This window comes from Rhinichthys klamathensis, unplaced genomic scaffold (genome assembly GCF_029890125.1).
Source record: "Rhinichthys klamathensis goyatoka isolate OS25496 unplaced genomic scaffold, OSU_Roscu_1.1 h1tg000056l_1, whole genome shotgun sequence".
Taxonomy (NCBI): Eukaryota; Metazoa; Chordata; class Actinopteri; order Cypriniformes; family Leuciscidae; genus Rhinichthys; species Rhinichthys klamathensis.
In genome coordinates, this window is record NW_026606601.1 from 782,985 (window position 1) to 1,071,342 (window position 288,358).

General features: G+C 38.5%; 2 protein-coding genes across 4 annotated transcripts; one reads left to right on the top strand and one right to left on the bottom strand.

The window, feature by feature from the left end:
• The first annotated feature begins 5,093 nt into the window (after positions 1-5,093).
• sema3fb (sema domain, immunoglobulin domain (Ig), short basic domain, secreted, (semaphorin) 3Fb) lies at positions 5,094-154,131 on the top strand. Of its 3 annotated transcripts, none has more exons than XM_056248593.1 (19): positions 5,094-5,205; positions 94,710-94,863; positions 129,221-129,381; positions 130,619-130,681; positions 132,593-132,712; positions 135,177-135,266; positions 136,842-136,935; positions 139,288-139,407; positions 139,664-139,803; positions 143,161-143,275; positions 146,040-146,109; positions 146,297-146,441; positions 146,706-146,928; positions 148,574-148,662; positions 149,076-149,117; positions 149,969-150,126; positions 150,739-150,806; positions 151,262-151,395; positions 152,854-154,131. In XM_056248593.1, the coding sequence occupies exons 2-19, from the start codon at positions 94,752-94,754 to the stop codon at positions 153,271-153,273; spliced, it is 2,364 nt and encodes a 787-aa protein (XP_056104568.1). In that variant the 5' UTR covers positions 5,094-5,205; positions 94,710-94,751; the 3' UTR covers positions 153,274-154,131. The 3 variants fall into 3 exon arrangements, with proteins under 3 accessions (XP_056104568.1, XP_056104567.1, XP_056104569.1); XM_056248592.1 differs by lacking the exon at positions 5,094-5,205 and adding an exon at positions 92,095-92,432; XM_056248594.1 differs by lacking the exons at positions 5,094-5,205; positions 135,177-135,266 and adding an exon at positions 92,095-92,432.
• A 6,468-nt stretch (positions 154,132-160,599) lies between these two features.
• camkvb (CaM kinase-like vesicle-associated b) lies at positions 160,600-210,634 on the bottom strand. The gene is made up of 11 exons (XM_056248607.1): positions 210,416-210,634; positions 168,771-168,878; positions 168,115-168,246; positions 166,452-166,526; positions 164,887-165,025; positions 164,330-164,450; positions 164,027-164,102; positions 163,517-163,653; positions 163,295-163,373; positions 162,524-162,611; positions 160,600-162,416 (listed from the first exon to the last, which is right to left on the bottom strand). The coding sequence occupies exons 2-11, from the start codon at positions 168,863-168,865 to the stop codon at positions 162,078-162,080; spliced, it is 1,281 nt and encodes a 426-aa protein (XP_056104582.1). The 5' UTR covers positions 168,866-168,878; positions 210,416-210,634; the 3' UTR covers positions 160,600-162,077.
• Between the last annotated feature and the right edge of the window lie 77,724 nt (positions 210,635-288,358).

Sequence of the window (288,358 nt, forward strand, 5' to 3'; positions counted from 1 at the left end):
TATTTTTTTAATGAAATATTGCAGTGTTTGTTATAAATGATTTATCCATGCACAATAACTTAATCAAAATAACTTCCCCTTCCTCTTGCAGCGACATCTTTTCTCTGACAACATGTTTAACGACGCGAGGGCGGGACAACCTGTCACTCACATGAGATCCACCAATAGAAAACCACAACCATCCAATCAATTCCCAATGGACAAGATATACGTCACAATAGGGAAGAAAAGACTATCGCAACTCCCGACTTTAAAAATGAAGTGTCGCAGTGGAAATCATGTGTTCGGTATCAGTGTGAACAATAGAGTCCTTCTTCTTTAATTTGATTGACCTTCTCTATCATTTTGACATTGACGAGCGCTGTTATACTGCTGAGGAAGTTACGACAGTCTTTTCTTCCTTATTGTTGACGTAGCCTACTGTATATCCATGTGAAACAGCTTCTCAAACGAGAAAAAAATTTCGGGCGGGACTTGATTTTGTCTATCGGGAATTGATTGACTCGTTGGATCTTTGTAATTTGATATGGTTGTGATCTCAGGTGAGAGACAGGTTGTCCCGTCCCTTATTCAGTTGCTGAATTCGAAACTCTTACTACTTTTACAATATCTTTCTATGACAATAATAGTAAGAGTAGAATGCGGTTCCGAATTCACCAAGTGTACCGGGCATAAGAATAAGACTGAATGTGTTCATGTGTCTGTTACGTCTCCCCATTACTAGGTCTAGAACTAATAGGGAAAGTAACATAGAAGTATTAAATTTAGTTAAATAAATAACAAAAAAAAGAAAATAGGTTCAGCTACTGATAACAACTTGTGTTGAGATGAATCAGACAGAGACAGATTTCGTTGAGTGCTTTTTAGTAGGTCGCAATAGTAACCCAATAGTTTTACAGTTTGAAAGTGAAGAAATAAATATTTACAGAATATACACAAATGAAGAGACAAAACATAAAACACAGGAGAAAGGGACAATGAGCGGTGCTAAAGCAAAGAAATAAACATAACAAAACCCTCTAATCTTAACCCCTTTGATATTCCTAAACTATCAAAGAAATACACGAAAATAAACAATTTTCCGGCAACGAATCACCGACTAAACTACACTAAATAACAAACATAAATACATGAGGTAGCATCCGCTCCTTACCTGATGTATATAAACAAACTCAAACTCTAACGTGTTGCATTATGTAGATCACGTGACAGACTAACTATCCCTTCTCATTGTGTCTGGGAAGATCGATGTCGTACGACAAAGTCACGCACCAAAATAAATCAAATAATACAAACTTAGAGAAATAAAAGAAAAAACAATCGAGGAGGCTAACAGCGAACAACAACACAGTGACACGAGAAAAAAACACGCCTCCTTCCCTCTGCTCGTCACTTCCAGGTCTTTATATGGAGAGGGTGAGTTCGGATTGGTTCTTTAGGGGGATGACGTCACGTTGGTTAATCATGATAAATACGAACCCACCAATCTTGCGACCTAAGAATAAGGACAGCAGAGAACAAAAGAAAAGGGGAGGGGGGGAAAGAAAACACAACCAAAATACGACACAGACGTAACAGTGTCACATTGACGTCTGTAGCTCAAATCCAAACTACAGCTGGTCTTATTTAAAACGGCTCTCTGTATCATGCCAGACTTTAGTGTAGCAATATAAAACAACAGGCTTTCACATGAGCCCTGCCAAATCAATTTCTGCTTTTCATTCAACACAATAAAATATTTAAAGGAACATTTGAATTTCGTGCATCAAGACTAATAAATCAAGAAGGTGTTTTGAGAGGTTGTTTTGGGTCCGGAGGCATTAGCGTGTTTCTTAAGTACCTGGCCTCAGTCCTGCGGTTTCCAGACACCAAACAAGATATTTTATCCATTCATTATGTCAAAACTTATGAAGGTCAAATACAGACACCTTCTCTGGACCGTGTTCTACATCACACACCCCTGAGGTTCTTTAAAACAAGGTAGATTTGTAAAATAGTTCATGTTTTGGGGGAGAAACATCTCAGGAGACTTAAAAACTCGTAGGTTCCAAAAAATAGGGGTTTACAGCGATGCCATAGAAGAACTATTTTTGGTTCCCCAAAGAACATATCAGTGAAAAGTTCTTCAAAGAACCAATTTTTGTGAAGAATATTTTAGTCATCTAAAGAACCTTTTGTGGAATGGAAAAATGTGGATGTTAGAGGTTCTTCATACCATCAGTGTCAATAAAGAAAGAACCTTTATTTTTAAGAGTGAAGGTTGTATGTAATATGTTTTAAGAGCAAATCATGGCTTCCTTTATGTTGATACTTGATATGATAAAAGTTTTACGATTTTTACTTCTGGGCTGAACAGTAGAAGATAGACAGGTGTAACTGACTTTACTCTACAGACAAGACTGTTTTTGTACACAGCTGGAGTTTTACCAACCCCTGGAGAGCAACAAGGAACATTAAAATAAAACCTGCACTAATTAATCCCATTTAGTTGAGTATAATGTACAGCTGGCAGGATTTCTGTTGTGGTAATGAAGTAAAGCTGTGGATGGACCAAGGTGTTTGTTGATGAGGTGCGTGTGTGTGTGTGTGTGTGTAGTAGTTTAAGTGGGTAACATGGGTTCAGTCCTGTATGAGTTTATACAGGGTCATGTGTTTGGCCTTTATTCAGAAAAAGATGCACAGGGGTTGTTAAGAAAAACATTATTCTTTTATTTATAGAAAATAAATAGAAATTTTCTATACATATAGAAAACGTTTTTCTAATTTCTGAGTTCAATGATTTGAATTCCAACACTTTCCTGCAATGGAATTCACACAGCTTGATTTTGCATTTAATTTGTTTTCCTTTTTTTTTCTATTCTAGTATTCTATTATTTTTCTATTTTATTCTATAGGCTATTCTAATATCATTTCTATTTGTATTCTAGTTTTAATACCCTTGTTTATTTTAATCTAGTATTTTTGTTTTAATATTTATTTATTCTGGAATATTAGGTTTAATATATTATTTGATTCTAGTATTCTAGTTATATCATTTTTTTATTCTAGTATTCTAGTTTTAATTTCTTTTTATTCTAGTATTTTAGTTTAATATATATTTTTATTGTAGTATTTCAGTTTTAATCTCTGTTTGATCAGACTTCCAAAAGTAAGTTGATTCAAAATTGGATTATAAATATAATAGAAACTATAATAAAAACTGCTAAAATATGAGAAACCATTTTTTTGTAGAAAATTCTTTACTCATGTACAAGCAACACACTCTTTAATCACACACACGCACGCACGCACGCACACACACACACACACACACACACAGTTTATCAGCACTGGAGCAGAACTGGAGGAAGACTGACAGCTCTCTGACAGGAAGCTGATGGTGATAGGAATAAATGGGAGAGGTGCTCTCACGCCCCGGGCTTGTCACCGTGCCTGCGGCCTGTGATAATAAGACAGCGCTGCCCCACTAAGGGTAACAGATTATGCATTTCTCCTGGAAGGGGACCATGGAGAGAGTACATGGCCTGTGCAATTAGGAGCATCAGTGCTGCAGGTCTTTTTAAAGTCTTTGGCAAAGTTTAAGTGCACAGAATTACACAGAAAGCTACGATCACGGCCACGAAATCATGGAACGAATTCTTAATTTGTGGCCATGATAATTAAAGGGATAGTTCACCCAAAAATGAAAATTCTGTCATTAGATTACTCACCGTTCCAATCCGAACCGTCGACTTTCATTCGTCTTCAGTAGCCTACACAATATCTTTTTGGGTGAACTACCCCATTCAAGTCTTCCATTCATTTATTAGTTTCAAATGGGTGTCGTTTTGGGTTTTCGCTCTTTGAATCAAATGGGCCGCAGTTTATAATGGCGCCACGTCAAAACTTTGTACACTTATTGAGTGTTATTTTATCTTTGCAAGTTGTACATGTTCCTCCTTCTCCCCGACTCTCAGAGAAAAACGATTTCACTTTAACCTCCAGACAACGTAATGAGCGAATGAATCGCACCTTTTTATTTCTCACTCTTCGCCGGAGCTGAAAGCTCTCACCTCTGCTGGCAGAACTTGAAGTGCTCAGAGTCCCTGCAAATTGTCTCTCATCCTCTCGTTTATCTGCTCGGGGAGAAAAGCCCCCATGTCTCTCGTCGCCTGTTAACACGGACACGATGTTCCTCTTCAGAGCACTCCAAACGGAGCTGTGATATGTTCTTATTCATCCGACAGGAGCTGAGAGAGAGAGAGAGAGAGAGAGTCCTGTGCTATTCTTTGACGCTTTGGAACTGCAGCATGTTTTAACCGATTAGGCCTATGCAGCTATATTTCATAATATAGCTTTTTATTTATTTATTTATTTATTTTTGCTTACTCAGAAAATAGATTTTGGCTAGACTTATTCAGTTTAGTTAATAGTTCAGCTAATAATGCAACACAATTCCTGAACATTGCAACTTAATTGTATTGCATGCACAATTAACTGCACTGTTGTGGGTGTACACTCTTTCAAATATTTGCTTTGTTTTTTGGCCATAGAACAAACATTTTTGGCTCCCCAAAAAAACTTTCAGTGAACAGTTCTTAAAAGAATCATTTTCTTCTAGTGTGAAGAACATAATTTAAAGAACATTTTTCCACTATAAAGCACCTATTGTGCAATGGAAAGGTTCCATGGATGTTAAAGGTTATTCGTGGAACCACTGATGGCAATAAAGGACCTTTATTTTTTAAGAGTGTAGACGATTAAGAGTTGATTAAGGGTAATTTAAATCATTCTAACTCCCTCATTTGAAAATAAAAGTCCTGCACTTACAGCAATCAGCCACAAGAGGCAGCAGGTCTCAGTTTGATACATGTTTGATACAGTATTAATAAAAAATAAAACAGGTTTTACAGGTTTATCAAGCAATTTTATTTGAGCACATCTATCACTATTTTTTCCTCTAAAATACAGTGCATTATTGCATATCACAAATATATATTTTTTTAGCATGATTTGAGCTTTTTGTGATGTAATTGTTGACATTTTATTGTTTAATGATGTTACTGAAATGGAATCTTGACAGACAGTTTGACATTTCGGAATTTTCCCATTCAAGCAGATAAGCAGTATTGCATGCCTAGAGAGTGACTATGGATCCAAGATGGCTGCCAAGTGAACTGTTATTGTTTGACAGTGACAGTTTGACTCCTGTTAGACCAGGTTGTGGTGAGTCACCTATCCTTAACACGCCAAGAGCAGAGATTGATGATTGAAAACTGTAAGCATCTATCCTGAAACCTTTTGTTACCATGTTAGCCTGGTTAGTCTGGTTAGATTGTTGTCAACCATGAAAAACTGTATCATTGGTGTATTTGCACAGTGAAGTAAAATAATCCCTTAGTTTGATCAGTTGATACTATTAATTGATAACTAATTAGTGTCTTAAATATATTAATTGTATAAGAATGAAGGATGTTCCTGAAGTGTTTTAATATCTCGACTGTTTGACAGTGTGTGATCAATAGTGGCAATAGCTGTATTGCAGCACTGAGAGCTGAGCAGATTACAGGTTGATGTGAAAATGGCAATGCTATTTGTGTGTCCCTGGTTTGGTTTGTTTGTGAATCTTTGTCCTCAGACCATGAGTACAGAGTAAACTGTTTAACCTAGTGATATAAAGTAATTGGAATGGCATGAAACCATTAGGATGGGCTTTTGCACTGTTGTTTTGCAATAAACTCTAAACTTCTTGTCTTAAGAACATTAAGGCAGTGACACTGTGTACTTTTTCCACGTAAATTACTAATTAAAGAGGCTAATTTTATGGGGAAATTACATAAGGAAGAAGTTAGGGGTTCACAGGGAAATCACATCAGTGGTTTGTACAAGGGCACTCTGTTTAAAGTCGGCATCAAATCAAAATGAACCTATTTATTGTTTTAATGGATTATAAAATGGTTTTATATGGCCTCATAATATTTTAAAGTTGCCATGAAACCAAATTTGGCCCTATTTTTTTTTTATGCACACAATTTTGTTATAAAATTAGTTTATTCATTTTGTTTGGACCTCATAATCTTTTAAAGTTGATATGAAATCAGAACTGATCCTATTTATTTTTTTATTGTTTTTGTTATTAGTCTTAATTAATTAATGAGGAAATTTATTTTTTAACCTTAGTAATCACAATACAGAATGATAGTACGTCATAATACAATAGTAATGCCGGTCACAACTTCTGTTTCATGCTTTAAGAGCAAGTTGATTGTACACTTGCCCTGAGATTTCTAACCGGTATTTTTTGGCCCTCGGACCAAATTTCTTAGAGTTTTGCATCCCATCTGAGATCAGGGAACACCTCATTAAATGCCCTAATTATATACTGATTTGTGTACAAATTATCAAACTATTTATTGCTTCTTCACAGAAGGAACATAAGTTGTTGCATTGTAACAATATAGCCTAGTTTTTGGATTGAAGGCTTGACAGGCATCAGTAAATAACTTGTTAGGTCTGGAGCAGGAGTTGATTTGGGACTCGATAGCGTGTCAGTGTTCATCTTGCCGCTGAGAATGTCATTAAGAAACATCTGGCCTGGAGCAAAGGCAATGGGAAAACTCGCTTTCCAGCTGAGTCCAGACTTACAGCATGGTGTGAATGTGAGAACTAACAATGTAGATGAATATATGCATTATTTTTATCCAGACTTGTTTGCAAGTCATGTGCATTTCTTGAAGGACTTTTTTAAAATCTCCTAACTTTTCCAAGTAAGCTAAACATTTATCACATTTTGTTGCTTACATCTATGTGATCTAGATATTTGCTTAACCAGACGCGTCTTCCCTTTGAAAACTGACAGTGTTAACCAAACAGTTCGTTTTTTTTTGTTCCAAGTTTTGTAGGAAAGCTGCTGAGCCTTTCACTTTCAACAAACCCATTTGGGCTTAGAATTGATCATTTTTTTATTTTCAAGGTCGTCTAGCGACCTGAAGCTGTTCGTTCTGTAGCGTGTGCGTTCAAGCCTTTCTATCGCTCCTGCTTCACTCTTTATATCTGCCCAACACTTTTCATTAAAAGTCATAGGTTTAGCTCTGGGGGCACTGATCAAATGGGAAAAGGAAATACATTTTCATTCCTTCCAGATATTTCAAAAGTACCTTATATTTACATATAGATTGAGTATTTATCAGGAATGCAGCGGTGAGAGCATATTCTCTTGTAGTTCATTTTCTAAGACCTTGTTGGATTCATGTATTTTTTATGGGCTGAAGATGTAGAGCAGTTGTGATTATTTGAACAAGATGTCTACATTATTTGAAATCGTAACAAAGCATAAGGTTATGGGAGTTTGAACTTCTACGTATGTCAACTCTTCAGTAAGTGAGTCATAAAGCAGAGGATGAACATCATGTAAGCATGTATGCATTTGCTTTTTGTCTGTTTAGTTCATGACAAAATTAGTTATTCATTTAGCAGCAAAGCCATTAGCAGGACTGATTATGGTTCAACTTCCCCATTCCCCCACTGTATATTTCCCCCATCCCCCCCTCGTTCATTTCTACCTTCAGTCCTGCATAGCCCTCTTCTTTGTACCATCAGCTGACTGCATTGATCCATAAAGTCTCTCCTGCACCACGTACCGAAGCTCTGTTCTCTCTAAACCGATACTGGGTCATAGGGAGCTGTTTTTAGAGACTATATTTGAGAATAAATGACCCCCATGTTTGCTGAGTTTTAAAAAATAAGGACAATAGAATGTGTCTTTAGTCTTTGTTTTGGTGATTTATCAGGTGTTGGAAGCGTCCAAAGAATTTGAAAAAAAGTGTTTTCTTTCTTTCTTTCTTTCAGAGTTTTTAGAACAAAATTATAATACAATGATTAAAAGTATAGTAGGAAATAATAGGATATATAGATATAAAATGTTTGTATTACTTTTTATTTTTACCACAGTAAGAGAATGGGATTTTATTTTATTTTATTTTATAAAAAGGGGTTGGACAGTGAAACTGAAACACCTTGTTTTAGAGCTCAATCTTTTATTAGTATGGTGTAGGGCCTCCTTTTGCAGCCAAAACAGCATCAGTTCGTCTTGGGGATGACAGATACATGTCCTTCAGTGGCCAGAGGGATTTTGAGCCATTCCTCCTCCAGAACAGTGATGTGATGCTGGTGGAGGAGGAAAACGCTTCCTGACTTGCTCCTCCAAAATACCAAAGTGGCTCAAGAATATTTAGATCTGGTGACTGTGCAGGCCATGGGAGATGTTCAACTTCACTTTTATGTTCAGCAAACCAAGTCTTGCTGTGTGTATTGGTGCATTATCATGCTGATGCACAACACCCCTTTCAGGGTACAATGTTTGAACCATTAGGTGCACATGGTCCTCCAGAATGGTTCGGTAGTCCTTGACCATGACCTGCCCTTTAAGCACAGTAGGGAATGCCATTTTATAGCAGCCCAAACCATCACTGATCCACCCCGTGCTTCACTCTGGGCACACAACAGTCCGGGTGTTAAGCCTCTTTGGGGCTTCTCCACATCGTAACTGGGAAAGACAGTGAAGGTGGACTCATCAGAGAATAATACATGTTTCACATTGTCCACAGCCCAAGATTTGCACTGTTGGGACCTTTGAAACCAATTTTTGGCATTGGCACGAGTGACCAAAGATTTGGCTATATAGCAGCTTGACCATGAATATTGACTCTGTTGAGCGCCTGACGAACAGTTTAGGTAGAAATAGGAGAGTCAAGGTGCGCATTTAATTCTGCTGTGAGTTGGGCAGCTGTGGTTTTATGTTTTTTTTTTATATAATACTGGTTAGTACCTGGACGTCCCTTTCAAACAGCTTCCTCTTGAGTCGACAGTTACTCCTGTTGGATGTTAATCGTCCTATGCGGTGGTATGCCAACATTACCCAGAATACCATATCTCTCCATACACCACAAAGACTTTCTGAGCCAGCGAGACGCGCACCAAGAGTTTATCCTCTTTTGAACTCTGTCTCCCATTCTGTTGTGTACATATAAATAAACATATACCCAGCCAAAAAAAGTCGCTGTTTGTATTTAAATAGGGAAATGTTTAAGAGTGTATGACTGGATCATTATTGTGGTGATTATGATGTTTGTAGCATGTTATATGTTTGGCAACAGTTCACCAAGATACATCAGAGATAGAACCATACTTTCCATAGTATATTTGTGTATGAGAACTCTAATTGAACTCATTTTCAAAATGATCAACAAAATCCTAGTTTTCTAATTAATAAATACTAGAAAACTCACTATGCATAGTAAGGTATTTTCTGTATGACGTTCTCTAGACATTCTGAAATAATTATCAACACCGAAACACAAGTTGTTTGTTTAGCGCCTGTTAAACAATTAAATTTTGATCGAGCGCTCGTTCGTCTGTTGTTACAGTTGGCAAGCTTTCCCTCAAAAGTGCTGCGCTCTGTTGATCAAACATTACCCAGGACAGCTTTCTGCTTTTTCAGTAAATACCTCGCCTCTGCTTCGGTTCTGTTGCTTTTCTGCAGCCGTGTGGCATAAAAGCGCTTTTTGCGAACTGAAATAATGGTTAATTATATGGATTGGTAACAGATGCAGCAGTCACCGCAACGTCCCTGGTACTCGGGACCACAGTGAAGAAAGAAAATATACATTAGCCCTGCGTTGCAGCCACCTGACTGCTGTTCAACATTCACTGTTCAACATGACACACTGTTTTGACAGAGGAGAATGAGAGGGAGGGAAACGTATATGGGTTGAATGAATGAATATAGCCATATTCATCGTTATCAGAGTTAATAATGCATGATGCACTTCTTTTCCCCTGTGTTAATACTACTGGTTTCCATGTCAAATTCTGCGAGTGTTTAATGGACTGTTCATTAGTTTCAGCAGATTAATAACGCAGGTTTCCACCCAGCCAATTCTCTTTGAAAGGAGTTGAGCCTTTTCCAAATTAAACTTTTATGCCGTCATTTCTGTCAAAAAGCGCTGGATGAATGATAACCTTGGCTATATACTGTAATTATTAGCAAAGAATTTGACCATAAATGGAAAATCAAACTCATTTTAAGCAGCACTAAGTAGGAATTCCTTTTTTGTCAAACAGCGACCCCTAGAGTCGCTGTGGAGTACTTGTACTGTCGTGAATAGCACTCACGCAGAGATGGCTCGCACTCACGGCCGGATCCCCTCCCCCTGTACACCGGTACCTGTTCAGTAGGATGTACGCTGTGACGAGTGGAAATAAGGTATGGCCCCTTTAAGAGCTACGCGCGCCCTGTTTAACTGTCGGCAGTCTGTATTGTATGTGCGCCTCGAACACCACAGGTGCCGGGTTATTTCTGTTTGATGCTCATTTTATCAGATCTGTTTTTTGCCGTAAAGCAATTCGTTACCTCGCGATACCTGATATCACACAATACTTCCTAAAGTTGCAAGGGTGGTTTTGCGGCTCACAGGCACCAGGGGGGTGCGAGACGACCACCAGTCAACACTAAATTAGTAATATAAACATTACAATGACTCCAAAGCTGTTCGGTTAAGGTAAAAAAGTTACTTAGTTCACCTGTAAGAACTATTAAAAGGAAAGTGTAGCAATTACAGCTGCAGAAAGTGTTTGTGTCTTGTTAAAAGTAGTCCTTTAAATATTTCCCTGAAGCTTTCCATAAGATACAGCATACTGTAGATATTAATAATTTGAGATTGTGATGATTGATTGATCCAAGGAAGTGCGGTTGTACTGTGGGCGACGGCATCCCAATATAATGGTGGGCGTGCAAAGGCAATAAAAGCGGGATATGCGTTTGTGATTTGCGTGTCTGTTCACTTTGCACAGTCTCACAACAATTCGATTAATATTCTATTCTATGCTATTTTGAATTGCTGCAAATTTGTAAAATAAAATCTCCCCTGTAAATATAAGCAGAATGGTTTTAATTCATTTGCAGGAAAAATCGTGGACCCAAATTGGACTGAAATTCAACAAACTTTCCGTGACTGAATAGAAATGACTCGTCACTTTTGTAGAAAGAAATTCAAGGAATGCTCAAAAAGGCATTGACAGAGATGCAAATGAAAATTCCTGCGTCAGGTTGTGCAAACTGCAAAAATTTGCCGTGTTAGGCCAGACCAGACCTCCGCTAACCCTTGTGGGTGTCACTGTGGAATGTAACTATGATAGCCACGTCCTCGGTGGTCTGATTATCCCTCCTCTCCTTCATTGTCTCTCCTCATCCTTGTCCTTAACTCTTAAGACCTCCCCTTTCCCCTCATTGTTCGTGTCCTGTCCCCACTCTTCACCCTCTCATGCCCCATGTTGACCCCTCACTCCGGTCCCTCTGTCTCCACACTAACTGGCTCTTCACCAGCTGCATTCTTGGAGTGGCTGTCCATTCAGACCAGTCTCTCAGCCCTGATGGATTGCCTGTCGTAGTAACCTGGACAGGATAGAGTCTATTCTGGTTTTTCACACAGCGTCCCCTCCTCTGGTTTTATCACAGTCAGAGTCATTGAGCTGTCATTTGTCTAAGTCTCGAGTTCCCAACACATAGACCTTGGCCTTTTCTGGTTGGGTAGTTCTTCGTATGACAATGTGCATATCTAAGTGAGTAAAGCTTGTCCTTAGATGTCCTTTCTTTTTTTTAGCTTAATGGCTATGTATTTTGACATTACTATTAACTTGAGAGCTATAAGACTAATTGAATATGACACATGGTTGATAAGTTGAAAACAATGTACATCTAGTTTACATCCAGAATGACATCTGTCTGAAAGTATGTAATTTGTGGATACAGAGCAAATAAATTCTGCAGTCAATCCGATCAAATGGCGCAAATCTGATCAAACAGTACAGTTCAGTGTTGATTTCATGTGACAATATTTGTATAACACCATGGAAACCTCACTTATACAGAGGATGTTGTGTGTTTGTATCATGTATCTTTTGTTTTGGTTGTTTGACATTTTGTATAATGGCAAGGATTAATGAACACTCTTCTATCCGATGCTTTTGAACGGTGCTGGGAAGTTGCCCGAGGGAAAACTCTTGTTCTTGTTGGTTATAGACATTCCTTTCTATTTATTTTCTTCTGAAACATTGCTAATATTTTTTCCTGATGTAATTATTCTCAACCACACCTCGAGTGGCAGCAAGGTGAGGGGAAAATAGTGTTTCTATTTTCCAAAGCATACTTTGTGGAGGGTTGCATCCGGATCAAACTAGAAATAATTGCATCTGTTATTTGCAGTTGTCATAGAATGTGCTTTGTCCTTAAATGAATAAATCCTGAAAGAGGAATGCAGTTTCCTTTATAGTCTTTGCCAAACATTTGGGAACGCCCTGCGTTCTGACCCAGTCGCTCCAGTGTTGAATCCGTTGTTATTCTCAGCTATTCAGATCAGCATTTGTAGTGGCTTTAATAGCCATTAAAATTGGTTGCATAAAAGGTGGTTATTTTCCTTCATTACAATTTTAAGTTGTTGCCTTCATATCCACTTATGTAATCATAATATCAGTATTTTAGAACCTTTAGTAGGTAACACAATATTTTTGAAAGCAAAAGAAAAAACTGTATAACATGCAAAAAATCAATAAATGTGTGTGTATATATATATATTGGTTGGTTGGTTGGATCAGGATTTTGATTGGATTTTGAATGCTCATGTTAACTTTCATGCAGATCACATTTAGAGCATTGAATACTGACAATAATGAAAACGATCAATAAAAACGAACTAACTTTATTTATAGAACGCTTCAAACCCATAATGGCAGAACTGCTCTTGTTCTGGCATGAAGATCATCAGGATCAGCTCCAGCAGTAAATGTTTATGGCCAGCGCTGTTGCCTTCTGTATTCTCTTTGGGATGGTGTGGCGGCCAGCTCTCTGTATTGGCTCTGGTCAATGGAAACCTCTGCCAAAACATACTCTATTACAACAGAGGAATTTTTAATAGACTTACCCAGCATTCATGAGAGTCTTTTTCAACAGCTCTCTATATTAGTATAAAACTAATATTGTGTGACAATGAAAAACTTGGTTGTTCGTGTTTCTTCTGTAGACCCATAGTGGTTTATTCCCAAAGTCCCGAATTAATTTGTGGCGACTGAGGCTGGTTTCATTCAGGGTTTAGTTTGAGTTATGCACACAGGACGTCCCTTGGGGTTTCTGTACTCTGTCTTATTCTTTGGTCCACTTAAACCCCTATCCTCTCCACCTACTGTTGTTCGAAATCTGATTCATCTTCTTTACATTTTGTTCTTGTTTCATTTGTGTAATGTTGGTCTTTTTTAGCTTGGTTCATTTTGGTCCCAAGGGACACTACATGCAACATGAGAACAATACAACATTTATGTATTTATTTAGAGAAAAATCACAATATAGTAGACAATGTGAAATAGATTAAAGCCTGTAATATTGTTTTGTTGCCCTTTAGGGTAGAATAGTAATATTACATATAGCTCTAGCTTTTATGTTCAGGGATTTTAAGGTATCAAGCACCCTGGGCAAAATGTATGAACTATATTTATATGTATACAGTATTTACAAAAATAATTCAATAATGTTATATTCATTAAAAAAAAAATACATTTTTATTATATTATACTATATTAATCATAATATACAGGTACATTCTCAATTATTGTACATAGTTATTTTTTCTTTTAAATTTTTTTGACTTTTTTTTAATTATATTATATAGGCTAGTTATTTTCTTGTTAGGATTTTTTAGGAGTATTTTTCTATTTTTGGACTTTTTTTTCAGCATCCTTCATCCAATTTCTCTCTTTCTCTTCCTCTTCACCACTCACCTCATCAGTAACAGACACTATACGTCCCATAACCCTTTCCCCTGCTGTGTCTGTGAGTGTTGCCATAAACCTGAGCCGGCCATCATCCCTCTAATCCACTCAGAGGTCACATGACACTACAGCAGCATGCACAAAAGGGCCAATATACCTCCCGTGTCCTCGTTGATTAAGACAATACGAAGACAGGGAAGCTGATCCAAAATCAGCACTCGTCCCGTGAGTCATTTTAACATATGGGGCCTGGGCTGGGCTCAGATATGCCTCCACAGGTGAAAACAGAGAACAGATGTGGATTGCTTGGCACAGTGTCAGCGCCTGTTTGGACACACTCAATAGGGGTATTGTGCTGATGTGAATACGATATCATTACCATGCGGATTAAGTGGAACGGAACACTGCACTAAATGAAACCTGGCAACCGTACACGTGTGTGAGCCTTAATAATAGCTAATACACGTTGTTGATATATAATGTCTATCATCAGGTTTTCTGCGAGAGCGTAGTGTAGGTACAGTGTGGATTGTGATTGTTTTTAAAGAATCAAGGTTTCACTCAGTATGAAGTAATTATGGGATAAAAGTAGATTGATGTGATTAAATATCTTAACTCACGACTTAGAGTCTTTGATGTGTTGATCGCTAGAGTCCTTCAGTTTGTAATTAGTTTATCATTATGACCTGACTGGGTTATACAGTGGCTTTGTAAAGTATTTGGACACTTAAAACATCATGTACATACTACAGAGCATACTTGCCTTTAAGTTTTAAACTGTTTTCAAATTGTGTGTTGCAAAAGAGTAGTAGAATTTGGATTGTTCTACCAGTCAGCCCAGTCTCACACCCAAGGCGTCATCTAACTGACGCTTTTGACCATGTTTGGCCATGCGTCAATATGCCGACGCACAGGGTACCCCTTGAGCGTCAATATGAGACGTGCCTCCTAGTGGTCTAATCCTAACCCTACCCCAGACCTAAACCTACCCATAACGGAAGCGTCATCTAACTGACGCTAAAGGGTGCGCGGCATTTGATGACGCCCGAGGATGAGCGTCTCATGTTGACGTTTGGGGGGTGGTGTGTGCGTCGGCATGTTGACGCATGGTCAGAAGCGTCAGTTAGATGACGCCTTGGGATGAGACTGTGTTGTACCAGTTGATATTAAAGAAGCACAGTTTTGTCAACAACAAAAAAAGTACTGGTGATATTTCAACAGTTTGCTTCAGTATAATGTCAGTGTAAAAGCCAATTATTTAATTCAGTTGTCTGTATACTATCACACTTTTTTTCATATTTGGAGGCCTTGGCATCAAAAAGTTGAACTGAATTCTGTGTGAACTCGAATGTTTGCAGATGGCAGTTGGGTTGCTATTTTGCTATCTAATGCTATGACATTCAGACACTTAAAAGTATGACTTAAAGGGATAGTTCACCCAAAAATGAAACATTTGTCATCACTTATTCACCCTCATGTTGTTCCAAACCTGTTATTTCCTCTGTTGAACACAAAATATGATATTTCAAAGAATGCTGGTATCCAGACAGTTGAAGGTAGCCATTGGTATTTTTTTTCTGTGAAAGTAGATTGCTATCGTCAACTGTTTGATTACCTACATTCTTGAACATATCTCCTTTTGTATTCAACAGAAGATAGAAACTCAAACGGGAGGGTAAGTGATGACAAAATGTTCATTTTTGAGTGAACTATCCCTTTAAGTATCTAAATACAAAGGGCACTTGACAGTTTACACCAGTTGATCATTGTGACCTCATTCTCTTTGACTATTTTAAAAGCTTTTCTCTACTTTTTAAATCATCTCAGGTAGGCCAAATGCTGCACTCTCACCCGTCTGATGTACATGCTCTCGCTATGTGCAGATGAGAGCACATCCCTCTTTTTCCTCCATTAACTTTCGCTAGTAGGAAGATAATAGCAGCTTCCTGTTCTGAAAGTAAAGAAATGTCAACACCTTTCCTCACAAAACTGCCAAAACATGAGGGATCATCACCTTTTTATCTGTCATCAGTGCATGCTAAGTGCTAAGTCTCTGTTTTTCGACTCACTGAGTGCGGTCCACAGTTGCGGGGGATCACAAAAGTAAATGGAAAAAATTTTACGCTCAAGTGTTTTTTCCTAATGTAAAAAACAACGGTTTTTGGGGGGAAGTTGATTAATCGATCACAAAAATGATTCACTGCACCTAGTAAACTTTGAACACCTCAAATCCACCATAAAAATGATTCATCAGGGTGTAGACAAGTTGAGAATCCAGATAAAATTACAATGGCGGTCTTTAAAGACTGGTGTCATGGCGTTATTGTGGGCATGTCATTTACACAGCCCGTTCTCATCCCAAGGCGTCATACATGTGACGCTTTTGACATTTCGTCGAAATCTTACGCACATGGCATCCTTTAGCGTCAATATGAGACGCAGAACCCAAGGCGTCATACAGGTGACGCTTTTGACATTTCGTCTAAATCCGACGCACATGGCATCCTTTAGCGTCAATCTGAGAAGCAGATCCCAAGGCGTTATAACCGTAACCCTACCCCAGACCTAAACCTACCCATAACAGTGCGTGTTATATTGACGCTAAAGGATGCCATGTGCGTAAGATTTCGACGAAATGTCATATGGCGTCACCTATATGACGCCAAAGCATGAGAATGTGTTGCATTTACACTATAGAGAAAAGGAAATCTGATCAGCACTGTTGTTCTGTACGGCAAGTAAAAGACTAACTCTCAAACAACCTGTATAGAGCGTAACAGTAGGGTTTCTCCATAGAGAAATTGTATATATTATTTTTTTAGTAAACCTCTCAAAACAGATCTACAATAAGCTTAGAGGTAGTTAAGTGATGTTATATGTTTATGCTTCATAGGATTTTAACTTAATTGTTATCAGTGATTGCAGGACTCTGAACATGATTGATGTTTGTGAGTAATTTGTAGAAACTTTATGTGCTTAACTTTGCATAAACCCAATGCAAAATGTATTTACCCGCTGTTATGAACTTCAATATCAGTTTAAATCTCATCTGGAGACATATTCTTGATGCCATGGGTGTAGTATTTTGCATTTGTGAGCTATGTGTCCAGTAAATGCAGTGTGTTTCCAAAACGGCAGACACCTGACTCTGTTCCCCCGCTGGCTTTGAGACAGACCTCATTAAGTCCTCTTGTGTCTGTCTGCGGGTCTGCTGTGCGCCGGTTGGCAGAATGCCCTGTCTCTACCAAGGTTAACTGTCACCACAGGCTTTGACATGTCTCCCTCTAGCAGGGCTAATGTCGCCCAGGGGAGTGGTAAATGTGTTTGCACCTTGCCCGCTGGGCAGACTGGCACAGCCGCGTTGCCCCTGCAGAATACTGGCATGAGCACCTGTTACTGTTGTGGGATAAGCATTATCCCTGCGTTTGATTCTTACAGCTATGGACACAGTGCTATATTATAGCAAATGAGTCTTCATATATATCCCACCCAAGGATCATGATCGCGAATAGACCGATCGCTTCTGCTGCCTCGCACTGGGCCCCGCTCTATGCTTGGGATGGCCCTGAGTGAACTCATTGTCATGTTCAAGAAACTTGTTTGGAATGATTTTAGCTTTGAGACATGGTGTGTTATTCAGCTGGAAGCAACTATCAGAAGATGGGTAACACTGTGGTCACAAAGAGGGAGATAGTCAACGATATGCTTATAACGGAGAAGCTTTTCCTTTGAGTTTTCCGCGTATACAGACAAAACGATCCCCATTCACACAGGTCCGCGAAAACGACTAAAAACCCTGTATTCTGCTGCCAGGCCTTAAGATGGCGTTGAAATACTATTGACTGAACACGTAATACGCATGTGCATGACATTATTGTCTTCAGAGATTCGCGTTTTTGTTGTTTGGAGCAGAAATCGAGGCTCATCACAGACTCATTCTGTAGACCTCGGTGGTTACGAGTGGTTATTTGAGTTACAGTTGCCTTTCTATCAGTTTGAACCAGTCTGGCCATTCTCCTCGGGCATTAACAAGGCATTTTCTCCAACAGAACTGCCGCTAACTGGATATTTTCTCTTTTTCGGACCATTCTTTGTAAACCCTCGAGATGATTGTACGTGAAAATCCCAGTAGATCAGCAGTTTCTGAAATACTCCAACAGCCAACAACCATGCCACATTCAAAGTCACTTAAATCACTTTTCTTCCCCATTCTGATTTTCAGTTTGAACTTGCTTTGTGGTTGTTAGAGTAATCTGGGTTGTTGCTAGGTGGTTTCTTGCTGGCTCAAATCAAAAAGGGTCTGTATAAAAGTCTGTAAATTTGGCTCAAGTCCCTCTTTCAGTGTAAGTCTGTGGGATTTTTATTATGTGTAGGCCTACCTGGAAATCTGATTGCCTAAAAAAGTAAAGGTAAGTTTGCTGCATTATTTGACATATCATTCATGTTCGTAGCACAAAGTCTAATACTTTTTAATAGGGATTTAAACAAATTAGTGCTTTTCCTGTGGCTTTGTACAAGAGCAATTTATAGTTATTTGCTGTCTTAATGACTAATTGATCTGATGGAAAAAGCTGATATTTAATCAGCAAAGAATTTTTCTTTGTTGAGAAAAGTCTGGCATTCACACACACCATTTGTATACTGACCGCTGGTCAGACATCTGATCAATAGTGTGGACAGTCTTATACCGTCTGGCGCTAAAACCAAATGATGTGGAACTGCAATTACAACACTGAAGTTCCCAGCTCAGGATTTGCTCAATATAAACACAACGCCTTACACATTCGTGAGTTGGTGCTCTTCACCTTTTTGAACGCTGGTGTTGGAAGGCTGCTGGCTCTATTTTGGGAACCGTCCTGCTGTTACAAGATCAAGGTCCAGGAAAGATGTCATATCAGAGGCAGCTGTCGAGTACTTGTATCTCTATGTTAGTGTCTGTCGCTTATAGCTCCTTACCTCACAGATGCCGGGTTATGAAAATATCAGGTCTGTTTATGCCTGCCCATATGGCTGGAAGCGGAGGCTAAATCAAGCATTCGTGCCTTTTTGAGCATGTTGGAAACCTTGTCTGGTTTATTCGTTATAAGTAACATTTAAAATCGCACTAAGTATCTAAATTGACCCTTTCAAGATTTGATTCACAATCATTGTTCAAGAAAGTGCGTTAACAACCACATAGAAAAGTCCTGTGAAATGTTTATTTGTTTTTCAGGCAATAAAATCTTTCCTTAAAACCGTAGCAGTTTAAGGGTTTGATGACACTTAAAATGTTTGGTTCCATTAAAACGAACCCTGGTGCGATTGCTCTGTTCATTTGAATAAGTGTAAACGCTGCCATCAGAACCCTGGCCCGCACCAAACAAGCGGACCGAGACTGCTGAAAAGATGGTTCTTGGTCCGCTTTTAAATGAACTCTGGTTCACTAACCAAGCAAACTGAACTACAATTGCAGATAGCACTAGATTTTAAAATCCTTAATAAATCGGCTTTAATCAGTTAGAGAAGGTATAAATATACAGTAACAAATTATTTGGTCACATGTCTATGTGTGTACACGGTACTTTTTAATGCAACTATGCTTTCTAATCCACTTTGCATGTCTTCCATAAGCACAGAGTGACAAAAATACAGTCAATTGAAGCATCATCAGTAAATCCACTGCAGCAGAAGTCCTCTATACAGCATTGCATTGACCTCCCTGAGTTTGTCCTTCATCTGTAGTTTCTCTGTCTCATTTGCCTTTCATCGCTCTCAGGCAGATGCCAAGACTCCCCAGCACTTAAAGCACAATGAGGAGAGGGAGGTGTTTCTGTGGAGGAGCAGCCTTCTGTCTGTCTGCACTGTGATAATGGTGTTAGAACAGCAGTTATTCTCAACTGTCCCACGGTCTCTTTGAAGAGATGAGTTAGAGGTTTTCCTATATTAGCTCTGTAGTGTCTCATAAAGCTAAAGGTAAGGACATTGTGTAAACTCATAATTGCTCTACATTGCAATTGATTTTCATAGAGTTTGACATTAGAATGTTGCTAAGCTAACAGTTCAATAATACATGCATAATACATAGCAAATGAAAATTGGATCTCTCAGAGGTTGCTCTTGCATAGCTCAGAGAGCCCGTTCTCATCCCAAGGCGTCATAAACTGACGCTTTTGACATTTCGTCTAAATCCAACGCACATGGCACCCTTTAGCGTCAATATGAGATGCAGATATATATGGGCCAGAAGGCGCCTCCTAGTGGTCTAACCCTAACCCTACCCCAGACCTAAACCTACCCATAACTATATTGACGCTAAAGGGTGCCATGTGCGTTGGATTTAGACGAAATGTCAAAAGCGTCAGTTTATGACGCCTTGGGATGAGAATGCGTTGGCTCAGAAGAATCAAAGCATCAACTCTGACTGGGATGTTTGGCTGCGGTCACGCCCATGTCGTAATTACCGTAATTTTAAGACGATGACACGTGATTTTCTACAGCGGTCAGATGGTACAGCAATCACATGGTACAGGTACAAGTAGGAGCTCTCAGAAAATTCCCAGTTTACAAGTTGTAATTACGAGTTCTACAAGGACGTCAATGATTTTTACAAGTTGGAATCTCGTAATTACAGTAATTACGACAATGCGTCTATTCTCCCTAAAATACCTGAGCTGAAAATAGTGAGGAATGATTTGTTCATATACAGTGAGATAGTGACAATATTCATCCTTTATTCATTGCTCAGACTTTCTTTGATTTTATCTTTTGACTGTAAAATTATCCTCAAAAGATACATTTACTTAGTAAATTTACTGCAGATTTTAAGATATTTATACTTTGTACATTGAATATCACTGTATTTTGTATTACTGCGAGGTGTTTTTTATTATTTAAAAACTTGTTTTTACCTTGTCAATACCTAAAATGTTTTAAAATAAATCTTCCAATTCAGAAAGACAAATAATACTTAAATGTATAAAAATGTGTTGATATCAAAATTCCAGATATTTTAACTGGAAAATTAGGCAAAAATACTCCTGAAAAATAGGATTTTTTTTTCTTTTCTTTTTTTTAGTGTGACATCCATTTTAGAAGTGTTTAAATTTTGAGGTGTACTGAGGTACAACTAGTCATTCTCAAGTCCCTGTTTTCTCAACTACTGACGTTTACGTACATTTCTCCTGTTATTTTAAAAACCCCAATGATTCACCAGGTGTTTCATGAAGACATTTGCAGTTACCCAGCGCTGTTTGTATACCACTGAGGCCTACAACCGCACAATTACATTTTATTAGCAATCCTAACAAAACAGAGCGTCGTCACCTGCTGACTTTTCTTGTATCAGTTACAGAGACGGTGATATTTTATGAACTGTTTTGGCAGTATGGTGTCCAGCATGCTTTATATTCCCAGCAAACCCTTCTGGCCTTTTCTGCGGTTAGCGCCAAACAGCCACACGCTCTCCAGTCACTGCTAGCAGTAAATTACGCAGAGGTCAACACCAGGCTCCTAGAGCTGCCTACACCCACATCGCCAGCCTCGCTTTCAGTTAAGGCCGTTACGGATGAGCACGTCTGGATGAGGAAGACCATTGAGGCCTGTTTGAGAACCAGGCATCAGGGAAGCTCAAGCAACAATAGCCCCAGAGCTGTGGAGCTCTCAGCGGGGTTGTGTGAAACCAGAGCCGGGCAGAAGTGAGAGTAAGTGCCCCCTTGGGGGCCAAAGGGTGTATTTATAATGTTAAGTAGTGCAGTTGCTCGCCCTTTGCCGTTTGTATGGGACGTAGAATGTGTGGTGTGTCATTAGAAGGATCTCATGAACATGGGACTGGAGTTTATGTGTAGATTAATCAAAGTCTTTAGCACATGCTAAGATTTTTGCACAGGCCTTTTGTGATTTGTCGAACACGATTTGTCGCTGTGACATTACACATCTCTTGGCATGCCTCTTGGACTTTATTTAGCTCTTGTAAAACAGCTCACAATGAGCAGGTTAGTAAATCTAGTTAAGTACTTTCAGACTAAAGAGATTTTGCCGGGACTGTTCACGCTCACTGTTCTCAATCCTTTTGGAAAGGAGCCAGTGGACGGATACAGACACACATTGATGGAAAGATTTATGCAGCTCTCTGTCGCAGTAAAGGCTTTCAAATGCTTTGATCTGCCTGTAAAGCATATGAAACATAGAGTATGATCATAACAAGAGTGAGTACACAGTAAAAAACTACTTGTTGAGTTTATTCCCATTGAAACATTAGCTTATTCTTGATTTGTGCTGATGCATTTATATATATATTGTATGCATAACACATTCTCACCTCATGTCATTAAACCATATGTCATTATTTTTATTTATGTATTTTTTTTTACTTTTATTAATAAAGTTAGAATAAAAAAAATACATAAAATAGAAATACAATAAAATTATATATAATTTTATTGTATTTTTTGTTTTATATATATATTTTTTTTAAAATTATTACTACTTTTTTTCTTCTTCTTTTTTTACACTTTTTTTTGTATGTGTCTGTCATTTTTTGCCTGAAAAACAAACAAACATATGTGAGGTTTCCTTCCACCCACAACATTGTGTCTACATAAAATGATGTGGTTGGGGTGCATGTAGAAAAAAGTGTCCCAATCAACCCGAATTCACCCTACAATTATATAGTAAATGTCTGTTTACATATATAGATAAGGAGATGTGTAATAAAGTACGGTAAATAATGAAGTTCTTTGAAGTCCAGACACCAAACATTAGCATATTCATTTCAATCTATAATACGTGTGTATGAGACAGATCAGATTCCTTTAAAACCAAAGACGTGTCTATTTCCAACCTCAGACATCCCTGTTTTGAGTCACATGCTGGCCTGCATTGATTTACAGTGTAAAGACACTGATAGCGTATCAGGTACTTAGTTTGCAGTGTGCAGTGATACAGTTTAGCGTTCGTTTGTGAGTTACTCTTTGTTTGCCGTCTCATACTTTACTGCAGCTGCTTGTTCATAAATCAAACTCAGTAACATGATCGGCTTTAACTTATTGATGTTCATATCCTGACCCGGTCAATGACTGACTCTAACTCTCTTTCTTTCTCTCTCTCTTTGTACGTTAGCCTCAAACTCATGTTCTCACCACGTCATATTCACGTTCACACATCTGAAAATCTCCAGGGGTTTGAAAGACCACCCACATTTTGTGTGTGCTAGTTCTCTATAGAATGCTATACCAAATGGTATTGTATATTTAGTATACTACCACTAATGCTTATACTTGGTGTTGAGTATTTGAACAACCCCCCAGCCCTGAAAATTAAACTTCAGATTGTAACTTGTCCCATGAACTTACGTTGAAGGAAATCAGAAAGAGAAACTCATAGAGCTTTAAAGGTGGGATTTTTATTTTTTATTTTTTATTTTACTTATTCAACTGATTTATTTATTTCTGGGCTATTTTCTGTTATTCTACTATTTTATCAGACTATGCATGAGTGTGTTTGAATGTAAGAGTGTAAATAATACACCTTGTGTCTTCCCTCTGTTTACACAGTGTGTATTACAGGGGGGTCAAGTGTAGTAGAACTTTGGCCAATCGTGACTAACCCCAAGAGTTCAAGTTTCATAACTTGTGTACAACCGGCCTCCCTTTTCACAAGGATTCCACTTCCTGTCTTACACTAACCCCACAAACCTACATCTGTGTAGTATTTGATATGACTTGACAATCTTTGAATGGGTGTTTTTAAAGTAAAGACTTTATAAGGACCATTTCCTTCAAGAGTGCTGCAATTTTCCTTTATTAAGACTTGGGAAAAGAAAAAGTATCAGGTATCTCATTTTCTGAACAATTTGTGCCAGGCATGAGTCAACTGAGCTTGTAAAGAGATCTCATGACTGTGCTGACACATACACAGAAAAATATGAGAGAGGTGGTAAATTTGAGCACTACTGTAAATATACTGTACTTTGTGACAGTACAGCTCACACATAATATCATAGAGGTCTGGAAATGTCGTATATAAACAAAATGCTCTATATTTTGGAGATTTGTCATAGATTTTATCCATAAATGTGACAGGTTCCTTCTAGCGTTACTGTGTGTGTGCTCACAGATTTTGGCCGTGGGTTAGAGGTAAGTTGTTCCATGTGTCCCTCTGACAGTAATCTATAGTAAAAAAGTCTTCTGTCATACTACAGACCTCCTGCAAAATGCTCCAGATTTCTGAGCATTTGTCTCCGCCTACTAAGAGGTCCTTTTTTGCTTAAAGTTTGGAGCAAAACTTATTGTTCTCGGATAAATATCCCATAAATATATACTTTATACAATAAAATACACAAAGTTTGTAGTAAGACTTTTTCAAACCGTCAAAACAGCAATATTGTGAAATATTATTACAATTTAAAATAACTTTTTTTATTTTAATATAATTAAAAATGTAATTTATTGTGATCAAAGCTGAATTTTCAGCATCATTACTCCAGTCTTCAGTGTCACATGATCCTTCAGAAATAATTTCTTCTTATTATAATCAATGTTGATAACAGTTGTGCTGCTTCATATTTTTGTGGAATCTGTGATACATTTTTTGATGAATAGAAATTTCTAAATCTTTTGAAAAATGTATAATCTCTTTACTTTCACTTTTGAGAAATTTAATGCATCGTTGCTTAATCAAAGTATTCATTTCTTTAACAAAAAATACAAATTTTACTCACCCTAAATGTTTGATGCTCTATAATAAAGATCTGTTCAACATATCAACCTTTTCTCCAAGAAACCGCTGAGATAATAAAATTATATGGAGAGCAATTGCAATTGGAGACATTTGTTTCGTCTCCTGCTTATTTTTGTCCTGAGAAATAATGGACCCATAATCTCACATTCATCTTCTCTTGAGTTTCAATAGAGTTCTCATCATGGACTCAAATTGTACTCCGATTTGTCAAAACAGTCTGCAATGAGATATCAGAGATCTCAATATATGAACTACACTCACCGGCCACTTTATTAGGTACCCCATGCTAGTAACGGGTTGGACCCCCTTTTGCCTTCAGAACTGCCTCAATTCTTCGTGGCATAGATTCAACAAGGTGCTGGAAGCATTCCTCAGGGAGTTTGGTCCATATTGACATGATGGCATCACACAGTTGCCGCAGATTTGTCGGCTGCACATCCATGATGCGAATCTCCCGTTCCACCACACCCCAAAGATGCTCTATTGGGTTGAGATCTGGTGACTGTGGAGGCCATTTTAGTACAGTGAACTCATTGTCATGTTCAAGAAACCAATTTGAAATGATTAGAGCTTTGTGACATGGTGGAAGTAGCCATCAGAGGATGGGTACATGGTGGCCATAAAGGGATGGACATGGTCAGAAACAATGCTCAGGTAGGCCGTGGCATTTAAACGATGCCCAATTGGCACTAAGGGGCCTAAAGTGTGCCAGGAAAACATCCCCCACACCATTACACCACCACCACCAGCCTGCACAGTGGTAACAAGGCATGATGGTTCCATGTTCTCATTCTGTTTACGCCAAATTCTGACTCTAACATCTGAATGTCTCAACAGAAATCGAGACTCATCAGACCAGGCAACATTTTTCCAGTCTTCAACTGTTCAATTTTGGTGAGCTCTTGCAAATTGTAGCCTCTTTTTCCTATTTGTAGTGGAGATGAGTGGTACCCGGTGGAGTCTTCTGCTGTTGTAGCCCATCCGCCTCAAGGTTGTGCGTTTTGTGGCTTCACAAATACTTTGCTGCATACCTCGGTTGTAACGAGTGGTTATTTCAGTCACTGTTGCCCTTCTATCAGCTCGAACCAGTCTGGCCATTCTCCTCTGACCTCTGGCATCAACAAGGCATTTCCGCCCACAGAACTGCCGCTCACTGGATGTTTTTTCTTTTTCGGACCATTCTCTGTAAACCCTAGAGATGGTTGTGCGTGAAAATCCCAGTAGATTAGCAGTTTCTGAAATACTCAGACCAGCCCTTCTGGCACCAACAATCATGCCACGTTCAAAGTCACTCAAATCAACTTTCTTCCCCATACTGATGCTCGGTTTGAACTGCAGGAGATTGTCTTGACCATGTCTACATGCCTAAATGCACTGAGTTGCCGCCATGTGATTGGCTGCTTAGAAATTAAGTGTTAACGAGCAGTTGGACAGGTGTACCTAATAAAGTGGCCGGTGAGTGTATATGAAACATTTCTCATCAAACTTCTACAAGACCAGATTTCTTATCAATATTGATTTTGCAGCTCTATTTTGCAGCCAACAGTCACCTAATTTATGTCCATTTATGTTTTTTAGAAATATCTGAGACAAAATTGATATTTAATAGTGAGAGCTATTAACGTGCAACTTGTGAGAAGTTTTTATATTACAAATTTGCTTACAACATAACATTTTATCTTGTATCAACTCATGTGAAATCATGCATAAGGAAGGGGTCTTTTTCATGTGGTCTGTGCTGGTATTGCAGGTCCGCTATGTATTCACAGTTTTTGGAAATCAAAATCAATTTGTCACCTCAGGTACAGAAGGTAAATTGATTGGGCAAATATGGAAAGTTAATAGTCCAAAAGTGATTGATCGTTCACATTTACCTTCACTGTCGGCAGTTCTGCACTTTTGATTAAAGCATATGATGAGACTAAGTAAAAATGTATTGTGATTGTCAAATGCAATGCTTACCATTTTGCTTGTAAATAAATAATAAAAATTCATATTTAATTACTCCTCTCAACTGTTAGCCGAGGTGGTTCATTGACACGTTCATGGCTGATTTGGAAAGCCGAAATGTTCCAGGAACACTGTTCCCTGAGAATCGTCTGACGCTGTGGGACATCCTTAGACAGGGGAGAGAATGAGAGAGAAAGAAGAGAGAATTTTAATTCCAGGGTTGGCAGGAGCAGCTGCATCCCAAAGGTGCCGTGAAATTATCTGGTTACCTCACCGTGGCTTGCTCACAAAGGGACTTATGTCATAGTAAAATAGTGTAGCGAGGCGTTTAAGTCTTTACAGCTTGTTGGAGAGGTAAGGCCATTATCAGTTTTTTTGGGTGGTGTTGCCACACACAATTCTCACAGGTCATCCATCACTGTCAGCTACCTCTCCGGGGTCATGTGCTGGAAAAGGTGTATATGAAAGATGTTTGGGGTGAGGAATCGGATCACTCATGAAATCATCACAAAGAGATCTAGAGGGTTGACTATCAGACATCTGTGACCTGTTGAATTCCAGGCATAGTATTGTTGTTTACTACTAAAACTTTGCGATTTAGTCATTATTTAGGTTTTGGAGGTAATGCCAACCCGATCTCACGGCAATTCGTACATATTTTACGAGGTGGCTAATTCATTCGAATTCATACGACCTCACTCGTACGAATTTGAAAGATTTTTGCTAAATCGTACATATTTTACGAGTTGCCCAATTCGTATGAATTCGTACGAATGACCTACCCCTGGCCCCGCCCCTAAACCTACCCATCACTGGGGTTTAGACAAATCGTACTCGTACGAATTGGCCGTGAGATAGCATTGGTATTGCAGCCTTTCTAAAATCTTGGTAACAGTTATTGCATTAATTTATTGCTGATTAAGTTTAATGCAGTTCAAGTTACAGCAATAGTAGTAAATTATGATGGGTCTGTTACCATCGAGATACTTTCAAAACTGATTTTCTACATCCCCATCTCACTCTAAAAGTCTCCTTAGAAAAGCTGGTGATGTTTTAGGAGCTGAATAACCTGCACATTTGACTGCATACATCATTCTGATATGAAACAGACACTTTTTACAATCCAATCAATTCTCAATGGGTGAATTCAAGTTTCAAATTTTTTATTTCTTGTTGAATATCCTTTTTCACTCACAATATGTCACGTATTGGAAGTATGATGGAAGTATAATGTCTAAGTAATAAATCAAATGCAGTCCTTTTAGAAATGATATCAGATGAAATAGTGTTTATTGTGCAGGTCTATCATTCTAAATTTTTAAAAAGTGATTTTTAGAATAATACATTTAATCCTAAAAATGACTCCTCCCAGATATTCATAGCTCCACAAGTCAAGTCAAGTCAAGTCACATTTATTTATATAGCGCTTTTCACAATACAGATTGCATCAAAGCAGCTTCACAGTGATAACATGAAAGTAGTACAACACAGTTCAATAATATTGTTGAATATTAAATATCCCCAACTAAGCAAGCCAAAAGCAAGGCGACAGTGGCAAGGAACCAAAACCCCATCAGATTGGATGGAGAAAAAAACCTTGGGAGAACCCAGGCTAGTCAGGGGCCAGTTCTCCTCTGGCTAACAATCATAGGGTTTTAAAGAAGCTTTACAGTAAGTGCATATCAGAGAGTACCTGGAAAAAATACATTTAGTTAATCATGTAATATTTAGGGGATAACATATCGCCGGCGTTGAGTCGTCTCTTCGCAGGCGTTGAGTCGTCTCTTCACAGGCGTTGGCATGTGTTATGTGTCAAGCGCCACAGACATGCCTAACCTAAACTTTCCCAGAGTGGTCTGAACTGGGTTACTGGTTATGTCTGACACGCCCAACTTTACATGTGGGTTCCAGATGCGCCGGTGCAGGGCTGGTGTGGCCCGGCACGTGTGTGTACGCCTCAAAAAACCTATATAAAAACACCATTCCTTGTGTCTCATTTCTCCTCAGTGTATAGCTGGGAAATACAGAGAGAAGATCCTCAACAACAATGACCCCTTATTAAAGGCTCTGAGCATTCCTTTGCGCTGACCGAGGTCAGCAGATGGAGTTTTGATGAATACACTTTGTGTACAATCTTAGACTGCAGGACACTTTCCTTCCAAGTATTTGAGAATCTTCATCTGCCAGTAATCTTAAGCAATAATTTCTTAACTTTCTCTCTCTCTCTCTGATTCTTTCTCTACTTCTGCCAAATGAAGCAACATCATCTTCTGAATTAAGACTTGCGGTTGGTGCCAGATACCTCACGTCACTGTTTTCCATGTCCGCTTGTCTTGCTTGGTTTCGAGTAGTGCCTTGTACGAGCAGACTGGCTGTGGTTGTGTTTGTGGTCATGTTGTAAGTACCTCTGAGTGGCAGCTGTGGGGCAGTTCCCTCAGTTTGACTTAAGCCTGTGCACCAGAGATGGAAATATATGTACTTGCAGCATTGTTGGACATCATAGGCACGTTTCCAACACAAATGCTATTCCGAAACGTTGGTAGCAAAGTTATGCGGTCTGAAAGCAGCATCGTTTGTATCATTTAAGGACAATGCAATCCCAAAATGCATTGCAACAGGCTCAGAATGGGAAATGTTGGATATAATATTGTGTTGTTTATACATTTTAAAGCATTAGTTCACCCAAAAAATTGAATTTCTGTCATGCAGCATGCTAATATCAGTCTCTATTTTTGTACAGTATTACATGTTTGTGAACCAAAGTTGCTGCCAATGTACATGATTTAAATTTAGTCAGGAGGTTCCATTTCAGATAGTAGCCTCTGTAGACTGAGGCATTGCACTAGGGTTTAGAACACAGCCACAGTTTCAATGACATAAGCGTGGATCATTGGGTTGGTACAGGGTTAGCATGATGAAGATGCGTCTTCAGGATAAAGACAAGATATTGTCTTATAAATTTTAGAAACGTTGTCAGTCACTTTACTTTGGGCAACCAGACAACTAACCTCTCAAACTCTCCACATCCCACTGGGCCAAGTGTTTTGATCTCATTACTCAAGATGCTCATTCTGCGGAAAAGTCGGATGTCTCTTACAACATGAATGCACTTCAGGTTTTTCGACTCTCAAGAACACACCTCTGATCTCTTACGCAGCCCTCAGAGAATCTTTCCTTTTCAGCTCTGTCCTGCTATCAAAAAGAGAAATAAAATAAAGAAAAAACCCAGCCAAACTACAGAGAGGAGATCTAAGATGCTAAAGCCTTTCATCACGGGCCCATGCAAGCATGTGAAGAAATCCGAGGTTGTTGTTTTCTGTCTTGCTGGGAGTTGGTTTCAGGGTTTGGCTGCTGGCGGCTCTGGAAGCAGTGGGAACCTGACTAGACTGTGATGCCGGTGAGAGTCTCGCACTGGAGCCCCTGTTGGTGTAGACGGTTCACCGCTGATCTAGAAATAATCAATGGGTTTGGATGAGACGAGCATCTGAAGGGTTTGCTGCAGGTGATGAGATATGGATATCAGTGGATATGATGCAAGCTTTCTGTATACAAAGACAGACCTGAGCTTGGGGACAGAAACAATTATGTTAATCTATAGATTGTAAAGGTTAAAGATCTAATTGAGTTCTAAAGATTCTAAATGGTAAAGATTCAAAAGGTTCTTTCACTAAAGATTCTTAATGGTAAAGATTCTAAAGTGTATGAATGCTATAGATTCTACATGCTAAAGATTCAAAATATTTGAATGCTGAAGATTTCAAATCTTAAGATTATAATGCTAGATTATAGATTCTGTATACGCTACCGTTCAAAAGTACGGGGTCACTAAGATTTAAACTGATTTTGAAAGAAGTCTCTTCTGCTCACAAAGGGTGCATTTATTTGATCCAAAATACAGTAAAAACAGTAATATTGTGAAATATTTTTACAGTTTAAAATACATTTTAAAATGTCATTTATTCTTGTGATGCAAAGCTGAATTTTCAGCATCATTTCTCCAGTCTTCAGCGTCACATGATCAGAAATCATTCTAACATGCCGAATTGCTGCTCAAACAACATTTATTATTATTATCGATGTTGAAAACAATTGTGCTTCTTAATGTTCTTGTGGAAACTGTGATGCACTTTATTCAGGATTCTTTGAAATATTTAAAATATATATTTTTTTTACAATTATACATTTATTTACTGTCACTTTTTTGACCAATTCGATGCATCCTTGATGAATAAAAGTACAAATTTCTTTCAAATAAAAAACAACAACTTGCTGATCCTAAACTTTTGAACGGCAGTGTAAATGTTAACGTTAAAAAAAAAATTCTTATGGTATTTCCTAAGATTATGAATGCTATAGATTCTAAATGTTATGATTCTAATGCTTAAGCTTAAAAAAATTAAGATTAAAAAGATTATAATGCAAAATATTTAAAATGTTAAGGTTAAATGTTTAAATGTTAAGATGTGGAGCTGGTAAAGTATGGGATTTCTCTGAGGCAGCATCTGCCTTTGTCAGATGGTGAGCTTGTTTTCTGCTTGACTGAGTGACTAGTGAAATGAAGCTGGACTGATTATCACAGTTTCTGTCTCCCATTTTTGTGCACATTGTTATTTTCATTATCTCTCTTTTTAATTCTGGGGTTAATTTGTTTACCAATCAGTTTGATTGTATGTTATACTGTCATCATTTTTTAATCAATCAACTCCATTCAAAGCCACCATTTACTATCGGTTTATCAAACTGTGACTACTGTGGAAGGAAATGAAATTGGGGAATATTAGATTAACAATTTCAACAGGTTGACTGGTTTTCCATGGGTCAATTGATTCACTCCACCAGACCCACCTGTCTCATCACACGGTCAACCCATCCCCTTGACCCCCAAACAAATACCTGCTTTCAGATTCTGCATCGTATCTTTTCTCTCAGCGTCCAACAAGAGAACAGGAGACAGAGAACGAGAGCTACAAAAGAGGAAGAAATAGGAGGAGAGAGAGTGAAGGGGGATGTGAGGGTGGAAAAGAGGGTGTCTTTGTACAAACGTTGACAGAATATCCATCGTCTTCCATGATAAAAATCAACCAAATCAAGCTCTCGTTACAGGAACCCAACTGAAGAGTAGAGTTACTGAACAAGAAACTCTGATATGATAATGAAGGCAATACTTGAGGTTCTTGTGTTTGATAACTCACCGATATTAACTTTTTATAAAAAAAATTGGGCAACACTTTAGTTTAGGATCCAATTCTCACTATTAACTAGTTGCTTATTATAGCATGCAAATTACTATAGGATATTGGTTGTTTATTATAAAGCGCCTATTAATGCTTTATTCTGCATGACCATATTTTACATGCCTAATCCTACCCAATATCTAAACTTAACAACTACCTTACTAACCAATAATAAGCAGTAATTAGAAATGTATTGAGTCAAAAGTCGTAGTTAGTTAATAGTGAGAACTGGACCCTAATCTAAAGTGTGACCAAATTTTGAATTAGCTTTTTTATTTTATTTTTATTTTGGTTTAGGTTATTTTGTTGTGTGCTTTTGTAATTTTTACTAGATTTAAAAATGAATATTTCTATATTTAACTTTTATTTCAGGTTTAGTTATTAGTACCAGTATCTTACTAACTAAAATAACTTTAAGTTGAATAACTTAAACTTTGACTTTAAAAAATATGATTTTTTAATTTATTTAAGTCAAAGTTTGAGTTATTCAACTTAAAGTTATTTTAGTTAGTAAGATACTGGTACTAATAACTAAACCTGAAATACAAGTTAAAGTGATACAGAAATATTTATTTTAAATCTATAGTAAAAATGACAAGACCACATAACAAACGGACTAAAAATTTCTAATTTCAAAATTCATAATTTTAGTTAAATTTTTTGTAATTTTATTATGTGCTTTTGTAATTTTTACTAGATTAAAAAATATTTTGATATGACTTTAATTTATTTATCTAGTAAAAATTACAAAAGCACATAACAAAATTACAAAAAATTTAACTAAAATTATGAATTTTGAAATTAGAAAGTTTTAGTCCGTTTGTTATGTGGTCGTGTAATTTTTACTAGATTTAAAATAAATATTTCTGTATCACTTTAACTTGTATTTCAGTTTTAGTTATTAGTACTTCAACTTAAAAATTAGAGATGTTACAACTAACTAAAATAAGTTTAAATGAATAACTACGACTGAAATAATTAAAGCCATATAAAAAGTTTTAATCTAGTAAAAATGACAAAAGCACATAACAAAATTACTAAAACTTAAACTAAAGTTAGAAAAACTAATTCATCATGCCAGAAAAGGAACTTTTATTCTTTGTGTTTTGTGTCTGTAATTTTCTTGAACGTCTGATGCATTTTTTTTTATTCAAGGTGATGAGAGCTAATGCTGACTGCAGTGGCATTAGAGGTCTCATGACCTTGACAGTGCATCTGTATAAAGCTGTGGTTCTGATGGATAAAACGCGTCTCCTTTCATCTGTAGGTCCTCAAGTCACCATGATGAGAGTGGAAGCTAGCTATACATCTGAAGAAAGAGAAGCAGAAAGAAACAGGAAGATATGGATGGGAAAGTGAGGATAGAGAAAGAGTGAAAGGTTGGTGATGGATCTATGCCGTTCTATGTCAACGGTCTAGGTCTCGACCAAAACCTGTTCCCTGTCAACCTGCATAAGGAGTTAGCGTAAGATGCATGAAAGGCCAAGAGAGATCTGGAGACAGGAAATAATCGAGGGAAAGGGGGCACAACCCTTTCGAAGCAGGTTCGGTTAACCTGCCAGAAAAAGGCCCGACTATGAATGCTGACAAAGCAAACCTCCTTTGCAATGATGTGGTTTAGCTTAGAGAGCTGGCGTCTGTCATTGAGAAGTTGTCCTGATGCTTGACAATTCCCAGTGCACTGCACTATTGACTGATTTCCCAAATTCACGGAGTCAACATTGACGGAATCAAGATTGCTGTGGGATATACAGGCCGCAGGAATGAGAAATATACATACATAATCAAGCAAATGAACCTTTAGGCGCAAGTAAACAACCCCTGGTAGTAGTCACTGTACAGGAGAGTTTAGTTGAGGAAGGTTAAACAAACATCGCTTTTCGTCTGCAACATCTGCTCAATGATTCAGATTTGACTAGTTTTACAACAGCCAAATTTTCACTGATATTGCTCACAAAGCAAAACATCCCAGCACAAATTCGTTTAACTCATAAAGGGGAATTTGCTGAAACAGTAGGTTGAGTAATTAGAAGTCTATTGAATTGCATTTGTGGTTGAACCCATTTGTCCCGAGTCAGCTTTATCTGAAGTCATTTGTTGTTGAAGTATCACTAATGGTCTTTAATTACAGTAAAAAAAAAAAAAGTGTAGTTAGGTTTTTGTGTGTGTGTGTGGGGGGAACTGGGCAGTTTTAAACATATGTAATGGGTTAAAGCGTAGAAAGACGACTTTCAATTGGAGGCATGTAACCTGAATCAGTCTTCTGAGAACTTTCGCCATGCTTGTGTGGTTTTTGTAGAAGCAGAGGACAATATAAGTCCCGGCTAGCTATAAAGCGAAAGTTTGTGTTGGCCGACAGTTGAGTATATGCATTTCCTCAGTTCCCTCGCAAAGTGCACGTACGATACACACCAGTGCGTGCTAACAATGACTTTTATACATCGCACGGCTAATAAACAATTATTTGTTGTTAGAGTCTTGTCAGTTCAAATTGATAGTGTGATACGTTATATCCGTGTGACTGTGCAACAGTAAATGAACTTGGATGTTGTCAAAGATATTCATTTTATATTTAAACTAATTATTTTATTTTTAATTTCATTTCATTTTTAATTAATTGTGTTATTAAAAGAAAATGAATTGCCATCCATTATATTATTCCATTCCAAATGTATTTGATTTGACTTTTTTGTAATGAATTACAGATGTTGCAGCAAAAGTTTTGATTGTACTTGAATGATCACATTTGCAAACTCTTGTGCACGCCATCCCCATTGAAATCAATTTGCGGTGTTCTCTGATGCAGCGTAAACTCTAGGCTCCCTAATAATCCAAGGCTGGACACAGCTATATTTCACCATTAATAAGTTTTATAAACCTGCAACTTAAGGCTCTCCTGTCACCTAATTAAGACAAAATGTCCCCACCCTTACCTGAGCCATTGAATATGAAGTGATATCCTATTATGTCTGGAACGAGAGCATGGCGTCACGACCACAGACTGCAGGGCGGCTACAAGAGGGCACACTTCTTATAGTTTGCAACTGTATGTGTGTGTGTGTGTTGGGGAGCCCATAATTTATGATGTACGCTACAGCATGGCGCCCCATCTTTCTCCAAAGCTGGCCTCCTCTCAAGTTTGGCTGTTTTATATGCTGTGGAGGGGGGCATGGGGCCAGGCGCTCTTCACCGTGGGAAAGAGGAGTCGTCGTCAGGCCGCCGTGGGGTTTTTAACGGGGCATTGTTGAGGAGAGCATGAGGTGGCGAGCACTGGGGCCTGGGAGGCCCCTTCTCAGTTGATTTGGTCATTAAAGTGGGCCCAGTTCAAGCCTGGCTTGGTTATAGTATCTCTCGACCTTGTTCTCAAATATTACACGGGTAAGTATACTTGTAGTGTGGTGACCTGGTGTGACCTTGGTGGTAGGGGCAGACTTGAAGACATCAGATGAGTCAGGGAAGCCGCAGGCTTATGCGGTCTAAATAGATAAAGATTGGAACAAGTTCAGTTCCTCTACGTTAATATCTGTGTTTTTAAGGATTAAGCGACGCACCATAAATTTCTTTCCACTGACTTTCATTTATATGCATGCGAATGTGGAAGAAAGGAAATGCAGGCTCATGTGAATTTCACTGCGTTCAAGTCTGCAAGTCTGGTAGACCAGCGAAGACCAGCACACATGGGCGTCGGAAGCAAAAAAATGTGGGTGGGTGATCCTCCAGATTTTTTACTGGAGTAGATTAGGGGTGTTCCCGAAGCCAAATACCTTATCTAAAATATCTATGCAATAATGAGTGAAGTGAATGAGTGAGAATAAAAATGAAACGAGCGCAAATCCGTCAATGCGTGCATCTCTTTTAGAAACCACAGCTTGGCAAGAGTAATATCAACTCAAATAGGATATTGTATATTATTGTATGTATATTTAAATGATTTAAGCTTTGTTCAATATACAGGCTACTCGAATGAATTGAATAAGGACAGCACGATCACAAATCAAACAGTGCGTTAATTCCCGTCTCTGCGCGTCTCCGTCTCAGCAACCAGTTCTAATAGCCTATAATCAACTAAGATACATTAATTACTACATGATGTGTCTAAACGTCATGATGTCCCATAGGAACAAAGCTTTTAAACAGAACAATTCAAAACGAAAGAAAACAGACTGCTCTGTGCTTATGTAATGTCACAATCAAAAGGCGGAAGCAAAGATGCAAGTAACACTTTATTAATATGAGGATAGACGAAAGTTCAGAGATACGGGTGGGCTGGTGGCGCAGGGACTAGATGGTCAGGATGCGTGAAGTGGTGCGGTGAAGAGACGATGGTGAGACAAACGTAGAACTCGAATCCAGACGAAGAAACAGGAACACAAGGCAGGAACTGGACGCAGGAACTGGACACCGGAACACCAACACGAACCACATGAAACAACGATCTGACAAGGATGAGAGAATGACGGTGAGTATAAATAGTGTGGTGATGATCAACTGCAGCTGGTGATGTGATGATGAGCAGCTGGAGCGGATCAAGTGATGTCATACAGACACACCCCTCACACACGTGCATTCATACAACAACATAAACACGAGACTAGAAGGAACCAGAGAAAACGTCTACCGTGACATGTAATGCGTATGAAATGTGCATTTCTCTCTACTCTTTGCAGCCGACACACACAAAAACACTTGTTTAAACAATTAAAATGTCTCCTTGCTATATTTGACATATTCATAATCATTACTTTTGCCGGTTCTTTGTGACAGCTTTTAGGTCCTTTATTGTCAGCGCCACCCTTACATGTTACATGAACGTGTCACGCCACGTCACCACACCCCCAAAAGCATCGAGGTTTGTATCGAATTGTGCGCCAAAAATCGTGATACGAACCGAATCGTGGGTTTGGTGTATCCTTACACAGCCCTATCAAATATAGTAGGCTAACGCATTTTTGGGCGGTAACGGTAACGCCGTTATTAAGATGGGAATAGTAATCAATTAGATCACTGCAAGTGACTGAAAAGTGAGCAGACATATGCGCTGAATTAGAGACAGTAAAGGTCAGTGGGTCCAATATCATTGGTCTTAAAAAGTGGGTGGGTCTTGTCCCACCCATATACAATGGTTCCGATGCCCATGCCAGCACACCACCTTAGGCTGGTTTAAGCCAAGTGGAAACCTTGTGGTCTCTCTCTAGAATCCAACACGGAAGGGACTTTAACTGCAGTTCATCGACTGGCCGCTAGAGACAGGCAGCAAAAGAGAGTCAATCCCATAGACCCCCCATGGTAATATGCCCAACTTTACAGCAGAGAAAAACTTGTTTACAGCCTGGTACAAAAGTGGTTTTGGTCTAGCTAATTTTGCCCTTCATGACAACTGTGAGGGGGGTGAATTTTTTATTACTCATCAAGCTTGTTTTTTTTGCAAGTGCAGTATTAGCTTTGATGGAAAAAGCCTGAAAGGGAAACAATTGTACTGTAGCTGGCCTGGTCAGTCTCTAGGAGAACAGAACTAAAGACATGCATTATTTCATTCTTTTAATGTCAACTGGGTTTAAGCTCACACAAAAACGAACAATTAGCATGATAGCTTGAACATGATAAATGTGACCCCACAAGTTCATTGCTATGGAAACCATCAATAATTACAGCTGTCCAGGGAGAAATGAAGCCTTAATTAAGCGGATGATTGAAAACGAGAGGCCATCTCTCCATTCCATTACAAAGCTCTTCTCCTCGAGTTAACCAAATATTATGTTAGCAATCATGTGAGTTCTGTGATTTTTCAGTGGGGGGGGGGGGGGGGAGAAGGATTATGTATCCTATGACAAACATTTGGGTGAATGCTACTGAAAAACTCTGTATTTCCTCCAGTCAGAAGAGGATCATTTGAAACCGCAGTTTTCCTATATAATGGTTTGGTTTGGCCAGTATAGACAGCTTGAAGCAGCGCATGATGGGAACAATTAATTGTTCCCATATTTCACCGGTTCTTTCTCAGATACTTTAGCTGTCATCCTGCGCTTGTATGAAATGCTTCTTTTTAACATTATCCTTTAGCATGAGGGTTTCACTCTGTGAGATTAGCAGAGTCACTGTTACACTAAATAAGTTCTCAAAGCGTTTGGGAGTGGATCTGTTAAGACTTCCATTAAATTCCCTCAACAATGATGGATGCATATTCTCCAGACTCTGTGCTCGCCTTTCCATTGTTGCATGTTTTTTCCCTTAGTTGTCACTGTAACTTTTTTAAAGCCATGTTGACTAAGAGTTTGCATGTGCTAATTTTTCTAGTGTGTGGCTAAAAAGGTGTCTGTAGAAAAAGGATAATCTAGTGTCAGCATACTTGCATTAACATGTTAGCATCTGGCTAAAATTATTACTTTAAAATTAAGTTCCATCCAATCCGTCCATCTGTCGTTCTGTCTGTCTGTCTGTCTGTCTGTCTGTCTTATCTATCTTATCTATCTTATCTATCTATCGTTTCTGTCTATCAATAATTTGTTTGTTCATTCTGTTGATCTGTCGTTCATTCTGTCGTTCTATCTATCATTCGTTCTGTCGTTCTATCTATCATTCGTTCTGTCTTTCTATTTATCGTTAGTTCGATCTATCGTTCCTTAGTTTTTTTCTGTTGTTCTGTCAATCTATTGTTTGTTCTGTCTTACTATCATTTGTTTTATCATTCTATCTGTCGTTTTATCTGTTGTTTATTCATTCTGTTGTTCTACCTGTCTATCTGCCTGTCTGTCTGTCTGTCTGTCTCCTTGTTACATGTCAGCTCAGAGTGAAAGACACAATTGTGTCATGATTAAAGTGGATAACATGCAGACAGCAGTAAGTTATGACTGAACACATTCTGGATTTACATGTCTCCTGGTGTCTGTAAAGTGATATATGCATGTTAGCTGTTTCCCTGTGGAGAATTGCTCAAGCACAGGAATACACATACACACACGTACCAGAGGTGCGGACAGATGCAGGAACAGTTGCAGTCTCAGGATCATCAGCTAAGCGTACAGCTGTGTTTGATGTGTGGCTAGAAAGACACACACACACACACACACCTGCTTAGCCTACATGCCAATGACAGTGTCTTATGAGAGACCATCTCCTTCCTGTGCTGCTCTATGTATAATGTGTGTGTTTATGGAGTGATTTAGAAAGAGGCCAAATTTCACACTATGGTGGCAGGTGTTCTTTGGTTGTTCAGGCCAGAGTACACATTTCTCATCCTTCCACAAGGCATAATTACAACCATAACATCTAACACCATTTCCAGTTATATTGGAACAGACTGCAGCATAGCTTGTGTATATTGAGTTTAGTCTGTAGATTTTTCCCCCCATGTTTTTGAAAGAAGTTTCTCATGCTCACCAAGGCTGCGTTTATTTAACCAAAATACAAGCAATAATATTGTGAAATTACCATTTAAAATGTTTTCTATTTTAATGTATTTTGTGTATGATTTAATAATGTCCCATTAATTTATTCCTGTGATGCAAAGCTGAATTTTCAGCATCATTACTCCAGTCTTCAGTGTCACATGATCATTCAGATATCATTCTAATATGAATTGCTGCTCAATCATTTTTTTTCTTATTATTAATGTTGAAAACACTTGTTCTGCTTTTTTGTGTGAAAAAATATTACATGTGTTACAGTATACAAATAATTGTTTATAGTAACATGCACAATGAATCACAAAGTAGTGCTCATTTTGATTTTAAAGATTTGTATTACTTCTAACATAATTTATAAATACAACTGTTATTATTATTATTTTTTACAGATTTGCTACCAAAATTAGGTTATTTTATGTATTTTTCTTATTACGATTAAATATTTGAAAAGATAGTCTTAAATAACCACTTTAATTTAGGATTTATGTTCTCTTACGAGAGTATCTCTCGTACTGCGTAATAGCTTTACGCTAGGGGAAAAACTCTTTTCCACAAGATATTGAAGCCAAAAATTATCCTTAATTTTTTATTAATGTAAAACGCTTTGCAGCAGCAAGCAGACATAGGCGAAACAGCTCGCGCGCCTATTGGTTGCTCTTGCGGCAAATGCAGCAGCCTATCGAGAGAGACTCTGCGTGACGTAATGACCAATGGGGGCAACTCGCGCCCATATCGTCACGTCCCGCCAGAAAGGGCGTGGTCTCACCCTATAAATATGCTCGTTAGGCTGGTACAAGCTGATTTTTATCTCTTCAGCGACGCACACGCATCGCTGGATCCGGAGTGAGAAGCCGCGCCGTCGAAGCAAGCCTTTCAGCGGGACGAGCTCTGGAGTCGCTGGCCTCGCCGCCTTCAACTGCCGTACCTGCTGCGCTTTCCGGCGTTCTATATCCTTTTTATACTCTGTGTATCTTTACTCTGCTGAGAGTGTTTGCTCGCTTACTTGACGCGACTCACACTTCTCTTCACAAAAGAGCTGCGTCTTTTTAAAGATGCCATCCTGTGGCTCGTGCCGCGCCCCGCTCAGCGACGGAGACCGGCACGTCATCTGTGTTTCCTGCCTGGGTGAGGATCACGCGGCTCTCGCGCTCGCTGACGGCGGATGCCCTCATTGCGAGCTTTTGCCTATGGTGACTCTGAGGACTCGCCTGGCATCATTCTCCGAGCCTTCACCACAGCCCGCCGTGGTGCCGCGCCGCAAGAAGCGCCGCGCCCAGCGCGCTCCCGAGCTTTCTCCAGCCCGCCAAAGCTCGCCGGTTCGCCCGCCGGCTTCGCTCGAGTCGCTCACTGACAGACAACGGCCGCCGCCTGGCGCCGCGTCCGTCCACGAGTTCGACGAACCCACCGAGGCGTGTTCTCTTCTGGCATCCGATAGCGAGGATTGGGCGAGCTCCGTGGACCTCCCCTCCGCTAGCGTTTCCCGCCAGACCACTGGTAAAAGAGAACCGGCATTGAGACTGAGCTGATGCGCCTGCTCTCTCAGGCCGTGGGAAGCATCGGCCTCGATTGGGAGGCGCCCGCGCAACCGCCGCGCAACAGGCGAGCTCTGTGGACCTCCGCCTTCTGTCCGCGAGTCGTCAAGGAAACGGGCCAGCATCAAGACCGCAAGCCCTAAAAACCGCGGCTAGCTTTCTTTACGTTATAAGAAATCTACCCCGCCCCCCATGGGCGTGCGTCACCGGCAAATGAGAAAAGAGTGTGTTTTAGTCCCCGCCGAGGCCGGACTAATCTCCATTTCTCAAACATTTCTCAGCTCCTAGTTTGAGCGGCTGAAAATGTCATTATTGCAGCAATGAGCCTGTTGTATAACACGCACACCTGCATACAAACGCCGACACACACAAAACTGTGATGACGCTCTCTTATCTGCTTGCGCTAGTGTAGTTCTCCCTGTGGCCCAGTGGCGGAACCCGAAGCTTTCACGCGAGAGACCCGTGTTCGATCAAGGCTCTCGCAGCAGATAAAAATTTAGTCTCGCCGCGGCCAGACTTCCACCGAAACTTTTCGCTCGTTCAGTTCCAGAAAATGCGACTGTTCCAGTGTATTTTGCAGTAAACAAGCTGGTACCACGGCCCGCTTGCCTGCACATAAAGGCCGTTTCCATGGCGACCCAGAAAAATCATGTAATCATTGTATTTCTGGTTTTCCGGCCACAGCCGATGGTGTTATAAGTGTAATAAAATGCTCACAGCCCAGTGTTCATTTCTACACACAAACACAGCCCGCCACGGTACAGGGCTCGCACAAATGAAATCGACGCATGTCAATTGTGCATTAAATGTAGTGAATGTGCCCACAACCCAGTGCCCACAAACACTACCACGGTTTCTGTAAAACGAAACCAACACAAGTCTTCCTAGCCTCCTAGGAAATCGACGGTGTTTCAGTCTCGCCGTGGCCAGACTTCCACTGAAATTTTCGCTCGTTCAGTTCCAGAAAATGTGACTGTTCCAGTGTATTTTGCAGTAAGCAAGCCAGTACCATGCCCGCTTGCCTGCACACAAATGCTGTTCCCACGGCGACCCAGATAAATCACATAAATGGTGTATTTTCTGGTATTCCGGCCACAGCCGATGGTGTTATGAGTGTATTGAAAATGCCTACAACCCAGGGCTCATTTCTACACACAAACACAGCCCGCAAAAATGCAGGGCTCGCACAAACAAAATCGCCTCATGTCGATTGTGAACTAAATGTAGTGAATGTGCCTACGTCTCAGTGTCCACAAACACTACACACCACATGTCCCACGGGTTCTGTGAAAACGAAACCAACACGCATTCAGTCAGCTCAGGCCGACGGTGTTTTTCAGTGCAGTAAATGTGCCCGCTGTCCTGCGCCCACATTCACTCACAGACATGTTAAGCCCCACGGGGCTCGCCCCGCTCTCTCTCCCTCAGCAAACTGCTATAAGGGTTTTGAGCGCGGCCAGGCTGCCCGCCGCGATCGGCGCGCCCCCCGCCTCACACACTGTAAACACAGTGTCTGCGTTACAGCACGCCGGAGCTCTCTTGCCATCACTATGTCTCGGCCAGAGCCCAGATCTCATTCTACCCCTAGCTATTCACGCGAAAGTGTGGGCACAGCTTCCTGGGGTATCAGAATGGGTGCTGAACACTATAAAAAGAGGCTATTCGCTACAGTTCGCTCGACGTCCCCGCCGTTATACGGCGCGCGTCGAGACGACGGTGGAAAACGAAGTATCTCATCTACTTCGAGCCGAGATAGCGAAACTACTGAGCAAAGGTGCTATAGAACCTTTATCTCAAGCTCAGAGCAAAGGGGGCCTACACAGCAGATATTTTCTGGTACCGAAAAAAGATGGAGGTCTCAGACCCATTTTAGATCTGCGACAGCTGAACAGAGCGCTTGTGAAGCGCCAGTTCAGAATGCTTACGACCAGGAAAATCCTCGCGCAAGTGCGCCACGGGGACTGGTTTATGTCAATAGATCTGAAAGACGCCTATTTCCAAATACAAATAGCGTCCCATCACAGGCGATTCTTGAGATTCGCTTTCGAGGGCCAGGCATATCAATACACAGTCCTGCCGTTCGGCCTGTCCCTAGCACCCCGTACATTCACGAAGTGCATGGATGCAGCGCTCGCACCCCTGAGACTTCAGGGCATGCGAGTCCTGAACTACTGGGACGATTGGCTGATTCTAGCTCGATCACGATCGGAGCTCATAGAACACAGGGCCGCATTACTCGAGCACCTCGAGGAGCTGGGCCTCACAGTCAATTGGGCGAAGAGCTCACTGTCTCCCAGTCAGAAAATTTCCTTTCTGGGAACAGTGTTAGACTCGCTATCCATGACGGCACGCCTGTCACCAGAGCGCGGACTAAATATTCAGCGCGTCGCGAAATCCTTCCGCCACGGCTCGATAGTTCCGCTCAAAAGGTTTCAGAAAATGCTGGGGCCGATGGCCTCAGCGGCCTCTGTACTCCAGTGGGGCTTGCTTCGCATGCGCCCACTGCAGATGTGGCTGAAAGCGCGGGTTCCACCCAGGGCATGGACAGCGGGTCTGTTTCGCCTCAGGGTCAACCTACAGTGTGTTTCAGCTCTGGAACCTTGGAAAATAACCGACTGGTATCAGTCAGGTGTGAGTCTGGGGACCGCTTCGAGTGTGAAGGTGGTGTCTACGGACGCCTCCACCTCGGGGTGGGGAGCGCTGCTCGAGGGCAGACCGCTAGCTGGCCTGTGGTCAGAACGGGAAAAGCTCCTTCACATAAACTGCTTGGAGATGATAGCAGTCGACAAAGCGCTACGGCGTTTTTGTCCCCAGGTAACAGGCCACCACGTCTTGGTCCGGTCGGACAACATGTCAGTGGTGGCATACATAAATCGCCAGGGCGGCGTCAGGTCACGAAACCTTCACAGGCTGACGGAACGCCTCCTGGTCTGGGCTCAGCACAGCCTGCTCTCACTGAGAGCAGCGCACGTGCCTGGTCACCTGAATGTGGGACCAGACAGACTGCCCAGGAACAATGTTCCAGCAGGGGAATGGTCGCTGCACCCGCAGACGGTCCAGCTGCTGTGGAAAACGTTTGGCAGAGCACAGGTGGACCTATTCGCGTCCCACGAAAACGCTCATTGCCCGGAGTTTTTCTCGAAAAGCAAGGACGCGCTGGCTCATGTTTGGCCCCGCTGCCCTCTATATGCTTTTCCTCCTGTCTCGCTCCTGCCTCAGGTGTTGGAACGAATCAGGGAGAACGGATGCCCAGTGCTGCTCGTAGCTCCGCTCTGGACAAACCAGACGTGGTTCCCTGCCCTGATGCAGCTGACCAGCACTGCCCCATGGCCTGTACCATTGAGGAGAGACCTCCTCTCTCAGGCGGAGGGCTCGATTTGGCACCCTCGCCCGGAGTTGTGGTCCCTGCACGCATGGGCCATCAACGGGTACCCGCTAGCCTCCCAGAAGGAGTGTTAAACACGATCGCGCAGGCTAGAGCTCCGTCTACCAGGCGGCTCTACTCCTCGAAATGGTCTGTTTTCTCTGCATGGTGTCAAGCCCAGAGCTTTTCACCTGTGGAATGCGGGGTTTCGGAAGTGCTTTCCTTCCTTCAAGAGCTACTGGATAAGGGCAGGACCCCATCCAAGCTCAAAGTATATGTGGCGGCCATAGCAACGTTTGCAAAACCGGTGTCTGGCCAGTCGCTGGGGAAAAACGACTTAGTCGTGCGTTTCCTTAGGGGAGCTCGGAGGCTGAACCCTCCCAGGCCCCCTTCAGTCCCGACGTGGGACCTTTCCACGGTCCTGGAGGCCATGAAAGGCGCCCCGTTCGAGCCAATCCAGCTGGTGGACATGAAACACCTGTCGTTCAAAACAGTGTTTCTCATGGCTCTCGCTTCAGTGAAGCGCATAGGGGACTTGCAGGCGCTTTCAGTAAGCGCGTCGTGTATGGAGTTTGGGCCTAATGACTCGAAGGTCATTCTCAAACCTAAGCACGGGTATGTCCCGAAATCCCTCAATACACCGTTTAGGGCCCAGGTAATTTCCCTGTCCGCCCTTCCGGTTCTCAGTGAGGAGGAGGACGCGAGTCTCCTTTGCCCCGTCAGGGCATTGAGAGCTTATGTGTCACGCTCGTCTGTTTTCAGACAGACGGAGCAGCTTTTCGTTTTGTTTGGCGGGCGTTCCAAGGGACTCGCCGCCTCAAAACAGAGCCTATCCAGATGGATAGTGGATGCCATTGCGCTCGCTTACTCTGCGAAGGGCCTACAGTGCCCCTTGGGTGTCAGAGCGCACTCCACGAGAGGCGTGGCCTCTTCGTGGGCTTGGTCGAGCGGGGTTTCCCTGCAAGATATCTGTACGGCCGCGGGCTGGGCCTCGCCGTCTACATTTATAAAATACTATAACCTGGAGGTACCCGCCTTACAAGCTAAGCTTTTGGCGGTCTAAAATTCAGTGCTATCTGCCCCGCTGTGCGGCCCAGATGCTGAGTTTACTGCAGCCCCATGAGTGTTGACACACGTATGGCCACCCAGATCAGGCTGAAAGCTTTCACCCTGGCTGCGCATTTTATTGTCATATGATAGCCCCGCTGGGTGCTTTTTTATAGGGAATGACGCTTCCAGCCTCTCTTCATCCACTCTATGTGAGTTTATGGTGATTATGCACTACATGAGCCCTGGGCTTCGGCCCTTGGGACTTTGGTGTTGGATCCCTGTACGCACGGCGTGTTGCATTGTGTTCCCCTAGCGTAAAGCTATCACGCAGTACGAGAGATCCTCTCGTAAGAGAACGTACTCGGTTACTAACGTAACCTCGGTTCTCTCTAGAGAGGGAACGAGTACTGCGTATCTTGCCGTGCTTGGAATACGCTCTGGTTCGCTTCAGCGATAAAAACCAGCTTGTACCAGCCTAACGAGCATATTTATAGGGTGAGACCACGCCCTTTCTGGCGGGACGTGACGATATGGGCGCGAATTGCCCCCATTGGTCATTACGTCACGCAGAGTCTCTCTCGATAGGCTGCTGCATTTGCCGCAAGAGCAACCAATAGGCGCGCGAGCTGTTTCGCCTATGTCTGCTTGCTGCTGCAAAGCGTTTTACATTAATAAAAAATTAAGGATAATTTTTGGCTTCAATATCTCGTGGAAAAGAGTTTTTCCCCTAGCGTAAAGCTATTACGCAGTACTCGTTCCCTCTCTAGAGAGAACCGAGGTTACGTTAGTAACCGAGTACGTTTCCACCACATATTCATCATGTATATTTAATTGGCCACAGTCAATCCAGTCATAGTGTTTGATCCATCTTTGATATTCACTCATATATCATCACTAGCGTTGAGATCTTGTGTAGTAAATGGTAATGAATGTGTCCATCATTATCACATCAGTGTTTCACATCAGTGCTGCATGTTATTCAGAGAGCTTATCGGAATTTCTTGCTAATTAATTCCAGCGGAGGGTTTGACCCTTCTCTGAAAGCGCTTGTATCCTCCATTAGTTCGACCTGATAGGCAGCGTGAGTCATTGATCATAGTTGTGTTTGTATAATATATTCACTTTGTTCTAGTCAATAACAGAGCCTGCGGAACAGTTTGGGGGATTCGGTACAGAGGCGATATTGATCACAGACAACACAAGAGCTAATGAACTTGGCCTATAATGACTTGAGGGAGATCTGGCAAAGCTGGAGCAGAAAACACATGGGTGAATGTGCATCTCTGTGACCTTGTGTTACTGGGCTAATGGGCCGAAGGTGGGTCAATATATCCATTTGGAATAACAGAGCTGCCCGAGTGGGGCAAGAGAGGATTAGAAATGGATTTGAGCAGTGTGATGTATCTGGCACAATAAACTTACTACGGTAATGTACACGTCATGGCCAAAAATATGCGGTGATCTCTTATAATTATCTGTAAAATAAAGCATGCATTAAATTTATGAAAAGTGACAGTAAAAAACGTTTACATTGTCAAGAAAAGAGCTGTTTCAAATAAAAATGAGGTTCTTTTGAACATTCTATTCATCAAAAATCCAGAAAAAGAATTTATCCACAAAGTATTCCAAAAATATTGCGCAAATATTAAACTGTTTTCAACATTGATAATAATTCAAAATGTGTCTTGAGCACCAAATCATCATATGAAAATGATTTCTGAAGGATCATGTGAATGGAGTAACAATGCTGTAAATTCAGCTTTGCGTCACAGGAATAGGCTAAATTACATTTTTAAATATTCAAATAGAAAACTTAAAATAATAAGCAGTGGTATGTACAAATGTTTACATGCATTATTTTATTTTACATTCATTCATTCACCTGACTAAGGCATCGCAAATTATTGCTAAAATTGTTCAATCTACTGTATTGTGTCATTAGCTTAGCAACATGCTAACATCAGGATCAGGTCTTGTGCACTTGAGGGGCATATTTAATGCTCATCTTTATTTGTCTGTTTACATTTTTTACTTCTTTCCTTACCAGGTTTAATTTCCGTTAAGGTTGATGATCATGATATCACGACAGCTCACATGGATCTGGAGCGGAGCCATAGAGAAGTGAGAGTGAGTTTAAAGACCTGTATTATCTCACTGATGTCCTTGTTAGCAAACCTTTGCCCTGTCACATAATGGTGTTGATGGGACAGCGGTGGAATATAAAGGTTGCATGCGATCCATGGGTTGTCATTAATGTAGAGACTTGTGCATCAGCAGGCGCTGTGGACATGAGGTGAGTGACCCTTTTCAGCCAAAGCGTCATGTTTCTGGCCACACATGCCAGCATTTATTTAGCATCACGCAACAAGTTGTAGTGCAACTCTATCCCGTTACAGACAGAACGCCGCTTGTCACAGACAGAACGACACACACACACACACACACACACACACAGACAGACACTCACACTCTCCAGCCGTGATACGAGCCCAGTTATATCCCGCTGACCTCTCACTCTATTTCTGTGGTTCTCGTCTTCTTTTGAATTCTGTCTGTCTTTCTGGGTATCCTCTGATTCCTCTATTACAGAGTCAAAACGCTGTGGCTCGTGATTCTGGGGGGCGATGACGGGTTGGGGGCAGATGCGTGAACCAGAAAGGAGATCCTATACCACGTTCCCAGCGCGGCATTCAGGGAATGCCTAGAATATAAGCAAGCCGACGAGGATCCACCCTTATCCATGTCCTCATGGGCATCCCACCACTGCAGGAACCTTATCCCAGAGACCCATTCAGAATCACTATTCGTCCTACACACACACACACGCCCACACACACACACACACACACACACACACACACACACACACACACACACACACACACACACACGTTTACCTGCTGTAGCTGTTTAATCGAGTATGTACCAACCTGTCCTCAAAGGGAAAACTATTTATAGGTGGCGATTTCATATGAATTTGTACAATGTGAATCATACCAAAACGTACGATTTTTAGAAAAAGGTAAGCATGAAGATTCACCCCTAACCCCACGCCTTAACATAACCACTATGTAAGCAGATACGAATTCATTTGAATTAGCCACCATTTTCCCTAAACGTACAATAGTTTTGAATTGCCATGATTTTGTATGAATTGCCATGATTTTGTGTTGGCACATAGATTTCTGTTGGTTTTGTATAAAGAGAATTATAAAACTTCTAAGTATTGTTACTTTCAAACTAATATGTTACAATATTGCTTTACCCATCTAAATGGCATTATATATTGTTTGTTTTTATGGAAAACACTTTAGCATTTATTGTTCTCACCATCAGCTTAGGAATCACTTTATTTGGATTGCAAGAAATGTTACTCTTGGAAGTGCTATATAATATATTCCCTCAACATATAGTTTGTTGTATGCCGTGACACAGGCCATTTCATGAACAGGTGTGTTTCCTGACTTTATAAGATTTTAATGTGGCAAGTGTATTATTTACATGCGAATCATGGTTTAGAAAATCTTGGGACAATATGTCCCATACACAAATGTTACATTTCTGACTAAAATGTATTTTTTAGCATGGTAATTGATATGACAATGTATTTGGTCTTGGCGGAATAGATCTGCTACGCTGCTGCTGCAGAGCAAGTGCATGAACACAAAAAGCATATATCAGTTACCTCTAGCAGATTTATACAGGTGGAGCTGGGGATGGTGGAGGGTTTAGACCAACTCTGAAAGCGTGCTGTAAACTGCTATAGTGAATGGTAACCAGCCATTTAAATGTTGAGCCGCAAGCTCATTGGCTGCAGATGCGACATGAACCAATCAGCATGTGCCAAGTAGTTAACGCTGTTAATATCGTCAGCTTGCGTTAAGGACCCATTCGTCTGCGCCATCTTGTTTCATGACAGAACTAGGCATTTATTTATTTGCATAAACAACAGAAAACAGGAGTTTTCTAAGAGTTTTAGGGCAGAATTCTCATTAGATAATGATAAACAATATCCAAATAAATGTTACTTTAGCAAACTCTGATTCAGTCCTTCTCCATTCTGGTATGTACAGCAACATCTACTTTTCATGATCCAATCAGTTCCCCCAATGCATAAAATCAGGTCTCGTCTAGCTGTTTTACTTGTTGAATATCCAGTTTCCTCTTGCCACATTATTAAAGTATGTTTGAAAAAATGTAACCATTAATATGTTCTGTGTGGAAGCTTGTTTCCGCCACAGAATGAAAAATAAAAAAGGTAATTCTGACTTTTTTTCTCACAATTGCGAGTTTACATCTTGCGAGTTTACATCATATAAAGTCAGAATTGCGTGATATAAGTCGCAATTGCGTGTTATAAAGTCAGAATTGTGAGATATAAAGTCAGAATTGCATGTTATAAAGTCAGAATTGCGTGATATAAAGTCAGAATTGCATGTTTTAAAGTCAGAATTGCGTGATATAAAGTCAGAATTGCGTGTTATAAAGTCAGAATTGCGTGATATAAAGTCAGAATTGCATGTTTTAAAGTCAGAATTGCGAGATATAAAGTCAGAATTCATTGATATAAAGTTGCAATTGCGTGTTATTAAGTCAGAATTGCGAGATATAAAGTCGAAATTGCGTGTTGTAAAGTCAGAATCGTGAGATATAAACTATTCTGAGAGGAAAAAAGGTATTTTATTTTTCCTTAGAATTGGCCTGAAAACTCGCAATTGCGAGTTTATATCTCACAATTCTGAGAAAAGATGTCAGAATTTCGAGATATAACCTCGCAATTATGCGTTATAAAGTCAGAATACATCTCGCAATTGTGAGAAAAAAGTCATAATTGTGAGATAAAAAGTCAAAATTCTGTCTTTTTTTCCTCGCAATTGCGACTTTATTTCTCAGAATTGCGACTTTATATCTCGCAATTGCGACTTTATTTCTCAGAATTCTGACTTTTTATTTATTCTGACAATTTATTATTTTATTTTTTTAAATTCAGTGGCGGAAACAGTGGTGTAACGAGTCAACACCGGGCCCTTATGCAGGATTATCAAGGCGGGCCCCCCTACAGCACGTGATGACGCAATGTCCACGAGTAGGCTACCATGAATAGGACAATAGCCGCTTTCCGACCGGAGGGACTTTTGCAGTTCCTAGAACCTAACGTTCCTATAACCTTTTTTTCCGCGTGTTCCGACCAGACTAAGTTGGGGATTTTTTAGTTCCTCAGACCGTAGTTCCTATTAATCTTTCAGTACCTAGTCTAGAGCGAGGACTTTTTTAGTTCCCTTTCCCTAGGTCTACGTTGATTGGTTCAACTTATAAGTCACGCCCAGTGTCAACACATTTTATTCACTGTCTGTTGCAATTCGCCTATGTATGCTATGCTAACTCATAACATAACGCATTCAACCAGCTAATTGCTATGCTTGCTAAACTTACCCGTCGTTTTGTTTGTCTCCTGCGCTCTGCTCTTCTATCTTCTTCCATTATATTACTTAAGATCATATTACGCTGGAGCCTTCGTCTTCTTTGTTTCTCTGTACAGAACTCAAGCATAGTCTTTAAACGCCGCCGTTCGTACTCGTTATTAAGCTCCCGGCAAGGCAGAACAGGAACATTCCGATAGCCTCCTCCATGCTGGTTTGTTGTTGTTGTATGTGGCGCCGCCGCCGCCGCCGCCGCCGTGCTTGCGTCACTCCCTTACCCCTCCTACCAGTTCCTATGGCCACTTGGCCAGTGCGAACGCAAACAGCAAAACCGAGTTTGGGGGAGAGTAGTTCTTAGAACTGTTTAGAAGTGGACAGTTCCTATAACTAAGTTCCTGTAACTACTTGGTCGGAAAGCGCCTAATATGATCATAGAGACACAGCATATAAGAGATGAGATGACTGACAAAATCAGGAGTAGCCTGTCGATATTGTCTGTCTCAAGTTCATCGTTTTTACTGTTTTGCACGCAATACGCATGTTCACTTACCAACCCGGGGATTCCCCAGTCCCAATTCGAAACAAATTACACCAAAATCCATCATTGGTCTTTTCATACTTGTATCTAATGATCAGTACACTATGTTGTTGCCATTATTTATTCAAATAAATTTGTGATAAAGTAAAATCCGATCAGACTAAAAGTAGTAAAATGCGTTTGGGGGCCCGGCTGTCAATCGATATCTTCCAGTCACGCGCGGGCCCCTGATTGGTCCGGGCCCGTAAGCAACCGCGTACCCTGCTTACCGATAGTTACGCCTGTGGGCGGAAACAGGCTTCCGTAGTTCTGCGCACAGTATTACTAAAGGACTTTTTTTTTTTTTGCATTTTTAACATTTATAAAATCTTACAACTTCTTTTATGAATCATTTTTACATTTTGAAGACATCTCCAAAGGCATATTTAGCTAACATCTGAGGAGAGTTTTGTCAACAAAATACATCTACATATACAAACAAACCCACATGCACATTGCACCAAAACAGACTGATTTCATTATGAAGATGAGACAAATATTATGCTGTTTCTTCTTGACTGGATGGTCATTGAAAGGTTGCAGGGTTGACCTCTTATCTTTCTGAATCTCTGTTACATCCTCGTCCAGCCAGATGGCATTGCATCACTGGACAATTAAAATCAAAATCTGATCTGAGCATTCCAATTTTTTGCGTGCTGCGTTGTTTCATCGTAATGTAATTTAAACTGAAAAAGAAATTCTTGGTCTTTGCCGGCTTCATTCATCATGACGCTCTGCTTCGGCGGCTCAGACATTGAGAACGCGGCTACATTTACCAGCATGACAGTTCGCATTGGTATGAAAGGGATTTTACTATTGCAAGAGCATTACCTCATAAAACTGCCAAGATATCTCCATTGATATTTCCATCCTGTGGAGCAGTTCGAGTTAAAAGTTGTGTCTCAGTGAAAGATTGGTTGGGTGCTGATAAAAGATCATCCCAATGCCGTTTAAAAAGTAAATTAACCAGACAAATGCATAATGGGGCTGTTTTCTGGACATCTTCAATAATACTGGGAAACTGGACACATATTCCTTCCCTCCCTCCAACAGCTAAGGCTTCCCTCTGGATTCAATCACAGCTAGATTTATCAGGTCATGGTTATCTTTTCTGACCGCCATTCGACAAAAGAGCAATGGTGGGACCCCGAGTGCTTTCCCCTAAATAGACCTAGCGTCCTATAAGCGTTGTTGCTTCAAGCAGAGGGCCAAGTGATTAGATAGGGTGAGGTTTGACAGTGCTCTATGGTGTGATATGATTTCTTTGTGTTGCTTCAGTGGGATAGGCTCATGCATGCAGCGAATCTAAACACAGATGACCTCATTTGTGCAATAATGATGGGCCGTGAGCGGAGGGCAATCCTGTTTATGTTCAAAAATGGGCCATTTAAGCCTTTGTATTAGTCAGGCATGTGTGGCATCTCTCGAACTTGTCTTGGTGTGTGCGGCGCCTCACATATAATGTGCTTTGTGAAGTCTTTGTATGCATTTAATGAATGCATATATTAGGGTTCTGTCACTTCGGTCAGGTTTTTTTCTTTGGTTGGTGACAGCTGTGACACTTCTATCGTTTCGTCTTTGTGTGAGCGGACAGCTTCAGGCGAATGCTCATCTTGTGCACTCACAACGGAAGACAAACACATGGAGCATGAATGTCCAAACCCCAACCCTGAACCTAAACTGAACTAGACCAAAGTGGCTGGATCTGAACACCACGCATCACACAACGTCAAGACGATAAGAGTGTCAGAGCTCTGTCACCAACCCAAGAATATAACCTGACTGAAGTGACAGAACACTGACACATATACACATCCTTTTTACTTGGTGCTTAATTTAGTCATTATTTTGAGCAGTCAATCATATAATTTAGTTTTAAGAAATGTTTTGCTTAAAATGAGCTTGCGGTATCTCGCTTATCTCTCTGCGATGACATTTAGAGATGTTTAATTGTGGCTTGAAAGGAGAGTTCACTAGATTCTGACAGCATTTACTCACCCTCATGTTTTTTTTTTTTTTCAAGCCCGTATGCATTTCTTTATTCCTATATTACTGTTTTTGTTCACACAGTGAAAATCAATGCTGTCTGAAACAACATTGGATCCTGTGGACTTTTATTCTGTGAACAAACACGGAGAGATTTTTGTAAATACACTATAACGGTAAGAACTTATTTTTTTAAGATTTTTGAAAATGTTTTTCAAATAAGTCTTTAATGCTCACCTAGACTGCATTTATTTGATTATAAATACAGTAAAATCAGTAATATTGAGAAATACTGACCTAATATTTAAAATAATTTGCATATTAGAATGATTTCTGAAGGATCATGTGACACTGAAGACTGGAGTAATGATCCTGAAAATTCAGCTTTTCGTCAGGAAAGTTTTAAAATGTATTAACATGGAAAACAGTTATTTTAAACTGTAGTCATGTTTCACAATATTACTGGTTTTACTGTATTTTTCGTCAAATGCAGTCTTGGAATTGAAAGAAATTTAATGACATTACACACAAAATTATATGATCAATAAGTTATGACAACATATATTTTTACATTGCTTTAACTCATTGAAGCACTCATTAAACATTGCTTTTATACAAGATTCAACTCATTTTTTAAAGTCAGTTTAATGTAATTTAATGTGCAATAACTTAAACATCCAAGTTTATTATACATAAAAATTTGAGGCAGCAGCTCTTTTTTTTTTTACAGTAGGATGAGTAAACGGTGACAACATTATAATTTTGAGTGAAGTATCCCTGGCCACTGTATCCACTGTATCTGTTCCAAAAATGGCAGTTTGTCTAAAATAAGTGTATTTTTGTATGTCTGCTTTCATTCAGATAAAGGTCTAGACCATAATACACAAAACTCAATGAAATCTGTAGGAGGATCCTGTCTGTCTCTCTCCACTTTCCCACACTGCTGATAAGGTGAAGGTCTTTAGTTAGATGGCAATTAATCTACGAGTCGTGTACCTGAATCAGGTGGGCTGTGATCCACTTATCAGGGTCTGACACACTCCAGACCCTCTGAACCTAATCCACATGGACTAATGACCGTAACTTACATCGATTAGCTCTGAAATGTCAAACACAAAGCATGTAGACACTGACAGTCACAGATATAAAAACATATTTATCTGGCATAGAAATTAATCACCTTTGAAATACACTCTTAAAAATAAAGGTTTCGCAGCGATGCTATACAAGAACCATTTTTGGCTCCCAAATAACCAGTGAACAGTTCTTAAAAGAACCAACATCATTTTCTTAGTGTGAAGAACATTTGAATAATCTGAAGAACCTTTTGTGCAAAGGAAAGCTTCAGTGGATGTTAAAGATTCTTCATTGGACCGTCGATGCCAAGAACCTTTATTTTATGTTTTTGATTTACTAGGAAGAACCGGCTCAGAAGAATCAGTCTGATTTGAGATAATAGTGGTGATCATTTCTGAACTTAAGGGTGGAGCAGAGTTGCATGACACCCGTAGACACATCCTTCGAGAAATCGTCCCATCTTACTCAAATACCCCTATTCAACCCTCAACCACAAAGGCTCTTCCCAGAAGGCTTTTGCTTTCTCGTGCGAGAAACAAGAGACACTGGAGTGCCGTGCCTGGGAGGAAGCGAAGGAAACACAAATGGTAACCTGCACTACTTTGCCAACACATTGTTTCTTTTGAGAATTTCTTTTGGTTTTGAAGACGGTAAGATAAGTTGCACAAAGGAAAAAGCGGGTAGCGCCCAAAGGGAGAAATTAGGGGTGAGATTAAGATAAATTAGGGGAGAGGGATATCGCTGACTAATGCGATTTATCTCGAGGGAGACAATCAGAGTGTACCTCAGACATGCTGGTAATTACAAGAACGACCAATCTGTAAACACTCGTGACCTTGGAGAGAGCCGCTCGCACACACGCACATCAACACACACGCGAGGCAGGGATCTAAACATAAACATAAGGTTAAGTACTCTCACGGGCCCCTATAGACCTGCTGAGGAACACACACACACACACACACACACACACTGTATAGTCCACAGCTTTGCTAATTGTTTGTGTGCGGTTTGTTCCAAACATAAAGTCTAATTGCCCACAGTAGATGCGTCTCAGAAGAGTCTGAAGGCCTGAATCCATTCCAAAACTGATCGTTTTTTTAATCCATTAGCCAAAGTTTAGGGGTCTGAATCACTCCAGCTCAGACCAAAAGCAGCTTGTTGTCATATGCATTATCTGCAAACACTTATGCGTAAAAAACATAACTAATAGAACCCATATAGGTCAATTTTTCACTGGCAAGAACATCCATAAGAAGTTCCAGATGCCCTGTGGATTTTTTTGGGGCTGATTATAGTAATAGTTTTAAAGGAGCTAAAAATACGACACACATTAATACGTATAACCCATAAAACATGAAAACACAATGTGTGTGTGTGTGTGTGTGTGTGTGTGTGTGTGTGTGTGTGTGTGTGTGTGTGTGTGTGTGTGTGTGTGTGTGTGTGTGTGTGTGTGTGTGTGTGTGTGTGTGTGTGTGAAGAAAGGAAAAAGTCACCAATCCACAGAGACTTTTGACGTACAGCTGTTCCCATTGTTACAAGTCTAATCTTAAAGTGAAAACGACCTCTTGCCAGATGTCTTGGCTTGATGGTTGGATGTCTTGGCTTTGGTTTCGGCCACACAAGATGATGCAAGAGGCCGCTCAATCTTAAATTCTAGCCCAATAGAAATTAATTTGTATCGAGGAGTGACTGACATGCAATGGCACTGCATCAGAGACACTTCTCATGACTGTAACCTAAGATGTACTTTAACAACAGTCATTTTAATCGCTGAATGAGTAATCCCGTCTTTATCTACGATACAACTAAAATAAGATAAGTCTATAGTACGGCCACGTAATCGGAGGGGTCACTTACTGGCCATTAATTAAGGCTTATCGTATTTGTCATTTTGGAGGGAGTCATGCTGTTGAAATAAAGCCGTTTCCTTAAATGGATCGTATATATTTTCTCGCTATTGTATTAAGGTTCTAAAACCCACCTCAGGGCCGTTCTACAGCAATAACCCCATACATGCATATGAAAACACATAAATGCACACACACCAACAGCAGTTGCACAACCACAAGCCATCTGGGACTCTGCACATCGTATGCAGAGCATTCCAAAATATTCGTGAGTAGGTCCACCGCAGAGGGCTGTTGTTTTGGTTGGTGATCAGGAGCGTGGAGGGAAGCACACAGGGAATGAACATCCCCCTCTGATCACAGGACCTTGGGAGATCCGTGAGGAGTAAATGACGGCTAACTATCAATAGTGGCTATTAAACCAAGTGGTACCACATTGGATATAACCGGTTCTCATAATAAGCCTGGAGACTAAAACATGAGTGGCTGCGAGTGAGGTTTGACCAGTTATGGCCAACTTAAGAAGTATAGTTTAGTTCATTCTTGCTGTTTAGCCAGACAACGGTCAGACTTTCTCTCTGCAAAGCATCCAACCTCCTTATCATAGACTTTCATCTTTAGCAGCTGCACCACATGTGCACATGTCTCGTCCTGATTGATAGCTATCTCTATATTTTTGTCCTGCACTTTATGAAACCGGGACCTGAGTTTTCAAAAGCTTTGCCAATCTCTCCAAGAGTTGTCATGACAGAAATGGTAGAGGAAGTGCATATATAGTATGTATGTGTGTGTTAGGGCTGTAGTCAAGACCACCTTTGTCGAGTCCAAGACCAGGACTTGTCGAGTCCAAGTCAAGACCAAGTCCAAAGAGGTTAGAGTCCAAGACAAGACCGAGTCCAAAAAGGTTCGAGTCCGAGTCAAGACCGAGTCCAGGACAGGAAAAAAGTCTTGACATTATGACATTAAATGACAATCATTTTGGGTTATTGTTTGTTGATCTAAAAGCAAAAACAGTGTCACAACACCCAGGATTTTTAAGTATAGACATTCCCCTTGATATCATATAATCTTCTAATCTAAAGAAAAAAGAATGATGACATATGGTGATACCTCATAATAGCAGTGTAAGAACTGATACAAACACCAACCCACTACTATTACCACTGCTAGGTACTAGTAGCCTACTGAGCATTTGAGCAACTAAATGACAATATAGCTTCACTCCAGTAAAATATATATGTGGTAATTTCTTCACGTTAAACCGAACTTTTATTTTGAAGGGTTTCTGAGTGTATCTGACGATGAAATGCTGAAGATAAACGTGTACTTGAGTATGTGTTGTACATGAACCTGCGGCACTCACTTGCAGAGACTCGCTGAAAAATCAGATTTGATAGCAGTCTTTAATATTCACAGTGACTAGTCCATATAGCAATTTCATATTATGATCGGCAGTGAATAGACAGATCTGTTATTTCAGCGATGCGCCGGTATTGCAGTAGCAATAGTAGAAAAGAAATCACACACGAGCAGGTCGTACTTGTCAATGACGGGCACTACAATCTGCGGTAATCTGCGGAGGTTTCTGTGGAAGTCTGCGGGTGCATACTACAATAATACGTTACTGGGAACATAAAAAAGACACCTGGACTCGGTCGAGACCAAAAGCCATATTTGTCAAGACCATTGGCCGAGACCGAGACAAGTCCGAGTCCGAATACCAGCGAGTCCGAGACAAGTCCGAGACCATAGAAAACCGGTCTTGAGTCCGGACTCGAGTACTACAGCCTTGGTGTGTGTGTGTATGCTCATCTCTACAGAGCACAATATTTTTTTTATTTTTTTTTACATTTAGCTGACGCTTTTATCCAAAGCGACTTACAATTGCTATATATGTCAGAGGTTGCACGCCTCTGGAGCAACTAGGGGTTAAGTGTCTTGCTCAGGGACACATTGGTGTCTCACAGTGGATTCGAACCCGGGTCTCTCACACCAAAGGCATGTGTCTTATCCACTGCGCCATCATCACCACCATAATATCCTCGCCACATTGATTACAGGATCATTCTGTCTTTGTGGTTTAGCCTCATAATGAAACCCAGCACTCCTGTTCCCTGTGTTCACATCCAAACCTTTCATGCCACCATTGTTTCATTTTTCTACTCCACATAACCCTCATCCTGACCTGGCTCCTGTTCAAAACGACTCTTAGAGGAGTTTAGCTGAGTCTTTGTTGGCCGCTGTTTTTCGGACAGGAGCTCCACTAAGTCAAACATCGTCCCTTCCTCCTCTCTCCTCGGATGAAGCGTTAGACTTTCCACAAGGGCTGAGTCTTCATTTATATGCCTCAGGCTTAATTCTGTCATTCGTCCTTGTATCCTAATCAGATTCAAGCTTTGTTGTTGGACTGTGAGTCTGTTTCCTTTCAGCTGGTTTTCATTCGCTTGGGCCGTAGAAGCACTAATGTTACTCTATTGGACAGATTTAAAGGGTAAGGTTAATTGCAATGCACTGTTTTACCAGCCATATCAAATGACTCCAGTAAAACAATTAGTTAAACTTGAAATGAGGAGGCGTACCAGCGTTGGTCCACTTTAGGTACAAATACTGATCTATTCTCTACAACACACCGTTTCTTCTTCTCACTAATTCCTCCTGTGCCATTATTTCATTTTGCCAGCCCCTCTTTCACTCCTTATCTCTCTTTGTAATTTGTTGTTCCACCTCTTCTGCCAATGCACCATTGAGCGTTTGCACATTAATTCTGATATGGGAGTGTTTGTGTTTAGAGATGTTTGGTGTAATACATAATAAATATCATATCTTTAAATGATACTTTCTTTTAGTGGAAGCCAGGCACAGGTGGAGGGAAGACGCATTCAAACCCCCCCTTTTAAATGTTTCCGAGTCTTTTGGAAGCCTCTCTGTTTTTAAATAGTGAGGGGAGGGAGATATTTTTGGCAGACTGAAAATATATTCATAGCAGCAGCATCAATGAACCGAGACGCTGGGATGGCGTTCTTGTCTTCTGAATAACACACACGCCCAGAGACGGTGAAACTTTCAACAAACTGAAACTAACTCTTTCACAATGTGTTTAGGAACGTTTGGGTAATATGTCACACTCCACATGGAATTAAAGAGAATGACAATCCTGTCATCGTTTACTCACCTTCATGACTTTATTTCTTCTGTAGGTCACAAAAGGAGATGTTTTGAATTATGTCCTTTCTCATACAATGAATGCATATGGTCACCAGGGGCTATCGAGGTCCAAAAAGGATAAAAGCACCATAAATATATCATAAAGTTTGTCCATATGACACATGCATAGTATTTCAAGTGCTTTATTTGAGTAATAGACTGTTATTTAAGGCATTATTGACTGGAAATATTCTGTTTGGCTCTCAAGCCTGTAGCTCTCAAATCACATTATACTTGAGAATATTCAAACTTTTTGCGCCAGGTTTGACATCAATAGCACTAATTAACCCCATTAGTTAGTTTAAAGTGCCCCTATGCTTTTTCAGATATTACCTTTTATGTAGTGTAATATAGCTTGTGAATGTAAAAGGTCTGCAAAGTTTTAAAGATCAAAGTGCACAATATTGTCTCCCAAAAGAAAGAACTGATTCTGAACTACTGTACCTGAAATGAGTCATCAGTCATTTCTAGTCTTATTTCCTGCACAAACCTACACAGGTTTTTGACTAATGTACATAATGCCGGCCTATGCTCTCATTGGCTGCCTGCGCACAACGTCTACTTTGACGCGCCCTCAAACACTGTAGCTGAGGCCTGGAAGAGTTTGGTTCGGGTAATCAGCATGTCAAGAAGAGGCAGTTTGTGGAAGCAAATCTGATACGGTAAAACCGACGCAATCTTTACTGTTCGTATCACTGTGTAAATAAGTGTGGAGGAAGCCTCTGCTGCTGAAATTCAGATATGGTATTGACCGTTTGGTTCCTGACACATGCTGTAAGCGGTTGACCAATCACAACAGACTGGCCCGTCTGACCAATCAAAGCAGTGTAGACTTTTGGAGAGGAGGGGTTTAGAGAGACAGAATCCTTGACCGAACAGCTTCAGACACTGAGAAAAAGAGGTGATCCTGCAATGTACAGTAAATGAGAAAATTAACGTTTTTTCTTTTTTTGTTATGCATGTTAACCATATTGTTGGAAACCTCCAAAACAAAATTATAGGAACCTTTAAAAAAGCATTATGGGGCATTTAAAGCAATAGTTTTTATTTTTTGGGTGAATGAATCCTTTAAAAGTAACACAACATTTTTTCTGCCTTATACAGTCTGATATAGGAAACATTTTAGCTTTCTAAGTGCTGTTTCCACAAGGAACGTTTCCCTAAATATGCCTTTCCCTTGTTGTCTCTCTCTTCAATTTATTGCTGCGATAAACCGTTTTCTGGGGCAAACTCTAATATTTTTCAATTCTCAGAATGGTGATATAAAGCAATATACTGTTGCAATACTCTAAAGAAAACAATGTCTCTGAGCAGGATTTAGGTTCTTTAAAACCTCTGAGGAATTTCTTGGATTCTAGTACGGTCAAAACTCATTCTCTCTCTTTGATTCATCTTCTCTAATATCCACTAAGAGCTTTGGCAATAACAGTTCTCCCTTCACACTTATTTTGCCCTTGTTTTATGAACTGAACTACACATCTTAAGAAGCTCAAGAGGGATCGTAACGTGAGGATTTTTGTGGGTTTTTGCTGCTTTTATTGCTCATACTGTGTGTGCTAACTGCTAAGGCAAGCATGATCTGATTTACATGAAGTTTTTCTTGTACTCTGATATTCGATCGGTTTCCTTACCCAAATCCACTCTTTAACCATTATAAGACAAAAGGTCAGAGGTTAATGTAGAAAGGGCAAGTTATGTGATCACTGTCAAAGCTGTCTTCTCTCATTCCTCTTTTTTTGAAGACACAAACCAGTCAACTCCATCTTAAACCACCATGCTCTCTGAAGAGCCGTTCACAGGACATAGTGTTCGACTGCACACATTTCTAATGGTTGGTCAATGTAATGCTACACTCCTTAAAGTAAAGATTCTTTATTATTATCTATGGTTCCACGAAAAACCATTAACATCCATGGAATCTCTTTCTGTTGCACAAAAGATTCTTTATAGCGTGGAAAGGTTCTTCAGATTATTAAAATGTTCTTCACACTATTAAAATGTTCTTCACAATTTGAATAATAGAGAGAAGATTTGTGATGATCTTTTTTTCTTCATTTTTTATAGTTGAGCTTTTCACACGAAGGAAAGAGCATCAGAGTCACTTTTAGAACAATCAGATTAATTTGAGGATGGGATAAACATATTTACATTTGGAACAGTACATTGAGCAATTGTGTATGACGATTATTGCACCTAAATTGTCTTCTGTTCAATTCTAGCATTGATTTTCAGAATATAAAGCACTGTTATGATCATTTTTTTATGGAATAAATGTACATTTTACCTTTGGCAGTCATTTTAGGGTGTGACCTCTCAGGTATCCTAATTTCTTTCCACCTTGTTATTGCAAGTCAGGTTTTATAGCTGCCAATATGGTGTGCTGCACAATGTGTGTGTCGGTTTGTGATTGCATGCTGCACATTTCCAAATAACGGAAGTACAAGCCAGTTTGACTGTTTAGGGTAATGTCAGTGTAACTTTAATAAATGAAAATTTATTAGGACTGGGAGTTTGCTGGAGACCCCGGGGTCCTGACACACCACGCACACAGTCAAATAAACACACGGTACTGGAGGAAACCGAGCCAGAACACATCTGTTACCTGTTAAAACCCTCACCAGAGCATGTACTCCAATGCATCAGAGATCTCAGCTTGCACGGACTATAAGGATATGCAATATTTCACAAACCGTTCTCCACAGAACATATATAGCAATGCTGTTTAATTCCATTTATTCAATTCAAAGGATCTTTGTGATTACAGAAACTAAAGGAAAAGAGAACATCATCTGATTGGATTTTGGTGTCAATCACATGAATAACGGCCAACAACAGTGACTGTCCATTGTTTCAGTGGCCTTGGCCTTCATTTTCTCCAAAGGGATTTTTAAAAAAAGTATTGAATAAAGAGTTCAAATACATAACACAAACCATCAGCTCCAAGATGAATAACACAATTATGACATTTACTACCATTCAAAAGTTTGATGTCAGAACATTGATAATAATAATAAATGCTTCTTGAGCAGCAAATCAGCATTTTACAATGATTTCTGAAGGATCATGTGACACTAAAAGCTTTGCATCACAAATAAATTACATCTTTAAATATATTCAAATAGAAAATGTTTTTTAATTGTAACAATATTTCACAATATTACTGCTTTTGAATGTATTTTTGGTCAAATAAATGCAACCTTGATGAGCATAAGAGACTTCTTTCAAAAGCATTAATATCTTACTGACCCCAAACCTTTTGAATGGTAGTGTATATGTAGACTTCTTATGTAAGTATAAAATGTTTGAGCTTGCCATTTGACTCAATGAAATCATGCAAAGTTTCGTGGTAGTTCTCCGCTGGCTTCTTTTGTCCTGATTTGTTTGTTGTGAATCCCGGTTTCGTGGACCTTTCAAATCAGGTATTCATGGGTTGTGTAGTTTTACACGTGGAATTTGGTCATTTAAATAGAATTTGAAGTTAAAATGATGCTTATTGATGGCTCAACAGAAGATTAATAACATTGGAGCTGGTCTGGTTTCTTGAACAAGAACAAATAGGGCGCTTCATGGTTTTGTCCATCAGGCATTGATTGGATGGTTGTGGTTTGCTATTGGTGGATCTCATGTGAGTGACAGGTTGCCCCGCCCTCGTGACAGTAAACACGTCATCAGAGAAGAGAAGAGAAGAGATGCTCTTCTCAAAAATAAGATGTGCACTGATACATCTTTTATGATAAATACTGCAATATTCCATTAAAACCAATAATTGTCCATTTTGATTTCATGGTGACTCAAAAGTTAAAAGCTCTAATCAAACTCTGTGACATCTTAAACTCTCACAAATTAGCCACTTAGAGGAATTCAACCCTTTTTTTGCAGGATTTACATGTTTGTGTCACTAGCTGAACCGCCCTTTGACTGGAAGCCGCGTGTGGATGTGTGAAGGGTCCGGTACTTTGAAGTGTGAGGGGCCGAACTATCATCCAGTGGAAGTTGTGTAATTACAGGGAGCTGGTCTGAAAGAGGCCAGAGGGAAGTGTGTATGTGTCTCAGAAATATTTGCCCTCTCTGTTATAAATCGGTTTCAGTGTGACCCCGTACAGGGCATTACGTTGAAAATGAATGCTTTTACACACTTGCAGGCTGTCAACACCCTCTTCTCTTTTTGGGGTCAGTGCAGTGTAAATTACTTAACTAAATACATTTAGACATGAGAATAGTGTATTAGAGGCTATATATTACTAAAAAGCTTACATTGTGGTAATAGATCTATGCATTGGACACTGGTCCTTAATATTTTACTACCAGGTGGGAGGGTGATGGATTGGACTTGTGAGAGTAAAATACAGCCTGGGTGTGTAGACCGCTCAAGGCCATTGTTAAGTGCTATTCATTAATTAAAAGCACAAGCTGGGGTCAGAGGTCATATCCTCTCTGGTGGTTTGACGCCACCGCCATAGCCAGTCTGACGCTCGGCTAATAAGGTCTGCTTGACTTGTTTGGTCTGAGGGGGTTTGGAGATCAGGGTTTGACAGAGCTTCAAAGACTAAACACATAAACACCATCCCAGCGGTACCCTTTTCACCAAAACAAGTTGAGCTTGAGTAATAGAATGGACCCCAGTTTAGGGCTTTAGATTAAGGTAGCTCAGAAAGATTATGTAAGATGTTAGTGAGGAGGGGATCATTGAAACAAAGCATGGCACAGTGGGATCAGCAAACTCAGCTGGAAAATTTGATAAAACAAATTAAATGCCAAATATTTTGTTTAAGGCTGTCCATTAGTGTGTAGATTTAGTGCAAATATTTTGAAAAATGCATTTGAAAACGAAGTCACCGTGAAATCAAATTTGACAATTCTTTTTTCCTATAGAATATTGCAGTATTTATAATAAATTGTTTATCTGTGCACATATTTTTTTAATCCATGCGCCCTCGTAAACTTTAATCAAAATAACTTCCCCTTCCTCTTGCAGCTCATCTCTTCTCTTCTCTGATGACGTGTTTACTAGCACAAGGGCGGGGCAACCTGTCACTCATATGAGATCGACCAATAGCAAACCACAACCATCCAATCAATTCCCCATGGACAAAATCAAGTCCCACCCTACATTTTTTAATGAAAATTTCATTTCATTTTAAAAAAAGAAAGGAAATGAGAAAAGTTGCTTTGGCAGCTAACTGAAATAAAATATTGCTTTCTTTCTTTTGTGCAACATTAAACATAATAAAATTACTTAAATTAAAACTGAAATAAAAATAAAGCTAAATATTAATATTTAATAAAAACAGAAATGATTTTTTTTTTTACTAAAACTTAAACTAAAATATAAAAATAAAGTAATATGTAAATATTTGTATATAATTTTAAAATATACAAAATATGAATACATACTATAATAGTATAGTATATAAATGATACTAAAATAACACTGCTTTAATAAGCATTTAATGTTATTAATATTAAAATATTACTTTACTTCAAAAATCATGATTCTGTTGACATTAACTCCTGTCATTCTGACATCTAAAAGCGGTTGCCATCATTGATGTCAATATGGCATGATGCATTTTGATCCATTTTGATGATATGCAAATACAAATGAACTATTCAACACAACTATTTCAGTAGCATCTCCAGTCAGTACTCTTCATTGACTGATTAACAGGTGAATGATTGTTAAACAGGTGAAAGTGTAAATCTGTTTTCACAGCCCTGATGGTTTTTTTCCAGTTGTTAGCTGTGAAGCTAATGCTTTCAATGTAGCTTCATGTGTGACGGACCGGGCTGCTGTTCACAGCTGTCCTCAGTATGAAATAAGCCATAGTGCCATGTGTCTGTCATGTTTAGCGTGGGAAAGCTCAAGGGTGTGTGTCCTGAAAACGCCTCATGCTATAGCGTGTTGTTAGCCGCTAGTCTAGAGGTCAACACGTGTTCAAAGCCAAATGTGACAACTGAGAAAATCAAAGATTTAAGAAAAGGCACTACCAAAATTTTTTTATTGTGTTATGTGTGTACTGTATAAATTGCTAACATGCTAGAACAAATTAAGCAAGATATCAGAGTAATGCTAGTTTGTTTAAAAAAAAAAAAAAATCCTGTTCTGTTTTCGGCAGAGCTGCTTTATAGCTGATTCAACAGCTTCATGATTGACACATTTTTGCAACATCAACACTGTTATTAAACTGATTTGAATCAACATTGACATGAATTGAGCTGAATAACGACACTCTTGCCTTCTGTAGAGCTGATTATAGCTAAATTGAACTTGATTAATATTAATGAACTTTACACAGTTATTGAAATTAACTGAATCAACACTGAACTGACTTGAGCTGAATAATTGCCTTCCAAAGACCTGCTTTATAGCATAATTTGTCTCATTTTTAATGAAATTGCATCATTGACCATTTTTTTCCGTTTTTTTTTTTTTTTTTTTTTTACTGTAAAGTAGCTTTGAAACAATCTTTATTGAATGTATATGTATATTAGTGCTATATAAATAAAGGTGGCTTGACTTGACTAATATTTGCTACACACACACACACACACACAAAATTGTTATAAAACCGTTTTCACTCAGAAATTGCTAGTAAATTTCACAAAGAAATTGCCCATTGAATTATAGGCTATGAAATGTCAAAGTATATTAATCCTCTATTCAATCCTAAACTGAATGTTGAACATATAAATAGTTTCTTGTCAGAACTATGAGCATAAATGCAGTGACTTTTTAAAAGTCTTTATGTTTGTGTTGTTGGAGTCCACGTCAGCGGTTGATACACACACACACACACACACACACACACACCAGTAGTGTCAACAGAGCACGTGAGAAGCGTGAGATGGCAAGGCTGTGAATAATGATGGTTTACGACAGAAAATGGCACGCTCTTTAGCTGAAGAGGCCGTAAATTAAGAGCCATTAAGAGGCTTTGAAGTGTGGAAAGTCAACGCTGTGCTCGTTCACCAACACTGAGGTGTCAAGGGCTTTTTTTCTTTCTTTTTTTTACCTAAAGTTGTTTGGATGCCTTAGATGAACTTGTTCTCTCTTGTTTAGAGTGCTTGTCCCATTACACGAGATGTTGAAAAGAGAGATGAAGAACCACTGTCTGTATTTATGTAATGTGCAGTCCTTCTAGTCACCTTATGTTAGTACAACATCAATACATCAGTCTATTGTTCTGCCATTGCAATTATGCAATATGTATAATGTATGCAAATTGATACACCATTCAAAAGTTTGAGATCAGTAAGATTAAAAAAGATAGATATATTTGTATTTAGCAAGGATGCATTAAATTGATTATAAAAGTGACACGTTATGTTACAAAATGTTTCTTTTTAAAATAAATGCTGTTCTTTTGAACTTTCTATTCATCAAAGAACCCTGAAAAAAAGTATCAAGGTTTCCACAAAAATAATGTTTTCAAATTTTCAAATAAATCCAGCCTTGAAAGCATAAAGCATCCTACCAACCCTTAGTCTCAGCCTCAGACGTCACGCCCACGGAACGTTGGCTAAACGTCTGATGCATATGTTACACTTAACTGGAAACACTTCAGGAACGTTGAAGTCGTCATCTGATTGGTTGAATTTTATCAGATTTCCGGGGGGCGCGAGTGTCGCGTTTATTTTTCGGTCCTCCGGAAAAAAAAAAGCGCAGACGTGTGATTGCGGAAGAAAAACTGTTGTCTTTACATGAGTGACAATGAGCATTTATCAAGATCAGCTAAACGTAGGATTCTCAAAAGTATGCGAGGTTCACGGCATAGACTCTTGAAGTTTTCTTCTCCTTCTTTGATTTTCTATGCTGACTGACTTGTTGCACGCTGGTCTGTTGTTGTGGGGACATTTCCACGCCCCGAAACGTGACGCTGAACGAAACGATCTGTAATTGGTTGTTTTACATGTCGGTCAAACGGCCTTATGGGCGGGCCTTGGCCAAAGAAAGCTGCTATGAATTCCAGACCTTCAGCCGTCAGTCTAAAGGTCTGGCTACGCGAGACTAACCAATCCTAAACTTTAGTGTATATGTATATGCATGATATACCTGCTCAACTTATTATATTTGTCCATATTTGTGTAATATACATCTTGAGTACACTGTGTGGAAAACTGTATCCCACAATGCATTGCACTCAACGTGACCAACTTGTATGTGCAAGGCATGACATTAACTTGTTTGCTCACCAGCCACTGTGGCTAGTGGTTTTCCCACTAGCCAATATACTGTATATATATATACACTCACCGGCCACTTTATTAGGTACCCCATGCTAGTAACGGGTTGGACCCCCTTTTGCCTTCAGAACTGCCTCAATTCTTCGTGGCATAGATTCAACAAGGTGCTGGAAGCATTCCTCAGGGAGTTTGGTCCATATTGACATGATGGCATCACACAGTTGCCGCAGATTTGTCGGCTGCACATCCATGATGCGAATCTCCCGTTCCACCACATCCCAAAGATGCTCTATTGGGTTGAGATCTGGTGACTGTGGAGGCCATTTTAGTACAGTGAACTCATTGTCATGTTCAAGAAACCAATTTGAAATGATTAAAGCTTTGTGACATGGTGGAAGTAGCCATCAGAGGATGGGTACATGGTGGCCATAAAGGGATGGACATGGTCAGAAACAATGCTCAGGTAGGCCGTGGCATTTAAACGATGCCCAATTGGCACTAAGGGGCCTAAAGTGTGCCAGGAAAACATCCCCCACACCATTACACCACCACCACCAGCCTGCACAGTGGTAACAAGGCATGATGGTTCCATGTTCTCATTCTGTTTACGCCAAATTCTGACTCTAACATCTGAATGTCTCAACAGAAATCGAGACTCATCAGACCAGGCAACATTTTTCCAGTCTTCAACTGTTCAATTTTGGTGAGCTCTTGCAAATTGTAGCCTCTTTTTCCTATTTGTAGTGGAGATGAGTGGTACCCGGTGGAGTCTTCTGCTGTTGTAGCCCATCCGCCTCAAGGTTGTGCGTGTTGTGGCTTCACAAATGCTTTGCTGCATACCTCGGTTGTAACGAGTGGTTATTTCAGTCACTGTTGCCCTTCTATCAGCTCGAACCAGTCTGGCCATTCTCCTCTGACCTCTGGCATCAACAAGGCATTTCCGCCCACAGAACTGCCACTCACTGGATGTTTTTTCTTTTTCGGACCATTCTCTGTAAACCCTAGAGATGGTTGTGCGTGAAAATCCCAGTAGATTAGCAGTTTCTGAAATACTCAGACCAGCCCTTCTGGCACCAACAATCATGCCACGTTCAAAGTCACTCAAATCAACTTTCTTCCCCATACTGATGCTCGGTTTGAACTGCAGGAGATTGTCTTGACCATGTCTACATGCCTAAATGCACTGAGTTGCCGCCATGTGATTGGCTGCTTAGAAATTAAGTGTTAACGAGCAGTTGGACAGGTGTACCTAATAAAGTGGCCGGTGAGTGTATATATATATATATATATATACACTCACCTAAAGGATTATTAGGAACACATGTTCAATTTCTCATTAATGCAATTATCTAATCAACCAATCACATGGCAGTTGCTTCAATGCATTTAGGGGTGTGGTCCTGGTCAAGACAATCTCCTGAACTCCAAACTGAATGTCAGAATGGGAAAGAAAGATGATTTAAGCAATTTTGAGCGTGGCATGATTGTTGGTGCCAGACGGGCCGGTCTGAGTATTTCACAATCTGCTCAGTTACTGGGATTTTCACGCACAACCATTTCTAGGGTTTACAAAGAATGGTGTGAAAAGGGAAAAACATCCAGTATGCGGCAGTCCTGTGGGCGAAAATGCCTTGTTGATGCTAGAGGTCAGAGGAGAATGGGCCGACTGATTCAAGCTGATAGAAGAGCAACTTTGACTGAAATAACCACTCGTTACAACCAAGGTATGCAGCAAAGCATTTGTGAAGCCACAACACGCACAACCTTGAGGCGGATGGGCTACAACAGCAGAAGACCCCACCGGGTACCACTCATCTCCACTACAAATAGGAAAAAGAGGCTACAATTTGCAAGAGCTCACCAAAATTGGACAGTTGAAGACTGGAAAAAATGTTGCCTGGTCTGATGAGTCCCATTGATGAGTGGCCATCGTTTAAATGCCACGGCCTACCTGAGCATTGTTTCTGACCATGTCCATCCCTTTATGGCCACCATGTACCCATCCTCTGATGGCTACTTCCAGCAGGATAATGCACCATGTCACAAAGCTCGAATCATTTCAAATTGGTTTCTTGAACATGACAATGAGTTCGCTGTACTAAAATGGCCCCCCACAGTCACCAGATCTCAACCCAATAGAGCATCTTTGGGATGTGGTGGAACGGGAGCTTCGTGCCCTGGATGTGCATCCCACAAATCTCCATCAACTGCAAGATGCTATCCTATCAATATGGGCCAACATTTCTAAAGAATGCTTTCAGCACCTTGTTGAATCAATGCCACGTAGAATTAAGGCAGTTCTGAAGGTGAAAGGGGGTCAAACACAGTATTAGTATGGTGTTCCTAATAATCCTTTAGGTGAGTGTATATATATATATATATATACGTATATATATATATATATAATATATAGCCAATTACTTATACATAAAATGCTTTTAGCTTGATTTGTTATGATCTTGGTTTACTGTGGACTCAAGTTATCAATAACCTCATAATACTGTGTGTGTGTGTGTGTGAGAGAGAGAGAGAGAGAGAGAGAGAGAGAGAGAGAGAGAGAGAGAGAGAGAGAGAGAGAGAGAGAGAGAGAGAGAGAGAGAGAGAGAGAGAGAGAGAGAGAGAGAGAGAGAGAGAGAGAGAGAGAGAGAATGTATATGTGACTGTATTATCTATATTGGGTTGTCTGCATTGCTGGAATCTGCTGCTCGTACCCTTCAGTTAAGAATGGTGCCTATGCTAATGTGCATTTAGCAGGTCATTAGCTATCACCTGATGCTCCTCTGGGTTCTGGATGAAGAGAGAAGTATTTAAAGTTGTGATCTACAATACAGTTTGGGCTTCGAGTTACAAGCCTGGCCTGAATGCAGACAACCCAAGGTCTTTCGGGACGCAACGCGACCCATTTTGATACGTGATGAACCATGCCTTTGCATGAGTATGCCGTCACATTGCCACTTGAATGCTCAGGCCCTCTTTTAGCTAGTCATTGGCACTGACAATACTGAGTGTCAGCAGATATCTGTGAACTCCAGTGATTTCGTTCATGGCCATTTCATCTTCATCTGGCAGATGAGTGCTACGTACAGCTGTCTATGAGTGACTGCTACACATAAGCAAGGGGTGTATGTAAATACTCCTGCTTGAAACCCTATCAGGCCACTAATACAGCTCTCAAAGGGGACAAATGTGTCTTCCTTGGCCCAAGTCCATTTACACAGACAGACAGTGCTTCTGGTGTCTGACTGGGGTTTGATTCTTGTGTCCAAAGCAGTTTGGGGGTCTTCACTGAAATGATCTTATATTCCTACAGGCGTTGAATATTGAATGTAGAAGGAGATATCTGGCAACATATTCCATAATAAATTTGGCTGTCTGAGAAGCACCTGAGAGAAATTCACATACCTGCACACACACACACACACACACACACACACACACACACACACATACACACACACACACACACACACACACACACTCAAAGGAAACCAACAAGACTTCTCCATTACTAATTCACTACTCGGCAGGATTTTTCAGACAGCCAGCAGTCCCCTTCTCTCATTTTTCTGTTTTTATCAGCTATTCCTTTTGCTGGAATCCTCTAGAGGGAAAGACAGAGAGACGGCAGAGATAGAAAAGCAGAAGGAGAGTCTTGCTTTTTTCAATTTATGCATTATGTCTTGGCTCTCCACACAGGTCTGGAAAAAAAGAAAACTCCAAAGAGTTTTCCAAATTCTCCAAATGTATTCTTTCTGATTTTTAACCTTCTGATTGTGAAGGCCAGTTCACACCAATGACAATAACTATAACGATAATGATAAAGATGTAGTTCTAAATATAAAAGGATAGCACACCACTCCACAACTATATCTGTTCATAATATAAAGTGATCTAGTCTCTTCAGAAAATTTGGACTAAACTGCTCGTTTCATATGGATTCATTTTACGATCTCTTTTAGTTTTTAGAGTTCAAACACTCTTTTTCTTTAAATTTTTGTCTTTAAAAAGATCAATTTTTATATGCATTTCAGTAAAAAAAAATACTTTTGACAAAAGGGTAAACAAACGATTACTTATTATGCAAATATTAATTATTAACAATTATGCCAAACTGAACATACTGTATTTAATAGATGTTGCAATATTCAAATTTGAATGACTACCAAAAAAAACAAAAAAAACAATAAGCTTTATTTTTATTAAATGAAAGGTAAAGTTTAATTTGAAAGAATATGGAACACATAGAAAACTACCATTGTTGTTCCCTGTGTGATCAGGGCAGTGGGTCAGACTTTAGTTTGGAGGCTGCCTCGGGCAATAACACATTACGCATTCAAAGCAACAAAGCTCCTGTAAGTGTGTCACGGGGAGAGAAACATTAACAGGTCTTCATGTGAGCGGGACAAATGCCAGTTAAAGGCTTTGATTAGTGAGGACTGACCACAGGACATCTGCCTCAAATGATTCTCTGTGAATGCATCGGGCTCCTGTGGATGCTTCTCATGTAAATAACAACAGCATGTAGCAGCAGGGAACACACACACACACACACACACACACACACCTTTAAACTCATTCAGTGTATGTCGGTGTAAGTTCTTTCTTTCTTTCTTTCTTTCTTTCTTTCTTTCTTTCTTTCTTTCTTTCTTTCTTTCTTTCTTTCTTTCTTTCTTTCTTTCTTTCTTTCGCTCTTTCTTTCGCTCTTTCTTTCGCTCTTGCGCTCTTTCTTTCTCTCTTTATTTCTCATTGTAAGCAGTAAAACCGACCATATGAAACAAATTAATGAAACGGCAAAAATAGAAATGTAACAGTGACACTTAAGGTTCTATTTGTTAACATTAGTTAATACATTAGTTTACATAAACAATAAAGCATTTGCTAATCTTAGTTGATGCCAATTTCAACATTTACTAATGCATTATTAAAATCAAAAGTTGCATCTGTTAATATTGGACATGAGCTAACATGAACTAACAATAAACAGTTGTATTTGTATTAACTAATCTTAATAAAGATTAATAACTAATGTAATGTATTGCTCATTGTCAATGCATTAACTAACATTAACTAATGGGACCTTATTGTAAAGTGTTAGGTCATAAGTGAGAGGCAAGAAAACTATCAGATTTCATAAAAAATAACTGAATTTGTGTTCTGAAGATGAACGAAAGTCTTACGGGTTTAAAAGGACATGAGGGTGAGTAACTAATGACAGGGTTTTCATTTTTGGGTGAACTATCCCTTTAAGACATATTTTAAGCTTATGTCTTCAAGCTAATTCAAAAGTAATATGCTCCACATGCAATTACGTGTTCAATCATCACAATTAGGAAATTATTTCCTTGTAATATGAACTTTTTTTTTTTTTTTCTTGAGCGGGGAACATGCTGTACTAACTGCTTGTTCATATAATTACAGCATTCAACAGCAATGGCTCACTCACAGATACTAATTAAATGGTAAAGAACTAAAACAATAGATTTCAGTAAACAGAATAGTGATTTAAAAGTTTATTGATTTATTTGTTTAAGGGTGAGTGAGAGTTTAAGTACCAGAAACTGTCCCAGGGTAATTTTAGAAAGTTAAGCTCTGTCTATCTATGATTCTATCTGGATCCTGGATCTCTCTGTGTTTACATGTTCAGATTATGTGTCATCTTATGGTGGGAAACTTAAACATCATTGATAGGCAGAGAGCGCCAGCGGGTTGAGGACCTCCTAATGAACCCAAACAAACACATTTTCAAGAAAGCTTCCCTCTTCCCTTTAGGGCACTGTGCCATCTCAACCCACATGCCATGTCAACTGCTGGCAGCTTGGCACTGATCTCTGACTCCTGCCACATGGACAGACATGCCATGTGGCATTAGACATGCCACCCTGACCTTGACATGGGTAGTTCTTTGCATTGCACAAACACAAGCGTAATGATGTTGACAGGACTTTTCTGCAGGCAGGAACAAGCTGCGCCTTCCAAACCTCAAGCTATGCATTTTCAGAGTTCACATCACTTCTTTGATGTCTTCCTACATTAATAAGGCAATCAAAATGTGTTAGAGCGATTTGAATCCCTCCTTGCAAATATCTCACAGTGATGTAGGATCATCACAGGGTGTTGTGATTTTTCTGACGGAATAATTACGTTTTCAACATGTGGAAACAATAAAACATATTATATTCAGAATAATGTGTATCAACATGCTTTGCAGAAACATAAAAACTTACCATCTGGGAATATAATCTGAGTGTTTAAATGAAAACAGAGCAGTCAAAAAGTCCTGGTTTTTGGAATATGGCTAAAGCTTATATTCAGGGAAATCTTGTGCATTATAAATGCATACAAGTCTATTAAAACGTAACAGAAAAGGTCAACACATTCTCATCCCAAGGCGTCATCTAACTGACACTTTTGACCATGCGTCAACATGCCGACGCTGCGCACATGATACCCCTTAAGCGTCAATATGAGACGCTCATCCTCGGGCGTCATCTAACTGACGCTTTTGACCATGCGTCTAAATCCGACGCACATGGCACCCTTTAGCGTCAGTTAGATGACGCTTCCGTTATGGGTAGGTTTAAAGCCCCGTTCACACTACACGCGACTTTGTCGCTGCAAGTCGCCAGGCGCTGGCAATGAGGTCGCTAGTGGGCGTTCCCACTACTGGTTGACTAGTATGACATCCAAAAGACAGCGAATCAGCTTTCTTGCCATCCATCACTGCAGGCCCAGGGGCTGAGGAGAAAGATCCACTCCTATTGGTTATCGCTCGCAAAAACCGCTCTTCATTTGCATAAAGTTCAAAATTTCTCAACTTTGTCGCGTCGCTAGACACGCCCCATTTAGTCGCCAACGGTCGCTGTCGCGCGTGTCGCCGGAAGTCGCCCGCTCACCATTGAAATGAATGGTATCGCGTCACTTGGTCGCGTGTATAGTGTGAACGGGGCTTAAGTCTGGGGTAGGGTTAGGGTTAGACCACTAGGAGGCGCGTCTCATATTGACGCTTAAGGGGTACCATGTGCGTCGGCATGTTGACGCATGGTCAAAAGCGTCAGTTAGATGACGCCTTGGGATGAGAACGGGCTGAAAAGGTAGTAATTTTCTACAGATTTCTTATATAGTGTGGAAAACAAAAACAAAAGCCTGATCTTTTAGAAAAGATCTAGAAAAGTACACCTCTGCTCCATAAGCCACACAATTTGAGGAATTGTTGATGTCTGTAGTATAAACTTTGGAGAGAGAGTGACTTTTGAAATTCAGTACTTCAAAATGACTTAAATCTAGAATTTCTAACCTCAGAGAAACCTTTCGCGTTGTAGATGGTCCTCAGTTGCAGGTGTATTAAGCACATGCGTTTATTGAGTTGTTATTGAAGGTGAAGCTACAGGAAATCACTTCCCACGTGTATGTGTCAGGAAACAAGCTGAGGTGGGGAAGCCTTCCTTCCGACAATTCCAGATGAAAGACGGCCTTTGTTGTTTCCCTTCAGGGCAATGTAAATACTGGAAACACCAATAGTGTAAATCTGTCCTGTAATACAGCCCTGGGTCGTACTCTCCTCTCTACAGCAAGCCGTTAATGACAAACACAATGGGGGGATAAAACAGTGTTCTTCTAACAATGCAATGAGATAAGCACAAGTAAAAAGGAAGTCGCCAATTATTATTATAAAGTGAGATTGTAAGCCGAGGGTGGAGACCAGGTGAATTGGGTTTCCCAAAATCTCCTTGCAGTCAAACGGTGGATCTGATAAGCTGCCGGATCTTTGCACTGAGGTATTGGCGTGAGAGGATCAAGGTTTAGGACATGTTAAGGAGGAGATACCGTAGGACAACTGCACGCAGTCACACACAGGGCTAGGTGGGACAGGCTGAAGTTTGGCATGTGAATTATATTATGATCTTTTGAGGACAGAAGCGAGGAATGCTTGACATGAGCATTAGTGACGGAAAAGACCCTCAGCGCTCACACGAACACACACACTCTCACGCGAATACTCCCAAATACCACCCAGACCACGACAGGGAATCGCCCTCATCCTCCATGCATGTCATCTTGTCTGCTGAGATATTATCTGCTGGCTCTTTGTTTAACACCAGCAAAACAGATCTGTTTGTCTTCACTCATAGTTAGAAGGGCCGCTTACCACTCCACAACACTTTGATGGCACAGCAGGGAATTTTATCCATCATTTGTTTGATTAAAGCAAGTTTCGTTGCCTTAAGAAGGACAACAAATGAGACATGTAATTATCAAGTAATAACAGAAAGGAACATTTAAAATCTATTAAAAATATGAAAGAAACGGATTTAAAATCTAATGTAGCGCATTTAAAAATACAGACTTTTTGTTCCGGAAAATAAATAAATCTTGCATATTTTGCATATTCCATTGTTAGCTCATGGTACTGGCAGCAGTCAGCCTGTCCAAGCCAGTGAGAAGCAAATTTGAAGCCACATAAAAAATTCTGAGGGTTCTTGAATTCTGAGATAGCCTGGGAAAACCCAGACAACTTCCGGCAAATTTAGATTTGCTCTGAAAGTTAGTCTGGCAAAGAGCTCATTCAAGCCCATTTCCAATCCGCCGAAATCGAGGCACCAATCAGAAACGTTGGGGCGGGCTTTACACGATGACGACAGCGCTGGGATTTTGAAGCAGATTTTGTAGCCTACATTACAAAGATGGATGCCGCCGTCGAACATCACTCGTTCGAATCAGCTATCGCGTCTGTTTTAAGCGATTTGAACGTTTCCTTTTAGTTAAAAACTGAGCAAAGAACAACACTCGGAGATGTTTCTCCGCCGCTCTGCATACGTCATCTCCTTCATCGCTCTGATTGGTTTTAGGTCTATCCGCGACGTCCGTTGGTCCTCTGGAAATGATTTGTCTATGACGCTTTGCCAGACCATAACTCAGTTACAACTGAGAATGGTCTGGTTTTAACCAGGCTAATTCTGAGAGAGAGTATTGCTTCCCTGAGTTTCTCTGCTCCATGATCATGCAATCATTATTTACACACACACACACACACACACACACACACACACACACACACACACACACACACACACACACACACACACACACACACACACACACACACACACACACACACACACACACACACACACACACACACACACACACACCTGCATATAGAAGATTATTTTTTGTAAATTTTTCTGCAACAAAAAAATTGTACTGTGAAAATCTTGTCCAATAAATGATATCAACTGACACTGACTAGCGGTTTCTCAGGGTGACTTTTCTTGTATTAAAGCTCATAAATTACTTTTCACATCCATAAATTGGTTGCAGAGGAAGTGGCTGGAATGCTTTGATGTTTTGTGAAGAAACAATCAAAACATATTTTTATTGAAGTTTTAACCTCAAACATGCTTGTGTGAGTCAGAAAATAAAGGGAGTCTTTTTTCCCCAACATTTTCCATGATGTGCTATTTTCATGGGACAATCCAGTAATTCCACAATAATGTTGTCTTTGACCATGTGAACTAATTGTTTTCAGATTTAGTTTACTGTTTTATATTAAAAGTGTGCTACTCCTAGAATGCATACGTGAGTAAAATATATAAAATATAAACTATACCATTCAAAAGTTTGGGGTAAATAAGATTTTTATTTATTTTTTGGAAAGAAATTAATACTTCTGTTCAGCAAGGAGGCATTCGATTGATGTCAAGTGACAGTAAAGGCTTTTACATTGCTACAAAAACAGTCCAAAGTTGTTTTTAAATTGTAAAAATATATTTCACAATGTTACTGGTGACACTGTTTTTTTGATACAGTTGATGAGCATAAGAGACTTATTTCAAAAAAATGTTTTTTACTAAATCCAAATTTATGAACGGTCGTGTATATGTGGAAAAAAGTGATGAAACATCTGCTTATCATCTGACAGACAACATTTTGCGAGTTTTTGTGTCTTGGTAGCCTAAATGCTTTATTGATCACATGCAAAATAACAGATAGTGCAGAGAATCATGGAGCAGAGAAACTCGGGGAAGCAAATCTCTCTCTCAGAATTTCTTATGTGGCTTCAAATTTGCTTCTCACTGGCTTTGACAGGCTGACTGCTGCCAGTACCATGAGCTAACACCTAAATTGTGCCCCCCAAAAAAGAGAAGAAAAATGAGATGTCTGATTTGTATACCCACGTGAGCCCAAGTCTTGACCTGGTTCGTAACATCCAGAATGCTGTACACTGGGGTTTGAGTGTCTTGGGGTTTGGGGGGAATCATGCCGGCTAATTTCCTGGCAGCAGCACCTTGTCCATGGATAGTAGTCTGTGAGAGAAAAGTGAAAATGAAAAACATCCCCAGTGCTTTCTAATTCATGTCTCTGCTGCTTTCACTGTCTACCTCTCTCTCTTTGTAGATATATCCTCTTTTAGTCAAACGCCACTCCCATGACATCATTAATACTGTATTTAAGCCACTTTTTGATTGAAACAGATTTAACAATGCACATATTTATACTGTATTCTCGGATACTAAAACACTGAAAGGCCCAGGCTTGCATGTTTCCACTCCCTCCAGCACTATGGCAGACCTTGTAATCGTTCTCTTAACATATTCTGACTAAATCTCTGTTGCTTTGACAACTTTGCTGTGTTTTCAGATATCCTTCTTGCCCCAGGCTGGTTTTGGGGTAATTACATTTTGGCATTTTTCACCCACCTTGATGTTGTAAAACCTGTGCTAAAAAGAAAAACACTTTTTTTGAAGACTTTTGAAGAGGCTGAGGAGTTTCTGATGTCCCCCTGGGAGATTTGGAGACCTGGAGCCTCATTTATAAAGATGAACGTGTAATAATCCAATAATCCAAAAGTAAATGCACAATAAAGTCCTGAATATTCCTACAAGCAAGTTTTAAAAAGATGCTTAATTTATGTATTTAAAGGAACAGTTAATTTAACAATTCTATCATTATTTACTCACCAACACGTCGCTCCTAAAAATATGAAATATAAAAAAACACATAAAAGTATACTATTAATATGACTCTTTTTCCATAAAACAACCTAAAAAATCTAAATATAAGTAGCCAATATGACTTGTGTGCTATATTCCAAGTCCAGCCATGATAGGTTTGCCTGAACAAATCATTTAGCTCAGATATAATTTGTAGAAAAGAATGACTCAAAAGAACTGATCCTAAAACTGACTCACTGATTCACTGACTAACTCAACTTTCAACTTGACATTTTGTTCTTTCTTTATTAATACTGTTTGTTCCTTTACACGATCAGATCCATTGCATTTAAGATCAAATCGTACATTTGATTTATAAATAAAATCGCAGCTTGCAAAATGGATGTTAAACTATATTATGTCATTACCAACATGAGGTGTGTACCAGCGTCACAGGAGGTGACAAAGCAGGGAAGTTGCGTGAATGTGGATCTGACCAAGCAGTTTTAAGGGAAGCGGGCGGTTTCAGGAAGCCATTGTAAAAAAGTTAATGTTTCCTGCTCTGATGTCACATGTTTTTCCAGGTTTAAGAGCAGTGTGCATTGGAGTCGTGAGGTAAAAGTAAGTGTAAAAGCACACTGTGACATCATCACATCCCACCTGGCAACTGAGGGACCCTTGTTCTCAGCCTGCGGCCAGAGAGGGAGAGACAAAAAAAAGTACCGCAAACTACCATTAACGTGCCATGCACTGTGCGTCAACATGTATTCATCAACCATTAGTGCCATTGACAACAATAAAGCGGCTCTCGCTGACATTTACTGATCTGATGCAACCAACCCGAGGCAACCAGGCAGAAGTGCCTAAGTCAACATAGCCACAGTGCCTCGGTAACAAAAGCATTTCCAACACGCCTAATCCTCCTGGCTCCTGACTGCCAAAGTCCTGAGCTTTCTATTCACACTAGACCAAAGAGGCACCTTCATCCAGGCGCTGTATACACAACACCGTTTTAAACTAAAAACGGAAAACATTTTATGCCTTTTGGCCATTCATTTACATGACAATGGTGTTTTCGAGGCCTGAAAATGCAAACTTTTGATAACGAGTTTCAAAGTCCACGTTTTTGAAAACGATATCGTTATTGTCTCCATGTAAACTTCAAAAACGTGACGTGACGGCTACATATTACATGTTCAGTCTATATGTGCATAGTCTTTCCTTACGAAGTGACATTGCCAACTACTGGCCTGACAGCATATTACAGCGTTTTTAATCGTTTTCGTGGATCCTTGTGAACGGGGGTCATTTTGACAACGTTGTCGTCTCTACGCCAAAAATGCAAAGGAAAAAACCTTTCTGTTTTTAGTACATTGTTGCCGTGTAAACATACAATTCAATACAATTGGCAGAAGTCGAAAGCTAAACTATAAACGAACTGCACCACAGTCGCATGACTTCTACGTCACCATCACTAAGCCTCAACATCTCTTTCAGTCATTGTTTAAAAACATTTTCCCTGAAAGTTCGAGTAATTGTTTGCAAGGGTGCAATTTATAATGTGGCTGTAAAAGTGGACTAGTGAGTAGATGAGTTTACCCTTTCGACTGATGACATTTAATGTCTCCAATAACCTCTGTAGTCCCATTTAGTAAAATCGTTGGCAACCGCCTTTTACAAGACAAGAAAAATCAAAAGAGGGTATTACTAATGTATTTTATATAGTAGAATAAAACGTAGAAATATCTTGAGCTTGTGTTCACCACAGACCTAATTTCAATCATTTAACCAAAAACCGACTTCAGGACTGCTAAATGCTAACTCATTTCTGGGTTTTGGCGCACAAAAATCACATCATCCCTGCACCACTCTATTGCTTTAGCCTAAATTGAGCTAAAAAGCTACTTTTATTATGCCAGTTGTCGGATTATATTGGTGATTTGACATGTTATTGAAATGTAAGCTTATCCAACAGTCTTGGATAGTTCAGTCTTTCTTCATTGAAGTAGATAGGAGCTGTACTTACATGACTAGAAAACAGCAGCCTGGGGACGCTGCCAAGATGGCCGCTGAGTGAACTACCTTGCCTTAAAGGGACATTGGCATCTGATTAAAGTGGAGGAATAATGTTATAGGCTGCTTTCTCTCTCTTTCTTTGGCTAAAGCATCAGTTAAGTATTACCCCTAGTATTATTAACAACACCATTAAATATCATTAAAAGTAACAATGATATTTATGACTAACATTTAAGTTCTGGCACATTTATGAGATTACACCAAAGGTAATTGTCTAATTATCATTTTTAAAAATAATGTACCACCTAGACTAAACTCTACCCTAAACCTGACTTATAGTGAAATAAACTTATTATTGTGAAATAAAATTGCTACTGCAAATCTTTGAGCTCTTCAATTGTGAGACGTGTTTTGCATTATGCATCACAAGTGCAATGTTGTATACCAGGTGAGCTACCAAGCAAGTTTACAACATCAGAAAAGCCATGTGTGATGTAAATGTGAAAATGTAGTAGTTTATAAATCAAGCACTATGGTAAAAGTGTTTTGAAATCATAACATTGCAAGTAATACTACTCCCGTAGTCATCATTTGTGTGAAAAGGAATAAAAGGTGTTTAACTGACAATAATGTTCATTTTAGCTGGAAACTGCAGTGATGGGTAAGTTTTTGGTGTTTTGCATAAACGTAGGTATAGTCACTTATTTTCAATGAGCCAAAAAAGCCTGCGAAATGCATAATTGAAACACACTGGTGGCTTTTTTGAGGTTTTAAGATACATGCAATGCTCTTTGAGCACTGCAACCCAAGACAGTAATGATTGCATTTAACATTATGCATGATGCTGTGTTTTTCTGTTTCATGTTTTTTTCTCCTCTGCGGCTTGCCTTAATGCTTCATGTGAAACAGTTCTGTTATGGAGATTTTATTGCTTGCAGGAGTTTGGGTTTTCTCCCCAACATAGTCCAAGTCTTTGTATTCTGGGGTGTTCCGCCATTGTTCTGGGTGTGAGGTGGTGCCATTAGAGGAGAGAGAGAGAGAGAGAGAGAGCGAGAGAGATCCACTTAGTCCTATTCTGTCACAACAGCATAAAATCCAAGTTTAAGACAACAATCCCTGCTTTATAGTTTCCAATTTTTCTAATTAACTTAATTTTGCATTGACAAACATGATGTCATTGCATTTCGATGACCTTAAATTCACAAAAGGGCTTCTTTTTGTACTCTATCTGGCGTAGATAAGACAATTTCAAAACAGTGAGATCATTGTTTTCATTTCTTCATTCAGACTCTTCTAATTGTGCATGCTTAATTATGCAATGTAACAAGCCGTTTACGCTGTCTATCAGTCAAAGGTTTCTATAGAAATATCTTTTTGTATTCTGCAAACACATTCAATGTTGTCTGCCTGCTTCATTGTTTGCGGTTCTTTATAATGGAGTATTTATATGATTTTTACAATGGCAGTTATGCTGGGAGGTTTGGCCTATGGCAAAAGTGCTAGTCATTATTCTTAATTGAGATTGGCAAGGTTTTGTTACTTGCATTAGCATTGACACACACAATAACTTTGCCTTTGATGTTGGTTTCTGGTAGCAGGAAGGGAGGCCATCAGCTGAAATGCCACTGAGATGAACTACAAAAAAGAGCAAACTCTGTAATAGCCTTTCCTCCCTACCGGGGCTTGCCACACACACTGTGTCCTTAGGAAGTATAGGCACACACTGTGCCCGCCAAGGTTGCAGCACAATAGACAGTTTTCCACTTCCTCTTTGAGCTTGATGTGAGCAAGGACGACAAACAGATTTTAATTTCATTTCATTTCATTTCATTTCATTTCATTTCATTTCATTTCATTATTTATTTATGTATTTATTTATTTATTTTATTTTTATTTTTATTTTTATTTTATTTTATTTATGTACATATTTATTTATTATTTTTACATTTTTCATTTTATTTATTTATTTATTTATTTTACTTTAATTTCATTTCATTTAATTTAATTTCATTTCATTATTTATTTATGTATTTATTTATTTATTTTATTTATATTTTTTATTTTTATTTTATTTTATTTATGTACATATTTATTTATTATTTTTACATTTTTCATTTTATTTATTTATTTATTTATTTTACTTTAATTTAATTTAATTTAATTTCATTATTTATTTATGTATTTATTTATTTATTTTATTTATATTTTTTATTTTTATTTTATTTTATTTTATTTATGTACATATTTATTTATTTATTATTTTTTCATTTTATTTATTTATTTATTTAATTTAATTTAATTTAATTTAATTTAATTTTTTATTTCCCCCCAGCTAAATACATCCTTTTTCTTGCAAATGTATGTAATGAGACCACACACATTTATTTCACCACATCCTCATGATCTGGCGAAGGATGGCCAAGTCTTTTACCTTTTAATGTGCTCTGATTTTTCTTGCTTGCGATGATTGCTGACTCTATAATTGCAAGTTTTATCAGGATCAAGTATGATTTGATTTGACCCTCATGGCATGACACTTCTGTAGTGGTTGATCACTGTTTGTTTACTTTTTAGATGGCGGAGATACAGATTAAACAAGGATAAAGATGACCAAGTACATTGTTTAGCATGTCACCGCACGATACTGCATCCCCCACCTTTTTAAAGATCTCTCTGATGAGATTGTCAAAGTTTTGTGTGTTTTGATTAAAAGTGATTAAAAGTGGGGATAGATCATTCTCCTCATGAGTTTGGGAGGAGTATATTGATGCTTATTATGGCAACGGTCATAAAGAAAATAATATGTACACGGCTACTTACCTCATTCCCTCCATGAATTCATCCAGCATCCCTTCTCCATCTTAAATCTACATTTTCTTAGTGTCATGTAGCCTGCTCGTCAATGATTTTGATGATCAAAAGGTTTCATTGTTGCAGGTTCAAATCCCTCAAGAGTTGATCCATCAATCAATATTGTGCTCTTGAGCATGACCTTCGGTTACTCTAGAAGGACTGATCTATAGTGTGTGTGTGTGTGTGTGCACAGTAGGCTATATATATTCTGAATCTGAGTCTATATGTATATATCTGAGCTGAATTTGAGACATTTTGATCTCTCCATTTTGGATAAACAAGCCAAACCTGGTTACCCTTTTCCGCATGGCTTAATTGATATAAACACTTGAACTGAAGCCTGAAAGTGTTTTGATAGGAATTACTCTGTGTATTTTAGGCATTACTTACAAAAATGCTTGGTTTGTTTTACATTTGATTTTCATTCATGGTTACTTGACAAAGTTGTATAAACTTTAAATACATTAAAACTTGTGCATTCAATCTTGTCATTTGACATTTTATAATAATGATAGCCAAAATACCATTCAGACCATCCAATCAGCATAATCATAATCAGTCAAAATGACTAGCATTTCATCTCACTTCTGCACCTTCACTCACTTCATCATTCTTCTGCACTTCAAACTGGCCAACGGTGAGATGTCAGAACATGTTTTTAGTTCAGTGGTCATAGCATGTGCCCACAAACCAGACCTGTGCCTCCCTTGGACCGAACCCAAACCCTGATGCATAAATGAATCATAACATAACCCTCCTATGATTTACACATGCATTTGCCTCTGTTTGTCAAGGTTGTTCCAGTTGCACTGAATTAAATCAGTGTTTGAACTTTTCATACCTCCACCTCACCTCACACCTCAGTGTGTGTTCCCACAGAACGAGCCAGGATGAAGTCTGGTCTGAAATACATTACAAAGAACTGTTGAATTAGTAGTGCACCAGAGAACTCTGGTTTGTGGTTTTATTCAATTAAGGTGTATTTTTTTAAAGGCATTTTTAAACATTGATTCTGTGCGGTGGAGGATGAAAGTCTAGTTTTACATTTGAATCTGTGAGTGAGTGAACTGGCACACACACTCTTGGAGGTGGCTCTGTTCCAGCGCTCTCTTGGTCTGCTGGTCTGTGGACAGCGGATTCAACTTTTTGGGTAAAAAGTGTGAGTAATGTGAAAGCCATCTAAGACTACTAGATCCTTTTATATAGTTTCCCATTATTTGGCACAATTGTCAGTCAAAATACAAGCTCTTAAATTCTATTCAGTTATTCAATAAAGATGGTGTGGCATATATTTAAAGGCTAATTCCGACAGACGCAGAACAACGGCGACAGTCACCAGATTACAGCACGTCAATTCTAATTCTGATTCAGCATGTTCAAAAGGGGGGAAAACAAGCTCCTAGAGATGCCAACAGACTCCATCAGGGGTAACACACTGATCCAACAAAACCCGGCGTCGTGTCTGTGTCTGTCGGTGCGGTGTGAATTGCCTTTAGGCTAAGTAAAACCTTAACCTTGCTGGTTTGATCCTCACATTGTTCATTGTGTCCTTGATCAGATATACTGTATATGCTTGTGTTGAAATTATAGATTTGACTTATTGGGGTGAATATAGATGCTAATTGGATGGTCTGAATGAAAACCAGGAACCATCTCAATGTTTCAGTAAAGGAAAATCTGCCACAGATAAATAATCTGTAAAACATGCTTCAGAAAAACATAGCTACTTCTAGCCCTTACAGTTCAAAAGTAATTAACACAAACATGAGTGCAGATTTGGACAGTTGGTGGCGCTAAAGGGATTGAGTTAGAGACTCCAAAATTGCTGTGATTAATGTTCAGACTGTCTTATATCTGTGTGCCAAATTTCATTATTTCCCCCCAAGCGGTTCTATGGGCTGCCAGAGACTTCATGAGTGGAGGAAGAAAAAGAAGAAGAAGAAAACGAATACGCAAGGCGCCATTCCACCATCGGTGCTTGGCCCCTAATAATATTTAAATAATTGTTATTATTATTATCACAATGACTAAAATGCTTCAGAGAATTTGATACGAATACAAAAATTGACAACCCAATCAATAGCGCAAACAAATCCACTGAGCTCAGACTTAAGGACAGGACAAGCTAATGAGAGATGGATTTTTCTTGATTTAAATAAGCTTCAGCCAAGTACATTATATACAAATGACAAACAGCTGAAACATAAATGTTTCCTCTCTTGCAGGTCCAACACATTTTATGTCCTCGCCCTGTATACAGGACCTCAGTGATGGTGACTCATAATATTTCATTCTGCCAAAGTAGAACGGCCTCAATAAACCTTTACTTCTTATTTTGAAAGTTGACAAAGAGTTTGACTGTCCACGATTCTCATATAAAACGTGTTTTCACAGCTGCAGAAAGAAAATGAGACAAAAAAATCAGAACTTTGGGAAAGATGTATAAACTCTGCTTTGAGTTATTTGAGCGGAGATGAAGACCTGTGAATGCTCAAGGTGAGGCAGAGAACTTTTCTCATATATATGCTAATGAGAGAGACGGGACATCAGCTCTACCGCTGGGTTGTCAGGAGGCCTTTTTCATGTCATATCTTGTCACAGCTTAAGGTTCCTATTGAGGCTGTGAGATTACTACATGTTCTCTCATTAATTCAAACATTTAATCTGTCGTACTGTTTGAGTGTGTGTGTGTGTGTGTGTGTGTGTGTGTGTGTGTGTGTGTTGTACATATAAGTTCTTGAGTGTGTGTCCATCACTGAAGAATACTTACACTGTAGTTTTGTTCATTCTGGTCCATACTGTTGGAGCTTGTCATCCAAAGTTATCATCAGGGTGATGCGCCATTCAGAAATGATCTGAGACTTACTTTTACATTTCTAGATTTAAATTGAATTTGAATTAGGGTAGCAAACAGGTTGCAAAATTGCAATGTGAATTTAAATAAGACAGAAGTATAGAATGATTCGACTCATTTTTAACAAACTTTGAATTTTCACTTGAAAGTTTGCAATGCTGATGGATGGATGGATGGATGGATGGATGGATGGATGGATGGATGGATGGATGGATGGATGGATGGATGGATGGATAGATAGATAGATAGATAGATAGATAGATAGATAGATAGATAGATAGATAGATAGATAGATAGATAGATAGATAGATAGATAGATAGATAGATAGATAGATAGATAGATAGATAGATAGATATTTTCGTTGTATGGAAATGGAGCCTGGAGTCCTGGACATTCTGGAAAACATCTGTTCCTTGGTGGGATGAAAATAATATTATATTTAATATGAGATGATATTATATTATAAATATTATTTTTTAGTGAATGGCATGAGTGACAGCGAGCAAATGATGATGAAACATTACATTTTACGCAAACTATTCCTTTCATGCTGATGAAGGGATGTTATTTGTTCATCAACACACTATTTTTTTAGTCTCCAAGATTGAAAATTGTTTTAACATCAGTTTCTCAGCAGCTTTTCTGACTCTCAGAAACAAAGGCCGTTCTTATCCAGCCATATTCATTCTTGTGAGTACATAGATAGCGTGTTAGCATTGACCCAAAAACTTTGCGTTGAGAAGCCAAGAGAGCTTTCGTGATCTTGGCACTGTTTTTTCTTTCTCGTAAAAGTAAGGGAACTGCTGTGGGTGACTGAGTTTGGTTTTGAGTCTCTAGAAAACAGGTATTCCCCAGAGAAAATCCCTGAGACGGGTGTTTATTTACAAGCGCTAACAGGGCTAATGCCTCCTGAGTGATTCAAATGGCTGATGCGATATGTCTTCTTTGATTGGGTACAAATAGAGCCCTATTCAACAGAACCTCTTAAGCACTGAGACAAGAGTGACTTTTAGACCTCCGCGAATTGAGAAAGAGTAAAGGATGGCTTCCAAATCTCCTAGGACCTGAGGGAAACCAGTACTGGAGACTAATCGGGACCATTAGCGTTGAGACGGACCCCACCGAATGGTTCAAGGAACAATCGTTGCTTTTTACAGTACTTTAGTAAAGGGAAGCACGAGGTTGTATCAGGCTGGACAGGAATAGAGATCTTTTGTCTGTTTGTCAAGAGCACAGTATAGGACTTCTTCAGAGAAAATAAAGCTGTTTGCTCCAGTTTCTTGAAACATGTCAGTGTAAGTGTTTCTGTCAGGACCATCGTCAAATACGATTGACAATTGGCATACAGTTAGGATTGGCGGTATGGTTCCATTCTGCAGCCTAGCATGGATAAGAGCAGAGAGAGCAGCAATAACCCTCCTTAGGGTTAACAGAACAGAACCAACATGAATGTATTGCAGATATCATTAATTCAAGATTTTAAAGTACAACATAATTGGAGAATTTATTCTGATTCAAGGGGACTCAGAATGCCATACTGACTGGCGAGAGGAGGAGCTGGGGATGGAGGAGGGCAATTAGCTCCTGAGAAACGCGATAGCTGATGATAAAACTGAAGTAGCTTATATATACATACAGTGATAGGCGTCGTATTCGTGTAGGTAGACGTGGATCAGCTGAGAGTCAGCTGACGCGAGCTTGACTAACGTGACCTGTCAGAACTGACGCTACGCTTGATTTCCATGACCGCAGCCAATTGAGGATCTTAGACAGCTAAAAAACATATTTAATAAAAAATCATATTGGAAGTAGTCTGTATTTATCTTCTGAAGCGATACGATAATCAGCACAAATATGAGAGATAAGGGAAATTTTTGTCAATTTTGCCAATTTTGCCTTGGAATATACACTACTATACACTATACACTACTATTGACTACTTAGTAAAAAGTGACAGAATAGGCATGGTTATACAAAAAAATAAATGATCACAACTTTTGCACAAGCAGCACAACTGTTTTTAACATGTTTCTGGAGCAACAACTCAGCAGCATAGAAGGATTTCTGAAGGATCGCGTGGCACTGAAGATGGGAGTAATGTTGGAGAAAATGTTGCTTTGCAACACATAAAATCAATTACATGTTAATGTATATATATATATATATATATATTCAAATAGAAAACAGTTATTTTAAATTGCATGTGTGATGACGCATTTTTCACAGTTATAAATATCTTAAATCTAGAACATTTTTTTTTTTAAATGTATATTAAAATATAATGCTCATTGAGCAAAGGGGAATGCAAAAATGATTACACTTGCTGTTGGATCCACATTTCACAGTATTACTGTTTTTACTGTATTTTTCAAATCAAATATATGCAGTCTTCGGGAGCAGAAGACACTTTCAAAAACGTAAAAAAATCTTACCAACCCCAAACTTAAGCACAAGAGTCTTATGGACCATTGTCATGGTCCTTTTACTGTATAATGCATTTGTAATATTTAAACATCGCTTTATATGTTCCACAGAAGAAAGAAAATCATACAGGTTTGGAGCGACGTGATGCTGAGTGAATGATGACAGAATTATTCCTTTAAATAAAATGAATTAAAAAATGCTAATTATTTTCAGTTAATTCCTAATTTAAAGAAATTATTAAAAACATTTTTTTATATATATATTTACATGTTTTAGAATAAAAAAATAAACAATTTTCAATATTTATGAACTAATGTTTAGTTAAAAAAAAACATCAACAAAAAACAAAAACAAAGTTTGGTCAGATTTCTTCTGGGGAAGTTTTATCAGCTAAACTCTATCAGCACAAAAGCACAAGGGCCCAGTTCTCTACACACACCTCCGCTGTGGGAAAAGGTGTCAGGTTATTGACCCCTGAGGTAATCACAGTGTGAGCACTTGTGACTAAAGTATCTGGACCCTTCATTATCACCCTCAGTTCACAGATACGCACAGGTACAATAACACCTGAAGCCTCAGGGCTTTACTGCACCACAGGAACGCAAGTCTATTATTTCTGTAGCACGAGGTGCCTCAGCATGAGCTAGTCATGTCATCCCACTGAAACATTCAACCAATATTTCTGCAGCCGTATTAGAGGACCAGCCCTCAAGGGAAGATCCGATGTCAATACAGCAAACCGGATAAAAGACAATAGCATGGTGGAAACAAGTTCACAGGCTCACTCAGACTCCACATCCAGTCTTGACATCTGAAATGCCTTTTATTTCCACATAAAGGATGGGGTGAAGGGTTCTGAGACAGTTGTGTAGACCTGCCTCCTCCAGAAGCCCCGCTCTGAAAAGATAAGTTGTCGAAGTTGTCAGAGTTCGCCTGGAGGGAGACAAAGTCAGTCTGCTTTCATTTACAGACATCTTCCATTTGACCTCTGCCAAGTCGTCTTTGAAAACAGTTTTATTGCAGGTCAGTGCGAGAGAGGAGGGAGGGGTGAATGGTTCGACGGTGCTGAAAAGGACAGATTCCCCCTTCATTCTCCGGTTCTGTCCATTCAACATTTCTAGCCCGAGCCCAATCTCACCGGCTGGCTGCATTGTGACCGTAATGTGAATTTTTGCGGCGAACGTAGATGAAATAGGAGGCTAATAAAGAGTGTGGCCCACGGAAAGTCAGCGACTGAAGTGCAGCAATGCGAATCCTGGATTTAGCTTTTTCAATCTTTTTTTTGACAATAGCCGAATGACTTTTCATTAGTCGAGGGTTTTCAAATAACTTCATGAGCGGTGAGAGACAAAGATGTAGGGCTCTGTATACTGACCGCTGCGGAACACTTCATCCATGTTGATGTCTCACCTTTTTTTTTTTTTCTGGCCATCCTGTAGATTCTACTGACCAAAGAAGAATTTGTTCTGTTCGAAAAGTTTGCTGAACAATGAGAAATTTGCTGCAAATTGACAGTTGAGTTTTCAGCCATCTGATATGTTGAACATTATATACAGTATATACTGTATATATATGTGTGTGTGTATATCAGAATAAAGAGTAAATTGACTATGTGGCATCATTTTGCACAATTAAAATGATTAAAATGATATAAGAAATGTTTCTTGAGCACCAAATCAGCATAGAATGGTTTCTGAAGAATCATGTGACACTGAAGACTGAGTGATGATGATGATGAAAATTACATTTTAAAATATATTTCAATTGAAAACAGTCATTTTAAATTATAATAATATTTCACAAAATGACTGTTTTACTGTATTTTTGATCAAATAAATGTCTTGATGAGCATACGAGTCTTCTTTCAAAAACATTGTACAGTATATGTAGTTTTATGACAAAACTCACCAAACATGATGTAATGATGCTTTCAAAAAATCAACCAATATTGCATAATTTGTAGCATGTTAATGCTTTGTCATCGATCAATGTGCATTTAAATGATCTTCTAACTGCTAACTATAACTTCATGTTGTACGAGAGATACATACTAGAATATCTGTCCTGATTTCTCCCAGAGGTTTTCCCAAGCATTCCACATAGGGACAACACTCTCTATATCAAGCAGTGTGAATGCCATAATGGCACCATGCTCATATCACCTTAATTGAAGGAGACAAACATGATAATTTCCCAAAGATGAATGTTGTTAAGTTATATCACTGCATGTCTTGCATCAAAGAGAGTAGAACCTCATTCCTGTCTCTCTACGAGCTGCTCTGAGAAAGCAGAAGAGTTGCATGCTTATTCTGTAGATCTTGTGCAGGTAGTTTTTCAACCTTTAAGCATTGGTATGCCTTTTATCTAAAAGCCTGTGTCATGTATTAACACGCAAAAGCATTTACTCCCTAATACAAGAATGTTTCTGCTTACGGGCTGAGCTGAAGGGACTTGAATACAGTATGTGTGTATGCGGTGTGCAAACGGTCATAGATAAATCAAGCCTGAGGCTCTGTAACTTTAATTGCATCTTATTGCTTATTATGAGTTTCAAAGCGAAGACCTGTTTGAAAGAAGCAGCAAAACTGGAAGTGATGATTCCAGTGTCACAAACTCAAGCTACAAAAGTGAGTTTCGAAGCTCTTGGAGTTACTATCAGAGTGAAGGTTTTCACTGCTGCAGTTCCTCAAGGGAAAACACTGAAGTTAAAACATATCTTCATCTTGCACAATTTTCTGACCTTTAATATGTAAACAAATAACATATTTTGGCCATGAGAAACTTCTACTGTTCTCGCTCACAGGCCTTAATATGAGTGTCTTTTTAAGGTCATGTGTCATAGCTATATCGATAGATGGATAAATATTATAGATGGATAAATAATAGAGGCTGGTGGCTAGTTATTATCACACTCTATACTGGTGACTGTTTCTCTATATAATACAATAATTTTCAATTATTAAAAGTCACAATTAAAAATAAAAGTCATTTTAAAACATTTTTAAGTCAATTTCTGTTTATATATACATTACAACTTGATATTGCAGCTAAACTTAATATTGCAGTAAAGGGGTAAGTTGTCACTTTAAAAAAATAAATGGCCTATTAAAAGCTTTTCACAAAACTATAACAATTGTGAAACACAAAATGATTAATGAAAGCAAAATCTAACATACAAAAATCTAAAATCACTGTTTTGGCCAGAAAATGTTGTGATAAAAAAATGTGCAGTATATATATCATCTTTCAGAACATAATTCAACCTTTAGTTGACTTTTGTTTAAATGTATGCTAGTGTAGTTTTATTGTGTTATTCAACAGCAAACAAAGTATATCAAAGTTTGGATAATTTTTTTAGTCATTTAAGAGGATTATTATGTGTACACCATAGCCTACTAACTACATAATGTAAAAAATTGCACACATATGGCGTTCCACACAGTAATTGCACTTCATTTCTAAGTTCTTGTGAATACTTACTGAGTTTACTCCACCTAATGAAACATGAATGTAATCGCATTGACAGTAGGCTACAGGGAGTTGAAGATAATCACAGAGACTCGCGCTGAAGGGGGCGGAGCTCCAAGGTAAATCCCTCCCCGTGGGTGTGTCGTATGCAAATGAGCGACACTGCATCCACCTGCCAAGCTGTTTGGGCAGCATTTGAGGCGAGCGAATGAGTGCGGGCAGGAGTGCGCTTGTGTTTGGAGATATTCTGACTGGCAGCCACAGCGCTGAAGCTGTTCTCGGAGTTGTCAGGTGGCTTTTACGCTTCTTTAACGATTCTAAGCGCGATATCAAACGGGAGTTTATAACAACTGTGCCAAATGAACACTATAATAGAGATGAAGCACACCGCGCTCAGGTGTTCAGAGAGATAAGGACTGTACCTCACTATACCTGCAGGACCTGGGACATACACACGAACATACACACGAACTCGGGCATTTACTGGATTCACTCTTTGAGTTAAGCTCAAAGTTGCTTTTGGACAGTTTGGAGAAAGCAGGTAAACATTAGTTTCTTTTGTTTTCATTTTCTCAACACTAACATCGTACTATTTTAGTATGAGTTACATTTCAACGTTTGGATTTAATTTCTAAAGGCATCTTTTGATCTCAGTTGACTTTGCAATGAATGCAGACTCCTATTAAAATGGTATCTTATGATAATTATTTTCCAATATAACAGTCAGAATGTTGGCAGAAATATTTCCTCTTTATTTTGTGTGTGTATGTATCCTATGTATCCACCAACGTATCCATTGGTGACATTGATTTTTAAAAGTACAAATATTCCACATAGTACCTTAATGTAATATGGTCCTAAACACATATAGAAGTAGTTTCAGATGAATTGCAGAATGTCATGCCAAAGCACTCTGCAGAAACTGCTTGAAATGTCATGACAATGTTGGTTAGATTAAGAATAACACATGCTCTGAAGTTGTATTGCTCACACACATTCATATGGCAGTATGCACACTAAATAACCTTAAATCTTTGCATTGTCACTTATTGCTTTTCACTGCGAGACAAAATTGCTTTGCTTTGCACATCTCCTTTCATGCTGTTTCCCAGTGTTTTTCTAAAATAAGTTAACCATACACTGAGAGCTCCTGTATATATAACAGCACAATAGGCATTTAAGACCGAGTCAAAGTCGTTTATTTTCATTTCTCTGCTGGGTGGCAGGAAAAAGAAACAAAATACAATATCTCCAGGGGCCAGAGTGCATGTACAAAACAAACACTGTAATAATTTCACAAACTAGCATTAAACACCGTGAATATAGAAATTCTAGTGCCAAATGGGGTAACATAATATAGAAATTCTAGTGCCAAATGGGGTAACATACAGAAGTTTAGTAACATACATAGTTTATTATAGTTAATAAATAAATAAGGCTTATTCTTTAAAAAAAAGAAATTGATAGAGTCCTCTTACGTGGCATTTTAAGATTAGAATAGATCAAAAAGTAAAAAGAATGGGCTGAATGTTTCTCGCTATCCCACATTTTTTTCACATAATATTTTGCCTGTTCTTAAAAAAGCATTAAAAGCCATATATTTTGGGGTTTATGTATCGATTCATTCTTTCAGTGTATTTGTGAGATTGTATCCATAAATGCTTGCCTCCAACTCTGTCTGTGTGCACTTGTGTTCATATAATTGTTGTTTAATCTCACTGGCTTGTGTGAGGTAAAGAGGCAGAGAATTTAGATAAACAGCCGGACAGTTAACAAATTGCCTGCAAATAGCTGAGGTTTAAACAGCTGCTTCCACTCATAAACGCTCTGCGGCCAGGCAGCGCTTTTTGGACAGATCGTCTTCCGCCAGAACTACTTTTTCTGTTCTGAGATGTTTGCTCCTTCTTAAAAAAAGAAGAAATAAAAAAAATTACGCATATACAGTTGTGATTGATGTCAATACTATGTGGGTTTGGGAACGGTCTCGTTGATTCAGATATCCGAACAGATTTAAGTTTTTAAGGTTATGTCACGCCACCACCAAGCAACATGAGTGTAGTCCCTCTATGGGTGGGAGCCTTGTTCCTGCCCATGTGAAAGAGATGGACTATGTGGCGGCAGTGGGGTTTGTCAACATACTCCCTTGGGGAATATCCCTTTGCTGTATGTTTCAAACAAATGTAACCAAAACCCTTATTTTTTGGTGAAATGTTTACTGTGGAGGGCCTCTTAGCTTCTCTTATTAAAGCAGGGAGCCCAGAGGTAAAACTGGAACTTTAAAGTATCTGGAATACATATAGTAACAAGATTTCAGATATAACTTTGGCTTTTTCTTAGACGTTTAGAGAATGCATAGGGAAAATTCATTGCATATTTTTCTTCATCTTTTGTTCTTCATTTGGTAAATTATTGCTGATGTGATCATCAATATAAAATGTACACAAAAGTTTTCCACCTGCTTTCTGTGTGCAGCTATAACTAAAAGAAATCAGCTGTGAGTTTTTTGAATAAGGCCAAATTATAATTAACCTAATTTACATTGAAAGGAGGTGTGTTTGTGCTTTGAAGAATGACAGTGACTTAATTTGAATACAGAGCAGTGCAAATACAGCACTGTTTTTTGCGAGTGTTTAGTGAATAAATCACATAAATTTGCACTGAAATACGGCATGCAAAAGTGTGCCAAATGTCGAATTCACCCTACAGTAGTACAGTCTGTAACCTCAAAGAAATTAACTTTGTCTTATTCTGTTTGAGCCATGCTTTACCTTTGGAAAGCAGTATATGAAGTCTACAATCATGTGTTTTCTTTCGCCAGTGGCCTCTGCAATTGTGTCTTTCTGACTTCAACGGATGCACCATGCTGTTGGGCAGTCCTTGGTCAGTCCAGGTTCTCCTGGCTCTGTCTGTCCTGACGTTGGGTTTGGACAGCGAACCTCAGAGCGCCCCCCGGGTCTTCTTGTCCTTCAAAGGTAAGTTTGCTGTTTGGCTTTCTCTTGATTTGCTTCTGGTTTTCTTTTAGGGATTGCAGCTCCAGTTGTGTGGCCTGTGGTTTGGAGGAACCGTGTGAACGTTCTGGAGTATACTTTTTTTCACATGCTACCCTCTGGTTTTCATGACTGAATTTGATGAGTTGATAAATGTTTTTAGGTTCGGCGGGAAATTCACAGCGTAGACGGATTCTCCGGGTCTAACCGCACGCCGAATGAGTGAAAACCCTCCGTGTGTTCCTAATGGCTTTCCCATCAAACATCTTAGATTTTTTTTCTCCCAGCCAGCTGCGTCCACTTTTATTCGGTGTCAGAGTAATTAAAGACACAAACAAAAGTTGAAGAAACAATCATTCCGAAACTTCAACACAGGTCAGAGAAATTTACAGAAAGCCGAACATGCCGTCTCGGTTATTTTTCGGTAGTATGTTTTTAAGCACATTTCTGAAATAATCAATTGCAGATGCAAAACAGGAGATGTGAGAAGTTAGTGATGAAATGATGGCAGATGAGCCTACTGTTTTAGCTCAGGGCCTGAACTCTCTCACAGATTCACGCTGATTCCTACAAATAAAGGTGCTTAAAAGGTGCCTGATGCCATAAGATAACCTTTTCATTTCAAAGTCAGTTCCATTCTGATCTGAAAAAACAATAATGTGCACTCTTTAAAATAGAGCTTCTTTATTGGCATCTGTGGTTCCATGAAGAACCTTTAACATACAGAACAAAGGTTCTTTTGATTATATAAAATGTTTTTCTTCACACTAAGAAAAATAATGGTTATTCTAAGAACCGTTCACTGAAAGGTTCTTTAAGGAACCAAAAAGGATTTCCCTTTTGGAATGTGTAATTTTAATAGTGTACATTGAGAACTTTTAAACCCAAAAATCCATATAGCGAACTCCGTAACCTTATACAATGAAAAATGTTTCTTGCTGAACCTAATGTCAAGTCAAGTCACCTTCATTTATTTAGCGCTTTTAACAATATAGATTGTTTCAAAGCAGCTTTACAGTGATATTAGGAAATTAAAGTAACAGAGATTGTTTTGGCTTTACAGCAGCTCTAGAATAAAGTTATTGTCCAGCTGAAGTTAGTTTTGATTGATTCTAATGTGTTGCAAAAAGCATTAAAGAAGCTTTATTTTTAAGAGTTCAATTGGCCAGGCTGTGTCTGGGGTTTTAAAAGCATCTTGTAGAGTTAAATTGTATGCACATCAAGGTCTGCACTGCTGGAGATCCGTGCTGCGATTAGCCGTTTGAGAGGGACTACGCAATTCCCCTGTTTGCCAAACTCTCTGTTTCCCAGACCAGAATGTGCTGGTAGACTTAATTATGAAAGCCGCCCGGCACAGTTCGTTATTCAAGGCTTTCCCCCCGCTTTAATCAAGATGGATTTAACACTCCACTGAGCATGTTTGTAGATCCAGTCATTTTTGAAGGATTTCAAATATTGGTCCCTCAGGAATCGCTTTACCTCATGAAGCTGTGCACTATGCTAGAACCCTGCACCCTTACATGACACACTGTCTTTTAGCTCCATGATGTGTAAACTGTACACACTGCTACCAACAGGATCTAATGTGGTTATGGTTGAAAGGGTCATGGATTTGTCATTTTGCGGGTTCTCTTGAGAAAAAGCTGATCCGTTGCTTACTTGCATACCCCATCAAGTTGGGCGCAGCGTTATTTGGATCCTGCAGTCGCAGAGCTCTCGAGCCAAACTCGCATTTAGCGCTTTTAATTGGTTTTGGAGAGCAACTGCAAACCTCATCATAAGACAGCACCTGCAGTCCACCCCAAACTGCAGGCCTACTGTTTTCACCACATAACACCTCACAGCAAGCACAGGAATGTGCTAATTATCGTCTAACCCATGCCCATTTTTAGATTTCTAAACCTCCCTTCTCACTTGAGTTCAATTTGTGTGCATTATATGATCATTGAAGCGTTTCTCTAAAACTTTCCTTGAGTAGTTTCTTAAAGCTTTGAAGATCTAAAACCCAACCCGTCTGTGTTTAAGTTAGCTGTGTCAATACGTCGACCGCTCTTAGATGCGTTATCAGGTTTTCCACTTTACAGTGCTATTATTCTCAGGAACTCCGTAACCATGCCAAGCTGAGCACGTTTAAGGCTCCTGAATTTCGTTTTTTGTTTCTCTGTGAGTAGAATGTCAGACTGTCTATGATGATGCCTTAAATCAAATTGCTGTCAACCCACTTTAGGGGTCAAGAGTTGCGACCCCTCACACGAGAGCTGCTCACTTTTCTAGTAAAGCGGTTCCACCCCACTTGGAGAGTAAATCAAAAACATCTTAATTGTTCTTTGAGCTTTGCAACTTCCTTCCCCCTTGTGTTGAACTTCGTCAAGGTTGTTTCCCTCGGGAAAATCTCCCATGATGCCAACGGTGAGGGTTTTTAAACCAGTGGCAGATGTGGTACCTTTTCCATATCAGATTTAGGAGAAACCCAATCCTGTTTGGTCTGTGTAGAAATTGATTGTCATGGTAAATGAGATGACACTGATTCAGTGATGATTAATCAAACCATTGGCTGGATCCAGATGCCTGTTTTCAGTCGTATTGTATGCACGAGTACATTTTTGAGAACCACAATCACAGCTCATTTGATGTAAATTGGCGCTGTTTGAATGTGTGATTTAATTCCGTGTCTTGTCCCCAACGTTGAAAGGTGACCCAGCATGCACAATTGATTTAGAGCTGTAGGAGTCTGTGTCGCCAGCCTCCCTCCAGGGGGTTCTGACCCCTTCAACTATACGGACGCACACACATCCCACTGGGTGCTTTGGCTAGTGTTGGCTTAACTTGCTAATCTGATGTCAGTATTGCTGCTTTTCTAAAAGTGTCTGGGACTGATTAGAGTAAGTAAACGTGGCTCTGGATAAGTGTAAAAGAGTGATGTCCTAAAATGTTTAAGTTCTCGTGCTTGGAGAATTCATAGGTGGAACCGTTGAGCTCATGCTGCTGTGATGCAATAACAGAGTTCAAAGTTGACTTCAAAGCTTTTAATGACATGCATGTGAAATATCCTGCCTGTTTCAGTTTGAGTCCGTTAAATGGTATTGTACAGGTGACATTGGGTTTAAATTCATCTTGGCGCAAAATCATAGTAGGCTTTCTGCTGATATTTTTTTCTGCAAACCCAGTTTAAAAATAATAATTTGACCCAGGTGGCAATGTGTATTCTTTTTTTATTAAATTGTAAATGGTAGCAGATAGAATATACAGATCTCAGTTTATGCCAGGTTTATTGTATTTTAAAACAAGGGTAAAGCCAATGAGAAAAAATCCACCACTGGAGGAGAGCCACCACCAATTTTTCTGATGGTGGCTCTCCTCCAGTGGTGTGAGTGTGGGGGCGGAGCTACCTATTTATAAATAAGGGGTGGTAATTTGGTCATTGTTTTCGCATCCCAGTTTATTTCAATGGATGCCATTTTTACACTGATCTTAGAGCAGTTTACCAATAATCTAGTTGATATTGTGACAAAAGCAGCAACACTGTTGTCAGATCAGCAAAAAGGGCTTTGAAACCCCCCACGCAAATGTTCTGAAATATTCTTTAGAATTTGAAAGTTAAGCAGCATGGATCATTGTCATGTCTTTGAGTGGCGCAGTGAGTTTACTAATTCATAATGTACACATACTTTCTACATTTTAAGAATACACATGTGGACACATGTAGAAGTTAATTATTTTATTTTTTTGTTCTTCAAGTAACATCTCGGCTTTTAAGTGACCTGCATTTTTATCAGAATTGAACCTTGGGAACTGGACAAAACCAGGGAGCCCCATACCAGTCTCAGTTTTTTTTTTTTTACTTATGTGGTTAACCGTTATGCCAAACATGTGGCATTCATAGTTGCCCACAAATATAATTTTTAATTTCGTAAAATAACTACTTTGAGGTGTCGGTTTTGGCCAAAGTGGTGGTGTACATTACACGTCTCATTGACTATTACACCCAATACAACAATAACAAATATAGCCATAATAATTTGTGTGCTAAGATTAAGTGTCTGCCAGCAGGGGAAACAGCACTTATATCATGAAAACAGAACTGCTTATGGACAGGTTATGGGCTAGTGGAAATAGTTATTTTTACCAGCGGAGTCATATATCTAGGTACACCACAACACTAAAAAATGTTTCCAAGTGTTTTTTTCAGCTAATGCGCATCCACCTTTTAGAGTAAATCATTATTATTATTATTATCCGAAACTCATTGGCTCTTTTAATTAAAAGATGGGGCTTCATTTCTGTAGCTGCACTTTTGAGCATTCTTTTTTATTTCAGCGCTCCATGATCTCGCTCTAATGTGTCTGATGTCATCCGATCTCTATAAACAGTTCTGTGCTGTCATGTAAAATCAGGTCATTTGAAATGAAGTCAGTCGAGAGTGATTTGAGTATCCGCTTTTATAGGAGGAACACTGGACGCATTGTATTTGAGAGGGGTAATGATCATTCAAACCTGGCATTGCGACCACATGAGGATCTCAAGAGGAGATCTGATAAGGATGAATAGACAGATGGATGATAAAGGGAAAAGAGCCATTTGGAAGAGTCCCTCTTTCTTATTTTCTAGCTCTTTTTCTCTTTCTTTCCATCTAAGCCATTTCCTCAGAGGCTGTTCGGATTTCAGGAAAACACTGTCTTGCGACACTGGAGGCTCCAATTCACTTTGAGGGCCTTTGGCATTCGAGACTGTGAGACCGTTAACCCTGTGAGGGTGTTCCTGCCCTCCACGCACAAATGGGCCAGGTCATAGTCCTGTATTAAAATAGCTGCTCTGGGTAAAGATAAGTAGCGCAGACTTACTGGCCCCTACGAGTCCTTACAATCACAGAAAGGGCACTTTCAAGAACAATTTTCTTTCTTTTTTTTAAAGGTAAGCAATATTGCTGTGTTGTTAATGTGCTTTATATGTGGCTGTTTATATATGGTGTGTTAATTCTCCCTTGTCTTGCAATTTGTGCATATGAAAGTGTTAAGATGTTTTAATTGTAAAAAAAAAATGCAAGAAGCAAAAATGACGTTAGTATTTTTAATTCATTTCCATAAATTGATTTACTGTCATGGAAAGTAATTCGGTGCCATTTATCATGCATTACAATGCTACTATATGTATATAATACAAAGGCTGTAATAGTATATCACTCAGTCCTACTCAAAATATATTGATTCTGCTGCAGATTAAACAGAACAATTGCTTTGAGCCACTTCATGCACAGATCAGATTCTGCTGACATGCACAGAACCGCTCTAAAACAGGGGAATATGACCAGCAATTTTGGTTGCTCAACACCATTGACCCACATTCAGTGTATCTGACTGCACAGGCTGGCATGGTTCATTAATCTGGAGTGATATGATGATGTCTTGACTCTTTCCCACAAACCTCTGCTCTAATCCGTGTAGCTGCATCATAATGCAGGCCGTTTGCATCTCATCAGGACACGGGCAGCAGCTGGACCTAAAAAAACCGGAGCAAGCGCTCAGAGTGAGGTCAGCGGATTATCACGCCCTTTCACACGAGTTCCAGGTCAGCCGGTTCAGTGTGACCGTATAGAGGGAAAGGCTTCTGAGCCTGCGATATGATGAATCTTTCTGCCAAAGGCATCATATCTCTAATAATATTATTTTTAGAATGACAAATACGCACCTTACCCCTATTATCAGTACTGTAATGCAAAGGAAATATTATTGAATTATTTATTCATTTAAATTGCAAAGTATCATTTAAATATTTGTGGTATTGCCTTTATGCTTATTTTATTTAATGAAAATAAATAAAATACTTTTTAACTATTTTAATTATTTTTTTGCTGTATTACCTTTTTAATATTTTAAGTAAAACTTTTTACTAACCTTTATTTTAACTCCCATTTTAATTACATTTACAATAATTAGAATGCAATGAGAATCATCATTGCTCCAATGCAAAATTCTTAATTTTATTTATGCTGAAAACATTTTCTTATTCTGTTTGTTGTTCTTTAGATTTTTGGGTGAAATATGACCCCGGCTTTTTTTTTTAAACCCCCAGCCCCAAATGTTTTAATTCTTTCAAAAATATCTTAGTCTTAAAATAAAGCTTGTCCACTCAGAGTGTTTCTTAAAATAATTTGTCATGGTATTCCTTTAGTTTAAAAGGATATTGCTTTAGGTCATACGGGTTTAGATTAGAATGACATGTGCTGAGTAAATGATGATAAAGCTTTTACATTTGGGAAGATTTCCTGTTTATTGGCACTGGATGCTACTAGTCATTTCATACAGTCAGATGTGTCCAACACTTTTATGGTGCGTCTGCATATCAGAACTCGCATAGGTGGTCCTCATTTCTCATTTTGGGACATTTTGTGTGTGTGTCTGTCTGTTTGTGTGTTCCATGGGATTTACTGCTGGTCTTTCTGCAGATGCTGGAGATTGATGTTTATGTGGACACCTGGTGAGGATGAAGTGTGTCGTACTTGCGCACATACATGGACAACTCCATATGGATTCTCACTTAATGAAGTGTTTATTCATTTGAGGTCACATGAACTATAGGTGACTGTATGTTCACTTCAAAATGGCTCTTTAGAATTGGCCTACTTGATTTTGATTGGTCAGTCACTACATTCTGCTGTAAAAAAAAAGGCCTTGTCCCAGGCAACCAATTTCTACACAGCTGTGCTAGTTTAAATATCCTGTATTTAGTTTTTCGCATTATGAAATGATTTCAACTCAAATCAATATTTCATGTTGGTCAGTATTTCATATTTCAATCAGTTTTGTTTATTTGGTTAGTAGCCTTGAAATAAGAGGGATCATGTACAGTCAACTGGTCATTATCACAAAATAAACCCTTTCAGCGTGATAAAAATCTCGTTCATTTTGCGATAATGACCATCTGACTATACATTAGCACTTGTATATTTGACTTGACTATACTTGCATGTATAATTTCTCTCGCATTTTGCCTTGGTTCTCTCTCGTTTTCTTTCTTTCTGTCCTCTCACTCTCTCTGTCTTTCCCCATAATTCCTTTCTCTTCTCTCATCTGATCCGTTGACACGGGGGAATCTCAGGGAGGCGAATACTCTGAATTCTTGGGGCGGCAGCAGTGCACACTTTTAGCTCTCACAGGAAGAGTGATGTTGAGTTTACCGTGGCCTCCCTTCTGGACTCTCACCTGTGCGCTTCTGGGGGTTTTGGGTTTCGCCGTCTGTCAGAGCTCAGCTGTGATTAAACTGGGATCTTTCCTCAGCAGGAACACTCAGAGATGCCACTCCACACTTTATTTCATTCCTTCTGGTCTATGTGCCACACTGGAGAGTGACTCAGTCAGGAAATCACGTTCATGTTTTACTTGTCCTAACTGAGTCCATTATTTCTCTCATTGTTGTCACGATATCACCCAAGAAATATCGGTGGGTTTCACTAAATCTGTCAAAAAGAAAAACTAGAAAAACTCTGTAAAATTAAGATTTTGCAATTACAATTAAGCACTCAATGCTGAATCTCCATAATGTAATGTGAAAAATATTAATTAAAATTATCTATACATAATTTTAGTATGTATTCTTATATTGCCTTTATGATGATTTTATTACAAAAACAATTGCAATTTTTTTTTTACTTTTCTAAAAGCATATTAAAATGCAGGTTTAAAAAAAAAAGATTTTTATTACATAAATATTTGTATAACTTTTTTTAAACTTTATTTTACTGATATTTTAATACATAATTACTGTGTTGACCTAACAAGAATCTAATGAATGACTTAATCATTTCTGCAATACAAGATTCTTAGTGAGCCTAAAAATAAAATTTTCTTAGCGCTAAATATAACTACTTCTTCTTTTTTTCTTCTTTTTCCAGGGGCATGAAATAAGACCTGGGCGTGTTTTGTGAAATGATCTGTAGAATCTTTCTAATAACAAACTATGCAACCAGCAACAACATCAAATGACCAAATATTGAAAATCTGAAATCACTTGCCTAGAAAACCGACCCTTTATCTAAGATGTCTGCGGCTCTGAATTCAACCCTAGATTTAAATGGAGTATATTTAGATCTAATGCTATCGTTCTCAGATTAAAGTGTCGGATAGAATAATGGTCTAGTGGGATTAAGAGAGTGTGATTATTACTGACATGTGTTTGTTGTGCCGTGAGCGGAAACGTTGTGTGTGTGTGTGTGTGTGTGTGTGTGTGTGTGTGTGAGAGAGTAGAATGGCAGTGGAAAATAAGCTGAGAATGCTTAGTGGGGGGTGAGAGGTGATTATAGCATGTCTTAATTAGGTCTTGACCAGAGAATTGTCTCTCATATCTAGTTTGAGCCATAATTTCGATCATGTCCATGAGTTTTATATAAATTTAGTGTATAATTTGTATTTCATAACCTTTTGATCGTCATAGTAGGATAAAGAAATCCTGAATCGCTGTGCTGTCATTGGCCACCCATGAAATGATAATGACCAATGAGAAAATCACAGTTTTGATTGTAATTATCTAAAATATATATATATATATATATATATATATATATATATATATATATATATATATATATATATATATAACTGAATGGATGTTCTCATTTGAAAGTGAGAAATTTGTACATAACTTTTTTTGTGTGTGTGTGTAGAATTCGTATGGTTCACAAGACATTTAATTGCACAGATTGTTTGATTCATTTTAATCCAAAATATAAGGCAGAACATGTGCTGTTATAATGTCTACAGTTCAGAATCATTCAGAGTTTGGCCAATTTTCCCAGAACGTCCTCCTGTGAAGTTTTGGAGGAGCTCTGACCTCTCCGTGGGATGGGGTCAAGAGCACGCTCTATTTAATGAGCTGGGCATCATTAATCAGCACGCTGTCAGTCATTCACCCACTAGATCTGCTCATCTCAGATATTTTCAGATTTAGATTCTAGAGATGATCTGGATTCGCTTCAGTTTGCCTGATTTTCAGTGTGTATGCCTGAAAATAATGCTCATTTCTCAGTTGATTAAACCATGCAACATGAAGAAATGTGTTATACGTTTTTCGAATGACAGTTCATGAAATGAGCTCTAAAGAAGGAGGCCAAAACATGAAAAAAACATCCAATGTTTTCTAACCCTCCTGCTTTACTTAATCTTGTTCTCAATCAATCCCCCAGCATTTCAATCAGTAGTGGTGTGGAGAGGACACAACATTTGTGAAGTGTGGAACGCAGCGTCCGCCCCTGCATCAGGAGACTTTGAAGCCTTCATTGAGATGCTGATTCACGTTCTTCAGTCACCCGACACTGCATGCTTTTCGAGTGGGTGGCAATTGTCATGGAAGGAGATGAGCTCTCATCTGCTCTCATTGAAGCCGTGCCAGGTCCTCCCTCTCCACCACTGACCCTCCACCCACAATCCACCCCTGTTCCTGGTGGGAAATGGGTGGAGGTATGGCTTTGTGAGAAGATCAACTTTTTAAGTTCCCTGTGGACTGTGGAATTGTCCAGGAGTCGGGGGCGTATTGTAGACCTAGGAGTCCAAAAGGATGGAATGAAAATGGGGCGGGGCTTCACACATCCCTTGTTGTTGTTGTTTCGTCTCGCCCCTGCGTTCGTCCTATGTGGAAGGGCGAGCGAGCGGGCGTGAGTGGTGAGAGGGCATTTGTGTGGGTTCATCGTTCCATTCACAGCAGTTCATTCACATTCTGGGAGATCTGGGGGTGGGCTTGTGACTGGCACTGGGCCTTTATTTTCCATCAATGAGTGCCTTGCACAGTGTGCCACAGAGCAACACACACACTTTACACATACACATTAACCTCTAACTTATGAACGTATAGAGAGATCGGAGGATGGCAGAATTTGTGTAGAAAGGAAACTTTGAAATGAATGTCATCGATCCTAAAATAAATTCAATCTGAAGAGCATGCAGCACTTGTAATATCTGAATTAGTTGCATGTGTTGCTTAAAGACATAAATTCAAAGCTAACCCAATTTCATTTTCTTATAATTGTCCCTGGTCTTATTGTGTTTTGATTCATTTGTTATTTAGATTTTTTTTTTATATCAGATGGAATTTAGTATCTGTAAAATGCTCAAATCGCGAAATATTCATATTAATTTCAATTAGGTTGTCAGCCCTATATTATTTATGACTAAATATTCTATTAGACTCGGATATGTCACATTATGGAAGTCAAATGCCTTGCACATGCTGATTCATATTGTTTTTTTATGGCATTCTGAACCAAGACAACATATGCCTTTGAACTAACATCTTTGAGAACTGATAGGGAAATATCTTATTGAAATTCAAGCCAGTTTAGAACTCAATGGTGGCCAAAAACTAGAGAGCAGTGTGATTTGTTGTTAATGTTTTGTTTATTATTTTCTATAATTTACTGACAGCAAATGTTGTTAATGATTGATGCAAATAATTTCCAAATGGCCACACCTTGTCCAATGAATCTTCCTGAACTTTAGATCAGTCTATTGCTAATTTGGTTCCACTCCAGATGTACCATATAACCAAAGTAAGGAGAGATTTTCAACTTTCTTATTTGTTTTTCTTTAAGAAATGCCTGCATGTTTGTCATTTCACCTCCAAACTCCTTCTTGCATCTAATGGCCGAGACCAGAGTCCTTCAAAATGCAAAATGACGGGCCCTTTCTCTGCTGGTGTTTGTTTTAACCCACTCCCCTCACATCAAAGCCACTCAGTAGGTAAACACACTTTATTCCAAATCCCATTCACACGAGCCCGTTTCCCCCCCAAGCAAGGTGCACTGCTCCGAAAGACCCGTCAAAGGAGCTCTTTTGTTTTGTAAATATATAAGCCCAGGGGAGGTTTTGCCACATAAAGTCCCTGTTTAACTTCTTAACTTGACCACTTGTTGCCCCGCTTAGCGTCTGAATGGTTGTTAATGAATACTTTATTGCCACTTTGCCGCATGCATCACGGCGACTTAGTTTAATTTCTCAATCCAGGCGTCCTGCGGCGTTTCCCAGAGAAGTGGGGAAACGACACATTTGCATTTCCTTTCTGTGGAAAACACAAACGTGGGATGAGTACAAGTGAGGAAAAGACTTGCGCACACAAAGACGAGAGCAGAGAGAGATTGCAAAGGAGGGTGGCGTGCATGGAAGGGGGCAGGAGCTGAATTTGCTTTGGTGTTTGTGTGGTTGTCCAGGATGGGGATACAGTAGGAATCAGATTTCCCCCCAGACCCTAAGGTTGATGCCTCAGCAATCTTCTTGTTACGTCGGTCCTGTTTGGACATGTTTAGAATTTATCTTCCGTGCACACACTTGTTAATGTGAGCGTTGAGTTACAGTCTATATTCTTGCTGTTGAGTAAATGTGTGCCGTTGACTCTTGGGTGTCGTGAAGCAAGTGTATAATCAGGCTGCGCTCCAGATGTGTGTGGAAGCCATCATTTTTATTCTCACTGCCATTAAGAACACATCCTGACGCTGGGATTGCATTTGTGTGAACGTGTAAGTGTGTGACCACTGCCACGGGATTATGATTGTCATCACCCACTTCTCATGGTTTATTTTCTGTACGAAATGACTAATAACTCCATCAATTAGCCAGTAGAACAGCTGCGGTGATGATGATGGACTATTTAAATATCCCAATGCTTTCAGAAATCTTTTTTTTTTTTGGATAGTTAGTTTTATATTGCATCATATTCATGACTCACTGAAATGTTTTTACAATATGTGGAAATCACAAACCAATCCACCCAATGGAAATAATAACGTCACTTTGCTCTAACTTGGTTTAATGTGATGGATTTTGAGGGTCAAGTTGTCTTTCTGGGCTCCTGATTTTGTGGCTGGTTAAGGCAAGACAAAAACATCATAGAAGAGATGTGATTTGTTCCTTGATGTTTTGTGTTGCACCTTGTTAAAATACAGTGTTAGTGATAGTTCAGTATTAAAGTGTTCGTAATGTTCATCATGCAAGGAAGCAAAAAGAGCAACGCTTGCCCCAGTGACGCAGAATTGATCAACTTTAATTGATTGGAACTAATTAGCAGTGTAGAGATAAACAATGATGAGCAAAGACTCAGCAGCTTCTAATGACACTCTAGGGGAAAATAAATGTCAGAGGAACTTGTTTAAAAGGCCAGGCAAGGTTTGTTCTCATGTGTGTGTGTTTACGTCTCTTTAAGGCTGAGTTCATAAGTTTCTCATCACCCTTTAAATGATCCCTAAGACCTATAGTAATCAGACCACTTTAAAACGGTTTCATTTTAGTGACTGACAACTCAAAGATGTAGACATTTTTGCCACGTTGGGCCTATATAAGTGTAGATTGTTTTATATTATCTATTGACCATATAGTTCATTTTGTTTATATTGGTTTATACTACTACTACTAAAAATAATAATAATAATAACAGTAGTAATTAATTTATTATATTAAATATTTTATGTTTATAATATTTAATAATAATAATAATAGTAATAATAATACATTATTAAAATAGTTGTTTGTATTAAGGATGTTATTTAATAATAATAAAATATTAAACATGTTGTTTATATTATTTAATAATAATGAATAAATAACATTAAACTTATTAAAAATATATTGTTAATGATATTTTATAATATTAGTAATTAAAATAATAATACATTTATTTATTTATTATTATTATTATTATGCCGTTATTGCATTTACATTTTTTCTGTTAAGCTTCTCTAACTGTGGATCTTAAAATTCTATGTATTTTAGCAAACTTAAGTTATTTACCTGTGAAAACTGTTTTCTTTTCCATTTGGTGGGTGTCTGAAGAATACCATTACTCCACGGTATGTCATTGCTAGATCTGATATTATTAGAATCAATTATTTAGTTAGGATTTAGTTGAAAAGTGTGAATGTATTTTAAATTATTATTATGGTGGCAGTGAGGCATGTTTTGCTTGAGCAAGTTCCTAAGTCATGGTGTCACTACTGATTATGTTAATCAAAGTACAACATGCACTCGTGCCAAAAATCTCTTACTGTACCTGAAGCCCAAACCTGCTCTAGATCAAGACACATTTGTCCAGCCATATGACAGACCTGCGTCACAGCCCTCTCTTGGTTATGTGCCAGCGTGCATTGCCAAAGCGGTCCCTGTTCAGGCCTGGAAAAAACTAACAGTTTGCTTGGAGTTACAGAGCTGGCATCAGTCGACGACGTCTAACAACTGAGAGGTGACTTTAACAGCCTTCATCTGTTCTGATTTATGGCATTTCATTAGAATGCAGGAAAAAGCACTACAAGATCTCGTGGTTGTTCCACTGTGTCCAAGGTCTTCACCGCTCTTTACTCTGTGACAGAATTAATTGCTGGAAACCTCAAGTGGAGCTAGATGGATGACCTCTTCTAAGATTCGGTTCTTAGTTTTGACAAGCTACGGTTAAGAGGGCACGCAAGTCCAGGCTCCAGCACTGTTTAATGGTCATCACATCACGCCGATGGACACGGAAAGCGCTGGAAAATATGATGTCTAAAACTTGTCATCTCAGGCCCATGCACTTCTCAACATAGACTTCAATTTGTTTCTCTCGCTACGTCTCGCTGTAGGTGATTGTATTATTTCCAGTTGTGCTTATAATGGCTCGGCTGTATGCAGAAACAGAGGGTTGGTTTTGGACTAGAGTTCAGTTCTATGAGAGATCTGTTCCCAGATGGAGTCCAACTTGATTTAGAGTTCACATGTTTATTATTTTGATTTGAACAAGACCATTTTTTCCCCAAAGCTAGTCAGAAGTCTCTCAGTAGAACAGTATTTTCACTACAAATTAAACCGAACAAAATTAGATATTTTATGAGTGGATAGAAAAAGTCAAAATGATAGTAAGATAAAGGATTTACATACTCAGACATCACATATTCAGAATGATATTAGTGTTTTCAAAGCCAAAGTACAGTGGGCTGCTTTCATGAATTTCCTATTAAAACGTGGTCATTTTGGATTTGTACTTTTTATATTTTTCAGTAGCAAATAGGCTTTAATTACATCATGACATTTTTTGCTAGTTGCTTGTTGGATGGATGACTGTGGTATTAATAGGAGGGACATTCTCATTCTAGAGTTTTATTGGACAGTCGTTTTTATTGGACAGAGATTTGTTATTTTGTTTGCCAGCCGGAGTGAACTTGACCATACTTAATAATGTCCACGTCTTAATGTGCTAAGGAAAGCTGGTAACGGAATACATCCAAATTGTCTCAAATATGTTTCATATTGAATGTGGGCTAAAGGAAAACACTCTTTAGAGAAGTTCAGCCAAAAGACTGGGATTTACGATCCATAAGCCAGAGTTTGCAGTGAATCCTTGGAGGATTGAATTACGACTTAATCCCTTTAATGAAATGCTTTGTGCTGTAATCTGTCGAACAAGATGTTGGAGACTGATACCATTCCCCTCTCTCTAATGTACCATCCAGATTGAACACCACACACACACACGCGCACACACACACACACACACACACACACACACACACACACACACACACACACACACACACACACACACACACACACTCACACTCACACTCTCTCTCCAGTGCACATGCAAAGAGCACCAGTGCATGGCAGCAATCGGGATATCTTCATTAGATGTTTGGTAGATGTCTCCTTTTTAGGTCATTCCTTTCTAGTTTATACTGTACATTTATATACAGAAGCATCACAGTTTACATATTTGAGCTTAGAATAACTAAATAACCACCATCTAAAAACGTGTCAAGTAGAAATCATAATGCCGTCTTTAAAACAGTTGGTTCACTTTCTTGATGCCATTGGCTGAATAGGTCCAACAAAACTTTGCAGATTGAAATATATATGTTTGTAATATATAAACACAGAGGGACATACTGTTTGACGAAGATTAACATAGAACTTCTCTGTTTTTAATTTTCTCTATTTTGTGCAGCTCTCCTCTCTTAGAAAACGAAACACCTCCTTCCCTCGCTGGCTCGTTCCATTGAGGAACAGTTTTGCCCAAGGAGGTAGATTAACGTCTTGCTGTGGGAATTTTCAGGCATGCTCGGTTTTTGACTCATCTTGCTTAATTGCTAAAGCAATTAAAATGTTTTCTGCTGAACATCATGGGGTGGCACCTCGGCGGTCTCTCTCTTTTACTCCGTTTTGGCACACTGTTATCTCTGGAAGAGCTGCAGAAGAAAAGTCTAGCGAAACACAACAAACAAGAGGGGGAAAAACCATTGGCTCTTTCCCAAATATGATTAGCAAATCACCCAGAGAAAGAGAGGCTAAACTCTGCCATCTTGACTTAAGGATATAGCTGAGATTTGAACATGAAAAGACTTAGACAGATTACATGCCGATGCTGCAGTAGCGTTGCTGATATTGCGATAGAAAATTACTTGAGAGATTTGGGGTTTTGCACACAAGTTACTTCACAACCTGCTGATTTAAAGTCAAATTTGGTTAGTTTTCAGTTGAAATACATGGCCATTATTAAAAACATATTCCGATTTCATCTAACTCTGATCAGTTTGACAGTAATCAGAGAAATTACCTTGACGTGGCCTCTCAGTATGGCTGTTGTGATCGAAATTTATGAGCTTTTATGAGGGTTTCGCCGTTTTGTTGTAAAATGAAGCCAACAATAACAAGCAGTATTAATGGCTAACTCAGTGACGCTAGGTATTTGTTCGCTTTGGCACTGTGTGGGAATTTCATTAATCTCGTTCGCTGGACAAGGGGGCATTCTCAATGGAGACGGTTACGCTCATTTTATGCTTAATTCTCAAAAACTTGGAGACCACAAAGGAGTGTGAGAAAAAGGGAGGTTCTTCTTCACTTGATCTTGCTGAACCGTGACCAGAGACCCAGATAGAGAGATCTTTGCCTCCAAGATTTTGGAACAACGCTCATTTTCCCCTCCACTGGAACTCAATGTGCTTTGGAGATTCTTAGCCATAGGTACTTCATTATATAGCATAGTTCGCTTTTAATTACGAAGCCTCTGATTCGTTGTTGTGTTTTTTTTGTACCACATACCTACTTGTTGACGATGGTTTCCTTTTGGGTTTTTATTATTTTAAGACAATCACCTAAGTGTAAGGTTGGCTTAAGTTTTTGCAACCTAAAGTATGAAGCTATGGAAAAAAATCTAATATTTCCCTGTTAACCGAGACGCTAACTCAGAATACATGGGGGGGAAATACAGCAGTATCTCATGTCTTCATCTTACGGCAGTCTAGCAACCTGACTGCTAGAGGTGAGAGGTCAACCGTTAGGTCATGGTTTAGGATGTCCTGCCTGCCTGTCAAGCCTGATTGGGTGTTTCATCTGTCAATCATGTGCAACTGGAATGAGCTCTGACAGGTTCGAGACTTTGTGAGGGTTGAGATTGCTGGTAGGGGAGAGATGGTAAAGATAAACGAGCTCCTTAGATGGGTGTTAATTTATTGGGCTGTCACTCTTTCCCCTCGCTGTTTATCTTTCACCCCAAACGTGTGAGACCTGAGCCTCAGGGGCTGGAGTTTTATGAGTTGGGGGAGATATTTTGGGATATCTGACAGGCCTGACTGTGGTTAGCTGTTCCTGGAGGCAGAACGTTGAATGCAATTGAAATATCAGTTGCAGGTGATACTCCTTTAAAATATATGATGTGCTGCCATTCAAAATCTTTATATTGTGATATCTCAATATTATCAAGAAATTGCCCTCTCATAAAATCTATGCTCCTGAGTCCTGGATAATTATTCCTAGATCATTAACCATCAAATGAATGCTGAAATGCTGTCATGTTCATTTGAGCTTATAGGATTCCATTTCCATAGGAGTTCTTTTATCGAGTCTAGGGAATTTTTTTTAAAAAATTTTATTCAGACACCATTTCCTCCTACATATTCCTTTCTGTCCTCTTTTTCATGACTACCATACTACTCCCATTGCACCTTGGGTAATATATTACATCTGCATGAAACCCCTGTCTGTGCATGCACTTTAAGAAGGTGGTGTTGGCTTATTTTTTTGTTATTAATTGGAAGTGTGAGGTCAACCCAAGGATACTCCTAATGGCTGATAGGGAGAATGGATGGTTGGGATTCGGATGATAAAAGGCGGGGAGGGAAGGTTTACACCACTGCTCGGCACTGGGAACTTATGAGGCCTGGATAATCCAGGTAGAGCTCTGATGATGGATGAGAGCTCTCTCTTCTCAGCTTCCCTCTCCTGAGAACAGACCTATAAGTGCACTTCTGTGGGAGGAATTGGGTTTGTTGGGTATACAAATCTCACTGTAGTGTAAAACAGTATATGGGGTAAGATACAGGAATCTAGGAGTGCAGAACAACATTTTGTCTTATATGGCATGTGCATGAGTGAACCGGTCAACAACATGTCTGGGAAATATTTCACCTCCTAAATCTAAAGGCGTATAAATTATTAAACTACATTTCTCCCATTTATCATTGATCCCAATCGTAAGCCCAATTCTGATTACTGTAAATGCAAAAAAAATCTCATTCCTATTACTGAAATTAGAAGGTATTTAGACATGATGGTAGTATTTATTGTACTGAATTTTTTATTTTTTTTTTTAATCTTCTAAAACTGTAAGTATGAGTGTTAATTCTCATTCAGAGTAATGGTAATGTGAATTTAATTACAAAAAACCAATGCCCTAAATGTGCTTAATTTTATTTATGCAGAATATAATCCCTTTTTTTGTGTGTGTGGTTATGACCTGGACATGTTTTGTAAAGTTCATCCACATGCCCTGCCGCAATCGTGGTTAAACTTAATTTAAAAAAATGCGTAGTAGGATTTCTAGTGGATTTGGAACATCCAAACTTTCCAGTAAAAACACAGATATTTAGAAGATATTAAAAAATATATATATATAATACATTTTGTGAAAGGTGTGCATGCAGAGATCAGGTTTTATGGTGGAATGATTTTTAGTCCGAGCAACAGGTCTTTGGGTTTTAGTTGAAGGATAAAGAGGATTATATTGCTCTCATATGATTACAGAAACACTGCCTCAGAAATGAAATTGTGTGTTTTATGCATTTGTTTCCATCTTTCTGATTCTAAGCTCATTTTTCAAAATCTCAATATACTTAAAGTGAGCATTTTTATTTTAAAAGCAACAAAAATATATTCAATGGACAACAGCAATTCACTCATGTTTAATGGAGTGAGAAAATCAAGAGTATTGCTCATTGTTTTGCATTTCTCTTTAGAAAATCAATAGCAACTGCCAAATCTAGCCAAATCTCTTTCGCATCAGTCAGCTTATGTGAGAGTCCATTATGCCGACTGCAAACTGTGTCAGAGATCAATTTGGTCCGGTTGAGCAGGCCACCAAGGGCATCATAATACAATTTTAACATCATAGTCTCATAGAAATCCTCTCATTTATCTCTGGTTTTGTTTGGCACTTGCAGCATTCTGGCTGATGTGGTGTTATCTAGAGCTGAAGTTAAAGATGGAGACTGTTTATCTGCAGCAGACAAGAGGATGCTGTTGAAGTGTTGGGCGTACCATCATTGGATGAGGTTGGACAGCCTGTGACCCTCCCTGTCTACTGGACGTCTGAACGCAGTGCTATGATAACCCTACGACCCTGCTCCGGCTGGAAGCTAAACGGGATGCTTTCTATATCTAAAACACAGTGAGAGACTCACACGGAGTGTGCCATTGAAGGGATTTATTCAAAGACACTGTCTGTTAGGCGTTTTTTAGGAAAGCATTTGTTCCCACAGCATTAACCTTGGTCATCCAGATTAACCAGAAAGACTGTGGTGGTTAACTGGCATTTTTGGCAATGTTCCACCAGCTAGACCAGCATAAACCAGCATGGAAATTCATGCTGGTGTTTTTTTTTTAGCTGAGAAAATGTGCTGCATTGTCAATGTTACCTAATGGACTGGTGGACTTGTATGCAAGCTAAAGGTCTGATATTGATCATTTCATATAAAAACTAAAACATAGTCTTCCTGATGGTGTAGCAACATGGTAAATCAATATCAATTCTAAGTTTCTGGGTGAGAACGTAAAGCGAGTTCATCAGAGCCCAGTTTAGGCTCTGGGGAATTGCATCGATAAATCAAAAAATGTCATGAACTTGTTTTTTACACATCATTGATCAAACCAGCTTTTAGGAACCTTCAACCACCCAGCTGGATTCAAAACAACAGGAAAGTGAATTGTAGCTCTCTATAATGACTTTCTGCTATTGCAATTGAGCTGTTATTTAAAGACAAATGAGTCTTTATGTTCTTGTGAATGAATCCACACTCGCTGTACAGCTGCTAACTGATTTTCACTCAATGGCTTTTTAAAAAAAAAGAAGATATTTTTTAAGTTTATAAACGTTTTATTGTTCATTATTCATTACACCCTTTAGTGTAAATTTTGAACTGATGGTAACCAGAAGATCGTTTCAAGATGTCATGCACTCTCTTTCCTACTAACCAAAATGAGCCAGCAAGCTCATTTCACAGGTCTTCGTGATGGTGGACCCTACAGCAACACATCATTCCTTATACGCAGAAGTATTTGTTCAACATTGTGTCTTGAAGTTGGCAAGGTTTGGGTTGTAAATCATCTGACAGTAACCTTCCATGCCAGGTCTGATTGCATGGTTACCTCATTCGCCTCCAGTACTGTAAACTATTCATAGCTGGCTGAATTTTTCCATACCTGTAATTGAAATGGTTCTCTTTTCGTCGTTTCTTTCAGGCTCTGCTCCCCTTCAAAAAGAGTGGTTAATACTGACTCGCTGATTAAAATTTGGTTTTGGAGTTTGAAGGGGTTCAGCCGTCTTCTCTCCATGAGTGAGAGTGACAACCACTTGAACCACTTTATTTCTTGAACCCTTTGTAATTTTCATGCACCTTTCTGTTTGCACTCAGTTCTGGAATGGGTTTTGGAATGGTTTTTTCTTGGAATTGTTCTTTCACGGTCATGTTGTTGGTAATCTCTCTCTCTGCCGATTACCAGCAAACAGGGAGTCACTAAATCGGCTCAGTGAAACCTTTTAACCCTAGATCTCGGCCTCCTCTTCTTACTATCTGCTTTATCTTGCCCTGCTTCCTTCCTTTCAGTCTGTCAAGTCCTTCCTCTTACCAATGAGGACATACTGGCTTGTATCCTGATGTCAGAATTAGTCAACGTTAGATAATGTATAAGGGAATTAGCTATAAGTGCATTAGAATTAGGTGTTATAATGACTCCTAAAGACATGTGAAAGTGAAGGTACTAAATTTACCAGGTTTAAAAAAGGAATCTATGTGGTAATATGCACTTGCAGCGTATTCAGGATAACAGATCTTTCCCAAGCAGATCTATCTCATTGCATGTTACCAAGTAACACACAGTCACTCCTGTTGATTTCCCAAATGGATAAATTAACTATTGCCATGTTTGCTTTCTTATAGCTAAATTCTCTTTGAATATTAACTGAATTGGCATGTTCATAGTTGTCAAAAATCATAATTTACTCATCCTTATGTCATTCCTATTTATTTATTTAGGCCTATTTACTTACTGAAATTAATTTTTAAATTAATTTATATTTTTATTTATATTTTTGATGTACTTCAATTCATGTTTTAGTTTAATTTAATTGTAGTTTATGTATTTTTTTTAAAGGGGTCATATAATGGTACATGCACTTTTACAAGTTGATTGTACTGAAATGTGTGTTGGCAGTGCCTGTGCACAACCATCATATAATGATAAAAATCCATCCAGTGTTTTTGTTTTAATCTCCTTATATGTTTTCCCCTGCCTCAAATTGAGCCGTTCGTTTTTGTGACGTCAATAAAACGGACGCCCCTCCCGCGATTGTTGATTGACAGCAGTGATTCAACACAGACCCGCCCTCGCTCGTCCTGTCAATCATAGTCTGCGCGGATCGGCGCGGTCATTGTTGATGTGCCGGAGCACTGTCTATGAGCAGAATGGCGTCTAAGCGATTGTGGTGTTCTGTTCTTGGGTGCAATAACGAACACAGCAGTCATTTTAATGTTCCTAAATCCGAACCGCTGAAGACGCAGTGACTGAGTTTGTTTTCGAAGGGAATATTCCCCACGAGCAACGTCAATGCTCTCATGTTTGCCGAATCATTTCTCAGTGGACTGCTTTATAAACGAGGATCAGTGTAAAGCTGGTTTTGCTGAGAAGCTGCACCTGAATAAAGGATCGGAACCTATTCGTCTTCCTGCTGAACCTTCAGAAGAACTAAAGTGAGTGTAACGTTTTATTAATCTTTATATTAATATTTATATTAATCTTTGCAAATCGCCAGCTGCACGCTTCACGATGGTTTACACTCGGTTTACACTCAGGGTACATTACAGCATGTTTTCTATGTACAACGTTTCTCAATATAATTCATAATCCCACGTTTATAATGAACAACGCGTTATGGTTATTGTGTTATTGTGTTACAAACGGTGTATGCGCAGAACAGAGAGGCGGGGTGAGCAAAGCTCATTATCATTTAAAGTCATATGCACTGAAACGGCGTGCTGAAAACAGAGCTGTTTTTGACCAGGTAAAATAAGTGTTTTCTTACAATACTAATGAGAATTTTTAATTAAAGTATATTACAAACTTTTAATTTAGACCCTAAAGAATCATATTAGCTTGTACAAAAATGGCATTATATGACCCCTTTAAGACCTTTGGCTTTATTAAGACCTTATTTTTATTCATTCTTTTTACTAATACATTCTTTATTTTATAGGACAGTCAAGTGAAGACAGGCAAGAAGTTCTCGTCAAAAGGCTTTTTTTAGGTTGACAACATCCATTTATTTTCATTGTATGGAAATAAACTTTGTGTTTTCCTTTTATGTTCTAAACAAACTGACTTTTTTTTCTTCTTGAAAAACTACTTCTTGAAAAAGTGTAATTTGGAAAAGGTACCTTTAAAAGGGGTTTTACTGTTTTTCTTCCCTCATTAGACAGATCTTGCATCTTTCTCACAGTCAATGTGGGCGGTTATTAAAGTATTTGAGCCTGTCATTTTGCAAAGCTTATCAGCAGGGACCCCGTAGGCTCGTGAAACCTGTCCGTCCAGCTCTCCCTCAGAATGAGTTCCTACCCGTGGTGACAGAACCTGTCCTGAAAGGGTTAACCATCTGACATTTTATTCCCATGGCAGGGCGTGTGTGTGTGGGGTGCCGGGAGAAAGTGTGGCGCACCAAACCTCATTTCTGTTTGTCCACAGCTAATCGCCTCATTCTCAGATGAGCGCTTGCGTAAATGGAGAGGAAGAGCGACAGGGCGAAATAGATGAACATGTTGACTCAATCCTAATCCTGCTTCCTTCCTGTCTGGCCTGGGAAACGGAACATATGCAGCCCTGATCGCATCCAAAGCATCTGCCAAATGTAACACCAATGTTGGCTTTCTCTCATGCATTGGCTCTTATAGGTCTTATAGGATGAATGGTGTGAAAAGAGTCATTCTATATATAAACTTTTCCATTTTACAAAAGCAACAGTCATCTCTTCAGGTCCCATAGGTTGTAGTGACAAGCACCAAGGCAGCGCTATAGAGACCCAGCAGCGGGCGGTAAACACATGCATCAGCGGGAGAGTAGCCGAAGGATAGAACTTCTACACAATGGCTTCTGTCACTTTTAGCATTCCTTTCCGTCTGCCTCAGAGGAAACGGGGGAACAATTCCACGGGCACCTCTGCCGTGCCTTGACCCCTCAGCTTCTGTTGTGATAGCCCAGCAGTCGGAGGCTTCCACCAGGGTGTACGTAGGACATTTCCCATCACCTCCAGGGGCCACCAGAGATCACCTTCCTAGATGTCCGTGATCGTAAATTAGCCGTCGACATGTCACAGGATACTGACAGGAACTCTCGCAGAAAACCTGCTAGTCTCAGGCATTCAGCGCTTTGAAAATCTTTCTGTCGCTGACGAAGCGTTTCTCCTCCGTTCCCCTTTCCTGAGGCTTTTTTAGGTGCTTGTGTTTATATAAGGAGGGCATTGTTTCATTGTAAAGATGATGTAGCAATTCTGCCTGTGGCGTCCTTTTTGGTAACCTTTTTTAGTAAGGGACTATGGTGCAGACATCTGTCTTTCTCATACAGTAAGTGCAAATCTTTCCTCGACTCTCATGTCACAATCAAAACTATATTAGTATACCACTTTGGACACCTGAATGGAAAACATATATCAAATGAAATCAAACCCTTTCCTCACGTTTTTGTTTTGAGAGCTTATTGAGGCTCAACCCTTTCAGCGTGGTCTTCAAAACTCCATTCTTTAATAAAAACAAGGGTCAGTGAAGTGGAACATTTTTGCTGAATTTAAACTTCCTTCGGATCCAGGCCAAGTCAAACATCTTCATACTGATTCTATGAAAGTGTGTATGGCTTTTGGCAGTTTGGAAACAAAGTAAGGGTGGCCTATAGTCTCAGAAGACCAAAAAAAGTTCAATCAAACTAATATGAATCGTTTCAAAGTAAGTTCATTTGCAGCCTGGACCTCAAATTGTCATCAGTTAGGAATATTATTTACTTAACTATTAGACACCAATTCAAAACAGCTGCTGAGTTTGAAATAATGTGTATTCTGTAAAATCCTTCTGAGCACGTCTTTGCTCTTTTGAATATACATTACCGTTCAAAATTGTGGGGTCGGCTTTTATACTCACCTAGGCTGCATTTATTTCATTAAAAATACAGTTAAAACAGTAATACACGTGTGATACATTTCTTTCAGAATTCTTTGATGAATAGAAAGTTTAAATGTCTTTTACTGTCATTTTTGATCAATTGAATGCGCCCTTGCTGAATAAAAGTATTAATTTCCTTTTTGTTTTGTTTTTAAACCTTACTGACCCCAAACTTGTAGACTGTAGTGTACTTTCCCTTTTTCTATTTCACTTTTGCTTGGAAACCTAATTGGGATTCTTTGCAGTAATGCCACTTTGTTTGTGCAATCCCTGCTTCCTGATTCCGCTCAGGTCGGGGCCAGTGACCCTGACCCCGGGGCTAATCCTGGATTAATCTCCAGCTCAAGCAGTCTTGGCTGCTGCCTCACGACTTCTGAGCCCTGGCGCTCCGGGTCTGATGTATTTACATTGGTGGGAATGAGTGTTTCTCTGAGATTGGGAAAGAAAGTAGAGTACGGAAAGAAACAGCTGTTCAGTTTCTTTCTGGTTCACCCTTCTCGGACAATCTAATATTTCAAATATCCGCTGATTTATTTTTGCAATATTTTGTCAATCATAAAGGTGTCTCTTTCCAACATGCACCTGATCCCTGGACATCCGAGGCCGCCCACCCTCCTGGGGTCAGGGCACAAGAGGGCAACTCGTGTGAGAGGCAGACGTCCGAGATTGATCGCTGTTGAGAGAGCGCTTGTTAATAAAACATGTCTGTGGTGATAGAGAGCTGTGTTTTCACAGATGTGTCTAATTCAAAGCAAGCTGTCTCTCTCCTTCACAATTCAAGCCTTCTTAACAGATACCTTGCGCTGAGAGAGAAAACTATCTGCGGTTTGTTGACATTCAAGCTTTTCCTGTATAGGAAATGGATTTTCCATCAGATGAGCAGATTTAAACACCAGTGATGCTTTCATTGATTTCACCTGTCATTTATTTCGTCTTTAGTATCAAACAGGAAGAGGAAGTGGTTGAAATTTGGATTTTTATGGTTATGCTTCTAGTTATGCAAGCTCAATTTCATGTGTATTTTTTGTTGCATTATGCATTTTACTCTCGCTGTTGCCACAAGGGGTGCTAGTAGCCATTGACATAAGCTGTGTCCCAATTCAAAGGATGCGCACTTCAAAGGCCACACCTTTGAAGTCCGCTAAGGTCAGACCAAGCTTTGTTAAATGGGACGGTCTAGCCAGCAGAGGATTGCTCTTGTCACCTAGCAAGCCGTTGATGAGCGGGAGTATCGTTTGTGCTGGACTTTCATTTCTTTTTCTTGAAAGAACAAAACGTGGTTCACAAAACGGTCTAAATATGTTCACCTTAGTCGATTTATGAACATAATAAATATTATAAACTATATAAACATAAAACATTTGAACTGCTATTTGAACAATTTATCGTCCACCAATCGTCGTATTGGCAGATATATGATCATTTTTAATGTTATCGTATAAGTTACTTTAACCATGGGTATTTTACGCAATGATCTAGCATTCACATTGGCGTACTTGCGAAGAGTATGGTTCTGATCCCTTTAAAATGTTTAAAAGCCTGTATATTTTTTTCTTTAAGACAAATGGATGCCATTATATTGTTTGTTGCACAGTCTTGTACACACAGACGCCCTCAATCACTGGGTGCTAATTATATCTTTGAGAATAGTGAGTTTGAGAGTTTGGGTTGGAGGTGGTGATGCATGATATTGGGCACAAACATTTTAAATGATCCTGAAACAGAACTGATGTGACACACAGCGGCGCATAGTTTAGTCTGTGGGTAGAAAGACATCTGCAGATGTAGTTTATTAGACTTGCTCATTACTGATGAAATCACCAGCGAAGAAATGGAGTGTACCTGAAAACACCTCAAAACATATGTGCATTTTAAAGTGCAAAAGAATTGTACACCACCTAAATTATGCAGATTTATAAGGTCAGACAGATGATGGAGGCCAAGCATGATTTTGGATGGTCACAGATGATGGAGGCCAAAACATTAGGCCATGAACTCTAAATAATAATGCAAAATAAATGTCCCTGCAGGACATACAGTAAAATGTGTTTTTATTTACTACCCCAGAAACCAGACAGGGTTTAAAAAGGACATCATGATAAAATAGTTTGATGCACTGCACTGTGTAGACAATGACATGCGCTAATATTTACAACAGAAAGATCTGTCCCCACTTCACAGTCTGTTTTACATTTGCTTAATTAAATGTACTAATTTAGTCTTTAATCCAAACCAGCCAATGAAGTATTTTACAAGTGATTTATCCTAAGATCTTTATTCGTTTGTTCGTTCATTCCCGTCCATCCTCTCTTTCATTCCATCTGTCATTTGTTCAATCTGTCTGTCCTTCGTGCATTGCTTCATACCGTCCGTCCTTCGTTCTTTCCAAACCATCAAATGAGGAATTACTTATTCTATCCTTATCTAATCCTTATCCTTTTTTATATTTATTTTTGTGTCGGATAAATAAATGTCCATTTATAAATATGTGTATACATATTGTGTGTGTGTATCACATCAGGGACGGACGTCTATTCCTCTCCACGCTCATTGTATTCTATAATGGTCTTTCTGTGGTTCTCAGCTGTGATTAAAACAGGTCCAAACTAAACAGCAAGAGTACACCAGACCTGCTTTTCAGTAGTTATAGAAGCATTCCTTCTCCGTTGGATCATCTTTTGATCCTGGAGGCCAACAAAAACTGTGTAAGTGTGTGTGTGTATGTGTCAGAGAGAGAGGCTGAGGAACAAGTATGTATTAATTTATGACACAAAAAGATGTTGCTCTTAAGGCAAGACTTTTAACAGCATGAGTCAAAGCTTCAGGAGTAATGTAACTGTACTGTGAGCAGATAAAGACTCCACTTACCTCATATACAACCAGGCTTCCAGAACTTTAGATATGAATCAGGTGCAACATCCGGCTGGAACATATTAGGGATAAAGACAGCTCTCCCTCTCTCTCTCTCTCTCTCTCTCTCTCTCTCTGAGCTCTTATCAGAGTCTTACAGGAAATCAGCATGTGTGAGTTGTCAGAACAATAACACAAGAGCACTGCGGCATGCAGTGGGTTGGACTGCTTCCATCTGTGTGTGTGTGTGTGTTAGTTTGCCCACTTTACCACACGTATAGACACAAGGCAAGCTGTTCTACATGGATGGGCATTGAGGAGGGTCACATGACAATACAGTCACACTTTAAAGGACTTAAAGATAGCAAGCCTGAGTATTAGCAACATCACAGATACGGCAAATGTTTGTCTTTTTTGCCTAATTATGCCATTATACTCTTAAATTATCTTATCTAATTAAAGATTAGAGTTCTTGGCATTTTGAATGTGTGGGGTAGGCAACTAAAGTAATTAAAATTCATATACATTTTTTTTTTAAATGCATTTTTGCTCTTCTCTAGTTTGCGTCCTAATCTAGTTGTCCAATTATCTTGACGTTGTATATTACGAATATCGTTGGCAATGACAAATGCTTTTGTTGCTCTTTTGTAAGTCGCTTTAAATAAAAAAAATTATCTGCTAAATGTATAAATGAAAGAAAAAAATAATACTGTCATGATCCAAAAATAGTTTAAATGCATTTTCTGGGCACTGCTCACCCTCACATCCCTTTTTCCTCAAATGTCCCCTTTAGGCCCCAATCTCCCTTCTTTTATAGTTATAATTTACCAATCAGACTCACAGATTTCAAGTAGACATACAGTATATACATATAGCAGATGTTTGGCTGTTGTCAGGGTTTAGCAAAACTTCGCATCATAAATTTCCTCGCAAAGTGACATTTTTGACAAAGCAAGGATATTATTTAAAAAGTGTGTGTGTGTAACTAGGTGGAACCTGTGCTTTATGTGAGTCACCTGTTCCTCTTAAACTGTCACTCTATGAGTGTACAGTATGTCACTTCTGCTTGTGTGTGCGTGTGAGCGAGTGAGCCAGCACACAGTGATACGGCATACGCTGCGAAGAGTGATGATGTGGGTTCTGGCTTTGTCCGCGGACCGCCTGCATACATGATGTCACGCTAATCCCAAACCACCCTCATCTCTCTCTTCCTCTTCCAAGCAGCTCTCCTCTCTTCTGGGCCAGACTGAGTTTCGTGCAGGAACTCGCTCCGCAGCCCTTGGCTGAGGCTCTTTCATTTAACAAAATTTGAAACTGGAGAAATCTGCCGCAGGATGGACTGTAATTTCAGGCGGTATAAAGATAACCGCGCTGCTAGCGACCTGGACTCACAAGTAGTGATGTTGTTGAATGATTGTTATTGTAGAACAATGTTTCCGCTCTCAAATTTTTTTTTTTTAACATGAATAAAATTAAGCAAAGTCAAAATCAGATCAAAATGTAACCTCTTTGATGTCTCGACTGACGTCTTCGTGTGTTTCCCCCTCTAGTTTTTTAAGTTTTTAAGTGTTTTAGATATTCCATATTTTTTTCACAATTGTTTTATATTTTTCTGGCCTTTTTGCCCATTATTATTATTATTATTACTATTATTATTATTTGAAGTCATTTAGATATTCCATATTTTTGTTTGATTCGCTTTTAATTTTTTCTGACCTTTTTTCCCTTTTTTATTATTAATAATAATTATTATTATTTTTATTATTAGTGCCATTTGTGCCTCAGTCTAAACCCATGACCATTTGTGTGAAAAAAATGGTGCCAGTCAAAGTGACCGGCAGAGGTTTTGTTTAACGGACATTTTGATGATGTGCCGGTCAAATATCGCCTATTAATTAGTCGAGTTGAGGAAAACTGGAGGCAGGCTATGTAACTTAAAAAATGACATAATAGAATGGCCGTATAGCATGCAACATGTTATTATTAGCCTAACTTTCAAATAGACGGAAAAAAACATGAACGTCCGATTGGCGTCAATTAACACCAATTGTTTTTCACTGTGGTTTCACACACATTCACTTTTTGAAACATTGAGGCACGGATGTACCTGATACAAATAAATAAAACATCTCCAGTTAACTAGCAGATCATTCATTTAGTTCGCTATTAAATAAGAGATCCAGCGCTAAAATCAGTTGTTTTTTAAATCAAGCTGAGCGCTCGTGTCCGCTGCTATCAATTGCATGGACGACGCGCTGCGCGAGTTGCGCAATCTTCACTCGGACGCGCGTTTCAATCTATCACCGTAGCGGAGACTCTACACAGGCGAAGCACTGCTACTTGGGCGCAGAGATATCATGCAACACCTGAAATAAAGCTTGCCATAAAGAACCGGCGAAAGTAATGATTATGCATGAAACATTTAAATTGTTGATAAATTGATAAAGTTGACGATGCAGACTCGCCATCTTCGCAGTAGTGAACGCGCCTAGAGAGAGAAATGCACACTTCATATGAAGTGTGCACGCGCCAGCGCCTCCGTGTCCTGATTATATTGTCCACTATATTTGCTTCATATTTTTTAATCCAGGCAAATTTGTTGATGAAACATTAATTAAAATGAAGATACAATTTATACAAAACGAAATAAACTTTAAAGAAAGGCTTTCTACAAAACAAAACTAAATTAGTGGTCAAAATCATGTCTGACCAATTCCAAATGTTTTCCGATATATAGGCCTATTGGTCATCTTATGATCCTATCTTACTCATCGCATGCGGTTCCCTTTTCATATAATCAACATGGATGAAATAAAAAAATAATAACATTATATTATTTATAAATATGAAACGTATGTTTAAGTTTTTTAACTTATAATAAGCTTCAAACCCCTCCGCTTTGCTCACATGCTCTGGTGTGTAGTCTAATGCATGTGTGCGTGCATGTGGTGGAGGGGTGCGATTTTCTAATAATAATCAACCCAGCGATCTTCGAATATTATTTTTGCTTGAAAATTTCATTTTGTATAAATTGTGTATTAATTTTAATCAATGTTTCATCAACAAATTTGCCTGGATTAATAAATAAGAAGCAAATATAGTGGACAATATGCACGGAGGCGTCGGCGCGTGCACACTTCTCTCTATAGGCGCGTTCACTACTGCGAAGATGGCGAGTCTGCATCGTCAACTTTATCAATTTATCAACTTTATCAATAATTCAAATGTTTCATGCATAATCATTACTTCCGCCGGTTATTTGTGGCAAGCTTTATTTCAGGTGTTGCGTGATATCTCTGCGCCCAAGTAGCAGTGCTTCGCCTGTGCTTCCAAAAATGCATTTGCCAACCTATCTAAATGTAGGGGAGACCGTGAATAACCCCAATTTAAAAAAATAAAAAACGGTGGAGTGTTCTTTTAAGGCTAGCCTGCCTGGTCCTGGCCATATTTGAAACGTCTCACTCAATCGTTCGTTGTTTAGGTCTATATTACAGCCGTTCTAGGCGTGCGCTTTATTTGAAATGCAGCATGCGATGTTGTTTAATAACTTTCAAACGGTATAGAGCCTGTTCCTTTATTACATAGCCAAAGGTCGGTGTATTTTTGCTTTATACATTTTAGGCTTATTCTCAAATTCATATTGTGTTAGGGGGGCGAGATTATTACGCAATTTTAATCGGACAATTTGACCGGAGAGATTTAATTTTGTCGGACATTTCTTTTTTTTCCCGGCCAATGTCCGGTAATTACCGGACAACGGAAACCCTGATATATATATATATATATATATATATATATATAATTCTTGAGTTAATGATGTTTGAGTATGTGTAACCACATTTAAACCACACAATATTAGTTTATGTAGGACGAAAGAATTCACAAATACTCCTACGAAAAAAAGTATTAGGAATAATACATGAAGACGTTTTGTGTAAAGTTTGTGTTTAGAGATAAGTGTTCCCCAAGCTAGAAATGTCCTACGGTGGCGTCAACAAAAGGGACGAGACCTTTCGTAATATCTGCTCCCACTGCCAAAATCAAGCATACTTGGCTGCACAGCGTGAACAGCTGACCAATAGATGGGGAAAAAAGAGTAACTTATGTGCTCATGTTATTCACCAGCTGTTTTGTCTTTGTAATACAGCAAAAAAAATATCTGAATATGAACTGTGGATGTCTCTCAGAAGTGGAAAACATTTTGGAAAAGTAGTTTTGCCATTGTTAGAACAATATTATATAGTTTTTCACTTCTTAATTGTACCGCCAATGTCAAGCACACTTTTTTTAAGCAACTAAGCCAGATGTTCTGTAGTTGGGCAGTCTTCTTTGCTGCCATGTATTCAAAAGTGACCATTGTGGAATTTCGAGGGTCCGTGGACTGAACCATACTAGAGTTAAATGCAACTGAGTAACAGCACGTCTTATGGGAAGTGACTTTAGCTGGCAGCTTTTGATTGTAATGCTATGGGAACATGTACCTTTGTGGGCTTTGGAGCAGAGTTGACTCATTGTTCGGTCTTAGATGTGGCCATGCATGGCTGTGATTGTCTTGGCCAGCAAATGGAAAAGCCAGTCAGGAAGAAAGAGGTCAGTGCTAGAGATCTTGGTACCATCATGTAATATAGCAAGCATGGATTAGAGCTGATCTCACATACCCACACCAGGTTACATTACCTTCCCTGGGGTTTAACAGTGCACACGGCGTGAAGGAAGCAAAAAGGTTTTCAGTTGATTGGTGAAACTCTGTGAGAATGTAAAAGTAGAGAGGGAGGAGAACATGGCAGACGTATTTCGGAACGAATATCCCTCTGCCTCTTCCTGCTACACTGCTCATGCAAAGAAACAGGGTGGGCATGTATCCGTGAGAGTGGGGTTTAAAAAAAAAGGCTAAAAAGTGCAAGTACGGGTCCGGTTACTTGCTCGTTAGCAGGACCAAGTTCTAGTTCCCCTCCAACAGGCCATTTCATGCTACGGAGGCGAAGCATAGAGAGGGGCCTTTCTCAAGACAAAGTCCCCAGTGTGTGTGTGTGTGTGTGTAAAACAGACCCCCCAGTAGTTAGCCACTAAGACTGCACCGGGCAATGGTGTTCCTCCAGGCTTTATCTGGATCCACTTGACTGGATTTTCACAGGTCTTGTACCTAAAGGTTGAAAGAGGATCTATCAAAGAATGTTGTGGTTGTGGTAGACGTTGGCCTTGTAGATCAAATTTGTGGTTGTTCTTGCAATATTTCAGCACCTCTACTGTTTTATTAGTCTCTCTGACCTGTCTTTAGCTTAATCCAAATCAGACACCATAGTAGGTAGTAGCTTGTATTGCCTTCTAGGTAGACACTAGCCTGAAATTGTCTGAAGGAAGCTGTCGGCTCATGTGTCCGGATAGATCCCAGATAGACATGGAGCTGTTGGTATTGGAGTACAAGGATCTTTAGCCAGTTGGTCTTGTTTCCACAGGTGTCCCTCTGTCTTGCAAGAGAGAAAAGGACAAAACGAGAAAGAGGAGGGAGTTGAAAATCAAGGGAGAGAACAAGAAAAGGAGATAAGAGTAGCATTTAGTTTTTGGCATGCACAGCCTCCGCTCCGTATTTACTCTGGTTTCGACCATATGCCAAGCCTTGGAGCTGAAGCTAGCTTTGTGCATTCAGAGACAGTGCATACTTGAATTCCAACAATAGTAAACTTACATTTTCCCCTCCCAGTAGAACATTCCAGACTTTAAACACTAGTGTTTTCTTTGAGGGCTTCAGGAACTGGATTCGCTGCACGGCTCAGCAAAAATCATTGAATACACGTGGAGAATATCCTGTGGAAGTGTTATATTTAGGTTATGTGGCGGACAGATTGGCTGTACGGTCTTATTAGAGCTGCTTGCTAAGGCAAAGATTTGAACAGACCCCTTAGGTATTAACCGTTAATGACGCTCTTTGTGCGACGAACATGAATGATAACTCAAGTTGTGTGGTTTATTGAGAAGTGTGCTAATACTCTACTAAGCAACCACTTAGCAACACCCTAACAACCACTCAGAACATCCCAGCATCTTGGTGCCAACTTTGGCATGTAGTGTGTAATGATGGAGCTCATGGATAATTGCTCATGGATAATTGCTCATGGACTGTGTGAAAGCTTTATCTGTGTCTTCAGTGAAAGATGGTCATTCAAACAGACGTTTAGGAGACGCTGACAGACATGCCGAGAGGAGCTGGAACTACTATATTGAACCTACTTCTCTTTCTTTCGCTCTCTCTTTTACTCTTTCTTTCACACTCTTTCTTTTGCTCTATTTTTGTATTGGCAAGTGGTCGGGCCTGTTTACCTTTTTTGCTCTTGATTTCTTATAATTTCTTTCACTTGCTCGCCCTTTCTTTCGCTCATTCTTTCTTTCGCTCATTCTTTCTTTCACTCGCTCACTCACCCACCCTTTCTTTCTTTAGTTCTTTCGCTCATTCTTTCTTTCGTTCTTTCTATCACTCTTTCTTTCGTTCGCTCTTTTCTTTTGCTGGCTCTTTTCTTTTGCTGGTTCTTTCTTTTGCTGGTTCTTTCTTTTGTTCACTTTTCTTTCTTTCGCCCGTTCTTTTTCTTTCTTTCGCTCTCTCTTTCTTTCTTTTGCTCATTCTTTCTTTCTTTCATTCTCTTTCGCTACTTTATTTTATTGTTTTTTTCTCTCTCTATTTTGCTTGCTTGTTCTTTCACTTTTATTTTCCCCTTATTTCTTTCTCATTCTTTTTCTTTTCTAAATTTCTTTCTTTCACACCTTTCTATCTTTTACGCTTGTCTCTTTTCTTGCTTTTTCTGTCTCTTTCTTTCTGTCTGTCTGTTCATGTCTATCTTCACGCAGTCTACATGGTGGATAGATTGTTCCGGCTTGAGCTCAAACACAAATAATCTCACAGACGGAGGCTCTCACACACCATTCGGACAGCTGTCAATCAAATCCCTGACCTCAAAACACAACCCTCGCTCAAGGATTTATTAAATCAAACTATACAAATAGAGCAATGGTAATGTGATTAATCAGTGTATTATGCTAGTAGTGAATTCAGGGCCTGTCAGGTAGATAAACTGGTAATTTTACATTGCATTTGTTTTGATAAATTACTAAGATTAGAATTTATTTTTAATCCTTATCTCTGCAGGGTGATTCCTGGGACTTGTTGAGTGGTAAAAACACAGAAGAGGTGTGTGTGTGCGTGTGAATGTGTGTGTATATGGGCGTTTTCCTTGTACTCTGTAAAACTGCGTGCACAAAGATGGTAACAACAGGTTAACTGCTGTCTGTTAACTATACGTTGAGTAATGCTTTACGCTCTCAATAGAGTTTAATATTCCAAAAATTTTATATTTGTTATGTTTTTTTATTCTTTACCTCCATAAAATAAAGTCAGGGCTTAGCACAAACAAATCATTTGTTTATTTTTTTGATAACTTCCATTTTCTTTTGAAACAAGGGGCATCTTCCAGACCTCAAATGTTCCTACGTGTCTCTGTAAGGACTAGATTGGAAAAATGTGAAGACATAAACAGATTGCCATGTTTTGTGTCTGCAATAACAAACCCTGTATTATCTTATTAGATGAAATAGATGGAGTATTCTTCATTTGTGAATTGTGGCCGAATTGTTATTGTCAAGTTACCATGGTTTTATGAGATGTATTCAAGCAATTATGGAAATGGCATGAAACTGGGAGTGGAAACACTTTCTCTCTTTACTTCTGTGTAAATCTTTCTAAAACAATATCACAGCAATAAATGTCTTGTCTGATTTTGACTGAATTTTCTCTGTCTCTCTCTCTCTCTGCAGATATGAGGTCTACAGGTACAGCCCATTACTTCTCTTTCCTGTTGAACACCTCAGACTATCGCATCTTGCGCATGGATGAGGATCACGACCGCATGTATGTGGGCAGCAAAGACTACATCCTTTCTCTGGACCTTCACGACATAAACCGAGAGCCACTCATAGTAAGAACCAGCACAAAACACTCCATTTATTAATTACAAATTATTATAATTATATAAATTATATATTTATTAATTATACATTTATTTTTTTACTGTTTTATTTTGTTATTCATTTATTTGCTTAACAACAACAATAATAACAATAATGTATTTATTTAAATGTATTCATGCATTTATTATTATAGATTTATTTGGTTTAGTATAATGTATTTATTATAAATGTATTATTTATTTACTATACATTAAAAAATGTATTAATTTATTATAAATGTATGTATTTTGTACTGTTTTAATTTTATATAATTTGTTTGTTTGTTTGTTTGTTTTTTTGTTTATTTATTTTATTTATTTATTATAATACATTTGTGTATTGTTTCCTTTTTGTATTTTGTTTTTTACTGTTGTATTTTATTGTTGTATTATTCATTTATTTACCTACTACTACTACTACTACTACTACTACTACTAATAATAATAATAATAGATTAATGGATGGAGCGATTTATAGTTTTATTTATTAATCATTTATTTATTTTAAATGTATTTATAAATGTATTATAAATGTATACATTATTATACATTTATGTATTTTTTTTATTATTCTATTTCATTCTTTTTGTTTATTTATTTATTATATGTATGTATTTACTTTTGTATTTTGCTTTTTACTGTGTTTTTTTATTATGTATTCATTTATTTTTATTTATTTATTTACATAATAATAATTAGTAGTATTATTAGTGTTAATGTTGTTGTTATTATTATTATTAGTAGTAGTAGTAGTAGTAGTAGTAGTAGTAGTCGTAGTAGTAGTAGAAGTAAATAATAATTAATTATTAATACTTTTTTGTTTTTTTTTGTTTTTTTTGTTTTAAATTTTAAGGCTTGTATTTAATTTTTTCACACTGTTCACCCTGTTTTGGCTTTAGTTCCTGGACAAGCACAAGCCATAACCTAAATCACAACAGGCTCCAAGGGTCATTCCTGTATCACTGTTACTTTTTACTGATTAGCTCACAGCAATGCAGGAAACTGACTATTAAATTCTATAAAACTAAAGCCTGGATATGGGGGGAACCCTGGGGCCTTATAAAAATGCAGGGTGAACATTCCCTGGCTAGTTCAGCTCATTATGGTGAAAGGTTGTTGAGTTAAATGGGATTGTTTCTGAGATAGTGTGTCGTTGTTGTGACAAATGGGATTGACCCCTCTCTCTCTTTCGTACTTTCTCTATCAGATACACTGGCCTGTTTCCCCGCAGAGGAAGACGGAGTGTATTTTAAGTGGCAAAGACACAAACGTGAGTGCCGTCTTTTTCAATTTCTTTGCTTCCGCACTGCTCTCATACTCTGATCAGGAATGGGGTGTAAACGAAGAATAGTACTCTTGGAACCCATCAAATTACAGGACTGGAACTAAATATTGTCTAATTTGTTTTTAAGACCTCCAAGAATTGTTACAGAAAGTGTTATGACAATATACACAACCAGTTTCTCAGTTTACAGTTGGTCTACATTTGCTCGCAAAATATCTTTTGTTTAGACATCTTAACTCAACTCCAGCCAGCTCTCACTTATGAAACTCTATGGCTTTGCATGTGAAATCTGCTTATAGTTTGGGTTTTAGCTGTAAATGTCATTACAAATGCACTGCATGTATAAAACCATTTGGTCAGGGTCTACATCCCTCAAGCTCAACAAAAAAAAAGCTATATAAATGCTGATATAAATGAAGTGAAAGTGAGATATTCAGGTTTAGGAATAGTGCTGAGGTCAAATATATGTGTTACAAACCTCAACCTTCCTGGTCAGACACCACACACAAACACAGATGCACTCATCATAGATATTCAGAAAAGTAAAACAGATGCTAGATCCAGCATGAAACGAACTCGAACCAGTCAAATTCCTGGATTTGCGGACATATGGAATTGGGTGTGTGGTTTAGTGGTCTGGTAAAGAAACTGTGAGCTTCACCTGATCATCTGCACATCTGCAGGGAAGGGGGTGTTGGGTTGTGCACTGGTATGGTACTTAGTGTCAGGTATGGTAGTGGACATTATGGGTTTTACCACAGCTCATGAATTATTCATAATGTTGAATATACTTGCTGTGAAATGAATCCACATGTAGCTCTCTAGAAGTACTTTTCTGATAGCTGATTTGACTCTTTTGAACTTAACATAGGGTTGCTGAAATCACTTCCAGTACTGAGTTTAAAGACAAAGAAGTAGTTGGGTTATTCTTCCTATATGAAACAGGAAGTTTTTTGAAAGAAACGAGTACATGTATTCAGCAAAGATGCGTTAAAGACATTTAAAACGTTAAAAAATATTTCTATTTCAAATAAATGCTGTTCTTTGAACTTTCTATTCATCAGAGAAATCCTGAAAAAAACTAAAATTTTGTTTCCACAAAAATATTAAGCAGCACAACTGTTTTCAACATAATATTCAGAAATGTTTCTTGAGCAACAAATCAACATATTATAATGATTTCTGAAGGATCATGTGACATTGCAAACTGGAGGAATGATGCTGAAAATTCAGCTTTGCATCACCAGACTAAATGAAATAATAAAATGTAAAACAACTGTTTTAATTGTTATAACATTTCACAATATTACTGTTTTTACTGTATTTTTGATCAAATAAATCTTACCGACCACAAACTTTTGAAAGGCAGTGTTCGTCAGAACAAAATAAATGGCGCATCTGCATCATATTAAGTGTTATGATAAACTATCATATTACAAAGTATTCTTCAGCTATTTTCTCTTAGGTCAACTACAGCGAGAGTGGAGCAACAGTTTGAAAAGTATTTGTTTGAAATCAGTTAAAACTCTGGCAGGTTTATAGCTAGCTACCCGAATACCTGAATTCTATGGTGAAACATTAGCATGTGTGTATGCACACTAGCATTCTATGTTTCTGGCATTGTTACAGTTCTTGTTTTTGGACCAAACTCCTCTGCATACTGCAATCAAAATTTTGGTCCATTTTCTCAGAGGTTTAGGACTAAATTTCAAATGTTTATATCTTCTTAAAGTTTATTTAGCGGTAGCATGTAGCACATAGCACTAACATGAGCTAAAAGCCACAAAACTCACATTGTAAATTCACTGGCTTTTTTATGTCTGGCCTAATGGGTCTTTTGTTCAGTCTGTCATAGGCATGTGTGAAAATAGTTAACGTGATTGTTTCCTCTCTCAGGGCGAGTGTGGTAATTTCATCCGTCTGATCGAGCCATGGAACAGGACGCACTTGTACGTGTGTGGGACGGGCGCCTACAACCCAATATGCACTTATGTCAACAGAGGACGCAAGCCAATGGTAAATGGCCTTTCTGAGAGTGGGGTAACAGGGCATGAGAGGTGTGTCTTAAAGGTAGCGGGTACACCTGGATACCTGTGAGGCACAGGTGTTCTTCCTGTATTTGTAGATACGCCTTTTCCAGATTTCTCCACAAATCTATCCATTACCGACTCTTACAGTCCATCAACTGTGATTAGTCACTCATCGTCCCCCTGTGTGACCTCCTTCCTCCCGTAAAAACCCTCCAGGTGTTGGCTGGCGTTCACCCTCACAGCTGCCTTCCCCAGCGCACTATAACTCTCTCTCCTGTTTAGTCTTACTCTTTAATTGAGGAGCTTGAGTTTCTTCGCTCGAGCCAGGCATCACTCTGTGGACCCTCGTTGCCTTTTTAGGACCCTTGCTTGTACAGCTAGCACTTTGTCTCTCTAAACACAACACTTGTTCTCTAATGACGGTCCAGGGACGTTTAAAGTATAGAATTAATAGAAGTCAGAAGTTGGAATACCGTTTATATACTTTTTATTCTTTAACGCGCACACACACTTATAAAATCACACCTATACTAATACTATATAGCGATGCATTTCTTAAAGAAATAATTCACCCGAAAATGTAAATTATTTTTGCAACTTTATCTCAAACCTTCACAAAGTTTTATTTCTGACAGATTTAAATGTCAGTGTTTACTGATAATAATTTATGATGAACCATTTATTGAATCAACTACATTTAAATGCCTTTGTACTGCTGTTCAAAATGTTGAATTTAGATGGTTCTTGTTAGTGAAATAGTTGATTCATTTCACAAACAAGAGTGAACAGATTTGTTCCTTTCAAGGAAAGTCTGTTCACTTGGCGGCCATATTTGCACCATATCCGGGCAGCTATTCCGGGCATCTAAGACCAAGTACTATCTATTTGAATGGGGGAAATCCTGGAATCTCAAAAACTGCTTGCCGAACTCTCAATTAAATAACATATTTCAAATCAGCAACAAAATCAGACATGCACTGTACCATAAATTGTATATTTTAGTAGTAATATGAGTGCACCATCTTTGTATATCTAAAGTCTTTGATTTAACTCACTGACTCAATGATTCAATGATTCAGTCCGGGTTTTTTTTTAGATTCAGAGATTAACAGCTGTAGTCACTACTTGTATGGAAAATACCTCCATGTTCTTCAGAAAGTCTCATGGGTTTGGAATTGAGTGCGAGTAAATAATGACAGAATTATTCCTATAATTTCCCAGATTTAATTCTGAAAGCAGTATTATGTAGGGTGTTATGCTATGGGAGCTCCCATTATTGCGTCTCAGTATGGTGCTGGAGGTCTATTTCCCATCATAAGGAATTGCCTCAACTTTTCCCAGGAATTTGTAACTGGCACACATCCTTTTAATGCCCTCCGCGTGTGAATGTTGGTACAAGAGCTGAGAGGTGATGTGATATACCCCTTAACACCCTGCTCTTTCTAGACAGGAAACCTGGGTCACAGACTGCGTCCACAAAGTCCTCCAGCCAGGCAAACATCTCAATGTCTGTGCCAATGAGCATGACACACATCATGTCTAACACATACAGACACACATTAACCCAAAGACATCCAGATGTGGCCAACTGCAGCAGGTCTTTGGCGTGCTAGTCCAGGCTTTGCATTCAGACTGTACCCAAGACAGTATGTTGAAAGAAACACATGTGGCCGCAGCAGACGTGCTGACTCACAATGTTGATTTTTGGGGTTTTCCGAAAGCCAGCTGTGCAACCCATAATGGTCAAACCATTCGACAGCAGCACGCTACGATAACACCCTTGACTTGAACACATGACACCACAATCCCAGACGGGTTTTGATTTACACTTCAAGATATCTATAGTGCCTAATATCTTTCGCACACTAACTCTCTTCCTCAACTTAGTGAACCGTGTGGACATGATGAAAACAGTATACAGTAAACCAGGTGCTTCGTTAGACTGTTTTGATGGTTTTATAGGGGTTTTAGACACTTTTTAGCTGGCTGACCAGCTAGTCAAGACTGGGGGACCATTTTGAACAACTGAAACCACCTTAGGCTGGTTTATACTGTTTACAGGAGATCACTTCCCGAAGCTTAAAAATACATAGCACACATGATTATTGTCCATATATATAGCCTATATTATTTATCATTTTTTATATTATTATTGATTATTGAATAAATGCAACCTTGGTGAGCATAAGAGCTCTTTAGTGAATAGTGTATGTATTTGTTTTACACTTTTACAATGTATAATTTTTTTGCAGAATCTCAGCTCACCAAGTTTTGGAACAGAGCTGCTGTTTCACTTGCAAAAGCATTCATAGAGACATATACATGTAATGAATATGGTTTCTCTGAGGGTTAAAGGTCACAGTGCCTAGCTTATGGGCTGGTGCTAAAAAGGGGGACCTTACTTGGTAAGTGGGTAACATCATAGATCATGCAACTATGTTGTGTTTTAGACGGCCATGCATCTCCAGATGCCCCAGACCAGAGGAAGAACTAGTCGTGCAGCTGAACCTGAAATCGTGTTTGATGAGACAGGACTACAGGTGGGACACGGATGTGGACGTCTGCTGCTGGCTCCCCTGTTGTCTAAAGATGCATTAACCTGCATGCTCTTTGTTCCTCTGTGTTTTTCCTGTTCCGTCTCATCTGTCTGATGTCTGGAGTTTTGTTGTTGTTGTTGTTGTTGTTGTTGACTCTGTCATGTCTTTCTAACATGTTTTTTTAAAGCCTTGGTCTGTGGCGCACATCTTGTTTTTTGTGCATTAAGTCACTTTCTTTTAGTTTTAGTATGTCTTAATGGCTAATTGCTGATCTTTGTTTAATTTCTGTTCTTCTGTAGTGCCTTAGCTTGTTAAATGTTTCTCTCTTTTGAAGTTCTACCTGCAAACCTAACTTTTCAAGTTAATTTGTAAGATATTTCGCAACTCTCAATTTTTTTTCCGGGACCTCACTATTTCTTTATGATTAACTAACTTGCAATACATAACCTTTAATGTTCTTACCATCGAAGTAAATGCTAAATACACACACACACACACACCACACACAGGCAGTTGATTTAGAGCAAACACAAAGAAGCAGATGAAATAATAGACCTTCAGAGCTAAACATTACTCAAATACTTCAGCCGTCCTACATTTCACATCACAAGAAAAAGCGCTTGACCCTCTTGTGAGCTGTACATATACATATAACACATAAACATATTAATAATAATAATAACAACATAGTGAGGGTGGAGAGAAAAACAAAATTGGCATGAATTGATGGCAAACACATGTATGAAATGAGGCATTTACAAACTTTTCTTAGGTTATTCAGGTAATTCTCGCAAAAGTTTGTTGCAAAATATTTTTAGTTCACTATAATTTCCATTCTATCACCTCTGCCAAACAGAATAATATAGGGAGTCTGTTGCAAATTTTACAAACCAACATTTCTAATTTAAGGCACTTAAAAGGCAAGGATCTGCCAGCGCCATTGTTTCTGCAGTGTTGATTTTAATAACGGGTGAAATGGAACCTGTTAATGCTGGACAGCACTGAATATTTTGACAGCCTTTCCGCTCTCCTTTAAATGAATGTTGATAGATGAAATGAGAAATGTCTTCCACTCCTCCATCTGCATCTTTGACAGTAAAGTAAAATCTCGGGTTCGAAAACTAAGGATCTGGCTGATGGCGAGTCTTCGGGGCATGTCAGAACACGCTCGTGGCAATTCCTAAATCGCACATCCAAATACCTGTCAGTCAGTGTTTCTATATCATGCCCGAGGGATGCTGGGATGGGCCGGTGTCAGTAAGCCATTCCGCCACGCTCGCGGTGCAGGATTAGACAGGCGTTGCAGGCTACGGACGAGTAGAGAAGTTTGGATAGTGAAACTTTATATCTGCGCATTATATTCAGAGATCCAACTCTGAGATTAGTTAATTTTGCATCATTGCTTCTCTCTTTTACTGTTGTGCATCATAGTCTTTTTCATCACATGCCTAACCCTGTTGCCTAAGTCCATGTCATGTTTTATAGGGATTTGAGGACTGAAGACTACAGTGTAGTTTTTTCTGAATTATTGATTGTAAGACAGAGGGATCTAATCTTTGCTTTCAATTGTCCTTTCAGGAATACGTGTTCCATTTGGAGCCTGGCAGAGAGGATTCTGGGAAGGGAAAGTGCCCATATGATCCAAAACTGAACAGCGTCTCTGCTTTGATTAGTAAGTCCCTTCAAAATGGTGGAAAATATATTTCCACTTCAGAGAGTTGGGTGTTGAACATGCAGTGTCCTGCTCCAAAAAACGGCATCTTGTGAACTCTCTTTAAATGACTAATCAGAACAACTCGCTTTATTCAGAGAACTATTGCTCAACTGCTGCCATAAAAAAGTGACTAGCTCCTAAGCATTGTTCTTTTTTTCCTGCATTCCATGAAGCAACACAGCATTTTCCCATAAGATGGTGAAAAGAATTTAACTAAATGAAAATTGAATTAAATGGAGAAACCATGGGATTATTAGTTATGTGTTTTATTGGAAACGTTCAATCCATGATTTGAGTAACTCTTAATGGAGAACTCAGATGGCAGTGAAAGCTGTTTATATTGAACCATGCGAATCAATGAAGTGCACGGTGTGTTTTAACAAGCCTTCTAACGATGCTTCTCACTGCGACTCTTCATGCACTACCAAACTCAAAGGTTTATAGATCATTGGTAACGGGTCATTTCAGAATAGTGCTTGAGGGGACAAAAGCTTTTCACATTTAGATATGTTCCATATTCACAGAGAAGCAAAGAGAAGGCTTTGTTTTATTTGGCTCCTTGTAGTTAAATTAGGTATGAAACATAGAAATAGAGCCGCACTATTAAGTTAAATAAAACCGAAATCGCAATATGGTTTAGTGTAATTATAATATTGCAAATGCTGTTTTTTATTAAATAAATGTATGTTCTGCATGTTTACACGTGAGGAGCTTATACTGACAGTCATACTGATTGTCACACATTTTTGTACCAAATTGTGCAGCCCATCAAACAAGCACTGAAAACCTGAAGCATTTTAAATCTCCACGTAGATGCTGCTAGCTAAATAAGCTTGATTTTACTTGTCATTTCAAGTAGGTGTTGCATTTGTTGGTTTGCTTTTTTCTTTCTTTTATCTGAAAGTCTTTTTCTTTAAAAATGTGCATAGCTAGCAGCCTGAATATTATCATGTTAGCAAAGCATTTGTGTCAGTGTATTTGAATAAAGTATGTTAAAGAATGTTTTCCTTAATCAATTTTAGTTTGTTAGAGTGTGGAAATCCATAGTATTTTCTGACAAAATAGTTTTGTATATTAGTTTTTTTTTTTTTTCCTGACTAAACGATCTCCAAACTAGCGGGTCATCAGCCAAGACCAAACAACAGCACAAAACCCCAATTTAGCAGGACTTACACAGCAGGTAATTCAGCATAACCCTTGACTAGGAAAACAACTGACTAAACCATCTAATCAGCACAGCTTAGCAAAGCCCACAACTAGCAAAACCACTTTATCACAGGCTTACACGAGGTACGACCTTAAAAGCCACAAACAAACATGACAAGGAAGCTTTTGCAAACAATTTGGCATGCCAGTCCTTGAAAGAACTCTTTAGTGCTTGCCTGCCTGGTTGTATTTAACCACCACCTCATATATTAGAGTTGTTTGGTTAAATTTACAAGACGTTCTGACAGTTTGGCACCTAGACTTCCCCTAAGAATCAACAGTTTTGATCTGCCTTTGGAAAAAACGCCAACGGGCAGAGCAAATAGACTGTTTCAACAAACTCATTCTACATCCAGCCCGTTTCCTCTACAAACTGAACTTGTATCTCCCGCTGTAAACAGAAGCAAGTGTGGGCAAAAACGGGCAGGCTCTGTGCTCTGGATACCTCAGAGAAGGAATTAATCTTGAGGGCCGTGACAGAGCTCCGCCTGGCTGTGGTTCTGCGGCCCCTCCTTAACAGCCATGGCCTCTGCCAACTACACACTGAGACACCTGCTCAAATGGCCTGCAACTGGGTTCTGCACACTCACACTCACACCCACACACACACACACACACTTGACCTCCACACTACTTAACAAGGAACAAATTCCTCCAGAGGCAATAATAACCCCTCACATGCATAATGACCAGCGCATGTGAAACCCAGTGGGCATCAATCCTGTGCATAATTGTGTATAGTGTAAGTTGGCAGTTGCCATCAAGCCAAGCTTTATATCATTGAACGGTGTCATATTAATATGCACATAGTTAAATGATTGTTATTAATGTATTTTATTTGATAAAAAAAAATATATATATATTTTGACTGATTGTCCCTGTAAGTTGACTGCAAGTTGAACAGTTGATCAGTTAAATGCTCTTTATCTGTGTCCTGATGGATCTCTGCACAGATGTTGAAAGAACGGTGTTAGACTTTGGGTGTGGCTGACATTTCATCATAGACGGGATAAAAGCTCATAAATCAAATGCATCATTCTTTCACATTTGCAGATTCTTACATTTGTCTTTTTCTTTGTATCTCTCTGTTTCTGTATCTCTTAGATGGAGAACTGTATGCAGGGGTGTATATTGACTTCATGGGAACAGACTCTGCTATTTTCCGAACTTTGGGGAAAAACGCAGTCATGCGTACCGACCAATACAACTCAAGATGGCTGAATGGTAAATATGTCAAATAAGTGGATATGAGTAGTTGTCTGTCTATCTGTCTGTCTAGAGAAAGTGTTTGTTGATTAGTGCTCTATCTGGTTATCCATTTTTTTAAATTACCTTTTGCTTTTTTGCAGGTCACTTAAATAGTCCTAATGATTCCGTGTAGTTTCTCAGTTACTATGAAAAGGCTGATAAATGTTGAATCGTGCAATTTGTAAAATGCCATTGCATGTTACATTTTTCTCTCCCTCTCTCTTTTTCTTAGACCCCTCATTTGTCCATGTGCACCTTATCCCTGACAGCAATGAGAAAAACGATGACAAACTCTACTTTTTCTTCCGTGAGAAGTCTTCCGAGATGGGCCAGAGCCCTAAATCACAGTCACGCATCGGCCGAATCTGCCTGGTGAGCTTAAATCTCTGACCTAAAATAGCATTTGATGAATACAACCCAAAGTTTGAGACATTCCATACCATTCAGCATTTCTGGAAGAGATTCCAGCTACAGCCGAGAGCGAGTGAGCTGTGGTTTGTGGATACTTGACTGTGGCATTTTTGTTTGCTTGCCGCTGACGTGCTGAAATCCACACATATTTGACCTCCCTGCTTACAATACGTCTCTCTATCCATGTGACCCCTGAACCTGTGACCTTTTGACCTGTCAGGTCAGCCCTTCTGAGTATGACTGAGTTTCTTTACCAGAGCGTACTATGGAAAAGATTGCTAATTTATTAGCACCAAAGCGGTTTGTCCAGAGCGTGGAGCTTAACCACATTTTCTTAATGAAAATAGCGCCAGACCACAGCTGCAAATTGAGCAGGGCAATGAAAACAAACTTCGAGCGGCAGGCTTGGGCCACTGGGGTAAACTCAGGGGTTTGTGGTGCATCTTCTTGGGCTTAATGTAAGCTTGTGGGTTTGTTCTTGTTTAGCTGTATTGGGAGGGTTAAATAATGAAAAGTTCCCCACAAACATAGCTAAACTGTACAAAACCCACATAAATGGGTCAATTAATTGGTTTAAAAAAATGTTAAAGGGTTTGGATTTTTCTTTTTCTTCTATGGAACCCAAAAGATGTTTTGCAGAATGTCCAGCCTGCTATGCAATACAATAAAAGTTCCAAAATGTCTTATATGGTGCTATATATAAGTCTTTAAAGCTTTATGATTTTTTGAGTAATTTTTATAGTGTTTCTAGTAAGACTTTTTTTTTTAATGTTTTTAGGAAATCTCTTATACTCAACAAGGCTGCATTTATTTGATCAAAAATACAGTAAAACAGTAATATTGTGAAGTATTATTACAATTTAAAATAACTCTCTTCTATTCTAAAATATTTTAAAATGTAATTTATTCCTGTGATGGCAAAGCTGAATTTTCAGCATCATTACTCCAGTCTTCAGTGGCACATGATCCTTCAGAAATCATTCTTATATGTTGAGTTGCTGCTCAAGACACATTTATTTTTATTAACAATGTTGAAAACGGTTGTGCTGCTTAATATTTTCATGAATTCTATGATATTTTAATTAGAAATATTTCAGAACATTATACATTTTTTGATCAAATTAAAGCTTCCTCGTAGCTTAATGAAAGTAGTAATTACATTTAAAAAAATCTTAATGACCCCCAAATTTTAAATGGTAGTCTATATACAAAATGTTTTTGTGTGTGTGTCTTTACAAATGGATTTGTGCGTGTGCATTTTACTATGCATCTGTTCATTGAGCTGTTTCATATGTGGAACCACATGGTGGTGACATTACATGTGTGTTTGTGTGGGTGAGTTTTTGTGTTTATCCGCTTTCTGTTTTGTGTTTACGGGTGTGTTTATATGAGTGCGTGGTCTCTGTCGTGCGGCCCCCCAGGTCTTTGTTTATGAGTCGGGGTCATGTGGTGACCTAGCATGCAAACACACCCCTGCACTCAGGGCTTTATGGATCACACTCCGGAGAACCAGCCATTCTGCATCTCACATCTGAACCCATCTGGTCACCATCCACCCTTTCACAAAGATCTTTAGCTTTTATTAATAACAAGAGTCATGCAATTAAAGATGAAGCATGCAGAATTAGCCTGAGGTATGATCATTCATATCATGTATATGGTTTGTCGTATACAACTCATTTAGCTGAATCTGAATAGTTTGGAGAGTTTCTTTCATTATTTACTCATCACATTCCAAACCTGTATGACATTCTTTTTTCTGGGAAACACAAAAGGTGAATTTGAATGAACATGAATGAGGACTGGGAAATTCAAGCTACAAAATTACAGTAAAGCACCTTAAAGTTGTCCATATTCTTTGTGCATTATATTCCAAATCTACTAAAGTCATACGAGAGTTTGTGTAAGGAACGGATTAAAATTTAAGCCATTACTCACTGAAAATCTAGCTGTATTAATTCAGCTGTGATGTCCAGATCATTAATGAATTGTTCTTTTCAGTGAATAATTGATCCAGTTCACAAAACCAGTCTGAATGATCCGTTCACAAATGGGACTGATCTGGGGATTCATGAAGCATTCTTAAGAGAAAATGTATTATTCCCAGAAACATTTCTTAAGAATGTTCTAAAGAAAAAACTTTGAAGAATTGAATTTGAAATCCTAAAAAGAATGCTCTTAATATTATTGTATATCTAATCTAATAAAAGAAAGAAATTGAATATATTTTTTCACTCAAGCCAATTGCAACTTTTTTTCTTTCTTTTTTTTTTGTGAAAAATAAATTTGTGCACATTTATTATTATAATATCTGAGAGTGCAATTGATTTTGGAACATTTTTAATTTAGCTGATCACCAAGTCTTCGACAAGACCTGTCATACAATCAAACATCTTCAAAGTTTATCATTTTGTTTTTAAGAAAAAAAATTAAATGTTCTTATTAAGAACTGTTCTTAAAGTGATAGTTCACCCAGATCATTTACTCGCCCTCAAGGTGTTCCAATGTGCAAAAAAAGATATTCTGAAAAATTTTGGTAACTAGACAGTTGATGGAAGCCATTGACTTCCATGGTATTTTTTTTCTACTATTGAAGTCAATGGCTCCTGTCAACTGTCTGGATACCAACATTCTTCAAAATATCTTCTTTTTGTGTGTGTGTGTGTGTTCAACAAAACAAACTCTTACAGGTTTGGAACAACTGAGTAAATGATTACACAATTTTCATTTTTGCGTGAACTTTTCCTTTAAAATTCTTATGATAATCTTACAGTTTATCTTAAGAAATGTGTTAACTGAAGTCTGAAGAAGATTTTGGTTAAACTTTTCCTGTTCACAGCAGTTAACAGCTAGTTTACACAGACTACTTTAATTATGCTTTTATGGTGTTTTTATGTCCTTTTTGAAGCTTGAAAGCACCAATCCCCATTAATTGTATGGAAAATAGTATTGCATTCCATGGAAGAAAGTAAGTGAAACCAGTTTGGTATGACACAATGAATAAATAATGACAGCATTTTTGTTTTTGGGTGAACTATCCCTTCATATATACCTCCCAAACAAATAGGTTGTGATTTGAAGTCAGATGATAAATCAGGATTCCTCAGCCACCTCTTCCTAAAATTTGGCCGGCCATCAGACCAGATGGGTGTGTTTTGTGAATCAGACGAGACACTATTTGCAATCTTGTCTTCTCGCAGCTAACTTTTCCTGGCTGTTTGTTCCTCTCTCTCCCGCTGCGGAGGGGCTTGCAATGAATTAAATACAGCTATTTCTTTGATTTCGGCTCAAACCGCGTGTGTGTGTGTGTGTTTACAGAACGATGATGGCGGTCACTGCTGCTTGGTCAACAAGTGGAGCACCTTCCTGAAAGCCCGTCTCATCTGCTCAGTCCCAGGAGCTGATGGGATTGAAACGCATTTCGACGATCTAAGTAAGTCTCCATTTCCGTTTCATCTCCAACAGATAAAGTCGTCAGTGGAAAAGTCCCATCTCGGCTCTTAAAGTGGTTTGTGTTGGCTGCGGGCCAGTCAGGGATCACTTTAGCAGTGTGTGAATGAGAAAGATCCTCTCCTGGTTAGTCAGGTTTCAGTGGCCCTGTCCAATGTCGCCCACACCCTACTACAAAACCACATGCAAACCCTCCGTCCACCCACAACATCCTGGATCCCCTAATGTGGGCCTCCAGGTCTGCATTTACACCGTGCCAGGTGACGTATCTCACCCCCCCCCTGCCATATGGCACCAGATTCCCCCCTAGTCCATATGCCGAGATGGATAATGGCTTATTCGGAGCGGTGTTACAGAAACCCACCTTTCTTTCTCCGAACAAAAGGCTCTTTTGAGAAGACTGAAGGTGTGGGAGATGTGCCATGAGCTGCGGAGAGAGTTCGGATGACGTCCAGAGAGAAGGGCATGCCCTGTGGACGGATCAGGTGGACCGACAGAAATGCAGGGTCCTATAAGGGGTTCGCTCTAGCACTTATAGCCATTTCCAGACTAATTGGCCCCAGTGATGTTGGGAAACAGTGGGTTATGATCACGCTGGAATTTATAGCTGTTGCTCGTATTAAAAGAGCAGGTCTGGGCTCCCGAACACAGCCGCTCAACACTTATAAACACGTTTGGCTCTTTATTAGTGGGGAGGATGTTTACACAGGCTCATGAAGAGGTGAGGTTTTAGATGTGTGTGTGTGTGTTGAAGGAGGGATGTGCAGGCATTTTTAATAAGGGTAGTAAAGCTGTAGTACATTGAGTTGTGACAGTCTACTAATGAACTGGATTAAGCTTTTATTAGAGTAGAGAGAGCGCTGTGCTTAAGTACTGTTCCATGTTTATAATCACACGTATATTATATGGAAAGCAGAAGATCGCTAATATATTCACAACGGCCCAAAAGTTTAGGGTTGGTAAAATATTTGAATGTTTTTAAAAGAAGTCCCTTATGCTCACTAAAATGCATAAGATTGTGAAATATTATTACAATTTAAAATAGCTGTTTTCTATTTTAATATTAGATTTAATAATAATAATACATTTATTACAATGATGCAAAACGTAATATTTTTGTGGAAATTGTGATGTTTTTTTTTTGTTTAGCATTCTTTAATTAATAGAAAAGAACAGGATTTATTTCAAACAGAAATCTTTTTTTAACTTTATAAATGTCTTTACTGTCACTTTTGATCAATAAAATGCATCCTTGCTGAATAAAAGTATTCATTTCTTTTTTCTTTTTTTAAACTGAACTGTAGAGTACTTTTTTAATAAATATTTCTGGTCTTATTATTCACAAATCGTCAGTGCACGTTCATCTATATTGTCATCATTATTCATCATAATTGATTATCTCAGACTCTTAAAGGTCACGTGGGCGGGGAAAATAATGTTAACCATTAATATAATAGCCTAAGTTTAGATCAATCAATTCTTGATGCATTACATCAAGTCCCATCCTTTTTTATTTTCTATTGCATGCTGTTGCGTTTTAAAGTCGTGACGTTTCATGTCTTTAAATGAAAATTCCTACATTTTCTGTTCAGTGCTATTGAGAGTCATTGTATAGATCTTTACATAGATTCTATACAGCTGCTCATGTGACTCTGGCTTTACTTTTAGGAGATTATGGGAGTTTGAACAGTTGGAAGAAGTTAAGGATTTGGCAAATTCAACCCAGATGTCCAATTGTTTGTTAAAAAAAAATGCTATAAAGAGGTGTCATTTTAAAAGTATGTGTGTTCATCCCTGTTGAGGATCCTTAGATATATGCCATTAACTGCATCTCTCCTGTTGTGAAGGAGGAAGGGGGAGGAAATTTGCCTCGAGTTGTCAAATGTATTGGCATGTGCAAGAGAGAGTCTTGAAGGTGTTATTAGTTGAAAAGCATAAAAATAAGGGGCCTATTAACTTACATTTACGACACAAGCACCTCACTGTCTGGAACATGTGCATTAACAATTATACCACAACTGTCATACTTTGTTGCATTTTTTATTTATGTGATCATGAGTTTATAGCTCTGTGAACGAGTCTTATAAGCCGTATCCATATACACAAGATGCTTCACCTGCACTATACATATACATAGGTTGGCAGGATGTGTGTGTGAGGCAATAGGAACCATATGCTTTGCTATCCTCTATCACTCACTTATTCCCCTACACACACAAACACACACATGCACTCATAAGTGTTTATGTTAGCCGACTCTGCATGTTTCATCATAGTGACTGTCTTTCACCTCATTTACTGTCCAGTTTACTGGAACAAAATTACTCGAAAAATACTACAATAAGTATAACACTGGTGTGGCTAATAATGTTAGAGGTTTCTACACACATTTTAACTGTCAGGTTTATGAGAAATATCTTGCATGTGCCAACCTCTGCTTTGATAGAATCACAATTCTATCACAATCTTAGATGCTTTTGATAGGTTACACATAACACATCCAGTCTCAAACTGTTACAAGGTCTAAGAATGAGAATATAATTTGTAATAGAGAATCCCAATCAAGTCCGATTGAAAGAAATTCTGAAGACACAAATCTGATGAGTGAAATGCAGTGAGAAACTCTTGAGTCACAGGAAGTTTGTCCCAAGATTCAGTAAATGCGTTTGATTTATTCACTGCAAATATTAGCAAAGTGTTCCTCCAGCTTTTTCACTGCAGTGCTGTTCTATGTTTGTGTCTTTTAGGGGATGTGTACATACAGCCCACGCAGGACACTAAAAATCCAGTCATCTATGGGGTCTTCTCTGTGTCAGGGTGAGTTTGAATCTGTCAGACCAGCTCTTTCTCCATCTGGGAACTGTAGTAAACTAGAAGGGCTTGTTTAGCATGGGCAGTTGTCCACTGCATTTGCATCTGTTTTTTCCATGTTCACTTCTATAATCATACACTTATTACTTATATGCTTATATATTAACAACAACTTTGTCATATTTCCCCCCAGCTCTGTATTCAAAGGCTCTGCGGTCTGCGTCTACTCCATGGCGGACATTCGGATGGTGTTCAATGGACCTTTTGCCCACAAAGAAGGTCCCAATTATCAGTGGGTGGCCTACACTGGAAAAATCCCCTACCCTCGTCCGGGAACAGTGAGTTTCACCCTCTAATGAATCAGAATACCAATAATAAGATGGATTATTGTCTCACCGGTGTAGTAATATTAATCTAGACCTGCTGTTGAAGGTTTAAACAACAAGCTCAAACTTCAACAAGCTGAAAGCACAGATTATAAGTGGGTTTGGGTTTTAGATTTAGCCATTTGGTATAGAGCATAAAGTTAGCCTTTAGTGCTGCTGCATTAGGCCAGTACATGGATCTGATTAGCTAAAATTGATCCTCATCATTTTTTTCAGTGTCCTGGTGGGACTTTTACCCCCAACATGAAGTCCACTAAAGACTACCCTGACGAGGTCATCAACTTCATGCGGAACCATCCCACCATGTACAACACTGTGTATCCGGTGCACAAGCGCCCCCTGGTGGTCAGGACCAATGTGGACTATGAGTTCACCACCATCACTGTGGACCAGGTGACTGCTGCCGACGGCAACTACGAGGTGCTCTTCCTGGGTACAGGTGAGTTTGGAAACTACCCTGATTTTTACATATTTAAATTATTTACCATGTTATACATGCATAGTATATGCTCTAGTATTTAATTTAAAATCTTTTATTATTATTTTCAGTTAGTCTCTTCAATTTAGTAGAATTGTTTTCATTTTATTTAAAAATCTAAAATATTTATAAATAAAATAAATATCTAACTGGTATCATTTAAAAAAAATTAAAAGCATTATATTTCTCCAGACTGGGTTATTGTAGTTTAACAAATTTTATATCGTTTTTATTTCCTTCTTCTTTTTTTTTTAATGTTATTTTCAATTTGTCTTTTTCTTTTTTGTTTTATTTAAAAACCTATTTTTTATATTTAAAAATAAAAATTAATGGTATCATTTAAAAATGTTTAGCAGTATTATATTTCTCCACACAATCTAGTGTTATTGCTGTCTAATGGCATTTTCATGATTAATGCATACAGGATGTAAAGGTTTTAACTTTAATGATATACCATGTCTCAAAAAAATCTATTTTATTTTACTTGGAGTCATGCAAATGTATTTTAGTTTAGTTTCCGTTATCCCAGTTATTTTATTTGTGTTATTTTTTCATTTGTTTGTTTTAATTTTAAGTGTATTTTTTGTTAACAATATAACTGATAAAGTAGTGTGTAAGAGCTTTTTAGGTACAGTAACTAACTATCACCTTGCCTTCCCGCTAAACCTTTATCAAGACACTTTTCTGAAACTGCTGCAGGATAAACTAAAAACAAGTCAGTTCTCTATAACTCCAAGTTTATCAGATGAGATGAAAAGCATCTGACTCTACAAAAAAAGGTTTCGTGTTTCCATCTTTCTGTTCTTTATATTAAAACTGTGAATGCAAGCCCTTAAGGCTGGAGGATCACTGTAAGAGAATCCATCAACCTACACTGATCTGCTAAACTCTTTCTCTCGTCTCCTTCTCTTTTAACATTAAAGAGTCAGAATGCCATCATTCTTTCTGTACACGAGGTTATCCCTTTATGTCTGCTTTTCTTGCTTTGTGAGTCTGAGAGGCTAATGGGTTTTTAAATCAACTCTGCGTGCCCCATTGCACCTGCAAGCACTCCCAGGAACGTCTCTAGCTTTCAGCTGCCGTCGCTCGCCTACATTCAAAGCTCAGGTTAGATGCATTGCTCCGGTTGCAATAAATCTCCAGCGACGTGCACAGAGGAATGCAACGGGCACGTTTAAATCAAACAAGCGTTTCGGTAGGGCACAGCCGCTGGAAAACCTCAGCTTTCAAGTGGAGATGGAGCCTGACAAGGTACAGCCGAGCTGAAAGATGAACATGCCGTGAAAAGCAGTGAAAACAAAAGACAAAAGAGGGATTTTAAAAGGAAGGGATTGAATACGTGAAGGGTCTGCATGTTAGATGGGACGGAACGAAAGAGTGACTCAAGTGTCTCTGGAGTCAGTGGAAGATAATAATCGTGATTTTATCAGGGCACAAGATGCAAAGACAAAAGGCTTGGAAAAAAGGAAAAGACAGAAAGTTGTCAGAGGAATGTCATGGCGCTTTGAAGACGGCCATGCTTTTTAGTAACATGGAACTGCACTTGGAAAGAGTAATATGTGGTTGGCTCAGTGAATGATCTGACTGTCTTTCTATTGGCCTACAGACAGAGGTACAGTGCAGAAGGTGATCGTCCTGCCAAGAGATGACCTGCAGACAGAGGAACTCGTGCTGGAGGAAGTGGAGGTCTTTAAGGTGAGCGCTGAACCCTGGGGCTTTCCTGTTCGCTGGTGAATTGTGATATATACATTTATTTATTTCCTGTGACGGCAAAGGTGAATTTTCTGCAGCTTATTATTTTCTCATCATTGTTATCAACTTTAAAAACAGTAGTGTTGCTTAATATTTTTGTGGAAATTTGATACTTTTTTTTCAGGATTCTTTGATGAATATGAAGATAAAAAGAACAGCATTTATTTGAAATAAAAAAATGTAACTTTATAAATGTCTTTACTGTCATTTTAATGCATCTTTGCTGAATGAAAGTATTAATATCTTTAAAAAAAACTAATATCGTACTGACACCAAACTTTGTTGTGAGTCTACATTACACCTAATAAACAAACTAGGTTAATGTACAATAAAGTTTTCATATCTGTCACTTTCAGGTCCCTACTCCCATCACAACTATGAAGATTTCTTCAAAACGGGTAAGAATTAGCTATACACTAAACCTGATATAAATGGTTCACAAACACTGATGTCTTATTAATACAGGATGAATAACCAAACCCATAAAGAAGATAACAATAAACCGGTTTAAATTGGACATGCAGCTGCTATCTGTCTAAAAATGATCCCCTGTAATTCATAAGCAGCTTTCATATGTGGAACACAGTTCTACAGATGTATGGAGATAAAATGTTCAATTTAATTTGTGTTTTATTCTTTCATCGTGATTAGGTTTGTTGGCAGATGCGGTATGACATCATTACAAGGCCATAATTTAAACCCTAGTTCTCCCAGAATAACTGATTTAAAACAGCTGATCCTCAAAAAAGCGAAATGCCAAATGTCCAAACGCTGGAGGAAAAAAAGCTCCATTATCAGAACAGGCTTGAATGTGCAGTTCTACCCTGCACAGACCTGCCTGCATCTCAAATTCATGACGTTAGAGGCGAGACCGTGAAGTTGACATCTTTCCAAAAGCCTTTCACAGAAGATCATTTATTACCCTGAGCTTTCATGATCAAATCAAATTATGGGTGTTCACACTTCACACTCGAAGTTTGGTTCTTTTGGTCCGGACCAAAAATCAAAATGATACATTTAGGCCTGGTTCGCTTAGGTTCACACTGTCATTTTTAACACCGAACCTAAAGATACAAAAAAATATGGCTTATATTGTGCGATGGAACTCATCTTTTCAGGGTTCTCGGTTCTCTTGTTTTGCACTTATTCAAATGAACCGCACTAACAGAGCAATCGCACCAGAGTTCATTTTAACCTATGTTGCTTTGACCTATAAACAACTACTAAATGACTTTTGACTCTGTTGCAGCAACAACTGTACGTGGCGTCAGAGGTTGGCGTGACTCATCTGGCCTTGCACAGGTGTGACGTGTATGGCGAGGCCTGTGCTGACTGCTGTTTAGCCCGAGACCCTTACTGTGCCTGGGACGGCAAGTCCTGCTCTAGATACTCGGCCTCGCAGAAGAGGTAAATATGCCCAAAACACTTCAGGAAGACAAAACACTCATGAATTTCACATCAAAGATCACAGTCCACTCATGAGCATTAATAAGAATATGATCCTCATTTACAGACACATTTTCTTGATTTCTGGGAACATTGTGCTTTGAATGTTGCAACTGCAGATATTTTGCTATCATGCAGTCAGACGCATTAGTCAATTTCAGGGGAAATCACAGGTTTAAGTTGTTGGTGTGTCCGTATGAACCTCATTTAGGGACGGATGAGTATTATCATTGTGAAACAGGAAAGGATTTTCCCTGAGTTGCAGAAAGATGAAATCCCAGAGAGACACATTGAACTTTGCTTCCTCTTCTGAACTTTACACAAGCATTCAACCTGTCATATCTTTAGCGTGACTGCACACGCAGCGTGATTTATTGAAGCAGTAGATGGTGCAACATTGTTTGGGTTGGAAAAAACCCTAAAAATGTAGCGTTAAAACTGAGAAATTGGAATAACCGAATCTGCTAATCAGACGAGCTGTGCACTAAAATGTTGTCTAGTTGTATATTTTCATACTTAATCAGTTACAGGTGGAAATAAATGTCTTATCTTGCCATATTGGCTTCCTTTCAGACGCAGTCGGCGACAGGATGTCAAATACGGGAATCCCATACGCCAGTGCAGAGGATACAATTCCAACAGTAAGCCTAACTCGTATTTGTGATGCAGAAATGTATTATGTATAATAATATCAATAAATAGATTTAGTCCAGTCTGTTTTGTTTGTAAATATATCCATCTAATAAACATTGTATGCACAACTAATTTATTGGTAAATCATTCACAGCTAATACTTGTTTTCATATCATGACACATTGATCAACATCAGTTCATGAATTCCGTTTTACTCGCTTTCATTAATTTGTCAAGTTTGTTTATATAAATTAAGCGTATATGTAAAACTCAGTCATGCTTTCTTTATTCAACCCTTATGAGCTGTTAACAGAAAGCATCATTCCGCTCTGATCTGGACTGGTTTTATTTGCATGGCCTCAGTTTGACTGACACGGCTCTCACGTTCTACTGGCTCTGCTGTTCTACTCTAGTGCTGTTTGATGTCTATGAGAAGTGACGTGTTGTTGTTGTTGTTGTCCAGCCAATAAGAACACTCTAGAGACGGTGCAGTATGGGGTGGAGGGAAGCAGCACGTTTTTGGAATGCCAGGCCAGATCTCCTCACGCCGCCATCAAATGGCACCTTCACCGAGACAACAGCGATAGGAGGAGAGAGGTGAGGACACACCAGTACATATCCATATTCATGTATGGATAAATAGTATAGATGCACAGTATGTTAGAAAGATTATATTTGTCTTTACTGCATCCTCTCTGAATAAAAGTATTAATTTCTTTCAACAAGAAAAAGAAGTGTGTGTATAATGCATTTATTTGATTAAAAATACAAAAAAACAGTAATATTGTTTAATATTACAATTTAAAACAGCTGTTTTCTATGTGAATATATAGTAAAGTGTCATTTATTCCTGTGATCAAAGCTGAATTTTCAGCATCATTACTCCAGTCTTCAGTGTCACATGATTCTTCAGAAATTATCCTAATATGATGATTTAATGCTCAAGAAACATTTATGATTATTATCAATGTTGAAAACAGTTATTTACAGTTTTATTTCAGTTTTTTTTTATGAATAGAAGGTTCAAAAGAACAGCATTAATATGAAATAGAAAGATTTTGTAACATTAAACACTACCGTTCAAAAGTTTGCACTGTATGTTTGTATATACAGTATAGACGCATTAAAGGTGCTCTATGTAACTTTTAGCGGCCTCTAGTGGTGATGTTTCAGATTGCAACCAAATTTTACAAGAGCGCTCGTGCTCGAACTCATAGACAATGCCGTCTATTACGCAAATATCTTGGCGAATACTAGACGGATTCGGCGAGCACCGAGCTCGTTGGGACCATGTAGTCGAGCTGAAAAGAACCATATAAGTTCCATAGTTTTTGGTGGTGTTTTCGCGGAGATATTAGCAGAAAACCATCGGGCGCGCTGCAAAATTGCGGACGCCGGTGACGTCACGATCTCAGAAGAAAATCGCTCGTATCTCTGGAACGCAAAGACCCAGAGAGCTCAAATTCGGGGGAGGAGGTCCCAGGGGAACCCTTGCCCGAACGCTAGAGTGGCGGGCCTCGGGGATGCCCCCTACCGGATCGCCGTTCGCTGGGACCCCCGTTTTCGAACGGCTATAACTCGGGGAGCCGGGCGAGTTGGACCTCGGGGGTGGGCTCGTTCGAAAGGCCCCGTCCAGCACTACGAACGATTAGAGTCTTGGGAATATTGATCAAAGATTGACCGAGATATAAGCCGAAAAACGTGCGCCTTTAACCGGACGTAACTCCCTGACCGTCTACAATAGACTGTATATAAGGAGAGAGGCTCGGGAGCGCGCATGCACGTCACATCCGTTGGATTTCGCGGTAAATCCGACCCGGAGACTTCACATAGAAATAGGAATACTGGCCTTCAGAGGTAAAAGCAAAACTCGAGAAGTGGATCATTTTAATGTGTGATTACAACCCCTTCACACACAGGCAATAAAAAAAGGATTCATTTTAGTAGAAAAGTTACATAGAGCACCTTTAAAAAAATATTTCAATTATATGATATCAATTAAGCAATCTGAATTATACATATGAAGTTCATTGATTTGTGAATCTGTTTCTCCAGGTCCGCACCGATGGGCGCGTGTTGAAGACGGATCAAGGCTTGCTTCTACGTTCCCTCCAGTCCTCAGACTCTGGCATCTACGTCTGCACAGCCACTGAGAAGAACTTCAAGCACACCTTGGTCAAACTTCAGCTGGTGGTCTTGACCAACCAGGCCGTCAACAACATCCTGGTGGAAACGGGCCGCCCCGCGGTCTCTCCGCTCCAGTCCAGCGCCTGGACCCCCAGCGCCGGACAATACAAAGACCTTCTGACCATCCTCAGTCAGCCCGAGATGGGCCTCATAAACCAGTACTGCCAGGACTATTGGCAGTATGGAGACCCGCTGACCGGGGTCATCAAGGCCAAAGACCTCAAAGAGCTGAAGGAACAGAAGAAGCCACGGAATCGCAGACATCACGGGGACGAAGAGGAGACATGAGGGGGGTTTCCACTCCTCGGTCCTAGAGGAAAGACTTCTAAAAGAGGAACACCTGAAAAAAAAAAAAAAAAAAAAAACTTCCATCAAATGAAACCGAACTTTGCAAGAAACAAACGGAATTCCCTTTTAACACGTAAAGATGATATCATACACAGTATTTATTGTAGGTTGTATATAGTACCATTCTGTGGATTTCTTTGTACTTAAATAGAAAAAATGAATGCTCTTTGTGTATAAGTACCTAACGGGCAAATATTATTGTAATATTATTTTTATTGTCACAACTTCAAACGAAACAAAAGAAATCTCCAGTTTCCATCTTCCGGGCATTGACGACTCGTATATATTGACATAAACTCATAGACTATGAACTATGTTGAACTGATGGGTGAGGAACGAGCGACTGGGGACAAATCTGGCCCTTGGACTCTTCAACAGAAAGACAGACAAAGGCGGTGACATCATGCTCTTCACCACTAGTCCCACCCCTAAGTGCATTCTGGTCTCTCATTGGTTACAATGATGCACCAGCTCATATTGTCTTCCTGATGTCACTCTATATGCACAACTCTTCTGTTTTCATTGCACAAATGAATCGAATTTCATGGCACAATATATATAATTTTTTTTGTGAATGGACTCGATCAAGTTTTGACTAATGTAAAAGAGCTGCTGAGGGCTCTTAGTAAGCTTTTATTGTTTTATATGCCACTTTTGAAAAGACTAAAAGCACAAACCAACTTGCACCGCAATGATGTCATGGCATCCTATATATGTCCAGGTCATATTTCACCATTTAAAATGTTTTTTTTTTCTTCATAAAATAAATAAAGCCATTCATTGATAATATAAAAATATTTTCTCCCACATTTTATTTTACTGAATTACACTAAAGTTCTGTAGAATTAATTTTATTTAAATTGGCACTTTTTATAAATGCTTCACAATTAGATTTGAATTGGGAAAATGTCCTGAAAATAATGTCACAATACAAAAATAAAAACGATTTCTTTAATAAGCAAACATCATTTCACATATTTTCATTTTTAATTTCGGGGGGAAATATGATCTGGACCAGTTTTTTTGAGATTCAGCCAAGATTCATAGCCTAAATATGAATTTAGATAAACTGTTGAAGACTACAATATTATAAAAGACACATGCTGATGTATGACAAAAGCTACATTTCATTTTCAAAACGTGTTCACACTGTATAGAGCATTTTATCACGGTTTTAAACTACTCAAGGTCTTGGGAAGCTGGCTTTTCATTGTGTGCATGATTTATGTAGTGGTATCGTAATTACGAAATTAAAGCTAGCTGCGTTACAGTTCTTTCTGTTGACATGTTTTTACGGTAAGGTCAGTGTTGGGCAGAAGACTGATGGTCTTCCTCTGAGTGGCTTATACACACAAAATGAAGGGCAACTATTCACCTTAAAACGATGACAGTTCAACAACTGTTGTTTCCTCAACAGTTGATGGTATTGTTACTTTCCCTGCAAAACACCACACGGCTCCAAAACCAGTAAGAAGCAGTGTCTTACATCGAGAGAAAATGGTTGTACAATTTCTTGGTATTTTTAAGATGTGTCTTTAGAAATGTTTGTGTTTTTATTTTGTCATCAGTTTGACTAAATGCACAGGTGATGTTACTGTGATAATTGTGTAAATGATTTTCTTTCCCCTCTTGCTGTTGCTAACTAATAAATTAAAGCTCTATATTTTATAGTAACTCAACTGTTCTTTTTTTTTTTTCTTTACCAGCTGATTTATTTGGTCACATACTCATGGAATGGTTATGAATTGTTTTTGTGGAAGAATCCTGGACCGACAGTACAGGCAGTGAAACCGTGCAAATAATATTTCACTATTTCACGATAGTTGCATGCTGTCAGAGTGTTGGGGAAGTTACTTTTAAAAAGTAGTGTAATACGTTACTCGTTACTTCTTTAAAAAAGTAATCCGTTACTTTACTTAGTTACCCCATATAGAAAGTAACTTTTTACGTTACTCGTTACTTTTATGTTGCTTGACTTTGGGCAGAACCCAATATCTGTTCCTAAATGTGTAGGCCTACATAAAGTTCTACTATGCATAATGCCATATATAATGGCATAAATGCATAATGCATTTATAAATGCATAGTTGCGTTCATATTCTGGGCTCATCTGATTTTTTGTGCATAGTATAGCCTACTTTATTATGATTTTAGTACCATAATGATTAATAAATGCACGCACAATTATCCGTGAACTTGATAAATGTTGCAGATATGTTTTACTATGCACGTAAACAAATGCCTTTCAACTTATGTGTGCAAAATTCAGAATTAAATGAATGTGCTTGTGCAGCAATTTACAAATAGAGAGTCTGTAGGCCTACTATAGCCTACGTGTTGTAGCCATTAAATAAGCGCATTTAGTTTCATATTTGTTAAAATATTATAATGTTATTTTTTTTCCATCTATGCTGATTATGAAAAGTGAACAGTGCGAGTAAGATGGATGCAGAATATATCGGGAGACATTGAGTCAATCAGACATGATTTTGACCACTTCATTAAGTTTTGTTTTGAAGAAAGCCTTTCTTTAAAGCGAATTACGTTTTGTATAAATTGTATCTTAATTTTAAGCATTTTTTTATCAACCAAATGCCTGGATTTAATAAGCAAATAAAGGGGACAATATAATCATGGAAGCGCCGGCGTGGTCACTTGCATTGCACGTGAACTGGAGCATCTCATCATAAATTACACCGTCGGTGTATGAATGAGTGAGTGAATGGGTGAATGTGAGGCAAATTGTAAAGCGCTTTGGTGGCCATTGGGTCTGTGAAAGCGCTATATAAATGCAGTCCATTTACCATTTAAATTAACCGAAACTCAACGTATAGAATTTAAGCTTGAAATGTCTTTAAACGAAACAATTCAAAACGAAAAGAAATAGGCTAGCCTACTCTCTGATTATGTAATCCAGTATGTGCATTTCTCTCTGGGGCGTTCACTATGGAGATGGCGATCGCGGTCAAATCTATGAAATGACGGAGATCGCTGTCAAATCCCAGGGACAGATAATCTGTCCCTGGGGAAAGTAACGTTGCGCCGAATTGAAAAAGGAACTACGTTTCCTTACCAAATTTTCAGTAGTAGCGCGTTACACTACTTTTTACCCGAAAAAGTAGTTACTGTAGTACGTTACTGTAACGCGTTACTTTGTAACGCGTTACACACAACACTGGCTGTCACACACAGTTAGTTGTGTTGTGGAGTGAGGGCAACTAAAAAAATCCTATGTTTATAGTGTATAAAAATTTAGACTTATATCTATGTGACTAAATCATGCAGCAAACGTTTTAAAATATCTTGGAAAATTAATTGAAAAATTGCATTAATTACTTTTAAAACCGTTTAACTAATAGAATCAGTCAAACTTCGTACTGTCGGTTAACGTTAATTATGAGCATCCCTAATTCCGAGTTTCTAACTCTGCAAGTCAGATTTTATAAATCGGAAGTCGGACTTAACTCGCAATTCTGACTTTATGACGAGAAATAAGATCTTTTGCTCTTGTCAGCACGTTGGTGTATTTTCTGTGGTGTTACTTGCGAGTCACGGTTATTGAATATTGTTCCCAGTGAATAGGTTGCAGCGTTGTTCTCTGGGCACCACGGGCATCGCATTCAGGCGGAAAAAGATTTCATCACTAGCCTCTTTTGTCCCATTTGTATCTCACCAACACACAAACCTCTGTGTCTCTTATCTGATAGCTCCCATCATTCCCAGTGCCAGTGGTGGGCAGTGGGCACAGTCGCATCAGTCAGCAGTGACTGGCTGTTCTCACCCACCGGGGTGATGATGGATGATTATCGGAGTGAATAGCTGAACGGCTCAGAAACCCACATGCTTATCTTCCCGACCCATCTCAGAGGGGGAAGCGGTGCCATCCTTTCAACATGCCGTCATAGGCTGTCATTATTATGGAAAGGCCTCTATTCATGCTTAAAAAGTCTTTTGTTCACTGTTTCAAAACCTCTTTATCGGTCCGACAAAAAAGAACAGGCCTATCTTTTATCGATTATGTTTTGTCCAACTTCCAAGCAGATGTTTTAAGAATTGTAGCAACCTGGTGAGAAATAAAAGCTCTGAAAAACTCATTTTAAGTAACCTGACGAGTCTTGAAGGACATCAGAGACGTTTGCTGGTCTTATCAGGCTGAGATCAGAGATTCAGAGGAAGCGAATCCAGTGAGTGTCAAGACTTCTTGAGAAGAGGCTCTGATAAAAGGGTGAGATGACGAATGTAAGGTCTACAGGACATCATGTTTGTAATGTTTTGTGGTCTGGACAGGACATTAGTAAGCCAGAGAAGACTCTGATGTCATTATAAACATCCTCTTAAGTGGTTTAGATGCAGACGATAAGCTAAATGTGGAATCATCCACAAACTTTCATATAGCCTAACGTAATTTGAGGTTAAGTGATGCATCTGGACAGACAATGCAATCATCTCACTTCTCATCTACAGAAGAGAGAGAAGATTGCGCGCTTATTGTTTGGCTGATTTTCTTTGTGATAAACTTGTTTTTTTTCACAGATCAAATGTGTACTACATGATGTGAACCAGCAGAGGGCAAGCTTTAATAAGCCTCTGTTGCTTTCTGAAGCACTGCATAGGATAGGAGTAGGCCACTGCTATAATATTTTGTTATAAACGTTCTGCCATTTATTTAGGCTAAATGTTTATATAAAAGTCTATATGCATATGGATTTTACAATTATTTTGCCCATTTAAGTGGAACTTCTCTGCTGGGGTAACAGGTATATCCTATAGGCTATGCTTATGTTTTTAGGTCGCTTTTGGATTTTAAATTAGGCTATTTTTTTATTACATTGCACAAAATAGTATATTAAAATATTAAATACTGTAACTCCCTTGCGAGTGAGAAGGGGTTGCAAATAATCACTCTAGGAGCCCTGTGCACACGAGCCCATTATGTGACTGTACTTTTAAAAAATAACCCGAGGTGGTTTTCTTTGAGATTTTTGACATCATATTATCTAACTCTCAAAGTCTCACATTCTAAGCATGTTAAAATGAATAACACTACTTGTTGCATACAACAAAGAACTACGACTACGAATGGATGATCATTCAAGGATGTGTTTATTTTGAAAGCATGAAAGTGATTTGAAGAATACAGAGGTTAAAGTGGAGAGAGGCCAGTCCTCAGTGTATTCACAGGTTCACAGTCAACCAAACTGAGAAGAACATCTGAGAGGATGAGGAAATCAACAGACACACAACACCAAAGGCAATAGTGAAGCACTATTTAAAAAAAATTGCTTTGAATTGTGTAACACAGTATCTAGTTGCGGTTTTAGTATACATGAATGCTATAAAAACTATTTTTTTTCAGACCTACATGAAACATTACTTATACTTTTTTTATTTTAGATTTTATCAGTTTGCGCTTTTTGAATTTTTATATGAAAATCAAAGACAGAAAAACAAATGACATCTCAAAGTCTCAGGGTAGATAGAACGAATAAAGGTATGCGACAGATTTTAGAAGAGAAATATCATTTTATAAGATCAAAGAGAAATGAAAGATACAAAATGACACGTGAGATCTAAAGTATATCAGTAAAAACCTGTGGCAACCCATGCTGAGCATCATTATGAAATCAATAGAGCACTGACAGCATAATTGCATATCAAGGCCTTCTTCAGTCAAACCTCCACTGACTCCTATGATGTTTAGAAGATTACAGCTTGTCACCACTGCACAACAATTACAAATCGTTGGCCACTGGAGGGGAAACTCGCTGTTTTCGTTCACCTTTACTGTATGACAAGTTCTAAATAATAGTACCATTAGGTGCACTGGCTTCATCTGTCCCGCTCAAGTCCTGACCTTCCCGTCCTTCCAGAATGACGTCACTATTGTCAACTTCAATGGAGGACAGTCTAATCAGAAATTGAGTGTTCACATGGACACTGACATTGAGAGTAGCATCACAGTATCGCAGTTGTAGACTATTGCTCATATAAAGAGGTCAACCGTTTCGATTTTGCTTTTCGTTAAGCTCTAGTAATCCTATATATCCTCAGACCTGTGCTAAAATATGTTTGTGTGCGGGCACGGCGGGGGTTTTCTCAACTGACTTTCTATGATGTTTAAAGCATCTAGGGATGCTGAGTTTTAGAAGGCAGTTGTCTAACTCAGAGATCAAATATTTTCACAGGAAAAAAACGTTTAAATATGTCATTTTGATTATCAAAGATGAGTTTTAATGGATAAAATTGACTATTGACTTAAAAATCATGCCGAGCAGGAAACTTTACAACTAGTAGATTTTTAAGACCCGTTCGCACCATGAATGATAACTATAAAGAAAACTATATTAGCGTCTACAACAACAGATGATGGTGTTCTGCTTATTTTATGCACGTACTGTAGTTTTGTCGTCTGCTGCTTTAAATGCTCAAGCTCCTTAAAGTCTTTAAAATGGATTCTGATTGGCTGTCAAAGTTTATTATTCGTCAGCTGTGGGGGAAAAAATCATACTATATCATACAATATCATACTTCCCTATTGTTATAGAATTAGAACGATTATTAAAGCACAACATTACAGTTATCGTCCTTGGTGTGAACAGGCTATTAATGTCCCTGGAAACCTTTAGTCCCATTTAGCCATTTGTTAGCAACCGCATTTAATTGCTGGTATTACTGATGTATTTTATATTGTACACTAGAATGTAAAAATATCTTGAGCCTGTTAACCACAGACTTTATTTCAGGCGAGTAACCAAAACCCCATTCAAAAAACATTGATTTGGGGACGATCTGAAGTGCAAAAATGCTAACTTGTTTCTGGGTTTTAGAACTTATTCCTGCAGCACTCTATACTTGTCATTGAGAATTTTTTGATATATGACCTAATGTGCCTTTATTAAAGGAAAGGTGGCAAAGGGTTTAATGACTATAAATAAGGCCCTATTTACATCTGGTATTACGATGCGTTTTGGTCAATTGGATCACAAGTAGACGAGGGAGACACGTACCCGCTTACACCTGGTATTTTAATTAGTCTCTTTTGTCCACTTTCAACCACTTCTGTCCTGACTTCTTCGAAAGGAGGCGTCTATGGGCAGATAAATGTACTTTTTTTTTGGGACGAAACAAGCTCATGCAATTTATATACCGTATAAACGTGCCCGGAGAAGACAGAAAAACATACGGAGAGCAGCGGCTTTCCTTTTTGGTCTGATAGCCGCAAGACCAGCAGAACAGAGAACAGAGAAATCAGGAATGGTGAGAGAATATTTGTCTTCAGTCGACAAAGTTTAAATCCTGTCTGGCTAGCGCGCTTCCCATACATGTTAGGTCAGTAGGTGGAGAGTAGGAGGTCCTTTTTGGTTGTCCGAACACATTCGACCACGAGTGTGCAATCCGTTTGAATGAGTTTTTGAGCACCTCTGGAAGTGGTTGAAAGTGGACAAGCTCAAAACATATTAGACCCCGTTTACACCTGTATTTAGTGTACTTGACGAAAATGCTTCTTAATACCATGGCCTAAATATCTGATACCTATTATATACTTGCAATTCAAAAAAGATTTGGGTTCAAGAAAAATATATAAAGATTATGAGTAAATATTCAGCCCAACGAAAGCATCTCAGAGTAGCCATAAAATGGCCACTGTAACTTGTAAATTTATGCCTCCAATGAAATCCTGTTAAAAACAAAGATCACTGTGTGTGGCTGTGTACTTTTAAAATGGAAAGGTATATTATTCAAAACATGTACAATGTATGCAAATGAGTATATAATACATTATAAGAACAAATCACATTTTCCACTGTTCATGTGGCTAGCTACCAAGCAGATGTGAGGTATTAGTTATGCTTACCAACTCTGCTCCATTTATTGGGCCACACGTCTCAACCACTAAAACACCATTACGAGATGAATTTAGCCGCCTTAGTTGTTGTAAAAGTATTTTTCATATGAATCCTCTTAACGTTTCATGAGTGCGTGTTCGATCAAGACATGAAATGTCCATGTAAAAGCTGAAGCTGAATGTGTCAGTTACCTGGGCATGTGTGTCATAAACAGCAGATTTGAAAAAAGCATGCTGTTCTTGGCTACGTCTAATCTACAGAGGTAAGTAAGCTATTTACAGAAACTGTACATTGCACATGAAGCTGTGTCTCTGTGGTCCTCTGACTAGTTCGAGACAGATGTCAACAAATTGCAATGCAATAAAATAAAATAAAAAGTAGCTATAAAATGGGGCCTACAGTGATAATCTATCCTAAAGCATGTATGCAGATCAGTGCTAAAGTTTCCGATCTTGGCTTAATGTAAGCAGAAAACAGCTTTTTTCTTATTTTACGCAAAGTTAAAGTGGCCAGAGCATTCGATGTGCGTCACACGGCGTTGTGATTCAATAGAAAACAAGAGAATGCTTGCTGGAAAATGTTTAAAGGCAAATTCACACTGCACCGACAGACGGCGACCAACGTGGACAACCAACATATTACAAGTACGCCACTTCTCAGACATCCGTCAAACGCAGATTCAACATGTTCAATCAGCAAAAACGAGAGCCAATCAAACACACTGATTCAACAAAACCTGATGAAGTGTCTGTTGCTGTCTCTCGGATTGTCTCGGTGCACTGTGAATTGGCCTTTAGTTTTGAGATTAATGCTATGTGCTGTGGAATCAGTATTAGCATGCTTGCTGCTTATGTACAAGAGTGCGAGATCTAAACGCAGGTGGGAGAGGTAGCGAGATTAACCGCTCTGTTCCTCCCCTGTGTCCGATGGCAGGGAGTCTAAAGCTTCTCCGTTGCATCGCGATGTGGGATCGGGCTGTTCGGGCGCTGGGACGTGGAGAACAGGCTCAGCTGGTGGTGGGGCGGCAGCGGCCACTGCTTCCACAACAGGGGCTTCTGTGCTGGCAGAGGGGCTTTCAGCAGTACTCGACTGGGCTGTGGAGGCCTCAGATGGAGCCTGGGGGTTTTCCTGAGCTCCTGCTGCAGGGTTGGCCACTTCTGGTGCAGCTGCTGCTGCTGCCGTCTGATGCTCTGGTGCCCTGAGACGCTTCATCATGGTCGTGACCCGTACGGCTTTCTGCAGGAAGGTGATGATCCAGATTTCATTTAGACAAACTCAACTTTTAAAAAATGTTCAAACAAAAACAAAAGGGTCATTAAGGGTAAAATGCTTTTAGAAATTACCTTCCACTTGGCTTTTGCAAAGTTTTTCTCAATTTGTGCACAGACATTTTCCTTGATGTTCTTGTCGGAAGCAGCATTTCCAGATATCCTTTAATAGTACAAGAAAGCTTATTATATGGCCTGGAAAGTTGTTTATAGATATATATATTCTACCATTCAAAAGGTTGGGGTCAGTAAGACTTTTTTTTATTGAAAGAAACTAATACTTTTATAGTAAGGATGGAGTAACTTGATCAAAAGTGCCAGTAAAGACATTTATAATGTTACAAAATACTTCCATTTCAAATAAAAGCTGTTCTTCTGAACTTTCTATTCTTTCAGAATCCTGGGGAAAAAGTTATTATGGTTTCCACACAAATACGAAGCAGCACAACTGTTTTCATTGTTAATAATAAGAAATGTTTCTTGAGCAGCAAATCAGCATATTAGAATGATTTCTGAAGGATCATGTGACACTGAAGACTGGAGTAATGATGCTGAAAATTCAGCTTTGAGATCACAGGAATAAATTATGTTTTAAAAAATATTCAAATAGAAAACTGCTATTTTAACTGATATTGTACTAAAACTTCACAATATTATTGTTTTGAATGTTTTTCTGATCAAATAAATGTAGCTTTGGTGAGCATAAGATACTTCTTTAAAAAACATTTTTAAAAATCTTACTGGTCCCAGACTTTTGAATTGTATTTTATACCCCAAAACCTTCTCTGAATAGTTATGAATGCCAATATATTGAGTAATTGTCAAGTATATTGATACTATAAGTACCATTCATGGTTGATGGCTTCTTGAGCAGTCAATCTCTGGTCCTGGTCCACCTCCATAAGACGTGACACTAAGTTTTTAGCTGCGGACCAACAAAATGGAAGATGTAACCCAGTAAACACAACCAACCTTTCACATCATGTCTTTAAAATCAAGGTTTACAAAAGAGAAGTTTGTGCTGTACTAAGCATGTGAGGTTTTATCAGTGTTCTTCAGTAAAAGTACCGGAGTCTGAAATGTCATCCCAGTATGGTGAGTCAAACTCATAGTCTCCAGCAAGAATCTTCCGGAAAAGGTTCTTGTCATGGTTTTCATAGTCATCCTCATCTGCTTCATCGTAGAATGGAGGATTTCCCGAGAGTCTGTGCATGTGATGGGGAAAATCATTACAAACTGTGAGAAGGGTCTGGATAGCGGTAGACTCGCTGACATACTGTCTGATGCATATTGCTCATAAAATGAGCACAATATTGGCTTTTTTTTTTTATTATTGTACAGATTTTGTGGAGACGGCAGCAACATTATGTGAATTAGATATTGCTTTATTAACTCTAATCTATTACTGCAGTATCATCAGTTTCAAATGTACTCCTCAGACAGACAATTCTTGTCAAAGTGGGTGGTTCTTTACATCAGATTATCAGCCACTTCAGCTGATAATCAAAAGTCTAGCTGTGGAAGAGTAGAAGAAAATAAAGGTATTATGAGCTCCTGGTTATAGGAGAATACACTCACAGTATGTACATGATCACACCAAGAGCCCAGCAGTCCACGGGTCGGCCATATCTCTGTCTCCCAACAACCTCTGGGGCTGGTTGAAAAAAAGAGGAGGTCAAATCATTTACAGAAACATACATGCTCTGGTTACCATAGTTCGCTATTCTAATTTGAACAACTTATGCCCATGTAAACAGAAATCTTGCAAGAAAATTCTGTTTGCTTGCTCTATAATCTTGTTGTTTTCGTTGTTCCTCAATAAAGACCATCTGTTGCATCTGCCCCCACGAGTGCTCAAAGAGGTTTTTAAGAGCTTCTTACCCAGATACTCTGGGGTTCCACACGGCTCCTTGATGAGTCCATTCTCCAGTTTTGCCAGATGGAAGTCACTGATGACTATTTTTGAATGTTTCAGTCGGTTGTAGTACACCAGATTCTCAAGCTAGAGGGAATGAGAATGACAAGATGACATGCTGCTTTGTGAAATTCTTGTGTTCCAAAACAACTGATGTAAAACAAACAACATTCTGGAGTGAAATTTAGGAACACCGTTTACTGAATAAGAATAATTATTAGTGAATGTATATAAGATTTAGATATAGCACAACTATGTGCAGTTGTTTGTCAGTAAGCATGTGTGTGTGATGTTGATAAAAAAAAAAGACATAACACATGATCTAAGAAAATCCTTTTTGTTTTTTTTGTATCGGATTTAAATATGTTCAGGTGTTTGTAGTCTGCACTGCGAAAAAAAATTTCTGTGATAATATTAAATATTTTTGTTTTGTTTTCCAGTAAAATTATTGTTTCCCCACTAGCAAATTGTATTAATAAAGCATGATTTGCAAGTGTCCACCAGAGGGCGCATTGCAACGTACCTTTAGGTTCCTGTGAACGATCTTCAGGCTGTGCAGGTAAGCAGCTGCCTCCATCACCTGTCTGATAACATTGCTTGTGTCCCTCTCAGAATAATAGCCTTGATCCAGGATCCAGTCAAAGACCTCGCGACCTGTGGCTCTGCAAGAAACCACACAACGTGCTGAGCTGCTTCTTCTGTGCATTTATGAATTATTCACACCCTGCTTTAAACGTTGGCACCTTCAAAAGCTTTACTTAATCATGCAGGTGTAGCAGACACAAATCAGCAAGTCCACGCCACACACACAGCGTACAGAAGGGACGAGGCATTAAAATAATGAATGCAAATCCAAACAGACAGGTAGGAATGTGACAAGGACGAGGCGGTATAATCGTGCTAGGACAGTCTGAGCGCAGGGTTTATTTCTCTTATGTCTCAGGCAACAGCAGCAGCGGATTTAGCCTCTTGAAGTCAGTATCAACTTATAGAAGAGAACCTATGTCGCCAAACAACCTATGCCGGAGGAATTCTTTTTTTTAATTAATTGTTTTGCCCTTTGCATCCACACGTCATCTGAGAAACAGGCAGCTGCTTGCAATCGCTCACATGCAAAGTTGTGCACATGTTCTGTGTCCTGTATGCAAGCAGTCAAATGCACTTCTGGGTTAAAACGTTTGTCTTAATTGGCAAAATATTAATGTACACAGATTCAGAATGTAAAGTTATGGGGCAAAATGTCTGATATTTCAAAGTAGATTTGTGCATTACACATTGCAGTGTAAATACTGCCAAATAGACCTGCCAGTCTCAAATGTCATCAATAATAATCAAACGGCAATATTCACAAGAAAAGAAAATTGCTCTCATCTGTATAATTTTAGATTATAACTATAACCCTATAAAGCCTACTGTATCATTTACACTCCATTTTTTAAGTTCTCTAAATGATCAACATGATCAGACCTCTGCTGAAAAACCTCTTGTACACAATCTACTACATGCCTTCTGTCGTCCGATTGATATTTTATACTTTTCTAGCAAGTAAAAGGCCTTTTAGTATCATTTTAAAAATGTCCCCCTTCAGGTCATGGTACACATGTCTTTTTGTTGTGAAATATTTACTGATTTTTGTAAAGTAAACATAAGAATAACTTTTATATTGTTATATTGATAGTAATATTTCCAGATAAATACTTACTAGACTGCAGCAACTTTGGTTTAGTTGATTATCCAAACATATTTTTAAAAATAATGTTAAAATGTGAGTAGAAATATGTTACAACAGGCTTTTGAGGAACATTTATTTGTACTTCTCTCAATCATCATTGTATTGCATTCTATTATACTGTACGTCTACATCATTTGAAAACACCTGAAGCTATGCCTTTTAACGTATAGTTATTAGTATGCATAAATATTGAACTTTTTTTAATAGTTAAGTAAACTATTTCAAATGAGTATGCAGAAGAGCAAATTAGTTTTGCTGGAGTGTTGAGAACTGAGAAAATACCAACTACTTAAATCATTACACTCATCTCTGTACAGTAAAGAACTATTTCCTCATGAACTGATTTCAGGACTTACAGCTCAAGGAAGAGGTAGTACTCTTTCCGGGTCTCGTAGACATCGACCAGCTGGAGGATGTTGGGGTGTTTCACCCTGGGGAGGAGAGATGGACAAACAGTTAAGAGACAGTTTGCAGCACATCAGAGGCTGAAACACATGCAGCGTCATGCCCAGATCCACCCCGTTCCACCATCAACCCCACACTTGTGCCCCATCTGCCACCGCAGACTCATACAATGCCAGTCATACACGCCTGCATTTGCATATCGCATGGGTTCCCATATCCGTTATAATCATATTTAATTAAACAACAAATGTTAGTATTACCATTAATGCTCGGTGGCTGAATCACATCTGTTCAAATCAACATTAATGTATGTATATTTTGTGTAACTGTCAAATATGCCAGCCTGAGGAGAAGGCACTAACCAGCTGAGTCTCCCAAGGTTTCTTCTTCATCTACTAAATCTTGGGGAGATTTTCTTGGCCACGCTTGCCTTTAGCTAATCACTGTGGTGTTTGTAACGCATTGTTCTTATTTTATTAAGTTGCTTTTGAATTTGTATTATAATGAAATAAAATGAACTGAATAGCAGATGTGACTGAAAGTTCCCATTAAAACTTCCCTTAGAGCATATTACATTTTAAATCCAGCACGTATAATCGTATGATTTAATTCATTATGCAACATGGACACTGTAAGAGAGTGTTTGAGAATTTTGTAAAGGTGGTTATGTCAGCCAACTTTTAAATTAAGAGATTAATACACTGATTATGCTTTAAAGACACTAATGTGCACTTCTGCCAGCAAAAGAGAGGGGAACTAAAGGTGAACTCGTAAAAAAATCCCTCATTCTAATAGTGACTTTTCTTTTATGTGTTATTCATGAGCTGTTGTGATTTGTGAGCGGGGACACAAATGCAGCACCGCAGGATCAAAGTGACATCAGTGACTCACGGTAGATCAGCCTTTTAGATGCAGTATAATCATATATAATCATACACTGATGCGAAGCATTTATATCTAATATCTTAAGGCTTTGACATGTTTGGTATATTAAACTAAATTCATTGCATCATTAGGTGTTTAGTGTACTTTCCTGTTCTTTGAGAGGACTGAAAATCTCGATAATGAACACCGGCTACGCATAGCTCCACAAAGTCAATAAGCTTTTTGTTAAAATCGACTGTGTGGATTCCACTTTTTACAGAATTAAAGGAAAAAAGCAATTTCCAAGCTATATTATATGGGGTTTTGAAGCGGACGTAATAGTATGTTCAATACAAAACCTCAAATATCTGTGCCATTAAACTGGATGTGATTTTATTCAAATCATGCTTATGTGCAGTAGCTAGAAGTTTGTACTCATAGATTTGCATAAAGTATGCAGTGGAAGTAAATTATTAGGGCTGCAAACAGTTGACATTTTTAAATCTCTCTTCTTTTTTTTTGGAGTTACAAAAGTGACCATCACAATGAGGATATGTGAGCTTCTGGGATACACAAATCATTCCAGAGGAATTACAGTGTTTGACTGACCTTTAAGAATCATTATTCATAAAATTTGATTCTCTTTCCACCAAATGAAATCAAAAGAGCAGATCAGAGGACCGCAGAGGAAGCCGCAGTCTACAAAATGATTGTAAAGGTTTTTGACAAAGAAAACTGAGTTGAACTCACATCTTTAGGATGACAATCTCATTTTTGGCAGCCTTCCGCACTTTTCTTCCATCTTTCTTCAGGAATTTTTTGCAGGTGTACATTTTCAGAGTGTTCTTATCCTTCGCCCTGAAGATCTCACAGAACTCCTCCCTTGAGAAGAAATTACATTTATTGCATGAATTGCATTAGAATTGATATTGACATTATAGAATAGTTAATCCAAAATGAAATTTCTATTAACTCTACAGAGAATTACTGCATGAGCTCTTAAATCTTAATAAATAGCTCTATTCTGATTGGTCAATGACATCATTTAGCTGTAAAACATTTAGTATAACTAACCATTGTCTTTGAATACCATATTCTGACTATACTAGTTTCATGTCTCTCATAACACTCTACAGTCTCACATAATCAAATCATTTCAACTGAAATCAATATTTTATATTCATTCATTTAGTAAGTAGCCATATAATTAGAGACATAATGTGCAGTCAGTCAATCATTGTTGCAAAATAAACCCCTTCAGATTATACTGAATGAACAAATTTTGTGATAATCATGGCTGACTGCACATTGTCCCTTACAAATATACATTTGAGAACAACTTTTGCAACTGCAACTTAGATGCACAAATAAAGAGGACGGATTACACAAAAACATATTTCACTTACGTTTTAACAATCTGCCCCAGATCATATTTGTCTGTAATTTCAGTAGGACTATTGTAGTCCTTCTTCTCGCCAGGATTTAAACAGCCGAATGGCATGGCCCACCCTGCCCTTGAATGAACCCGAAAGAGAAAGAGAGAGGTTAGAGTATAGATCCATTTAATTCCAGTTATCAACACTATTAATTCATTGCACATTGTGTGAATATGTATTACTCAGTCACACCTGTGTGGTTATTCTGGATTAATATGCATGTTCACTTCATATCACATTCTGTGACATTTTTCATTCCGAAGGGAAATAACAACTGTGCATAAACACTGCTCTTTGACATTCTCAAACAAAACAAATTCAGTAGCAAATTTCAAACAATGAGCACTGCTAAGGGATTCGTCTCTCTGCCAATATAATTTCAAATAGAACAATATTTATGGAACTTATGAAAAATGTGAGTTGTGCTGCACATGCAAAACTTCGAATACCTTAGGGTATTCTGGGTGGTTTCCATGTGCTTGGTATGGTTTTATATTGTGATATATAATGTGTTGCTGTTTTCCCTATGGTGTTCTGGTTGGTTGGTTGGTTGGTTGGTTGGTAGGGTGGTTGCTTACCTCTTTATGATAATCTGCTATCTACATCTAGCCTGATACCCTATTTCTGTGAAAGTCTATGGGATTTCTTAATGTCTGCCAGACAAAAAAAAAAAAGACAAAAAAAAGTGTGCTATTAGTATACTTCTTTTAAACTAAAAATAAAGTATATTTTTAGTCTACTTTTATGTACTTCAAAGAAATATACTTAAAATTACACAAGTATATTTGACTTATACTGACAGAAAAGTATATAAAAGTATGTATATTTGGCCTAAACTTGTACTCAATGTTTTGATCGAGATTTACTTAAAAATATAAATAACTATTCTAAGTATACTTCGCTTACTCTTTTGATTGAATAGCCTCTACATATTTTTTCCACATAGCTGTACATACTGTTTAATAAACTTACATTGCTTGAAAATATTGATTTATAAAGAAAACAGATATGTTCTTAATTCTGAGTATGTGATGCGAGTATGAAATCCACTGAAATCCAGCTGAATAATTATGGGCAAAGGAAATAGGGTGATGAAGACAAATGAAAGACTTTAGTGCACCTTTTACCACACTCTGGCATTTGTTTATTGAGAATTTCCTACTCAAACTCTACCTCCACTTTACTTGAGTATGCTAGCTTTAATCATACTGCAAAAATCATACTTGTAAAAGAGATGAATTTGGTAGCGTTAGTCTCCCTGAGTCAACCCAAAGTGTTTAACTCTCTGTAACTCGAAATAGGAAATCTGATATTCTAATGTATGTTCATATATTAAGCTTAATTTTTTAACTGAATTAAGAATGTCGTTTCCCATTCAATCTTGAATGGTTTCACCCATACCGCAACTAAATTATCTTAATTATCAAAATTGAATCCTAAAATATATTAGCTTTTCACCACAGAGCAATGGAGGTGAAGCATCAAACATGGTTTGAAATCAAAATGGTTTCATGCAAGTCAAAATTTTCATTTAATCTGACTATGTAAACAAATTTTTATGATTTAGTTAGATCATTGAAATTACAATTGCAGGTTACCACACATTCCAGTTTACATTTTAGAGGGCCACCCTAGGATTTTTACTGCGCCCCTCTGGCCACCTCATTCAAAATATCCTGGAGGTGCCACTGATAAAGATGATTTCAATATGATGTTAATCAACAGCTTGGAAGACATTTCATGTAGCCAGTCCTTTGACTAAATGTTATAAAGGTCAATCCACGATGAAATATGACTTTGTTTCCAGACGGACTGATTAAAACACCAGCCAATGAGATTTAACCTGGCAATTCAATCCAGCTCTTGCTAGTTTGTGTGCAATATGCATCAGACGGTCACAGTGAACGGATTACGGCTGGTCGTGGGTGTGCAATTTGAAACTAGTCTAGAAGACACACGGCCCAACACTAGTAGGAAATTATTGTACAGCTGACTTAATTATTTCATCATCAGTAATGTATGAGCACTACAAGGTCTACAGAGTATATATATACTAAAACAAAAAAAATAATGCAAACACAGAGAAAGGCAGGACATAATTTACACACACAGTCAAGCAGAAAAAGGACAAGCTTTCTGATTTACTGTACATCCTCAGACACACAGATTGTGTCCTCTGTTTCTCTCCCTCTCTCATATTGTTCGTTCCTCATGTTTCCCCTCTCGCTGTGCTCTACTTTATCTTGTTCCTTCCCTCTTTGTTCAGTTTTGTAAACCTACATATAATGCTAAGAAGTTTGTTATGTAAGTGATGAAGCTCTTTGCTCTATGATTAATTACACTTCTGTTTGCTATGTAAATTTCCTTAAAGGGATAGTTCACACCAAAATAAAGATTCTGTCATCATTTACTCTTTTTATGTTGTTCCAAACCCATACGATTTTCCTCGACTGTGGAACACAAAAGGAGAAATTTTGAAGAATGCTCAAGTTGCTGTTATTTATACAATGAAAGCATATTTAAGTAATTTGTGTGGCCGATCCATAAAGAGGGTCTTTCATCATATTTTACTAATAACATGAATGTATTAATGGCATTAAAAATGCAATACAGTAATATAGTATAATTATAAATTCATTATATAAATAATTGCATGTGTTAACACGTTAACTATGATCTTATGTAGATGCACTTTCTCTATTGATTTCCCAGTATGGCACTATGTAAAGTTCCCCATGTTGGGCTGTGCTCTAAAAGCACATTTTCAGCACACTCTCTCCACATCCATATGCTTTGATATTACTAACACAGCATAATGGGCAGTTTGGCACAAGCACAGAATGTATATAATGTATAAGCATTATAGTCAAGGAATCTGGCCTGCAGGTCTTTGGACGAGGGCAGATATGTTGATCAATACACTGAGATGTTTTACAGCGGCCTGTGTGCTCTAGCCAATATCATCAGCTTCTGTATCATCAGTCATTTTCTATTGAAAGAAAAAAATATTTTAAAATGCAGGTTGAGGGCAAAACTTCTCTAGCTTATTAATTATATTAATGCTTCTTATTTCTATCAATATATAATATTATTCATATATAACACAAATTATATTAATATTTACCTACTCAAGGATAAAGTACAGTTTATGTTCAATGAAAATAAATGCTGTACATCTTCAGATGCCTCGTTTATGGAGTTGTTGTTTTTTCCTCATTAATCTTCATACTCTTATGCTAATCCTTAAATTCTAATGTGTAATATATTGATTTTCTGTGAGAGTTTTCATATTTGAATGAGCATTTTGTAATTCTACTCCATGGTAATGTTTAAATGGTGATGTAAAATGTCATATATTATATATAATAAAATGCTGTTGTGCATTTAAAAGATGATACACAAAAAAGCAATTTGTCTTCAATTTCCTGGCCTGGTTTCATCTCTCCAATGATGCAATTACAATAACGTACAGTAATTCATAATACATTTTGAATAATTGCAAGACCAGTCCCTCTTCAAATGTATCAGGGTCTACAGAGCTTTCCTCTCTTTCAAGAAGCGTTCCTCTGTGCAACAAGCAAAGAACTTAATTGGCTGAAAACTCTTGAGGTTTTTGGAGAAGCGAAGAGAGCAATAGGAAGCAAGAGAAACCGACCACGTGAGCGACAGAGAGAGCGAGCAGGAGGAAGATTACAGCGGGGTAGAACTGCATTCTGCAACATCATCTCCAGCTCCTCATTACCGCCTCTCGAAAGAAATCAGGAGATCCAGAACTTAATACGAAACCGGAAACTTCTAAGAAAAAAGAAATGAAAGTTCCTTTGCTTTCCCAAGGGCACTGTGAATGCTAATTAAACCCAGTGGCTGGTACATTAGACTCGGTTTCAACCTTTCTGCAGACTGTAGAGAAATACAAAATATAGAAACTAGGGGAGAGGAAACGATAATAATCTCATGTAGGGAATAAGCAAGGGAAGGAGAGAGAAATAAGAGATAGTCTTGCTACACACATCAATCATGAGTCACGAGGATTGATAAAATGACAAGAGACAAAAAGAGAAGACAATAGTATTCATTATTCACACACCAGCATCTGCGTCTCTCAGGAAGGGTGGTTTGCAGCTAGTAATCGAGCATCTCGTGTATCCTGCGGCATTGTGCTACCCGACCAGCTGAAACTTCACTCTCATAATCACACCATCTCCAGTTTTTCAGAGCTGGCAAAATCTGTGCCTCCCTCCATCAGTCCCATCTGCCTTTAGTTTGTAAATACATGACATCAGGTTGGGCCACGGATAGGCCGAGACGGAGATCGCTGAGCTTCTGATGGCCCACAGATTGGCTTACAGCAGGTGGTTTAGACATCTGATCCAGAGACGCTTTGAGATCCTACTGCACACTGAGTTGGGTCAAATTAACCAGGGATTGGTTATACCATTAAAGGTGCTATATGGAACTTTTCTTCTAAAATGAATCCTTTTTTTATTGCCTGTGTGTGAAGGGGTTGTAATCACACATTACAATGATCCACTTGTCGGGTTTTGCTATTACCTCTGAAGGCCAGTAGTGCTATTTCTATGTGAAGACTCCGGGTCGGATTTTCTACGAAATCCATCGGATGTGACGTGCATGCGCGCTCCCGAGCCTCTCTCCTTTTTATATACAGTCTATGCGACGGCACTGCAGCTGACGACATGGAGTCTGATAATACCAAAAAACGACCTGCCTCCAGCACAACACAGACTCCAACACAAACTCCACATAAATATAAAAAACAAAACAAAAATGTATCTGCTGAAGCTCGTCAGGCCAAACGTCAATCGGATCGACTTATGACGAAAACACGGATCAACATCGGCAGAGCGTTTGAATTATGGAGAGACCCCCGCTATATTTAATGTGATAAATTACAAGTTTTCAGATATGCTGAAATAATGGTAAACTGTAATGAAATAGCAAGGTAAACTACAACATACATGAGACATGAAATGAATACAAAAGACTGTTCCAGGATAACAAAGAGTAGGCGCTTTAGGATGAAGGCTAACTTTTATTTTATGTACTAGATCTACTGTCTAACGTCACTCATCCCACTACTATCATATTGTTTATAATACACATTTCCAGACATGTTCAGTACACTGAAATTGTTCAGTCTAGTTCACTAACCGTTTTCGTTATCATATTATACATTCACCTATGTTGACATTGCTGATTGTGAAAGATACACGAATAGTTAGTGAAATGCCTTATGCTAACACCACATGTCGGCTAAATACAGTCAATGTAACGTTATCATGGTACGAGCATGGGGCATTAGTTCAACGTCAAGCTGATAAAAGTAGCCTATTATTGTAACGTTGCAGTGGGAGTTTACATGGATTTCCAGCATGTTGTGTGATGCTTTCTCCGGTTGTGTTGAAAGTCTCAGTGTGGCCGGCACCATGAGTGCTCGCTCTTGTGTTCGAGCACGCGCGAGAGTACGAGCGCTCTTGTAAAAATTGGTTGTAATCTGAAACATCACCGATAGAGGCTGCTACAAAAATACATATAGCACCTTTAAATGTGGCAAAAATCCACTTGATATTTCAAATGTTTTTTTTCTAACGCCATGTCTACACCAGATGCGAGCAGTGCGACGCCACAAAAGCAAATAGAACCCATTATAATCAGTGATGCTGTCTACACTAGTGTTGTCAAAAATATCGATATTTCGATAAATATCGATACTGAAATATCTGAACGGTACCAATACTAGTTTCCCGAAGTATCGATACTAGCCGAGCGGTCACTTTCACTTCTCTCCAAAGGCGCGTTGACAAACACCACACTGACGCACTCGTCTCATTCGCTCTGGTTAAATAGCAAAAGTGAAGTGAATGGTAAGATGGCGAGGGCGGCGCCCCCCCGACCGGCTTTGGTTGATTGATAAAGAATACCGCGAGCTGGCATGTCGGAGAATAGCGCGGACACGAGCTACACACCGCGAGCTGGCATGTCGGAGAATAGCGCGGACACGAGCTACACACCGCGAGCTGGCATGTCGGAGAATAGCGCGGACACGAGCTACACACCGCGAGCGGGCATGTCGGAGAATAGCGCGGACACGAGCTGCACACCGCGAGCGGGCATGTCGGAGAATAGCGCGGACACGAGCTACACACCGCGAGCTGGCATGTCGGAGAATAGCGCGGACACGAGCTACACACCGCGAGCTGGCATGTCGGAGAATAGCGCGGACACGAGCTACACACCGCGAGCGGGCATGTCCGGAGAATAGCGCGGACACGAGCTACACACCGCGAGCGGGCATGTCGGAGAATAGCGCGGACACGCGAGCGGGCTGCGGGCACCCAGCAGATTGTTTGACTATCAATAATCCCTCACATGGGTGAAAACAGACTTAAGGAACAGGCTCCAGGGGTAGGCTACTATTTAGCAGCATATGCTCAGCATCAGGGGTGTTTGTTGTTTGGACAGACCTGCCCCCAATGCTAAAAAAAATCCTCAAGGAAACACTGTAACTCTTCTCATTTGAACTTTTCTGAAACATTAACCAAAATGGCCTAGTATTGTTGTTGATAAGAGTCTGTGTTGTCTCGTTTTAATTCTTAAAGTTAACATAATCTGACTGAGGAATCTTAGACAAGTAAATATTGTAACTGTGGTCAAATGTAAATTAACTGGTGCCTATTTAACTTTATTAAAAAAAATATTATTTAATTCTGCAATTTTCCTTCATTAGCGATTATCATCAATTTGATTACACAGATATTAATTAAACTAAACAGCTAGACAATGGCATCTCTGAATTCAATAATGACATGCCTTTAACTTAAAATTGAATGTTTAATCTTATTATTATACATTACTGACTCTCTATCCTCCAATTTGATACTGTTAAGTGCTTTTTTGTTACAGTATATTTTAATCTTTGGTAACAGTGCTGTGGAGCACCAGAACAATGCCACAGACTTGAACTTATAAAAATACATCATGTTAGCTCTGATCCAATAAAAAAATATAAACAAATAGAACTCAGGACATTTTTGTTCATGTAAAATATACCTCATTGTCATGTTCTAGACTTGTTATATTTAGATTTAAATAAATAAAAATACCCCCTTAATATTGTGGCAGTTTTTTCTCCGTGGTATCGAAAATGGTATCGAATATCGATATTTTTCAAGGTATCGTATCGAAGTTAGAAATTCTAGTATCGTGACAACACTAGTCTACACTGCATACGACATGGCGCTGCGTGACACACAACAAATTCCCAACATTAAACTGATGCCCCCTTCTATTTCTGACGTACTTCAAGCTCTCACGCTACTTCCGACATGAAGAACAAATAGATTTGCAAAGGTCGCTTTGTCACGTCCAGTGTAAACAGCTTCAAGCTGGTGTAATGGTGTAACATCTAATATACTACACAATATGCATGCAAGCCTATCTAGTTTAGCCTCTGGAGAGACAGTATTGACCTGTCGCTGTCAGATATCTCCGTTCACGGTCTCAGAAAAGGGTATTTTTGGATCTATTGCTAATATCAAATGGTTTTTAATAAGATAACATAAAACATTGAAAATACTCCTAAAACCTCAACCAGCAAAACACTGATATGATTCAACAGCTTAGTGATGAAAATGTAATGGTAAACAATAGGGACTGGCCAATTCTAAGTAGATGGCTCATACTTATAATTGGGATTTAAACAAACCCTTAAGTAATAAAATCCTGTTAGTGATTTATCATGCACATACTACAGATATGAATAATATCTCAAAATCATGTAGATTGTTGGAGTTAAAATTCTTTTTTAAAGCAGATTATGATTTTCCTTTTATGGATGATATATGGGCGTGATCACGTTATTTTATTTGATAAAAGTTACAGCCACAATTGTAATGAATAAAGTAATTGACATAAATACTGTAAGTAACAGCATAATAAATAAATAAATAAATACATATTTAAATCAATTTCCAGGGTGCAAATCTGCCCCACTAATACAAAGTTTAGACTGGATGAGATTGAACTGAAGTATAAATATTGTTTGTGCCAGGCCTCTAGATGGCCCTTGAACATCACTGACATGTCGCTGAAGACTTTGTCTAGCTTAGTTGTCCACTGATTTAGCCTTCAGTCAATGTGACTCTCAGATCTCATCTCTAAACAGCTCCCCCTGGCACATTCTTACTTACAAATCTGAGTAAAAATGTGAGTATTGATAAAGGAGCATCTGCTGTCATTTGGGCTTCACTCTATCCTGTTTGGGCATTGGAGTGTTTTTCAAAGACTTTCTGAGGCCAGTTTCAAACGTGATGAGTTTGTGTCCGGCACAAATAGAGTGCCTGCCTCCAAGAGAAGCTCCAAGCTTCATCGCATTGTTGGACCAACGGAGGAACACACAAAATAATGAGCAGGGTGAAATGAGAGAGGAACGCTCTATCAATTATTTCTGTCTAGTGCAGCTCTCTGACAGTTTCTCACAGGCTGGGAGCTCTCCGGCTCTGGAACGACTGCTTCTCTCAGTTATTCCCTGTGCATTGTTGAACAACGGCTCCTCCGATTCCTCATTGTTATTCCTTTCCTCTGCATGGCTTTCTCTCCTTCTCTCTCCTCTGGCTGTTTGTTTTGCAGTGGTGAATACTCCATTATTATTGATCATTTTGTTAGAGAATGAAAAATGCAATTCATGCCTCATACAGCATACACAAACAACACCTTTGTGGTTGGCAGGGTTGGCACTCCGCTGTTGAAACTTTATCAGACAAAATAATTTTCTCTCTGCATTAATCTTGTTCTGTGGAGGATTGTGTAAGACAGAGTGCTACGGTATGGCAGCAGAAGCTTTACCCTACATTTTTGTGAGTCGACTACATAGAGAATTAAATCATCATCATCATGTCGAGAGTCTTCAATACACCAATCTGGTCAGAGCATTGGGTTTTCTTCTTTGACTTGCTAAAAATGTAAAGTTCTGAAAGCTCTAAGCTCCGACAGGATTTTTTCCAATTATAACATCCAGGGTTAGAGACAGTTCAGATGTCAGTAATGCATGGGAACAGAAGACTGTACAACACGCTTAAACCATGCAGCAAGCTCTCACTGAAGCGCAATGCTTTATTTTTTTTAAATCACAGCAGCTGTGCCAGAGAGTTTTGTTTTGTTCCAGGCTTAGTAGACGACAGCTGATGTACATTGGAATGTATGTAGATTATACAATTATAAATTCAACTTCAGACCATAAGGCTGAGAGTACAGGGAATTGTGTAAATATATACACTGTGAATGTACAGCACTGTGCAGAGCTCCTCAGTGCAGCTTAGTGATCAGGAGACAAATGCTTCACAAATACAATGGTTTGGGGTCAGTAAGATTTTTTTTAAAAAAAGAATACTTTTAATATGCAAGGATTCTTTTTAAAAAAAAATACTGTTCCTTTGAAAAGAATATAAAGCAGCACAACTTTTTTCAACACTGATAATAAGAAATGATTCTTGAGCACCAAATCAGCATATTAGAATGATTTCTGTAGGATCTTTCTTTATATCAGTAAGCACTGTTTTTTTAAACTCACATCACAACATTCCTCATTTAAATAATTTCCTCCCAGGGCATATGCAAAAAAAAAAGAAGAAAAAAAAGGCCTCACTGAGTTGCATTAGTAGTGTGTTGAAACTTGTGGTTTTGGTAAGGGGTGTGACATTTCCGAAACATGCTCAAAGTTTCCAAAGTGACCAATCTCAAGACACTGATCCAGCCGACCAATCAGAGACTGGTACTAAACAGCGCATTACTGACAGACTGGAAAGGGAGGAGCTGCAACAATGTAAAATGAAAAATGTGTTCTTTGAACATTCAAGAATGCAAACTTATTCACAGTGCGTGTGAAGTGACCCTGTGACTGATTTAGCATTTTAAACACACTGCATTTACATTCTGCAACAACATCAGACAGATTCATTTATGCTTAACAGAAGATCTGGCAACAAGCATAACCGGGTGATGACAAATACTAACACACTTCCCAGTATTTCCATGACAACAGCAGACTGCTCTCTTACCAACACTGATATAATATACACACTGAACAGCAACTTCCAGCAATAAAACTAGCAAGGGATCATTTTTACGTGCATCGATGTATCATCGACTTCTGTCAGACTTTACAGTCTCATTTGAAAGAGTTATGCATTTACTTTGTTTTTATATGCTCTTCTCACATCTTTTGCAACGCTTAACATTGATGGCAATTCCACTGCAGGATTGTCAAATGAATCTTACAAGGCAGCGAGGAGTGACGTGTGCACATTTTCAGTGACTCTAGGGGATGTTTTCCAAAATCACTGTCATAAATATGTCTCTTCATTACATAACAAGGAGTTTATGAGTGTGCACACCCCAATCAACCACATGCACACTCTAATCTCATTAGATCTCTATGCCTCAGATGCTGCTTCAGCTACACACTTTTTAATTGCCTTGTATAAAATTGACATTACACGAAATATTTTAAGCTCACACGGCAGATAAATAATAATGAAGTCAGTTTGAATGCAGGCTGCACAGTAATTGAAGGTCCATTCAGATTGCTGACTGCAGTAGTCAGGAGAGGCGAGACAAATTACAGGCTATAAATTCTAGTGTGCGTGGCATCCAATTTGAAGGAGTGTGCATGTGTTTTCAGATACATCTGATCACTTTCAAGTATCCTTTTCATGATAAAACCTTTTACAAATACTTTCATTGGAAACCCAGACACATTCAACATCTAATGTCCTTCTAGAATGTACTGTTTATAAATTACCTGATAGACAATATTTGCATTTTTAAATGAGTCCCCGTTTTAAAGATCATTTCATGCATGCATGTACCTATCCTACCATTCTCATATAAAAGTGTTCAATTGTGACAGGTGCACACAGGCCTGTGGGGACACTGCAGTACACTGTGCTTCTATTCGCCATTGCTGTCCTCTATATTGTAGTTGTACAGTCTCCCTCTCACATGCTAAATATAGTTAGATGTGTCTTACAGTGTCAGCTGGCAAAGACTGCACCATCTGCATTACAACTACATGAACAAACGCACAGAAGTTCAGTTCAGTTTTATTCTGTTCAGGAATAACTTCTCATTTGCCATTGCATTCACTCCACTTCTGTAACCAGCTAAGAAGTTTAGTTTAATGGTGTTTAAGATTAATTGTGTTCATTTCCTGCTGAGCTTCCTCCTCGAATTGAAGTCTCCATTTGTGCCATTAGAAAAGACTCTGAGGAAAATGGAACAAAGTAACTTATAAAAGGAAATCAATAATATGACTAATCAATGGCTATTCTACATTATTCAGGGGTAACTGCGCTCTCATTTGCCTCGCTCAATATGCACCAATAATACTTCCCAGCCTATCAAGCATAAAGGGCATTTTTGAAGGAAACAGATTATTGCAGAAACATCATTTTCATTAAGACATTTTAGTCAAAAAAACGTCAGATTTGAAGTATGACAACCTGTGTATGATTGCATAGTGTATGAGTTAGTCAAGAATAAAATAGATGTTTTCTTACATGGTCTCCTTACATGGAGTTAATTTCTTGCTCCAGGATGGACCACAGCTAATCTGATCTTCTATTATTCCTTTTTATCCACATAGAGTATGTAGACCTCTTCTCTTTATCAAAAGAAACTGATTTATTTTTCTCAGATGGAAATAAAAAGACAGTAAGACCCAGGGAGTTTGAGTTATCTAATATTTGACATCAACTCTTCATGGTGGTAACAGGTTGACTCCATAGAGGTGACAAGAAACAACTCCCAGCATTTTCTCTTTTAACACTAATGCATTTTGCACTATAGGACGAGACAGACAAAGTTTCAAACCACACAAAAGGGCAAATCCACAGTGCCTTTTTCAGTTTGAAGGTGCGAATTTGATTGCTTGCACAATGGAGAGTGCACTAAAGTATTATGGGAGCAAATAGACTATTGTGTGTAGCAGAAACTGTTTATATTTCAGGTTAATCCTATTTCTGCATCTATTCATAAGTATTATTTTCTGTGTGGAGACACGGTTGACTGATAAAACATAATAGATGATGCCTGCTTTTGCATTATCTTCCTTTCAATGTATTGAAGAAATTTCACCTATGAGGGTAGGTGATAACACTAGTTGATGCCTTTACTAATATGATTAAGGTACTGTCGTTACAGTAGAATGTTTTAAATGTTTTTGGTTCACAAATGAGAACAAACAAACATACTGTTATGTTTGCAATCCATGCCACATTTGCATGTGGAGCCCCCTGTTGTCAAACAGGCCAGGAGTCATTCATATGATAACTGGCACTGGTCTTAATTAAGGGTTTGTATGCCTTTTCCCTTCAAAAGGAGATGAAGGAGCCATCTGATATTTTTCCCCCCATTTCAATCTTTAAAGCACTGCCTTGTAGCTTTCATTCCTATTTCTCTTTATGTTGTGGAAATCCATCTTCTATCAGAAGAGTACAGTGGGTAGAGATGAAATACTCATTAAGACCGACTTTTATGACTATTATGTATCGATGAAGAGAGTCATACAGCATTCCTGCATGGCCGATGCTGTTTGGGTCTTTGGTGTCCAGTCACTAGGTTTCATAACTCTTACTCTAAATGGAAATATTTAATTCTGGTCATTACAGGATTTGCTCACAGATTTCTTGTGCTCGGTATGCTGCATGGGTCTTTGATGTTTAATCAAACAGGAAGCAAGCTATGTTAGTTTTGCAGAATAGAACTCATTAGTAAGCAGTTTAACAGACAGATTTGAAACCCGAACAGACAAAAATGGTCCAACACTACTTAATATTTATATTTATAAATATTTATAATATTTAGATATAGGCCTAAATTCTACAAAACATATAGTTTGAGAGCTAAGACCATAAAATATTCAGACATTATCGAGGTATTTTTTCCCATTTTGTTTACAAATATGTATTTTGTTTTAAAAAGAAAAAATGTCAATCCAGCAAAAAAATATAATAAATAAAACTGTTTACTTCTACAACTGCGCAGTGAATGAATCAAGTAATATTAAAATATAAAAACAAATTGGAAAAGGAGAAAGTTACTGTCTAAGGCAAATTATGCCTGGCAAGCAGAACATGATTAATTCAAGCTCTTTAGATGTAGAAACAATATTTTTTTTTTTACAAATATATAGATTACTTTATGTGAGGAATTGCAATATGTGATAATATGTGGTCTAATGAACAAAGACATGTATAGAGATATTTTATAGAGACATCTTCAAAATCCGAAAGACCCAACTCCTTTGGAAAATTCACTTTGACTCACAAAGCAAGAAGATGGCATTTCAAACTAAATCTGTCAGACACATTTTAGCTAGGGCTGGGCGGTATATCGAGTTTGTACGATATATCGATTTTTTATTTTTTTTTACGATATGGAATGAGGCAATACCGTTTATATAGATACAGTAGTTTGATACGAGCACATCTGAAAAATAGCGGAGGTCGCAGTGTGAGCTGCTGCAGTGAAAATACATAGTACAATTTGTCCTAAACATGACACAAGCTTATATTAAGGGCTTCAAAATAACTGGTAAGATATAGTTAACAAGTTTAAAGCAGCTTGCCCTGTCAGATCCTCTGACAGATACTGTTGCTGACTGTCAGATAAATACTTGCGCTGTTTAATGCGTTTGAGATGTGGCTCTTTCCTCAGTGCTTAACTTACATTTCACAGGTATATTCTCTATCTGTAAATGTTAGAAAGTCAAACAAATATGTCCATTTCACTGTCAGGAGAGGACGAGCTTCTGCAAGTGAATCTCCGCTGAAATTCAAGCTTCTGTGAACGAGCGCCGCTGCGCGCATGCGTGCCAAACAGACGGAGCACAATAGAATAGTAGCGCAATAATTCTGACTAAAATATACATATTGCTGAAAATATTTGTTGTTAGAGACAATAAATGTGCCATATGTGGAATTTTAAACCTACAAGTATATTTTTTATGAAAGTGATCATTATAATGGGGTAATCAAAGGCAGGCTAATATAATTAGTTTGTGCTTTTGTTTTTGTTTTCATTTTCATTTTTAGTTTAGCCTTTAGTCAATTTAAAAACAAAAGCTTTTTGCACATATATTACATAGCCTACATTACATTCACTATATTTGTTTCCATATCCTTCAATATCAACATTGTTTTTCGGATATCATTGGGCAGAATGTGAAATAACATTTTTTTTTTTAAATAAATACAGATTTTCTTTATCCAAATAGAAAAACGTCGAAAGTACTGAGATATATATATCGTATATCACCATTTAACCAAAACATACTGAGATATGATTTTTTGGCCATATCGCCCAGCCCTAATTGTAGCACACATATAAATGGTGGAAAGCGTGTGGGGTTTACAGAGGAAAAAAGCAGCAGTCAAGCAGGAATAAGTCCAGATTGAGACAACAGAGGTAAAAGATAGTTATTTGCCATTTAAACAGAGAATACTGAGCAATAGCTAATACAAATCATCTTCATATGCCATATTATAGAAATGCAGATTAATAAATAATGATCTAAACGTACCATTAAGTGAACCACTGCAAACGTGTGCAGAAAAATTGCAACAAACATTGCCAACTGAGGCATATCAGCTTGTTTATTTCATGGATAGCTTCACCACATGCTCTCAACAGATGTCGTTTTGAACGCTCGGAGGCTATAGGACGACTTTTAGAACAAAACATGTTTTATTTGTTCAGGTTCAGCTTCTGAGCTTCTATCCTACACTATCTAGTGTCTTAATATAACTAATTTCTGTATCCATCAGCTTTGGTCTTTAGTGTTGGTGTTCTGACTTTGAACATCACAGAGTGTTGGAACATGCTGTAATTAGATTGGACGCAGCCCACAAACACATTAAGACTGGGAAAGAGAGCCAAAGACTGAAATTTGCAATTGTTACTTGGGCCTTTATGTTTTCTCATGGCCTGATTATTTTAGTGGTGTTATCACTGTGCATTGGCAAGCCAATAATTTTATGTTGCTCTTCTCTGCAGTCCAGACATGCTGTTGCTTGTATCCTTTTCACCTTCAGATATTACAAAGCTTAAAGTGATGTTAATTGATAAGACAATAAGCAATGTGAATTTAACAGAAAAGGAGAAATGCACAAAAACATTATTTTAGTATCATTGATATACTATTATAGATTTTGTTATTTGTTATTTTTATATTTTCTCTTTTCATTTAAATTTTTTTTTTAATCTGTGTTCTGCAATTTGTGGCAATTGGATTTTTTTTATTTATTATTATTTAAGCATAATAACCCTAAAACACACAAAAAAAATGTACTCCTCTTTTGTTGTGTTAAAATGCACACACACACACACACACACACACACTGCTCTGGGAACTGAAGCATGTCTCACACATCCTGCCTGCAAAAATCTGTCCTGGACGCTCATAAGGGTGACTGCCAGCTCTTACCCAAGAACAGCAGGAACTTTCTCTCTCCCTCCCTCTCATCCAATCACTCACTCGGTCTCTCTCTCTCTCTCTGCCCCTAAATTTAAAAACCTGAGAAAACAGATTAAGCAACACAGGAAAGTGACCCTGTATTTTTTATCTTCACAAACAAATCCTGCTGCTCTGAGAAATCAAAATAATACAATTAACATACAAACATAGGGAAAGAAAAGGAAAAGTGCTGATTATAAAGAGTCCAGAACAGCAATGTAATTGAAAACAAAGATGTGTAAAGTTAATATAATTTTAAGAGTGTTAAAAACAGCTACAATTCCTTTATCTTTAGCCTGCACTCCTGACCCAAAGTTTCCAGTGACAAGAAATTTGTTGTTTTAGACTGAATGCAAAACTGTTACGTGGCATGACACAACCACAAACAATGAGATTTCACAGCTACCCAGGAAGCAATCTGCAAAATGTCCTGTCACTCCTTGTGTCTGGTTAGGACCAAAACTCATGGAATGGCTTCACATACTGTAGATTTGTAATGTTTTTCCCCTAGTTAAGATTGTGTAATGTGCAAATGCGCATGGAATGAAGTAGCGTTGTCAAAATATTCGGTACTTCGGTACCAAGTCGGTACTAAAATGTTTTAAACGTCACGGTACCAAGTACCGGTGGTACAGAGTACCCGGTCAAACCCGGTTCTGGATGCGCATGCATGCACGAAGGGCGTGAAGTTGCGTCCTCTTCATGAAAGCGCTGAACCATGGTGACCGGCGGTGCTGCTGATGTGGTGGCGGTAAATCCACTTGTTGATAAGAAAGGAGGAAAGAGCCATGTGTAGAAATTAGTATCAAAGTACCGGTACTTCTGTAGTACCGGGTATATTCGGTAGACTATTTAAACGACTATTTAAATATTAACCCTGCATGTTCTGCTTGTCTCTGTGTGAATGAATGGTGCAGACGCGCGGTTTAATTTAACGTTACCTCACACACACACACACAATGAAGCACGAGTGACGCTCGCGCTGTTTTCAGTCTCTGCTGCCTCACGATATGATGACATGATTCATGATTCAATTCATCTCCGAGAGTCACATCATATCATACACGCACAGAAACTCAAAGGTCTTCATGGCAACCCGTCAAAATAAAAGTTCGGTTTAACTTAAAGAAATTGACAGAAATAATTATATTAGGCTACTGTACAATATATTTAACTACGTCTCCATTAATTAAAAATACTACTACTAATAATAATAAGTGCATAGAAGGTTGCTTATTTTTCACTTTTTCATTTCTTAATATCATCAATATTTTCGTTTAAACAGCATGTAGCCTTCAATGCTTTCATAAATTTACCATCTTAAATAATAAAGTCATTGAATTGAATTTAATATTTTTTTTCAAATAGTTAAATAAATTGGAAAAATAGTTCAAACAGATTTTGCTGTGGTACCGAAATTGGTACCGAGAACCGTAAAATTTTAATGGTATCGGTTTCGACTACTGGAATTTTGGTACCGTGACATCCCTAGAATGAAGCTATCGTCCACTTTATTACATTATAAGGTGTTACGGCCATTTAAGGCAGTCATAGCCAGAGTGAAAGATAAAAGAATGACTGCTGCTCTAATAAGCTTTCAGACCAGCGTTGTGAGCCAACAAAAATGTCCTCTGCCGCATATGTTAATAGAGCTGAAAGCCGTTTCACTGCTCTAAAACAGCCCCACAAGGCTTTACAAAGGATGAATTCCAGCATCCTTACACCCACATGGGTGAAAGAGCCCACCTCGCTCGATTATCTCTCCCAGTCAATTGAGTGTAAGAGCTTTTTTTCTTTCCCGCGACCTAAATATAACTGGAGGTGCATTGCTGTAGTGTTGGACTGAACTGGACAATGGCTAGTCAGTGTTTTTATGTCAGTACACAGTGTGATTGGAGAGTACAGCTCTGCAGAGAGAGAGAAAGAGAGGGATGAGTCACTGAACGGATGACAGAGGTCAGCACGGTGGGAGGATGAGGAGTGCTGAGCGATGAAGGTGAGAAACAGCTTGGTTAATGGAGGACTAACGCCCCCGTTAGTCGTGCTACGCTAATACCAGTAGAGTTTGTGTGTGCGCGCGTACATTTGTTTGACTGTGCTCCAGCTGACGCAGCTCACTGTGTGCAATCTGACAGCGTTTATTTTTTGCTTTTGCTGTTGCTATTGAAAAAAAGCCTCTTTTGAAACGGTTGGTTTGCTTATTAGACTCACCCTACAGGAAGTCTGCCAAACCTAACACCTATGAAACACCCTATCCAGAACACACTTCAAACATTTTCAACAGAAAAGAAAAGTCACAATGTCACAGTCAAGAAAAGAATCAGGTTAAATAGATATTAAATTGAGACGTTTGCCTTCTCATCTATCTCAGGAGATGTGTCTCAGAAGAGATATTAACAATGTCACAAATATTAACAAAGATACCCAAATCTGCAACTAAAAGTCAGAGATTTCAATTTGAGGCAAAAAATTTGTCTTTAAATAATTCCAAAGCCAACTTATCTGAGTTATGCTGTCCACATTCATTTTATAACCCTTGAAATTTTAGTGCAGGTTTTCTCTCTTTATTCAAGTCCAAACTGTTAGAAAACAGCACAAAAAGTTTTTCAGCCTGTAAATTAAATTGAACATTTTAAGTCAATTAAACATTTTATGCTTACACTTTTTAAAAAGCTTAAACTTTTTTTGTGTGTAAACTGACATTTACCTGCTTATCAACTTGTTTTATATAAACCTGGTACATTTTAAAATGTATTTAAGTATTTTTACTTAGACCAAAATAAATTTACTTTCATTTAAGAGCGTGAAGAGTGAAGAGCGTCAAAGATGTCTGTTTACAACATGTTCGTCCCCATAAATGGTATAAAAGCAGAAGTACGTCCAGACTTTGGACTTAAACATGGTTTGGGCATCTATTATTTTACTTGTACTGCTGTCCACCATCCCGTTAAAAACCTCTGTTTCTTAGGCAAGTTAACTTATATTCACGTTTCCCTTTCATGTGTTGAGCGCCACCTCGAGGAGCCATGAAGTAGCGACACTGGGAGCAGGAAAATCAATTTAGAGTGCCTTATTTTATTAATTTAAATTTCTATATTTGGCGCCAGCATATCGTTCTCGTATCGCACGGGGAAGGACAAAGATATATTGCCCTATAGATATTTTGTCCCACCCCTACTGTTAATGCATGCAAGCTGTATTACTCCAAATTAAAGGTTGATAGCTAAATGAAACATACATCCATTCCTCCATTAACCCTCTGGGGACCAGAAACGCGCCCGCGCGTTTTGCTGTTTTTTTTTCACATAGCAGCAACATAGACTTAAAATACTCCGTCATTTATGGTCATATAAATAAAATCAATACATGATTATAAACTATAGAGGGTCTTCTTTTTTTGTGTACACTCACATTAACATCAAAACCGTGTGTTTTATTTTAAATAAATAAAATAAACAGGGTGCGCTTTCAGCTCACTCTGTCTCTGCAAAAATCTTTCTGAAACATGTCTGGAAAATTAACGGAAACTCAGCCAATACTTATCACACAAACATGAAACATACCTCTAAAGAACGCTTTAAATTTCTACTTTTAAATAAAACAATTCACATTTAAAACAAATATTCTCCTGCAATGTAAACTGTATAAAACTAAAGAGAAGTACAGTTTCTCCGGTCTCAGCTCATTATCGTTAATTTGTTCACACCCACTCGCAGAGCGCGCTATTCATAAGATAATGTGTTGAGGCCATATGCAAAATAGAAACGCCCCCAGGCAAATGCCTTAAAAGCAGCAAGTTTCATAATAAGATTCACTCACTTTCCTGCGCATTTGGAAGATGACACGATACACCGGCGCGGAAGCTCTTCAGCTCGTCCTGGACAGTGACGAAGAGTTCACATTTTCCTCAGAAGAAGAGCGGGACCCCGACGATGAGCGTTTGTATTTTGAAGAGCGACTTGATCCAGCCATGGATACAATTTCGGATGAGTAAGTCTTTTAGTTGAACTTACATTAGTTGACAAGCTATTTTATATAAACATGTACATATTTTACTGGTTGGACTATTTCCAGACTTGCCATCCAGTAGCCTATTCAGAGTATTGAAATTTAAAATATATCTTAATAGGCAGGTTTTACTTACATTTAAATTGTCTAGCCTATAGGCTAAATGCTGTATGATATGTAAAATGATTTTAAAAAATATTATCTATGTTTAGATTATATTTTGACTAGGCTATAGTGTTTATGCTGCCTCATTATCATCAACTAAGCGTGTGCTTGCATTGCCTCGCAAATATCTGTTGTAAATGTGCTGAAATGTGTAAATATGCCCGGTTGATGAAGTGCGCAAATGTGTTAATGTTAGTGCTATCTCCGGTAATGGCACATTGACACGCATATACAGCATGCGTCTACCATTTTTCACATCAGTTATTCATACTATAGGCCAATGGTACTATACTTTGAAATATTTATGTAATAATAGTTTTCAACTTTTTTTAAAGGAATGTAGTTGCAGCATCACTACCTTCACCTGCCACTCGGAGGGCGCGCAACACAGTCGAAAATCAGAAAGAGTAAGTAGATATTTACCCACTATTTTACAGATGTTAGTTCAATTTTGTTTATATAGGCTACTTAGTGATAATATATTTATTTATATTTGGAGGTTGGTTGATAATGTTACATATGTTTTATTTATCAGCATGCTAATGCCTATCAGTTATGCATGTGCTGGAATAGTAGGCCTACTCTGTAAATTATGATAATAAGTTTTCAACTTTTTTTGAAAGGAATGTAGCTTGCTCACTCTCACCATCAACTGGAACTCGCACTAGGAGGGCACGCAACAACACAGACGGAAATCAGAAAGAGTAAGTACATATACCCACTATTTTACAGATGTTAGTTCAATTTTGTTTATATAGGCCTACTTAGTGACGATACAATATGCATATGTGCCTGTGTGGCTTTGCAAAAATTGTGTTGTTGTTGTTATGCATGCTAATATTACAATTAGTGATTGGTAATGTTAATATAAAAGCTTATTTTTTGTTATTTTATCAACATGCTGATTGTCCATCAGATATGCATGTGCTGGCATAGTACTTTGTTAAACCTTTATTAATATTATTATTTTTATAGGAATGTGGTAGCATCACTCTCACCTTCACCTGCAACTCACACTGGGAGGAGGGCACGCAACCGGTGTCGTTCAGTTTTGAGAACAATTGAAAATGACAAGTAAGTACACGTATTCCCTTTCTTTCAGATATTAGTATAATTCTGTTTACATATTCCGGTTTTGTCTGGGCAATATTACTTTTAGTGATTGAAATACAGTTTTTTGTGTAATAAACATGCTCACAGTTGTTTGTTTTACAGCTATAAAGATGATGGTGATCATCAGACACCTGTTGCAAAGAGGGCCAAGACAAACATTCAAACAAGCAACAAGCAGTCCACTCTGTCATGGAAAACAGAGACTGACATTGATCTGGTTCCACAGACTCTGAGATTCCTGCCAGCACAGGAACCTGGACCACAACTGAGACCTGCTGACACACACACTCCTCCTTGGAAATGCCAGGCATGTAATGTTCACTTGTGTCTTCAGTTGAACAGGAACTGTTTTCAAAAATGGCACCAAGACATGTAACTGTATTCTCAAAACAATTGGATTGCTTTGATTTCACTACTTAAATCCACCTTTCCGAACTTCCGCTACTAGCCTTAGCCCACTAGCATAGCAGGCGTGGTCTGCGAGGATAGCGATCTGCCTTTACTTTTGTTATTTTACTCACATTTGATTTGCTTAGAGCCCGCATCAATGGGGCATAAGCATTTACTGTGAGATACCGGTCTTTAGTTTTGTTTATTTTACTCACATTTGATTTGCTTAGAGCCCGCATCAATGGGGCATAAGCATTTACTGTGAGATACCTGCCTTTAGTTTTGTTTATTTTACTCACATTTGATTTGCTTAGAGCCCGCATCAATGGGGCATAAGCATTTACTGTGAGATACCTGCCTTTAGTTTTGTTTATTTTACTCACATTTGATTTGCTTAGAGCCCGCATCAATGGGGTATATGCATTTACTGTGAGATACCTGCCTTTAGTTTTGTTTATTTATCGCTCACAATTGCTTTGTTTATAGCCGACTGATTATTTATTTATTTTACTCACATTTGATTTGCTTAGAGCAAATTTAGAACATTTAGTTTCTCCACATAGAGGAATTACAATAAAACAGATTGAAAACCTTTGAATCTCCTCTCATTCTTTGTTCAGGCTGCCTCACTTGATGGGCCATTAGCCATTGGGAGAGTGTCTGTCACACCCCTGGTCTGAATCTCATTAATATTGATAGGCCATTACCACTCCCACGCATAAACCTCTTCTGACCAAAAAACTGTCATACAAAGTATAAATGAATGTTATTGTGTTATGTGAACGATCAGGCAGGATGATTTTCACATCATTTTGAAGCCAGAACTCGAAGCGACAACATCCATTAGTCAAAAGTCTTGTGGACACATATTTAGTATGTGTTTTGTGTTTTTATTTCAGCAACTTTCATTTTTATTTTTTTCAATAACCACGCATAAACATTATTCTCTTAAAAAAACAAATATGTACATACATGTTGCTCACATATTATGGTAGCCCCGTTTGTGATATATAGAGTGAATTTACACCTTTGCCATTAACATGTTTATAAATAACTGAAAAAAGCACAAATGTCAGTGCATGTCAAAACATCCAAAGGGCCCCAAAAACACTCTGGTCCCCAGAGGGTTAAGTCTCTTGAGCTTTGAAAGATAACAAAAAAAAAATTCACCTCCATGTAACTGGTCGTACTCACCCCCTTCAGAGCGAAATTCGAACCGGGTCTCTGGCGTGGGAGGCGGGCGCGTTTACAAGGACGCTATGACCGTGGCGCTAACGCGCCTCTGAGGGCAGGGGAGTGAGGTTTACATGCACAGCTCTTACTGGCCTCGTTCATTACACTCACTAGGGGTGGCACGGTTCACAAAACCCACGGTTCGGTTTGTATCACGGTTTTAGGGTTACGGTTTTTGGTTCTCTACGGTTCTTGTTGTTATTTTTTTTTTAATCTTTAACTCCAGAAATGTACTTCAGCATATGATATATAGCTTAATTATCCACAATTTAGGACACAGTATTAAAAAAAAAGTTATATCATGCACAAACTGAATTTGACTTGACTATAAGCACATTATTGGGACCATCTCCGAGGAAAGCTAGGTGAGATTTTGATACAGCAAGAGAGAAGATATTGATGACATGCTTTTCGTTTATTTGGCAAAAAAAGGAGAATGTGTATCACTATCTCTACAGGAACTTATGTGCATTTTTAGCACACAAAGATTGAAATTAACTTGCATTTATCAAACTGCCAACTTAAGTGTAGAGAGGAACTCTTAAAACTCTGTCTTTTAAATAAGTCAAAATACATGAAACATAATTTACTATAATTAGGCTATAGCAATAGCCATAATCATAAAGTGAAACATAAGTTCAACCTCAACACAAAAACAGTATCAACAATGCTTCTATTCCCTGAGAGTGAGGATACATTTTTTTTACTTTGATGTTATTCACCGATCGCTCTGTGTAGCGCCGGTTCAAGTGGAACAAGCCTCATATGTATGTCCACACATCTTATTTCGCGCGAAAAGGATAACACACGTCTGAGGTCACATACGGGCACGAGGCTACATTGCGCATGCGTCGAACCGTGAGACGCACACACGCTCCGAACTGAGACAAGCGAACCGAACGGTTCGGGTGTTTTTTCATGTACTGTGCCACCCCTAACACTCACCCCCCAAAACTTCTCTCCCGGGACACGGAACCAAATTTAACTGGTCCTACAGCAGGATTCGGACCAGGGTCTCCTGGCGCGCTAAAAATGAGGCTAAAGACCTCAGCCAGTAGTGTCAGTCGATAGCGTGCCTCTTGAGGCCTGGGGTGTGAGGTTTACATGCACAGCTCTTACTGACCTACGTCTGTTACATCCGGGTTATAACATCGCATCAGAACAGCCTAAACAGCCATTCACACGTTTTATTACAATAAAACTCAGTTGCAAATGCGTTTCTTAACTTCACATTGCCATATAACAAGCAGTCAGTACTGATACTGAACCTTAAGTATACAGATTTTGGTTCATTTTAAGACATTCCTGAAAGCAAAGATGACTTGCAGTTCAGTGAGACGAATCATTAACTTCTCTGACTGATACAGTGAGTTCAATCAGTGAAGGAATCGTCAGACTGAAAGACTGACAACTTGTGAGTTTATGAATCTGTTTGACTAGTCTCACTGTATGTTTATTTTCCTGTGCAGGACAACTTCATTTGAATGCATATTTTCTTGCCATTACTTAATTAGTAGACAATTAATAGTTTGTTTTAATCTCATCACATTTCTCTCATACTATAAGCTTAAAACTCATTACTTTTTCTGTGGCGCTGTAGATTCCGCAATGACGGGGTTCCATTAAAAACCAGTCCAGAAAACATTGGTCCATGGTACGAGACACATCTTTCAAACAGTGAAATATATCACACCAGTCAAAGACAGCCATTACAATGGTATGTGTTTACATAAAAAGTGCATGTGTCACTCTTGTCATCCAATTGTCTTTAAAGCTACAGAATGATGTTTTGATGCAAAACAGCTCCACTGCGGGTGAGGTGTAGCAGTCATTTCACAGCATGGCTCCCACCTAAGCAAAATAAAGGAAAAACATCTCAAGTTTAAGCCCTTCACTCCTCACACACTAATCTGACCATTCTGCTCCGCTATTGTTTGTTGCCTTGGTTACAAAGTCCCTCAATGGCATTTCACTCTACAGTTCCAGTAAATCAGAGAGCAAAAAAATAGAAAACGCACATGCTTTGGGAGCATGTTATACAAGGCTAAATTTAGGAGCCGCCTGTTCCAACATCCGTCACTCAGAATTAGGAGGGGAAAAAAGGAAATGTCTTGCTTTTTTATCTAAGATCAGGAAGTTAAAATAGAACATTTAAATGGACAGGCACATGGAGATGAGGTCTTTGTGTGGGTAAATGAACCACGTGAATGAAAGCCTTCTGAATTAGAGCTTTCAAATACGCTTGGAAGTATTTGACGACATATCCCACGCACACTCAATTCATCTGTTGGATATGTTCTGCCTGATGAAGTCAACTACATCTCTGTAAATCAATGAAACTGCTCCTTCTTACTCGACAATCTGTCTCACCCTTCTTTGAATGAATCACCTGGTATAAAATACAGCATTGATTTATAATAGTCATGTATGCTACAGAGTAGTGTTGCACGGTGCACCGATACTTCAAAAGTATCGCGATACTCGGAAATTAAAAACTTCACGATACCTAAATTTATTAGTATCGATACTTCTAAGAATGACCGCGTTCCAGATTTGTAAGAGAGTATTGCATGTTGGTGTGTGCAACGCACGCTTCCAGTGCCTCCCTATGGACGTCTGTGTTTTTCTCCTCATGCGCGTGTGACAGGGCGCGTGAACTGAACGAGCGCAGAGAGAGAGAGAGAGAGAGCGAGAGAGCCCCGGTCGCGCGCGCGCACTCTCTCTCTGCGTAGCCAAGTGAAAGTATAAACAAGGCTTCACCGTCTCTAAACTAAGCGCTGTCTTGCTCTCTCTCTCTCTCGCACATATTAATCAAATTAATTAAAAAAATGTTTTCCTGAATTACCGCTAGGAGTAAATTGTGGTAAAATACGTTGCCTTATCTTCTCTGAAAAGCGTTCCGCACATTCAGCTGACATAAACCACACTTTAAATAAACGAAAAAAACTATCCAGTCATGAAATGTTTTCTGTGATGACACAAATCTTGTGGGATGTCCTAACCGCCGGGATAATCACACAACGCGCACACGTCCGATAATGACACATCCAATTCGCGAACTAATGACTCATTTGAACCGATTCGTTTTAATGAATGGTTAAAACAACTGATCTGTCTGAATCGGTGTATAACTAATCGCTAACACTTTGTAATAAGGTTTCATAAATTACATAAAAAGTAGGCTACAGTTTGCTTACTCAAGTGTAAGTTTTTAAAACAAATAACCCCCCCCCTTGACTACTTTTTTCCACAGTGCTATCAGGAATCGATAAGAGAATCGTTAAAGAATCGGATCGATAAGCAGAATCGTCAGTGGCATTGATATTGATAAAATCTTATGTTTCTTATGATAACTGAGATAATGCTGCTATATTTATTTATTTTTTTTACCTTGAATGTCATTGCTCTAATTTATTTTTTATATTTTTCATATTTCATATTTTGTTCAAATGGTTAATATAGCCTATATGCTGTTCATATGTTCATTTATTAGTGTGTTATATGATTAGAATGTTGTCCCAGTTTTAAAATAAAGCACAGCAATGATATTTGAGTGTTTCTCCCTTTTCAGGAAAAGTATCGAAAAAGTATCGAAATCGCAATTCTTGACTTGGTATTGGTATCGAAACAATAATTTTGGTATCGTGACAACACTACTACAGAGAGATATTTATCTAAAGATTATTCAACACAGTGCTTCCTCCATAATTGCGTGCATTGAAATTTAATCATGTAAAAAAAATATGAAAAAAATAAAATGTTTTAAAGTAGGCTTGCTACGATAGTCGGTGTTACCGGTGTTCAGAAGCAACACCGGTTACATCTCTTGCCCACCGCGGCACCGCCCCCCACTGTCGATTTGTGTTTTTATAAAATCATTTAGTTCAGTTAAAGAACAGACACTATTAAACTGAACATGTCTGTTTAATAAATCGTGAGCCGAACGAGTCACAGATCAGCAACAGGAGCTGACTGACAAGGTGACTGCGGAATATTTGGTGTCAAAGCGAAATGTAAAAGGTTTTTCATTAAGAATAATAGGCTAATGAACTAACCATTCAAGTAATCCGCCCCGAATTGGCGCTAGTTTGAAAACGAAACTAAAAAGTGCACGGCCACACGTGTCAACGGGCGCGGAGCTCTGCTCGCTCCTCTCCGGTTGACATGTCCATTATGAATGTCCGTGCAAACGCGCACATTTTACGTTTGCCTTTAAATTAGCGATTTAAAAGCCCCCGCCGGTGATACCGGTGTTGTCACACGTCGATTAACCCGTGGGAAAATATCCTCACCGTCACATCCCTAATTAAAAGCCAATATTTCATATCAACCTCTAAACAGGGTCTTTTGGGGAAACCTGTTCAACCACTGCTCTTGGTTTTGAAGAGGTTATAACTTATTTTTCACATGTCATGTTCTATTCATATTTTGAACGCATCTTATATTATGCATGCTACATGTTCAAAAAGAGTCAGCACACCCATGTGCAAGTGCATTATTTACTTAAGAGGAACTTGAAATTGCATTCGGCTAGTCTAGTGTAGACGGGCTTCTTAAGTAGTTCTAAGAGTGAAACCCAGGCACTTCATTCAGCTTTTACACACTAGGGTGGGCTGTAACTCCATCAGCTGTGTACAAATCCACTACCTGTCAGAGCTTGAGGAGATTGCTCTTTATTGATTTATTTATAGACATTCATGCAAACACAGGCCAAATGCTTGAGTCATGGCACTTTTAATGAAAATGGATTTTACACTGTCCTTCACCTGAAAGTGTGATTCTCTGGTCACTGGATCATTCAGCACAGTTACACTGTGTCCCTCTGCAAATATAATTAAATCACAGCATCTGTTGACAGCTAGCTTAACAAACAAAAAAGAATAAGGACAGGCAATAACTAACATGGACATTTTAAAGTGTCGCTCGCTGTCAATCAAAGAATATTTTTATTGGAGGAGAAACCGAGCGAGATCAGTATAAATCTGCAGAATGCTGCAGAATAAGAAACAGTGTGCCCTTGAGATAACATGAGGGGAGCAGATCCAAAACATAAGTGGATTAAACAGGCTTTCTGATTCATAAAAACAATTTGCATTTCTAAAACATAGTTGTTATAGCTTGTCTAATTATGACTGTAGTTCTCTAACTTAAATTGACAATGATGTCAATGGCGTGCAATAGTGTTGTCAAAATATTCGGTACTAAAAAAATTTTAACGTCACGGTACCAAGTCCCGGTGGTACCTAGTACCCGGTCAAATTGGTTCTGGATGCGCATGCATGCACGAAGGGCGTGAAGTTGCGTCCGCTTCATGAAAGCGCTGAACCATGGCGACCGGCGGCGCTGCTGATGTGGTGTCTGTGTATATTAAACTGCAAAACGACTATTTAAATATGAACCCTTCATGTTCTGCTTGTCTCTGTGTGAATGAATGGCGCAGACGCGCGGTTTCATTAAACGTTACCTCACACACACACACAAGCACGATCGAGTGACGCTTGCGCTGTTTTCAGTCTCTGCTGCCTCACGATATGATGACATGATTCATGATTCCATTCATCTTCGAGAGTCACTTCATGAGCATTTTACCGTTTCATTTGAGAAAAACTATCGTCATATCATACACGCACAGAAACTCAAAGGTCTTCACGGCAACCCGTCAAAATAAAAGTTTGGTTTAACTTAAAGAAATTGACAGAAATAATTATATTAGGCTACTGTACAATATATTTAACTACGTCTCCATTAATTCAAGATACTACTACTAATAATAATAATGTGTGCATAGAAGGTTGCTTATTTTTCACTTTACTTTTTTTATAAGCAATATTTTTCAATATCATCAATATTTTCGTTTAAACAGCATGTAGCCTTCAATCCTTTCATAAATTTACCATCATAAATAATAAAGTCATTGAATTGAATTGAATATATATATATTTTTTTCAAATAGTTAAATAAATTATAAAAAAAAATAGTTCAAACTGATTTTGCTGTGGTACCGAAATTGGTACCGAGAACCGTAACATTTTAATGGTATCGGTACAGACTACTGGAATTTTGGTACCGTGACATCCCTAGCGTGCAATATCATGATTTTATATAGTAAACAATTAAAATATCTCCATGATCTGCCTTTGAAGAGAGGTTGTAGTATCGTGCTACAGTGCATTCAGTTGCAGTTCTGACGCCCCCATCCTAACATACTGTAGAACATACCTAACATACTTAAATCCTTGCCAGTTAAACTTTATTTCCACACTGTTCTGAGTGCGCACATTAAAAGCTAGTCACACGGCGCGCGAGTACTAAACTAAGTTCTCTTTTGCGTCTTATTGCACTTAAATTGTCAAATACACACAAGGTTTAGAGCATAAACACAGGCGTTAATATCTTAAGTGATCTTAAGCATGCGTGTATATTAGATCTGTGTGTCAAGTCTTAAAGTGACAGCAGCCTAATAAACCTGCTGCCGCCTGTGTAATTAAAGGGTTAGTTCACCCAAAAATGAAAATTCTGTCATTAATTACTCACCCTCATGTCGTTCCAAACTCGGAAGACCTTCGTTCATCTTCGGAACAGGAATTAAGATATTTTTGATGAAATCTGAGAGCTTTCTGTCCCTCCATTTACAGCAACTTCATTGCAACTTTCAAGGCCCAGAAAGGTAGTAAAAACATTGTTAAAATAGTCCATGTAACTACAGTAGTTAAACCTTAATATTACGAAGCGACGAGAATACTTTTTGTGCACAACCCCCCCCCCCCCCCCCCCCCCCCCCCCCCAAAAAAATAATGACTTTATTCAACAATCTCTTCTCTTCCATGTCATTCTCATACGCTGTTTACGTAGTGTAAACACTTCTGTTGCTGTCAATGGAGGAACAGAAAGCTCTCAGATTTCATCAAAAATATCTTCATTTGTGTTTCGAAGATGAACGAAAGTCTTACGGGTTTGGAACGAAATGAGGGTGAGTAATTAATGACAGGATTTTCATTTTTGGGTGAACTATCCCTTTAAGGTTAATCAAACAAAATACAAAATGAAAATCACTCACTGCTCTTGAATAACTTCAGTAGCTTAAATAATAATCAGTGTATATTCATACAGTAAAGTCTGTGTAGTGTTTAATTTTTACATTTGTTTATTCAATTTCTAACTTGAATGCTGTTAAGTAGTAGCCTGGCTCCGCCCTCCTAAGTACTTCTGCTCAATTTTCATTTGAGCTGAGATCGATGACGTTGATGTCGTGCGCTAGTTTGAGTGGTTTGAGTCGTCATACGTCACGACCAAACGTCAGCGATTGGTTATGGCAGATTCAGAGTGACTCTGTTGAAGTTTAAAACTATTGGATCTGCCCAGAGTACCCGCCTACAAGGAAGTTAAAACTTGTCAATGGAGCGAGGCCACACTCTCTGTGTACAAATTAAATGTACGAGAGTCTGGTGGGACCAGGCTAGTTAAATAGACCTACTTTGGCTGAAAAAAATTACTGTTTATTACATTTGTATCTTGTATTGTATTTGTCCTTTTATTTGTAATTTGCATCCTTGTTCTTACTCTTCTAATTTTTTATAACAAAGACAAAATGATTAAATAAAATAAAGTGAAATAAATTAAGTTGTAAGACTAATTTTTTACAATAGGGAAATTAATTTAGCTGTACTGATATACAATTTTTGCCATATCACCCACCTCTACAATGATGGAAAACCTAAAATAATGAAATGTTACACTGCAGAACAAACATTTTTTTTAAAAAGCATGTGAGAAAAGATGTGATGCTTAGATGATGTCATGGATCATGGGAATAAAGTCATCATAATTCCTCATACAAACGATTCAGAGATATGATAATATATTCAGTGGCAGCATGAATCAATGCGGAGGTGAAATATTAATCAATTTTTGATTTAAAATTCCCCTTCAAATTCGCTATTTATGGGGGCTATCAGCTGGAGTGGAGCTTTGAAGTTGCCTCATGCCACAAGTAACCCTTTCAGCGGAGAGCCATGCTTCAGCTATATCCTACAATCCTTTTGTCTCTCGGAAAGTCTTGACGTCTTTGAAGGCTATGTTGTTCATGTTTAAAAAAAACGAAACGACCCATTCCCTTCAATCAATGACTGAGCATAAAGTATGTTGTTATTATTCTTTTTACTATTGGAGAAAGGAATGGTCTGCCAAAAGATTACTGACACACTTGTTGCAATGGACCATTTTTGACACATCACTTTGTCCCCACAAGGGGAGAAATGCCTGCAGCCTTTCATCTTTCAGCTGGGACATATTCAATACTACCAAAGCTAAAATCCTATGTCCTAGTCAATGGTGCAGAACTGAACAGAATCGTTATCTTAATAAAAACCTGCCACAACTATTCTGTAGATTAATTTATCACAATTGCTACGCTAAAGTAAAATCCATGACCTCTTGTAGTCTCTCCCTACGGGACACAGTGCTGCCAGTAATGATGGCTACCTTAGATCATAAAGCACAAGGGAATGTGAGCATTTAATCTCTATTAATCATCACACGACCAAGCCTGGTGCACTTTGTTTCAGTGACTCTTATGCATATGGCCCAATGAAGCTTTAACTATTACACCACTTAATTCTAGGGCTGCAGCTATCGATTCTTTTTGTAATCGATTGTAATCGATCAATTAATCGAGTAATCGGATAAAACATTTTTTGTGTTTTTAAACAACCAAAACAAATAATGCATAACGAAAATGATCCAAAACTAAGCCTATTTATTGCAATTTTTACCCATTTAGTATAAGTGCCAACAATGTTCTATGCTCAATTACTTTGGTAGCCGATTAAAATGTCTTCCCCAAAAGTACGAGTGGATTTGGAGAAGCAGGCAGGGGAATTTCATTTTTTGTTGTTGTCTGTAACTATTTGGAAGACGGGACATACAAACAAGGTCTCGCAAAGACTGCAATACAATATTTGTTCCTCCGTCACGTCGCGGTGTATACAGTGAATGCATGCGGAAATTATTGTTGCGTGGCTACATAAAAGTTTAAGTGATGCATTGCCGCAATTGATCTGACTGGCGTGTGAGAGAGACGAGGGTGCATGCGTGCGTGTGTGTGAAGGGGTTTTTTTTTAGGCTATCTCTCTTGCAATTGAATGTGAATACGTTTACTACTTAAAAACATCAAAGCTAAACATCATATCTAGTTAAACCGCATCCCGACATCGCTACAAATACAGTATGGGATTAAAATCAGCGAACATCAATGTATCATAGGCTTATGGTGTGTTCACACCGAACGCAAATTCAATTATTTGCGCGAGTAGATTACATACAAAGTCAATGCAAAGACGCGAATAGACGGATCATTGGCACCGGGCGTCGCGACTGACGCGAATTGGGCTATGCGTTTGCCGCAAACGTTTTCCGCACAAGTTGAAAAGTTTGAACTCGAGCGAATGTTCAAGCGTCTAACTAGACGCGATAAACGCGTATTTGACGCTCTATCCGCGTTCGGTGTGAACACCATTAGTTTACCTTGTTTCAGCGACGCTTGGTGAAACAGCAGCGAGTGGAAGTGGATGTTTTCGTTCAGATACTGAATCAAGTCGTACTGTTGTGGTAGCCTATCCAGACTAACTTTTCCACTGGTTGCACTGGTGCTACCAACTTTCTCAGTTGGTCGCACCAGCATATGATTTCGTCGCACCTTTTTTTTTTTTGTGCTACATTCCATGAGTTTAATCAATGCATGCTGATGAATAGTGGTTTTAATGGACCAAGGCTAGCAAAGGCTTTCTTGGTTGCAGCATAAATACCTGTAATATATTATATAAAAACACATGTAATATTTGCAAATTATCATTGCCAAATTTCAGGATTTTCATGGATTTTGGACAGTAATTTTAATCTGTAATTTTAAACATTTTACATTTGAATTATATACAATCTATCTATTTACATTTGAATCATATTCTATCTATCTATCTATCTATCTATCTATCTATCTATCTATCTATCTATCTGTCTGTCTGTCTATTATCATCTTTCTATCTTTTAAAAATCATTAAATATTCAAATGTATGCATTACATTTTTAAAGATTAGAGTATTATAATACGCTGATACAGATTTTTCGTTATCAAAGTTTATAGTTGTAACAAAAATCAGAAATCTCACACTCCTTATACCTTCTGCATTTTATAATAATTTCCTTTTCCTCTGTCGAGCGATTACTCTCATCTAACCGCTGAGAGACGTAGGAGGGGGCTCGGTGTTTCGTGAGACCTTTTTATTTTTATAAGCCTTAATTCCTGAATTCGTAATTGGCGCATTTCACCATCAGTGTGCAATGCGCGTGACGTCTACGTTCGTCAATAAATAAACTGCAAGTGTCTTGCGGAAGAACACTGTAGCCGGAGCTACTTCTCTCCGTTAATGTCTATGGCGAGTCACGCAGGCACTGGGCAACTCCGCAACCAAATCGACCCCGGGATAAAATAGTCAGAATATAAACGCTTATTATAGGCGTACCGTAGTGATTCAGGATAAGTCAAAAACACGGTTTGGAAAATGGATTCATGATGTACTCGTTCATTTTGAACATAAGTTACGGACTGCAGCTGCTGATACAACGGCGTTCTGTTGCGCGAGCATCCACTCGCAAAATGCGACCACATAAAATTTTAACTCGCACATTCTCAAAAAATGGTCGCAGTCTGGAACCCTGCATTAGGAGAATGCGAATAAATCATTGCTTATGCTGATTGTAAGAACTAGAAAAAATACACTAAATACAAGTTAGCTGAGGATTTCAGGGTCGTGCTAAAGCTAATATGATCCTGGCCAACATAAGCTACTTTACACACAATCATTCAGTGAGACAAAATATGGCTGCTTCCTCCAGTTTTGCTGATGGTGTGACATTTTCAGCTGTGTGATTTTTTTTAGTACCTCCACCAGATCATTATAGTCTTGAAGACACAGAGAGCAAGAGGTTTGCTCTGCTTGTTATCTCTCAGGAAAGGTCAAAGAAATGCCAACAAAGTGCCCCAGGGGTCAGTTACCTATTGACCTGAGGTCTTGAACACTAATGGCTTACAAAAAAATATACAAATGAGCCTGCTAGTTCCTGACGGCTGAAGTTTTGCATGAACTATACACTTTCAGGCTGATGACATGCCAAGAGTGTTGTCTGTTCTTTTTTCTGCAGTGACTAAAGGGTTAAATTTTATGGTTAAACCTTGTGAGCACACGCGAGTTAAGGCTATTCCATGACTTCAAAAATTTTGCCTAAAGAATTAATGCTGCATAAAAGCTAATCTACGCCAGCTCTGACCCTCCTCAGCAACCGTTCATACATGTTCTTGCTTTCAACAGTGAGGCGCTGTAAAGTGGAATGGAACAGAATCGGGTATCTCAGGAAACATTTAAAAGTTTAATTTATTTTAACTTGAAATTCTTGCCGCTTAAGGTGGAAGACATCCATCTAGCATGTTTACATAAAAAACAATAAAAACAGCGCAGATGGACACCAGAACACATTCTGTGTAAGCGGCCCCTTAGCTCTGTGTAAATGAAACAGTGGAGCCTTTTGAAATTGTCATGACAGTCATAGTTTCATATTTTTATGTATATACTCTCTATATATAATTTCATAGCATTATTTCTGAGTGTGAATTTTCTATAAATGCATTTATATGCCTTTGAAAAGCCGCAGGCTGCCTGTGTACCTTTTCGTGTTAATACAGATGCAGTTTCTGTGCCACAGCATTAGGCTTTTCTGTCTGGATTGTTTCCCAGACAATCCAGTTGAAGCATACAGTATATGCAGACTTCACCTGATCACAAAAGCTGTTTTTATATGTTGACACTATTCAATGCCTTTGAGCCAGAGTACAATGTGATTCTGCCTACAGTATGTAAAAACAAAGCAAAAGTGAATAAGCATGGTACTCTATAAGCGCTTTTGGATTCCTTAGAGATGAAAAAAGCAATGTCAGACCTTATGCAGAGAACTGATTCATTAAGCAAAGTCTTTGAATGTTACTGCCTTTTATAAAGCATCAGCAACCCAAAAAATCAGCCACATTTCCAACTGTACAGTGTCATGTTTAGGTTTTGAAGAATGCTATTTAGCCACTTGTGCATTAACATTACTGATCTGATTCCCAGTAGAAATCCCTACAAACATTAAAATTCCCAAGCTACTGCTGGCTTAAACTGCTGTCCACTTTATGCAACATTTGTCTGGATCTACTTACTGGAATACAGTCAGTCAGACCACAAAACTCACTTAGGAGCCATTGCTTAGTACAAGTGCTCCAACACCAGAGTGGTTAGCAGGCAACATGAATCTTGCAGCATTTTGTGATCACAATTTCACCTCTTTCCCATATCATTCCCTGTCCTCTCTCTACCATTCCTATCAATAAAAGTGGCAGTATTTCATTTACTTGAAGGCAGTATTCAATCAACTCTAGCCATACAAAACCCCATAATTCAAATTACAGTTCAGGACCCTTTAAAAGTGTAATAAATATTTATGTCACATGTCAAAAGTTATAATCCATCTCTCAGGAGAAAATGATAGGGGATGACTTTGTTCTGGTAGAAGACCTCATAAAAAGCCAGGTATCTGTCAGAACAAGATGAGTGAGCTCATGTAATAAATATACTCACAGTCTGTAAAATACAATTCAGGCTACATGTAATCTATTTAAAACAATGTAATGTTCATTTAAAGAACACTCATTAACCCTCTGGGGTCTGAGGTGTTTTCGGGGTCCTTGAGATGTTTTGGCATGCTCTGACATTTGTGCATTTTTCAGTTGCTTATAAACATATTAATGGCACAGGTGAAATTACACTCTATATAGCACACACAGGGCTACCATTATATGTGAGCAACATGTATGTACATGTTTGTATTTTTGAGAGAATATTGTTTATGCGTGGTTATTGAAAAAAATAAAAAATAAATTTTCTAATATATGGCCACAAATAACATACTAAATATCTGTCCACAAGACTTTTGACTAGTGGATGTTGTCGCCTAGAGTATTTGCTTCAAATTGATCTGAAAATCATTCTGGCTAATCATTCACATAAAACAATAGATTGTTTTAAATTGTGAAAAACATTTTTTTGTTTGCAAAGGCAATATGCGGATGGGCGGATCGGCCCAACCCCCTCATGAATAATTAGGCAGTTCTCACCTGAGCAGACTGCATACTAATGAGCCTTTCATTCAGGGGTGTCACACAAGAAAGAATGCAAGGACAATATATATATATATATAAATAAATAAATATTTATATACACACACACACACACACACACACACACACACACATATATATATATATATATATATATATGTGTGTGTGTGTGTGTGTGTGTGTGTGTATATAAATATTTATTTATTTATATATATATATATATTGTCCTTGCATTCTTTCTTGTGTGACACCCCTGAATGAAAGGCTCATTATATATATATATATATATACAAACAATCAAAATATAAATGAAAGCCAAAAGCACATTTTTAGTCACACATTTTAGCCATCCACATACCATTTTTAGCCATCCACCGCGGTAAAAATAAACCAGTCGCATTTCAAAGTCGTACGCGAAATGACCGCCAGGTGGCGCAAAGGGACATTTAGCAAAACGTAAGTGGGGCTAATGTCTATTAACAGTAGCCTAAGGATGAAATACTACAAGTTATGGTAATTTCCAAATAAGCCTACAACAAATTGTTGGTCATACAGATAAGATATAATCTTTTAAAACTGTAAAAGGTTAAAGTAGGCCTACACTCACAGGCTAAAGACAAAACGTTTTCTCGCTCATGTGAGAATCAAACGTTTGGTTATTTCTCAGTAACAAAATTCATAGCCGAGCGGTAGAACTGATGGTTCATCATCAAGATGACACAGGTTCAAATCCCGCACAAACATGGTCTGCTGTATATTTTATATTTATTATTGCAGAGAGATTTGTCTAGCTCTAAAACTCTGTTACACCATACAGTTTTGTTTTATATAGGCTATATATATTTTTTTATTTATTTATTCCAGGCTCTCACGCCACCCCCCCGATTTCTCACGCTGAAGTGTCAACCCGGTCGGTCAAATTCCTGAAAGATATAGTTTATCTATAGATCTACCTGTTGAGCCACTCGTGATCGACTAGTTATACCGTAAATTAGTTAAAATATCCCGTAATCTATTTAGAGCGAGCGTGCATGCGAGACAGATATTGTGCTCCAAACCGTGCGCGCGCATGGCAGAGAGGTCTGTTCCCTACAACCTAGAGTTTTTAAAAACATGGTTTTAAGTAAAGTGTGATTTGCCAGGGGGGACTGGGATTTCCTTCTGGTCTAAACATCCCTACTTCTGCTGAATTATTTTAATCCCCACACCCCTCCCTCCACAGCTAATCAATGCTATAGGCTACTTCACCAATATCAAATATATAAAATAGAGATATGCAACAGGCACGTTTAAACGAAAAACAATAAAATCAAAACCAGCGTTTCAGTTGTTCATTAGTTCCAGTGGCCTTAATGCATGCACGGCTTTTCAAAATTTCACAAAGCGTGTTGAGATTATTTTGAATGAAATATTGAAGTTTATAATTAAGTGTTTTGGCACACCACGCCGAGTGACCCTATGCATTTTTCTAAAGTCGGGTTTTATTCTGGCATCGTGAGTTAGTGTTCGACAAACGCGGCGGCGCGTTCATTTAGATTAATTTATTTATCTCATTATTACAGCTAAAATAACTTAATAGGCGACTCCGTAATTTTTTGGTCATACAGATAAGAGTAGAGTAGCTTACATCGTTCAAAACTGTAAACTTGTATTCATATTAGGCTAACGACAAAAACAGTATATCTGTCCTCTCTGTCTCCGGGAACTGCGCGTCACAAAAATGAACCGAAAGCCACTTCAGCTCAGTCACGATAAGAAATCGGCTATGTCTAAAGCCTTTAAATGTCTAAATATTTAGGCTAATAAATGTTATCTGATTATGTAGGCTAATCCATATGAAAACGAGAGGTACAGAGGATCTACTCAAACATGCGCTTCCCAATGAGAAAATGACAAGACATGGGTGAAAATCTCGCTCTAATTAAATGTAGGCTAAATCGCCCTGAATTAAAATGTAAAAACATAATAATGTATTTGTCGAAATGTTGCGATATTGTTTCATTTAAGTTCATAATTATTCTATAAATGTTATTTAATTTAGCAGCATTACCACGAAGCACCGTGTTTCGATATTTATTTGAATAATACAAAATAAAATAAAAACTTAATTCACAAATTGCATGCCTGGTTGTAAGGATCCAAAGATCCCTGTAGACTTTAATATTAAGTGACAACAAATTCACAAGCGTTTTTTCAGATTATATTTAGTTTTGCTTGGAAAAAGCTGCCCCAAACCAGTTTTATTTCATCAATTATTGAAATAATGAAATATTTAGTAATAAACTTTTATGACAGAAATATCACTAGGCTACATGTAACTTAAATCATTTAATTCCTTCATTATCAACACTGTCTAGAATGGCGATTTAAGTGTGAATTGCGACTTCTCTTTGTGTTAAGTCAGCCTCAGACTCCGATAGCCTGTGGGGGGTTGGAGGGACAGTTGCTGGACAAAGGTGTTAATGTTCCTCTTTCATATGGAGAGTGTCGGATAGCCAGCCTGATGAGCAGGCAAAATTATTGTAAGGATAAATCTGTGTCCAAATGTAGGCCCCATATCTTATTAAATTATAAATATTGTAGTTTATTTATTGTAGCCTATTTAAAGTTTTTTTTTCACACAAAATTTCAATTGAAGTTATTGTAAGGTGAATTCAACAAGGCATGCTGTGTCTTTGAAGCAACAATTAAAGGTTAAATAATTTTTTCGTGATTTGTATGGCTGACACGCAGCGACATATACAGTATTATCAGCTGTATGATGTGTTTTTACCCTGAAATGATTAATTTCGAGAGAGAGACCCGCGCGCGCAGCGAGGGAGACTAAATAAACTTGTTAAAAAGAGATCCAGCGCGAGAGAGGCAAAGAGAAACGCATGTTTTTAATTTAATTATGTTTCTTTGGACAATTTTCGTTTTGTAGGCCTACTGTTTTAATTGTTTAATTTAGCTGTAATTTCTTTGGCAATACAAATTTAAAATGTCGCAAGAATAAGATTAGCCTAGTGTTTCTTATTTTGCATCGCAAAAGAAATAAACTCTAAACAAGATGCAACCCTGTTTTAAATTAAACAATTTAAACCTTGAAATGTTCGAACTTGGTTTCAAACTTAAGTAATTTTAGTGTTCTTTTACATTACACAATAATTTAGCAGACTAAAGACGAGCTTCTTCATTTTCATTTTCTGATCGGCTGACAATCTTCATCAGTTTTTGTCGTTTGTGCAGCGGCTGCGGTTCTACAGGAATGTAGCAAATTTATGTTGTAATGATAATCAAACAAAACTCTTAACTTTAAATAAGTAAACAGATATAAACAGTTACCTATTTAAGCATCAAGGTGGGAAAATATAAACGTAGGACAACATCGGTTAACAACATCTATGCTACATTGAGATTCGATCTCGGGTCTGTTGAAGCTCCTCGAAGCTCGTGTCGTTGCGTTGATCACTGAGCTATCGTCTGTACGCTGTTAAAGTTGTAAAGCCTCGTTCATGTAGCCTAAATGTTTTTATTGCAATGTTTTATGTTGAAATGTTTTCATTATTTATTCAATTACATTTCAGTAGCCTAATTTCAGTATTGTGATTATGAATTATTTTAACTACGTTTCACTTGTTGAATTCTTCTGCTACCAGCTTTCAATCGCTCTGAATCAGCGCGGTGCGGCAGCAGATTACGCATTAGAGAGAATAAACCGGAATAAACGAACACTTTTCAGAGTCTATGATTGTAGCGCCTCTTAGCGGTAAAAGGCAGCAAATACACCACACATTTTACCGCCGCGGTGGAACAGCTGATGTGGGCGTTGTCATGGCTTGCCTCGACATTTGCGTTTGAATAGCGCGCGTCGTCCGTGGGCGTGTCAGATTAACGCGTAATGAAGTGTAATGAGCTGGGGGAAAAAATACTGACAGCACTCTCTTTTCATACAGATTGCATAAACTGAGAATATTTGTTTTTTATATAAATTACTTCATTTAAAAGAAGAGAATTCAAGCTTCATAAAGAAAAACCTCTCGTGCCTGTGTGACAAGTAATCGCGGAGTTACAGTTAATCTTAGGACGCGTTTCAGAATGGACTTCACTGACAGAGAGAACGCAAAACTCGCATCATGTTTGTTTTTCTTTATTTGGTGAAAAGCACAACACTTTGTTTTTATTGTGAGTATCCACAAAAAAAATAGAAACTTAACAGGATCTAATGATGTACAACACTTATATGTAAGATCAAAATTAACAGAGTAATTTGAGTCTCTTTTGCACTGATAAGGAAAAAAGTGAGCTGGTATCGCCGGCGAGACCGCCGACCCCAGAGAGTTAAGCAGCATGCACAAACTGAGCAACAAAAGAGGTCAACGGTTTCCCACAAGCACTTGCTAAAAGACCACCTGAGACACAGTTGGAGCCCATATGCTCATAAGGGCTAACCAAACACCTGCATAAATTCTCAAATTCAGAAAAAAAATAATCATGAAAAGCGCTAAACCATGTATGAGTCTTTTTTTTCTTATTATTATTAATCAGGTTAACTGTCCTGCACTTATTAATGTAATTTCAGATTAGCTAGATGTGCTTCCAACTGAGCAGCTCCTGTTATGCATGGGCATAAGAGGATGTCTACTATCTAGAGGTAGTATTCACAGTTGTTCACATAACTGACTACAAGTATGGAGAAACTCTGGTGTTGATCACTGGAGTAGTACTGCGTGTCAGCCACGTTTCAGAACCACGGACAGCGACACTATCTGCGCAGCCCACTTTATTTGAGTACTACAAACTTAGATAGTTATGACCCAATCCTATCTAGTTTCATTTATAAGCAGAAAGGATTGATGGTATATCCCATAGGAGTACATGAGCAGTTCTGGTGAATGGCATATAACATAGAAAATGAATATGCAAACACTATATATTCTGTTTTCTCTTAGCATAATGATCTCAACACCACTCTAAAGAATGAAAGGAGCAACATCATAATGGCTATTATCATTTAGGGCACCAAATAAAGGCACCATTAAAACAATTAATGAATAATAGATGACTACTGATGAGTTGGTTAAGTGTTTTTTTTTCATCATAAATTTTTAAAAATGGGTCAATCACTGTCAAAAATATATACAAAGAATATTGCTTAATGTAATTGCTTGTTAAAAGTGACTAATTGGATTGGGGAGGGGTATTTTGTGTCAACTTTTCCACTTCATGATCATAAAGAAAATGTGATGGTCTTCTTTCTTAAAACAAATGAAATTAAACAAGCTCTTAAGCACACAAAGTGTTTTTGTTTGTTTTTACAACTAAGTAGAGTCTTTAATGCATGTCTATCATCCCTCTATGATGGCTGATGGTTTTAGACAACTCTCCTTTCAACAAGTAGTCCAACGTTTACCAGTTACTAATTCGCATAATTTATTAGACTAAAATTAGCAAGAACGTCAATAACTTCGTTATTCATCTCATCAAGACGGCGAATAAAGACCCTCAGAATAAGGTAGAACTCATACTATATTACTTTTCAGCATCATTATTATTAAACATAAACAAATTATACTGTATTATTTATAATATAGAATATTGTTGCGTTTTAAGATAATCACACAAAAACAATTTGGTCTAAAACAGACGCACCGTATTATAAAGCCTTCAGAGGCAGTGCGTCTTTAATGCAGCACATCACATTAAATAAATATATAAATAAAGCTGAACCAATTTCTTAATTTTGATGTCTATTTTGTATCTATGCTGGTTTTACTCAATACTTATATAATTGCACTGCACTGCAACATGAACACACATGTAAAGAGTGACAACACAGTGCATACCGTGTCATGTTTATCATTGTTCTGCGATTTAAAGTTATTATTTGTCGAATAAAGCCTGCAAAAAGCTTCCCTTCGACGTATTTTACGTACTAACTCACTGCACACACTTAAGTTTTGTTCAACACGGTGTCATTAATGCAAAACTTACTTTTCCAGTCGTGAATAGACGTGAAATGCCCTCAAGTTCTCAGTCCAGAAGTCTTCTGGACGAACTGAACTTCTTGTCGGTGTCCGTTAATTTTTGGCGGTTATTCTCTGCACGGTAACGGTCGCTAATTCCGCGGATGCCTTCCCATCTGTTTCGCGCTGGCGGGTTTTTTTCTCAGTCGCGAGAGGATGATGGAGATGAGAGCGCGCGAACGAGAGAGAGAGAGAGAGAGAGAGAGAGAGAGAGAGAGAGAGAGAGAGAGAGAGAGAGAGAGAGAGAGAGAGAGAGAGAGAGAGAGAGAGAGAGAGAGAGAGAGAGAGAGAGAGAGAGAGAGAGCAGCGCGCGTGAGAGAAGGAATGCACGTTAATCTGACAGTCGTTTGTAGGGGTGTGGCCATCTAGTATCATAAGAGAAAATATTAAGAACATAACGTGCTATTTTGCACACTTGTCCTGTTGCTCATGAGGGGGGAAAATACAGCACAATACTCAGTTGTTTTAATTAGTTCATATGAGATGTGGCTAGTAATCACACAAAAGTGCTAGTGTGTGATGGGGCAAAACTATGTTTATAGAACCACTTTATTAAATAAGATTACAGAAAAAAATCCATGGCACTTTCAACTCAAAATAAACTGACAAAGTAACTGCATTGTTTCTTTATGAATGAATGCACGTCATTCGGCTGACGGGTTTTACACAATGTTTACCATGTTCAGCCAGTCATTATTGGATTAAGATTATACAAATATGTATTATAGAGTCACTTTATGGCATACAATTAAAGGAAACTACTCATTTCACGTTTTAATTGAGTTAAACGTGATCAGAAGGACATATTTTGGATCACAATAATACAGAGACCACATCCTCAGTGAAACAGCTGAGCAGAAGGGGTCGAACTCAGCCACCATGGAGAATTTGTTGTTTCAAGCTACGTTCCTACTCGCAATAGCAGTTTGCCCCTAAGGGTCTAAATGTCTAAAAGAATAAGTTGAAGCATAAGTGTATAGTGTCTGCTTGAGTGGCTTCCCGTGTTCATGCATCTTGCATAAAAAAACATACAGTAATGGAACCAAGAAATATGATTCAATCATATGAAGACTACCTTGACTGAATCTATGTATGCTATGTCCACACATGATTGGTTTCTCCTCTATTCCATATAAAAATCTAGTCTTTTATGAGTAAACAAGACATATGATTAGACATGCACTCCAAGCTGAGCTACTGCTATGCATGGACATAATAGGATCCACATAAATCTGTATGTTTACTATCCATACTATTCATTCTCACATCAAAATCCATCAGAGATCACACTAATCTGCACAACCTCACATTCATTTGACACTCATTACTGTTACAGTACTGAAAACTGAAAGCAAGTACCCACCATCAGGTTCATAAGATGGAAATGATAATCAAAAGGGACCAATGAAATGGCACAGATTTTGGAGGGTTTTGAATCACTGTTGCATTAACAAACTGATTAAACGATCACAGCAGTCTTTCAAAACAGTTGAAAACAGAATAATACATTCAAATATACGACATCAACACACTGATAGCAACTAACATGTTCAAATCTTTTTATGTACACAAATAATCTTCTGAAAAGTGGTTGAAACAAAAATTGCCAGCTTCTGTCACCATTACCATCATATTTAATTAATCTAATTTATATTATTAACAATAAAAATCGACAAATAAATTCCAATAATTCAATATTTGAAACACTTCAAATGATTTGTATAAACTTTGTCTCTGTAATTGTTCATAAAAAGTGTAATGTTTTAGATGCCGTCAATATACATTGATTGATCACCACCAATGACTAGTTAGCCAGTATTACCTCCACGAAGAAGGTCCTCACATTCATTGGTTTTAATATGAAACCTGCCAGTCAGTTCTGAACTCTACAAACTCTAAAGAAACTGTGACCAGAAGCTTTATTTTTCTTGTTTATTTTTATTCCTTGTCTATGTTAAAAATACAAAACTGAGATGAGGCTACACTCACTGTTTTTGAATATAGGGTAGTGCTCATCTGTGTTATCACAGTGCTCATGCACTGTTAACATCACAAAATTACACAAGCCTGTGTTACTATGGTTACAGATTATCACAGGCAAATATGCACAGCATGAAAATCATGACTGGTGGAATGGAAGAGAGACAAAAAAAGTGATGTTTTATCAAAATATACTAATAAGGTTTATAATCATCTATAGAATTGAACTGTAATAAAAGATTAAAGTGGATTCACCGAAATCTTTTAAACATCTTTACATACTGATCAAATAAGGGAATGCTTCAAGCATTACAGTATAGTCACCTTAAATGATGCATTATGGCTTCAGAATGAGCATTTATGCAGTGCTGAGCATTCATAAATTCTGAAGACCTGGACCTCTAGAGATGTGACCCACTCCCTCTACAAATCCACATAAAATATCCCCTGACATATATATAAGGCATCCAGTTATGATTTGTTTTTTATTTTAGAGGCACGTCATATATCATATAAAGCAATCCAATATGTCAGCGGCTCATACTCCAAGAATAAAGTAAGAAACATGGGATTTAAGGACTATATGCGTGATGCTAGCTAGCTGGTGGTGTGATATTATGGAAGAACCCTGGGGTTTGGAAGTTGATGTCGATCTGGTTGGATCTCCATCCAAGGATTTACTAATCAGTGTGGTGCCTCCACTCAATTACTACAAGTCAACAACAAATCCAAACTGACACTATTCGTTTTCTTTTTAATATGAATGATGCATCAGTGTGTTATCAAGAAAAAGGAGAGTTGACAAATTGGAGGGGTGTATGGCATGTTTGAGTCATTTTACTCCAGAAAGTTTGAGGCAACACCGAATCTCTGTCCTTTAAGTCAACATAAATTAAAACTGATCCCTTTCTAATTCAAATTCCTGGTCTTACTCCAAACAATTCAAATCCTGCCCTCATCTTTTCATGGAATATCTTGTTTTACTCCAAAAAAACATTTCACCATCAAATCAAAATGGACAATTCTTGTTTTTTATGTAATATTTCTGTATTTATTATAAATGATTTATGCATGGACTTAATTTTTTTTATCATGCACAAAATCATGTGCACGCGTAATCTATAATCATAACTTCCCCTCCCTCTTGTAGTGATATCTCTTCTCTTCCCTGATGACGTGTTTACTAATGTGAGGGTGGGGCAACCTGTCACTCACATGAGATCAACCAATAGCCAGAGGTGGACCGTAACAAAGTACATTTACTTGAGTACTGTACTTTACTTGAGTATTATTTTATCTGGAAACGTTTTACTTTAACTTCACTACATTTGAAAGACAAATATCGTACTTTTTACTCCTTGAGTAGAAAGTAGTAACATCAGTCAGGGGATGATTTTGGTTGCAGGGGTTGCATTTTGGTTGGAAATGAAAGTCGGCCAACATCAGTCGGGTTCTGACGGCCACCCGATTTTAATTTTCAACCACAATACAGCGTCTGTCCGATGTCGGAGATTAACGTCAATCTGACGTTGGATTCTGACATCAACCTGATTTGCATTTTCAACGTTGGGTTTGGTCTTCTAAATGCAAATTTTGTCATTGTTTTGGAGCACACTAGCTTATAGATAACAGTCAGGCTAACATATTCATTCTAAAAGCCAAAATAGGGCACTATTTGAGGGAACAGCCATTTGGGTGTCCGAAACCATTGTGGATGTTATTGAGTGCACTTATTCAATCTCACATTCAATCCCACTACTGGAACTGTGTTCTAGAAATAAATTTGATATTGATATGAGGGTAGGGGCAGGTATAGATTCAGAGGTATAAGCAACTGTAAGTATTACATACAAAAATGCAACAATAATAAAACAATGCATTGACATTTACTTTTGACTTTTGATACATAAGTACTTTTAAAAACGAGTACTTCTGTACTTTTACTTAAAGGGGCTATGTGTAGGTTTTTACTTCAAAAAATCTTTAAGATAGAGTCTTCATTTGTACATTTATGAGCCAACCATAATGTAATAGAAAGAATGGCACTTTGACTGTCCACCACGGTTGCCTCTATCAGCCTGTAGGCTCAATTGTGTGTGGAGGAGTCAGGTCCGAATTGGCGTGAAAATTCACAAAATGTGACGTCATACGCGTTCTCGTCTACTTGGGCTTACATCTGTACGGCATCCATTAGTAAGCAGCGGCAATCGCTAGCAGTAGTGTTTCAAATGGACTCTGCGGACGGAAAGAAGCGACCAGCCTCCAGCACAATCCAGATACCCACGGAAACTCCTCGTAAGTTTAAAAAAAAAAAGCCTTATCTAGTGCGGCCAACGAGCGTGTGAGCGTGCGCACCGAGAACGAGCATGAGACTGGCTGCAGTTTCTCTAACGGCCACTGGTGTCAGTAACGGTAAGAAATTTCAGAGATTCCGCAATGCTCCTTTAAGTAAAAATCGGTCTTTACAACTTTTACTTGTAACGGAGTAATATTTGACCAGTAGTATCTGTACTTTCACTCAAGTAAGGAAGTTGTGTACTTTGTCCACCTCTGCCAATAGCAAACCACAACCATCCAATCAATTCCAACTGGACAAAATCAAGTATTTTACTCGAACATACATCACAATAGGGAAGAAAAGACTCTTGCAACTTCTGTTTCATGTTTACTTTAAGTTGCAATCATCTTAAGCTCATATCAAAAATCCAACCTAAATTCACAATAGGTTGTTTTTAAAACGATTCAAACAACTGCCATTAGTGTGTGTATGTGGAAGAGCAGCTGCAGTGGCTAAAACAGAGACGGTTTGAATCCTTAAGGAAACATCATAAGGAAAGCAGAAAGTGGAAAATGCTGCCTCGGGGAACTGCTCTGCCATCCCATGTGCGCCGCTCCCTAAGCTACATTACATATAGGCCTACGTCCTGAATATCTGTGTGCTGACACGCACAATGTGTGCAATGTGACAACGTTCCCTGGAGATTGCTGTGTGGAAACATTCTCCACTATGGATCAAGAACATAGGGGGAAACACTCTGTTCATACATTATGGTTTACTGTCAAGACATTGTGACAATGTTACGATGCTTCCATTGAATGTGACAAATAAGCCCTCTACCAAATAATTCAATCACTACAAGAGAGAGTGAAATTAGCCGGACCCTGCAGCAAAAGCAGTTAGATAATATATAAAATATAAATGAAGCTTCACAATCATTAAACCCAGAGCTATGGTTGCAGGGTTTTTATAAATAAGTCTAAAGGCCCTTTCGCATCATTTGCATCAGCATTCTCACACTGACATTTTTTTATCTTACAATGTGCTTGATGCGGTAACAATATTAAATGATTTTATTCAAGTCAAAAAAATTATTTAAAATAAATCACTGTAAGAAGCACAAGTTACTTATTTCTTAGTACAGATGTAGTTAAATCTACCTTGTATTAGGTTTGAATTCTTGGTCCGATTTTTATGTTGCGGGTCAAATTGACCCTAATTGGATTCAATACAATTCAAGAAAGATGAAATCAATCAATTTCCAGTGAAAATACCATTCTTGAACTGATAAAGATGTACGCCTTGACTAACGCTCTGTACATTTGTTTGGATAAAAGTGTCAACAAAGTGTACAACAATATTTAAATATTTCCAACAATAAAGGTCCAATAATCATGCTTGATGATGGTGCAATGACTGATAGTTTTTTCCAAATGTAAGATTGGGGCAATACCGTTTTTTTGACCATGTAACATTTTTATTTCCAGTTTATTTATTTTATAAATATTCTTGAAAGGAATTACAGGAATATCGGATGCTAGAGTTTAACTCGCGCACACATATCATCACAGATCAAGCTAAACACGTTACACAAACAAAACTATACATCAGGAAATATCTCCTTAAAGCACTGTAACTACTGCAGGTTACCACTTTTCTCCTTAAAGCTTAGCAAGAGTTAGGTCAAGAGTTGTGTAAGACATAAAGCCGAAGGCATTTCATAACATTCAAAGAAAAAAATAATGCGTGGCAGAAAGTCAATGTCAAAACATGGTAAGTTCGCCCTTCTGTGGCACTATCTGCCGCGCTTTTGTGTGTTGAAGCTCTGACGCAAGTCATGTGAAAGGGACTTAACACCTTCCTAATTGTGTTTATGTCTCCAGTCTGAAGCTTTTAAACTCCTATCTTTGAATGCTGAACTACAAAACAGAACAAATGAGAGCTGAGAGGTGACTATGAGCTTTCTAAAGCACTTAAATTCAGCCCAAATGCCTCCTCAGTCCTGCAATCTTCCCATTTTAGAAATCCTATCTCGGAAAATACTCTCCCTCCAGCATCCATGCTGGATCTATATATCACTTCTGGGTCAGTCTGTTGTGCCTCCAAGTAAGCAAATCTTCATTTTCTTTGTCTCTAAGAGATTTGATCTGGAAATATAATTCAATTCCAAGAGATGCATTGTCTTTATACATCTTCCTCTAACACTTTCATTGTACAGTCCTCTCAGAAAGTGTAGTCTGTATATGGACACTGGGTAGGAAGACAGACAAAATGGTTAACCTGCAGGTAACTGGATCATAACAACAAGATCTTTATAGCTTCTTAAAGGAGAAGCGTGTCATTTTTTGCACCGCTAAAACAGAATTGGTCGAGATGTTTATACAGAAACTCAACCTACTAATAGCTTACTTATAGTCTCTGCATAATAACCTGGGACAGTAGAAAGCAATTAAACATTGGGAAAAAATAACACACTTCACCTTAATAGGTGTTAGGAAAATAGATAACGTGATTATATTCAGCAACAAACAGCACAGGTTGACCTTTATCATCATCCACAGCAATTTTCTCAGATTACACCTCTCTGATTAGGCCTCATCAGAAAGAAAATAGAGCCTCCTTTTAAAGGTCTAATACTCTGTGTCTTTTCTGAGAGGCTATAATTAGAGAGATTTTCCTCCAACAGAACGATGCTTCGAGGTAGAGGTCAACAGTTCACTGATGGATGTGACCTGAGTCAGACTCTGTCACAGTAATATACACTCAAATGGTTGCCTTTAAGCAAATGTAGCTGTTGAATCATTTACACAGCTGGGTCATTCATACAAAGTAGTATATGTTCATGTCCCCTTTACTTATGCATTAAGATCAAATATTAAATTCACAATTTTTAAAGGATGGAAATCATATGAGTTTGCTTTAATCACAATAAAGTGAAACTAAAATAAACTAAAATAAATACAAATGTGTGTGTGTGTGTATACTTCAAGTCCTCATGTAAGGTAAAGCTCAATTCTAACTATAGCTCTTTATTCCCATCTTGTTTGGTTTATTTAATTGTGTTTATTTAAATAATCAGGTTATAATCAATGAAGTTTAAGGGTTTTTTTCGTTACAGAGGCAGCAGGCAATGGCATTCACAATTTTTATGCCTAAAGTAACTGTGCAACATGTCAACAGTTTGATTTCCAGTGAGCAACAACAAACCTCAAAGGAAAAATGAATGACATTGATATGATCTTCGCAAAAGCTGTTAAAACTATCCCTGAAAGCTGCATGTTACGAAGGACACTGTTTACAAAGCCTGAATATGAAAACTCAAAACTCAGTACCATAACAAGAATGAATTCACTGATCATTCTTTCAGACAAATGACAGAGTAAAGACCAGTGAGGGTGTAGAAACTTTCTCAAGTTTCCAGCATCATCCAAGTGAAGCTGATTTACATTATTCAGATTTGCTTGTTTAGATATAGTCATAAAAATGATAAAGTTCACAACATTCAACCCTGACAACCTTGCACCATGTAGCAAAATCCCTCACACGAATCATTTAAATGTGTCAATGTGTTTACTTTATATTGCATGTGTTCTCAGGATCCTCTCAGCATTGAATCCCCAGCATCTAAAATTAAGATATGCTTTAATGTTTCTGTTTTGCAGTGGAAATTACTGACATTTGTGTGGAAGTTCAACAAATTGCAAGTTTCGCAATTATTAGCATCCCTATTACTCAAATTTCTAATCATTCTTAGAAAAAAAAAATGGTTCAATCAATGGTGTTCTACATAGAACCCAGGGTTCTTGATTCGATTTTAAAGAACCCTTTATGCCAAAAAGGTTCTTTATATAGTCAAGTCACCTTTATATAGCGCTTTATATTGTTTCAATGCAGCTTTGTGATAACAGAAAAATTAAATCAATGATGCAAACATAATTTATTTCGGCTGTACAGCAGCTCTAAAAGAAAATAGTGTCATTGGTCAAATGAAGTCAGTTCAGTGTTGATTCAGTTCCATTGTAAAGATCATCAGTTAAATGAGTTCACAAATGTCTTAAACGATTGCATATTACTTTCATGTTTAACAAGTTACTTCCTTTTTTTGGATACACTTTATTTTAAGGTGTCTGTGTTACAGTGACTTTGCAATTACATGTCAACTAACTATCATTCATTTGCAACTGCATTTGAACTAACTCTCAGAGTATTAGTAGACTATTAGGTTAGGGTTAGGTGTGTTAGGATTTAGGTTAGTTGACATGTAGTTGCAAAGTTACATATATAGTCAATAGAATGTCTGTTGGGGAGGATTAAAATAAAGTGTTTGCAGATATTAAGCAGACAGTCTAATAATACGAACTACTAATGTAGTTGCAAAGCTACTTATAGTTAGTAGAATGTCTAAAGTGGACCATCGAAATAAAGTGCTACCAATAAATTAAAACATAATTAAATAATCAAAACTAAATCCATAAAATTACTCCATGATGAGACCCTTGAAAGTTTCTATACTGTATTGCACCTGACAGAACCCTTTAAGGTTCCATATAACATTTTCTTCTGAGTGTATATGTTGTAAACCATTCGCTAACCCTAAAGTAAAGAGAGACTAGCTTGATACTGTGTCGAACATAAATGACACATCAAATCATGGGGTTTGTTGAGAAGAAGTTTTCAAGCTAAAGCAGGTGAACAAAATCTGATAGAAGGACTTAAAAGGTTAGTTCACGCTCATGTCTTTCCAATCCCGCAAAACTACTTCAGGCATGTCAAGCAAGTACGGTTGTGCTTCTGTTTATGTTCGCTGACCAATGTTTATATGTGAATACAGCCTAAATTTAATCCATTCATCATAAAAAGTGATTTAATCTCTTCAGAAAATTTGGACTAAACCGCTCAATTTGTATAATTTATCTTTATGATCTCTCTGTATGAGCGATAAAGTGGTAGTTGCGTAGCTGTCAATGGAGTGACAGAAATTTAAAATATCTTCATCTGTGTTTCAAAGATGAATGAAAGTCTTACGAGTTTGGAACGACATGAGGGTGAGTAATTGATGACCATTTTTTTTATTTTTGGGTGAACTAACCCTTTAAGACAAATATTGGCATCCCAATATCAAACATAATTGTTGCTCGGCTGAAAAAACATCCAGAACACCCTAGAAACACCCACAACAGTTTTGCATGGGCATCCATCATCAGAAAATGCAAACATTAACAATAAATCTGACTGGAAGATGTCAGTCTACAGTGATGAATTTCAGGTCTCTTTGAAGCGTCTTTCTCTGAGTTTCTGCTCTGTTCCTGGAAGCGACTATAGGAATGAAAGTATTATGTGGGCAAATAATACTGACAATGCTTTCTGTTTACCAACATGTTGCTGTTTTTCCATCAGTGGTGAGAAAAGAAAACCATTACACCAGAATGGTGAATGAAAGCCTTAATGATCTAACAGATTTCCAGAGCGTCACCGACTCTGACTGCAGGTGGTGTGGTTGGTACAAACTCTCCTCCCAGCGGGGGCCGGTATATTTTTATTCTTGTTGGATCATTTGCTGAGTATGGCTCCTCAGACCAGCATTGACTGAATCATCATAATTAAAACTGATAAAAAGTAATGAACAGATACATTCTGAAAATTAAGGGCCACTTATAAAGGACAGATTTATGACAGAGATCTTAGCCTCATTAAAAGAGTGTGGGAAATGTGAGCAAAAAGGCATTTTTTTTTACCCGCAGCCTTCCAACGCAACTCTCCAGAGAGACCCTGCAACTGCTAGAAAATCACAGCACCGTAATGAACCCCATAGGAATACCCCCACTCCGACATACACAGCTAAATAAAGCTTGGAAAATTTCCAACAAAAACGCCATTCTTTGAATGGACTTGGAAAAAGTAGTATCTATAGTTTTTTTTTTTCTCCATGCATATCATAATACAGTATCAATCACATTGCCTAGCAATTAGATCTACAGCGTTCCTGTAACTCATGTGCAAATAATGCCAAGGTCATGGTTTTGGTTCCCAAGGAACTCATATACTGAATAAATATCTTGAAGAACTAGCCTAGTTTTCACCTGATTGATAAATGTAAAAGTATTTGTTGTTAACCAGATATTATTAGAAAAATATAACATTTTATCATCAAACCATAATTATAAATGTATACAAAGGCAAAACTGATAAGATTAGTACCTACAAAAAAACCTGCATAATTTGTGTTCTTAACAGAAAGCATGATAAAATATTTATTAAAAAATATAAAATAACAAATATAACAAAAAGAATGTTAAAATAATACATAAAATGATTTAAATATATATATTAGTGGTAGAAGTATTTATTTTGAATAAAATGTATATATTATAATAAAAATGCAGCTCATTCAATACCAATTTAGAGCAATTTATTTGAGAACTTAATTAATCCTGATGGTGAACTCCATGAGGAAAATGTAAATTTAGTCAAAAAACTAAAAGACTTAATAAAGAATTTTGCATTTTGATGAGCATCTTTATTTTAGTAACTTTTCCTCAAAGTCAAAAAGTGTAGGATAAATGCTGGCGACATTTTTGGGCGACACAATATGTTCCAAACTCATCGCTATTAACTGATGCCTCAGGCAGATACAGTGTATGACTTGACTTCCTACACAGCATTAACATTTCATGTCACTTTGACAACTTAGTTAAAATGTCGGTCTCTAGCTACATAACTGTCAAATCACTTTCCAACAACCTCCCTAATAAATGGCAAACAAAATCTCAACAAGAACAGCATGTAATATCCTACAGGGCTCAGTGAATCAATGCAGTACAGGGACAAACATGCTATTCATTCTTTAATGGAAGATGACTTGAGGAAAAAAACTAAGTTAAATAATCCATACTGTAACCCCAGTGTTTCGTTTTTTTAAGAAATTCTAGGAGAACCCATACATTTTGTTTTTTTATCTTTCCAGGTAAATGCTTGAATTAATTCACACACTCTGTCAAACATGCACACACACAATCAAGTCTGGGTAAAAGTGATGGTGTAAGTGTGAAACTGTAGAAAGCACCCCAGATGTTAAGTCATGCCGTTGCCATTAGCATCTGAGTGGCATTTAACATCTAAATATATTGTGGTACAAAAAACTGAATCTGTCAGACACACTGGCTAAACAGTGCTATATATAGCCTAACATGCAGCATACAGAATATATTTCAATATCACTCTGTATATTTTCTGCAACATTCAGCATCAGGCTAAAACCTATCGTCTTTGTATTCACATGCTAAATGGTAAGTTCACTCAATAAAGAAAAATGTGTCATTTATTCACCTTCATGTGACCTTTCTTCTTTCTCAAACCTGAATCCCGAAACAACCAAGAAATCAGACCCATTTCTCCCATGTCTCTAAGCAGTTAAAGCACAAGCAATGGACAAACATTATCCATTAAAATTCAGGCCACACCTACTATCACTACTATCTTTGCACTCTTACATTTTAAATTAGTCAAAACCAGTGACATCTTCTTGTGCAGCAGATCAAATATGCATAACCAAACAGCCACTTATCTGCCTTCTGTCGTTCAGGCAGGGGTCCAGACAAACCCCAGAGGAATAACGTCATGGCTTCTGTACCAGCCCTGGCCTTCCGTTACAGACAACACCATTTCAGCGGCCAGATGACGTAAGGCGCAGGATAAGCAGGTTTTCTGTTTCTGTGCATATGATTGCGTAGGATGAGGCGCTGATGATATTAGCTAAATAAAGTACAGTTGTATCCATAACACTGACAATTACACTGTTTATTATCTGGCTCCTCCTAATAAGAAAGATATGAATTTGCAATTTTCTTTCTCTCTGAATTTTTCCAATATATTTTAGTTAACTTTTACATTATATTTATGCACTTGGCAGATGCCTTTTTCCAAAGGGACTTACACTGCATTCAAAATACATCAGTCCATGCATTCCTTGGGAATAAAACCCATGACTTTGCCATTGGTAGAAAATTATAATTTTCAATAAAAATGTTTTGTTCATTTCAATGTTCTTTACCGACCTTTCTTTCTTTTCATGTTCTTTTGCATGTTGTGAATCATAATAAAATCATTAGCTTAATTTGGCTGAAGTCTTTTCTTCCCTATTGTCACATATACGAACAAAATGGCTTCTTGAACAAGAAAAAATGTAGAAAAATGTTTATCCATGGGGAATTGATTGGATGGTTGTGGTTTGCTATTGGTCGATCTCATGTGAGTGACAGGTTGCCCCGCCCCCAATAAACACATCATCAGAGGAAGAGATGTTGCCGCAAGAGGGGAAGCTATTTTGATTAAAGATTATGAGGGCACATGACAGATAAATCATTTATAATAAATACTGCTATATTCCATAAAAAACTAAGAATTGTCCATTTCGATTTCATGGTGACATTACATCACACTCAAACTCACACTAATCGTGAGTCGTGCCACACACACTCGCGTCACACACTAGTGCACACACTTTCTGGATGTATTTTTAGTGATCAAAATGTCATCGTGTAGTATTAAACATTAGCAGTTTTTAAAAGTATTTTATAGCACAAATATTTGCACAAAAAAGAAGTATATCTGCCTTTTTAAAAACAGCTCAAGATGCATACAAAACTCATGCCACAGTACTTTTCTCCTAAAAAGCTGGATTATCTTGTGACAGCGAGATCTCTTGCCCAAAATGACGTTAATGCGCTAGACTAAAAACGAGCAGCAAAGCACGAATGAGATGACAGATTGCAGTTTAAACTCAAGAACACTTTCAATCTCAACATTGACTATAGGTTGTTGAAATAGCACTACACTCGTCTTAGATACAAGCAGCCCCTCTCTAACTCGAATTCTCATTATTGTTCACAGATAATTAAATCTTACACTGGTCATATTAGAGCGAACCGCTCACAATGTTTATTACACATTATTTGAAAGAGATTTTAAGGGCAAAGGATAGATCTGTCTAAATGAGATTTTCAGCTCCCCTGGGGCTCCACTTTAGGCCTGCTGAGAGAACGCTGCAAAGAGATCTATCAGAATCCTTTCTTTTTTTTTACATCCATTGCTCATCCACGGAAAGTGCAGTTCAGATTGTATTACAGCATTTGCCTCCGTCTCGCAGGTTTCACCGGGCTTTGAACAGAGTAGATTAAGCTAGCAATATGTTTGCTCATTTTTATGCAACCCATGGATTTGTTGGAGCACTGCTTTTGAACTGTTCGTATTTTACTTTCAGACACAATCAGCACTTGAATAACTCACATGACAAATTGTTCTACAGCTTACAGAGACGTCTTTCTGTCCGTTTACTATTTGATAGGGATTTTTTTCTGAATGTCTAAATAAGAATGCTAGACCACCACACAGAACACCCTAAACAACCAATTATTAACCACTCAGAACCACACACTGTAAAAAAAAAACTGTTAAATTTACAGGAAAACCCTGGCAGCTGTGGTTACCAGAGTTTTCCTGTTAAAAATACGGTAGCAACATTTTAGGTTTTACAACTTTTAACCGTATATAATTTTACAGCGATAAACCGTATTTCATTATCTGATATTTCATTATCCTTTTGAAGTATTAACATCTGTTTTTTTCCATTGTAATACACTGACAGCCAACAATCACAGCAGTGATGAGAGTCAAATGGTCAACGAAAGCTCATCATAAGAAGCTCATCCACAAGAGAGTTAATACTAATATACAGAAGCTGCACAGTGTCATTCACACAAACATTAAACACCATCATGGTAACATGTTGAAATTTAAAAAATGCAATAAGCATTAATTTAACAACATTAAATGTAACATAAAACCCTAATGTACATAACTGATTAGAAGAAAACTAAGAAAATTATGAAGAAACAGTTATTTAAAAACAAAATACATCAAATGTGAAGTGTCACGCAGGGAATTGTGGGAATGTCAATTTAAATTTTTTCACTGTAAATTATACAATGACTTGTTCTTTTTCACTTCCAAAAACCGTAAATTTAACGGTATTTTACAGTAAAATTAAATTAAATGTACCATTTATCACAGTTATTTAGCATTTTTACAGTGTTTTACCGTTAAAATCACGATCATTTTTTACAGTGCAGATATGTAGATTCCACATTGGACCGCTGCAGACACTTAGGCGTGCCTGCCATCTTGGAACGGTCAGCGTGCCGCTACTTACACTAAGAATCAATGATGCCACAACATTGCTCGGCTTCTGGTTGTGAATATTTGAATATTTGGTTTGTCCATATTTGACCCATATTAGGGTTAAAACAACTCAGCATTTCACAGGTGAGAATGTGTTTTTTTACATGTATTAATATTAACTCAATATTACAGGTTTTTACTTTGGTCCTTTTTAATGTTTTTACTTTTACTGTGGTAACTTTTTAATGTCGTGTTAGGTGATGCCTTCATCTTGTTGTATTGTGTTAGTTTAGCAAAGTCATCTGCTGATGTCTATTGCAGATACAGATATTCATACACGTGTCTAACTACGGTTGCAGACGCTCAGTCAACTCGCTCTCGAATGTTCGCGAAACGGCTTTGACCAATGTGGTGGGTGGTTTATGTATAGCGGCCTATAGAAACAGCTGCTAATAAGACACACACACACACACACACACACACACACACACACACATATATATATATATATATATATATACCTATAATGTATTGCTAGGTGCTTTTTAAGACGTTATGTTGTTTTGGGTCATTTCTAGGTTATTGCTTTGGTGTTCTAGATGGTTATTAGGGTGTTCTGAGCGTATATATATATATATATATATACGCTCAGAACACCCTAATAACCATCTAGAACACCAAAGCAATAACCTAGAAATGACCCAAAACAACATAACGTCTTAAAAAGCACCTAGCAATACATTATAGGTCACTCAAGCAACTGCATAGGAATGCAATAAAATCCCTCTTGAACAACTTAGCAACTGCATACGAATGTCCTGCCTCGCCCTGTATATTAGCAACCACACAGAATGCAACAGTATAAATGACAGAATATTAGAGCATCATTACATCGAGTTTTTCACTGTCCAGCACTCATTTTCTTATAAAACATCTGTAATAATAATACTAATCTACTTCTATTAAGGTTTGAGGTGCAAATGGCTGTCTGCAGGCTTTCGGTTCTGGCCAATCAGCATAAATATGGCCCAGACACTAATGATGCTCTTTATTGCAGTTCATTTACTCCTCCTTTCACATCCCAGCATACTTTCTTTTTCTGTTCCTGTAGACTTTTACTTTACACCAGTGGCTACTCGATTATCCAGGGAAGTGTGAACTTGTGAAAACATATGCCAGCTGTAGGGATGGCAGCGAAGGCCCAATTAAGACTGCACTCCGAGAGAGGTCTGTGCTTCCAATGGTTTGCATCCTCGACCAGGAAGAGCATATTTGGGGCAGAACTGGCAGCCTGCAGAGGTAACAAGTGTTGTAAACCATTCAGAATTTAATTGAGAATGTCTTTGAAATTCCAATTCAGCCCTTGGAGGTAGTAAACTGGATGCAGAATTAAATAGTAATTTATAAAATAAAATAAAAGAAAGAAAGAAATTAACATCTCCTGAAATGAATTACCCATAAACATGTTTTCATATACACAACCAGTGTGGGGCGTAACTCACCATTACTAAGCAATTAATTACTGTAATTTAATTATTTCCCCTTAAAAATGTAAAAATTTAATAATAGTTACTTCTGATGTAATTGCTTTAAATACTGTCTAGACTAACAATTCTATTTAAATAGAATAGTGGAATTAACATCAAAATGTAACATATATGTATGTTTTTAATGTAACCTTCTCCCTTTAAACACTCTGGTCAGTTCAAGATACATTTTTACTATTTTATGTTATTTACTTGAAAAAAAAATTAAAAGAGCAGTTTCATGTCTATCCTTGCATTGTTCAACTGGTCGAGGTTGATATGGGATTTAGAAAGTAATTAGTAATAAGTAATGCAATACTTTTTAGAGAAAGTAATTAGTACATTCATCTAATTACACTGTTTAAGATGTAATTAGTAGCTAATTGATTACTTACCCAACACTGTGACTGCACACAACATATGGTCCACTTCCAGAAAAAAGAATATAGAATTTATATTTTTATTATAATAATATTTAATAATAATAAATATTCTATGGTTAAACCTAACAATGGTGGGGGAAAAGTAGCTTTCCCAAAGTCTTCCAAATGGATATAGCTACATGAAGCAGATCTTAAAAGATCATTCTTGAAATGAATGCTTTTTTGTGTGTTTTGGGCTAATGAAATTTCTCTGTTGTGTAACTGTTTAAATATTTTAAACTGCAATTAAATAAGGTACCTTTTCTCCAATTTCAATTCAACATCTAGTTGCGTGTGGTCAATTAAATTCAAATCTACACTAATTTACTGAAAAGAAGCTTCTGCCTTTCATCATACCTTGTCATATTTCATCCCTAAAAAGGCCAAGGAGCATTTAGTCTGTACCTACAATTGAGCAGAGAGAGAGAGAGAGATAGAGAGAGAGAGAGAGAGAGAGAGAGAGAGAGAGAGAGAGAGAGAGAGAGAGAGAGAGAGAGAGAGAGAGAGAGAGAGAGAGAGAGAGAGAGAGAGAGAGAGAGAGAGAGAGAGAGAGAGAGAGAGAGAGAGAGAGAGAGAAAACAGAGGCAGAGTAGAGGCTTTAAAGGGATAGTTCACTTTGAAATTAATTTTTGACATGTTTTAGCTTACCTCAAGGGCATCCAAGATAGGTGTCTTTGTTTCCACAGTATTTTCAATTTTGATATTTTTAGGTCAAACCGTTCTTGTCTGTCAGTCATATAATGCAGGTATATGGGGTCCACCTCAAAGAGCATGCACAGAGAAGTCCAAATTAAACATGATTTAATGACTCGTAAATGTAAGTACACGGCGGCGCTTGCGCAGACAGAAGCGCCTGCGCCCTCAGAGTACTTGGACGTGACTGTGATTACAAGAGGTAAAAACGATATAAATACTGTTCGTTTTCTCACACAAACCGCTTGTTTCGTGTCTTAGGCCATCAATGTGTACTTACATTTACGAGTCATTAAATCATGTTTAATTTGGACTTCTCTGTGCATGCTCTTTAAGGTGGACCCCATATACCTGCATTATATGACTGACAGACAAGAACGGTTTGACCTAAAAATATCAAAATTGAAAATACTGTGGAAACAAAGACACCTACATCTTGGATGCCCTTGAGGTAAGCTAAAACATATCAAAAATTAATTTCAAAGTGAACTATCCCTTTAAGGCCCCGATATAATCACAATGAAGTTCTTTCAGTTCTTCGTTTAGGGCTAAAACGAAGTTCAAAATACTGTATGTGACCAGCTGTTAGCGAACATCTGACGCTGCCCACACTGCTGAGAGCGACGGTTAGATGTATATGTAAATATGTGCTGCACACTTTCCTCTTAATAACAAAATAAACAAAACAAAATTGAGAAAACAGCAAGCATTATTTAAATAAAGCATAAGAAAAGCATCTGATCATAACAACGATATATTTGCATGAGCTCTGGATTCGGCACTAGTAAAGTCACGTCACGTTTATTTATAGATGGCTTAAAATCAAGCTGCTTTACGGTATTAAACATGAAAAACAGTGTCAGTGTCTTCATTTTCAACTTTCTTCAATTTTCAGCTCTCCAGTGTGTTCATGTTTTCACTCACGGACATCTGACCTCGATAGACTGAACACATAGACAGTAAAAGAAACAGAAACTGAACAGGAGAATTGAACCGGAAAAGACTTCCACGTGAAAAGAGGCGGGGGCTACGCACACACCCACCTATTACATAATCACCACGGACTAATGATAGTAGATAATGATAGTACAAAGGTGTTTACCAGCCGAAACAAACTTTTCCGGCCAAGTTCGCGTTGGAAAGCTGTTTAGAGCTGCCAAAATAAACTCCAAACAAACTTCATTTTGGCCTGGTTTTGTTCGAAATTACGTCACAGCAGTTCATTCTTCGATTTCGCTTAAAGTATATCGTGCCCTTTACTGCAAAGCAATCCCCTCACACTCGTCATTTTGCTCTTTAGCTCCTTTATGCAGTCATAAAAGAAATCCATCATCCCCTCTTTTCCCCACTAAGTTAAGAAATCCGTGATCCCAATTTCTCCAAGTGGAAGATGAGCCATGAATATTTGAGATGCAGGTGATTACCGAGAGCTGCAGGCACTGACAGAGAGATAGAACAAGCTGCTTCAGCACTTCCTGACATATCCTTAACTGCTATCAACTGGAAGCGGCACGGCGGTCCCACCTTGGATTGAGCGGCATCAACACCCACGTACTCCGTCTTACAAAGCAGTTTAACTGAGTCAGAACTAAGCTGACATTTTGAAATGAAAGCACAGAAATATGTTTAGCATGCTGTATTTTCACTTAGATTCCAATTCAGCTTTATGCCAACAACCGAGTCGAAAGGGGATAGGTGAGGAATATGTTTTTAGTTTGGCGAGCACACACCGAAAAAAAAAAAACATTTATTAAAGATGGAACAGCATGAGAATTCATTTAAGCCAACTGTGCTGTTGACTGCACAATTATTTTCCAGCTTCTTGGTGGAAAACGCGGGTGTAGGAATCAGCCAATACTTCCGATTGCATCTGATAACTCATTTTTTTCCAATGCCATGCATGCATTTCCATAGACTGATTGGGCCTGTGGAGGATACGTTTCTAAATTCATTACCATTTCTGTTTTTTTAAACACTGGGAAAGTCTTATTGGGTGGAAATTATGTCTGTTTAAAACACTCATACAGTCCTGAAGGAAGGCCTTTGGCTTCATTGGAGAGATTATGGTAAAAGATATAAATTTGAGGTAAGCAGGACTAAATACTGTTTTAAGCCAGGTAAAGTCATATATTTTTTTAGGGTGATTCCGTCCTTATTGGTAGTAAATAAGGATCTTTTAAGAGCAACATTTATCGGCTCTTAAAATCAACTTTTATAGCTAAATAGTTGACATCAGTGACTGTGTTGATCCAAACACAAGATCTTAAATGTTCCTTGACACAAGAGAAAACATCAGCATTAGGTAAATGCCTTTTACATTTAAAGAACAGTCCACCACTCCAAAGTCAAGGGAAGACCTAGGGTGTGTTCACACTTGTAGTTCGGCTCTCTTGGTTCTTCTGATCCAGATCCAAAACAATGCTGTGTACTGCGCTAAATGCGCTCGTTGTATGGGTGTACATATGATAGTATTTTGACCAGCTGAGACCTCTTATATAACTGAAGAGTTTATAAAATGTATAAAGGAGTCAAAGGAATCCCTCCATAACAAACACAAACAAAGATCCGCTGCGTGGAGACGGCATTTCTGACACCTGTATCTACTGTAGCTTTTAATGGTCAACGTATCTCGTATGACAAGAAAAAAATGTAGACAAGATCCTTTTTAGGGTCGCATCTTGTGACATCATGTGCTGTTTTTGGCTCGTCTAGATGTCTTTAGTCAGTGTTGCATTCATATTTCAGTCGAACCACACCAGAGTTCGTTTGAAAGCGGACCGAGAACAACCTTTTCATGGGCCTCAGTCTGCTTGTTTGGTGCGCACCAGGGTTCGGGATGGCAGCGTTATTCACTCATTAAAATAAACCACACTAACAGAGCAATCACACCAGAGTTTGTTTAATGGAACCAAACCTGCCAAGTGTGAACACACCCTTAAGTAAGCTTGTGGTTTTAAAATACTTCCACTCTAATAAGGTTTCTTCTAGATAACAATATAGCGATTGATTGCTTATAACCCATATCAAAAGACCCCATATAATCTATATAATATTTTGACCCTTAAGAACCTCAAAGTATCTCTATGGAATATGTTTATGGAATGGTATTTGGTGGAAAATGTGGTTATCATAGTTGGTGAAATAAATTCGGCTTTAAAATTGGGCTTTTAACTCACTAGGCCATAATCTATGTGCTATGGGCTCCATTAGGCTTGCTGCTGTATCCTCTATATAATCTCTTTATGTGGAAATAATGAAAAAATTGTTAACTTAATACATTACACCTTGTAATACTATAATACAGTGAATTCCTAGAGGAAATAATAGTTACAGAATAACTGAGCCCAAGTATGAAAATGCATGTGCAACTCTTTGAAATCTTCCATGCAATCCTTTGATAAATTGCTCTAATATAGGCAGAGAGTGTGAGCCAATCTCCCAGGCATTTTAGCACACTCACTTGAGGAGAAGCTCTGGAGGAGCACAGAAACACTTAGCCTTGAGAGGAAATGATGTATGCTGGATAGCACTACCTAAGACCAGAGGAAGCTGCACTCTGGGACTTTCACAGGTTTGCTAGCAGCCATTTAAAGTCCCTGGAGAAATTGTTCATTTCCCTTTATCCAAGAGAGGTGAGAACAGCATGCTGTGCTCAGGCCAAGCTCCAAGAGCCCTATCATAATGAAGGACAAACAAAAGAAGATGAAGAGCAGCAAAGGGACACATTTAGTTGCGTAGGACATGATGAAATTGTATTTGTGCAGGTCCGAAGAGGTTTACCAGCTCTAAGCAGCTTGACTAAAATGCTCTGCCAGGTGAGTCAGATAGTCTTTTCAAAAGAAGAAAGCAAGTTGTCAATGGCAACAAGATGCACAACAAGGTATTCAGATGCATTTTAGTATCCACCTAAAAAAAAAAACTAATTATGGGTTTGCCCTTTGTAATTAGGCTGGTTGAACCATTTTTTAAAGTTGACACATCGTCATAGAAATGCTCATGGTACAAGATGCTCACACACACACACACACACACACAGTACATACATGTACATTAATCCTAGTGGCAGTGCTAAACTATTTTTCTTTTCAGATAGTATTCACTGGCTTCAGCATGCTGTTTTTTCGCTGTTTATTGGCCACCTTTTGCTTTACACTGGCATGGTTTTAGATTTGAAATTATGTTCAGATAAGTCAGCCGTAAACGCTGCATCGTTCGTCACACAGGACATCATCCATCATCTGCTCCTCTCCTTCTGTCTCACTGCCACTACCATTCTGCACTTTGCAGAGATGTCGACCACAGATGTGCTTAGAAAACAGTTCAGCTGCTAATAAAAAGCTAAACCTTTTCTCAGAAAGATTCCCATCAGTTTCCTTCTTAAACCCTTAAACCCAGCAATGCAGCATCCCATATATCTCCAATACACATTTAATTGCCCTATTCATCACAGTGATTACAGTCAACATGGTTTTAAAATGTTTCTTTACTTTCTTACTACACGTTCCTGGTCTTATTGTAAATGATCCTTGGTGCACGCATGTCTTCTTTCATCAAATGCATGTAATCTTTCATCAAAATGTAATAACTTGCTCCACCTGAAATTACTTTCTTTGTTGACGTCTCCAAGCCCTTTTACAGTATTTTCAACCTTTCCCTTACAACTACCTATTATATAGAGAACACTTTTTACAATCTAGTCAATTCTCATTGGATAAAATCAAGTCCAGCTCTAATCATCTAATCATCAAAAAAATATATATATATATACTGTATATATATATTAGGGCTGTCAAATGATTAATCGTGATTAATCACATCCAAAATAAAAGTTTTTTTTTTACATAATATATGTGGGTGCACTGTGTATAATTATTTTATATATATAAATACACACACATGCTTGTATATATTTAAGAAATATTTTCATGTATTATACTGTATATAGGTTTATATATAATTTATATTATATATAAATGTAAATATTTTATATATAAATAATATTTTTTTTTCTTAAATATACATGCATGTGTGTGTATTTATATATATAAAAAATAATTATACACAGTGCACCCACATATATTATGTAAAAAAAAAAATTATTTTGGATGTGATTAATCGTGATTAATCATTTGACAGCCCTAATATATATATATATATATATATATATATATATATATATATCACGGTTTCCACAAAAATATCAAGCAGCACTGTTTTCAACATTGATAATAATAAGAAATCTTTATTGGGCAGCAAATTATATTAGAATGATTTCTGATTCCGAAGACTCATGCACTGTAAATTCAGCCATCACACTGAATACATGACAGCCTATATTAAAATGTAAAACCGTTATTTTAAATGCCTCTGTTTTATTAGTGTATTTAACTGAATTTTTGCTAAAATAAATGCAGCCCGGGTGAGTATAGTACATAACTATTTTTACACTGGAATACCACATTTCAGCCTCAATACCCTGAATCTATTATGTTCACAATAAGTAGTACAAACAGACTGTTGTTCTTGCCTCTAGACACCCAGCTGCGTTCAAATTGCAGTTAGTGTGCAAATGTGAAACTTTTGATACGTTCATCTACTCTAATGGGATACCTAAAAAGTTAATGACATTGAAGGACGACCTACCATTTCTGACTGAAGACAGAGGAATTTTACTCTGCAATGCCTCTGCAATACAAATGAAAGGTATTTGGCTGCTGTACAGAAAGTAATTTCTTTTTTTCCCTGCACAGGAAAACAAGACAACGACCACACTCTTACAAACGGTCACAGCTCGCCAGAACCGGTATTAAAATGGGTGATTATATGTAGTAAGATCAGACGAGAGACACCCACAATAGATGCATTACATTAATCATTCCAAACGAAGATGCTTCTCATGTGATTTGGCCTGGATAGATAATAAGGAAGCATTAAAAAAGCAGGTAGAGCTATATTTGCATCATTTTACCATGGGTGCAGACTTCAAGCAATCTCTGCGGTTCTGTTGCAGTGCATGACCATATTTTAAATTGGCAGCGTAGAGAAAAACGATACCAACATGCAGAGGCAGGCCATGAAATTTTAATGTTCTACAGACATCTGTAGATACCAAACCTCTGCATTCAACTGAGTAAGTTAAGAATAAGAGAGCGAATGCCCCAAAGTGTTTCTAAAATGCATTTGCATGTAGGGTTGGTACTAAAGTAAGCTTTAATTGCTTATTTAATATGAATAAGAATTTAATTCACTGAGATACATAGAGATAATATATAGGAATAGGAATAGTTCAGCCAAAATAGTTGTCATCATTTGCTTCTGAAACACACACAAAATTTTGGTCCATACAATGATACAATATATATATATATATATATATATATATATATATATACACACACACACTAACCTAAAGGATTATTAGGAACACCTGTTCAATTTCTCATTAATGCAATTATCTAATCAACCAATCACATGGCAGTTGCTCCAATGCATTTAGGGGTGTGGTCCTGGTCAAAACAATCTCCTGAACTCCAAACTGAATGTCAGAATGGGAAAGAAAGGTGATTTAAGCAATTTTGAGCGTGGCATGGTTGTTGGTGCCAGACGGGCCGGTCTGAGTATTTCACAATCTGCTCAGTTACTGGGATTTTCACGCACAACCATTTCTAGGGTTTACAAAGAATGGTGTGAAAAGGGAAAAACATCCAGTATGCGGCAGTCCTGTGGGCGAAAATGCCTTGTTGATGCTAGAGGTCAGAGGAGAATGGGCCGACTGATTCAAGCTGATAGAAGAGCAACTTTGACTGAAATAACCACTCGTTACAACCGAGGTATGCAGCAAAGCATTTGTGAAGCCACAACACGCACAACCTTGAGGCGAATGGGCTACAACAGCAGAAAACCCCACCGGGTACCACTCATCTCCACTACAAATAGGAAAAAGAGGCTACAATTTGCAAGAGCTCACCAAAATTGGACAGTTGAAGACTGGAAAAATGTTGCCTGGTCTGATGAGTCTCGATTTCTGTTGAGACATTCAGATGGTAGAGTCAGAATTTGGCGTAAACAGAATGAGAACATGGATCCATCATGCCTTGTTACCACTGTGCAGGCTGGTGGTGGTGGTGTAATGGTGTGGGGGATGTTTTCTTGGCACACTTTAGGCCCCTTAGTGCCAATTGGGCATCGTTTAAATGCCACGGCCTACCTGAGCATTGTTTCTGACCATGTCCATCCCTTTATGGCCACCATGTACCCATCCTCTGATGGCTAATTCCAGTAGGATAATGCACCATGTCACAAAGCTTGAATCATTTCAAATTGGTTTCTTGAACATGACAATGAGTTCACTGTACTAAAATGCCCCCCACAGTCACCAGATCTCAACCCAATAGAGCATCTTTGGGATGTGGTGGAACGGGAGCTTCGTGCCCTGGATGTGCATCCCACAAATCTCCATCAACTGCAAGATGCTATCCTATCAATATGGGCCAACATTTCTAAAGAATGCTTTCAGCACCTTGTTGAATCAATGCCACGTAGAATTAAGGCAGTTCTGAAGGTGAAAGGGGGTCAAACACAGTATTAGTATGGTGTTCCTAATAATCCTTATATATAAACATCATAAAGGCCATCTCATGCGGGCTGACATGCAAAGCACTACTCATTTATTCCTGATAATGTCGCTATTACCGAACACTCCTAAAAGGGAGAATTTACTTGTGGAATGAATTAATAGCTGACAACAAATAACATTTCTACAATGCAATCGGTAGATAAAAGCAATAGGTTTGTTTTGCATAATGCAGCTTTCGCATCACTAGCTGTCAGTGTAAATCAATGATGACAGCCACCAACCAACGCAAAATGAGTGGAAAAAATAATGAGTGCACTTTTAAACTGGGATAGTAGAAAGTATTTTAGCATCAAAAAAACATTACCAAGATTCTGAGGTTCAATCCTGTAGGCCTGTAATGTACGTTTTTACTGTGAGAAAGAGAATCTAATTTCAACCACTGATACTGTCAGAAAAATAATAAGCTTTATGACAATGAGGAAAGCTGCTTGGGGTTATGTAAGAGGGTAACTACACAAGATTAATGTGTTTTTCACTCATACAAGATACGTACAAGGCTGGAGCGAATGATTAGCCTGCAGATATATAACTCATTCACCACAGCTGGATTACAGGAGGGACACAGACACATTTAATCACACACTGATAAGACTAATCTGAAACAAAATCAAAAGAATTGTTGTGTCTGTTCTGTTAAAATGATGCTTTTGCTACGAAGAGAGCAATACCTGCATGTGCACTTCTTAACAGCTCTCTTACAATCAGTCAAAACAAATACCCGCTTAAGTTTTAACAATCACGGAAAGGCAAATATGGCTTTTTACATATCTTTTTTTTTTCTTCGCCCCTACTGAATCTTCCCAGATGAAACCAAAAATGTCACATACTAAAGTTAGAAGAGGTAGACCTCCATCAGGTCTATGGATGTCCTCAGGGTACCTGGTTTGGGTTGTAAATCACGAGGGGAAACGTTAGGTGTAGCATCATTAGATTTCCCCACCTCCCACGACCACTGGGTCCTCAGATGTGCGTCAGTTGGTAAATGTTAAGACCTGATGGCCTCCAGCTTCATGGCTGCAAATGATCCTCTCAAACACAGCAGAGCTGGGCTGAGAGAGAGAGAGTTTGGCATTAGATTTTTAAAAAAGAAATTAATACTTTTGTTCAGCAAGAATGCATACATTGATAAAAAAAAAAGTGGCATTTATAATGTTACAATTTTTATTTTAAAAAAATGCTGTTGTTTTGAACTTTGAAAAAAAAATGCATTCCACAAAAATATTAAGCAGCACAACTGTTTTCAAAATTGATAATAAGAAGAAATATTCATTTTTTAGTAGTAAATCAGTATATAAGAATGATTTCTGAAGGATCATGTGACACTGAAGACTGGAGTAATGATGCTGAAAATTCAGCTTTGATCACAGGAATAAATAAAAAATGTAAAAACAGTATATTAAAAATGAAAATAGTTCATATAAATTGTAATCATATATTTTTTTTTAAATGCACCGCATTTTTGGCATTCGATTTTTAAAAAAAAAAATTCAAAGAAGTCTTAAGACCCCAAACTTTTAAAGGCAAGTTTATATATGTTCTGAACACACTCGCATAATTATGGATGATGTTTGTGGACTCAGACCATGATGAGTTCCAGAAACTCTATCATTCTATTGCCATTGCTGGGGAAGCCATGCGGGCCATTCCACCGAATGGGTGACATTTGCTTGTTGTATTTCTTCAAAATTAAACTTTATTTTTTATCTTTTTCAACATTGAATCTAATACTACACATATTTAACTATTCAAAATGTGTATTGGTCAATCTCAGGCAACTTTATTTACTTTTTTACAAGGTTTAAGCAGAAGATGGGCGCATGTTTTCTCAATCCTGTTACCGAAAACCATGTGCCATTTAAAAAGCAAGTTTAAAAGCATGTCAATTAATTCCTTTGTTTTCCCCACAAGAAAGTGTTTATTTTAAAGAAATTGTTGGTTATTTGTTCCAAAAATGTATATTTGTGACAATAAAATCACTATTAAGGCAAGGTGTATTTTAATAAAAAACACAAAGCCATTTTTTTCATTTTAAAGAAGACCAAAGCCTCAAGTTTATATATTTTTTAAACAATTTAATTGATTAAATAATTGTATAAATGATGGGCCAAACAAAACTGATAAAAACAGTGATTTAATTTAATTTTTTTAGAAAAATGAAAAAAATAGTAACAGGACTGAAAGTAACAGGATTGAGTTTTCAAGCAAAAAGTTATCAAATACATGGCATATGGCCACATAGTACATGCTAATAGCATGAGGACACTGAGCCATTTCTAGTGCCTTTCCAAAAGTTAATATTTTTAAAATAAACAAATAAAATCTAAGAAAAAGTTTAGGTAACAGGACAGTATGTTGAGATTGACCTTCTCAGTCGTAGTTACAATTTCATCACATATACAGAAATTAAAATGAGAAGACTAACTTATGGTCTTCCCATTGCCTTCAGAAGATCCAGATGATGCAACTTACTGTTGAAAATGGTCTTGTGGACTATTCCCAGTTTTTCAGAGGGGGTAATGTGTTAGGGTAACAGGACTGAGTGAAAACCCGGGGACATGACTAAAATGTGTATTTTATCTCAAATATTAGATAAAATGTCTTTTTCTTTTTTCATTTTAAAGCAGATTGGATATAAAGTCACACAACAATAAAAAAAAAATCAGATTTCTGAAGGATTTGAATCATTATATTTCATTGTAAAGTTTAGAGATGGAGAGTGGGGACATGCAGAAAATGCAATTTTTTAGTGTTCTATGTAGTTTTTATCTAAGTTTTTAAATATACATTTTAAATTTGTAGGTAGCTTAATGTGCAGGACATTTTGCTTAATAATAAAATGTATTTTAGAGTTAATTTTCATGCAATTTTATACATATAATGTCCTGGGGACAGAAATGTCACCCTTTCGGTGGAATGGCTCATGCAACATATTCACATTTTTGCATCATGCAGACCAACAACTGCAACCGTTCCTTATGGTATCAATACCTGTCAAAGGTCACGCTGTGTCATGAATAATTAAGAGAGTGCATTCTCATGGGATAAGAACAATAAGGCTCTGCTTACATAAATACTATAGTGACACTGAAGAACCTGAAAAAATTGTCAATTTTCCATTTAAAATTGTTTAAATCTTTACAAAAAGGTGCTTAGATTTAGGCAAAGAATGTGCGTGTGTGTGTGTGTGTGTGCTCTGTTTCAGTTCCTCATCTGGTGTTGTCTGTGCTTGTGCACACTGTTACTTTGACTCATCTGTTGTATTATTAAAGGACTTCTTTATTTTGAACTACTGCTACTCTCTTCGTTATCTTCTTGTACTACCTGTGACAGTAGGGTGAGCTCAGGATAAACCTGAATTTTTTTTTTTTTTTACCTGAATTCAGCCTATATTATGGTGATGTGATTCTTAGAAGCGCAGTAAAGACTTGCCCTTAAAAGCACTGCCTGCTAACATAAGGTTCACTTCATTCAAATGAGATGTTGGATATAGCAAAAAAAGCCACAGGCTTATTCTTTTTATCATTCTGCTGAAAATCCAGGAAGTCTTTTGCTCTGATATTTTTTCTGCTTGGAAAGCACAAAAGTATTCAACACATCTCACACTGAAACACATTGGTCAGGCATCCGAAAATACCCTGACAAACCAACAGACCATGTAAGACCACCAAACAATAGAATGGTTGTATGGACATGCTAAATGGTCATATGGATATGCTAGAAATTGCTTACAAAAAAAGATTATATTATGCTAATTCACAATTAGCATAATGTTTTTAAAACATTATCGTACTTAAAATGTGTCTAATAAGTATATTGCATGATGCATATGTAAATAGAATAAAACATTAGGAGCTACTCTGACAAAATATTACGTCATCCTGCCATATTTTCTTACATACACTTTGTTCTTTATTGGCATTGATGGCTCCGTGAAAAACCGTTAACATCCATGAAACTTTCCATTGCACAAAAGGTTAAAACACTAACTTTCCATAAAAACATGATTCTTTTAGGAACTGTTTCCTGAAAGGTTCTTTGGGAAACCAAACAACATCTTGTAATGCATCACTGCAAAAAAAAAAAAAATATATATATATATATATATATATATAAATATTTTCAAGAGAGTTAGAACATATAGTTGCAATAGTTACCATGCAGTTGCAATCACTGTGTTTATTATTGAAAATGCAGAAATATGTGAAGTTGCACTCTATCCAACTGTTTTCAAACACAAAAACCCATGTGACGTGAACTCAGTGTAAAGAAACGCACTCAATTAGGTCAGGCGAACCCTGAAAAAAAAGTTTTTCAATTAATATTCTGTTGTGTTCCGCAAAAGAAAGAAATGCACACAGCTTTAAAAAAAAGTAAATGATGCAAGAATTTTTCTTTTTGACTTAACTATCCCTTTAAGATCAATTAGACTAACAACTATGATCTTGAAAATATGTAGATTTGCACATATCACTACTAATCAACCAGCTTGCTGCAAACAGCAGCATCCCATGCTGAGGACCAGCGTCTACATCCCAGCCTACGTGCATCACCAGCTATGTAGAGTTGCACTTTTTCTTTCATGCTGAGTAATGAGCATGCATAAGAGCAACATGTAGATGAACTTGGATATATCAGCGGTGTGTAGAAGCAGAGGAAGGAATAGTACACTACAGACTTCCAAGCATGTACGCTTCCCTCTTCTCCCACACACACTGTCTGCATTACAAGCAGCTGGTAGGTGGTGAGGTGCCGTTGACGTCTACTCGTGGGTTGCTAGTCTGTACAGCGTTTTTAACCTCTTTCTTTTTTCTTTCTCTCTTAGAGTCCATTGACGGGGAAAAATGCAAAGATGAAGAAATGGTCTATCTTTATTCTTTATGATGCCAAAAGTCAGCTTTCAATATCTGTTTGTTTGTTGTTGTTTTTTACTATAGTCACAGATATATCCAACTCATCAGGGTTGCCACAGTTATGGAGAGGCAATAGAAAAAATACAGCAGTGGGGGAAGTGAAAAACATCTCACATAGAACAGGATAAAAGATCAGCATGGCTGTTGAGAGTACAGAGACGAGAAATAAACGAAATACCCTCGTTTAAATGTGCTTTGTAGAAAATTATTATTTTATGTCCTTATTCTCTGGACTCGAGTCCGACTCGAGACTCCATTCTCTGGACTCGTGACTCGACTCGGACTCGCGGACTGATGACTACTTGGACTCGGACTCGAGAATATATAAAATCGGACTTGAGCATTCATCAAATGAATGACATTGTTTCTGACTAAATAGGTTATAAAAAATTGATATAAGATGTTACACTGTTCCTGTTTCGGGGTCCAAGACCGGCCGTGATCTATTTTTTCCCTCACAGACACTGCTACCGCTCGCTCTCCTTGCTTGACAACACACTCACTGACGTCACTCACTTTACGCCGCATTCTCGTGAGAGAGTTAACGTAACACTCATTTAACACTAGATAAGTAGTCTCGCGTAGCCAGTAGTGATGTGTCGTTCATGAACGATTCGTTCATTTTGAACGAATCTTTAATATGACTCGGGACTACCGAGTTGTCTCAGAGAGTGATTCGTTCATTTTGTGTTGATCGCGCATGCGCATTGAGCAACATATGGTTTCTGAATCTGTACTGGAAATGATTAGTTCATCTCTCTCGAGTTCGGGTTCGGGACGGGTCCGAGTCTTTCGTTCTTCCTGTCAGTCCCATAGAGGCTATGCTGTCAGTACCGGAAAGAGTAATGATTAGTTCATCTTCTGAGTCTTCGGGTTTGAGTCCTTCGTTCTTTTGTCACGTGACGTGTCACCGTATTGAATAGCCTACTAATTCACAACCTTTTTACAAACAAGCACGTAGTTAATGTATAATATAATAGTAGTTAATTAATGTATAATGCTATAATAAAACACACCACAGATGCACAAGAAACATTTAAAGAAACGGACAGGGACAATAATAAGATGGAACTTTTATTTTTCAGATAATGTTTATTTCACATATTTTGTATTTTAATTCCTAAATATAAAACAATATACATTCAGACGCAGTCAATAATACGAATCTAATATTGTATTTGATGCGAGATACCAGCGGTCACGTGACAAAAGAACGAAGGACTCAAACCCGAAGACTCGAAGAAAATGAACTAATCATTACTCTTTCCGGTACTGACAGCATAGCCTCTATGGGACTGACAGGAAGAACGAAAGACTCGGACCCGGCCGAACCCGAACTCGAGACTCGAAAGATGAACTAATCATTACTCTTTCCGGCCCTGCTGTATCACACACGGCACGGCCCAGCAGACAGCGCAGATCAGAGTCAGACACTGACGAGTCGACAACTAACGTCTCGAGACACAAGAGGAGGAGAACAAACCTGATAAATATGAAGTTGCAAAGGAAAGAACGTCTCGGATGAGGAGGTGAGGTGAACTAACAGAATCAGACTGCAATAGCCTGAACTTAAAACCCAACAACTAATCAATTCATAAAAATTTCGGTTTCTTATAATTTGGCTTTGGCTGCATTACCCTATAATTTATTTTTATTCTTTTTACAAATGTAATCAACATTTTCGTAAGTTCTAGATGTGTTGGGATATTTAACATGCCATTTTAATTATATTATGCTGAAATGAACGAAATGACTCGAAAAAAGATTCGTTCATTTTGCTGAACGAGACTCAAAGATCCGAGTCAGTAAAATGATCCGAACTTCCCACTACTAGTAGCCAGACCTTCAGACTGACGGCTGAAGGTCTGGAATTCATAGCAGCTTTCTTTGGCCAAGGCCCGCCCATAAGGCCGTTTGACCGACATGTCAAACAACCAATTACAGTTCGTTTCGTTCAGCGTCACGTTTCGGGGCGTGGAAATGTCCCCACAACAACAGACCGGCGTGCAACAAGTCAGTCAGCATAGAAAATCAAAGAAGGAGAAGAAAGCAAGCAGTAAGTCGTTGATCTGTTCGTGCACTTCATCAACAGCCATACCGATGAGACGCTCGCGGTAAACATCTGTTTGAAGCATATCTCTCCACTTTTTAACACCCACAAGCAATTCTGGAGAACCGAACACAATACTGAATCGGCCAGCTGCGATGTCAGCGTCTGTTGTTTCATGTTTGCCCGCAAACGCGGCTGATATCCCCTTCGCAGTTAGGTACTTCACTTGATCTTCCATAATAGATAGGAGGGGACACACAACTAGTAAAGTTGGATCTGCTGGGAATCCTTTTAAATGCTGACAAAGGGTCGGCCAGGCTTGGAAAATAATACTCTTCCCAAATCCCGTCGGCAAACAGGCTAAAATATCTCTTTTTGTCTCCACTAAGTGCCTCAAACAAAACTCCTGGACATCTCTTAAATAGTCTATGCCGTGAACCTCGCATACTTTAGAGAATCCTACGTTTAGCTGATCTTGATAAATGCTCATTGTCACTCATGTAAACACAACAGTTTTTCTTCCGCAATCACACGTCTGCGCTTTGTTTCCTGGCGGACCGAAAATAAACGCGACACTCGTGCCCCCCGGAAATCCGATAAAATTCAACCAATCAGATGACGACTTCGACATTCCTGAAGTGTTTCCAGTTAAGTGTACCATATGCATCAGACGTTTAGCCAACGTTCCGTGGCCGTGACGTCTGAGGCTGAGACTACTAGATAAGTTCCTCTGCTTCTAATCAGCAATTTCGATTTTGGCACGCTTTGCAGCAGCTGAACTGACCACTAAGGAGCGAATGTACAGTGACGTGACATTTAAAGGTACCAGATTTAAACTGTGCTTTCGTGCTATGGCTGGCGCTGAGCCAAAATCAGACGCGCTCAGCGCTTAATTCCGCTTATCATACAATAACACAACACAATTATGTTTATTTTAGCTAACAAACTAGACGGCGACCTTGACTATGTCACACATCGCAACCACTCTTTTCCTGCGGAGTTACAACTGCTTATAGCACTGCATTTTCTGTTTTTTTTGCCACAGTTACATTGGGATTTAGTTTACTTTTCAAAATTTTAAAATTGTTTTTCTTTTACCATATTCGTCAAGAAGAATGCATTTCTCCTCCTCTGTCCAATTAGGCTTTCTTTTTTGTTTTCTTTATCCATTCCAGTTGACTGATCATCCAAAAATGTATTTAAACAATTAAATAAATAATCGTGCCACAGCTAGTTGACAATGATTTGAACTAAGGTCAAAGGCAATTCTAGTGATATCATACACATTTCTAGCTGCAAGAAAGAGTGCCTGAAAAATGTTGCTTGATTTGGCTTAAGTGTATATAATTTCGACTCGGACTCGAACACGGGGCTCGAGACTCGACTCGGACTTGAACTCAGGTAATGGTGACTCGACTCGGACTCGACTCAGACTCTTCTTTGGTGACTCGGACTTGGACTCGGACTCGAACACTGGGACTCGAGACTCGACTCGGACTCGACAGTTGGTGACTCGACTACAACACTGACTCATACTATATAAAACGTACATTTTAGCAGCCATCAAGTAATTATTCAAAACAAGTATGCGAGAATATGCTATTTCGGACGCAGCCATTGTTTGTATTCACCACTCTGTAGAAGAATGCATATATACAAGCGCATAGTGTTTCTTTACAAAGTGACATCGCCAACTACTGGCCTGGCATGCATAATACAGCGGTTTTAGTCGTTTTCACAGATCCGTGAGAACAGGGATCGTTTTGACAAAGTTGTAAGAGAACTTTAATTTTCAAAAACGCAAAGGAAAAGCTTTTTTTTTTTTTTTAAACATGTTGTCATAAACGTAACCTAAGCTACCATCTAGCAAGCATACACTAATGCCCTGACAACAACACCCTAGTATTATTTCCAAGGACAAGCACCACTAAAAATCAATGGTTTATTTTTCTTTATGCGCATTAACACTCAAAATAACTCTAAACCTTGTGGTGTTCTGTTTACAATGAACATGTGAAATATTTGTGCCTTTTTCAAGGCCAACAAATTTCTTTGTACGAATTCTTTGCAGCCCTGTAGTTTATTTACGGACTGCTGTCAAGGTTTTCACCTTTAGCTGACTGAAAATATCCTATCTTCTGAAGAACGTCCCTTCGGTTCAACATGGCCCTTAAGTTGATTTTAGTTTAATGAAGTGTCTACTGCATGAACTCAAGAGTTCAGGGCTCTTATAACCTGTGAAGATGACAGTGATGAAAGAACAGCACATTCATCTTCACCAAACAAATCACCATGGGAACTACATCACACATCCATCGGCACGGCAAACGCAGATGCGTATGGGTCCTCTATGCTCGAGGAAGCAGGAGTGGTTTGGATGGAGGAGTGATGGATGGAGTGTTGATAATCAGAGAGATGAGAAAGAGTGCTTCACCGCTCTCCCACCATTTTAATGATCCTCGTGTGTGATTACTCATTTGGCCAATGGCACTCTGATTATATAACACTTTACCGTATTTTGCACTTTGCTGCTCTTAATTTATACCTGTTGTGTTTTAGGGTTGACTCAATACCAAACCTTTGGATTTGGCACGATACATGCTTTGACGGAATATATGTCCATATATACACACACTATACCATTCACACGTTTTTAAAGTCCCTCTGAGGTGAAAATTAAGCTTTAAATGTTGTTTATATGTCTGTGGTGTTTTACTATGCATTAAGACAAACCACGTGCAAATTCATCAGTCATCACCATTGCTGAGTATTTTCTCTTTAAAACTGCAGTGAACCAAAGACCGTCTCAAAAACGTGTTTCTGACGTCATAAACTACCTTGTAATCAATCACGTCAATGTGTGATCGTCAACGAGTCTGACCTGGTATGAGTGAGTGCAGGAGGGGCTAATTTGCATATTATTCATAGAATCATTTTTTCAAAGAAAAACATTTAAATATGTCATTTTGGTGATCAAATATGAGTTTTAAGGGATACAATTATTGACTGTAAAATGTTTTTGAAAGAAGTAGCTCACAAATGCTGCATTTATTCGATCAAAAATACAGTAAAAAATAAAAGTAATTTATTAAATATAGAAAGGTGAAATGCCAAACTGTGATGAATACATTTTGTGTATAAGGATTTACTTTGAAACAATCTGCAAGAAACTCGAAGTAAAAGACTTTTAGTATTTTTTTATTTTTTTGCAAAAGGTATTCCAATGTTGTTTTATTTACAACTTCAAAAAACATTACATTTTTAACAGTGACTACGTTTACATGCAGCCAAATTTCGGGTTATGGTCGGGTTAAGGTCACTATTCGGGTTTCTGAAACATTAGGGATAACCCGTTTACATGCGTGAGCAGAGAGAGTTACTCCTGTATACATGGAATTGCAATATCCCGATGTAAACGCGACGCGCGGTTAGCGTCTGGACGTACGGACAACCTTAAGACGCAATATGCGTCATTTCCGATTCTTCTTCCTGTATCCAAAGACAACAACAACAGCAGCACGCGGATAATGAATAGTTCGGGGCAGATAGCGATCGCCTTTGTTTGCGCTTTGGTGCTGGTAACGTTACTGACCTCGCTCCAAAAGTATGCTGTGCTGCGTCTCGCCATGTTTACTTCCGGTATACTGCACGCGGGTTTTTGTATGCGCCGAGAAGTTTCTCTACTCAAAAGACCAAGATTCCTTGCGAATAGAACATGCGCAGAACACACATCACTATGGGGATATGCCGATGCGCGTTTACATGACCAAAAATTCGGGTTAGAAAAGGGGTACCCCAGGTATAATATCCCGGTTTTTAAAATCCGGGATATGAGCATATTCGGGTTTTTGCCGGTGTTTACATGGCCGTTCGCGACCGGGTTATTGCTAATATCCCGGTTTTGAACGGGTTATTGGCTGCATGTAAACGTAGTCAGTGTTACTGTATTTTGCAAAACAATTATCATTTTGGTGCAATGGCATTTTTTGTACCGGTATACGACATTATGTTCTTAAAGATCTCATGCCGTTTTTCCTCAAACTCCAACTATTAACTTTAAACAGTACTCCAAAAAGTCCACACATTTCCACCTCTAACAAGGCACCATCATCAGCCTCTCAGGAGGACCTCTTGCAAGCCTCTCTAACAGGAAGAGAGGGTGGGGATTTTCCCAGGTACAGGAGGTGCAGGTCGATGTGTGATCTTTAATTAAACAGCACTGCTGGACAGTGAGCCGCAATTATACCTCCGCCTCTGCTGAGTGAACCGTAGGTCCCTCTACAGCATGATTCATTCACCCGGCCAGGGGTGGGATGAATAATTTACGGGCCTTACTGGGAACCATTGGCTGTATAATCACAATCATCCAATGCAATAACATAATATCTTCAATATGATTATTATTCACTGGAAAACACAGGTTCAATCTTCAGCTTCAGTCTTGCAGGAGACATATACTTCTGATGTTTCAAACTTGATTAAACGGAAATAAACCTACAGGCAGTGAACCAAATGGATATTCTTCAAAACAAAAAAGAAAAAAAAAGAAAAAAAACCCCTCAAGGTTGGAAACCTGTATGCCAGTTCTTCAATACATACTGGGCCGCAAGTGAAAGATTGAACGTTGGAAAGCCAGAAAAGGAACAAATACATCACAAGGTCACTGTAAAAAGATCACCATCTTGTTTAAAGAGAGTCATTTTAAATGATCACACATTAAACCCGGGCTCAGATTATAGGAGTTTTTAAATCTTAACCAATTGTTAAATCTGGTTGCTTCATGCACAAAAGGAGAATTTTCTTCTTTCAAATCTCAAACACGCTACAAGATTGGAAAATCATGACGCCCTGATAGCACACGTACATCACGGAGACGTCTATTTGATGTGCGTGTTTACATCTGGAAGGCGTATTTTTTAGAGTCTTTGCTGGTCTGCAATACGTCTATAGGACGTTTCCTGTCAGATGTCAAATAGATGTTTAGAAAATGTCTTTAAGATTATTATGATTTAGAATGCATGTAAAACTGACATCTTAAAGACGTCTATCAGATATTAGTAAACAGCAGATGCTTTCCAGATGAAGTGATCTTTAACAGACACCTTGCAGACGTACGGTACGTGTGCTATCACTACAGGATTTTCTTAAGATTATCATGCCAGATTTAGTACCTCACGGGGAAGTGGATGTAAACAAAATGGATACTGTGTCGCGGCAGCTTGCTGTAGAAATTATATGAGGAGACATTATAAAAGCAGTTGTTTGTTGCCACATTTCGACCAGGAACGCCTCCTCCGTTGTCCACAGGACCCGTACAGCTGGTCGTTGTTTCACGGTCGCCATTTCAAAAGTTCTGTCACTTCCGTCTCCTTGTAGACTTGTCCAAAGCTATAAGGGACTTTGACTTGTCTCTCATTAGCTATTATGGAAGTACTGACGTAATCATCCTGATTTAAAATACTAAATATTAAACATGTTTGATATTGTCTGGGTGGCCCCCATCTGCTCGTGGACAGATCGGGGCCACATCGGAGGTTTAAGATTTGATCTGTAAACACCTCACATTACCAGATAATCTGGGCCGAACATCGGAACCAACCAGACACGATTTTTTCTCTGAATGTCGGGAGGGGTAAATCGGGCATAAATCAGTCTGAAACTCCTGTAGTCTGAGCCCGGCTTAACTTTTTCATGGAAAGAGTGAACTCTTTTATAAGACAATGCCTTTTACATTCACAAACATCTACATTACACACTGCATGAAAGGTAATATTCAGAAAGACATCCTAGGCGCACTTTAATGCTAACCTCCAATTGCAAACCTCTTCACTTACAGTCAGTTTGGAAGCTGTGGTTGCGATATCATCTTAAAACTTTATTAATGTAAAAACTCACTCATAATGTTTCTGCTGATCTTGTACTTCTGGAATATCAAAGCAAACCTGTAGCCACGTGTTTCGCATATTCATGCTGCTACTTTGGACATTTCATTGGATCATGTTTTAAGATCATTTTCACTCTCTCGAGTTCACAGACTAGACTCACTGTTTGCCAATGCCTATTATATCGCTCTGACCACACCATTCAGACACAAAAATCCAGCGAGAGCATCACGCCTCCTTATAGTGCCTCCATCTACCCTTTATGTATTTGTTCTATTCATGAATAATAATAAAAATGTAAGCCTCATCACCCAACAAATCTTATGTAATATAAACATTTCAGGGGGGAAAATGGTGCACTTATGCCTGAAGTTCAGACTGTTCAATACACTCATATTGAACTGAATCCATTATTAACTACATCTACATCCTTCAAAAAAGCACAAGCAAGGCCATTTGATCTGGTTTGGAAGTGTTTCACAATCACTATTCCAGTTTTATTATCTACGGCAGCAAAATACAGAGAGCTTGAGAAAGAGAGTGATGTTTCGTAGCTGTGAATAATTCCATTTGAATAAAGCATCCATCAGTCAGAAAGCAACAAACGCGTGTGTAAAGCAAACGCAGACCCGTTAATCTATAAACCAAAATTCTGGCTTTGCCTCTGGCAACCTACACATCCTCATTGTCAAAAAATCTGTTACCAAGGCAACAGGATCACGACAATAAGGCCATGCTAGGGAAGAAACAAACGTAGCGATAGCAGAGAGTGGAGGTTGGATCGGTGAGACACATTTACGTAATCACAAACGCTTCTACTGTACTGATCCTCAGTGCCATCTCCACGGTAACACTGCAGAAGCACAGCTGCAGTTCCTTCTGTCCACGGCAAGAAATCACATATGGAACATTTGGGATTTTCTATTGTCCCTGAACATGAAACCAGACAGATTTTGTAGTTCTCTAAATAGATGTTGTTGTGAATCGTATGTCAACTGCTATTTCTGGTAATCAACAAGAGATCTAATGCAGTAAACAACATTTTTGCACGCTTTCAACTTGGGGTTATTGTCGTTAACTAAAACCATACATGACGTTTCATTGCATTTTGTTACTTGAAACAAAATAAATATTAAAAAAATACACTTATTTTATTTCAGCTATTTGCTTAAGCAACATTTCACATTTTGGATTAGTTTAACTTAAAACTTAAAATAATAAAACTAAAACTAATAAATTATAATGAATATAAATTATATAGACATACAGTATTAAATTATAAATTTGACAAAAACACAAACTTACTAAAGCTTTAAATAAAATTTAAGTGAGAAATTATGAAAAAAATATATTTAAAAATATCAACATTAACTGAAATATCAATAATTCTTAAATATGACTGCTATCATGTTCGCCTCTAAACTGTACGGAAATTAAAAGAAAGCCATTAAAACTACACAAATGCAATAATAATATTCCTTAATTTATTTATTTGTTTACTCATACATAATTTAAGTATTTTTGGCATGATCTTTTATTATTATTATTATTATTTCTTAGAAAAATTATAAATGATAAAGCTTTTTTCTGACTTTTGTCCACCAAATCAAAGTCAATATCTTTCTGTTATATATATTTTGATAAAAAAGAGATAATATTTCATCCTAGACATCATAAGATTTTGCACACACACACAAAAAGACTGCCATCAAAAGTCAGAAATCAAACATTTCTCTTCAAATTATTTTTGATCAAATTATATGAGCTATGTTCAATATGATTACTTTATGTTAAGTTATCTATTTTATTTCATCTAAAGGGATTTTAGGAGAATCATCTGAGACAAAGTTGATACTTAAATGATGCGTAACTGAGAACTCCATTAAGTCTGCCGAGCTGTGAGCCTGTGAGTAATAAAAATCTTCCTCTGGGTATAACAATGCCATTCTAATACCATTCTAGAACTGTGTAGAAGTGTTTGAGATATGTTTATGTAAGTAGTAATGGTCGGAGGGTTTTTATAATCTTGTCTCTTATTAGTTTTTCAACACAGTCAAGCCAGAGAGAAGGTGTAAACAGAACAGGTTCAAATCCTGTCAGCACTCAGAATCGCTCTATTAGCTCACCTCTCCTCAACAGGGTGAGACTTTAGTACTTGACCTACATTTCTCATGCCTAGAGGACAGCTTCCATCCAAAATCCAATTACAAGCAAACGCTCCGATCATCAAGAGAGGAAGAACACTGTATCGCACACATAGATTTCCTGGATCTCAGTCTATCATGGATATCATGTGGACTCTATCAGTCTAAACTAAATGTGGCAGGATTTGACTGAACTGGTCATGAACGGAGTCCCTTTCAGGTAAGTCAGTTCACTCGGCGGCCATCTTGATAACGCCACAGGGGCAGCTACACAATATAGATAATACCAAAGGTCAAGGCTTAGCTGGTTACTAGCATTAACCAAAAAACTGATCTTATCTGTTGGGTGCATCTCAATCAGCTCCCTAGGCCATTAATCAGTATATCATTAACATTTCAGTTGTAAATTATGCCTAATTATAAATGTTAGCTAGATTATGTCCAATACCTGTTTAGCGATGCCTTTTTATGCTGAAATACAATTTAATAACGGTTTGTATTTTAAAACATTTATTGCGTGTCATGGTGTGTATTGAGTTGGCTTTTGCAACTTATGTTTTGGGCTTCAAAACTTCAGTTGAGGAAACATAGTGAGCATCAATAATCCCTGGTTTTTAGTGCATTGTGGGACTTTTTAGGGAGCGAACGTTTCAGTGCACTGGAAGGCTTTTGCAATTTGCAATTGAGCCCTTAAAATGGCCGACTGAGCTGATTGAGACAGTGTATACTATACTATGTATAAGCTACACTGCACAGGTAGGTTTGAAATTACACACATTCTAAGTTTCACAGCTATGATGCAGCATTTCATTTACACCAAACATTTACGCCAAAAGCTAAGCTTACTCAACACTACATTTGTTGCACTGCTGTTTCCTTCTGCAAATGCAAAGTAACATAAATGAAAGCTCTTATGCAGTGTCAGAAATATTGAATATCGCAATTTGTTTTCTCAGAAGTAAACACCAGAACAACAACAAAACTTGCTCTAAAGTGCTTTGGGCTCTTGCTGTGGTGAGTGGGGTCAAGGCACAGTGTCAAGAGTAAGCACTTCGTTGGGTTATTTTGGTGTTTACAGTGTTTCATGAAGCCCTGGTTTGTAATTATACTGTGGGCGGTCTGAGTTACACATTTAGCTATTAGCTTCTAGGTTGTTTTAGTGGCCTTTTTTGTCTAACTTCACTCTGTATCCTCTAGCCCTTGTTCGTTTTCACTCGGCTCCTCTCCAGATCACTCATCGAATAAAAACTTTTACATCACAAACTTTCCGTCTCAGAGCCAGCTGAAGTTTCCAGCATTAGACAGCTTCGCCACAGTGTGAAACTCAATATTGGATTGAACATTCAGCTCTGAGAAGCAGACCATATAGCTCAAAAATAATGATCACCATTTCATTTTTAATAGTTCTTTGACAATCTCTAGACGGGTGAGAAGACTCCATCATCGATTTAAACAAGCACTCTGTCTCTGTATGGGTGTGGATCGCTGTAGCTAAGTATAAAATGGCTGTCTGCACCGCGGGCTAATGGCTTTACAAGCCTCAAATATTGGGCCATATTTCAAATGGAGAGTAATTTCTGATGTTATTCTGTGTAATTGGGAAAGCTGGTGGCTGGAGTCAGCAATACATTTGTTCCATCAATAGAAGCATTATGTTGCTGACGGTGAAATCTCCACTTTCACAGAAGTTTCTAAACACAGGGACTATACTGAAGTTCACAGGTCAGAACATGGAATTCTAATCTCCACTGGCAGACAAGACATTTTACCTTTATGTGTACAACAGCTTCTCACTATGGCACTGCTGTTGAAGGGACTAATGTATACCTTATTTATCCCTAAAAGGTCCATTTTAGTACCTTGAAATAGTGGCAGTAGCTGAATTGTACTTGTTTCATGATGAACGTTGCAACATTGACAGTTACTGAACTCAGTTTAAACTACATTGAACTAAATTGAGCTGAGTAATGACACTATTATCTTTAGTAGAGCTTCTTTACAGCTTCAACTGAATTAGTTTAAATCTGATTTTACAACATGAAGTGTTATTTTTCTGTTAAAGTGAAGCTGCTTTGAAACAACAAATAATCAGTATTGTATAAGCACTATTTATATATATATACACTCACCTAAAGGATTATTAGGAACACCTGTTCAATTTCTCATTAATGCAATTATCTAATCAACCAATCACATGGCAGTTGCTTCAATGCATTTAGGGGTGTGGTCCTGGTCAAGACAATCTCCTGAACTCCAAACTGAATGTCAGAATGGGAAAGAAAGGTGATTTAAGCAATTTTGAGCGTGGCATGGTTGTTGGTCCCAGACGGGCCGGTCTGAGTATTTCACAATCTGCTCAGTTACTGGGATTTTCACGCACAACCATTTCTAGGGTTTACAAAGAATGGTGTGAAAAGGGAAAAACATCCAGTATGCGGCAGTCCTGTGGGCGAAAATGCCTTGTTGATGCTAGAGGTCAGAGGAGAATGGGCCGACTGATTCAAGCTGATAGAAGAGCAACTTTGACTGAAATAACCACTCGTTACAACCGAGGTATGCAGCAAAGCATTTGTGAAGCCACAACACGCACAACCTTGAGGCGGATGGGCTACAACAGCAGAAGACCCCACCTGGGAACCACTCATCACCACTACAAATAGGAAAAAGAGGCTACAATTTGCAAGAGCTCACCAAAATTGGACAGTTGAAGACTGGAAAAATGTTGCCTGGTCTGATGAGTCTCGATTTCTGTTGAGACATAATTTCAGAATTTGGCGTAAACAGGATGAGAACATGGATCCATCATGCCTTGTTACCACTGTGCAGGATGGTAGTGGTGGTGTAATGGTGTGGGGGATGTTTTCTTGGCACACTTTAGGCCCCTTAGTGCCAATTGGGCATTGTTTAAATGCCACGGCCTACCTGAGCATTGTTTCTGACCATGTCCATCCCTTTATGGCCACCATGTACCCATCCTCTGATGGCTACTCCCAGCAGGATAATGCACCATGTCACAAAGCTTGAATCATTTCAAATTGGTTTCTTGAACATGACAATGAGTTCACTGTACTAAAATGACCCCCACAGTCACCAGGGGCCTCATTTATAAACGTTGCGTACGCACAAAAGAAGGCGTACGCCGCTCTCTACGCAATAATTGGTATTTATAAAAAGCAAACTTGACGGTAAAATGTGCGGTCCTTCACGCAAGCTCTGACCCAGGCGTACGCACAAAAACGGGTGAAATGAGAAATGGCGACACCGTCGGCAGATGGAAGAAACACGTGAAAGTGTGTGAAACTGTAGACCGTTGTGTAATGGCAATACTGCCTCTCATAAATAACACGAAGACTTCACAAAGCAAGTCTTACAATTAACAGCATACACGAACACCCGTTTGATCGATCTGCAACAGAAATGCAAATTAACACATATTTGCACAAAGAAAAGTGAAATATGTTCTGCAATAATATTGGCATGTTATACAATTCATCCTCAAAAATAAGATGGTAAACAGAACGAAATAATGTACAAAACTGATATTCTCGCCAATGTGTCCGTCAGCCGGAGCAGATATAGATGTAGGTAGGTAGGTAGGTAGGTAGGTAGATAGGTAGATAGGTAGATAGGTAGGTAGATAGATAGATAGATAGATAGATAGATAGATAGATAGATAGATAGATAGATAGATAGATAGATAGATAGATAGATAGATAGATAGATAGATAGATAGATAGATAGATAGATAGATAGATAGATAGATAGATGTATTATTTGTCCACTGGGGAAAGTTGTTTTCATAGTAAAAATGTCTTTATCAGCTACGGAATCATGGTATTCATGCATATGCCTTTAGTTTGTTTTATTTTTGATAAAATAACGTATGACGTATGTCTCAATCATTCAGAAAGCAAGAAATTACATTTGCGCTGAACTATTTCCCATTTCCAAGTAGATTATAACCGACATCTGTAGCTTGTCATTTCTTTTTTATTTCGGCCACAGTCCGAGGTTGTGAGGCTACAGCATTTACGGCGTCTGCAACCTTTTGCCACTCAAGTGCCTTTTTGGCATTAGTAATGGCCACACTGTGCCCTCCAAACAACATTTTTCTCCTCTTTTCCACCTCGCCAACGATAACTTCTACTTCACATTGAGTGAAGTTACGTTTTTTTTTATTTCCTCTCTATGTTTGCCATGATTTCGCAATCGATGAATATTAACTTATGGGCGTTTCACGGACTATTTATGGGCAACTATGGGCGTGACATGAAGCCGCAAAAGCTGCGCTACATTTAGAATTGATTGTGATTTATTAAGGGAAAAATGCGTAGGATGTGCGTGCGCACGGTTTTATAAATCCGAATATTTCTGTGCGTACGCACGTCCTATGTTTCATCCGTACGCCACTTCTGACGCAAATCCTACGCAAAGTTTTATAAATGAGGCCCCAGATCTCAACCCAATAGAGCATCTTTGGGATGTGGTGGAACGGGAGCTTCGTGCCCTGGATGTGCATCCCACAAATCTCCATCAACTGCAAGATGCTATCCTATCAATATGGGCCAACATTTCTAAAGAATGCTTTCAGCACCTTGTTGAATCAATGCCACGTAGAATTAAGGCAGTTCTGAAGGCGAAAGGGGGTCAAACACAGTATTAGTATGGTGTTCCTAATAATCCTTTAGGTGAGTGTATATATACATTGTACTGCCCCAGTGACAAAAACATACAATTTATGCACATTTTTCCTGAGTGTCTCTTAAATTCCAATGTAAAGTTCACTCTTGGAGGTCAAAAACTACAAGTTTGGTTTAATTTGTTGCACCATTTGTCCTAAGCTAATAGATCAAGAAAGGATTTTAACCCTTACAGGTCCAATACAGCAGTTATGTAATATTTTCAAATTACCACAGAAAATAATTTGTAAACAGCAACAGCTGTGCATTTCAAATTTAACTGGTTACATCCTCTTTGTGTCTTATCTGGTTATTGGTTTCTATAAACAGAACTGCACACTGATACATGATCAGATTCCTTCTTAGACATACAATTTCACTGACCATGTGCCTACAGGCAAAACTGTAACAATGCTACAACCTCAAAAACACTGTTTACCGCATAATCCCAGTTCTGGGAGGTCTGCGATCAAATATATAGAGACAGAAAAGAAAGAGAAAAACACAGCATGATGGTGTCTATCTAGAAGATATGATGGGTTACAGCAGCTCTCTATGTGAATGTCACACTGGATTTCTTATGAGTCCATGACTGCCTCATAGATTTCGACACTAACACCCTCCATTCTGCATAAATTCCGATTCCTATCAGCCGCAGCAGGAGTTCAGGAGGAAGGAGCTTCAGCTCATCATAAAATGTGAATAAAAAGTGTTCCATACATAATGCTCATGAACCTTGTGAGAAACTGGGTCAGATGTGATGAAAACAATGTCTTCTGCTGTGTGGCCCTGTATGGCATGCAAGCACCATTGTGTTGTATGAATCTACATACTGTGTTGGCACTTTGAGTGCCTCTGGGCTCGTTCTATCTGATTATGCGGATTACACAGGTAGCACACACACATGAGTGTTGACATCTGCTGGAGGTGCATTTCTTCAGTGGCACAGCATGATCACTGCGCTTTCAATATCTGCCATGACAAAAGCACAGGCCGCTGCAAAATACATGACTTCAAATATAGTAGTCAACAACTAACCTTGGTGTACAATTATTCTATCAAAAAAAATGAACAATAAACTATAATTATTGAATTATCAGGGTTTTTTGAATAAGCAACATATATTGTAAAATATAACAAGACATTACTTTATTATGTCTGATGTAAAAATGTAAACATCCATCTAATGGATAACCTTTAAAAAATCTTTGTATAATGAAATATAAAATGTATAAAACACAAAGAATAATATAAAAAGTTACGTGCAAAAATACATTTAATTTAATTTAAAAAATGTATGAATAAAATTATAATTTATCCAATGAAAAAACTGTTCTTTGGATATGTAATTTAAATATAAATGTAAAAAGTAGATATAAAAAAAACAAGTCTAAATGACCTTCAAAAGATCAGGGCTTGTTAAGATAAACAACATTTATTGTAAAATATATTGTAAAAGTAGCTTTCAACATAAAACATGAAGGCACAATAACAAATTATAATTATTAGTTATTGTTTTTCAAAAATGTAAATATCCATCTAATGTACAACAATTAAAAACATTTATATAATGAAATATTATAAAACAAAAAATATTTTAAACGTTGTGTGCAAAATTAAATTGTATTGAAAAATGTAATTAAAATTCTTTGGACATGTCATTTATACATAGATAAATGCATACGATATACACAAACACACACACACATACTGTACATATATATATATATATATATATATATATATATTTCTAAATGTTTTCTATTTCTAGAAGGGCCCCCCTTCCATGTAAAGCGCTTTGAGTACCCAGAAAAGAAAAGAGCTATATAAATGTAACAAATTATTAATATTATTGTTAATTAAATGACTTAGAAATAAAACTGTAGCTGATGTATTCCTTATTGTGAAAAATACCTGTACCTCTGTCCTTTGATATAAAAGATAGCAAAAGCCTTCATGTACAGATTTTACGATGAATTATTCATTCTTTTAAAAAATGCCCGTGTAAACACAGTAGATCACAGCAACAGCAATACATTTTAATAAAAGCTTTTCTTACTAAAAGTTCTATTCCCACAAGCCAGGCTCTGAATTGGCAGCATAACAAACCAAATAAATCAGAGGGGGGCGAGCAAGGGCACTTTGTAATGACTTTAACCAAAGCAAGAGGACTGAAGACTGTTAGTCACATTTCAAGGGTTTGTAGACGGGGAGGGTGACAGATACTAGAGGGGATTCTCAGAAGGGCGAAGGAATATTCAAGCCCAGATGAGATCTGGTGTCTTAATCTGATATGACAGTTAGAGACAGTGTGACAGCCAAGATATATATTTCCAACTCACATCAGTTTATTTTCAGTGATGAAATCTGTATTTTGAAACATCCTTTTCCAAAAAAAAAAAAAAAAACATTGCAGTCTTCGACTGACCTTTTAAATATTTCATACACGCGCACATAGCCACAGTTTCTAAAAGATGATCATTTACTGATAAGTTTAGCACTGCTTTTAACATGTTTTGCTTCTATTTTAAACTTGGCAGAGGAAAACATTCAAATAGTAATACAGGCCCGTAGGATCTGCCCTGAGGTGAACCCTGAATTCAGGCCAAAACTCAACACTTCTACAACAATTTCCTCTGATAATTAGTTTCATACCAATGCTGATATGAAGAGAATAAGTGTTAAAGAGAATGGCTTACAAATATGCTCTCCGTTACGTGATTAATAGTGTTGATTTAATGAGTTCACAATTTAAAAAAGGCCAAATACCATCACATTCTGCAATTCAATTCAGTTGCTGTTTGGAGTTTCATTTATTATCAATGTTAAAGGACTATTAAAGAAAAACACGTCAAAACTTGTTTCCTGTATCTGTATCCTACAAACTAGCACTCAAAATGCCCTGCAAATTAAAGTGTTGGGGTGTTTGCGCCACTACCTAATTTGCATAATACCTTTAGTGAATCATGTGCTAAAATAACGCAGACAATACGAACAATTAACAACGCTATCATCAGCATCATTCATTCTTGATGAATTCCCCACTTTGTGTCTTGCACATTTTAGTATTTCACTTTGTTAACACATTATTTAACATAATTTTCCTCATGTCAGCAAGACGTAGAGAGATTATGAGCTACATTTCCAAGTTATTGTTCAACAAACCACAGGGATTTGGGTTCAAGACTGCGATATGAATGCGAGTGATTTTTCAGAGTATATCATTATATGCATGACTCAACAGACTTCTAATGAGCGACCAGAGTAACTAGCGGAACAACAAGACCCATTCTCGCACTGACAGTACTTTATCCTCTTGGCATTACTGTTAAACAAATAGAAGGGTAAGGTAATGTCAAAGCACAGGATGGCATAAAGCAGCACTTTTGTTTGCATGACATACGGCTAATCAGAACACCATGACATTTTCCTGCTGTCTGCATTCGTTTTTGCAGTTTGCCGCAGGACTGGTAAACGGCTCGCTTTCAGAAAGTAGATTATCTATGCCAGTCTATGCAACTACCACTTTGACGCTTCAAAAAGTTCATAAAGAGATTGTAAAACTGTCAAATAAACCACACAAATATGTTTTAGTAGAGCTCAGGGAATTTTACACAATGGCAACGAAACGTTTTTATCAACAGCATGGAACCTAACAGAAAAAAAGAACTAAAGTGAATCAGTAACTGTCTGTCACCTTTAAGTCAATTTCTAGTTTTTAAAATGTCTTTTGACATTTTGACACCGATTGAACTTATTTGAGTGAGACAAATCAATTAATAAAACAAAACACCATATATTGCTTTAAATCCATTGCTCATATTTACATACAGTATGTTTTTGCGGTTGTTTTCCCTCCAAAGTGATGTCACTTCCTGGATGATGAGGTCATCAAGGCCTTTTGTTAAAGGGATACTGCAAAAAAAAAAAAAAGAAGATGGATAGTGATTTTGAGGACACTTATAAAATGATTAGCAATTTTTGAACTTTTGAAAAGGGGTTTCAAAGTGCAGGTTTTTAACGATACTGTTATCATCTCTGTGTAACCTACAACAAAACTCAATCTGTGAAAAAGATAATGTCATTCACATGCATATGCATATTACGTGTTCAGTCTATAGGCGTGTAGTGTTTCTTTTCAAAGTTACATCGCCAACCTCTGGCATGCACTTTTAAATTTTTTTTTTTTTTTTTTTTACAAATGCTTTTGACAATGTTGTCGTCTGTTTAGCAAGGCAAGTTTATTTATATAGCACATTTCATACACAATGGTAATTCAAACTAAGTGCTTTACACATAGCAGATATTAAAATAATCAAAAGAAATAAGAATAATTAAAAGCGTTTACAATAAAATAAACTTCAGTGCAAACAGTCGGACGAACAGTGGCAGTGCTCATTCAGTAAGTGCACATCTAAACAGATGTGTTTTGAGTCTGGATTTGAATGTGACTACGGTAGGAGCACATCTGATCTCCTCTGGATGCTAGTTACAGCATAGTAGCTAAAAGCAGACTCTCCATGCTTTGAGTGAACCCTTGGTATTTCTAGCTGATGTGATCCTAATGATCTGAGTGATCTGTTGGGTTTATATTCAGTGAGCATATCTGCAATATATTGAGGTCCTAGGCCATTGAATGATTTATATACCAGTAATAATACTTTAAAATCAATCTAATCAATCAGTGTAAAGACCTGAGGACTGGTGTGATATGTTCATATTTTCTGGTCCTACTCAGAATCCTGGCAGCAGCGTTCTGTATGAGCTGCAACTGTCTTATGGTCTTTTTGGGAAGGCCAGTGAGGAACCATTACAATAATCCACCCTGCTGGTGATGAAAGCATGCACACGTTTCTCTAAGTCTTGACTGGAAATAAAGCATCTAATTCTTGCAATATTTTAAACTAAGGTTTGACTCTAGACACACCAAGATTCCTGACTTGATTTTTAGTTGTTTGACCCCTAGAGTGAAGGTATGCATTCACCTGGAGAACTTCATTTTCGTTTCCAAAGAAAGTTTTGGCAAATCCAACTGTTGACTTCATCAATGCACTGGCACAGGGAGTCAATGGGGCTGTAGTCGTGGGGCGAAAGGAAAAAACATTTCCAGTTTTAGTACTTCGTTGTCGTGTAAACGTACTCTAAGACAAACATAAACTAAGAAAACATGAACTAACACAGGAAACTGAACAGAAAATGATGGGTGCGTCTCAATCAGCTCCCTAGCTTCCTAGGTTGTGAATCAGTATATCGTGTACACAAGTTCAGGCACTGGTAAGGATAGTGAGGACGCTGGCTCACTACACATTAGGACACTGAAGACTATTTCCAGTGACATGACAACGCCCTCGTTGTAGAACTTCACTACTGGTATTTTGAACCGCAGAACTAATTCTGACATTATTTTTTAATGTTATTTATAGTACATTATAATAAATACTTTGCTTGTTACATATACGTGCAACATTTTAGCCATGAATAAATTATAAATGTTAGCTAGATTATGTTCCCCAGACAGCAACATAGCAACATAGTGTCGGGCCGACACTATGTTGTTGTCTGGGTGGTCATTACCTGTATGTTTTTGCTGAAATATTATTAATGGTTTGTAGTTGGCTCAAGAGATATAAGCCTATGTTTTGCGCTTCAGAACGTCCACTAAGGGTATGCATCGATGCTCCCTGTTTTTTTTACGGTGAATTGTGTGACTTTTGAAGGAGAGAACGTTTCAGTGCACTGGAAGGATTTTGCGATTGAGACAGCCCTTAAAATGGCCGACTCCCTGATCAGTGCTCCGATTACTGAACTAGGAAGCTGATTGAGACGCACCAAACACAAATCAAGCAAGATCACAATTCAAACTAAATTCAAGAACAGACGTCACAATTACGACAAGTATTTTCAGAACATGAAAATGTGCAGCATAGTAGGAATGACTACAGTTTTACAGAGCCTAGTTGAAAAGAGATCCTGCAGTGATCTTCCAACATGCTAGTCAATAACCATTGATTGACAAAGTGCTGTGTCTCTGAAGTTACTACCCGTCGATGTTAGACAGCTTCAGGCATTCAAATGCAAAATGTGTTGGATTATCTTTAGATTTAACAACCATGTTCGAGCTTGAATAATTAACAATTTTATATAAATCAGCAGCAAGATAATTTGAAAGCTGATGGTACCATGCATCACCAGTGGCAGCTTAAACACTTAATGATGAGTATGATGAGGCTAGCTAATGATGCCTTATGTGCCTGTTTATTCTCTCATTTTATTCATCAAATAAAGTGCAGACTGTTTAAAAACTGAGTATCAGCCTACATCGCGCAAACGTACCTTTAGATAAATCGTGGCCTATGTTGAACTAATTCCTATATGGGGAGGCTGCAGACCTGGAGCCGGCAAATATACGCCCCTGGCAGTTTTACGCCCCGGCAGTTTTAGGACCCTGTTGTTCCTGATGCGTCCAGTAGAGGGATATACTGCGAAATAACATAATTAAATCGACGCTTACACATTAATAACCCGTCCATAGACTTGACAATTTTGTGTTTTTTGTTAATTTAAATATAAACGTTACAGTGTAGATCTCCACGGATTAAATTTTCTGTAGATATTCAGTTGGGCTTCACTCTCTTCACTCAACCTACAGAAGACTATTTGTTTTTGTGAATTGAAAAATTAAAAATACACATAGTTGGATCAACTATGGTGATGCTATGACCTACTACTGCAGTTATAGGCCAATTCACCGTAGGTTTTTATATACAGGAGACTGAGTGAAATATGTTTTTGTGAATTTATATAAAGTCACATTTAGATATTAACTATATTTAGCCCATTAGACATGCAGTACCGTGTAATCATATGGATCCTCGATGAAATATCTGCTGTACTATTCTATTGGTCATCATACAGCTACAAAACAGTGTCCTACACAGCATTTTATGAAGACAAACACAATTTATCCCTTTTCTAAAATTCCATGGGCCATTTAGAAGATATAGACAATATTGTTGTTCACAAAAAAATATTTATTAACACTATTTATGAATTATGATGACTCCCCTATGGTTTGCCACTCTTCTTTAACTGTTTTTTTTTCTTTAACTGCTCCTGCTCACTGATGAAACATTTAAAAATGAAACATTAAAAAAGTTAAAAAGGACATCCATGGTGAATTTGACCTTGTCCCTGTGTGTGTGTGTGCGTGCGTGCGTGCGTGCGTGTGTGTGTGTGTGTGTATTTCTTTAAGTAGCTAAAGCAAACACACCTTTATGAGATCCAAGTTAAAGAGACCTTGGTAAAGACAGAGTATGATAAAAACCCACATTAAGTGCACATACCCTACATTTGAGTCCAGATCAGTAAGCTATTTTAAGAAAAAATGTATATTAAGATATAAATGAGATAATTAGATCATCTCATTTATAAGAAACAACTCAAACCAGAATCTACATTCAAACCATATGGGGAAAGTTTTTAATGTGTTTTAACGTATTTGAGTGAGTGTGCAGTTTAACTCTTTACTTAGAGAGAGAGAGAGAGAGAGAGAGAGAGAGAGAGAGAGAGAGAGAGAGAGAGAGAGAGAGAGAGAGAGAGAGAGAGAGAGAGAGAGAGAGAGAGAGAGAGAGAGAGAGATTTACATACCTATTATAAATGTGTCTTTTGTGTGTTCACACCATAGACTGTACATTTTTTTTAACATATTTCCATTATCTACTGTAATATTGCTCTATAAACCATGTGGAGTATGTTTTAATGCAAGGAGTAAACAGAGTCTTACCAGAAGAGGCCAAGCTAAAGACAGGAAACAAAAGAAAATTAAAATTAAAATTTTAAATTGAGTAGAGAAGATAGGGGAAGCTAAACCTACACGTGGTTAGCTAAGTTTAAGCCAGATAGAACAGAAACCTGTCAAAATACATTATAGACCCATCCATTGATATATAAATGAATTGATATCTACCTACCCTAGCTCTATATCGAGCTAATCATTTATAAATAATAAATGTTGCATCATTGCTAAAAAACAATAACTTTAGCAGATTATTTAACATACAAATTACAGAATCTATTTTTGTCAGATTTTAATTCTAACGATGTTAAACTTGCTTATACGGTATTATTACTTTGTCTTCTGGGCAAGTTTCATCTTCATAAAGACAGAACCATTCAAAGTAGCCTAATCCTGATTCTAGAATATTCTCCTCTGATATAAAGTTCATTTTTTTCTTCCTTTAAGAAAATGTCAGAACCTTTAAACTCAAAGGTTTATAAAACAAATAATATCATTGAGTCTGTTGTAAAGAACCTTACATGTTTTTATATTGACAAAATGTAATATTGCATTGATTTGTGTAACCTAATTCAATCTCTTCCCAGATAGCACAAGTCTATTTGATGTTATATTTACATCTGGAAGACGTATTTTTAAGAGTGTTTGCTCATCTGCAAGACGTCTATAGGACGTTTCCTGTCAGATGTCAAATAGACGTTTAGAAGATGTCTTTAAGATGTAATGATTTAGAATGCATGTTAAACTGACATCTTCTAAACGTCTATTTGACATCTGACAGGAAACGTCCTATAGACGTCTTGCAGATGAGCAAACACTCTTAAAAATACGTCTTCCAGATGTAAATATAACATCAAATAGACTTGTGCTATCTGGGTTTTGATGTCCGTTTACCCTACCCCCCTTGTTTTTTTGTTAAACAGATAATTTAATCCGTGCAGATCTACACTATAACGTTTATATTTAAATTAACAAAAAACACAAAATTGTCAAGTCTATGGACGGGTTATTAAGCGTCGATTTAATGATGTTATTTCGCAGTATATCCCTCTACTGGACGCATCAGGAACAACAGGGTCGTAAAACTGCCGGGGCGTAAAACTGCCAGGGGCGTATATCTGCCGGCTCCAGGTCTGCAGCCTCCCCCTACTCACTAATTCGGGAATAACAAAACAAGGGAATGAATCATTACAACGTGGGCAAAATTGAGTAAAACAAGAGAGTGAATTATTGTATCGTGCGCACAATTTACTTAAAATGAGGTAACGAATTAGTAAAAGCTGCTGACGTATATGTTGTAGGAACTAATTGTTAATTTGTGTCCACAATAAACGTATTTTCCCCCGCATGTCATGTGCGGGGCTCCATACAAAACATCCAGTTTTTTTAAATGTTTTAAAAATGTTTTCTTCTTGGTTATGTGAACGTTAGAGAAAACATTAAAGGAACACTCCGACTTTTTGGGACTTTAGCCTATTCACCTTATCCCCCAGAGTTAGAAAAGTCCATACATACCTTTTTCATCTCCGTGCGTGCTATAAGTCTGTTTGACGCACCCACCGCTAGCCTAGCTTAGCACAAAGACTGGATGTAAATGGTTGCAGCTAGCATACTAATCCAAATAAGTGACAAAATAACGCAAACATTTTTCTATTTACATGTTGCGATTTGTATAGTCACAGAGTGTACAAAAAACAAAGTCACATGAGACACAGACATATTTTAACTGTAATGAAGACTATGTAATATTCTGGTGGAAAATGAGCAGTCACAAGACGTCCGGTCAGAGACGTATATCTCTTTAATGGGTGGTAATTTGCAGCCACAGTTAAACAGTAGTGGTTCTAAATGAAATAGAAATAACAATATTCAAATTATAACATATTCAAGATAACATTGTTCATATGGTTATATGCACAGAAGAACACAAATAAGCATTGTAGTACTAAGTTATCCATACATGGTAACATCTAGAGTCATCAAATTTGGCTAATAGTACCAAATAAATACTACTATTAATGATATTATGTATGCAATGACTCAATATCTCACAGGTATACAAATATAAATCACGTAACATAAGGACAGAGTCAAATAACACAGATAAATGGTGTCACGTTCTCTAACACGTGATCTCAATAGAAGCAATCGTACAGAGATGATATAATCATCATATATCCTTATTCTATCATAAATAATCCTATATACATACTCAACTTTACTTAAAACTTGAGATTATATGCTCACAGATAGATATTTAACTCTCTTTTACATGTATTTACCTCAGATAATCTCCGCATGCAATAAACAATTGCATGCGTCGTAACATCAAAAGATATCAAATTACCGGTTTAACATCAAAATAGTAATACTTGAAATACAACTCGTAAGAGGTAATCAATAACTGAACAAAGATTACTCACTGGTATATGAACGCACTCTGTCAAACCGATCAAAACAAGCAGCATAACTCCATCAAACTTTCTCGTTGTATGCGCTATAGACCACGCCCCAATGACTAAACTGTTCCGTTAATGCACGTCTTCAATCTCTTAACTTAATATTCATTTAGCCACAAGGGGGCATTAGTGTCTCTTTTATACATCTAGTACAGATTGGAGAGCCTTTTCAACAGCCGCCCCCACATTTCCTCTGTAAATGTGTACCTTAAAAAAGGCAATCGCAATTTGGGCACAATAGTAAGGGTAATCAGTCTGGCAGATTAGGGAGGCTGATAAGACGGGAAATTGGGCGAAGGTAGATTTTGTTCTTTACGTCAACCTCGGCCACCCTGACTCTACCATCTTCTCCAGGGAAAACTTTAGTAACTTGTCCAACTGGCCACAGAGCCCGAGGGAGCTGCTGGTCAACTATCATGACAATAGTTCCAGGTGTTAAGTTTTCTGACTCTCTGTGCCATTTTTGGCGTGACTGAAGTCCTGGTAGGTAATTGCAGATGAAATGTTTCCAGAAGTGGTCTGCCATAATCTGACTATGCCTCCACCGTCTTCTACTCAACATCTCTGATTGTGGATACACCACTTGAGGTAAGGATGAGTCCAGCCGCCCCATAAGCAACATATTAGGAGTGATTGGGTCCAAGTCAGCTACATCAGACGAGGTATAACCGAGGGGTTTGGAATTGAGAATTCCTTCAATCTCAACAAGTACAGTTCGTAGGACTTCCTCGGTTACAATCTGATCCCCTATAGTAGCACAGAGGGCAGTTTTAAGGGATCGAATTTCCCTTTCCCAACAGCCTCCAAAATGTGGAGCACCAGGGGGATTGAACTTGAATCGAATCTGTTGGCTGGCGAACTGCTCTTTTAATGTTGGGTGAAGTGCAGAGAAAGCTTCTTGTAACTCCCGATCACCACCCCGAAAATTCGTCCCATGATCTGAGATGATCTCAAATGGCTTCCCCCTACGGGAGATGAATCGTCTGAAGGCCATTAAGAATGAGTCAGTGTCTATGTTGCTGAGGATGTCTAAATACACAGCTCGTGTTGTCAGACACTTAAATATAAGCCCCCATCGTTTCTCATTCCTCCGTCCAATTTTAACGAGGTAGGGTCCAAAGCAATCTACCCCCGTTGAGTAGAAGGCAGGTTGCAATAAGCGCAGTCTTGATGGGGGAAGGTCAGCCATCTTCTGAGTGCTTGGCTTACCTCTCAACGTTTTACAGCCTAAACAAGATCTTTGATGTTGCCGAATAACTTCCCTGCCCTTTAAGATCCAGTATTTACGTCGCACTTCTGCGAATACACGTTCTGCTCCTGGATGGTGCAATTTTGCATCAAAATCTTGAATGATCAACTTGCTCAGGGGATGTCTAGAGTCAAGAACGATGGGGTGAATTGCAAATTCCTCTAGTTGTTCGGTCCTTCTGAGGCGACCATCAACCCTAAGGAGCTGCATATCACTATCATATTCCGGAGCAAGGCACAGGAGACGGCTACTCGTGGGTAAAGGTTTACCTGACTTAAGATGGCTGACTTCAACCGGGAAACTTTGGCTCTGTGCCAGGCGGAGGAGGGCTAGTTCTGCTTCTTGGTATTCATCTGCAGTCAGAACATCATTATCCTCAGCCGCCCCATGCAATACCCGGGCAGTAGTTTTGAGCAAATTGTCATAGGACTGGAACTGACCACAATCAGGCAACGCTGGATTTATGGCTGGAACAGTAAGCCCGCAAAAAGTAGCTTGTTTCACCTCCTCATCCTCCCTCTGTAGATGGAGAAGTGGACTCTGAGGCCACTGATCTGGTTGCAGAAGGAGAAAAGGTGGACCCTGGTTCCACCGGCTTGGATTGGACAACTCAGCCAAAGTTTTGCCACGTCTGATGTCGTCGGCTGGATTTGTTTTGGAATCTACATAATGCCAAGCCCCTGGGTCGGTCAATTCCTGTATCTCTGCGACTCTCGTTCCAACAAAAACCTTAAATCTACATGAGTCAGATTGGATCCAGGTTAGTACAGTAGTTGAATCAGACCAGAGTGTGACATGCTGGATTGGAATGCTAAGCTCTGACCTCAGAAGTTTAGACAGCTGAGCTCCAGTTAAGGCAGCACACAGCTCCAAACGAGGGATTGACTGCCGCTTTTTTGGGGAAACTCTTGAACGGGCAGTCAGGAAAGCTACTTCTATGTCTCCCTGGGCACTCTGTGTCCGTAGATAGGCTACGGAGCCGTAGGCTTGCTCTGAGGCATCGCAAAAGATATGTATGTCTCTTAGACATTGGGCGTTGTCTAACTCTGCAGTAACATAACACCTGGGGAGAGAGATGAGTTGGAGGTCTGGCAACTCCAATTCCCATGCCTGCCAGGCGTGGAGTAACTCACTTGGTAGTTGGGGATCATCCCATTCCCTCTTCTTGTCCCACAGTCGCTGTACTAATATTTTAGCTCTGGTAGTATAAGGGACAATGTAACCCAATGGGTCATATTGGCTAGCCAAGACCTTATAAATGTTGCGCATTGTGGGGACTGAGTAGTCAATGGGACGGTACTTGTACGACAGTGTGTCCGATATGCAGTGCCAGTGTAGTCCAAGTGTGGATTCTTGAGCATCTGGTTGACCTTGTGTCAGCCACAATTCAATACTGGTGGACCTTGCATGAGATGGGACATGGCTCAGGACATTAGGGAAGTTACTAGCCCATTGTCTTAAATCAAACCCACCTGTAGCTAAGAGGTTTCGCAACTTTATCACCAGTGACTCTGCTTCTTCCTCAGAACTGAAACTTTGGAGGAAGTTGTCCACATAGAAGGATTTCTCAATGCTTTCACGGACATCTTCTCCTGGTTGACTATGATCCATGATGTGTTTCTGTAGTGCAAATATTGCACAACATGGACTGCATGTCGTCCCAAAGGGAAGGACTTGCCACTCATAGACTTGGGGAAGCTCTTCTCTCTTGAGATCTCTCCACAAGAAACGTAACAGAGGGCGATCCTCTGGCAGTAGACGCACCTGATGAAACATTCCCCTGATGTCACTGCTTAAAGCCACGGTGTGCTCACGGAACCTCAGCAGAACAGATATCAGGGTAGGGCCTATGTAGGACCTGGAAGTAGGAGTTGGTTCAGGTTCTTCCCTCTGTGCTGAAAGGAACAGTTGAAAACGACTCTGTTCTTTCCATTGTGCTGAGTCATATGGTGGGGGATATACCATGATTCAGTTGTCTGTTCTACATGTTCTGGAGATATCACTGAAGTATATCCTTCCTCCTCCAACCTCTTCATCTCTGCCCTGTAAGATTCTGCTTGAGTTGGATCTTTGGCTAACCTCCTTTCTATTCCTCTGAGACAAGGCAGGGTACTATCCTTTGGGGCTTGCAGTATGGGTGTGTTCTTCACTCGGAGCAACGGAGTGGCATATCGAGCAACTCCATCTACCAGAACTCTAGTCGTCTTTGACTCAAGTAAAGCGATGGCCTCTTGATCCTGCTTGGATCGAGTGATGAGTTTCTCACTGCGATACGGAAGCACATCTAATTGCCATAATCTCTCCACTTGATTATACAGGTCGGTAGGGGCAAAGGAAGTAGAAGTGAAGAGACACTGTTGTTCTGAGAGACAATGCTTAATTTCTTGAGTGGGACCCTGCAGTGTCCAACCCAGGCGGGTCCTGATGGCAGCAGGTCCATTTGGAGGGCCTAACCGAACTGGTTCAACTGGTGTAATGAGGTGTGGGTAGTCAGAACCTATGAGGAGGAGTGGCTGTACTGAATCAATCTGTTGCAGCGGTAATCCCTGTAGATGCAGATACTTGCTCTGTAACTCACTGACTGGATGTGTATGTTCGGCCAGTCCGAGTGGTTCAGCGGTAAAGGCCTTGTGAATCTTGAAGGAAATCTCAGGTTGGAAGAGAGGTGACAAAGTAAAAGCCACAGCAGCCCCTTGTAGATTGTGGCGGTCTTGACGTACTGTACGTAAAACTAGTTCTTCAGGCTGACCCATCAACTTGAGCTGTTGAACTGCAGAGTGAAGGAGTATTGTACGTTCGGACCCATCATCTAGTATGGCGTAAGTTTCCAAGCAATGATCGCCATTTCTCAAGATCACCTTACAAAGCTTTAACAAAACTTGGCGGCTGCCAGTGGGTCGATCCAGGTACAAGGTCTCTGTGGTGGTGTTCACTAGGCAGCTCTCAGAGGGTCCAGGATCAGGGGAATCATTTGTCTTTGTGGTGAGTCGAATATTAACCTCATGGAGGACCAACAAGTGTCTGCGGTTACAGATCTTGCAAAGAGTTCTGAGATTACATTTTGCCGCTTGGTGCCCTCGCCCACAACGCCAACAGCGATTGTTTGTTTGAATCCATTTCACTTTCTTATCTCTGTTCAACTGACTGAAACTAGTACAGCCATTCAAGTAGTGATCATGTCCATCACAATATGGACAGAAGATATTTCTCTCTCTGGACTTCGACTCAGTATCCTTCACTGGCATGTCTCTTAAGACAGTGCTTTTCTCAGTACCAAGGAATATACTTGTTGGGTTGGTTGGACGTTTCGAATCCTTAATTTGTCCCTTTCTGCTCATGGCTACTGGCTTACTCGTGGAAAGAGAGAACCTGGAATGATCTTCTTGAACCTGCAGCTCGAACTCTAGCCAGGCTGAGAAATCCAGTAATGTAGGGATAGATACTCGGTGGGGATAGATAAACCTTCTGAAGCTTGTCTGCAGATCATGTGGTAGCTTACACAATAACCTTGACACGTGGGATCCGCACTCCAATTCAACATAACCCTTCTTGCCCAGCTGCTGAAGCATACTAACTAATGAGCGAACTCTTAATGCAAACATCCTGAAAGCTTTCACATCTCCACTGATGATGTTAGGGGCATCCATAAGTTCTGCTATTCTCTGAAGGGCCAGCTGGTGGGGTTGTCCATACTGCTGATTGAGTGCTTCCATAGTATCTGAAAAGGGATACAAGGAGTTGCTGTAAGAATCTGCTATAAGCAGAGCTTCTTCCAATTTTAGGTGGTCGACAAGTATCTGAAACTTGAATCTCTCGGTGGCATCAGCTGGTAAGATATTCTCCAACGCGATTCGTAACCGAGAAAACTCTCTTGGGTCTGGCTTTACGAAGTTAGGAATGGTGGGAGCTGGTCCACGGTAAGTGCTCTCTTGGCTGGAAGGGATACGTTGCTCTGTGAGACGATTGACACCTCTGCTATCATCTGTTCTGCTATGGTGTGAGGGTCTCTGAGGGGAAGACCGTCGAGGTGAGATAGACCTGGAATAGGTCTGCTGTGAAGTCATCTCAAGCCTTTTAAGCCTCTGATCTAAGTCAGAAAGGAAGTCATGTCTGACCTGATCATCTGCACCATCATTCACTTTTTTAGGCAGCTTTGATCTGGGTAAGGGTATAGGCTTAGCTTCTTTGGCATTTTGTGGAGGATGAAGACGAGGCTGTGGGATTGGTGAGGACATACCTGTTAAATGATGACTGGGCTGGTTGGGCTGGTCATTCCTTTTCTCTAACCGTCTCATCTGTGCATTTGTATAATGCCGCAGTTCCTCATTCTCTTTTTTAAGCTGCTGAAACTCTGCTAGAACTACTGATGACAACTCAGGATGTGGAGAGGAGATGTTATGCTGCTGTTCATCTTCCCTGATAGAGCTCCATTCTATTGGCTGCCAAGGCTGAGGACTCGGTCTGTGTTCATGGCAGGTGGCAGCTATGTTGAGTGAGGCTGCTCCTGGTGGCTCATAATCTTCACTCAGTTCAGGAGAAGAAGTGTCTGCTCTGTCCCATGACTGTAGCCTTGGGTGATATCTGGTGACCTCAAAGTCTGATAGATAACTAGGTAAACGCACTGATCTCCAGGGTCTGACATTGGGCTCAGGAGATCCAGGTCTGGTATCAGGATCACTCTGATACATCTTACTTGTGACAGCTCCTTATCCGGCTCGAAGGACCACTTGTAATGAAGACTATGTAATATTCTGGTGGAAAATGAGCAGTCACAAGACGTCCGGTCAGAGACGTATATCTCTTTAATGGGTGGTAATTTGCAGCCACAGTTAAACAGTAGTGGTTCTAAATGAAATAGAAATAACAATATTCAAATTATAACATATTCAAGATAACATTGTTCATATGGTTATATGCACAGAAGAACACAAATAAGCATTGTAGTACTAAGTTATCCATACATGGTAACATCTAGAGTCATCAAATTTGGCTAATAGTACCAAATAAATACTATTATTAATGATATTATGTATGCAATGACTCAATATCTCACAGGTATACAAATATAAATCACGTAACATAAGGACAGAGTCAAATAACACAGATAAATGGTGTCACGTTCTCTAACACGTGATCTCAATAGAAGCAATCGTACAGAGATGATATAATCATCATATATCCTCAGGGGCGCAACTACCCAGTGTTAGAGGGGTATGCAGCAACAATTTTGGCGCCCCCCCCCCCCCCCCCCTCCCCCCTCCCCTCCCCTCCCCTCCCCCCTCCCCTCCCCTTATAAATAAATAAGTTTGCCGGACATCATCATGTATGGGCTTCAAATAATGAAGGTTTATTTTAAAGTATATCAGACAGCCACTGTAGGCCTACGGTATATATGTACATATATATTATTAACAATGTTAACAAAAAATAAAAAGTTACAAACAGAATAAACAGTTAGAACTAGTCAGTCACCGATTCTCGATGCCCAATCCAAGTAACAATGTTGCTACCAAACATTCAAAAGCGCTCTTTAGTTTCTACTAAATTGTAACATGGCGTGCCTTTTCACTTGCCCATTTATCTAGTATTGCATCGAATGAAATGGTTCGTGCCACACTGTTTTCAATTGAAATGACTGCTAATTGGGTTAAGCGATCATTACTCATGTTGGAACGAAGGTATGTCTTTATCAGCTTTAGCTTGCTGAATGATCTCTCCGCAGAGGCAACTGTCATAGGCATTGTCAAGAAAACTCTCAGGGCTACTGTTACGTTTGGAAAAACCAAATCAAGGTTCTCCTGTAGGAGGAAATTTAATTTATCCAGAGCCTTTTCATGACCCCTAAGTAGACGGCTCGCTGGGTAAATTTCCTGAATGATATCCCTTGAAACATCATTGGTAGCTAGGGCATATCTTGTCACTGATTCCTCCAACTCAGCTTTTGTCATGTGTTCCATTTTAAAAATGAACTTAAACTTTTCAGACACAAGCTGAAGATTGCAAAATCTGTCAGACAACTCCTGAATTACTGTGTCAACAATTGCATTGAAAACCATGCACCTAAAATGGGTCTCAGGTTCCTGTTCATAATGGCCACTGCTGGAATCATCACCATGAAATCTCTTTTGCTTTCTGAAACGTCTCTCTCTAAACTCAGGGGAAGCATCCATCTCAATGGCTATTCGGCGTGCAATGTCAAGGGATTTTTGAAAGCCCTCCACTCTGTACTTAAGCAAGAACTCTTTAAGAGAGTCTATCATTCTAATGACAGTGTCCATTGAGATGTTCACTGCTTGCATTGCCTTGCTGACATAGGTGATCTCTGACAATAGATCATACCAAACCAGGAGGCACATGAGGAACTCCATGCTGACAATCTCGCCAGACAGCGACTTTGCCTCTGAGACAGTTTTGCCGTCTTTTTCCACTTCCTCAAGCTTTTCCAAAGCATCAAGAATCCCCCCTAACTGGAAACGTACAGCTTTGACGGAGTCTATTTTTGCTTCCCACCTGGTATCACTCAGAGGCTTCAGTGTAATGTCCACAAATTCTTTCAGAATATCCCACCTCTTCACTGAAGCCGAAAAAATGGTGTACAGTCTTTGGAGAGTGCCAAAAAAGGTTAGACACATTCTGTTTGATGACGCAGCATCACATAACAGGAGGTTCAGACTGTGGCTACAGCAGGGGATAAATAGTGCCTCAGGAAACTTCTGCTGCACCAATGCTTGCACACCCTTGTGTATACCCCTCATATTTGAGCCATTGTCATAGCTCTGCCCCCTACAGTTAGCCAACTCCAACCCCAGGTTATCCAGCACCCCAGTCAGTGTTTCTGTGAGGCCTTTACCAGTTGTGTCCTTCACGACTGTGAAGCCAACAAAAGACTCATTGATGGTGGCATTCTTCTTGTCGTCTGTATGAACATACCGGATTATTACGGAGGCCTGCTCCTGCTTTGAAATGTCAGGTGTGCAATCCAACTCCACTGCAAAGTACTTGGAGGCTTTGACCTGGGCACAAATTTGACCAAGTACACATTCTGAAATTGAATCTAAAAATTCATTTTGAGTGCACCAGGTAAGATATCCTGTGGTTTCTTTAGAAGCTACCTTTCTAAGATGCTCTGCTAGTGTGACATCATATCGTGCTATGACCTCAAGGACACCCAGGAAATTTCCATTTTTAGGATCTCCTAACTTAGCATTCTTCCCCCTTAGTGGCAAGTTCCTTTCTGCAAGGAAGAGTATGCAGTCAATTACTCTTGTTAACACACTTCTCCAGTGTGCCTTTTCAGCATCTATGGCTCTTTGCAACGTTCTGTCAATAGTTTTACCAAGGCGTAAGCGTGATGCTAATTCTTTCCACAACAGATAAGCATTGATGTGATCACTACTGGTTTCATGGTGCTGCAGCGTTTTTGAAAGACACTGCCAGTTATTGTACCCCACCACAAAGCGTGTGTCTACAACTCTAGCTCCACCAAAAAGCTTACATGCAAAACAATACACTTTATTTGTGCTTTTGGAGTACAGTAACCAATCCCGCTGCACTTTTTCTCCATTGGACATTGAACGAAAACAGTATGCTTTGGAAAAACACCTTCCACTCTTGTCTGATCTTGGATACTGCCCGTCAGGACATTTCTGTGGGCCATTCTCAACCATACACTGCCTAAATGAGTCCCCAATCTGGTGTGGTGGTGGCCAGTCAGATGGATCTTCTGAATAATGCCTTGTCTCAGCCCTCTCCTCTTCGCCTCTCTGTTCCATATTCTCTTCCACCTCATCTTCACCTCCCTTTTCCACATTCTCCTCCAATTCCTCCTCAGTGGTGAGTGGCTTTCCATCTCTGTCTGCACTAATTTTTACCCAAAAAGGACACAGTGAATAGGTTGGTCAACATAACTTCAAACCATACTATTACTGGACATTTAGTTTTGTGTAGTCTAACTAATATAACTCCTACCTGATGTCATCACTGGTCTCCTCTATACTTGATGCCATCGCCGACATCATGTCTGTCTCTTTTACCCCTTGCCTGTGTTCTTCTCCACTAAGACATTGTCAAACAAACATTATGTAATAGATTTTCCATATTACTTTTTCCATATCAATAATATTAATAAATTAATCTGTTGGTATCAAGTGGCTCCCTCTACACGTCCACCTAATGTTAGAGCTACCTGTTGCCTTCCCCTGTCTTTCCTGGTCCACCATCCTCACACCTGAAAGAAATTAACTCACTGTTAAATAAAGCAGCCTAAATTCAATTCTTAAATCAGCCTAGTGATGGCATCATTTAAGACAACTATTATGCAGTAAGGTTGTGCTGCTGTTGAAATTACATTAACATTTTGGATTTTAAAAAGTACAAATATGGCACACACACACACACACACACACACATATATATATATATATATATATATATATATATATATATATATATATATATATATATATATATGTGTGTGTGTGTGCGTGTGTGTGTGTGTAATTACAGGGTCACATCTCTCTCTCCCTTTAAAAGTCTGTGCTATATATATATATATACACACACACACACACACACACACACATACATACATACATACATACATATATAGCACAGATTGTTAAAGAGAGAGAGAGAGAGAGATGTGACCCTACCATAGGTTTTGACCAAAATCTAAATGTAAATATCAGCAACATTATTTTGCATTAAGTTAGCAAACACTTGCCAGTCTGTTAACATTAATATTTGCAAGCCTCCAAGTTTGGTAGCAAATCTATGCATGATTCCATGGTAAACAAGAGATATTGCATTAGTTGTTTTCCAGATTATTGTCATTTTATTGTACATGCTATTTTATATTTTTCAGTTTTCAGCTCAGCAACCTCGGTTTTGCATATTCTAAGCTAGCTAGCTACATATTCTGGCTGCTACATTCCCAGTCTTAGCAAACGCTAGCTAGTCTGTTAACATGAATACATGAATATTACGTCACACTTTAAATCCTACCTGTTGCCTTTCACCATCCACTTATTAAGCTGCTGTCGCATCCCTTGGCATGCAATCTCCTTTTCCCTCTTTCTTTTTCTGTTTTTAGCTCCCGACAGCTTTTTTGCTTTATCCATCTTGAGTTTTAACGACAACTCACTCCTGCTGCTCACTCAGCGCTCACGGCGCCCCGCCCGCTCGCGATTTTACCCTTCTGTCAAAATAATTTCTATGATGGAAATTCATGGAATCATCTTATGAGGGCGCCGGCGCCTACTCTAGCCAGTTAGTCCTCTAAAATTTATATAACTTTTTTATATTTAACTCATATAACTTTTATATAAATTATAAAACTTATATAATTTTTTTTTTTATTTTTTTTATTTTTTTTTACCATCGCTTTGGCGCCCCCATGGTGCGGCGCCCCTATGCGCCGCATATAGCGCATACCCACTTTTTGCGCCACTGTATATCCTTATTCTATCATAAATAATCCTATATACATACTCAACTTTACTTAAAACTTGAGATTATATGCTCACAGATAGATATTTAACTCTCTTTTACATGTATTTACCTCAGATAATCTCCGCATGCAATAAACAATTGCATGCGTCGTAACATCAAAAGATATCAAATTACCGGTTTAACATCAAAATAGTAATACTTGAAATACAACTCGTAAGAGGTAATCAATAACTGAACAAAGATTACTCACTGGTATATGAACGCACTCTGTCAAACCGATCAAAACAAGCAGCATAACTCCATCAAACTTTCTCGTTGTATGCGCTATAGACCACGCCCCAATGACTAAACTGTTCCGTTAATGCACGTCTTCAATCTCTTAACTTAATATTCATTTAGCCACAAGGGGGCATTAGTGTCTCTTTTATACATCTAGTACAGATTGGAGAGCCTTTTCAACATTAACCGTATAAATACTGGGAACTATATTCTCTGAAGGCGACTATATTCTCTGAAGGCGAAGCACTGCTACTTGGGCGGAGTGATAACCGCAGCACCTGAGACGCGCCGTGGTAAGGAGCAGAGAGCGCGTCTCAGGTGCTGCGGTTATCACTCCGCCAAAGTAGCAGTGCTTCGCCTTCAGAGAATATAGTTCCCAGTATTTATACGGTTAAAATATGTCTGTGTCTCATGTGACTTTGTTTTTTTGTACACTCTGTGACTATACAAATCACAACATGTAAATAGGAAAATATTTGCGCTATTTTGTCACTTATTTGGATTAGTATGCTAGCTGCAACCATTTACATCCAGTCTTTGTGCTAAGCTAGGCTAGCGGTGGGTGCGTCAGATAGAGTTATGGTGTGTTCACACCGAACGCGAATTTAATTATTTGCGCGAGTAGATTACATACAAAGTCAATGCAAAGACGCGAATAGACGCATCATTCGCGCCGGGCGTTGCGAATGACGCGAATTGGGCGACGCGTTTGCCGCGAATGTCTTCCGCGCAAGTTGAAAAATTTGAACTCGAGCGAATGTTCAAGCGTCTAACTAAACGCGATAGACGCGTATTTGACCCTCTATTCGCGTTCGGTGTGAACACACCATTACAGCACGCACGGAGATGAAAAAGGTATGTATGGACGTATCTAACTCTGGGGGATAAGGTGAATAGGCTAAAGTTTCAAAAAGTCGGAGTGTTCCTTTAAGGGAACGGTCCATTTTATCATTTTGCAAACGCTACTTTTGTAATGTTCTCTGAATGGTCTCAAACAAGTAACGTTTAAAAAAAATTGACTAAAAGTACAACTAAAGCATCTATGAAAGATGTACTGTATAAATAACTTTTTTGTGCTAATCTTTTGAGAACGTTATTAAAGACCAGCTAACTTTGAACTTTGAATTTATATTCTCTCTCTTTCCTCCACTGCTCATAAGAGGCCTCTTCAATCAAAACATTTTCTCTCCAGCATCTGATATGTAATTGCATTTCGGAGGTAAAAGATAAACTATGTGAGATTGTGTTTTTGAAGCGGAACGTTTTTTTTTTTTTTTTTTTTTTTTTTTACGTTTTTAGAAATAGAGTATATAATCAAAATCAAAAAGCATTGACGTCATTATTGAACTTATGCATAGAAGTATTTGTGCTCATGAGAAGCACAGGTTTATATAATAATTCTTGACTGATCCAGAACCAATAGTACCCATGTAACTCTTCCAGTTCAGTTTGATGCCCACAAGAGCCCTTATCTCCCTCTGCAAACCCACAGGGGTCAGGAGTGTGTGTGTGTGTGTGTGTGTGTGTGTGGTACTTGACAGGTGGCAGTGCAGCCAGCTCCCCATATTAAATATGGATGTGAATGTGAAGAGCGAACTTGTTGGTGTGATATTGCAGCAAACCCATCACATAGGCAAGAGTAGCGCTGCTGTTTTCCCAGCAGTCATAGGCTGTCAGTGGGGTCGAGAGAGAGAACATTGGTTATATGGGCTTAAAAACAGCATGGTCTGTTTGAGTGAGGGAACAACACTGACTTATTTCAGGATGATTGGAGCACACAGTAAACGTCACTCTACACATAATCACATGCATTATGTGTTTTTATGAGATTGTGTAGCTTGAGAGGGGCTTGTTTATCTCTGTATAAACCTTTTGTGGAAGAAAAGGCATTTTTGGATTTGATTTAGGTGCTTTTATTAAGTAAATAGTTCAAACAAAAAAATGTATTTGTGATTATATAGTGTAGGCCTACAAGCTTTATGGAATAATTTTAAGATATTTTTTGGAGCAACTGCATCTATTTTTTCTTATCCCCTGTTCTGTTCATTGTAATAGCATATGGAGTTTTCAAATTTTGTTCTGTGGAAGAAAATAAGTCGTTGAATGAATTACATTAATTTTTGTGCAAAGTATTCCTTTAAAGGGTCATGACATGGATTTAATATTATTTTAATATGTTCCTTGAGGTTAATTTATAATGTTAATAAAGATTTTTGCACACAAAAAAAACAAATATATACAGTATGTGGAAAAACTATTTTCAACCTTCCTTCTGACTGACAGAAATGATAATTTTTTTAAGGCGCGGCTCCTTTAAGGCTTGTCAGTAAACGACCACTGTTATGATTGGCTAACGTCATTGAATAGGAAACAGTATCAACTCCCACTCACTATTGCACGAGTGTTTTTAAAGGGATACTCCACTTTTTTTGGAAATAGGCTCATTTTACAACTCCCCCAGAGTTAAACTGCAGTTTTACCGTTTTTGAATCCATTCAGCCGATCTCCGGTTCTGGCGGTACCACTTTTAGCATAGCTTAGCATACATCATTGGAGTGGACAAGACCATTAGCATTTCTAAAAAAAAAATGACCAAAGAGTTTCGATATTTTTCCTATTTAAAACTTGACTCTTCTGTAGTTACATCGTGGATTAAGACCGACGGAAAATGTAAAGTTGCGATTTTCTAGGCTGATGTGGCTTGGAACTATACTCTCATTCCTGCGTAATAATCAAGAAACTTTACTGCCGTACCATGAGAGCAGCAGGCGTAAAGATATGACGCAGCGCCTGAAAATAGGCCACCTTCCTTCAACACAACGGAACTATTTTCAGGCGCTGCGTTATATCATTACGCCTGCTGCACTCATGGTACGGCAGTAAAGTTTCTTGATTATTACGCAGGAATGAGAGTATAGGTCCTAGCCAAATCAGCATAGAAAATCGCAACTTTACATTTTCCGTCGGTCTTAGTGCACGATGTAACTACAGAAGAGTCAAGTTTTAAATAGGAAAAATATCGAAACTCTTTGGTCATTTTTTTTTTAGAAATGCTAATGGTCTTGTCCACTTCAATGATGTATGCTAAGCTATGCTAAAAGTGGTACCGCCAGAACCGGAGATCGGCTGAATGGATTCAAAAACGGTAAAACTCAACAGTTTAACTCTGGGGGAGTTGTAAAATGAGCCTATTTCCAAAAAAAGTGGAGTATCTCTTTAAAGCATTACCCATATAAAAACCGTCATTTACAGACAAAGTATTATGAAATAATTTACCAGTTTGTGATGCAGCGCTGTCAGAATCAGATCCAATACAGTGGACTGCTTCATCTGTCAACAAAAGTTTCTTTGTGAACTCTCGATTACACCGTGCCTCGTTTACAAAACGATCTGCCATCAAATTCTCTGAAAAAACATATAATCATCTGAAGCGATGCATGACGGCATTAAAAATAAACCATCCACTTGTTCCTGATGACGCTGGTATCCTTCTAGCCTGGTAATACCAGACTCTGCTACTTCACTTTGCTTACATTTACATTTACATTTAGTCATTTAGCAGACGCTTTTATCCAAAGCGACTTACATCTGAGGACTAAAGCAAGCGAGTCATCGTGAAAAGGGAAGAATGACGCAAGAAGTGCTCAAAATACAAAGTTCAGGCATTGCTCAGAGTAGCAAAAGCCAGACAAGGGAAGATTTAAAAGGGAAGGAAAGATTTAAAAGAGAAGAATTTTTTTTTTTTTTTTTTTTTTTTTTTTTTTATGTTAAGTACTCACGGAAGAGATGAGTTTTCAGTTGTCTTTTGAATGCTGTCAGGGATTCTGCATTACGGACGAGGGTGGGGAGATCATTCCACCAGCATGGAACCGTGAATGAGAATGTTCTGGAGAGTGATTTAGTGCCTCGCTGTGATGGCACCACGAGCCGTCGCTCCTTGGCCGATCGTAGGCTTCTGGTAGGGCCGTAGACTTGTAGTAGGGAGTGAAAGTAGGACGGAGCTGAGTCTGTGGTAGATCTGTAAGCAAGCGTCAAAGCTTTGAATTTGATGCGAGCAGCGAGTGCAGGGAGATGACCAGAGGAGTGACATGGGCCTTTTTGGGCTCGTTGAAGACAAGGCGGGCTGCAGCATTCTGGATCATTTGTAGAGGTTTAGTAACACATGATGGAAGTCCAGCCAGAAGAGCATTGCAGTAATCAAGCCTAGAAATAACCAGGGCCTGGACGAGAAGTTGTGTTGCATGCTCAGTTAGGAAAGGCCTGATCTTCCTGATGTTATACATTACAAACCTGCATGATCGAGCTGTCTTTGTAATGTGGTCTGTGAAGGTCAGCTGGTCATTAAATATTACTCCAAGATTTCTGACTGACCTTGATGGGGTGATTGAGGATGACTCTAGCTGGATAGTGAAGTCGTGCTGTAGAGATGGATTGGCAGGGAGGATGAGAAGCTCAGTCTTTGCCATGTTGAGCTGCAGGTGATGTACCTTCATCCATGCCGAGATGTCCGCCAGACAGCTTGAGATCCGTGCAGCTACTGTGGGATCATCTGGTTGAAATGAGAGGTGGAGCTGTGTGTCATCAGCATAGCAATGGTAAGAGAAACCATGTGCCTGTATGATGGATCCCAATGATGTGGTGTAGATGGAGAAGAGGAGTGGTCCAAGAACTGAACCCTGAGGAACCCCTGTGTTCAGTTGATGTGCTTTGGATACCTCGCCTCTCCATGTAACCCTGAAGGACCTACCTGTGAGATAGGACTCAAACCATTGGAGGGAAGTTCCTTTGATGCCCAGTGATGAGAGGGTGGACAGAAGGATCTGATGATTCACAGTGTCGAAGGCAGCAGAAAGATCCAGCAGAATGAGAACTGAAGATTTGGAAGCAGCTTTTGCGATCCGCAGGGCTTCTGTGACCGACAGTAGTGCAGTCTCGGTTGAATGGCCTTTCTTGAAGCCAGATTGGTTGACATCCAGCTGGTTGGTCAGAGACAGGAAAGATGACACTTGGTTGAAAGCAACTCGTTCAAGTGTTTTCGCAATGAATGGTAGGAGAGAGACAGGTCTGTAATTCTCTAAAAGTGATGTGTCTAATGTTGTTTTTTTAAGCAGTGGAGTTACCCGAGCCTGCTTGAATGCTGTAGGGAAAATGCCAGTGTGGAGGGATGAGTTGATGATGTGTGTGAGTGCTGGTAGAAGTGTGGGAGAGATGGCTTGTAGAAGGTGTGAGGGGATGGGGTCTAGAGGGCAGGTGGTAGGATGACTGGAGAGGAGAAGTTTAGATACTTCTTCCTCGGTTAGCGGAGAGAAGGTAAAGAGAAGGTTTCTGGTAGTGGGAGAGGATGGTTTGGGTTCCTGTGTGTGTGGAGTTGAGAACTGACTGCTGATAGAGGTTGTTTTGTTGGTGGAGAAGTTAGCAAAGTCATCAGCAGTTAAAGAGGAGGTGGGTGATGGTGGAGGTGGACAGAGGAGAGAATTGAATGTCTTGAAAAGTGTTCGTGTGTTAGAGGCGCTGTTGATCTTGCTGTGGAAATATGAAGATTTTGCAGCGTGAACATCAGCAGAAAAGGAAGAGAGCAGAGATTGATACATACTCAGGTCAGACGTGTCTTTTGATTTGCGCCATTTCCTCTCCATTGCCCTGAGTTTGGTCCGGTGTTCACGAAGAACCTCAGATAACCAGGGGTTAGAGGGAGTAGCGCGTGCTGGCCTGGAGGAGAGAGGGCAGATATTGTCTAAAGAAGAAGCTAAAGTGTAGCATAAAGTATCTGTTGCGGTATTCACATCTAGAGATGAGAATTGTGAGGGTGAGGGAAGTGAAGGTGACACAGCAGAGGAAAGATGGGAAGGAGAAAGTGAGCGCAGGTTACGTATGAAAGTAACTGGTAGGGGGGTTGGTGGAGCATGGGTAGTGAGCTGTAGATTGAAAGTAATGAGGAAATGATCTGAAACATGGAGAGGTTTCACCAAAATGTTGTCTGGGATGCAGTTGTGTGTGTAAACCAGGTCCAGTTGGTTGCCTGATTTGTGAGTGCCTGTGGTGATGAGCCGTTTGAGATCGAATGAGGCTAGAAGAGAGATGAAGTCTGTTGCATACGCCTTTTCTAGATGAATGTTGAAATCACCAAAGACTACGAGTGGGGTGTCATCCTCAGGGAAAGAGGACAGCAGCACATCCAGCTCCTCAACAAAGCTTCCCAGTTGACCTGGGGGGCGATAAATAACTACAATATGGATCCTAATGGGAGTTGTAAGTGTAATTGCATGATATTCAAACGAGTTGTTATTGCATAGAGAAGAGAGAGTTGAGTATATCCAGTTGTTAGAAATGAGAAGACCAGTACCCCCACCCCTCCCAGACTGGCGAGGGGTGTGGGAGAAAGAAAAGTTGTTAGAGAGAGCAGCAGGGGTTGCGGAGTCTTCTGGACGGATCCAGGTCTCAGTCAAGCCCAATATATTAAGAGTAGAATGAGATGCAAAGGCTCGAATGAAGTCAGCTTTATTGACTGCTAACTGACAATTCCATAGACCCATAGAAAGAGAGAGAGGTGTGTGTGTGGATGAGAGAATAGGACGCAGATTAGCAGTATTGCTCTGCCTTCTGTGCGTGATGAGTGCACGTTGTCAAGAGACAACAGGAATGTATTGAAAGCACATGTTGCGAAAGGGAAATACGATAGAAGTGGGAAAGGAAAAGGAGAGAAGACGATACTTAAGTGCCTTGCCGAAATCCTTGCTCGGTGGAGTCGCACAGGTGAAGTCGATGGTCTTTACCCGAGTCGGTCTTCACACGAGGAGGCTGATACGCTTCCGCTGCCGCGACAGCGCGTGCACTACATAGATATAATGCGTACTTAACGCCTGAGTGAGGACAGCTGTTTCTGCCCAGCAATGAACACAGCAAACGCAAATTACCCGAATAATAGGAGAAATCGAAACTAGCTGTTGGACAGCGCTCACTTAAGTGCTATAAAATTTAAACTCCAATACCATTCAGAGCGGCTGTTATATAAAGTGGGAACGCGTCTAATTAAAATACAAATTTGTGAGAAGGCAAAAAAGAAAACCGTAGACAGAGTCTGGAATGGCATAATAGAGAAGTGTTTTCTCTCTCGCTAGGGGGCGCTTGTCTGAAGTTTAAAATCATTGGTTACCCGTAACCATAAGTTTATATATGACGTATGTTATGTGCCAACACAGCCGCATCGAACCACAGACATCATGCATCGAACTCAAATCTATGATCGAACTTCCACTGTAAACCTGCTGTAAACACTTGATGATGCGAGCGAAATACCGGAGTGAACATGGCTGTAAACGACTTTTGCAGATTATGCGAAGTTAATCTACGCATCCACGGTACAATCAGGGCCTCTAAACTGATATTTGACAGTAGAGAGAAACAAAAAAATATTTGCAGCCAACTGTCAAAGTTAGGATTAGTTCTGTTAAACACAGCTCCTTGTTCATCTCGAGTCTGTCGGAAATGCTGCAACTTAATTGCAAGATTACAGCATGTCATGGCAATATTTAAGACCTGGAAAAGAAAGGAGACAATGACCTGTCAAAAGGCTCCCCAGTTTCTCGCTGACGATCGGTAATAGTTGATAAATTAAACTTTTCCAAAAAGGAGTAGGGCCACAACATCACCTCCATTCAAAATGTTTAATACACACTCTTCTTGTTCGGGCTTCAGTTTGCTAATGCCGGGAATATTCTCCACAACAGAGCGAATTGCATCCGCGTCTCCATATCCGCGGTCGTTTTCGATTTCCCTGACCTAATCTTAAACTCGGCGCTTAGCGACTACGTCACGGCTTTCAGCCCGCCCTCTGTTTCGTTGATTGGCCGGCTGTTTTCAGGCCGGAGGTAAACGGATAGATAGGCCGCTGTCTCAGAGTACAGAAGCGAAATGAAATTGAGCGGAAGTACGAAGTCTGACGTAGTCAGGCTAGTATCCTTCTGAAGTATCCACAGAAATGAGCAAATAGGCTGTTTAAAAAGGACGTGTAAATTGCAAATATGCTTCTATTACTCTTCCATTTGTCCTATTGTTGGCAGACTCAAGCACGTGGAGTAGGCAAACTGTATCCAGTGTAGACAGCGTCAGTGATTATAATGGGTTCAATTTGCTTTTGACATGTACCCACTGATCTATATAATGACATTATATAGATCAGTGCATGTACCGCGTGTACGCAACGAGTCAGCCTGAACGCCAGTGGGCGGGGCTTATGATGTATACCTATTTGTCGACCATAGTTTGTCGACCTCTTGCTCTGGAGGCAGACACATGCAAATATATTTGCTCATGTAATGTCACAGATACCCACCATATTCAAACGAGCTGTTTTTCGAGCTTGATTAAATGTTTTGTTTAATGAGGAGGGCATTTTAAGCTGTGAAACTTGCTGTACGTTTTATTGATACAAATATAGCCTATGTCTAATGGTATCGCCAATGTCAAAAGACCAAGGCAAATTTGATTTCTCATGTCATGACCTCTTTCATTTCTGTACAGCAAGTCTGAACTCGCAGGGCTGCCAACTCGCACACATTCAGCGTGAGACTCACGCAATTGAGCCAATTCTCACGCTCTCACGCCACACCCCCGATTTCTCACGCTGAAGTGTCAACCCGGTCGGTCAAATGCCTGAAAGATAAGTTTATCTATAGATCTACCAGTTGAGCCATTCGTGATCGACTAGTTTTACCGCAAATTAGTTAAAATATCCTGTAATCTAGAGCGAGCGTGCATGCGAGACAGATGTGTTGAGCTCCTAACCGCGCACGCGCACGACGGCAGAGAGTTAAGGTTACCGTACGTACGTTATAGATCGTTGTACATGTTTACATAAACGTTTTAAACAAATTCGTTTGGATGGATGAATGCTTGATTTATGTTTTTAAAAGTTGTTTTTGCGATAGGCCTATTTCACAAAATGGCGACCAAGACCGGACGTAGGGCAGCGATACTTCCGGTCGCGCCGCCGCCCGCTGCAATCGCCATTCATTCTCGAAATGGACTGTGAACAGCTTGTTTTCTTTTACTGTCTATATGGTTTTCTCTCTCAGTCATTCATATATCTGACAAAAGTAAGAATAGCAGATGTTGTATCTATAAATATAATTCCCTATATTATATGAGTGGTTTCACAGCATATTTGAAAATATACAGAATAATATATGGTGTTAATATTTTACAATATATTGAAAAAGGCATAAGGAATCTTCATACATTTGAAAATGCGAGAGACAATATACTTACTAATATATAATGTGTGTAATTATATATTCAGTAATAACCTTCATAATATATACAGGGATTACATTTCTCCGCCGCTACGAGAGAGTCTGCGTCAGCGGCGGCGCCAGGGGGGGTCTTGGGGGGTCTCAAGACCCTCCCAAAAAACGCTTTGACCCCCCCATTTGACCCCCCACTCCCTTCCTGATTAAAAAATATATAAAGATTTAAAAATGTTTCTCTTCAAATTACGCAGAACAATAGTAATTAATAATTTATTCGACATATAAAAAAATATAAACATAGAATCACTGCGACGCCCCATGAACGTCGCTGCGCCTTGCGTCATTGCGTTCAAGGCGCTCCCGCGAGCCCGCAAGAGCTGCTACGCTGCAGCGGGCACGGATGGTGGGAATCCTGGCGGCTGAGCGGATTTAACGGGGAATTTAAGCCATGCGGCCCAGCCGAGAAACCAAGACAGTGTAAGTCTGACTAATTCGATCCAAGGGCGGCATTCAAATTAGCGGTGAAGGTCTCAACGCGCGTTCCGTCTCTTCCAATGGCATAAGGATTTTTTAATTAAATATAATATATTTTGTCTTATGTATTAACTCGTTTCATCTGACTCCATAGAATGAAAGTGTTTTAATGATATCTGTGCATCATTAAATATACGTTAATGTTTGACTATTCCTTTTAACTCCAATGAAAATAAAGTCAAAGTCTGTTAGAATAATCAAATATAACAATTTATTATGTCAGGTAAATGTATTTTAACAATTCCATAATCAATTGAAAGATAATCAATGCAAATCATCAAATGTTTTAGGATTAGAGAAATAGATGCAAACCCAACATGAACTACATGAGCTAAACCTCACGGGCTATCTGAAATACAGAAAAAGCCCCGAGCTCTCGCTGCATTTTCCTTATATAGCCAGATGTAAAGCTTGAATTTAGTGGAAATTTACTGTGTTTTTTTGGTCTGAATTATTCAAAGGAAATGCAGCAAGAGGTCAGTGTAATCAAAGCAATCAAATAAATGGTATGCATCAATACGTCTTGTAATAACAATAATATTCAAAAATAAAAAAAATATGAAGAATCACTGTTTGTTCAGGAATCTTCCAATGCAAGCCACTTATGCAAATCTAAGAAGTGACTTGGAACATGAATGGAGATTGTTCATTCCTTGTAACAGGTGTGAGATTGTGTTTGTGTGAGTGTGTGTGTGTGTGTGTGTGTGTGTGTGTGTGTGTGTGTGTGTGTGTGTGTGTGTGTGTGTGTGTGTGTGTGTGTGTGTGTGTGTGTGTGTGTGTGTGTGTGTGTGTGTGTGTGTGTGTGTGTGTGTGTGCGTCTGTGTGTGAGTGTGAGGGTTTGTGTGAGAGAAAGAGAGAGAGAGAGTGTGTGTGTGTGTGTGTGTGTGTGTGTTGTCGTTGGCTAAGTCACAGTCAATGACAGGGTTGAATTGTAAATTCTGTAATTGTTTGAAGCGCTCACACGAAGCGATCTATTTTGTTATGATGTTTCTGTTATTAGTGGTTGTTGAGAAATCAGGGGCCCTCTGACCTTCCAACCACCCTAATAACAATCAGAAAGTTTAAACATTTTTAAATTTAATAGCAGGTCTGCCTCTGCTTTAATTTTGTTTTTGCATCATTGATTTGTGACTGTAGCCATTCATATGTATATTACAGTGTTTTCCCATGAGTTGGCAGAGTGTTGTGAATAGCGTATGCTATGTGTGCCTCGGTCATCATGGGATCAGCTTTACCATCCTATGTGTGTGAAGCTATCTGGATCTGTTAGTGTGAAGATGCACAATAGATCTTTAGTGAAGTTACACTTTTGGACTCTATGTCATCTTTATCTTCTCATGATGTGTAGGGTTCAGTCTGAATAGACTTGATCTATTCCAGGTGATGATGCTGTGAGGGTGTAGTGATGGAGGAGTGTGTTCAGTGTTCATGTCTAGGAGATGGGTGGAATCTACTGGATAACAATTGTGTTGCAAATTTTAGTTCCAGTTCTAAACTGGGAGGCCATGCTAATGTAGTGATGTGCTATTGTGAGATGTAAATGGCCTTTGAAGTGTCTTTTCACCCATCTCCCGAATCTCAGGTTATGTTCTAACAATCGTGAGGTCCGGCCGTCCTGGCATCCGTCCTCCGAGGAATTGCAGAAGTAAACCTGACAGAAACAAGTGCAGAGAGAACCACAGTTAATTCTGATGTTTTCAACAGTTTCAAATTCAGACATGTGGGATTCTATTGCTTGCTCCATTATCATGTCCATTGCAATTTTAATTCCAGCTGTCACATGAAACCGAGTTTCATTGACCAGGTCTGAATTATTGCTGTTGTTTCAGTGCAGTGTGCGACACCTAAAAGCTGCTCTTGTAGTCGAGCCTTCACAGTCTGCTGTGTCACAGCATTAAAGATCCCAGTTTTCGGGTTTTACGTCAAGTTGCTTTCATTACAGCCAGATCTGTGGGCATGAATTATTTCATGGTGTCGTTCACACATTTGGTTAGTGCAGATCTCTAGTTACCAAGGCTGTGGTCTGTCTGATGTTTAGTTCACACCCTCCTTCTAAATTTGGTTCCTTGATCAGTTGGCTATTGCCTGTGCCACACTTCTGGGAGTGTTTTTTAAAGGCAAAAATTAATAAAATACACCTCCGCCCTTTTGGCACTGGATAGCAGGTCAACGAAATCGAACTGTAAGGATTGTCACACTTCTCCAATTAATGCCTGCTTGGCGATTACAATATAATGTATATTATAATTTGAGTTATAATACAGTTACATTATATTTAAGAATATAAATTAAATTATATTATTTCTGGTCTTCTGAAGAGTCTCTGCTCGTTCGCATGTGTTTACATTTGAATATGAAAAGGCTTTCTGGCTCAGGGCTCATAAGGTGTACATTCGCTGTTTCTCCTTTCTGTTTGCTAGGTTTCAAATACCTTTTCTTCTCATTTAGTCTTTTTAAATGGCCATTTTAACGTTTGATTATTCTTTTGAACTCTTAATTTTAGTTTTATCTGTTTAGATCA

What these genes read in the sequence shown, in the direction of transcription:
- sema3fb (XM_056248593.1), top strand. Translation starts at nt 94,752, where the DNA reads ATGCTGTTGGGCAGTCCTTGGTCAGTCCAGGTTCTCCTGGCTCTGTCT. An exon ending in GGTCTTCTTGTCCTTCAAAG is followed by an intron (nt 94,864 to 129,220) that starts GTAAGTTTGCTG and finishes CTCTCTCTGCAG; the next exon opens with ATATGAGGTCTACAGGTACA. An exon ending in ACAGCGATAGGAGGAGAGAG is followed by an intron (nt 151,396 to 152,853) that starts GTGAGGACACAC and finishes CTGTTTCTCCAG; the next exon opens with GTCCGCACCGATGGGCGCGT.
- camkvb (XM_056248607.1), bottom strand. Translation starts at nt 168,865, where the DNA reads ATGCCATTCGGCTGTTTAAATCCTGGCGAGAAGAAGGACTACAATAGT. An exon ending in CTGGGGCAGATTGTTAAAAC is followed by an intron (nt 168,247 to 168,770) that starts GTAAGTGAAATA and finishes TTTCTTCTCAAG; the next exon opens with GGAGGAGTTCTGTGAGATCT. An exon ending in TACTACCTCTTCCTTGAGCT is followed by an intron (nt 165,026 to 166,451) that starts GTAAGTCCTGAA and finishes GGTTTCTTGCAG; the next exon opens with AGCCACAGGTCGCGAGGTCT.